The following is a 279,428-nucleotide window of genomic DNA, read 5'->3' as shown; positions in this document are numbered from 1 at the left end:
CTGGACGGAATCCCACTGGAATATGTTGTCTTCCTTGAGTAGATCTCTCAGTGGTGCTGTGACTTCGAATAGATTTGGCGCGAAACGTTGTAGGTAGTTGACCATACCGAGGAGTCGTTTCACATCTTGCTTGCAGGTCGACGGCGGCATTTCCTTGATACCTTGTAGTTTTGCTGGGTCAGGCTTTAGACCATCAGAGGGGATCACGTGACCCATAAAGTCTACCTCGCTGCAACGGAGCTTCAACTTTTCTTTGTTTAACTTGACACCCTTCTAGCGGCATCGTTGAAGTAGGGCTCTCAGTTTCGCGTCATGATCAGCTATTGCTTCCGCTTCAGTGTCGCCGGCGCCAAAGATCAGTATGTCATCAAAGATGGGCATTACTCCGTCTAGACCTTGAAGTGCGTTGTCTAGTCGACGTTGGAATTCTTCAGGGGCAGGGGAAATTCCAAATGGCATGCGCGTCCATCGGTATCGTGACCATGGGGTACCAAACGTGGTGAGGTAGCTACTCTCTTCGTCAAGTTGGACATGCCAAAAACCGTTTTTTGCATCAACGACAGTAAACACCTTTGCATTCGTGAGCTTTGCTAGCAAGTCGTCGATGACAGGTAGCGGGTATCGGTTTCTCTTGAGAGCCTTGTTCAGCGGTTTGGGATCAATGCACAAACGTATCTTACCGTTACGCTTCACAGCCACTACCATTGAAGAGACCCAGTCAGTGGGGACTTCGACTGGCACTAATATCCCCTTATCTACTAGTCTGTCCAGTTCACGTTTAAAGGGTTCTCTAACCGCAAATGGGACTTTACGGACAGGCAACGCCACGGGCGTTACTGTCTTGTTGACTTTAAGGTGAAGTTTTTCTTGTAAAACGCCATCACCTTCGAAAACATCGCCAAACTCACTAACTATATCTTGCTGAGTGGATTGGAACTCATTGACTGACAGGATATTGTCGCTGTTAATTGTCATGAGCTGAAACTGTTGGATGGCTTGCGCGCCTACTACTACAAGCTCGAGTAATATTGCGTCCTCATTCTTTGGGTTCACACTCTCGATCTTCACCGTTCCTATGGGTTTCAACTCAGTCTTATTAAACATTTGAAGGGTTTTGTTGGTTTTCTTTAATCTGGCGTGCGATGGGTCATTGAATATCTGGACGTATTTGTCTACAGGTAGAATATTAACTGTCGCGCCACAATCTAGTTGAAATTAAACTTGCTCATCTCTTAGTTGCATTGAAGCAAAAATCTTACGCTTACATTGCGCAGCATTGACTGCGCCTACGGATTCCACATAGAAAAAATAATCATCACTTTCATCCGAAAATTCTTCTACCCCATGCACTGGTCTACTTCTGGGCTTTTGCCCCGGCTTTTGTGCGAACTTCGGACTCGCCGTGCACATCGAGGAGCCCGAGAAGTGATTGGCGGTACCACAATCGTTGCATTGTTTCATCCAGGCTGGACATAGTTCCTTCTTTTTTTGGTGTTTTTTTTTTAAACAAAACTTGCAATTGATTGTGGGGTGTTGTGTGTCGCGCTGGCCTTTATTCTGCGGGACGCCTGTGGTGCGCTGGGGGCGGCGGTACGATTCGACTGCGCTAATATCTTCGCTCGTTATGTCCTTAAATTGCTTAGCGGTAGTTTCGTTAGCTCTGCAGATGTTAATGCACTTCTCTAGAGTAAGTTTACTTTCGGCTAATAGATTCTTTCTAGTGGAATTATCGTTGATCCCCAGGACGATTTTGTTCCGGATCAAGCCATCAAAATTACATGTTTTGGCTAGAGGGCGCAAACATGTCAAGTATGAATCAAAAGACTCACCTTGATCTTGCTCTCGTTTATTGAACACATACCGTTCGTAGGTTTCATTAGTTTCGCCGATGCAGTATGCCTCTAATAACTTTAGAACCTTATCGATATCCTTCTGATCGGCTTCGGATTCAAACGGCAACCCATCGTAGATATCTAAAACATCTGGCCCAATGCATGTCAACAACGTAGCGACGCGGAGAGCTTTACTCTGAGTATTAAGACGAGAGGCGATCTCGTAGTTATCCCACACACGCTTGAACCTTTTCCAGTTTGAGCCAAGGTTCCCCTTGAGTTCGAGTTTTCCCGGCAAAGGTGTACTGGATTGTATAAACTGGGGATGAGAAGCAGCTACATTTTCATCCTCGGTATCCGGCATATTCCATACTCGAAGCCCAGGCAAAAATACGGCGAGGAAATCCCGATATACTTAAAAACTAGTAGAGTACCAACGCACAATTGAACAGACTGAGTTGTACCACTTCTGACGCCATGTAACGTTGTCGTAGGAGACTTTACAAGGCAAGAAAGAGAACTAAAGGTTTAGGTTATTTCTGAGCTCCTTTTACTGTTTTAATCTGTGTGCTCCTACACCCCGAACTGCGGGTCCTATTACAATATGATTGTCTCAGCTTAATCACACAATTAATCACGCAATCAATGGGAGTAGTATTAAATTAACGTCACAGTGACAATAGGACACTAGCTCGTTGCACTTGTTTAAAGTTGACAACTTGGTTAGGTGAATAACTATTTGTTCTTCATTGAGACAGAGATTGCACCTTTTACTGGAGCTGTTGTAGGAGGAGTGAAATGATAAGATGCGCCATGAAATAAAGTGCTCGATGATGTTGTCCTTGAGGTTCTATATCTGCTTACTGAGTTCAGTAAAGTTTCTGTTTAGCGTGCTGGATTACTGATGATTGGAGGCAGTTTCCGTCAAGAGGGCACGTGTTCTTTTGTCTGCAGTTGCATGTCTTATTATTGGCGATGATGGAGGCGAGGCTGTCAATGGTTCGGTTGTCAATGATGAAGTGATAATGCGCTTGTTGTGGCGGTCGATTATCTGTTTGGTGCTGCTCATCGAGCTGTAACTTATCTTGATGGTGTTTCTGTTGAAGATTTTTCTGAGTTTTTGGTCTTTCGGGAAGTGCTTGTCGATGAGAAAGAGGAATCTGTGGCCGATGTTGGTGCTTGTGTTCTTGCTAAAAGGAGGATTGCACCAGATGATGTTGTTGCATATATTTCGAGGAAACGCCGAAAAGTATTCGGGGGATGCCACTTTTCTGTCCGTTTTCAAATTTCTGGATTTCCTGGCTGTCTGAAAGAGGCGGGTTGTTTTCTGCATTTTTACTGCTTCCAGGCTTTTCGCTTTCTACTTTTTCCTCCGGGTAACAAAAACTCACTTTTTGAGTGTTTCTCGGAACTCAAGTCGTTAAAAAAAGATGTAATAGTAATAGTGTTTAGATTTCATTTAATTTTAAGTTAAATGAACAAAACGCGCTGCGAAAAAATATCAACAGCCAATTAGCGCGCATGCCATCCTAGCCCTATAATAAATATATGTTATTTATCAGATAGGAGGTCCGTATCGTTAAATACGGTGACCGAGTATTTTCAAGGCAAAGGTCACGGTATTTCACGATTCGGGCGGACCCTTAGCTATAAAATAAAAATATATTTATTTGGTTCCTTAATAAAATTTACAACTTTTTACCACGGGGTTGGGCAGCCGAAGGAATAGTATGGCAAAAGCATAGAATTTGAAGATTCTTTAATAAGAAATTACCCATGTTTTGGCCGCCAAGGGGGAGTGCGCGCACCCTCCTGTGTACTCGCCTAGAGCTTCCGCTCGCAAGAGGCGAGGTTTCGATTCTGACTTTTGTTGATATTTATGAAGATTTTGTTTGCTCTGATCATTCAATATAGCTACAATTTGTATTTCCACACAACGCTTTTAATCCTATAGAAATACAGAATCTCCAATAAAGACATTCTCTTAGTTTTGATCAACAATTTTATAAAATAATTTACTCCTGATCTGCTGATTGATTTGTCGTTTTCAATTCGAATTGATCGTAGAAATGTCTCTGTTCGCGACAATAAAATATATGGTTATGCAAGTGAATTCCTAGAGTGTCGTTTTTCTTTGTATGAAGAGACGATTTGCTGCTTTTTCTATCCCAAATAAAATTTCAGCAAACTTGAAATTGTCGCGCGAGTTGCAAAGGTCGTTATGGCGGGAAATTGTCAAAACACAGGGAGTTTGAAGAAGAATTTCGGTGAATTCAATGATTCTAGATGAAATGACAAATAAAATGCCATTTTTATTTGGAGATCTATAAACTCTGTAGTAAAGAGCCAGTTCTCGATGGCCAGTTTATTGAGGTTTAGAGGCGAGCGGTAGAGAGTCAATGTTAACCGTCACGAATATAGCGGCCGCATCCTTGTGTCACGAATGTGGGTTGAAGCAGCACTACATACGATCACGAAGCAAGAAAGATTGCAACATCAAGCACGCAATGGCAGTCAATAACAAGTTATGGCAATCCATGGTAATCAATACCGAGTCATGGCAGTCCATGGTAGTAGACTGCCATTGACTGCCATGGCTTGCCATTGAGTACTGAGGCAGTCCATCGTAGTCAATGGCAGTCTACTAACATAAACTAGGGTAGTCTATTGTTGTTATCATTATTTTTTTGCATTTGAAAGGTTAATTTATGTTTGCCATGGGGTATTTGACAAGCAGGAGTAACGCCCCTAACAAAAACTTGAATAAACTTTTGTTTATTTATTATTTACTGTTTGATGACTACTGGATGACAGCTTCGTTTTCGTCATAGATGTATCCAATCCTCCTTGTCGGATTCTACCTCTTCTCCTTCCTACCACTAACACGAGCCTCACGAATCACGTGATAGCGAACATGACGGTAACAAGCGTGGTCAACTGCGGCACGAAATGCTTTCTGAGCCCGCGATGCATCTCAGTGAACTATCAGCAGTTATCCGATAACAAGGTCACGTGTGAACTAAGCTCATCAGATCATCTCCAGAACCCGCTTGATATGGTCCCTCGTCCAGGATTTTCATACCAAGGAACCAAGGTAATTATATGCAACATCATATTATGCACCCCGCATTTATTAAATAGCTGTTTTACTGTGGCTATTTTTCTTTCTATTTTATGGTAAAACAGAACGGCTGTTCTTCGAGCCCGTGTCCTGTAAACACCACGTGCGTTCCTGGCCCAACCCAAGACACCCATACCTGCGCCTGTCCAAGTGGATACACAGGAGTTGATTGTGAAAACGGTAACACGACCACAACATACGATAACATACCCGCCGAAATATTGTCCCCGTTTTTACTGCTGAAGGATCCCTATTTGCTTCACAACACAGGCATTCTGGTTGATAAACTTAATCAAAATGATACCGAATTATTTGTTCCCTAATATATCCGTTTAGTTAAGAGCAGGCGCGTACACAGGGGGGTGATTAGGGTGGGCGCGCATTCCCCCCCCTCCCCCAGCCCCTTCCCGTGGAGGCCAAAAGTAGATTATGTCTTATTAAGGAATTTACAAATACTATGCTTTTTCCATATGATACCTATGACTGCGCAACCGCTAAGCGCCTGAAGAGACAAAAAAAACCCTTACAAAAATATCCTATTATACACGCAGTTATAGTGGGATTTCTTCTTTAGATGTAGACGAGTGCTCAGATGGTCAGTCTCCTTGTCATGTCAGCGCTAACTGCAGTAACACCCTTGGCTCGTTCACGTGCACCTGCAAAGATGGATTTACCGGAGACGGACTCACTTGTAAAGGTTAGCTTAATTCCAGTTGAACATTGGGTAAAATAATCACAATTTCCAGCATAGAGATAGCGAAATTTGATCATTTGAGATATCAAGATAATAGCAGAATCACTTCTTCAATATTTTTTCACCAAAGTAAGGATTATTTATCTTAATTTATCATAAGAGCATTGTTTGCTTGCTTGTATACCCAATGTATGCCTGTTTGTACCCCTATTTTTCTTTTTTCCTTTTCAAATTTTGAGACCAATTTCTTTAATAGAAATCATTTAAGGCAAAAAAAAACAAAAAAGACCATAGCATCCACCTCTCTTGTTACACAGATGTCAACGAATGCCTTCGGCCAAATGCCTGCCACGTGAACGCCACGTGCACTAATACTATTGGCTCGTACAACTGTAGCTGTCAAACATTGCACCACGGAGACGGCCACAGCTGCCTGCTAAAAGGTACTGTAAAGCAAAGCATTGATATAAGAAACACGCATTTTTATACTTGAAGAGGGCCCTCCTGTTTTCGTAAAATCAAAAATCTTAATATTGCGAAATATGATTTACTGCCCAACTCGGCTATTATTATCGGTATTTTGGTACAAAAAAAAACGGCTATGATTTATCCTAGCTCTGCTCGGCAATTTTCCTGTGATTTATCTCGATATTTCAAATTTAGCTCTAAACCTCTCCTTGTTTTTTTTTCATTTTTGTCAAAAGGAACCAGCTGCCAGGAAATCCATAGTCGGTTTCCACACTCTCTTGACGGTATGTTCTACATCGTGGGTAACCATGGTTACCCATATCTGGCGCACTGTGATATGACGTCATTTGGAGGTGGATGGACGATGTGTTACACCAGTAGCGCCACCGCGCCTTCACCTATAACGGAAGTGACGTATGACCCAATATTTCCTTATGGAACCGACGGCTACAAAACTGACTGTAACAACATCTATGTGAGTGACACAAGCTAACACCTAAGAGAGAGCCTAAAACAGTCTAAAAACAGCTAAACAGTCTTAGGTGGATTTTTTGGGGGAGAGAGATTAGGGGTAATGAAATAAAGAAAAAGCATGGATGAAACGATTTTCAGTTCAAAAGTTTATGGTTATGACCCGAAAGTGGGTCGGTGTAAGAACACAAGAAGGGGCGATGAATATATCTAGATACTTGATTGAATATGATACTTGCTTTTATGATCTTATATGGGTTGAGATAACTGTAACTGATTGGTGACTCAAAATTGCAATCGTTTGTTATAAGAAGTGGCTTCAGCGTTTATCTTATGACAGTGCCTGGTGATATCTTCTTAAAAAACGAATCAATTCGTAGTTCATAGTTCTTCTATGAACTTCTAAAAATATTTTACGACGAGGGTAGGATTCGAACCCACGCGTGCAGAGGACATTGGATTAGCAGTCCAACGCCTTAACCACTCGGCCACCTCGTCATATCCATTTGATAGATTATCATAGATTATGCCTGTATTATACACAACATTTAAAAGATCTAAAAATTATTTTGACGACGAGGATAGGATTCGAACCCACGCGTGCAGAGCACATTGGATTAGCAGTCCAACGCCTCAACCACTCTAATATTACAAGAAATTCTTAAATGTCATCAAGGTGCCAGGCATCGAAACACTTTCCACAAATTCAAAAAAGCGAGCAGCTTTAGTAAGAAATACTTTAGGCAAACTGCACTAAGAGGTCACATGGCTTTCTGAGTTTAAAAATCCCGCCAAAACAGAAATGGCTGCAGCCGCCACGTGACTTTCTGGCCGATTCGTAAGCGCGGAATCAGTTGTTTTTTGTTTCTGTTACATTTTGCCGCCAAAAGCCGGAAGACACACAAGTTTGCCACCCAAAAGATCACGTGATTTCTTTAGCACAAGCTTATTGGATTCCTTCTGACCAGCCATACATCCTTTATAGTATTCCTTTCTATCTTCCCTAGTTCAACGAGGTGATGTTTGTACGCGAGGATGCTCCACGTGAAAAGGCGTACTTCAGGCGCCAAGACGGCGCGTCCATGATGATCTCGTCTAGCCTTGGCGATCGCAGTCTCGCGCAGAATGGCAAATGGGACAGCCGTGCATTTGCACCCACATCCTTTACCTACCAGCTACTTGTATGCGACACCTCGCTCTACAAAGGTACGGAAAGTTCTTTAAGTAACCTCCGCAGGCACCGCATTCGGAAAAAAAGAGCGGGCTACCTGAGGAGATTTGCGGGGAAGTAAGAGTGAGGAAGAATTAGAGGGAGAGAATTGCACTTCCAGATTCCATTCGACTAGGTATAATAAAAAATGCTCGCAAATAAATATGCCTGTGCTCTGGAACCTAGGTGCGTTAAATGGGAATGGGGGTGGGGGGTTGGATTGGGGTATACGTATACGTTATAACGTTTGGCTGGATTACCATGCACATCAATATGTCTTTAAAATGGCTATAAAAATATTTTTTTAATAATTATCATTAACGAACTTTGCATAATTGAGTGCACACAATTGCATTTTCTTCACATTCATTTAAACTATTCGACAACCAGGAATGAAAAATCTATTTCCATTTGTGCGTTGATACATAACAATAGCACAAATAAAATTCCAATAATACGAGAACTCGCAATCAATACAGTGAACGAAATATTCATTAACATTTTTATTACAGCATGTGCAAACAATGGTATTTTGTGAAAGTCATTTGCGTGCTTCTTATAAACGTTAGCGCCTCCGTACAAACAATAAGCCCTTTATGACAAACAATATCCTATAATAATTATTCAATTACTTCTCGTTTATTTGTGCCCTTATAATGCACTTACATTTAAAATAAATGATACTAGCACTAAAAATTAATATTTGATCATTTCGCCGTTTTAACCCGGGCCCAAATACAGAAACAAAAATGTTGCCGCCCTACAGTCCGTTTCTTAACCCTGTAGAGCAGGCAATAAGTTGTTTGAAAGCAGCGATAAAGGGAGATATTTCACGGCCTCAAATACAGGCAGAAATAAACAACAGAGATTAAGCAAGGAACAGAGGAGTACCATTAGGTATTTATCGCACAAATTTGTTGCTGGAAGCGCTTCAACGAAACATCAACACCATCACACAGCCAAAATGTGCCGAATGGTATAGGTTCACGCAAACCTATCTACCACGCTGCCTCAACGGCGAAATGATCGAAGGGTGATTTTTGAGTACTCCTTTTGCTGTTCATTACCAGGAAATCTACATTCATTTGCGGCAATTTACGATAAATAACGCGAATATACATTCATTTTCGTCATAAAGCGCTCATTTGCGTGAACACAAATTTTATTAGCGATATTTACATCGCCAGTAACATTCAATCGCAAAGATCGACAGTCATTCGCGCCTTTCGTCATTCAAAGGCGAAAAATGTACTTTAATCTGCGTGCTTATTCGATCATTAACAACAAATCTATAGACAAATGTGCGAATTGACAGTCATGTGAATTTAACTTATATTTATTAGTGTTTATTGACATCTTTAACAAAAAGAGTGAATTCAATTGAATTTATAGACAACCATTTATACGAACATGACATAAATTAGTGCGATTATACAAACATTTAGACGTTCTTTGCATTCATTAACCAACAATCTTTTTTCAATAAAACAATTCTGACAAAAGGTTATGCAACCCTTTCCAAACAAATAACTTTATAAATGTAGACAACATTGTACAGTTTTTTTCTGTTCGGCAATACTGTACAGTTCGTGCCATTGTTCAGTACTGTTGCAATGCCTCCAAGAAATAGAATCCCCTTTGAGCACCGCGAGCGAATTATACGGTCATTCGAAGATAAAGAGGAAGATTATCCCCTGGTGGCGGACACATTGGGGGTCAACCCTTCCACAGCCTGTGGTATCGTTGCTAGATACATACGAGAAGGGAGAATTGAAGAAAGACCAGGAGGTGGAAGAAATAACGTAAGAGTAGATGACAAGATGAGAGACTGTCTAAACGATAACATTATCGACAACTGCCTTCTTACTCTCAGCCGTATCAATCAAGAACTAAGAAGGACTAAGACTGCCCTTGAAACCAAGGATTCACGACCGCACGGTAGCGGGAACGCTAGATGGCATGTTGTTCCATGTAAAGCTGGCAAGGCCCCTCCCAGCGGAAAGGAACAGGCCTGACGTTCTACAGAAGAGAGTAGACTACGGCAACTGGTTCATGAACCGTGGTGTCGTGCATCATTCGGTCTTTGTAGATGAATGCGGCTACAATATCTGGACCGCAAGAAGTCACGGGAGGGCGAGACAAGGAGAGCGAGCCTATAGACAGGTCTGCTGGCAGCGTGGGAGGAACATTACCGTAACAATGGCAATATCACCAATCAATGGTCTTGTATTCCACTCGGCAATTATTGGTGGCGTGAACGCACAGCGGTTAAGCGACTTTCTTACGCAGGCTAGACTTAACCTCGACCCGGACGAGATGTCGCCCCATGACAGGTTCTCCAATAGGGTTCTGGATTCCGGATCCTAGTGTGTGGATTCCGGATTCCATGTGGGTTTTTTCTCGTGGATTCCGGATTCCAGCAGCATGGATTCCGGATTCCATATCTCATTTTTTCATGGATTCCGGATTCCATATCTCATTTTTTCATGGATTCCGGATTCCATATCTCATTTTTTCATGGATTCCGGATTCCGGATTACCTGTCATGGGGCGAGAGATGGTGATATTTATTTACGATGGAGCGCCACCACATCGCAACCCTGACATACCCGGGCCCAATACAGAGCTGAAAATGCTACCACCCTACAGCCCCTTTTTGAACATTGTGGAGCAGGCAATAAGCTCTCTTAAAGCGGCTATAAAAGCTGACATCTCAAGACCAGAAGTACAAGCCCGGATGGGAGATAGGGGTGCGGCTAGAGACCAAGGCCTTGCATTGGGAGTTTTCCGTACGCGTTTGCTTTTGCAAGCTTTGCAGCACAATATTGGTACTATTACCCCTGCTAAATGCGCTCAGTGGTACCGATTCATGCAAACATGTTTACCATGATGTCTGAATGGTGAGGTGATCGAGGGCTAATGCAAAGTGCAGCGAAATGCTCTATGTAGAACTTTAACATGACTCACCTTTATTGAAAATATATTTTTCGTTATTGAATGTAAAGAACGCGCAAATGCTTGTATAAACCCAGTAATGTATATCATATTCGCGTGAATGACTGTCTATAAATGCTATTGAATTTCACTCTTTGTTATAATAAATATGTGTTGCACGCAGTTGACTGTCAATTCGCCTAATTGTTTATCTTTTTTTTGTAAATGGTCGAATGAAAACGCACAGATGAAAGTATATTTTTCGCCTTTGAATGACGAAAGGCGCGAATGACTGTCGATTTTTGCGATTGAATGTTACAGGCGATGTAAATATCGCTAATGAAATTTGTGTTCACGCAAATGAGTGCTTTATGACGAAAATGAATGTATATTCGCGTTATTGATCGTATATTGCCGCAAATGAATGTACATTTCCTGGTAATGAACAGCAAAAGGTGTACTCAAAAATCATCCTTCGATCATTTCGCCGTTGAGGCAGCGTGGTAGATAAGTTTGCTTGCTTGTATCATTGATTTTGCATGTATGTGCATTATTAGGGCACAAATAAACGATAAGTAATTGAATAATTATTTTAGGATATTGTTTGTCATAAAGGGCTTATTGTTTGTACGGAGACGCTAACGTTTGTAAGAAGCACGCAAATGACTTTCACAAAATACTATTGTTTGCACTTGCTGTAATAAAAATGTTAAAGAATATTTCGTTTACTGTATTGATTGCGAGGTCTTGTATTATTGATATTTTGTTTGTGTTATTGTTATGTATCAACGCGCAAATGAAAATAGATTTTTTATTCCTGGTTTTTGAATAGTGTAAATGAATGTGAAGAAAATGCAATTGTGTGCACTCAATTATGTAAAGCTCGTTGATGTATTTCCTTTTAGTTCGAATGATTTTACTTTCGCTTAAATGACACTACATCGGCGTAAATGTTTGTAATTTTGGCTAAAATGAATGCGTATTTCTCGGTAATCAGGTAATGAAAAACAAAAGGTGTAATAGGGAGCTTTAAAATATATTTTAAATACAAGATTGAGTTTATTTGAAGTATTTATTGCCTAATGTAATCCGTGTTATTCTTGAAGACGCCATAATTGGACGTTCTTTATTTTTCTCGTCAGGTTTTCATCTCAGCGGACTGTATAACACGTGTGTGAAGCTATGTAATCAATGGTGCGGTGATTGGACGACACCCTTCTTCCGGTCAGCGGCATTTTCAGACACATATCGATACCCGGATTTTAATCAAAAACTTCGGGAAGGTCGTACCCAAGTAATCAGCGTGGGAATCCGAGTGCACTAGACAGTTCAGTGGTCACTTAAAGGGGCAGGCTCATCGTAGCTACCATGCAAACGTCTTCAGTGTCATTAGAGTAAAAAAACATTTGCGTATTCTTAAGCCCTGGCCATAGTTTTGATTCATTTTGAATGTTGACGACACGTTTACCAGCGAGCGCTGCTGTTGAACTCTATCGCGCATGACAAAACCCAAACTAGCCTAAAATTGATATGAAATCAGATTTATCGTCCCCGGGGAAACAACCTTTCATTGACACGGCAGAACAAAATTAGTAAAAAAAAAAAAAAATAAATAAATAAAATAAAAATGAATGAATACAGAAGAGGGCACTAAATTGTGGGGAACTTTGGCCGATAAATGATAAGCACACAACTGTTATAAAGGTACTGTGGTATAGGCCTTTTCAAGGCTGGCTATATGATCGTCGAGTCTATCAAAATATTGTTCGCGTTTGTGTAAATGAATTTCCTTAAAACAAGAAATTCCCCTTTTGTAAACGGTCGTTTTGCCATAAACACTATAAAGTAGAGCATCTACAGGACAGGATTTTTAGGTATGGTAGAAGCAATAAAGCACTGTAAAAACAAACACATTTCCCTCTTCTATTTCATGGAGAGTCCCCCAGTTTCTCGATATACGTTAGCGGTCCTGCTTTTTCATGATATGGAACCCTGTCTGGATGACCGCCGGCTTCTTATAAGGAACGGTCGGCTGTAGTGTGGCGTCGACTTAGTATCGCCAAGACACACGACAATCACGACTATGCGAAAGCGATTTCTTTTGTCAGCGTCCACAGTGGAAAGCTTGTAGACCGGCATGCCTTGCGGAGAAGTATAGACGGAGTCGAGATCAACGGAGAAATATTGCTGAAAAAAATGAATTGACTGTTATGGCCGGTGCCTTAGCAGGCCTCGAAATATTGGGAGGGGGGCACAATACAGAAACATTAAGCAGATACTGGCCAAACCGATACTGGTTTTCTTGTAATTTTTGAAAATATTGGGGTGAGGGGCACATGCCCCCAATGCCCCAACCCCTGCTACGGTTCTGATGGCTGAGATGTTGTGTTAGAAAATAAATGAAGTAGACAAAAAAGACGAAGGAGGAGGAGTAAAAAATAAAATTATGTTGATTATGAAGAGAAAAAAAGGGCAGATAAATATGATGATATACAAAAAGCAAGAGCAAAAAGAAGATGAAAGAGAAGATAAGAATGTCGACGAGGAAGCGAAAAAAAGGCTAAAAAGAAAAGGAAGAAAGGGGGTAAGAAAAAGCATGAAAAAAGCATAAATTTAAAAAGAAAAGAACTAAAAGAAGAATCGATAGCATGGTTTACGCCAAATAAAACAGCCGTGGTACCTTGTCTACTGTGGCTAGCTCGCCCATCTTAACGGTGAGCGGTACCCTTCCGGTATGATCTCCACATAACATGGCGGACTCTGGTGCTCGTTCCACGTATACATGAATCTGCAAGAGACAAACACAACATTATCTTCACATTAGCTGAAAGGAATAGGTGAAAAAGCTTGGGAACTCTTATGGTTATCCGTCATTGTCGGGAGGGGGGGTCGTGGTGGGAGGGGGGGTGTTAGTGTACATACTTCTTGTCTTTACAAGTACATGTTTCAGTTCAAAATTTCCTTTGACAAACATTGGCTAACAATAGCCCTTTGATTAATCACCGATGAGGGTCCAAACAAAAACAACTCTGTGACAGAGTAATATATTTCCGGTAGGTTTTCCGTACAAAGCTCTCCAGACTGCTAAAATTTTCACCAAGTCGGTGGAATTTTCTAGTACTAGACAGTCAGAATTTTGTTTAATGTCTATTATGGTTGAGAGAAAAAATCCCAACATGTGTACAGTCACTTTTCCCGCCAAAAAGAATCCAAAGACGGTTGCGCGATTCGCTGTATATCAGTTTTACCTGCTGTATCTGCGCATGAAATGTCGCAATCATGCGGACCCGCGAATCAATCAGTCGCTGCTTAGACTCCCTTCCCACACGGCTTTGCGCCTTCAGGTACACTTGCTTTAAATTCAGGAATTGGACTCGAGGACAAAAGGACTGCGGGTGGGCCAGGAATGATGGGGCAGTCGGGGAGGTGGGGCTTTGGGTGGATGGAGATTGGTCTGATCCTCCAGGTGACCAGGCACATTGGTCTGGCGATTTTCGCTCTTCTAGGAAAAAAATAGAGAAATTCAGACATGTCTAGATGAAGCTCTAAATACAGGTTAACAATACCACTTTAAATTCAAATTATTTCTTCGAACTCTCCTTCGCACGATATCTTTTAAATCAACCCTCTAAAAACGGCTATAGTTCATTGGTTTTTAAATCTTTTTTTTACAAGCGCCTGAGAAATGAAAAAAGTATAAAAATGAATTACGCGGCCACTCGATCACCTTCCTGCACCCTTCTGAAGGTCTAAGCTTCTAGATCTTTCTAGATCCTTCGGTCCTCTCTGTTGTGTAGTGGCGAAGCTGTCCCCCCCCCCAGCCCCCCCTCCAATCTATTCTTTCCTTGCCGAGTTGAATCATGGGTAACATGATACACATAATATAAAAAAAAAACATGTTTAAATGGGTACACACAATTATAATAAATTTTCTCCAACCAAAACATTAATCTTTATAACACCTTTTTATGGATTGCAACATTAATGACAGGTGAAACTTTAATAAACACAAACAAGTTAAGGAATAGCATATATATTCTATAAACGCATACGCTCGATTATTAGCCGAACATCACACGTCGACACAATAGAGCTTTGAAAACGTACTGTATACGCCGTGTCTTCTGGATCATTCTAGTCTTTACACTGCGCATAACTTTACCAAGGGCACTCGAGACTTGACGCAGACGCGTCGCGCTACGTGTGACCTTGAAGATCTCTCTCGCGTTCAGCATTTGAAGTTCAGCATTTGGGTGCGTTAATATGAATTTACGTGAATATATTCGCGGTGTTTACCGCATTAAAAAGAAACAAGCCTATACAGAGCTTTACATTCAAATTGTAAAGACGTTAAATGTGCTGTACTTCTGTTATATAGGACGGCACTTCGTTGATTTATCTGGAAAATGTTGAGGGCTGTTATAGTCTTCTTCGCAGCCCCCAGCGGTCGGAGTCACACAGGGGAGCGCTGTGTGACTCCGACCGCTGGGGGCTGCGAAGGAGACTAGGGCTGTTAGGGTATTGGCCGAAAGATCTCGAAGGAATTTGTTTCGTATTTATATGTAGATACTGTCTACGCAACCCGAATTCGTTTTTTTTAGTATTTACAAGGTTAGTCTGTTTCGCACCCCTTTAGGTAATATTATTCTAGACAATCCTTCACGTCGATTGCAAAACATATTTGTGTTAACCTTTGGCATTTTGTCCTTGTAATTTAGAGCGTATTATTCTACGCCGCGCACGAAGTTGTTACGTACTGTATGAGTTTGCGTTTTCATATCTTCTGTGTCTAACAGTTTTTTTGCTGATTGAATTGTCGTTATAAAAGTCATGTCGGAAATTTAACAATAGCTAGTTTGTGAAATATGTTGTTGTTTGATCCATTTTTTACGTCTCATACAGAACTATGTGACAGGCTTAAAATCGACAAAACCTACCTCCGTGTTGATTATGTCGAGTTAAGACGCACGCTAAACATGGACCAATTCCCATTTCCTCTTTCTTAAACATCAGTGTTTGGAAATATGAAAAGTGCGTCTTCTTCACAAAGCCACCAAAAGACGAAAACTCCATTAGTTGTTTCATGATTGCATCACTCGTACCTACTCTTTGACCAAACAAATTCTGAGAAGTGTAACTAGGCGTTTGGCTCTTCTTTACGTACTGATACGAAGTGGATAGGAAACTAGCAAAACCGTTCGGAAATCCCTTGCTATTTGTACACCAATCGCGGTAGCTTATTGGCTGATTCCTGCGTATTGAATGATAATGGTTACCGGAAACGTGGTGACACGCCGAGAGGTCAAAAGGCCTTGATAATAAACTGAGTGTGGGAGTGTCCGGAAGAGATTTCTAGCGGAAGTTTTAAGCATGACGGACAATAAAAACAATAATGACAAAGAGGATTGTCTGTAGGGACTGAAAAGTGAAATGTATGAATGAGCGTCTTGCCTCGACGGGTTGCACCAGACTCCCATGAAGAAGGGAACATTAGAAGAGAAGTATCAAAAACTACCAACTACGACCAATAAACGTGCTCCATGTTATACAAAAACCCTTTTTTTATCTTAACGAATTTTGAAATAAGCACCTCCCCGTATAACTTCAAAAGACTTCGCCGCTCGAGCATTTTCGATACCGTATCTTATAACAACTTTTCATATCCCGCATTAATTGTATTAGAGTAATAAAACAAAATACACCCAAACTTTTTACGAGAGCGCAAGAAGGGCAAGTAGTCTAAAAGGCTTTGTTTTTACGCACCATTTTAAATTTCTGTTCTCTTGGTTCTAAAAGCCGGGGTTCTTGTGAATCGATAAATAGGTGATTGAGGGATTTAAAGCCGCATATTCACCAGTTTACTTCCGGCCGACTTCGTAACGATCTCCGAAGAAAACGGGAAAAATATTTAAAAATTGTGAAAACAGTGTGTCTAGTGGAAGTTTCTTTGAGGATGTGACTGATAATTTAGAGCGGATGGCCTGTTAAATATCTCGGATTTTAATAGATTCTTTTGGCTCCTAACGGTTGAGGTTTCCGTAGGCCCTCCGGAAATAAACTGGCGGCTTTTAAGTAGCGTTAGCTTAAAATTAAAAATAGAAGAGAATGTGACTTTACGCTCGAAGAAAGGATTCACAAAAGACTGTTTTTCTAACGTGGGGTTCCTCTTCTGCTGATTTTTGTACTCTTTGCGATTATTGTTCTCCTGTCCTAAAATGTTTTGTAGGTGTTTAATATAAAATAAGCCTTGCAAAAGCTCTAACGCTAAGTTCAGACACATTTTTTTAATACGCATGGGTGGTTTTCTTTCTAATTCATTTTGCTAAGACTTCTAGATCAAACAGACGACAATAAAGAATTTGCTGTCTACACATGTTATTTTCACACATGTCGTCTGTGACTCGTTTTGCTCGCGCTCTTCAAAAGGTTGATTACTAACAGCTTGGTACCTCAAAGAACTTCCCTTGCCTTTGAGACCAAGCACCTCTATGGTGGCCCATCGTTATAATAGAAAAATCACGTAATATTACAGAAATAAATATAAAATAACGCAAAATAAATTTGATTTTTTTTATTTTAATCATAAAAACTAAAAAAAGAATAAAGTAAAATATGAATGCTTGCAAAATGAGAGAGAATATTAGATCAAAGATAAATAAATAAATATAATAATTTCAATTTTCAATAAAAATAAAAAACATTCCAAAACATCGAAAAATATCCATTGAAAAACATCATCGTAAAACAAGGTAAAAAAGCCCTAAAAAACTTCAATAAACAAAATCGAAAAACGATATAAAAAAAACATTGAAAAACAACATTGAAAAAACAACACGTGAAAGACAACATCGAAAATTGTTTTCTAATGTCTCTACGTTCAAGACTGCACAGCGGCGTAGCAAGGATTTTGAACTGGATGGGACCCAAAAGGGACTTTCAAGGCATTTTCTCCTTTATTTTAGATTTTAGATGTTTCATACATTTACTTGGCTGCTAAAGGGTGGGGCATTGACCAGCCCCCCCCCCCCTGACTCGCCCCTGCTGCAATAGAAAGAATGGAACTAAACCGTTAACTTTCTGCAACATTTAAAAATCAGCATTGAGCGTATTCAGCTTGTTGCTATGGAAGAAAAAAACAATCTACTGTAGCCTCCACCGCAGGCATCTAGTATTCTAATGAATTGGGGTTCCTGTGGCGAGTTGAACCGGAGCCGGAGAAGAGGGGAGATCGCTTTTTTTCACTAACCCAGGCCCCCACTCCTTCTTAAATATGCTACAGGAAGCCTGAAATCGAAAAAAAAAAGCTTTTGCCACTCGAAAGGCTTGCGGAGGAGGCTCAACCTACTGTATGCTGCATAAAAATAACAAAAAATACAGCAATACAAGAATAAGGCAAAATGTATTCACAACAGGAAGCAAGTAATCCCATCTCACGAAGACCAAAAGAGCCAATAGGAGCTAGACGAAAATGTACCGGAAATCTCACTATCAGAAACACCAGGCACGAGGATGGATTCGTAACGATTCCGGAAACGATGTGTGACCGAGAGCGACCCGAGATGAGTGATCGGCGTTTACTTCCTGCCTAACCAAAGGTAGCCCAGTCCACAAGACGCGACACGTGGCTTTTTTGTAATAAAATGAGGGTAATTTAGTGGTCTGGATGAAGAGCGGATTTGAGAGTACGGACTTTCTCGACAGCAGGATAGGAGGAGCTGAAGGAGGCACAATGCACGTTTACAATGTACTATCAGCTCTCCGCTATGGTACTACCTGGATTCACGCTTGAGTTGTCGATTTTAGTTAATTATAATCATATTTCGTTTCTTAGTTGCCTTATTCATTTTTTTTAATTATCTTTTTTTTTCGGTACCTAAGAAATAAAAATCCATCTCAGATGACAAAAGCACTTGCCCTTTCCTTCCATGGCTTGCAATCATGGCCTTTATTTCACCCAGCCCACACTCGTGAATAGAAAAAAGGCTGCGTTCTTTTTTAGCACTCAATGGAATAAAGATAAGGATGATTGGTAACGGTATTTACGGTGCTCCAAACTGCGAAATATCAGTCAGAAAAAAAGGTACCAAGGCTCAAATATAAAAAGAAATTAACTACTAGCGTGATATCCGGCGATGAAATGTCAGTCAATTATATCCCATATCCACCGTACCCACACTTAAATTGTAACGAGGTAAGGTAACATGTGTTCAATAGAAAAATAATGATAATACACACTTACCTTGCTCTTGACAGCTAGAACTACACAAATGCGAATTGTTTCCAGGATACGAGAAGTGGGACATCGTCCAAATCAACTAAACGATACTACACTAAGCCCGGGCCGACGTGGGATATTTTATGGAAAGACCCAAAATTTATAGTCTGTTCCAGTTATAGTCTGTTCCAGTTATAGTCTGTTCCAGTTATAGTCTGTTCCAGTAAGGTCCTGTGCTGTAGTCCCTTTAGCACCTTACATTGAGACGATGAAAGTCTACAATGCCTCCAGATGGCTGTAAGCTTATGGCTTAGTGAATTCGGAGTTGTAACATGGTCCATATAAACACAGGAAGAAACACCAGGACCTCAGGGTGTAGTCCAAGCAGCAGGGTGTACACTTACTTCCCCTTGAGTACATGACGAGCTGTCTCTAAAGAGATGTTTTGGAAATCGTCGGATTTCCGACATGTTATCGAGCGCTTCGCGTTACAAGCCGTTTCATGTTTCACTCCTGGATCAGCGAGGACGGAAGTGATAGCTCCCGAAATCTTTGAACGATATTGGATCCGGCAAACCTTAATCGCCCGGAAACGGAAAAATACCTCTTTTTATAAGTGGCATTATTAACATATGAATATAATCATATACATATATAATATAACAATCAGCTAAACAATTGTTTTTTTTTATATCATTTTTTAAACAATATAAATTTGGGACCAAAACTACAGTTGTTTATCTCCTAAACCGAGGTTATTAGATAAGCAATGTAAGAATAATATATGAATCTTTAAGATAGCCAATTTATGTTATTATACATAAATACTACGCTCTGGCCTCACGGCAGAAATGTCCTACAACATTCAGTGATTCAGAGCCTTAGAATACCTGCTCTTCTGCTGAGCAATTTTAAACTCTTGATTATTGCCAGTGTTAGCTCAGCTCAGTGCGGAAATCATCACCTACTCCTGGTGACCTTCTCGTCACGGAGAGATGAAGTCCTGCATTCTAAGTCCCGATAAAAATACCCTTCCCATGTCACACTTCATGCACAGGCTTTCAATTTCAGGCGTGTCACACGTCACGATACGCACTTAACACGTCACGAAACATAAACAAGCTTTCCATGTCACGCGCGTCGTCACACATCACGATATATACAATAGCTTTCCATGTCACGCGCGTCGTCACACATCACGATATACGCTTCCCTTGTCACTAAGGCTTCCCTTTGCGCTAAGGCCTCAACAACCGCCCCCCCCCCCCCAACTCTGCAAGCTCAGTGTTTCTTACCCCCCTAACTCTGCAAGCTCAGTGTTTCTTAGCCCCCCCTAACTCTGAAAGGTCAATGTTTCTTAGCCCCCTAACTCTGCAAGCTCAGTGTTTCTAACCCCCCTAACTCTGCAAGCTCAATGTTTCTTAGCCCCCCCCCCCTAACTCTGCAAGCTCAGTGTTTCTTAGCCCCCCTAACTCTGCAAGGTCAATGTTTCTTAGCCCCCCCCTAACTCTGCAAGCTCAGTGTTTCTTAGCCCCCCTAACTCTGCAAGCTCAGTGTTTCTTAGCCCCCCCTAATTCTGCAAGCTCAGTGTTTCTTAGCCCCCCCCCCCCAACTCTGCAAGCTCAGTGTTTCTTAGTCCCCCTAACTCTGCAAGCTTAATGTTTCTTAGCCCCCCTAACTCTACAAGCTCAGTGTTTCTTAGCCCCCCCCTAGCTCTGCAAGCTCAGTGTTTCTTAGCCCCCTAACTCTGCAAGCTCAGTGTTTCTTTGCCCCCCCCTAACTCTGCAAGGTCAGTATTTCTTAGCCCCCCTAACTCTGCAAGCTCAGTGTTTCTTAGCCCCCCAACTCTGCAAGCTCAGTGTTTCTTAGCCCCCCCCCCCCCTAACTCTGCAAGCTCAGTGTTTCTTAGCCCCATTAACTCTGCAAGCTCAGTGTTTCTTAGCCCCCCTAACTCTGCAAGGTCAATGTTTCTTATCCCTCTAACTTTACAAGCTCAGTGTTTCTTAGCCCCCCCCCCCCCAACTCTGCAAGCTCAGTGTTTCTTACCCCCCCCCCCCTAACTCTACAAGCTCAGTGTTTCTTAGCCCCCCTAACTCTGCAAGCTCAGTGTTTCTTACCTTCCCTAACTCTGCAAGCTCAATGTTTCTTAGCCCCCCCTAACTCTGCAAGCTCAGTGTTCCTTAGCCCCCTACCTCTGCAAGCTCAATGTTTCTTAGCCCCCCCCCCTAACTCTGCAAGCTCAGTAATTCTTAGCCCCCCTAACTCTGCAAGCTCAATGTTTCTTAGCCCCCCCCCCCTCCTAACTCTGCAAGCTCAGTGTTTCTTAGCCCACCCTAACTCTGCAAGCTCAGTGTTCTTATCCCCTCTAACTCTGCAAGCTCAGTGTTTCTTAGCCCCCCCCCCCCCCCCCAAATCTGCAAGCTCAGTGTTTCTTATCCCCCTAACTCTGCAAGCTCAATGTTTCTTAGCCCCCCCATAACTCTGCAAGCTCTGTGTTTCTTAGCCTCCCCTAACTTTACAAGCTCAGTGTTTCTTAGGCCCCTCCCCCCAAACTCTGCAAGCTCAATGTTTCTTAGCAGCCCACATTCACCGTAAACGCACTGATGCACTGATAAAGATTGATATTTATTTACAATTATATTTATCAATACCTACAGTAAATACCCGGGAGCAAAAGTACCTACGATCAGAGTTTATGTAACTTTACAGATATCATGTAGCACTTTTGATGACTGAGGTGTTTTGCGCAAATTATTAAAAACATCATTACCAGACGTTACATGAGCTCGCTGTGGTTTCAGAGAGATGGGTGATTCGCATATATCTCCTTGAATCATTACCAGACGTTACATGAGCTCGCTGTGGTTTCAGAGAGATGGGTGGTTCGCATATATCTCCTGGAATCACACATCGGCAGCAGGTGGTGAACGTAGAGATATTAATTCCCGCAAAGTCGAGTTAGTAGAGTTAGAGACAGACTTTGAGCCAACATTCAACAGTCTAGGTCGCTTCCCTCCACAACACCCTAATGACTTACGCGCCCTTTTAAAATCCTGCTTCAAAAATGAATACAGTATAGGATTTAAGAGCCCGGTGCTGAATTTGAGATAAACAAAAAGAAGTTCTACCCCGAGGGGGAGAGACGTGGGAGTTAGTCCAAAGTCTAATCGAAGTGTGTGGAAGAAGTAGTTGAACCATCCTACGACGTACACAATTATCATGAGGGTGTAAATCAAGATCGCTTTTCGCTCTTTACGATTGTGTCTGTCGTTGCACTTGCTTGAAATGTGACCCACATGCCGTTTTATTTTATCCAGTTGTCTTTTCAATGCGACGAATATTTTCACGTATGCGATAGTCATTATTAGTAGAGGCAGTAAGACCAGAGCACCAAGGCATACCACGTCATATGTTCTGTCGAATTTAGTTTTCGTAGACTCGTCCTCGTGCGTCCACACGAGTTGAATGAACGAAACAAGAAGTGAGAATCCCCATAGAAATACAAACACTCCAGCGGCAGAAGCTCGGGATGCCTTTGGCGCGTAGACTATTCTAGAAACCACAATGTAGTGATATCTTTCAAGCGTAACAACCAATAAATGGAGAATCGTTGATATTGCCAGGAATCGCTGGCCCAGATCCATTGCTAAACAGACTCCAAAGTTATACGTCGGCAACATGTTGCATGCGACTATGAGCGGGATGACAACCAGACCCGTCAACATATCGGAAGTTGCGAGGCTACCCAGGATCATATTGGTTGTCGTCTGCAGAAATCTCTTGTAAAAGATGAGAAATATCACGAATGCGTTTATACCGATGACTATCGTCCCCTCGGCAACTAAAAATCCCATTATTAATAGATTTAGTGTCATATCGATAGGAGGATGGTCGCCAAAACCACCGATTCCCGTAGAGTTACCACTGCTGTTCTTCATGATCTTTGTTATATTATCAAACGCTTCCATTCTCACACTTTTCTTGTGTTCTCTGTTAGTTTTTCACAAACTCTTGGGGGTTTTCACTTTTTCCTTTCAGGGAATTCTGCTCCTTGTACCAGGCCGTTGATTCGCATGAATAATTCTGACTAGATGCTTCAGTTTCGTGCTTTGTTTTTTCCTCTTGAATTTTTACCTTGTTAGTTTTTACCTGACTATTCACATCGGTTTAACAATCGAAAACAATAAGATTCTTTGTGATTTTTCAAGAACATGTCAGTTTTTAACTTGCAAAAAGGCAGCAGAATCCTTTTCCAGAATTCTCGATTTTCTTGATGGAGCGGTGGCTCCCGGCGCGGCAGAGATAAGAAAAAATAAATAAAGAGGCTAAATTACTTAGTACATACTTAGTACATAATGTACCAAGCCGTTGCTTATCTGTCCTTTTTTCCTGCGCGTTTCTCTTATCGTTTTGCTTACAGTTCAATCTAAAAGAGTACCGTTTCTTGCTTTTGGCTTGAGATACTGACCGATATTGCTGTATCACTTATCAAGGCGAAGCTAAAACGCCACGGCACTTAATGATGTTGACGAAATCATGGTTGACTTATCTAAAAGATCAACACTATTGGGATTTGGGTTTCTCGAAAAATCTTGACTATTGAGCTGTGAGATTTCCTGTTCAGTTTTCCTTGCAATCCCTCGATGGCTTTTGTCGTTTAACCGTCTTAGTTTTCATAATGCCATGGCATATATCCAATTTTTCCTTAAATCTTGATTCTTTTATACTCGATTTTCAATTCCCGTGGTTTCCAGGGCCTTGTCTTGCGTGTTGCGGTTACCACCTAGGCGGATTTAAAAATGAGAATTTAATTTTTACAGCTAAAAGACAAATCATCTAATAAATAATTTAGTTGGTGGGTTGTAGTTGAATGCTAGCGGAACTGAGCTTTAAAGAGATTACTATTTCCTTTTTATCAATTTGGACTGGCCCTTTAGCATGTTAGAATTACCGGTAAAACGCAATAAACAAATCAACAATTATTTTGCATTCAGCCAATCACTGGAGAATCGTCAGGTTACTCTCATGTTTTTATTGCATTTGTCGTGCTGTACGGCGCCGATATTATACAGTAACAAATGATAAAATAACATTAAACAAGATTTTTCGAAACATTGTGCAATAATGCATTAGAGAACGATACTGGTGTAGATTTTATAAAAAAAATCTAAGGTGCAATTCGACGCATAAGATTTATGAGTAATATCAATTTACAATATTGGCCTACATACGGAGCTTTTAATGCTTTCATATTAGACATAGCCACTTAGTAGCTTTTAAAGGATAATACATAGCAATATGTGTGCAAGGTCGAAACATCAGCAAAATTAAAAACAGAAATAGAAATACCTTTATTAAAGCTTTGGGGAAAAGTAAAATAGGAAATCTAAACGTTCTCGATTTTTATTGCGTGTTTGGCTCACACCGTGTTATCATGCCGGCGGCGATTCAATCGCTAATTTCGATAAAGATGCATTTACTCTAAAGTCGTCTATTCTCTGGTGTACGTCTACCTGAGGCAAAGCCAGAGGTGTCTTCGGAACACCCGGAGATGTGCAAATGGAGAAAAAGCCATGCTAATTTTTCCCGGGGAGGTGACAAATTCCACTCACCCAAATGATCGAAGACAGCCAGCGCCCCTTTTTCCCCGTACTCTCTAGGCCTGATCCATTTGCATTGAATATGTACGGCTTATTGATAATACGACGTTTGACCTTTTACTAAAAGAAGGCCAGCCTTTAAGGGAGTGTACCAGTGTACCCTGCCCTATGCACATGGCATTTCATACGACAGTTGGACAGGGTTTAAACTACCGTGATAAATAAAAAGAACCAACACGCTTCTTCTTGCACTAGAGTGTCTCTCTGGGCTTCCCCTCATTAAATTTGGAAGCCGATTTCGGTAGTGAGATTTGATGTAAGTAATATTATTAATACTATCCACAGTAGTAATACAAAGATCGGCCTAATATTTAACGCATTGCACGGGCTGAACAGGGGGGTTAGATTGGACGAATATCCACCCCCATTTTGAGTAAAAAAATTAAAGTCACTTTGTTTAAAGAAAATAAATGTCTGAGGGACTGGCGGCACTGTCCATTTCCCTTCGCTTGCTTGACTTTGTTGACGCAACATAAATCCAATTCAGCGAGCGTGAAGTATATATTGTAAGATCTATGTAGTGACCTACCAAGAATCACTCGATCGGTTATATGACGTCTATCCGGCCATTATCCACCCCCATTTTGTAAAATCCTATATCCGCCCCTGTATTGAAGAAGTTGTGTATTTTGTCTTCGCTTGTTCAGGTTAGAAATGGTCACTATAAGTTGACTGACATTGACATTTGGAACGCATCCAACCCATATAAGATCGCCAGGGGCAGACTTCTGGTCAGGCCAATGACTTCGGCAAATAGGCAGGCAGGTTTCTATTGACCACAGTATTAATTTGAAATTCAGTGATCATTGAAATTAGACAAACGAGGAAAAATAGAATAGGGCATTTAGGTGAATAATTTTCAGCGCTTGCCAGACGAAAATGATGAAAGTGCAAGCAGAAGGCGCACTGCATTCATGTAGGGGTCTCTCCAGAAAATCTTGAAATTCGAGACTTTCAGGAGGCTTCTGTAAATTGATCAGAATATCTGTTAAAAATTAAGGCACTCTTCTAAACCCTTTATTAAAATGTGAGACCTTCCTCAAATCGGAGCTCAAAATATCGCAGCCTCATTTTTTTTCTCACGGTCAGCATGTCCTACATGGTAAAATTGAAATAAATGTATAGTCTTATATTATTGTTTTTTCCCTTAATTTTCCAAGTAAATTGTCGCGTAATTTCCTGATAGTCTGGTCCATCTATGGATGCCATCAATTGTGATTAGTAAAAAAGGGGATATGGTTGGTCCACTTTTCGTTTATTAGCACCCTCTCACAAAGCCTTATAGAAACTATGAACTGATAAGACAAATTGATTGTTTTTTTCTTCGTAAGTCTATCAATACCTTAAAAGAATAACAAAAATGTAATCAGAATGGGCAAGTTTTATTGTACCCGACCTCGACCATACACTGGTGGTCCGGGATTAGTCCTTTAGCCCCGCCTCTTTAGCCCCCCCCCTCTCGGGGTAAAAAAAGGACGACAAGATCCAGTATCAAAATATGCTTTGCGCATATCTAAGAGAAATAATTGCAATCTTTTTTCTTGGCATTTTCAATGTAATGTCCCTACCAGTATCCACTCAATTTGAGTGGATTCAATGGAAGAATTGGATTTTAGCCAGAAACAAATTGGTGTGTTTCTCTAATTTAGGGACAAATCGTAGACGCAATTGGTGATGTCATTATTACCATCAAGTGGAAGTAAATACTAAGGGACAAATAAATGCGCGATAATCAATTTTGTATTCACATGGAAGGTGATAATGCGTGCATACTAGCATGTCCATTGGATCTTTACAATAATTAGCAGTTATATTTTATTTAACTGATGTGCGACTTTTTCCAACACAAAGGTATTAAATTCTTAGCTACGTACAAAATATGTAAACATTTCCAACTAAAGAAAATGATAAATTCTGTACATGAAAACGTCAAAGTGCAAATGTCTTGTTTGCGATCAGATAACCCGGTTGTTGGCTCTATCTGCCGATCTTTTATAAGAATGAAAGCTGAATAAGTTGTTCGATTGGATTTTTAAGGTTTTTGGCTGTTGAGTCATATTAAAAATTATACATTTGCTTAGTGTATAAATTTACTTGTTTCCAGACAGCCTCATTTGCTCTGTCCTAATTGGCAATATATAATCGTGGCGGAATTGAGGTTTCCATTGGAAAAAAAAAATTGAAAAACCCTGTATTTACTTGACACTGCACAGCCAAAGTGTTCTCACCTCGTGTTAGTGCGTATAAATCAGTGCCAAAGTGCGTTGTTTGTGGTGTAACACTTCTAGCCAGTGGACGGTAAGCTCGCTAGTTTCTATTAGTGCTCTCTAGAGTATATATTTTGAAAGTGCGGTAGGTCATCGGCCAGCAGAGGTTTATGGGACTTGAAACAAAGGATGTTACGCGAGATGCATTATGGGATGGACGATGCCCCAGGGTTTTTTAAGGGATAGTAGGTGGTGGGATTGAAAATGCCTGATGAGCGCAGTGTCTTGTGGGAATGACGGTGCCTATTTGGCGCGGTGGTGGCTTGTGGGACAGACGACGTCAATGAGTTCAATGGCCTGGGGATAAACAATTTATGAGTGACGCCATGGCTTGTGGGATCGACAATGTCTGATGGGCGCGTTGGCTAATGGATGATGAACGATGTCTGAGATGCGCATTGCCTTTTGGGATAGATAATGTCTTAGGGACGCAGTGTCTTGTGGGATGAACGATGTTTGATGGGCGCAGTGGCTTATGGGAATGACGATGTCTGAGGGCGCAGTGGCTTATGGAAATGACGATGTCCGAGGGGCGCAGTGGCTTATGGGAATGACGATGTCTGAGGGCGCAGTGGCTTATGGGAATGACGATGTCTGAGGGCGCAGTGGCTTATGGGATGAACGATGTCTGAGGGGCGCAGTGGCTTATGGGAATGACGATGTCCGAGGGCGCAGTGGCTTATGGGAATGACGATGTCTGAGGGGCGCAGTGGCTTATGGAAATGACGATGTCTGAGGGGCGCAGTGGCTTATGGAAATGACGATGTCTGAGGGGCGCAGTGGCTTATGGAAATGACGATGTCTGAGGGGCGCAGTGGCTTATGGAAATGACGATGTCTGAGGGGCGCAGTGGCTTATGGGAATGACGATGTCTGAGGGGCGCAGTGGCTTATGGAAATGACGATGTGTGAGGGGCGCAGTGGCTTATGGGAATGACGATGTCTGAGGGGCGCAGTGGCTTATGGGAATGACGACGTCTGAGGGGCGCAGTGGCTTATGGAAATGACGATGTCCGAGGGCGCATTGGCTTATGGGATGAACGATGTCCGAGGGCGCAGTGGCTTATGGGAATGACGATGTCTGATGGGCGCAGTGGCTTATGGAAATGACGATGTCTGAGGGGCGCAGTGGCTTATGGGACAAACGATGTCTGAGGGGCGCAGAGGCTTATGGGACGACCGATGTCTGAGGGGCGCAGTGGCTTATGGGACGACCGATGTCCGAGGGGCGCAGTGGCTTATGGGACGACCGATGTCTGAGGGGCGCAGTGGCTTATGGGGCGACCGATGTCTGAGGGGCGCAGTGGGTTATGGGAATGACGATGTCTGATGGGCGCAGTGGCTTATGGGAATGACGATGTATGAGGGCGCAGTGGCTTATGGGAATGAAGATGTCTGATGGGCGCAGTGGCTTATGGGAATGACGATGTCTGAGGGTGGCGGTGGCTTATGGGATGAACGATGTGACCAGAAAATGGAAGAATAATATTCAGCGTCTATGTTTAAATAAAAACGTTTCGCCTTAAGCTGTTGTAATGAATATTGCACCTTTCATCTTAATGATATCTGAGATAAGGCCACTTATAATCATGCTTTCCTCTTTTGCAAAGAGATTCGTCAAATAAGAGTGTTTCAATCGAAAGCCTTACCAATTAATTCCCTCAATGGATTAACACACTTGAAAATAATAATCAGTTCAAAGGGTAAACGCGTGTAGTCTAATATGTATAAACTTACAAGTATTGCTCCCACTCGTTCACATTTAGCTTTTAATATGGATTATAGTTTTTAACAACAAAAAATGATAATAATAATTCATAAAGTGAAAAGTAGTTGCTTTAGCATTATTACATTTCTTTCAATGTATCATTTCATCACTGTTATCTTGCTGAACCCCTGAGTTGTTCCCACACTTTATATTTTTCAGAGTGTAGACTCAATAATGAATAATGGGCGCGGTTGTAGCACAATCTTCATTACCGGTTTAGCTTCCTTCTCGCTGCTTCTCGTACAGATTCATGATGTATTTTAATTTAAATCGTTCAATTTTTAGGAACTTACCTTTCGTCAAGTTTCTGTTTATGAATTGGGGGTGAGTCTAAATGGCGATTTTTATCAAAATGAATTGGAAATAAAGACATAATAACGTACACTCGCCTCTCCTGATCATTTAATTAATAGCTCTTTGGCAATTCACTTTTTTAGGGTACAGGGGCAAAAAATAAAAAGATCTATGCATGTAAATATATTATGTTGTTTTCTAGAAGCTGCGCAAAAATTTTTGATAATCTAGATTAGCCAAGGAACAAACACTTTTTGTTCACTGATTTACCTCCGCTGTTAGAGGAAGCAATATATAATAACATTTAGTGACCATTTTTCATCACTACGCACTATTTGATATTTGTTCTAGGCAATTTTCTTATCCTTTCTGTTGGAACGATTTCGAATACTCGCCTGGCCAGGTGTATGCAAAGACAAATTGCGACATCAAAATTGAAGTCCAATTGTTGCAGTATTCTACGTTGAATTCATGTATGTGTTTTTGATTTTGGAATAGCTTTAAAACATATCTTACCTGTTACTGCTTTTCTTGGCCGTCAATGGGTCCAACGATGTTCTCACCAAATTTACCACCTTAGTATCGGCGCATGCGTATTGCACCAGCCAATCAGCATAGGTCTTAAGCTCTCCGAACCAATCATAATTTGGAGACAGAGTGCTCATCGTCGATTGTTTTTCTCATGAAAGACAAGAAAAACACAATTTAGAGGCTTAGATCGAGCATACGGTTACTTAAGAGAAGTCGCTAAAAAAGCATGTTTGTATCATTAGGCAAGAGACGATTGATGTAACACCTCGCTTATGACTTGGGTATTCTTATGATAAAACAAAACTGCACTTACCGTAACAAGGTCCACAGGAACTCGGCGAGATAATTTTTTATCGTATTCAACACACGTTATAACGAGACGACATATTTTGCTCTTTTTTACGCAAAAACGTCAAATCAACATTCATCCAAAATGTGTCGCCACCTTTGAACATAGCTTAATTACAACACACAGCTGACACCTTTTTTTAATTGTTCACTGATATATATCATTCTCTTTAAAAAAAGACGCTTTTAAAGAGGGAGGGAATTATTTCAGGCCGACGTCTCATTCTCTTTCATTCAATACCCAATTACAGCTGCTGCACCATTGATCAGTACGGAACATTACCATTTTAGTAATGTACGGCACCATTGATGGGCGCTCACTTTTCAATCCACTTTTGCCTTATTTTGCCACAATGACCGGAAACAATTGTGTGCTCAAGTCTTATGATTCGTCATTCTCTAGCGAAAGCTTTGGCCTTGCGAACGTGTATTCCACTACTTCTGCCAGAAAACCAGAAAAAAATATCAGCACTGCGACTTGAGGCCTGAGAGCTCAAAGCAGCAAACAGCTAGGGGGGTCTATAAAATTTCCGTTCACTAGTCTAAGCTCTAGAGGCAAATAGAAAATTGATTCCTAATGTTGAGAGCCAAGAACTATTAATTGGTTTTCTGCGTGTAGGTAATTAAACTATCCATGTCATATTCTTTCTTTCTTTTTTGGTGCTATTCCAAATTGTGGATGAAAAGAGGGTGGACTCGAATAAAAACATAACGTAGAAAGAGGGGTGTCAGGCATCATCATCACGGGGATAAGGGGTTACCGGGGTTCCGACGTATTTTTCGTGTTTTGTCGTCGTCTATTTTTTTTTTTGGGGGGGGGTCGGAGGGGTGGGGGGAGGGGTGGGGGTAGACTGCGTGATACTTTTTGGGTATAGAGGGCGTCGTAGGTATCATGAAAGGTTCAACGTGCCAGAATTTACCCAACAAAAGACCATTTCCCAATTAATTAAGAGAGAGGAGAAGTTGGGTTTGGGGTGATAAGGCGCGGTTTAACCTTTTCGCTGCACGTTGGAAAAGATTCTAATTTCCGGACAATTCGTCGACTTCCTTTTTGATTACTTCACGATAGGCGGACCAAACATGAGATAACCCTGGTGATAAAGTTACCATTATCTTTTTTTTTTTCCTCTTTGTTGGCTTTGTCTTTTCTTTTAGTGTCTCCATACAAACCGCCACCTTTTCTTTTTATCCTATATCCTTTGTCGCACATTTGTCATCGCTCTTTATATATAAAACCATACGAGTTTGACGAGGAGTCAGAGAGGCTAGATACGTGAGAAGACACTAGGGCGCTTGACTCTTATGACGTCATTTCCGTATCCGGGGATTATAAATAAATGCATCCTGTTTTATACCTGTAGAATAAAAAAGCCCAAACTGTCGCGATCTCGTACCAGAACAATGACTACAATACACCAAAAACTGGAAATCGACTCTTACTGTTTTATACCTGGGTACCTATCAGTCCTCAACTCCTCTCGTTGACGCTCAGCGCGGATTTTGACTCTAGTAATTCAAATGGTGCCTGAACAATACAATTTCCCCGTACTCTTTATAATATGGTTTATGTGTTATAATGTGGCATTTGAGGACAAACATTATTAAACCAAGACAACGTACTGAGCGAATCGATAAAGCATGACCCAACCTGGGCGCCGTTTTCTGAACTCTCAGGCCGCTGGCGGACTAGATTATTTTATAAGTGAAAAAAAAACTCCACCTCATGCAGGTTATTTGTTAGCCTAGATTATACAGAATTTGACAAAATAGAGACAATTTAATGCTTCTGGCATCATTGTGTGGCCACGTGGCCATGGTATTATTATTATTATTATTATTGTTATTTTTATTATTTATTGTTATTATTTTTTTACTGTGCATGCATGATAAGATATAAAAACAAAGTTTAAAAAAAAAATAAATGAAAATGCTATTGACTACCGCAGCCATCGTGAATGAACTTGAAGCAACTTTGTCAGCCAATATTTGCTGCCCATAGGGTGACGACCGAGCTTTTGGAGTGCCCCCAATGACCTCTGGGTCTAAAATTGGTTTCTTTTTTAGCATCACAAATTTAAGGAAGTTCCAGAATGAACGATGGTCTTTATAAAATTTTCTTTGGAAATTAAGCTGACTTCCGCAATAACACGACCCCTGAAGAAATAATGAAAAAGATCGAATAGGAAATCGCTTCGACGCTTTATATGCTGAGGGTTAGAGTTAGGACTTAATCGAATTTTCAATTTTTAATTTAGTTATCTCAAGAGATATGATGTACTCTCTTGGTTTTCTATTACACTATTTTTTTCTTATAAGAACCTTTTTAAAAAGAACGTCCAGGCTGAGATTCACCAAACTTTAAGAACATGCTAAGAACATGCCGAGGCTCAGAGCGCAGAATATTTTCTCTTTCTTAGCCCTGATGCGTTCTAAGTTGCAGAATCAAATTGTGCTCATATAAGAACCTTATTATTACTATTGATCATTAGTGTAATTCTCCGTTCCTAATAATTCATTTGGCATTATTATATTATTATATACACTAAAATTTAGGCATATCGTTGAGAACATATTCAGCCTTAAAATGTCCCAAAAATAACGACCCAGCCTTAATTGAAAATAAGACGTTCTTATAAAAAAAAAGAGTGTTACTTATCGTGCATGCGGGGGCGTAGACAGGGGGTGGTCTAGGCCCCCCCTTTAACCAGCCAAAAATACAGTAAATGTATGAGACCAGGCCCGTACCCAGGGGGGTGCATAGACGTGCTATTTGTAGACAGAACTATAAAGCATAAGCTAGATCAGTCTGATATGTAGCCAAATCCGACAATAAACATCCCGTGGAAATACTGCAAAGGCATAAAAAAAATCCTTTCTTTTGTTTTTTCGGGGTTGTTCAGATTTTCATCATAGAACCCTCCCCCCCCCACCCTTTCCGGAAAAATTAGATTTCGCACCCCTCCCCCCCCCCCCCCCCCCCCCCAAGAAAAATTGAAAGTCTTTTTTGGGCTTCATCCTTTTATAAATCCTGGCTACGCTGCTGTGCATGAAAAAAGGTGAAATAATAAAATATAATAAACGGAATATACCATGTCAGCAAAAGAATTGTAAGCACAGAGACAGGAACTATGGTAATCTGTTTTGCACAGATATGTTACTCTGCCATGATTTATTTCTTTTTTCGAGTTTAGTTGTCCTCTGAAATCTCCTTCTTGTTGTACATTGGACCGTACGTGCTGTGCGCGCGTGATGTATTCATGACTTATTTGCACAAAAAGCGCCAAACTGCTGACAGAGTCACTCATCAATGAATGCCCGATTGCAAAACGTCATACGAATACGACATCGTCAGCCCGAAGAGTATCCCCAGTCAAGTATCGACCGACTAGGTCACAGTAGTCGATGTCTGTTGTATCAGTTGCGCAATCAATTATAGCTCGGGTCAAGCTCGGATGACGTCACCTCCCAAATATGGGCAAGGAGTGCGATGCTCGTAGACGGATTACGATGTGTTGTGGTGAGTCTTTCCACACCTAAAATAACAAACGACTGGCTATTTTGCCAAGAAATTCGAAAACTACTAAGGCATATCACCTTTCCTTATTGTTACGTACTTCAGAGGTCATTCTGGGTTGTAAATAATGTAAATAGCAGAGCCAGTAAAGCAGTCTTTGGTCGACCAAGATTGGAGTTGTAAACAAGAGAGTAGGACAAGAATGGCCGTGGATGTGTTTTGGCGATGCGTTTTGCTGGCTTCCCTAGTGCTAATTTTACTTGATTCTAGCACTGTGCAAGGGCAGTTAAACTTTTATATAGCGAAAAACAATGTGAACTCGTGCCTCAGTAAGTATAATTACAGGAAGTCGCCTCTAGCTCGAGGTTTCGTTCCTTCCTACTGCTCGCGATCACAACAAAACACGTGCTGACTCGCTCGAAAATTGATCAAACGTTCTCTTTTTCCGCAGAATTAAACTACAATATGGACTTGTACATGATAAAAAACGACGAACCTGTATCCCTGCTCAAGGACTCTAGGGCTTTTAAGGACTTTCTGGCCCCGTTGTCTGCAAAAATCGATGTAGTAAAGCTCAATTGGTTTTCAAGTCCGAAGGTAGGGACGAACGTGACTCAATTTATCAGGACGCCATATTTGATTGATTCCCATTATCAGAAAGACAATAAATAGACCATACTTTGTTGATATTGTCAACAGCAGAACTTCACTCGCACTGTAAATTCGTAAGAAATGTTGCATCAAACCTGCTCTTAGCTGAAGTTCAAGTAAATTATTTTGCAGCGTTCTCGAGGCTTATTTAAAATTCATAATTAAACAAACAAATTGAGCTCAAAATTCAAAAGAACACATTGAAGCAAAGTCCTGTCTACGCGATCTTGCTCTTTTGCCAACATCTAAAGCATTTTATATTGAATATCGTCTATAACTGTTAACTGCTTCAGTAGTTACTGTAATAAATGCGTACTCCTTATAAAATGGTGCTTCTTTATTACAAAATTAAGCTTTAACAGACGATTTATAAATTCAAATTCTTTACCCATCTCTGCTTCGCCTAGCAAACTGGCGTGATTATGTAATTATTTTGAATCATTCTAAGAAGAAGATCTCTGGGTTACTTCTACACGAGCAACAAAATTCAACAACTACAAAACGTGAAATATAATTTACGATTTGATCTTTTTCTCTGTATTTATGATTTGTATGACATGGATAATTTTAAAATGTCACAATCAAGTTGACTGCTCATCTCCAATCGTCTGGGTTTTCCTGTTACTATCATGTATTTGAAATAAATGTTTTTTTTTTAACAATGATTCTTTTATGTCTAAATTATTAATTATAATATAGGTTTTCTATTGTTGGCTAAATTTGTTTTTTCCCCTGCTAAACAGTACTCAAAAAAATACTTAAATAGCTAAGTTCATGTCGTTTAGATGTTTTTATCTATTTATAATTATGAATCTATTTATATTTATTACATTTTTGCCTTGATTCTTAGTTTGGCCCCCATTTATTTGTTTAGCTCCCCCATTTTCTTGTTGAAATCTTGGCTGGTTTCCCATGCCCTGTCAGTGAAGGGCTACCCAGATACTGCTAAAACAATAGACTTGAAACTTGCATTTTTGCCAAAAATGCTTGCACATGAAAATCATCATTGACCAATCGAGAAACCCTGGGCCAAATGTTTTATCTAGTTATATCATGTATTGTACTTCGAATTGTCGCTGATACATCAGTGGAAAGCAGTTATTCTTTCTCACTGTTACTACATTTGCTTTTATCCTCTAAAATTTTCTTTGATTAAGCTCCATCCAAAAAAAAAAGCTGTCAGAAATATTGTGCAGTCATATTGCCAATTCAATTTTGCAGTTTTTTTCTTCAATCAACAATTTACTACCATTCACTTGAAAAAAATCTGGATATCTACAAACATGTAAAAAAAATATCTGGATAACTTACAAACATGTAAATCAAAGATTTGCCCTTTTTTTGTCTTTTATGAAATACAACCTTTACGACCTTTTTTCTTTCCTGACTCATACATACTCATAACAAGAGTTCTCATGTGTTTAGGGTACTTTAGCTTGTTCTCGTTATCTGTCTGTGTGCTAATTTGCTATTCTTTCCTGATAGACCTCAAGATACCACTTAACTGTCCAGTCGAGTGATACAGAGTCCATGCCCCACCCTGTGCCATCTCTGGCCGCAGAGGGGCTTATCTCGCATTCCAAAAAAGGTATATTTTCAAAGATGCAGGTTTAAAAAAATGTTACCAAGCAGTTTAGAAAGTAACTAGAATTTTTCCTTTCTTTTACCAGAACATTTGAGAATGCAAAATGATAACAGCCTGTATTGGTCCAAGCTTCATATATACAAGCAAATTGACCAACAGTCTGACCTCAAATTATTTGAAGCCTGAATCATATAAATTTGCAGCATGCATTTTTATGTGTGTGTTGAGTTGACCTATTTGCAATGCAAATACTTTACTGCCTCCCAGCCAACAGCTCTAGGCCTGTCTACTTATCACCTATGATATTGTTCTTTGCACCTTAGAATTCTCCATGTCGTTTGGCTGTACTGGACGAAAGGCAGGCTTGGTAGAGGTTTCTCTGAGGCTTAACTACACAAGTGTTATCAGTGGGAAAATAAGCATGGACAAGATGCAATCTTTTGATTTGGTAGTTCGCCGATGGTGTGATAAAACTGGTATGTACTAGCTTTCAGGTCTTTGTTGTTATTTGACCTTGACTAAGAGATAAACAATATTGCTGTCATTCACACATGACTTAGCAAGGAATGCTTATTAGTTGTGCTCGCTTCCTTTGTAACTTTTGCTTTTCTCTCTCTCTCTGTTGTTACAAAGCAAGCAGTTGTTGCCCTGTCTTTACTGTTTTTCTTTTTATCAACATTTTTTTTTTATTTAAAACAAAAATATTCTTGAGTACTCTAAAAAGAAAGTTCCAAACTTTTACTTTAGTTGAAATTGTCAAAGTGTAAATTATGCTCTTTTCATCCCGGCAGTCTCTGATCCAACACCCAAGTCTACTAGTGGAGGGATTCACTGGTCGCGTGCTGCAATTGTAGGGTTATGTGCTGGAGTAACACTTGTTCTTTGCATGGCGGTGGGGATTGGCCTGCTACTTAGATACCTTCTAAGGCAGCGCAAACTGAAAATGGAATTTGAAGATGACTTAGAGTTAACAGAAAAACGTGAATACAGCAAAAAGAAAATAATGAGCCTCCCAATGCCTAGCTTATCATCTCAAAAGAAAACTCCCAAAGTAATATACTCCCCAACAAGCTCTCGTAGCTCAAACAAGCGTCACAGCTCATTGCCTGGGCCCTCCAGGCAGAGGTCAATAACAAATGTGAGTGACACGTCAACGGCTGGGCTGATATGCCTGGACGATACAGATGATGAGGACCAAAACCAAGTGCAGAGTGTGTGCAAGTGTGAGTCTCGGGAGCAGCTAGTTGGGGGCAGAGCTTCGCAGGAGAGTAATCCTGTACCAGGTAATGATTCCATGATGCATCTCTGGATTTTGTTTACAGCTCAAGAAAATTTAATGCAACAGTTTTTTTAAGCTGAATATATTGTTGCATGACTGCAAAAAATTGAAATCAAATTCTAATGGGAATAGCATGTAGTCAATTATACCACCCCCAAGGACCAATCAATTCCCTTGCTGTGTGCAGTCAAATGGTTTATGACACTACTGTGAAAACATGGAAACCATCAAATGGTTCGATGGTTGATTGACTGCGTGCTATTCCCAAACAAGACAATGAATTTGGTTTATACTGCTTGTACGTGGAAATGGAAGTGAAAAACATTGAGTTTGGTAAGGGAATCCAAAGTTACAAATGGCCCAAATTTCTAGTCAATGTTTGACAAGAACCGAGTTTTTTATGTTCTCCCATTTTTTTCTTTAGAAACAACACCTCACAAGGCAGAAATCCTGAGTGAGATGATGAGCATGTGGTCCTCACAGCTGGTAGGATACCTAGTTAGCAAAGAACAACTGGAAATCAACGAGCTTATTTCACAAGGTATTTATGAAACATGTAGGCGGTGTAAGCAAGCAACAGGATTGTGTGCGCTTCTTAAAGACAAAGTGTTTTCAATTTTGAATACTGTCTCTCTATTGTGTATGGGTTTAGGAAGTCCACCTACTGTAAGGATTGTGCAAACTTCTCAAAGACAAAGTGTTTTCAATTTTGAATACTATCTCTCTATTGCATAAGGGTTAAGGAAACCCAGCTACGAACAGTATATTTCATTTAGCCTACGCCTGAACATGCCAGGTCTGGTTATTAGTAGTTTGCTGTGACATTGTATTGATTACTCACATTTTTTTTTCTTTTCAGAAAATGTTTTCAATATTTATCATGGCAGTCTTAAAATGGATTCTGAAGACTGCTGTAAACACGAGGTCGCTGTTAGGATTCTAAGAGGTATGTCCTATTGGTCACCCATACGTAATTATGACCTTAAAAAGGCATACAATTCACCAGCTTTTCTTACTAATCTTTTATTGATGGCCAAATAATAAAAAAAAACTCATGGTTCATACTTGTATTAGTGCTGCGTGCAGTACTTGCAGTGCATCTGCAATGTTGGATTTTAAATTCAGCCACTGCCATGATGTTGTTTTGAGAAAAGACATTTGTAATATTCTGTTTGATTTACTTTGAAACAGATGACCCAGCAAGTGATCTTGAAACAGTGGTGAGGTTTGTGCGAGGAGCCATAGCCATGAAGAGCATGTCCCACCCAAATGTGCTACCTCTAGTAGGGGTTGTGCTGCACCCCACATCACTACCATACATCATAACGCCGTACAATAGGGACCGGAGACTGTGTGATGTGTTGGTGAGGTCAAGAGGATCGCAAACAAAGCCTCAGGTAATCATTAGAAAAATAAATGAATGGGAGTAGATAGACTTATAGACTGGATTACTCTTAATTTCCATTTCCATCTGGTCTGAAACTGACTACACAGTATAAGTTGCAATATGTTTTTAACACAGTTTGTGTGAATGGTAGTTTAGACACTGAAGATAGACTCCCCCTTCTCAATAATGATTCATTTTAATTAATAATGATTAGCTGGGTTTGTGAACAGGGGCAAGTTCCAGGGAAGACATCAGTGTACAGTAATATCAAGAGAATGGGTGCTGAATTTATCCAGAAGTACTGTTGTACTTATATCTGGCTCTTTTCCTTTCTGCTAAGAATTGTCTTCTTTAGTTCTGGTCTCTGCAGTTGAATGTTAATAAGAATGTCCTTTTTTTTAATAAGAAGGAGCTGAATTAAAAGAGTTCATACAGGCATCCATGGATAATTGTTTAGAAAATATTGAATTATTTAAATATTTACTGTCTGAAAACAAAAAAACGCGATTTAATATATAAGCTAGTAATTTTGCCTTTCATTTCACTCGCTGCTGTAATAGTAAAATATATTTTCTTTTTGCTTGAAATTCTTCCAGGGTCTAACGTCTGAAAAGCTGTTAGACATTGCCATACAAATAACAAGGGGCATGGATTCCCTAACACTGCAGAAGGACATAAACTTGTCAACACGGAACTGCCTGTAAGTCATCACAATCTAAGCGACTATCAAAGAGTCATCGTTACTGTATGTTACTCAGACTATATCCCCTCTGGTCTCAAGTATTGAACCATATACATAATTTTCTTATTTTCAGAGTGAGTGATGATCTTCTAGTAAGAATTGATTCCCACATGGATGTGAATTCCTCAGATGTAGGGGGTGTTTCGGAATGTCTTGATAATGCTTCCAGTTATGAGAAAAAACATGTGGTAAGCTTATTGCATCAGAACTACAAACGTAACATTTCCTTTGAGGCATTACTGGGACTAGAAATGCAAGTCCTTAGAATTATTTAAGTATTCTAAGTAATATTAATTATTTGACTAATAATCCAAACATTTTAAGGCTTACAGCCGTGTTTGTATTTGCCTCTCACAGTTTCTGTTTGGTGCCATTCTTTGGGAAATCATTACGCATGGCGAAAAGATAGCAGAACCCTACCAGTGCAGACCTGCTAACTGTCCTGAGGAGCTGTAAGTGTTAAGAGTGTGTATTCTTAATAGAAATTATACAATTATTTCAAATAAGCTTTCATTCAAAGAATCAATGTCATAACCTGCAGTGCTTCATGGGTATCAAATAAATAAGCCAGATCTGGGAAGCTGCAGAAGTTTTGTTGGAGTGCCTTTCACATGGCTTTCAGAGGCCAGGATCCAGTCATATGCATAAGACACTGCAGGTTACGACACATGGCTTCTTGAGTTCAACCCTATTTGAAATAGGTGTATTGACAGACCCATACAGTACATGTATCTAAGGGGGGATGTCTGCTGAGTGCAATGTCTCACTCTTCCAGTATTTTGAAACAAAAGTGTTCCTGCAGAACTCTAGGCTTACACTTTGATGAATTATTAAGTGTTCAACTGTTAGTGATACGTTTGTCTACCAAACTACCATGAATCTCACTAGCTTTCTGCATTCCCAGATATGATACCTTGATCAAATGTAGACATCCTGATCCTGCAGAGAGACCAACATTTTCCTGGTTGAGTGACTGGTTAGCTGAGTACCAAAGTAGGTTGTTCCCAGGAACCCTGTGTTTTCAGACACTTCATGGTCAACACACCATCCAAATGAACTGCTGAGCAGTTCTATTATAAATAGTTAGGATAGAGCCTGGTACTAATTCTACAGTTGTAGACACTAGCAAAGAGTGCTCAGTGGATGTATACAAAGCATTTTTGTGTCCTGATTCATTTTCAAATGTGGATTGCAGTAATTCACTGAGGGCATACTGTATATTATAATTATTATTATAGCAATTTTGCAAAATAGTGTACATTGATGCAGTGGCTATTATTTGATGGCCAAAGAGGGAGATACATATAATTGTTGAACCCTTAGCTTCTCTCCTTAAATCACTTAATAAGTATAAGTTTTTTTGTGGATGATCCATGGAAAACTTTATTATTCTTGCAAAGTCTAGTTTTGAATTTAGACCCTCATTGTAATTAATGTGTCCTTAGTTTCTCTCTCCACAACAGGCATGAAAGAATTGGAAACTGGACTTTTGCCAGGAAACAGCGTTTTATCAACCTTTATTTTGCTTAACTCCTTATACAGTTAAGGTCCCTTAGAACACTTCATAAAATTCTGTTTTGATGTTAACCCACAATGGGTTGTGTGACATTGTAAAAAATGCCATTAATACACCTTACATGAAGAATGCTCTCTGCTGCCAAATTGAGGAAGGTGTTATAGTTTGAGAATAGACCACAAAAATAGCTTTGTGTGCACTTATTATTATTATAAATTATGGGCTGGGTCCCACCGCTGGAAGCCTTAGCAGCTGTTGCACCTTGCTTGGCTTACTGGCGAATATTGTGATGGTGAATATTGTAAATACATAGCTATTTTCTGTTTATGCATTAGCATTTTGACATTATATTTACTCTATAAATACAAAGGCCCTGATATTTATAGCTACAGTATTAATGTTTGGAAATATAAAGATTTTGAGACTAAAGTAGTAGCAAAGATGTTGGCTATAGTGATGAAGAGATTTCAATGTTGGTAGCTGCAGTAACTTTTTTCCTTGCTCTCATTGATTTTTTGATAAAGAATGGTAAATGGTATTTAAAAGATTCAATATGCATGTTAAGATTTTACATGATAGTAAACTGACTTGCAATTTTATTTAGACACTGTGCCTGCCAGCGCTAGGTATCCATTGATGGATTGATGGGCACTGTATAAGTTATTATACCCTCAAAATGGCTTTATACTTCTAATGATTGCCTTAAAGCCGCATTGTGGCCAGTTTACTTCCGGTCGATTACGTAAAAATCTACAATGATTTTTTACGGAAAACGCAAAAAAATATTTCAAAATATTGAAAGCAGTGTGTCTATTGGAAGTTTCTTCAAGGATGTGATCGATAATTTAGAGCGGATGGCCTGTTAAATATCTCGGATTCTAATAGATTGTTTTGTCTTTTAACGGTTGAGGTATCCGTCGGACCTCCGGAAGTAAACTGGTGACAATACAGCTTTAATGTCTTATCCTTAGTACTGTATATGGTATTTTGATTATTTTTTACTACTTCAGTACCTACGATATAATTCAGATTACCTTACCCAGCAACATTTTAAGTCTATCTTATGAAATAGAAATACATAGGAAGTAAAACGTTATACTGGCGAAAAAAATGTTTGAGGAGTTGTGTTCAGAAATCAAACTTAATACTGTCAGTTTCTTACTGTATTTTCACTTTGGAAGTTTGAAAATTTATACTTAACTGTATGTAGGGCTTATACTTAATTCAATTCAGTCTCAATCATTATCTAGTTAGCACTTTAAGCTGTCAATTCCTATTTCTTACTTCAAAAAGTCTTGAAGAAAAGCCTTAATTTCAATGGCATAGGGGTTTACATAACACCATTTTAAGGAATTATGTCTAAGAGATACATAACCAAAGAGAGAGAATGAAAGTAATTATCATTTAGTACTCTTGTCACAAATTTTGAAACCACTACCAGTGTTCTGTGTTTCTAATTATCTGTACATAGTTCCGTTGTTTGCACACATGTTAATGCAGTTGAGAGGATGTTTGCTGGTGTTGTTGGAGATTGTTTTACTATGCAATCCATTATGCAATTTTTGAATATTAATTGTCAACATTCAATTCTGTCTGCATACCAGGGTATAAAAATCTTAATACTCACATAACATACATGACCACAAAACGGCCAATAATTGTTTGCCTGTGACATTGTTATGTATACACTACATATGTAGTTTAGAAGGCATTACAAAGGTGAAATATATTTTTGGAACACTCTCTATATAGGAGAATGTATAACAAGAAAATTGTAAATACTACAAATATGTATGGTAAGATGAAATAAAATTACCATGGTTGTTTTTGTCAATATATACTGCCATGCACTACCTTTCTTTCAATCTTGAAATAGTTGAAAGTGAAAGTTCTCTAGTTTAGTTACCCCATAAACAACACAAAAATGTTTTATGTCACTACCCTTGTTCTTAGGCTTAGTTCAAACCTCGTATTATCCATAAGCTGTATTTTATGCAAATGCATGCAAATAAATCGAGCTGATTGTTTTATCTTCATTTGCATGCTTTTGAACTGAATACAGCTTATGGATAATATGACGTTTGAACTCATCCTTAGAGCACATAATATAACCCCATGATTACTCCTCCCTGTCCTGGAGCTAATGTATACTACCCCAACACGTGCCAACTTTTCATATATTCATAATGACTGACTAAGTCAATCTCCATTAGCTTTATGCTATTTATTATGCTTTATGCTATTTTGCAGGTTTAACATGTGTAAAACTTGATTATAATGAAGAGAATTTACAGTGAGGATTGCCTCAGTGCGGTGTCTATGACTTCTTCCTTTAACAAGTCTTTCACCTCATATTCTCTAAATCCATACTCCATCAAAACATCCACTGTGTGTTCACCAATCTTTGGCAGTTGCCTTGGTGACGCATTCCCAGGTGTCCTAGAGAGCTTGGGAGCAGGTGTGGGTTCAAATGTCCCTTCATTGTTGATAAATGTTCTCCGTTCTATGTTGTGGGGGTGCTGTGGGGCTTCCTCTGGAGTTAAGACTGGTGCAAAGCATGCATCTGTGTTCTTGAAAACCTCGCACCACTCTGCTTGGGTCTTAGTGGCAAAAATCTTAGCAAAGTCCTCTTTACGTGTTACCCATTTGGTGAAGTCCATTTGCTCTGATACTTGTTCTTTTAAACCAAGACCTAGAAAAAAAACCATACAGTCCTTTGAAAAGTAATGTCATTTGTTAGTCAGTATGGATAACCCTTCCCGGAATGCAGCATTTTTGGTTTGCAAGAATACATTGGTACCAGTGTCCTGTAAACTCCAAGCAGGGTGGTACTATCAATATGAAAGAAATGGTTTATAACAAGTGCTAACAGCCCCATTTAAATACTGAGTACACAAACCTTTTATTAGCTGTTGGTAGAACTTTGGCTCTATGGCACCAATGGCAACATATTTACCATCTGAGGTTTTATATGTATCATAAAATGGAGCCCCAGTATCCAATAAGTTCTCCCCACGCTTCCCTGGCCATATTCCAAGATCTTGTGACATGTATGCAAATGAACCAACATAGGCGGCCCCATCCACCTAGAAACATTAAAGGATTGTCATCAATGAGGGTGTCAACCCTAAGGAGGGTGGGGGGGGGGGGGGCTAAGAGAAGGATTGGTTTACAGGGGCGGATCCAGGATTTCAAAATGAGGGGTGGATGATGGCCGGATAGACGGCTTATAACTGATCCAGTGGTCCCTGGTAGGTCACTACAGATCATGCAATACTTCAATGATTTGTCACGTCAGCAAAGTCAAGAAGGCGAAGGCACATGGACAGTACCACCCGTCCCTCAGACATTTATTTTCTTCAAACAATCCACCAGCCCTATATCCGCCCCTGTTGTACGAGGCACTGGCCAGGCACATAGCTAGGGGTGGGTGTTAGAGGCATGCACTCCCAATCCAACCACCCCCACATCCCGCAAAACAATGCCACCAAAAAGAGGTATTTCCTTACTCCAAACTCAGGCTGTAGTGAAAAGTGTGTCTTTGCCTGGATCTTGCTAAGAACCTCAACTGAAGCCCCTCAGCAAATCCTGGCTACCATCATCAACATGGTTAAATACCTGGCAATGTCAATAACCTGTTATCATCACCATGGTGACTTACCATAGCAGTGTCAATAACCTGTCCTCTTCCAGATTTTCCCCTTTCCAGTAAGGCCAGCAAAATACCCATCACACACATCAGACCACCACCAGCAAAGTCACCCAGGAGGTTAAGCGGTGGTGTCAAATTACTGTCCCTCCTGCCGAGCATGGAAAGAAGCCCCGTCAAGGCAATGTAGTTGATGTCATGTCCTGCACGGTTTGCCAAGGGCCCTGTCTGCCCATAACCTACAGTTAAATATCAACAGTGGTTAAACAGCTTGGAGAAGGCATGCTCGAGGATCTAGCGTACTTTGCAGCCGCTCCCAAAGAGCTCTTCTGCGGTGGTGACCTTTGGGAGTGCCGGCAAAGTATGCTGGATCTTCGAGCATGTGGAGAAGGTGGACTTATTCACAAGAAGTGAGTAAATCAAGTGTATCAAACTAGCATTAATGGTTCTTGTTCTGATTTAGATGCCTGTAGTGTGAGGCTGGAAACATTTTTTTAAATAGAATTGTCAGCAGACAAAAACTTTTGAAATATCTCACCATTTGATTATTTTTTTTTTATTGTACCTTTGCTGAAGAAAAAAATAATAATTAAAAGCGAGTTGGCTGCTTTGAAAAATGCAGAAGGTGTCTTGGAGTAGGTCTAGATTGGATGACTTGCTCGCTGGCCACTAAACAGAGAGACGTTCGAGGATGGCCACTAAATAGAGAGACGTTCGAGGATGGCCACTAAACAGAGAGACGTTCGAGGATGGCCACTAAATAGAGAGACGTTCGAGGATGGCCACTAAATAGAGAGACGTCTTAGGCTGGCCACTAAATAGAGAGACGTTTGAGACTGGCCACTAAATAGAGAGACATTTGAGGCTGGCCACTAAATAGAGAGACGTTTGAGGCTGGCCACTAAATAGAGAGACATTTGAGGCTGGCCACTAAATAGAGAGACGTTTGAGGATGGCCACTAAATAGAGAGACGTTCGAGGATGGCCACTAAATAGAGAGACATTTGAGGATGGCCACTAAATAGAGAGACGTTTGAGGATGACCACTAAATAGAGAGACGTTCGAGGATGGCCACTAAATAGAGAGACGTTTGAGGCTGGCTACTAAATAGAGAGACGTTCGAGGATGGCCACTAAATAGAGAGACGTTTGAGGCTGGCTACTAAATAGAGAGACGTTTGGGACTGGCCACTAAATAGAGAGATGTTTGAGGCTGGCCACTAAATAGAGAGACGTTTGAGGCTGGCTACTAAATAGAGAGACGTTTGGGACTGGCCACTAAATAGAGAGACGTTTGAGGCTGGCCACTAAATAGAGAGACGTTCGAGGATGGCCACTAAATAGAGAGACGTTTGAGGCTGGCCACTAAATAGAGAGACGTTTGAGGGTGGCCACTAAATAGAGAGACATTTGAGGCTGGCCACTAAATAGAGAGACGTTTGAGGCTGGCTACTAAATAGAGAGACGTTTGGGACTGGCCACTAAATAAAGAGACGTTTGAGGCTGGCCACTAAATAGAGAGACGTTTGAGGCTGGCCACTAAATAGAGAGACGTTTGAGGCTCTGAAGAAGGCGAAACACGCTGACATTTTGACCTCCCATGCAAAATCAAGTTGCATCAACTTACATCAGCTAGTTCAAGCAAGTTAATGAGATACCTTCAATCAAATATTGTTAATAACGTATTAAACTTCAATCATGGATGGCTATTTTGAAGTTTTTTTGGCAAAAGAACTGATGTTATTTTCAGTAGTAAAAAATATAAAGGAGTGGATGATCAACACAATCTAACAGAGTTTGCAGTACCTGTCAGCCTAGCATAGATCAGTCTTGGGTTTTCATCCATCAATTCCTTGGGCCCTAATCCAAGTTTTTCCATAACTCCTGGTCTAAATGGTTCGATTAGCACATCTGACTTGGCACACAACCTACAGCGGCAAGGATGCAAAGACTTGTCAGGTTTGTGGACATGGTGCATAAGAATAATTGTTATTGCATGTACCCATGAGATCTATGAAGCAGAAAAACAGAAAACTTTATAACAATTAGCAAAATCCAAGTGCATTTACCTCTAAAAACCTCTTAACATTTCTCCTCTAAATAACATTTCTCCTCTAAATAACATTTCACCTCTTAGTATTATAGGGTGGGGGGGGGGGGGGGGGGAGGAAGGGAAGGGGAAGGAGTGAAAACACCCGACACACCCCATAGCTTATCTAACGATTACGATCTGCGAGCCACGGAAAACATCGCCTTTTGCAATCACAACACAACACGCAATAATGAAAATCACGATATTTCTGACATCACCTTTTTATCGTCTCGATTCCTCGAGGCTTATGCAAGTCCACAGCAACAGACCGCTTCCCCCTGGCGAGTCTATCCAGTGATATTAAAGTCTTTACTTTGTCTACTCTAATCACACTGGCACCAAAGTCCGCTAGAATCATCCCCGCGAATGGGGCCGGGGCTAGACCAGCGAGCTCTAGAACACGAACACCTGACAGCACGGCCGCCATCTTGGTATTTCTCAGGCTTGCGCGGCGGCTGAATACACAGGTAGCTCTAGCATCCAGAGCCCGATTAGAGATAGATTGCTCTAATTATGCTGTTACTTTTGACCTCATGAATAAAATTGACGTACCGTAAATAACCTAATAAACGCCCCCTATCTAAAAAAAGCCTCTGATCTAATGAACGCCCCCCTAAGCTCACAAGTTTGTAATGAACGCCCCTCTCTAATACAACGCCCCCCTCTATTAAAGGCCCCTCCCCTTCCCCGCTCTAGGAATATCGGAAATATAAATAGTAATTTAATTGCATCTTCCTCAATCAACACTGGTAAGCGAGTAGCGTCTTGTTCAATGTCAAGTCCAAAATGAGGGTACCGCTCTCTAACGTTCCTGATCTCATTGCTTAGGATGTCAGCAATTTTCTTTCGTTTTGTCCTCGCAGTGTAGCATCCAGGAATAACAAGGCATACTTCTTGTTTCCGTTCACCGCATACTTGCACCGTTAAATCATTGCATTCGTCGCACGGTAAACGCTTGCTACGCAGGCTATAATTTAAAGAGATCCTGGCTGAGACTAGAACCCAACTGCACTTGGCTGGATTTGTTATATTTTCATAGTTTGTAAAGAACGCCCCTTTCTAATAAACGCCTCCTATCTAATAAACGCCCCCCCTCGGTATATCGAAATTTAATGAACGCCCCGGGCGTTTAGGTCATTTACGGTATTTCCACTCATCAGAAAAGAACCAAAGATGTTTCAATTTAGTGCCGCACCAACTGCGATTGGTGTAATGGGGTCCAACACCCGATTGCGATCGTCACATTTGGCGCCGCGTGCAGTTGCCGCTGGAGGGATTCAAGAAACATGAGTGGGTTCCGAAAGCCTTCGATTTTAGGTCGGTTTTTTTTTACTAATAACATTACTAATGTCACTGAAACTGTTCTATAACCTAATCACGCACGCAATTATTTGTTAACGATACCGTAGACCCAAATGGCTTCATTTCGGGTGAAATTTTTTTATTATGCCATTAGATGACAATAGGCACACTCTAGATGTTAGCAAAAAAAAATACCAACAAAATCTTAAATACTCCACCAGATATTCAAACGCTGTGTTCAAAGTTATTTTAATATGGAATTCCCCGAACTGCAATATAAAAAAGCATAGTGCAATTATTTTAAACTATAAATTTGAATATATTTTTTATTCTTTATTTAAAAGATATCTATATCGATTTTCTTAAATATCCATATCGAGTGCTTTAGATACAACGATATTTTGTATAAACAATATAATTTTCGGCATCTCGCTATATAGTAATCCAGGTTCCAGTATAAACAAGTTTCTTAGCATTTGTCGAGTTAATGAAATATTATCTTTTATACAACCAGAACAACATCTCAAAAACAACGCGTTTTATTCTGCACTGGTGTTATAATAATAGACTCCATGCGCACGTGCATTACAATATCACTATACCATGGTGACTGAACGAGTCCCTAAGGGACCCAAAGCGCCAAGGTAGACCTCGATATTTTTCACCCCACGTCACAGCGAGCTGTGTGTGGCGTAACCGTATAAGACTCGGGTCTTAAGGGCTAGGAACCTGGTTATTGCCTCCCTATTAATGCGCGGGTGCCTCGGTACCTGTGTGTTACACAGTTCGCTAGATAGCGGTGCTGGGGCCGAAATCTCCAGCTTAGCCGTAAAGCTTTAGCTGCCATACGGTGATTCAGCGCACGTCTGGATGTATGGTCTTTTTTTTGCGTTTTAAGTTTGGATAATACCAGGTTGGATCCCAGGCAAGGAGCATATTTTTTCCTGTTTTTTTCAATGTTCTTTTTTGTTTTCTTTTTTTTCCTGCTTAGCTTCCTGCTTGTTGTTGGTATTTGTTTTTTTTAACGTCATTATACGTTTTTCTGCCCGACATCTAATTTAGTAAAAAGTATTTTAATACATATGGCTTTTGGACTTCCTTACTTACTTAATGTATGAATTGAATGAATGTTTAAATCCGAACGAATTAATTCTAGTACGTTTTCTTTCTCAGTGTTTATTATTTACCTGTTATACGCACGATATATCGTGAAAGAGATCCCACAATTTTTGTTCAAATAGAATTACCTCATGTTTCCTATTATTTAGTGACCTTGAGATTTGGGGTGGGCAGGTGATAAAAACACACACAAATAAAAGGGCATAAAATTTTATTTTAACTTTATTGTCAACAACATTACTCACTGCAAAAAGAAAGCAAATCAGAAACAATACAAAAGAAACACATGCAAAATAGATAAGTTACAAAAACAGGGAAGGTGTAACGAGAGTCGTGGGGACACAGCCCTTAGAATAAAGTATTTGAAAATAACAACTAAACTATACAGAGGGTATTACATATATTCAAGAGACCCTAACCCCCTACTTCTGGTGTGTCCTCACCCTTCACTGTTTTTAGCCATTGTTTCGGATTTCGCACCCCCCCCCCCCCCCCAAGAAAAATCCTGGGTACGTGCATGCCATTGAGTATGGTTCTATGGCTACTAGCGATCACGACTATTTGGGTACATTTTTTATTATGAGCTTATTTTCAGTTGAGACTGGGATGTTCTTTTTTATGACCAGTGGTTTTCTTTCTACGTTTTTATTTATGGAGTTTTTTAAGGCTGAAAATATGCTAAGGTATGTTATTAAATTTTATTGTATATAAAGATATAGTACTGCATTTAAAAAAACGCATCAATTTTCTGTTATCTAAGCCTAGGAATGTTCTTAGCATTTTCTTTAAATCTGGCGAAATCTCAGGCTGGACGTTCTTATAAAAATAAGGTTCTTATAAAACAAAGAGAGTGTATTTCGATAAGTGGTGTTTTGATGTATAGCCCAGCAAGGCGATGATTTTTTTTAGAAAAAAGGCAGACAGACTAGGCTGACAACAGCAACAACACAATGCTTGACAAAAAAGTTCAAATAAGAAAAAAAATTCAAACGAATACGCACGTTTTGTAGGCGTTTCTCTCTCCTTTCATGTTATGAAATTACACTGAAAAGCTTGATCTAAAGGTGAAAAATTTCACGGAGAGAATGTCTGATTACATTTAAAAAGTAAAATCCCATATGCTAATATAATTGCAATCAGAAATATAAATACAAAGAACTAGAAATTACAAAGCTGTTAAAAATTTCATGATATAAATTTGATATCATCAATGAGTTCTTGGTAACTTGTATTTTTAATTCCCTATATCTTACTGCGAACAACAGGATAGAATGGAAAGCCATTGGGGCTCATCTCTTTCAGATGAATATCATCCTGCCTTGGTTGTTGATACTATCACACAATGGTATGCCCTTCCTCGTCAAAGTCGTGGATCTGGTTGGAGTTTTCGTCATTCCCTAATATGGGCTTCTTGCCATCCAATACTTCATCGGCCGCGTGGGACTTGGACAAAGTGGCGTCTGGGTCGACATCCTTGCTCAGGTAGAACGAGAGGAAGTAGAACAATAGACAGAGACCTGGGGACAATAGAACTAGTTGTGACCAATAGACAGAGACCTGGGGACAATAGAACGAGTAATGACCAATAGTCAGAGACCTGGGGACAATAGAACAAGTTAAGACCAATATATACAGAGGCCTGGGTACAATATATCGAGTTAGGACCAATAAACGGATATCTGGGGACAAATAGAACGAGTCAAGAACAAGAGAGGGAGACCTAGGGACAATAGAACGAGTTACGACCAATAAAGACAGAGGCCTGGGGAAAATAGAACGAGTAAAACCATTTTGAGAGGACGGGACGAGGACCAAATATTATTTATGTTTGTAAAAGCACTACGGTAGCACTTCGGTGCTTCGGTGCCGTGATGTAAAAAAAAAATAGACTGGGCACTTTATAATGAAAACAAAAATGCTTTATATTTTGTTAACTGGGAGAATGCCTGAATTTCGCTGTTTCAGTATGTGTCCCGATTGCGTTGAGCACTATTTCGGGTTTGGAACACTATTTCACAAATGGTTGTGAAAAAAACTATAAAGGTGCAGTTGTATTACCTCTCAGCATGAAATATTAGACAGACAGATTTTATTAGAGTGCCGTGAAAAAAGATGTACAATAGGCCATCATTCTCTATCATTTATAAGTGAGATTTATTAAAAAGCTATTAAAGCCAGTGAGCTATAAAATCTGTAAAGTTTGGGAAATATGTATTTAGTTTTTGGCGTTTTGACAGCGCGGGCAAACCCTTGATTCTGGTGTTATATAGTTTTTATTGTAGCGACCTCTTTCAATTTGTAGAATGTGGTCGCTTATTCTTAGTTTTGTTAGTGCCCCACGATATTCTATATTTGATACTTTTAGTAAATAATCCTCTAGTTTATATTCTGATTTGAATTTTCTGAATGTTCTTATTTTGTTCCCTCCAATTGGTCTGGAATTATCGTCGAAAAGGCTGGATCTACAATCTTGTATTTAGATATCTTCTTTAGTAACCTCTGTTTGAATTCTTTGTAAAATTGTTTTATTGATTTAGTGTCTAAGTTAGCCTCGCTTTGGTACTCCCAACAGTAGCCATAACCGTTTTGAAACAAAAGAGCTTTAGTCTCCATAGTCTCCAAGAAAACATGTAGCTTATAAACAAGATTAAATGCAGTTCTCGTCAAATGAAGCTGAATGTTTATTTCTCTTCCTCGAAATCGATGTATTCGTCAAGTGTCAGAAAGGCCCGCCCAAAATAATATTGCTTTCCTTTTTATCTCGACTATAACGGGGAATTGTCCTAGCTTCTCTTTGCAAGCTTTGTTTGTTGCCCTTCTGCTAACGCCTAGGATAAATTCACAACCCACCGTTACCATAGTTACTCACACTGTGGTGGGAAGGCGTAGACGGTGATTATCCATCCAAGTCTGTTGTAGTCGTAGTTGAGGCAGTTCGCCGGCTTGCCGCACTTGGTCTTCCACAAGGTGCACGTGTGGTCGATAATCGTGCCGATAATGACCGGACCGGGCAGCGCCCCTAGAGTCCGCTTGAACACAAATTGTATCCCTAATCCGTATGCCCGCAAATTATCAGGAACGGACCTGAATAAATAAAACAATTAAGGAGTGAATTGATCCGATTGTACATTTATCTTAAGAATAATTTCCTTCCTTTTGCTGTATAATGTTTGTATTCGTTCTTTGAAAGGACTGTATTTATTGAAACCTGTACTCGCTAGAGTTTGCAGCCGCGGAGTGCAATGGCGCTTTTAAATAGCAAAGAATTCAAGAAGGCATGTGCACAGAAAATGCTTATCTCCGTATCTCTTGATAAAGGAAGATATCCCCCTTTAATTTTTTTTTTGAGTACAGTGTATGTTAATATATAGATAGACAAGGACCGATATAAGTGATTTGACTGTATGCTTCTACTGTCTTTATTTACGTCCTTCAGTTACCTGACTGATGAGAACATCATGATCTACCTGAGTGAGACGATCTTGATTTACCTGAGTGAGATGATCTTGATTTACCTGAGTGAGATGATCTTGATTTACCTGAGTGAGATGATCTTGATTTACCTGAGTGAGACGATCTTGATTTACCTGAGTGAGATGATCTTGATTTACCTGAGTGAGATGATCTTGATTTACCTGAGTGAGATGATCTTGATTTACCTGAGTGAGATGATCTTGATTTACATGAGTGAGATGATCTTGATTTACCTGAGTGAGATGATCTTGATTTACCTGAATGAGATGATCTTGATTTACCTGAGTAAGATGATCTTGATTTACCTGAGTGAGATGATCTTGATTTACCTGAGTGAGATGATCTTGATTTACCTGAGTGAGATGATTTTGATTTACCTGAGTGAGACGATCTTGATTTACCTGAGTGAGATGATCTAGATTTACCTGAGTGAGATGATCTTGATTTACCTGAGTGAGATGATCTTGATTTACCTGAGTGAGACGATCTTGATTTACCTGAGTGAGATGATCTTGATTTACCTGAATGAGATGATCTTGATTTACCTGAGTGAGACGATCTTGATTTACCTGAGTGAGACGATCTTGCTGGGGATGGCGTTTGAGAATCCAAGGATGACCACGAAAAAGCAGGAAACACAGAAAATGAGCAGAGCATACGTCGGACAGTCCTGGGGACATAGGCCCGGACTTGCGGACTGAGAGGTGAATGGAGAAGTTGGGCTGCTGATGTTGTTAATTACCGGTGTCACGCAAGTACAGTTTGTGAACATCTGAAATAAAAGATACACATCAATGATACACATAAATAGATACACATAAATGGATACTGTATCAAAGCTATTATAGGGAACGGCGAAAACGTACCATCGTGTGTTCGTAGTAAGTTGGAATTTAGCTTTCCTTTTTGCAATGAAATTATCACAAGCGACAATAAAACAAAACAGCATAAAGTGAAAAAGTATTCTCTTTTTAAGAAACACCCTGTTTGTTACAGATTTTATGTAAAAAAAAAAAAATAACCCCCGCTCGGCTTTATCATCGAACCCCCCCCCCCCCCCCCCCCGTCCCCCCCACACACACACACACCCACACACACACACACCCCACCCTTCAGCAAAAAGATCCGTCCCTGGTATTGCTGGCCCCGTCTCCAATGGCCAGTCACAAGTTTAAGGGGCACTCGCACGCTTATCCTAAGACAGTTAAAAATAATATATATGAAAATATGTGTAAAAAAATGCGTAAATCTTCCTGATATAGAAATGAACAAATTCGCCGCAAAAATATGTTTTATGCAAAGAATCTAGCTGGTTTATTTACGCAATTTCAAGGTTTGAGTAAAGGTAGCCTGTCCCGAAACCTGAAAGTACTATTTTCAATCCATTTCCATCTGCTCGATGTGAGGCGTTCAAACCAGAAAATTAAATTTATCTGAAAGATTGAAGGTCATTTAATAAAGCTGGATAGTTCTTTCAATTATTCCGCGTGATTTTGACTGTTTTTTTTTAGATTGCCTAAATGACACTAAAGGCACTATTCACCGTGATAGTGCTCCTTTAAGAGAGATAGTAGAGAAGTTCCATTAGAAAAATATTGTGCAGCACCACCCATTGGCTATTTTCGTCAGCATTTCTGTCTCTGTTTGCACGGGGCTTAAAGTACTAGCCATGACGACGGGGATAATCCACAGGGTACCCACCTGGCTTTGTCTCGGTTGATTGCGAGATCGCTGCAGGGGGCATCCGGCATGACAGGGCGAGAAGTAGTTAACGCCGGCTGGACCGCACACCGGTCTGAACTGGGTATTGGAGCAGGAGCAGTGACTGTTGCACGAACTGGGCACAGGTATACCGTCTGAATGACTCACCGACGAGCTGAAATTAAAAAGTCTCATTCACATTCAGTCGCTATCTTGTCATCATAGTCAATTCCAAATTGGAAAATGTTTACATTTACACCGGCTGATTTAGGGTAAATGTTTCGATAATTTCGAATTAATTTGGTAAATCAAGTATTTCTTAATTTTTTTTTTTTTTTTTTTCAAATATTGTAGCAAGTCAGTAAGTAACTTTTAAAAAGAGATTTTTTTCTCAAATGAACCTAAGACGAGCGAGTGAGCGCGTGTTTTTGATAAATCCCAAACGTTAGTATTACAACTTGCCAATGTCGTGGTTGTCTCACCTGTTATGATACGGGACATCGACTCCCGCAAACTTTGCGTATGTACATCCGGGAATGAGGAAATTGAGTGAGCCCCAGATCCCTACGAGCTGCAGTAGGAAGGTGACCTTAGCAGCGCGTCGACACGAGCGACGGACTCCGAGCTTGTTAACAATCAGAGTGCCTGTGGTAGACGATCACATTAAAGGACTGTGCACCCTCTCCTCCCCCAATACTTTTATCTGCGCCCATTGGGGAGGGGGACACAAGCGAGGAAAGAAAATTTTTCAAAATCGGAGTGCTTAGGGTACTGACAATCATGTACCTCCATGCACACCTCCTTTACCCGCCTTACCACTTACCAATAGTGAGACATAGCACTTAACAATAGTGAGACATAGCACTTAACGAGAGTGAGTCAAGCACTTACCAAGACCGAGCCCCGCTGCCGCTCCTGGAATAAGAAGTAAAGCGATACCAAGACCAGCGTAGAAAGGTGAGGCACCATAACGACCGCTCAGAAACTTGTAGAGGAACGGGCCGATACCAAACCCAACCATGGTACTGAGAAAAAATATTTTGTTATGAATTTAAAGTAACATTTAGTTTTTCAGCTTACGGAAATATAGGAGTAGCGAGAGAAAGTCCACACTTTGACTTAAACATTGAGGATCCCACCTTAGGATACAGGACAGTGCTTTTAACAGGGTCTGGATGGGGGGGGGGGGGGGGTCTGCATGTCGGTAGTCGGTAAAAATTATCGGTCTTTGTCGGTAGTCGGTGAATCTAAGCTAGTATCTGCTTTTGTACTAGATTTCACAAGATTAAACATTATTTAGAATTGATAAGTAATCATTATCTCATTGGTAATAAATTAATAATGGGTTAAAAATTGTCGCTAGTCTGTTAACCCCATCTGTTTTAAAGATAACAAGGGAGCTTAAGAACACAGCAAGAAATTACCAAAAAACTCAATAAAATTTCATTTACTAGGTGCATTCTTATGCTCCATCCCCCCGACTCGTCTTGTACAGTATACTATGAACTCCGCAACATCGATTTTACCACCGCGTGATGGGGTCAGGGATTTTACCACCGCGTGATGGGGTCAGGGGTTTTACCACCGCGTGATGGGGTCAGGGATTTTACCACCGCGTGATGGGGTCAGGGGTTTTACCACCGCGTGATGGGGTCAGGGATTTTACCACCGCGTGATGGGGTCAGGGATTTTACCACCGCGTGATGGGGTCAGGGATTTTACCACCGCGTGATGGGGTCAGGGATTTTACCACCGCGTGATGGGGTCAGGGATTTTACCACCGCTTGATGGGGTCAGGGGTTTTACCACCGCGTGATGGGTTCAGGGGTTTTACCACCGCGTGATGGGGTCAGGGATTTTACCACCGCGTGATGGGGTCAGGGGTTTTACCACCGCGTGATGGGGTCAGGGGTTTTACCACCGCGTGATGGGGTCAGGGGTTTTACCACCGCGTGATGGGGTCAGGGATTTTACCACCGCGTGATGGGGTCAGGGATTTTACCACCGCGTGATGGGGTCAGGGATTTTACCACCGCTTGATGGGGTCAGGGATTTTACCACCGCGTGATGGGGTCAGGGATTTTACCACCGCTTGATGGGGTCAGGGATTTTACCACCGCGTGATGGGGTCAGGGGTTTTACCACCGCGTGATGGGGTCAGGCATTTTACCACCGCGTGATGGGGTCAGGGATTTTACCACCGCGTGATGGGGTCAGGGATTTTACCACCGCGTGATGGGGTCAGGGATTTTACCACCGCGTGATGGGGTCAGGGATTTTACCACCGCGTGATGGGGTCAGGGATTTTACCACCGCGTGATGGGGTCAAGGATTTTACAACCGCGTGATGGGGTCAGGGATTTTACCACCGCTTGATGGGGTCAGGGGTTTCACCACCGCGTGATGGGGTCAGGGGTTTTACCACCGCGTGATGGGGTCAGGGATTTTACCACCGCGTGATGGGGTCAGGGATTTTACCACCGCGTGATGGGGTCAGCGGTTTTACCACCGCGTGATGGGGTCAGGGGTTTTACCACCGCGTGATGGGGTCAGGGGTTTTACCACCGCGTGATGGGGTCAGGGGTTTTACCACCGCGTGATGGGGTCAGGGATTTTACCACCGCGTGATGGGGTCAGGGGTTTTACCACCGCGTGATGGGGTCAGGGGTTTTACCACCGCGTGATGGGGTCAGGGGTTTTACCACCGCGTGATGGGGTCAGGGATTTTACCACCGCGTGATGGGGTCAGGGGTTTTACCACCGCGTGATGGGGTCAGGGATTTTACCACCGCGTGATGGGGTCAGGGATTTTACCACCGCGTGATGGGGTCAGCGGTTTTACCACCGCGTGATGGGGTCAGGGATTTTACCACCGCGTGATGGGGTCAGGGATTTTACCACCGCGTGATGAGGTCAGGGGTTTTACCACCGCGTGATGGGGTCAGGAGTTTTACCACCGCGTGATGGGGTCAGGGATTTTACAACCGCGTGATGGGGTCAGGGGTTTTACCACCGCGTGATGGGGTCAGGGATTTTACCACCGCGTGATGGGGTCAGGGGTTTTACCACCGCGTGATTGGGTCAGGGATTTTACCACCGCGTGATGGGGTCAGGGATTTTACCACCGCGTGATGGGGTCAGGGATTTTAGCACCGCGTGATGGGGTCAGGGATTTTACCACCGCGTGATGGGGTCAGGGATTTTACCACCGCGTGATGGGGTCAGGGGTTTTACCACCGCGTGATGGGGTCAGGGGTTTTACCACCGCGTGATGGGGTCAGGGATTTTACCACCGCGTGATGGGGTCAGGGGTTTTACCACCGCGTGATGGGGTCAGGGATTTTACCACCGCGTGATGGGGTCAGGGGTTTTACCACCGCGTGATGGGGTCAGGGGTTTTACCACTGCGTGATGGGGTCAGGGGTTTTACCACCGCGTGATGGGGTCAGGGGTTTTACCACCGCGTGATGGGGTCAGGGGTTTTATCACCGCGTGATGGGGTCAGGGGTTTTACCACCGCGTGAAGGGGTCAGGGATTTTACCACCGCGTGATGGGGTCAGGGGTTTTACCACCGCGTGATGGGGTCAGGGATTTTACACCGCGTGATGGGGTCAGGGGTTTTACTACCGCGTGATGGAGTCAGGGGTTTTACCACCGCGTGATGGGGTCAGGGATTTTACCACCGCGTGATGGGGTCAGGGATTTAACCACCGCGTGATGGGGTCAGGGATTTTACCACCGCTTGATGGGGTCAGGGATTTTACCACCGCGTGATGGTGTCAGGGATTTTACCACCGCTTGATGGGGTCAGGGATTTTACCACCGCGTGATGGGGTCAGGGGTTTTACCACCGCGTGATGGGGTCAGGGATTTTACCACCGCGTGATGGGGTCAGGGATTTTACCACCGCGTGATGGGGTCAGGGTTTTTACCACCGCGTGATGGGGTCAGGGATTTTACCACCGCGTGATGGGGTCAGGGATTTTACCACCGCGTGATGGGGTCAGGGATTTTACCACCGCGTGATGGGGTCAGGGATTTTACCACCGCATGATGGGGTCAGGGGTTTTACCACCGCGTGATGGGGTCAGGGATTTTACCACCGCGTAATGGGGTCAGGGATTTTACCACCGCGTGATGGGGTCAGCGGTTTTACCACCGCGTGATGGGGTCAGGGGTTTTACCACCGCGTGATGGGGTCAGGGATTTTACCACCGCGTGATGGGGTCAGGGGTTTTACCACCGCGTGATGGGGTCAGGGATTTTACCACCGCGTGATGGGGTCAGGGATTTTACCACCGCGTGATGGGGTCAGCGGTTTTACCACCGCGTGATGGGGTCAGGGATTTTACCACCGCGTGATGGGGTCAGGGATTTTACCACCGCGTGATGAGGTCAGGGGTTTTACCACCGCGTGATGGGGTCAGGGGTTTTACCACCGCGTGATGGGGTCAGGGATTTTACCACCGCGTGATGGGGTCAGGGGTTTTACCACCGCGTGATGGGGCCAGGGATTTTACCACCGCGTGATGGGGTCAGTGGTTTTACCACCGCGTGATTGGGTCAGGGATTTTACCACCGCGTGATGGGGTCAGGGATTTTACCACCGCGTGATGGGGTCAGGGATTTTACCACCGCGTGATGGGGTCAGGGGTTTTACCACCGCGTGATGGGGTCAGGGGTTTTACCACCGCGTGATGGGGTCAGGGATTTTACCACCGCGTGATGGGGTCAGGGGTTTTACCACCGCGTGATGGGGTCAGGGATTTTACCACCGCGTGATGGGGTCAGGGGTTTTACCACCGCGTGATGGGGTCAGGGGTTTTACCACTGCGTGATGGGGTCAGGGGTTTTACCACCGCGTGATGGGGTCAGGGGTTTTACCACCGCGTGATGGGGTCAGGGGTTTTACCACCGCGTGATGGGGTCAGGGGTTTTACCACCGCGTGAAGGGGTCAGGGATTTTACCACCGCGTGATGGGGTCAGGGGTTTTACCACCGCGTGATGGGGTCAGGGATTTTACACCGCGTGATGGGGTCAGGGGTTTTACTACCGCGTGATGGAGTCAGGGGTTTTACCACCGCGTGATGGGGTCAGGGATTTTACCACCGCGTGATGGGGTCAGGGATTTAACCACCGCGTGATGGGGTCAGGGATTTTACCACCGCTTGATGGTGTCAGGGATTTTACCACCGCGTGATGGTGTCAGGGATTTTACCACCGCTTGATGGGGTCAGGGATTTTACCACCGCGTGATGGGGTCAGGGGTTTTACCACCGCGTGATGGGGTCAGGGATTTTACCACCGCGTGATGGGGTCAGGGATTTTACCACCGCGTGATGGGGTCAGGGTTTTTACCACCGCGTGATGGGGTCAGGGATTTTACCACCGCGTGATGGGGTCAGGGATTTTACCAACGCGTGATGGGGTCAGGGATTTTACCACCGCGTGATGGGGTCAGGGATTTTACCACCGCGTGATGGGGTCAGGGGTTTTACCACCGCGTGATGGGGTCAGGGATTTTACCACCGCGTAATGGGGTCAGGGATTTTACCACCGCGTGATGGGGTCAGCGGTTTTACCACCGCGTGATGGGGTCAGGGGTTTTACCACCGCGTGATGGGGTCAGGGATTTTACCACCGCGTGATGGGGTCAGGGGTTTTACCACCGCGTGATGGGGTCAGGGATTTTACCACCGCGTGATGGGGTCAGGGATTTTACCACCGCGTGATGGGGTCAGCGGTTTTACCACCGCGTGATGGGGTCAGGGATTTTACCACCGCGTGATGGGGTCAGGGATTTTACCACCGCGTGATGAGGTCAGGGGTTTTACCACCGCGTGATGGGGTCAGGGGTTTTACCACCGCGTGATGGGGTCAGGGATTTTACCACCGCGTGATGGGGTCAGGGGTTTTACCACCGCGTGATGGGGCCAGGGATTTTACCACCGCGTGATGGGGTCAGGGATTTTACCACCGCGTGATGGGGTCAGGGATTTTACCACCGCGTGATGGGGTCAGCGGTTTTACCACCGCGTGATGGGGTCAGGGGTTTTACCACCGCGTGATGGGGTCAGGGGTTTTACCACCGCGTGATGGGGTCAGGGATTTTACCACCGCGTGATGGGGTCAGGGGTTTTACCACCGCGTGATTGGGTCAGGGATTTTACCACCGCGTGATGGGGTCAGGGATTTTACCACCGCGTGATGGGGTCAGGGATTTTAGCACCGCGTGATGGGGTCAGGGATTTTACCACCACGTGATGGGGTCAGGGATTTTACCACCGCGTGATGGGGTCAGGGGTTTTACCACCGCGTGATGGGGTCAGGGGTTTTACCACCGCGTGATGGGGTCAGGGGTTTTACCACCGCGTGATGGGGTCAGGGGTTTTACCACCGCGTGATGGGGTCAGGGGTTTTACCACCGCGTGATGGGGTCAGGGGTTTTACCACCGCGTGATGGGGTCAGGGGTTTTACCACCGCGTGATGGGGTCAGGGGTTTTAACACCGCGTGAAGGGGTCAGGGATTTTACCACCGCGTGATGGGGTCAGGGGTTTTACCACCGCGTGATGGGGTCAGGGATTTTACACCGCGTGATGGGGTCAGGGGTTTTACTACCGCGTGATGGAGTCAGGGGTTTTACCACCGCGTGATGGGGTCAGGGATTTTACCACCGCGTGATGGGGTCAGGGATTTAACCACCGCGTGATGGGGTCAGGGATTTTACCACCGCTTGATGGGGTCAGGGATTTTACCACCGCGTGATGGTGTCAGGCATTTTACCACCGCTTGATGGGGTCAGGGATTTTACCACCGCGTGATGGGGTCAGGGGTTTTACCACCGCGTGATGGGGTCAGGGATTTTACCACCGCGTGATGGGGTCAGGGATTTTACCACCGCGTGATGGGGTCAGCGGTTTTACCACCGCGTGATGGGGTCAGGGATTTTACCATCGCGTGATGGGGTCAGGGATTTTACCACCGCTTGATGGGGTCAGGGATTTTACCACCGCGTGATGGGGTCAGGGATTTTGGAAACAGAGCAATAGTTGCGATCATAATCATTGTGTCGAGGTTTGGTGGAAGCGTCAAGCATGCGAGCAGAACCTACCTTGCCGTGCTCCCAAGGTTCTGGAAAACGTATGTTCCATTTGTGAGCAGCGCTTTCGTGGCGGGAAGTATATCCTTGATGCCTCCTTTTAACTTGTTGTCCTGTTTGCGAAGCTGACCGCTTTTGATGGCATTTTCCCGATTAATTTCTAAAGAACAGAAAATGAGAGAAATGAGTGAATTGCTTCAAGGGGGACACTCTAATGGTGATGATTACAATGATAAAGATGCGGATGATGATGATTATGACGGTGATGATGATGAAGATTATGATGGTGATGACGTGATGAAGGTTATGATGGTGATAGTGATGATGATAATGATGGCGATGGTGAAGGTGATGATATTTGATGATAGTAGTAATGATGATTTCGAGATGAAAACGATGATGACCACAATGGTGATAAAAAGATCACGTCTTACCAGCACCAGGCAGATGACTGGGGAACCCAAGAAGGACGACGTATGTTGATAATGCTGTTGACGATTGTGATGATGATGATGATGATGATGATAATGATGGTGATTACAGCAATAAAGTTGGTAACAATTGCTTGCCAATGTTTTGTGTATCTTACCAGCACCAGGGAGATGACGGGGGAAACCAAGAAGGATGATGCCGCAGATGATGAGCAGGAAGCCGCAATGGAATGGACCTAACCACCAGGCGCCGATCCAGTAAGGGTGTGCAGGGGTTAAGTTCAATCCGGGAGGCTGAGGGGAGATGCACTGATCAGTTAATACATCGAATGTGGTTACGGTTTAATTAGGAGGTGTGTTACCGGGTTATCTAACAAAGGACTGCTAATTTTAACTTCGCTAGCCGTAATCCGGGAACGTGATTAATAACCTAACAAATGCAGATCTATCAGGACGGTTATGTCGTACCACGAATCAAATAGATTTCTTCTCTTGGGTGCAAACCTTATGCCCTAACTGGTGCTGAAAATAAAGGATTGGGAGCATGTGAGAAAATCGATGTAACGAAGTATCCACCAGCAAGCAAAATATACACTCAGCAAAAAGCTATATCCGCCCAGACGCGTATACAGGGGTGTGCGCGCGCACTACAGCCGATCCTGGGTACGCGCATGCCGCTACCTTACCATTTCGACATCCACATACACCGTGAGTAGCTTGCCACCAATAAGAGACCCAAGTCCAGGACCAAGGAAGACAGACATGTAGAAAATGGCCAGGTATGTCGCCGTACGAGTGGGGGGCACATTCTCGTCCAGCCAGGCGGGGCCGAGGGTGTGTAGGGGCGTGGTTGCAGCACCCGAGAGAAGTTGGGACAGGATGAAGATGAAGTAGTACAGGTTGAAGGAACTGGCATCTTTATGGCAACGGGGGTCATCTGGCAACGTGGCGTTCGGTATGCAGTACGGGCTTATCCCGCTACGAGCTGAAGAAAAAAAAAAACCTTTAATTTTCTATAGTCAATGCACGGCCTTCAGTGTTGGCCAGTCTTACCTCCTGTGGGGTCATGCTTCTCAGCGATAAACTTTGGCAGAGTAAAGAGTAGACATGACAAGCCAGTAATTATTGCACCGCCACCCAACCACTTGGTCTTGTGACCGTAACTACCGAAAAAGCTGACGAAAACCACCACGATGAGAGCCGTGATGTCATTGGATGACATGATGAAACCAGACATTTGGCTGGTCAGAGAAAACCGCCTCTCCAGGGTCGGGAGGGCGACGCTGACCAACGTATTTACGCCCATGCCTGGGAGAAAACCAAGATGTCAGCGAAAAAGAAGAGAGGTGCAAAAAAATGGAAAAAAGAACAGAAAAAATGAACAACATGAAGCAATACAAGATGTCAGCTTAGTAGAAGAGAGGTGCAGAAAAAAAATGGAAGAAAAAGAACAGAAAAAAACAACATAAAGAAACCGCAAAGAAGAACAAGGGAGAAAAACAAAAAAGAGAAACAATGGAGAAAAAAAAGATAACGATGAAGAATATGGAGTGTAACAAAAGGACGTGGTAGGTTAGGAAGAAAGATATGATGATGATGATGATGATGATATGACAGCGCACCCCCTCAGCCAATCCTCGGTACGCACCTGATGATGATAATGATGATGAGGTTAGATATTTTCATCCAGTTTACCTTGTAAAAAGCTGAACGTGCAAAGGAAAAAGAGGAACCATTTTGGCGAGTTGAGCCATTGGAGCCAGGACGGCTTGAACCTCATCCATCCCCACGCGGTCTTGCTAATACGGGCAAATAATAAGGTGGTTAATATCTTGCCCCTGATGAATAACCACGCTATCACGGAAAAGCAATGAGCCAACAGCATAAATTTAACCTATCGCTAAAACTTACAATAGTATAACGCCCTGACTATCATATACCAGATTCGTTTTTTTTTTTTTTTTGATAGAACGGTAAAGTCAAGTATTGATGCCGGGTAAAACAATTGAGTTAAGAATCACCAAATTCAATCAGACAAAAAAATATGCATGGTTACCCCGTCCTTGCAGCATGTGCATTGTGTAGTTCCAGAAAATATCCTAACCCCCAACCCCATTGAGGGGATTGGAAATTCCGGGGGGTGCGGGGGTCTAAAGCTAAGGAATTTCCAGGGGAGGAGGGTAATCGTCCGGAGCGAAAAAACTCGGAGTGTCTGGTTCATGAGAAACGCGAGTCTTCACAACCGAATACTCCCCCGTCCGTACATAATAAAGGCCGATTTATCCTTTGTTAGTCTTTTAGACAATAAAATCTGCAAAAAACGGTTAGATATTCGACGTCTTTTTGGATAAGGACGTTGAACCGTAGTTCCTGTCTCTCCGATACTACACTACACTAATTTGAACCGGAAGGGCGTAAAAAAACCGCTTAGGACGCAAGTATTATTATTGTTGTTGTTGTTGTTGTTGTTGTTGTTGTTGTTGTTATTATTATTATAATTTTTTTGTATTTATCAATTAAAAACTGAATGAAACTATCTTTCGGGGGGCTTTTCACTTAATAAAACGGGCTAATTATTTGTAACGCTTTTCTGATCAAATTTGTCATGGATTTGCTTCACATTTTTGTAAAATCTAAATTTCCAGAGGGGGGTGGGGGACACCTAGTACTATATCTGGAAAATCCGGAAGGGTGGGGTGCAGGGTCAAAATGGGCACCCAAAATGGAAATTCTAGAGTGGTGGGGGGTCAAAATGGGCACCCAAAATGGAAATTCTAGAGTAGTGGGGGGTCAAAATGGGCACCCAAAATGTAAATTCTAGAGTAGTGGGGGGTCAAAATGGGCACCCAAAATGTAAATTCTAGAGTAGTGGGGGGTCAAACCTCCGACCCCCTCAATTGGGGGGGGGGGGGATGGATAATATCTGGAACTACATATTGGGAAAGAATTCAAAACAAACCAATTTGGTTTTTTTTGGGGGGGAGGGGGGATTGTTTTAACAAATAACCTTAAACAAAGATGAAAAACTACCGTTAATGCAAACTATAATTTCACTAATTATTCGATGTATTTATATAATTATTCTATTATGGGTAAATGTAGCCTTCCTTCCTGCGAAGCCGTCTTTAGCGTCAGCCAAAAATCCCTAACCACTACAAGACTACGAAATACTAAATACTAAATTTAAAATTTATTTTTGTATAGTAAGAAGTTGTATTTCAAATGTTCACTTCGCATTTCATAAAAAGGCTCGAGTATTCTCCTGAAGGGAGGGTTAGGAGGTTAGAAGTTTATTAGGTCAAGATGCGTTTCTTGGCTCTCGGTCAGTAGTACTGCATATGCATTAGATTGATTCCAAAGACAATGACACGAAGAAAGGAAAATTCATTTTTGTATTTACATTGCATCAAACCGCGAGGGAATGTTATCTAAAGATGATGATCAAAGAGTCGTGCAACATCTTGTCAAAATCTTCTTAAATCTAAAATGCGGACATATTATCATCATGTTATATTCTCAGACGTCTAAACGTCCCTATATTATACGTACTTAGCATCGTTTTTCGTTGCCGTAGACTCATTCAGTAGACCAGATACTTGTTCTTTGTTTTTCCCCATTATTGACACAAAATAGTCGACCTGACCTCCGGATGAAACACAATCCTAATCTAAAACAGCTCGCTTTACCATTTCGCCTGCAAACATTTGCATCCGAGCCAACCCTTGGCCGGCCAAGCGTGGCTTAGCTAAGGATACTAATAGACCAATTTGAACGAAAATATAAAGACTTATTTTGTTGTTGTCTAACAGCTAACAACAACAACAACAACAACAACAACAAAAACAGTGATTAGAACAACCAAGTAGCGAGAACACCGGCAAGGACGGCAACAAAAATAACATAACAATGGAAAATCTTCAAAAGTAGAAATAGCAGAAACAGCTTGGTGTGTTTATTTCTGTGGATTCGCAGTATGGACGAGAAAGGCAGCTCCCACGGGGTTGGTTTTGAACACGAAACCGCGCTATAAAATCAATCAATCAATCGCGCTATAAAAGGGTAAGGACCGCCCATAATTGATACCTTTTAGAACAGTGGGATAGCTTAGAACAGGCGTCCATTATTTTAAAAGCTATAGACAAACCAACAGTTTATTAATTATGCAAGCTACTAAAATCTCAATAAGAGACCATTAATTGGGTGGGCTAGCCACGGAGACTTTGATGATATTAGGATTTATATTAAGGTGGTACTAAAAGGCAAATTAAGCATATAGCCGCTCAAATTACCCTAGATCGAACGATCTAGAACGAACGCGTGTCAATAGCCAAAAAAAGATTTAGAATATCATACCAAAGGACAAGATAAAACGTTTCATCAGAGTGCGCCCAAAAAAGTGAAATGCTAAAAATTAGTTGGGAAAAATCAAGGTTCAATTTTCTCTCAAGGGCATTTTGACGAAAAGTCACAATGATGGCGTACTCTGAAGAATAGTTTCTAAATTATTTCTATTGCATGCCAAGTTTCATTTAGATCGGATAAACCCTGAGCTTATTTTTTGGACCCCTGTGTCTTTGTCTCGAGTTGAATTCATGCGCTTGCCCGAATAAATTTGCTCAATAGCCAAGGGCTGTAGAAACAGTGTTTGTCAGGCTAAATTCTGATAATAAACTATCCTCTTCCCCAGACCCCTCATTGCTGTCAGCACCATGATGCTTTGCGTGCAGACTCAAACTTTTGTTATAAAAAAGTGTGTTATGTGTCCCCGAAGCGCTAACTAGTAAAGACGTGCCTTATGCGCTGCTTTTTGACTGTCGATTGCAATCGTTCGATTTGCATTCGATCTCAGAGATGTTGAGTCGATTAACACGTCCAAGGTCCCTGCGTATCATTTGGGAAGTGAAATCGTCGGAATAATCGCAGCGCCAAAGCACTGCGGGAGATCAAGACTTCTCAGCGAGCAACGACAGACACTGGGTTAAGGTGGCTATTTTATCATTATATAACTTTTTGTACTCAAGTATTAACGGTATTTAGGGTTAATACATGGTATGGAAAATTTACCTAATATAGATTGAATAGCTTATGTACATAAAGGGAGTAGAATTATGTAAAACAACCATGAAATGCTACGAATACGCACGTTTTGTATGCGTTTCTCTCTCCTTTCATGTTATGAAATTGCACTGAAAAGCTTGTTTTGAAGGTGAAAAAAATTCACGGAGAGAATGTCTGATTACATTGAAAAAGTAAAAAATCATGTGCTAATAAAATTGCAATTACAAATATATACACAGAATTAAAAATAACTAAGCTGTTAAAACTTTTCATGATAATAATTTGATATCATCAATGAGTTCTTGGTAACTTGTGTTTTTAATTCCCTATATCTTACTGCGAACAACAGGGTAAAATGAAAAGCCATTGGGGCAATCTTTTAGATGAATATTATCCTGCCATGGTTGTTGATGCTATCACACTATGGTATGCCCTTCCTCGTCAAGGTCGTGGATCTGGTTGGAGTTTTCGTCATTCCCTAATATGGGCTTCTTGCCATCCAATACCTCATCGGCCGCGTGGGACTTGGACAGAGTGGCATCTGGGTCGACATCCTTGCTCAGGTAGAACGAGAGAAAGTAGAACAATAGACAAAGACCTGGGGACAATAGAACGAGTTATGACCAATAGACAGAAACCTGGGGACAATAGAACGAGTTATAACCAATAGACAGAGACCTGGGGACAATAGAATGAGTTAAGACAAATATACAGAGACCTGGAGACAATAGAACGAGCTAAGACCAATAGACGGAGATCTGGGAACAATAGAAGGACATAAGACAAATAGACAGAGATCTAGGAACAATAGAACGAATTAAGACCAAAAGACAGATACCTGGGGACAATAGAAAGAGCAAAGACCAATAGACACAGACCTTGGGACAATAGAACGAGTTAAGACCAATAGACGGAGATCTGGGAACAATAGAAGGACTTAAGACAAATAGACAGAGATCTGGGAACAATAGAACGAATTAAGACCAAAAGTCAGATACCTGGGGACAATAGAACGAGCAAAGACCAATAGACACAGACCTTGGGACAATAGAACGAGTTAAGACCAATAGACAGAGTCCTGGGGACAATAGTACTAGTTAATACCAATAGACCGAGAACTGGGACAAGAGGACAGAGGCTTACAAACTTATTGCTATAAAACCATGCAGATGTTGTACATCTTTGCGCGAGTCACATAACGCAACTTCACCATGAGAACCCACCGTTACCATAGTTACTCACATTGTGGTGGGAAGGCGTAGACGGTGATTATCCATCCAAGTCTGTTGTAGTCGTAGTTGAGGCAGTTCGCCGGCTTGCCGCACTTGGTTTTCCACAGGGTGCACGTGTGGTCGATTATCGTGCCGATAATGACCGGACCGGGCAGTGCTCCTATTGTCCGCATGAACACGAATTGTATCCCTAATCCGTATGCGCGTAAATTATCAGGAACAGACCTGAATAGACAAAAAAATTCAGGAGTGCATTGGTCTGATTGTATATTTATCTTGAGAAGAATTTGATCTACCTAAGTGTGACGATCTTGATCTACCTGAATGAGACGATCTTGATATACCTGAGTGTGACGATATAGATCTACCTGAGGGAGACGATCTTGATTTACCTGAGTGAGACGATCTTGATCTACCTGAATGAGACGATCTTCATCTACCTGAGTGTGACGATATAGATCTACCAGAGTGAGACGATCTTGATGTACCTGAGTGAGACGATCATGATCTACCTGAGTGAGACGATCTTGATCTACCTAAGTGTGACGATCTTGATCTACCTGAGGGAGACGATCTTGATCTACCTGAGGGAGACGATCTTGATTTACCTGAGTGAGACGATCTTTATCTACCAGAGTGAGACGATCTTGATGTACCTGAGTGAGACGATCATGATTTACCTGAGTGAGACGATCTTGATCTACAGGAGTGAGACGATCTTGATTTACCTGAGTGAGACGATCTTGATTTACCTGAGTGGGACGATCTTGATTTACCTGAGTGGGACGATCTTGATCTACCGGAGTGAGACGATCTTGATCTCCCTGAGTGAGACGATCTTGATCTACCTGAGTGTGACGATATAGATCTACCAGAGTGAGACGATCTTGATCTACCTGAGTGAGACGATCATGATCTACCTGAGTGAGACGATCTTGATCTACCTGAGTAAGACGATCATGATTTACCTAAGTGTGACGATCTTGATCTATCTAAGTGTGACGATCTTGATCTATCTGAGTGAGACGATCTTGATCTATCTGAGTGAGACGATCATGATCTATCTGAGTGAGACGATCTTGATCTACCTGAGTAAGACGATCATGATTTACCTGAGTGAGATGATCTTGATTTACCTGAGTGAGATGATCTTGATTTACCTGAGTGAGATGATGTTGATTTACCTGAGTGAGACGATTTTGATTTACCTGAGTAAGACGATCTTGATTTGCCTGAGTGAGACGTTCTTGAGCTACCTGAGTGAGAAGATCTTGATTTACCTGAGTAAGACGATCTTGATGTACCTGAGTGTGACGATATTGATCTACCAGAGTGAGACGATCTTGATCTACCTGTGTAAGACGATCGTGATTTACCTGAGTGTGACGATCTTGATCTACCTGAGTGAGACGATTTTGATTTACCTGAGTGGTACGATCTTGATTTACCTGAGTGTGACGATATTGATCTACCTGAGTAAGACGATCATGATCTGCCAGAGTGAGACGATCTTGATCTACCTGAGAGAGACGATCTTGATTTACCTGAGGGAGATGAACTTGATTTACCTGAGTGAGACGATCTTGCTGGGGATGGCGTTTGAGAATCCAAGGATGACCACGAAAAAGCAGGAAACACAGAAAATGAGCAGAGCATAAGTCGGACAATCCTGAGGACATAGGCCCGGACTTGCGGACTGAGAGGAGTATGGAGGAGCTGGGCTGCTGTTGTTGTTGATTATCGGTGTCACGCAAGTACAGTTCGTGAACATCTGAAAAAGTAATAGATGCACATTATTATGCACAAAATTAGTACATTCGTCCACGGGCGCTAGGATAGTCCCATTCTCTAAACTATCTGTATTTGAAAATCTCAACCAGAATCGTTATATATGTGTACATCTAGTGAACTATTTATATCCGCTAAAACTGAGCAAATTTGCACTGTTCTCGCCTTTAAAATGATCCAAATTTACCCTCCGACTTTTGAAGAACCCCCACAATTCCTTTAAACGCCACAAACCCCGTTATTCGTGCCCATTTCAATGCGATGTATGCTTAGTGACCGCGCATGCTACCGACTTGGTTTGTTTGTAGAACGCGAAGCGCCATTTAATTATAATCAGTTAATTCAGCCGAAGTGCCGGATGACTAGGTAAATTAGAATCATTTTAAAGGTGGGAAATGTGAAAATCGGCTCATTTTTAGCGGATATTAATTGTTCACTAGATGCACATACATAACGATCCTAATTGAAATTCATGTTTCAAAATTTTCAAATACAGATAGTTTTGAGACTAGGACTATCCAAACGCCCGTGGTGCGACAATTAAACAGAAGTAGCTACTTTTTATCGGTTTCTTTTCTTCGGGTCGATTAAATAAAACATTGTTGCATAAAAAGAAGGTGTTTTTTTTAACAAGCTCTTTTTTGCTGCTTCTTTAGACCTATTCATGTTCAACTCTAAATTCTCAGCGCAATAATTAGCCTGTATTTCCAAGAGGTATTTTAGAGAAGGTCCGATAGAGTACTACTTTGCAGTACCTTCAAAAACGATATGCAAACAGCACCAACATTGTTGATAGGCTGGCTGTTTTTCAGCTGTTTGCGCGGGGCTAAAAGAACAAGTACTAGCCATGACGACGGGGGTATTACACAGGGTACCCACCTGGCTTTGTCTCGGTTGATTGAGAGATCGCTGCAGGGGGCATCCGGCATGACAGGGCGAGAAGTAGCTAACGCCGGCTGGACCGCACACCGGTCTGAACTGGGTATTGGAGCAGGAGCAGTGACTGTTGCACGAACTGGGCACAGGTATACCGTCTGAATGACTCACCGACGAGCTGAAATTAAAGAGTCTCATTCACATTCAGTCGCTATCTTGTCATCATAGTCAATTTCAAATTGGGAGATGTATACATTTACATCGGCGGATTTAGGAAAAGCGTTCCGATAATGGATGAATTTGGTAAAACATGAATTAAACATTTTTTTTATAGAATTGCGTTTCAAAATGTGTATTTCGATGTAAACAACAAGATAAGTTTGGCTTGCTAGGGCTAGCGCGCTTTTTGTTAGTTTTTACAACTTGACGATGTCGTGGTTGTCTCACCTGTTATGATACGGGACATCGACTCCCGCAAACTTTGCGTATGTACATCCGGGAATGAGGAAATTGAGTGAGCCCCAGATCCCTACGAGCTGCAGTAGGAAGGTGACCTTAGCAGCGCGTCGACACGAGCGACGGACTCCGAGCTTGTTCACAATCAGAGTGCCTGTGGTAGACAGTTATATAAGAGCACTGTGCACCCTCCCCTCCCCCCTTTTACCTTTACCGGAATCAATGGGGGAGGAGGTCACACGCGAAGAAATAAAATTTGTCCACAATAAGATACAATCGGACATCCGATCTCTTTTGCTTCGGGAACTGACAATCATATATCACTGCGCACAAACTCTCCCCATCCCCCCCCCCCTCCACGCACACACACACAAACACACACACACACTGCCTCCACCGGCTCCTTCATGTATGCTTGACTAAGCGTCTGAAACAAACGTTAACAAACCAACATTAACCTACATAACTCTTACCAAGAGTGAGTCAAAGCACTTACCAATAGTGAGACATAGCACTTACCAAGAGTGAGTCAAAGCACTTACCAATAGTGAGACATAGCACTTACCAATAGTGATACATAGCACTTACCAATAGTGATACATAGCACTTACCAATAGTGATACATAGCACTTACCAATAGTGAGACATAGCACTTACCAATAGTGAGTCAAAGCACTTACTAATAGTGAGACATAGCACTTACCAATAGTGATACATAGCACTTACCAATAGTGAGACATAGCACTTACCAATAGTGATACATAGCACTTACCAAGAGTGAGTCAAAGCACTTACCAATAGTGAGACATAGCACTTAACGAGAGTGATACATAGCACTTACCAATAGTGAGACGTAGCACTTAACAATAGTGAGTCAAAGCACTTACAAAGAGTGATACATAGCACTTACCAAGAGTGAGTCAAAGCACTTACCAATAGTGAGACATAGCACTTAACGAGAGTGATACATAGCACTTACCAAGACCGAGCCCCGCTGCCGCTCCTGGAATGAGAAGTAAAGCGATACCAAGACCAGCGTAGAAAGGTGAGGCGCCATAACGGCCGCTCAGAAACTTGTATATAAACGGGCCGATACCAAACCCTACCATGGTACTGAGAAAGAAAAAGGTCACAGTCATTTTGCACCTTTGTTATCCTATAATGTCGTGAATTTGTGTGAAAGTGATATTCATATTTTCTAAGCTTACAGAAAGACAGGGTTTTCAGACTCGTCTTATACAATATGCTAAAAAGGCAACATCTATCTTACCACGGCTAGATGGAATGCTAGGATTATAAAAACAAATAGTTGCGGTCAGGCGTCAAGCCGCGGTGGAATTATGGCAAGCAAGCGAGAACACCTACCCAGCCGTGCTCCCAAGGTTCTGGAAAAGGTATGTTCCGTTTGTGAGTAGAGCTTTCGTGGCGGGAAGTATATCCTTGATACCTCCTTTTAACTTGTTGTCCTGTTTGCGAAGGTGACCGCTTTTGATGGCATTCTCCCGATTGATATCTATAGAAGGGAAAATGAGAGAAATGAGTGAATTGCTTCAAGGGGGAACTAAAATGGTGATAATAATGATGATAAAGATGAAGATGGTGATGGTGAGGATAATGATGATATAGATGAAGATGGTAATGTTGAGGATAATGATGATAAAGATGGTGATGGTGATGGTGATGGTGATGGTGATGGTGGTGGTGGTGGTGATGGTAGTGGTGATGGTGATGGTGATGGTGATGGTGATGGTGATGGTGATGGTGATGGTGATGGTGATGGTGATGGTGATGGTGATGGTGATGGTGATGGTGATGGTGATGGTGATGGTGATGGTGATGGTGATGGTGATGGTGATGGTGATGGTGATGGTGATGGTGATGGTGATGGTGATGGTGACGGTGATAAAGTTGGTGATAATGATGATAAAGATGGTGATGGTGGCGATCTTACCAGCACCAGGGAGATGACGGGGGAAACCAAGAAGGAAGACGCCGCAGATGATGAGGAGGAAGCAACAGTGGAATGGACCTAGCCACCAGGCGCCGATCCAGTTAGGGTTTGCAGGGGTTAAGTTCAATCCGGGAGGCTGAGGGAAGATGCATTGATCAGTTAATCATTGAATGTGGTTAAACAGCCTCTGTTAGCCGTCATTTGATCATCCTAGCAAAGTACCAAGTGTGGTAAAACATCCATCGGCTGATTTGCGGAACCAATGCGATATATCTTCGATTTAATTTGGTAGATAAAGTTTGTTCGAGCTTTATACATGCCATGTGCCTTCAAATACTAAATGAAAACAATAACAAAGGTGTGGCTGACAAGGGCATTTTAAGGTTTATTAAGGAGGTGAGGAACCCGGTTAACTAGCAAAGGATTGCTAATTTGCACTTCGCTAGCCGATATCCGGGGACGTGAAATCGGGAACATGAAATAACAGCTTGGGATGCTTACCATATTCAATGACAACGGTTCATACAAACTTAGTCCTTGACTAAACGATACGTAAGTCATCAGCGAAGACATGGCTACTATTATGTCAATTTGAGTTGCTGTGTCCATTTGCGTCAAATCATAACTCGTTAAAATTTAAAGCCAATCAAGAAAATCAATGTCTTGTAAGACCATACGGCCCTCAATGCTATGGTACGGCCTCTGATTGGTCAAGCGGATGTTTTGGCGGGAATTCCAATCTCGTGCGTGACAGATTTCATTTCAATGTAAGTTTCTGTCTGGCTCAGTACAAACTTATTGCAGTTTGCAGGTCGGTGCTATCGAAAACGACTGAAATGTATCAGGCAGAACGCATTTCCACGTGCTGGTATTGAATTCTGAATCAAATTCCATTGTTTTTGTGCCGTCGGCGTCCGCGTTGCCGTTGTCGCTGCTTGAGGGCTCTATTATCAATCGTATCAAAACGGCGGCGTTATTTGCCTTAAAAAATCTATGCGCAGATTACTCTCTAGCGACAAGTCAATAGTCTCATCTAAAAAGAGGTTTGTACCATAGCATTAGCGAGGTGTTATTACTGTTTATGCGTCCTTTGAGACACTTACAAATGCAGATCTAGGGGCGGGTTGCCTTTTTGGTTGCCTAGGGAAAGTTTTTTGCGCCACAAATTCCATACATATTTCATCTCTTTCATGTTCGCCCCCATCTAAACCTTATGCTTTATTTAGTGCAGAAAATGAACGATTTGGAGCATGTGGGGAAGTCAATGTAGCAAAATATTCACCATTGCGATTAGTTCCTTACCATTTCAACATCCACATACACTGTGAGTAGCTTGCCACCAATCAGAGACCCAAGTCCAGGACCAAGGAAGACAGACATGTAGAAAATGGCCAGGTATGTCGCCGTACGAGTGGGGGGCACATTCTCGTCCAGCCAGGCGGGGCCGAGGGTGTGTAGGGGCGTGGTTGCAGCACCCGAGAGAAGTTGGGACAGGATGAAGATGAAGTAGTACAGGTTGAAGGAACTGGCATCTTTATGGCAACGGGGGTCGTCTGGCAACGTGGCGTTCGGTATGCAGTACGGGCTTATCCCGCTACGAGCTGAACAAAAACAACTTTAATTTTCTATAGTCAATGCACGGCCTTCAGTGTTGGTCAGTCTTACCTCCTGTGGGGTCATGCTTCTCAGCGATAAACTTTGGCAGAGTGAAGAGTAGACATGACAAGCCAGTAATTATTGCACCGCCACCCAACCACTTGGTCTTGTGACCGTAACTACCAAAGAAGCTAACGAAAACCACCAAGATGAGACCCGTGATGTCATTGGCTGACATGATGAAACCAGACATTTGGCTGGTCAGAGAAAACTGCTTCTCCAGGGTCGGGAGGGCGACGCTGACCAACGTATTCACGCCCATGCCTGGGAGAAACTCCAGATGTTAGCGAAGTAGATGAGAGGTGCAGAAAAAATAAAAATAAAAAAGAACAGAAAAAGAACAACATGAAGAAACGCAAAAATGAAGGAAGGAAGAATGAAGGAAGGAAGAATGAAGGAAGGAAGAATGAAGGAAGGGAGAATGAAGGAAGGGAGAATGAAGGAAGGGAGAATGAAGGAAGGGAGAATGAAGGAAGGGAGAATGAAGGAAGGGAGAATGAAGGAAGGAAGAATGAAGGGAGAAGAAAAGATGACGACAAAGAATAAGGAGTGTAATAGAAGGGCGTAGGAGGTTTAGGAAGAAAAATATGATGATGATAAATCAGGCCCGTACCCAGGGGGGGGGGAGTGCTAACGCACCCCCCACTACAGCCGAAGGTCTACTTTTGGTTCTCAATAGACGTGCTATTTGTAGACAAAACTGAAGCATAAGCTACTGGTACGTAGCCAATACTGCAAAGGCATTAAAAAAAATCTTTTTTGTTATTTTGGGGATGGTCAGATTTTTATAAGAGAACTTTTCCCTCCCCCCCCCCTCCCCCACAGGAAAAATTAGGTCTCATTTTGACGAATTTGGCTTCCCCCCCAAAAAAAAACCTACGGTACGGGCCTGATAATGGTGATGCTGACGACGACGACGATAATGATAATAATGATAATGTGAAGATCATGTTATAGATTATTATGATATAACGATAATGATGATTAGGCTCGATATTTATATCCAGTTTACCTTGTAAAAAGCTGAACGTGCAAAGGAAAAAGAGGAACCACTTTGGCGAGTTGAGCCATTGGAGCCAGGACGGCTTGAACCTCATCCATCCCCACGCGGTCTTGCTAATACGGGCAAAAAAGTAAGCGGGTTAATATCTTGGCCCTGATGAATAACCCCGCTATTACGGACAAGCAACGAGCAAATACCTTATCCATCCACACGCCATCTTGCTAATACGGGCAAATAATAAGAGGGTTGATTGATATTTTGGTCCTTATGATAACCCGGATAATACGGACAAGCAATGAGCCAGCACCTTATCCATTATCACGCCACGACCTTTGTATTACGGGCAAACATTTGAAAGTATTAATGCCTTCCCTAACCCCATTATTCAGTAACCGGTCGGGACGATTTTTTTCCCAAGCAACCGCCCCAGCGCCCCAAAAAATATTCCCAGCACATACTAGTTCGGCTCCACAAATTTGCCAGCAGAACCATTTTGGACGATATTTCCCCAGCAACCGAGGGATCTAACATCTTCCCAGTCAGCAAAAAGCGGGCTGCCAAACAGATGTTTTGCGGAACAGATCCGTGTTGTGCGCTCAATGCTGTACGCTAGATTCCCCTTCTTGTCATAATATTTACAATAAATTGTTCGTTGAATGTTGGTACAGTGCAAAAGGTTATCTTGAAGACACCGTGGGCATACAACGAGCCCCATTCCCAAAACACGTTAAAATGGCATATTACGTCGTTTGAATATGTTCTGATCAATATCAATTTTAAAAGCTGCTGGGGAAAAAATATATGTTCTTTTTTCCCAGGAGGGAGATATTTTGCGGAACAGTAAATCCGTTTTGTGCCCTAAGTAAACCTATCGCTAAAGCCTGACTATCGTACATAGGAATTCATATATTAGCTAAGTTAGCAAATTAACTTACTAGTACTAGTAAATGAAATTGGGGACGAGAAAGTTTAGTGGCACCATTTTGAAATTTTATAGAATTTTAAAATTTTATTGAAACACACTATTAAACAAAATTTCGGGGAGGAAAGCAATCGGACAACTCGCCCCGAGATTTGGTTTACTAGTATAATAATAACTATACTATTTTAATAGTATAGTTATTATTAATAATAGGTTTTTTGATAGAACGGAAAAGTGCTCTCGTATGCCGGTCAGCACATACATCGCTTGAAATCAGCAAATTCAATTTAGAGATAAGTGATGTTTGGCCCCTCAGCAGCATTTGCATTGTGAAGGAATTCAAAACAAACCAATTAATCGATATGCTTTTACCTCTGACATCTGTGATTACAAAATTGTTTTACAAACATTCTATTTTAAAAGTTACAAGAACAAAACGATTTTGTATTTATATAATTATTCTATTATGGATAAATGTAGTCTCCCGCGCCGCCGTCTCGAATCCCTTCCCACTAGCTAGGATGAGAGGTGAGAAGACTTTTAGGATAAATGCTACAAGACTAAGAAATTTCAAAACGTATTTCTGTATAGCATTATTATTTTCTGCGTCGGTGTTACAAACGCAATTACATATCGTACGAGATAGATATAAATGAGCTTGTTAGCAAGTCTGATATGAGAATTTTCAAGAAGGTCATGAGCCGAGGTAGTCACCCTTTGTACGAGCTGACGCTAACAGTGAAGACGACTTCACTTCCTAGAAGTCTTTTGCCCAAGATCAACACAGAACGTTTAAGGCCTCTAACGTAAATAGACTACATTTTAAACATAAGCTATGTGTATAACTTGATGATAAATTTTTAGATTTAGATTTTAATTATATTATACAGTATTATATAGTTTTAAACTTATTGGTATGTATTTTTACCGATATTTTAATAAAGACATAATTATATTATTATTGAAAAGAAATTGTATTTGAAATGTTCACTTTGCCTTTTAGAGGCTGGGGTTTTCTACTGTAGGGATGTTATGTGGTAGAATTTTTTTGCAGGAAGGGAACATAAAAATCACTTAGATGGTATTCAGGTTATCGAAGATTTAAATGAACAAATTCAATTAATAGGAGTTTATTAATAGGAGTTTATCAAGATACGTCTCCGGGCTCTCGGTCAGTAGTACTGCAAATGCATAGCTTGATTCCAAAGACAATCACACGAAGAAAGGAAAATTTATTTTTGTATTTACGTTGCATCAAACCGGCCATTGCAAGGGAACGTCAACTAATGATGATAATCAAAGAGTAGTTTTAACTTCTTAAAAGAAGTCTAAAATGCGGACATATTAACATCGTGTAATATTCTCAGACATCTAAACGTCCCTATATTATACTTACCTAGCATTGTTTTTTGTTGCCGTAGACTCATTCAGCAGACTCGAAACTTGTTCTTTGTTTTTCCCCATTATTGACACAAAAAGTCGACCTGACCTCCGGATGCAACACAATCCTAATCTAAAACAGCTCGCTTTAGCATTTCGCCTGCAAACATTTGCATCGAAGCCGACCCTTGGCCGGCCAAGCGTGGCTTAGCTAAGGATATATGCTCCAATAAACCAATTTGAAAGAAAATATAAAAGACTTATTCGAGCAGACAAAGAGGTTCCCGAGGCTTTCAATGTTGGACAATAAAAAAAAAGGCCTAACCGACAACAACACCGCAGAAGTTGAAAAATATACTAAGCATCTTGTAATTTGGTATTGGACTCACAATCTGCAATCACTAAAAGGTCCTTGCCCTTGCTGGCTCTTTTGATAAAGTGCTGTTTTGAAATTGTTACAGAGTTTGACTCCATTGAGCTAACTTACGTGAAAAAAGGATTGATTATTGGATAACAGAGGATAGGACCAAAAACATCCAAATTCCGTTTCCAATATTCCAAATATAAAAAAATATATTCTAAATTCTGGTACAGAGGTAGTTTCTTAAAAACACTGAAATTTTCTACACCTCGCACCTCAATAAAAAAACACTGAATTCACCCTTTCGGCGCTGATAAGTCACGTGCGTTTTAAGGTAATTCCCTTGAAATAGTTCTACAACCCAGAATTTGTTTAAAATTTGGCATAAATTTTTTTGAAGTTAAGAGCTTTCAAAAAAATGTAATTAAAAAATGGGGGTACCGACCTCGTTTTCACAACAGATGGTCGTAGAGTTGACGCGTTTTTACTGATCGCGCGAGGAAAAATCCCAACTCTTAGTTTTCAAAAGGAGTACCTATAGTCTTTAGAAAATTAAGTTCTGTTTGTCGAGCTGCCAAAATCCGATCTCCTAAACAGTAACCCGTAGTAGCTAACGTTCAAAACAAATCACATTTTAAGAGATCGCATTAAAAGACATTGTTTTCGCCGCTATTCATACGGTAAAAAGCGCCATTTTGAAGTATTTTTACGGCTTTTAAGAGAAATAACAAAACTTCTACAACCCAACTTTTTTTTCTTTCAGTATATCATTTTTTCGTATATATTTAACTAATTGAGCAAATAAAAAATGGGGGTAACTGACTTCGTTTTTCTGTCAAAGCGATTTAAAGTAAAAAACGCGCGCCTTTTGCTGTGTTTTCTTGTAAAACTGTGGCGCGCGCGCACTTAATACCGGAAAATTCGAACAAACAGCGCGCGCCACTATGCGCAGAAGGGGTGCACAGTGCAATTCAAGGGGATTACCTTAAGGGGTCAAAGTCCAACAAATCGTAAACAACCCGCGAAAGTCCGGACAAGAACAAAAGCGTATACTTCGTACGAACAAAATGGAGACAACAAAGTATTGTCTCATGGCACCTGTAGAAATGATTCCTGTAGAAAAACAGAAAGGTAGAAAGAATGAATAAAGCGGTGCAAACACGGAGATTCATTCAAGGGTGGCAAGTAAGTTATATTTGCAGCTTGTATTTTGTCGGCGAAAATGGCACCACAGAACCTGATCCTGATCCTATACATGCAGTCAAGGAAGGGAAAGTTATTATTTTTAGGGGGGTTAATTAGTTCACAGCAGCTAACACTAGTGTTATTTTCATAGGTTGAACGAACGAAATTTCAAGCGAAAGGCGTCTTTTAGCGTAGGACAGAAAGAATTTGCCTTCACAAAACAGCACCGAAAACCGCCATTCGGATAAATCTTAACAAGAACATGCAGCCTTAGCAGATTAGAGGTAATCGGTGGTTGAAGATCTCATTTAAGGCTCATTCAAGTGCGGTAAGGACAGTTTTCTCCACTCGGAAAACACATCATCCAGCAGTTTGGGCAACTCTTTTTCGGTGGGAAAAAGAAAACCGTCGCGATCTTCAACCACCGACGACCTGAAATCTATAATAAGTAATGCCCTAGCCGCTGCATGTTTTTTATTCGTCTGGCAATGAGGGTCATTAGGGTTTTCGCTGTTTTGTAAAGGCAAATTCTCTCTGTCCTTCGCTGAAACACGCCTTTCGCTTATAACACTAGTGTTAGCCGTCGGGAACTAATAAAACAAAAATACAGGCCCGTACCCAGGGGGTGGTTGTCAATAGACGTGCTATTTGTAGACAAAACTATAAAGCATAAGCCAGGTCACTCCGATATGACATCAATCCATAAGTCAGACTTTTTTTTAAGCCAAATCCGAAAATAAACGTCCCGGGGAGATACTGCAAAGACATAAAAAAAAAACTTTTTGTTTTTTCGTGGTTGGTAAGATTTTTATCAGAGATCCCCCTCCCCGGAAAAATTAGGTCCACTTTTTCGGATTTCGCACCCCTCCCTGCCCCCCCCCACACAAGAAAAATCCTGGGTATGGGTACGAAATGAATAACTTACCCTCCCTTTACCGACATCTGGATGTATAGGATCAGGATCATCTTCTGTGGTGACATTTTCGCCGACAAAATGCAAGCTGCAAATATACGTAATATTCACACTTGAATCTCCGTGTTTGCACAGCTTTATTCATTCTTTTTATCTTCTGTTTTTCCTTTCTCTCCTGGAAAAATGGAAGAATAGTACAGGGTCCCTATTGCCATTTGTCTTTCATAACTGCGGGAATCTAGATTTATTTCTAAAGGTGCCATGAGTCACCATTTTGTTCGTACGAAGCATACGCTTCTTCAATCGTCCGAACTTTTACGGGTTGTTTACGATTAGTTGGTCTTTGACCCCGTAAAAGGCACGTGACTTATCAGCGCCGAAAGGGTGAAGGCCACAGTCATCAAAATTCCCAGTCCCAAATGTTTTATCCACTGTGACTTAAAAACCCTATTATTTTTTACCTTTTCCCTCTCTTTCGAAACACATTTTTTGATAAAAAAAGAATGCATAAAATTGAACAGGGTACTGTTAACTGATATGCAAACTAGCCATGAACCAGGTTCCATTACTGAACTTCACGGAACTTCATTCAAGCGGTCGACGTATATCCTTGAATTCGTGCCTCGATGTGCTAACAAACAAAGCCGAACGGCGCATGTAGAGGGTTAGCAAAAGGTCTCAATTTCGACAGAAATTTGAAGTCCATAGGGATTGCTAGGTGGGGGGAGGGAAGATTTGACTGGAGACACCTTAAAATTTCAGAGCCCCCTAAAGTGTATTTCCCCCCCCACACACACACACACACACTATGTACTTTATATACAACGAACGGCATCTCTAAATAGTCAGAGCCTTAGTATAGAGGTTGGCTTATGTAACGATGTCAAAGTCAAAAAGTAAACTTTGTCGTTCTCTGATTTCTCTGTGCGCCAAGGACTACACTACTGTAAATGAAGGGGTCTTTTTATTTTCTTCGAAAAAAAGTTAATATAACAATCGAGTCAAAAAGTACCCCCAATTATGTCCGAGTTTATTCGATGCAAACACATGCAAACACGGCTACAAAAACGTACCGTGTGAGTAAGGAAGAAGTATGGAAACGTTAGCCTACATACTGCGAGCACTTCTAAACATGAAGGGATGTTTATTTGACGACGCATTAAGTGACTGCTGTGTTCAAGAGAGTTGTTGTGTTCGTTTATACGTTATTCATGCGAATATGGAACCTCATTATAGGTACACTTTTCGTGTTACAAGTGTTAGCTTCCATACATACTGCTAAAAAAGCGTTATCATACTCTTACATATTAAAATGCTCTATGTGATTTTTTATTTGCAATTTCCATTTTTCTTGCTTTGCAGATTTTAATTTTCGATTCTCCAAGCCTACTAACGCAGTCTCAGCACTTTCTCTTTCCCTTGCTATCTTTCTATATCAAATTATATAGGACAAGACAGGTATAACAAAATCATTAAAATCAGAATTGTGTAGTCCCAGAAAATATCCATACCCCCCATGGAGGGGATTGGAAATTCCAGGGGGGGTTCAAACGCCCAGTAATTTACAGACAACCACTGTCTTTATTTCCAACAATTACTGTATTTATTTTTTTCCAGGGGGTTGGAAATTCCAGAGGGGAGGTGGTCATACCCCCGCCCCCCTCCATGAGGGGGGGGGGGGGATGCACATTAAGAAAATTCAGCCGAAAATTGTCGTTTTTGTCAAACGTGGTCACTTCCATATAAGGAAACTAATATATCCCTTATTTGGAAAAACTGCATGATTCTTGTAATTTTTACGGTTACCGTACCGCAGGTGCTTTGTAAACTTTATGACTTGTAATCAGAAGAAAAAAACACTGACTGTGACCATCTTTGGTCAATGGAGAAAGTTTCTGAAAAGAAACTAAGAGTCCTCGGTACTAGTCCCTCAAAACGACAACGTTTTCTTCATATGGATATTTTCTGGAACTACACATTTATGTCTGCGTGTAAAAACGTGACTTTCCTATTATTATTTTGTTTGCTGCAAGCTGTGAAATAGCATTTATTATCAATAATTCAATGATTATCGCCAAGGAGGTAATCGAGAAATTTAATTTCTGTTTTTGTTTTCCCCTATAAACACCCAGTGTTCGTTTTATTTTCTTTCTTTTTAAATGACCTTGGAGCAACTTGTGCCTTACAGGCATTTAATTGGAAGATGGAGATAGCTTTATTGGAGATCTTCTTATAAGCTCTTTTTCTTACCAATCTTGTCCTACAGGGTTTCTGAATACTCAACATTTAATTAAAGCTGCTTCGAGGAAGTCCCTCAAAGCACTGAGGGCTTGATCACGGGCTATAATACAATTCTTCTCCAAAGTGATGTATAAAGCTTGTTATTGTTGAATAAACCATGTATTCCTACTTCAACTGGTTGTCATTGACTTTGGTTTCGCTGCTCCAGCGAGCTCTGTCCCTACGCGTTTACGACATTTCAAACATAGCCGTAAAAGGGAACTTTTATAGTTGTCGTAAAGTATCGTGCGTCAAAAAACCTACTATGCAGCATTCGAAAATACAAGAGGCGAGATATCTTAAAAGTTCATATACATCAATATAATACCGATAGTAGGCTAAAATGTTTGTCCTTACTTAAAGAAAATGTTAAATGAGGTTAATCGTTATACTGTTCAAAATCGCGATCACTTCTGGTAGAAAATCAAAATTTTATATTTGTGAGAGGGAAAACAATGGCGACCATTGGCCATTGTATTGGCGTTTTCTTGTTTTTATGGCCAGTTATGATTTCAATTCCGTATTCCCCGTATTTCCTTTTTTAATCCTGATGTTTTTTTGTTTGTTTTTTTTTTTTTAATTTGTAAACGATTGATTTCAATTTAATTGGATTTAGGGACTTAATTAATACCCCACAGAGCAGGCGCATAGCTAGCGGTTGGCGTAAATGAGTGCGTCTCCTCTCGGCCGCCTAAACGCGGTCTTCAGGTATTTTCCTAATAAGGAATTTTTATATTTGCGGCCCCGTCGAAGATCTTTGATATTTGTCTACAATGAAAAATGAAAAAAATAAGAAGAAAAAAAAAATCTAGCCCTATGGCCAAGGATCGAACCTCGTCAGATAGATAAAATGAGAAAAAATAGACCATACTTCCAGACATGTGCTGAATCACCGTATGGCAGCATAAAGCTTTACGGCTAAGCTGGAAATTTCGGCCCCAGCACCGCTATCTACCGAACTGTACAACACAAAGGAACCTGAGGTACCCGCGCATTAATGGGGAGGCAATAACCAGGATCCCAGGCCTGTCTTAGTCGGTTACGCCACGCACAGCTCGCTTAGAGGATAGAGTGAAAAATATCGGGGTCTATTCCACGCTAGCGCCTCTTGGGAATTAGCGTGTTGCTATAGCGGTGACGTGATATCGTCATCATACACAACACGCTGTGACGACCTGCGCTATGTGGCTGTTCGTCTTTGTTTAGTCATGCACGTGTATATGACGTCTTTTGTGTTCAAAGACAACAAATGTGTAAACTGCGTTATACTAAAAAGTACGCGATCTTGATATATATTTTATGTGCTCAGTTTTATAAATCACCCGGTTAAAAGCTCAAAAATTCAGGGTATACATTCTCCTCGCGGGAGTCCAAGTACCACGCCAGAGAACGACGAAAAAATAAAATAAGTTGCTTTCTGTTGTTATTTTGCTGCTTACACATAACCTAAGCCTGAGCGTGCGCGAGTCTGCCATCCAAAAGTCACGTGACCTGCCAGTGCAAATCACTCAATTTCTCAACCCATGTTATGCTGCTTCCCATGATCCTTGGCGTTCAAACCAGCGAAAGCCTCGTCCCAGGACTTTAATTAACTGGTGTCCTCAACCATAAACACGATGCCACGGTATTATAAAAATATTTGTGCTGCGTACACGGAAGGATATAAAAACGAAAATGAAAATAAAAACGATAAAAAGACAATAATATATTTGACAATCGACCTTGAAGATGACTTTGAGCTGAGCTTAGCAGCTCTGCCGACGGCTCTATGGGATTTTTGTAATTCTGTGCGATGCGCTTAGAAATATAAACATTAACATTGTCAAACAGTAAGTAATATGAATTCACTCAAAACTCGAATTTAGAGCACGTCACGCCGACACAGCGAATAAAAGAAAACGCTACTTTGTGAGGAACACGCTTTGTACAACACGCCTAGTGATTCGGTGGGGGCTGCGAATGACCCAGATGTTACGCATAAGTATTATTTGCTGAAATGTTTGGTCACGTTTGTTGATGATTTATATGTTTGGTTGAGGGAACTTAAATTCATTTCTGAGATTTTTGGACATTTTAAGAGAGACTTCCTCCTTCCTCTATGAGGATCATTTCTTAAGCCACGTGCAAACAAAGTAATAATGCTGAGCAATGTAAGGACTGTTTATTATTCTCCTTAACAAACGCAATAATAATTGAACCAACTTCAAGAATGAATATAGGAAGTCATGCAGCTAAAAACAACATACGCGCCTGGTAACTCGTTTCGTGGTAACAAATGGATCCCTTTGGTTCGATAGGTTTTTTGTCTCCACTTTAGAAAAGCATTCGACACCAACAGACGGCTTGGACTCAGCGAGGACGAAGGCCCGAGAAAACAGGTATTTAACCCCAGTATCCACCCCTTTCACCCCTAGTATTAAACCCTTTTTAATTATTACTATTGAGAAGCTCCAATTTGTTGTTTGCTACTAGCAATTTTGAGAATTCACTGGAAATACTTCTGCCTTAGGAACTTGTTTGCGTTTGATTTACGCAGGGGTGGGTGGATTGTGGGAGGAATCCCCGAATCTACCGACCCGCTTATCATTCACCTTTACCTCAAATCAGCACAAAGTTTTGCTTTAATCCTAAACACAAAGTGCACAATTGAATTTTTCCCCCTTGCTATACTATAAGCGAATATCTTTGAGCAAAATGATAAAATTGACAAAATAGTTTGTGTCTTAAAGGTTAAGATTGGGTTGTAGTGTTTCCCGTAAGAAAGCTTATCTTCCTAATAATTATCACATCGCAATCAGCAATTTTCTCCAAAAACCTCCACACCTCTCCCCTTGGCATCATAAGTGGCAGTTGCGGATCTACGGGGAGGGGCTGAGCTGCCTTTTTATTGTTTTCATTGTGTATGTTCATTCCAAAATCGTTACGAAGATAAATAATGACGAAAATGTTTGGGTCAGCCCCCCCCCCCCCCCCTTGAGTGTTGATCTGGCCGCGGCATGGTCTAGCACTCGGCAAAATAATGGATCTTTTAAGGGGCCACGCAATCTAATGAGAACAGACAACACGGATTTAGGAATACGCGTTTTGAGTATAATACATTTAAATTCGGCAATAAGTTGTATAAATTTTCGCTCCTCTGGTATTTGACAAAATGTTAGAGGAGCAGTAATTCCCCAGAAAAAAAAGGAAAAAGCTTATTATTCAAATGATACTGCATCGATCATTATAAAGGTTAAATAATCAAAATAATTTATTTTGTTTCAAATTGCACATCCTCTCTCTAAATTTTTCATCTTTATTAAACTTGTGTTGCTTATGGACTCTTCCTCGCGGCAAAAAACGCCCCCTAACGAATAAAACAAATCCTTATAACGCTTACCAGACAAATTAACTTTACGAAATATTAAACCCTGTTATGGGTTTTTCCTGTGGTGGGATTTTTGAACAATAACAAGACTCTAAAATGCAAGGCGGAAACGAATTCCTTTTATTTTGACGAAATCCTCGGATGATTGAGTTAGTTAATCGCTCGACTTCATGCCTAAAGCGATAAAGCAGCTCTCAATTGATGTAATCACTTGATTTGGTTATTCCTAGGGGAGCGTGTTTGCACCTGGCTCTTACTGATTGCTCGGTAACTAGTCGACGAATCACAAGGTCCAAAATATTGCCATTTGGCTGGCAAAAGGCGAAACTCTCTGAAACCAGCTGTCATAACGAAGTGCAGTTTCTTGGATTAACTCGTTTCTAACGTCAACCATCATGGGGAAAGAAAAAAAGAAAATCGTAACAAAAATCAAAGAGTTCCTGGGTTATACAACTGCGCACGGTTTTGCACGACTCGTTGAATCCAAGAACCCAGTTCAAAGAGCATTCTGGGTACTAGCTTGCCTAGGTGCTTTTGTCGCTTTTGGGCTCCAAGTTTACGAGCTTTTCAGCAAGTTTAACCGAAAACCGGTGGATACATACATCACCATTAAACACGAAATGGTAAGAAAAACCCATTGCGCAAACCACAAACTACTATCTTGATTATCTTATCTTGGCCAGGGCACTTTATGCTATAGTAACTCCATTTCTCTCTCATTGAACTGAGCTAAAAATGGTTATGCGGAGGGTTCGAGTGTTTCCGGGCTTGTTGTTCAGTTTTCATGTTGTGAGTAATTTTCCCTTGGGCGGTAATCCTCTATAATAAACAAAAGATGCCTCTCTGTTCCTATTTGCCTTACCTCTCATCGCAGCAAAGTTAATAACTCCATTGGCTCATCTACTTTCCTTTTTCTTGTGACGTAGTACTAAGAGACTCTTCTGTACTTTTTTAGACTTATTTTTAGAATAAGAAAAACCGTGCGTGCAAAACGGCTCCCGCAGAGTCAGTATACATCACAAACAACAAAATATACCTCAATTATTTTTTAATATAACATTGAATCAGGGATCACAATGGCTGCAATGACGCTTTTTTATTTGCCTTCACGTCTTGAAATATAGGCAACACCTTTCAGTTGCACGCGTGAAAAAGATCCTGGTCACATTTGAAGGCGATGATAGACTGTGTTGAGCGTTAATGTCTTTAATTCTCTTTTTGGCTTCCCTTTGTCTTAAATCATAAACAACATTTTTCCTCTGATCATTTAACGACTATTAATATTTGCAATTTGCAATTTCCTTATTTTCTACTTCAATAACATCATTTCCTTTCCTCCTTCTTATTTGTTTTGCTCAGCCTTTGCAATTTGCGTATCCCTCTATCTTTCGATATCAAATATACATTGTGTACACAGAAGAGGCGCGAAGCAAAGGAATTAGAGAACGAAAGAAAATAATATACAATGCCGCTTTTTATGAAAGCACATTAGGTGGTAACGCGCTTTCAAGATGGTCTCAGCAGATTGACCAAACATAATTAGATGTTTCTAGCTTTTCCTTTCCTAAAGTGTTTTTTTTTTTTTTTACTAGTGAACAATAAATCTAACAGAGAAAGCCCTTACACCGTTATGTAGCATAATATTGCACCTCCTCGATGTATTTTTATTCTGTAGACAATCAAACACCGGTAAAGAATGTCTCATTTGTTCACTACGTCTAGAAAAATGATCAATATCGCGCAAACAGGCCTCACAACTGTTACATATTGCCCTTCACCATTTGAAGGTTGCCCTCCACTGTGGCTCAACGAAACGTAATACTGAGACATAGGCCAATTTTGCTATCTACTCTTACCAATAATCGTGACTCATAACTCAGTCGTCTTTTTTGACGAGTAGCCTAGCAAAATGATCGACATCAAACGGAACCAAATGTCCCACTGTTACGTCACTATATTGAACCTTATATGGACTGTGTAAAAACAGAGCTGTTTTAAGAAGCAAGATATTGGTTTATGAAAAAATTCAAAAACACAAATCACGGTTTAACCCCAGGCAATGGCCTTAGGATAGTCTTCCAATTGATGTCTAATGTCTTGTTGGTGTTGAATAAACCACGTATCTGTATTGGTTATGTTTGATTTGTTTTCGCTCCTCCAAAAATAATACGAGACGAGTTCGAGTTCTTAGAGTTGAAAATTCGAGGCCGCTATGACACGCCATATCTTCAGTATAGAAGATTCCCTAATCAAAACAAATTTTCGATGCAGAATTTGGAGTTTCCTGCCGTCACCATCTGCAACCTGAATCCAATTCGGAAAAAACACCTCCCCGAGTCTCTTCGAGAGTACTTCAAGTATTCGCTTGGTACGTACATGATAACAACAACAGCAACATCGACAACAACAGCAATAACAACAGCAACATCGACAACAACAGCAATAACAACAACAGCAACATCGACAACAACAGCAATAACAACAACAGCAACATCGACAACAACAGCAATAACAACAACAGCAATAACAACAGCAGCAGCGTCGCTAGAAAAAAGATACCCAATAACGAGACAATATAAATTACAATACTTTGGTATAAGAAGGGTGCTTGTACTAATAGCTTGATTTTATTCCAAAGGAGATAGCAGCACTGAAGAACCGACTTCGAAGCCGACAACATCAAGTCTACTGGGGAGAGCTTTTCCTAGTGTGAATTCGCTTTTCACCAAACCTGCCTTGCTTTCTAATATAACGGTATTAACACACTCAAAGAAATTAATGCCGATCGGCGTATTTTCGCCATTCTTAAGTTGCGCGGGGATTGGGTCGAGTTGCTAAGCAAACAAGATTTTAGTGGACTAGTAATCGTTGATAACGTGCCGGGGATGGCCCCGGTACGTGTTAAGCCTATTCTTTATCGAAATACTTGTATGCGAGGAATTGCGTCATTAACAGAAAATGACCCGACTTATCCGAATCAAAACATTTGTCTTGGAGAAACTATAACTGCTATTTGGCTTCCGTAATTCAATCTGAATTACATTTTGGTGCGTTTGGAAGCGGTGTGATCGGAAATCATCTCAGTGCTGAATCCGCTTCAAAGATATTAAATGACGGAAGCCAAGATGCGATTTAGCTGTTGGAAATAGTCGACAAGAGTTCACATAACATTGAAAACTGCTGTAAATTGTTGATTTTGAAAAGCGACCGTAGGCGTACGAATGATCTTTTGACGCATTTTCTGTCATTAGTCTACATCTCTGTCGAACTCTTCTCTTGAAACCTTGGGAGGAGTGCTTAATGGATCAAGTGTGGACTCGCTTCTCACTAAGGCTCCCTTTCTTTCTAATACAACGGTAACACACTTCAAGAAATTAATGCACGGCACGGTGAGAGGTTGGGAGCACCGATAACGAAATAATCACTTGATTATTGATCACCGATATCCCCCCTTTTATGCTGTTTTTGTTTTCATAGACTAGTCCCTCTCCCCCTACTCAGCCTTTACCACTTTTGTTTTGGAACTAGATCAGATTGCGTGGGATATGTTATAAAACGAGTAAAATACCTTGTAGATGAATCAAACAACAAATGTGTTTTGTCTCGATGAACTGTTCCGCAAGATATCCATAAAAAAAAAACGGATAACGTCAGTAAAATATTCTGGCGTATAAGGAATCTTTTTGACGTATTCTTCTGTTATAAGCTTACATCTCTGGTGAATTCTTTCCTTGATAATCGTTTTTACGCATTCTTCTGTTATTAGCTTGAATCTCTGGTAATCTCTTTTCTTGATAATCTTTTTTACGCATTCTTCTGTTATTAGTTTACATCTCTGGTGAATTCTTCCCTTGATAATCGTTTTTACGCATTCTTCTGTTATTAGCTTACATCTCTGGTGATTATTTCTTGATAATTTATTTTTACGCATTCTTTTGTTATTAGCTTCCATCTCTGGTGAATTCCTTTGTCGATACCCTGGGAGGTGCGCTCAATGATTCACTTTCTTCAGTTGTGGATGGTGTTTTGCCAGAAAAGGAGAAAGACGGTGGCAAACGCAAAGGTACAATAAGCAATTTACCGGCAGTTGCCCTCAGAACTACTAAAAACATTCTATGCTTCCTCTCTTTGCGTCCCTCTCTTTAAACCATGCGTGCAGTAAGATGAGCTATGTTTGGTGTGCGCATGAGAAAACAAGAATTTTCTGGGTGATGTTTGCTAAGGGCCTGGACTCCTAGCTACTGAATGTAGGCGCTGGCCCATTTTGCCTAGATACCTCGAAATGTGCCCAAACTACAGAACCAGCTCCAGGCAAAAGACAAACAAAAGAGTAATGCGAAGTCCTTTTCACATCCATTACTACTGGCGAATAGTACTACTTCAGGCGCGTACACAGGGGGGGGGGGGGGGGGGTGCCCAGGGTGCGCGCGTACCCCCTTCTTGTTTTGGCGGCCAAAAAGTGGGTAATTTCTTATTAAGGAAAGGAATCCTATGCTTTTTCCATATGATACAAAGACTGCGCACCCCCTCCCCCTCAATCCTGGGCACGCGCATGTTACTTTGAAGAGACTTGTATCGACTCTGAAAGTTCGTTTTGTCCAAAACGCGAAAATTCAATGTTTCTGACATTTTGCCGCCAAAAGATGGTGAGCGTCCCGCGCCCGAAGAGCTGTGCGAGTCGGCGAGAAGACGCAAATATCTGTACTGGCGAATCGCGGAAACCCCGACAGAAGATCTGATTCAGTCAGGACATCAGTTCCTTGATATGGTGCAAGAGTGCTCGTTCGCAGGAGTTTCTTGCTTGTAAGTACAATTTATAAACCGATGGTTCAATGGCAAGATAACCATGAGGGGGAGGCTAGACGTGTCACTAGCTACGGAGGGCATCCCCGGGCGTAGCTAGGCTAGATCAAAGGATACAGAAGTTTAGCTCTAGATGTGTCGCTTTGTGTCGTCAAAGGAGGAGGGGGTGGGGGCAGCCATATACGCGTAGTAGGCGTGGTCAAAGGGACCATCCCCTGGCGTAACAAGACGTGGTCAAAGGGGGAGGACAGCCCGAGACACGGGGGGAGGGGTCCCCTGGACGCGTAGCCAGGCTTGAGCAAGTTTGAAGATATATTTATTTTAAATTCAATTAATGAAATGATACCTTTTGCGTTATTTCGTGGCATCCCTGTTATAGATAATTAAGGCAAAAACTGAAATTGATACATTTTATTTAACCTCTAACACAATGTCGATACAATCTGAAGAAAGGAATTGCAAGGGCAATTAGAAGGTGGCTTTCAAGTTAAGCTGTCCAGGGACTAATAGCTGCCCGCTCTGTTTATGTTCCAGGGACTAATAGCTGCCCGCTCTGTTTATGTTCCAGGGACTAATAGCTGCCCGCTCTGTTTATTATCTAGGGACTAATAGCTGCCCGCTCTGTTTATTATCTAGGGACTAATAGCTGCGCGCTCTGTTGATCTTCCAGGGACTAATAGCTGCCCGCTCTGTTTATGTTCCAGGGACTAATAGCTGCCTGCTCTGTTTATTACCCACGCACTAATAGCTGCCCGCTCTGTTTATTATCCAGTGTTTATGTTCCAGGGACTAATAGCTGCCCGCTCTGTTTATTATCTAGGGACTAATAGCTGCCCGCTCTGTTTATTACCTAGTGACTAATAGCTGCCCGCTCTGTTTATGTTCCAGGGACTAATAGCTGCCCGCTCTGTTTATTATCCACGCACTAATAGCCGCCCGCTCTGTTTATTATCTAGGGACTAATAGCTGCCCGCTCTGTTTATTATCCAGGGACTAATAGCTGCCCGCTCTGTTTATTATCTAGGGACTAATAGCTGCCCGCTCTGTTTATGTTCCAGGGACTAATAGCTGCCCGCTCTGTTTATTATTTAGGGACTAATAGCTTCCCGCTCTGTTTATGTTCCAGGGACTAATAGCTGCCCGCTCTGTTTATGTTCCAGGGACTAATAGCTGCCCGCTCTGTTTAGTATCTAAGGACTATTAGCTGCCCGCTCTGTTTATGTTCCAGGGGCTACAACTGGACTCAATTCTGGAACCACTTATACGGGAACTGCTTTGTGTTCAACACGGCAATGATCGGGTCTAACAGAGAACGCAACAACATCAGTTACACGTCCTCTATCCCTGGACCTTCAGACGGTATGTAGTGAAAAGAGTGGGGTATGGGAGGAGCTGTGGAACAATAGCTCAGTGGTACTTACCTTGCTTCAACATTCAATGAGTGAGGTCTCTGTATAGGATTTTGAGCGAGGGGTTAGTTTACCCATGTGTTATTATTGCACCGTTTTTTTTTTTTTTTTTTCTTATTAGGTCTTTTGCTTCGTCTTCGAATCGAAGGCGAGGAGTACCTGGGTAACTTCTCCACTGTTTCTGGAGTGAGGGTACACATTTCTGACCGGCACGAGATGCCTTTCCCTGGAGACAAGGGATTTAGCGTTTCGCCTGGTTTTGAAACCTCAGTAGGAATGCGAAAGGTATACCTCACCTCACCCTTCGACACCCCACACTACCCTACCCCACCCCACATCTCCTTACCTCACCTTCTCTCGTCTTACCTCATCTCAACTTTTCTCATTTTTATTATGTTACCTTGTCTCAATTCTCACCACAAAAGAACATTTAACGTTGTTCTGATCCCCAGGTTTTCATACATCGGGAGGACCCTTTTGGGAATAACTCGTGCATATCTGATGTCGGCAAGCCGGTTGTAAGGCCAGACTACTACATGGAAAACTTCGGTGTAAACTATTCCACGATTGTGAGTTTAAATAGTAAAACTTTCGTAGCATAATTACGTTTTAAATCGTCGAGCTTGAAAAGCAGACTCCAATTCTCTCTTTCGCACTTAGGCCTGCCGATCGAGCTGTGTCGCCAATCTCCAGAAAACCATGTGTGGCTGTGTGGAGTCTGCTTACGCCATCACAGATGAGCTCAGGAAGATCGTGTGCAATGCTCTAAACTCGACTGTTTGTAAGTAATCTATGTTAGTTTATATAGGTGCTAGGCTATCCAAATTACCGTTAACTATAAGCGGAGAGGTGGTACGAACTGTGCAGCCTAAAACCATAGGAAGATAAGAGTAATCCATGCGCAAAGATTTCTAAAAGGTCTCTCAAATGATATGGGTTCGCTGTACGCTATCACTTCTCGTTGAAAGTAACATATTTTTAAAGTCCTAGTTTAGGCATATAGACTTTTGTTAGGCAATGGGAAAATAATTATCAGAATGCATTTTAGAACAGCAAACGGCTACAGTTGCCGTACGTCTTGATATCTGAACCTGTTTGCATTTTTTGCATAATTGAAATTATTGAATTAGGCCTGTATCCATTTGGTTGGTCCAATAAACAAATCTCAGTAAAGAGCAGGATCCTAGACCCCTAGATCCCCCAAAAATATCTCGATCAGTCAACACAAAAGGTGTTCAATGCTGGCTCCGCTTTTAGGCAGTGGCTAAATCTACGTATATATTATTGTTTAGTTAGATGCATCGTGAAAGCAAACGAGACTGCTGAAGATTCTGACGGGAAAAGCTGTTTAACCAAGTGCGCCATCAGATGCGAGTAAGACTCTTGATTAACGTGCATCTGCTTGCATTATCGTTAAGACCTTTATTATTATGTCCCGATTTTTGTCTATATTTCCTTCGACCAGTGCGATAAATATCAAACAGAAGAAAATATTATTTCATCGCTATAAATATTCTCCTCTGCTTGACCAACAGCGAAAACATCTACAAGTTGACTATTTCGTCTGCGGTGTTTCCTTCCCCATCTTATCAGGTAATTAACATCATTACGACACCTTAATGCGCCTTTGATTATAACGTTCGTATCGTAATCTTGCTTTCGAAATTTAAAATACTATTGATTAAAAGTCACAATTATAAAAAAATGAATTATGCTTCACAAAATAATTTTTCTACATTTTTTTTCACCATTATACCCTAGTGGTAATTTCGTGTCTATAGTACTGACCAACCCAACCCTCATGCGCACGTTTTTTGCTACACTCCAAAACACGGCTAATTCAGTGCACCCCTCCCAATTACACACGCACACATAGCTTTCTCTATTTGCCTCACTAAAACGGTTATTCCTTGCACGTTGCCAATACTATTAACATTCGAAGTCACAATGATGGCTCCTCTACTTGTCATTCAAAGACGGGGCTCGCATGTTATACTACTGAACACCTCCACCGCTCCCTTGGCTCCCTTTACACATACGGGACTTTTCCATTCTACACAAGAAAAGGATATGATATCGTCTGTTCATTGTTTAGGTTAATGTTCAGAGCCGCACAATACAAAAACATTAAGAAAGTATTTTTTACGGGGGGAGGGGGGTGAATAGCTTCACCTCTAAGCCACACCCCTACTGGACATTTCCTATAAGTTTTGGAACTATTGGGGGGTAGGTGGGGGAAAGTGTTACGGCCCTGATGTATTGTTGTCATTTGTGTTTGTAGAATATTAGTTCACAAGACCTCAAGTCGTACTCGGGTAATGAGGAACAGATAAGGTACGTGCTTGTGATAGGGCCCAGATAAGGTACGTGCGTGTGATAGGGCCCAGATAAGGTAAAATTACCTTAAGGGGCCATAATAAGGCACGAGCGCGTAGAAGGACCCACATAAGGTACGTGCGCCTGAAGGGACCCAGAAAAGGTACTTGCACCTCAAGAGACCTAAATAGGTACGTGCGCCTGAAGGGACCCAAATGAGGTACGAGCACGTGGAAGGACCCAGATAAGGAACGTGCGCCTGAAGGGACGCAAATAAGGTACGAAGGACGTGGAAGGTCCAGACGAGGTGTGATCCTGTGTAGGTGCCTATATAGATAGATATCGATAAATAAAATAATGTGGGCCGTAATTTTCATTGTAGTGCAAACCTTTTGTCACTGAGGATTTTCTTCGAAGAACACAACTACGAGACCATCGAGCAGCGCAAGTCATACGAGGTATTGTCGCTGACCTATTCTTACTATTGCAAATTGATTTAGGACCCTCTGCCATCTTCCGAAGTAGGAAAACCGAATAATTAGTCGCTAAATCGTAATTGATTGGACTATGACTCAAAAGACCATGAGGTCTGTATCACCGCTTAATGTAACAACTGCCGCTTAATGTAACACTGACGCTTAATGTAACAAAAATCGCCGCTTAATGTAACACTAACGCTTAATGTAACAAAAATCGCCGCTTAATGTAACGCTAACGCTTAATAAAACAAAAATCGCCGCTTAATGTAATAAAACAGTTAACGCTTAATGTAACAAATTTTCAACGCTTAATGTAACAACACTCGACGCTCAATGTAATAACCATGAATTTGGATAAAGAATTTGGATAGATTTTGAAAGAACAATTCGCAAGACAACCCAACTTAGGGAAAAGTCGTCTTAGCGTTATGGGGGTGTAACGGGGGGTCATTTGGCGTTGCATCATCAATGATGTCATCACAAATACGAATATCAATATCTTGAGCTACGGGAGTTGTGGCACGACCAAACTTAGGACAAGTTGTCTTGAGGTCAAGGGGGGGGGGGGTCAACAAAAGGAACACGTGAAATTACGTCATCAATGACGTCATCATAACTAGGAAAAGTCATATCCTGAGCTACGAGAGTTGTGACACGACCAAACTTAGGACAAGTTTTCTTGAGGTCTAGGGGGGTCAACAAAATGGACACGTGACATGACGTCATTGATTACGTCATCATAACTAGGAAAAATCATATCTTGAGCTACGAGAGTTGTGACACGACCAAACTTAGGCCAAGTTTTCTTGAGTTCAAAATCAGCCGAAAATCTGTAGTCCCTTAGGGCCCTGTTTACCGGCAAACTTCCTGTTAAACCTTGTAAGATTTCCTCTTAAATTGAGAATGAATAACGTGATTGAGGTGTCTTAGAAGGCCTTTTCTTTTGATCATCTCTAAAAATAACGCTAAACAGACGGGGTATTACATGCTAAGAGTACTTTGGGGTTATGTCTTCTGCGAGCCGAGCATTTTGAAGAAACATTTGACGATCCGGAAAGAACCAAGCACTCGAAGTAAACTAGCCAAGTATGCCCGACCATTGCGAGTATTTGCGAGCAAGTCGATGAACGATTGCGATTCAAAAACTCCTCCCCCTAAAATTATCCGACGAAATTAGGTTAAATTTGTTACCGAAAAATGTCGCCTTTTTTGTTTTACGTTTAATTGCACAGCGCGGGTAGAACAAAAAAAACTTCCGAATTGCGGGTCCTTACTTGATTGTCATTTAAAACAAATTTACACCTGGTGACTACATCCGTACAGGCACACGGAGTTGATAGTTGATTGACAAATTTTCATCCACACCACATGTACACTGTCTTGCAAAAATCGTAGATTATTAGCTGTCTTCTCGCACTAGAATCACGCCATTTAGTAAAGCAGTGCCATATACAATGGCACAATTCTCGGGCGATACGGAGTGTCCGGAGGCTGGTAAAAATGCATGGCTCATCCAGTGGCCTCCAGTGGCCATTGAAGTGATGTTAATAACTACTTCTTCGGTGACTTCACATATCACTTGACTATACCCCCCCCCCCCCCCCCCCCTTGACACCTACATGATATTCTCCAAGTGTTGGTTGCCCGACGATGTTTCTATCCAGAGATGAGTATTTTCGTTTTAATGACGTCATCGATGACGTCACACCTCACATGACTATTTATGCATCCCCCTTGACACCTATATGACATTCTCTAAGTGTGGTTGTCCGACGATGTTTCTATCCGAGATTTTAGTATTTTCGTCCTTAGTTAAATTTATGGTTATTACATTAAGCGTCGAGTGTTGTTACATTAAGCGTTAAGTCCGTTATAACATTAAGCGTTAAAAATGTGTTACATTAAGCGTTAACTGTTTTATTACATTAAGCGTTGATTTGTTGTTACATTAAGCGTTAGTGTTACATTAAGCGGCGATTTTTGTTACATTAAGCGGCAGTTGTTACATTAAGCGGTGATACAAGGTCCAAATTGTTACCTATATTAAGGGGCCGGATCTATCATCTTTCTTGGACCAAGGCTGCGAAAGAGAAAGCTCAAAACAGAAAGCCGTGTAGCTTAGACTTTATCTTAGGGCTTTTGCTTTAAGATTATTATCACGTATTTTTACTTTTCTGGCGAACTTGTTTAGTGCTCAATGATAACCGTCCCTTTCCTCTCTCAGCTTATAGATTTCCTGTCAGATATCGGAGGACAAATGGGCATGTTTGTCGGACTCTCAATACTGACATGCGCAGAACTCATCGAGCTGCTAGCCTTAATTATCATGCACCTATTCAATAGAGATCACAAGAGAGGTGCCGTGGGCGCAGACACAGTGACCCCTGTCATTGAGCTGAAAAAGAAGCCCCTGGTCGAATTACCACGTGTTCAGTAAAAAAAAGAAAAGCGCTTGAAAAAGAAAAGATTTAGAAAGTGTTAAAAAACTGCCCTACCGTGTAAATACGACAGGGGAATTCTTTGATTATTTAAGGCTTGCTTTGGATGGAATAAAATAAGGTTTTTAGGCTGAAAAAAAGGGGAAAGTGTTCCTCTTCTAGCAGCCGAAAAAACTGAAAATGTATGAGAAATTATTTAAAATACAGCAGAAAATGACTTTGAAAGGGCCTTTTGGGCCCCCTCCTGTTAAAATTCCTGGCTACGCCGCTGTACCGCATTTAATAAACACTTCCTTACTGTAAAAAAATGTTAATTAATAGTTAAAAAGATAATCCTGACTTCATAGGCTATCTTATCGAGGCTTTTACCCAGTATTCAGGGTTCGCAACACTTTAGCAAACATTTTGAGAATTTAAACTGTTTTTCTACGTGCCAGAGGCGGATTTAGATTTTCGCTTAGGGGGGGGTTTCGCTGAGTGACAAGGGGGGATTTTTTTTTACATTTGCTTTTCTGGTAAACCCCCCCCCCCCCCCCCCCCCCCCATATCCGGCTACTGTGTGCCGTTCCAATTGCATACAAAGTCTATTGATTCATCTTCACGTTGGGGTGTTGCGAAGCCCAAAATACTGGAAACACCCCACTAAGCCTATGAAATATGGCGTCAACTTGTATAGTTATACAGGCTTTTGTACAGCGACCTGAATCCTGGTGAATAGTAGTGTAATTTTGCATGACTCAGAAGGACTCTCCTAGTCTCGCACTAGGAAGACATTGATATCCGAATAGCTTGCATTTGATCGTTGTAACTATAGGAGCAAGAGACACGTGACCAAATAGCGGGCCTCCTAGATTTTATTAATAATAATAATAGTCGTTTATTCATACTTTTGTAGCATAAGCTAAATTACAGTATGTCGGCCGATGCACACTACACTTAACAATGTATAAATAAATACTGGAATAACTACTGGAAACGAATTGTGATAAAGTTATTATACCTTTCAGTTACACCAACTGATTTATCCAAACGGCTGCAACCCCCCCTTAGCGAATAACCATGGGCGACCTCAGTCCCAGATTGTATTATATATTTTATAGGCTCAGTGCATCTTGCTTTAGCCATGAATCGACGGCACAGTTCTGCTCTGCGGACTGTAAGTGAGTCCATTTTTGCTACTTTTAGCCCTGATTCATAGCTAAGGCAAGGGTAGATTATTCGAATAGATAAGGACCATATCTGACTGCTGGACAGATATCTATTGCTCGTTAATTCGGTCAGTCCTTGAGTACGCTGCTCCTGTCTGGGCCTCCCTTCCTGAGTACCTTGCAGAGCTTATCGAAACAGTACAACTTCAGTTCAGTTCTTTAGATATTAATGAAAAACATGTATAGGGATCAAACAAAAAAAATATTTAATAAAGCCTATTTAGAGGCGGTAAAATTAATTTTAACTGTTCTGTGTCAAAATAAAAAAAAGGAGAAAACAAATAATTATTGCGTTGATTATAATATAATAACCAATAAGATATCCTTCTCAAACGACTGCCGAACTAACCACCTGGGGCCGGTTCCTGAAAGACCGATGAACTTAACCCTAGGTCAGCGCCTTATCACGGGTTAAAATTCGCTAATCGTAGGTTAGCTAACCTACTGATAACTCACCGTTCTCGGCAAGTAATCCCAAAAACTGGTTTGACGAGTAAAATTCGCACAGGATACCCACAGTAGATTAACAGAGAGCAACTCAAATATTTACCTTTGGTGATTTTATTTTCCCAGAGAAGCCCCAAAACACCTCTACATCGCCTGTAATTACATCCATTTCATTGTCAAAAATCTCATTTGCAGGATTCGAGTTTGGTGCGTGACACTAGCGAGACAGATTCATTTCAAGTATAAACTTCATGTAACTTTCTGTCTGGCCCAGCACAATTTTCGTGTCAGCATCGCAACGATGGTCGCATAACAATGCGAAATGTTAGGACACTTCATTCTATGAAACTTTAGTTCTACTACAAAGTTTAGGAAGCCTGTGTTACGTAGGTTCCTCGCGAGCAGAGGGTTAGATTTGACCTCCAAACTAACCCAGAGTTAATGCTTATCAGCGTTTCGGGAACAGAACTAATCCGGGGATAATTTAATCGTGGGTTAGGGCAAATTTAACCCTGGGTTAGCGATAATCGGCTTTTCAGGAACCGGCCCCTATCCAGTGATATTTAAAAACAAAGGGGTTGGTTATAATATGGATATGGTGCCCTTTGAGACGCTGCTTAACTTATTGACGTCATATCTCTTGTGCGCACCGGTGTTTAGCTCTCATTATGGAACTTTTAGAAAGTTTTCTTGCTCGGAGCGCGCGTATGTCGCCTAAATAGCGGAGCCAGCGAAGCTCCATAGGTATAGAGATGCGACTCAGTTTTTTTGGTCATTGCGCAGGTACCCTGTGGTGTCGTCCGCCTGCCCGTGGAGCCAGCACAATTTGCAATAACTTAGCAAAACGCCACCTCAGTGAAATAATTATACAAGAATATATTTTAGCACTATCCGAGAATGCTACATACTTAATAAAACCCCGAAAGTTGTATCAAACATTACAATTATTTAGTTTTTAGTATTTTTGTATTTACACTCACGGGAACCCTGCGTCTAATTTTTCCCGCGTTTTGCTCGCATTTCTTGTTACGCTCAGGGTTCCGCTAAACGGGCCGCGTTGACGTAGTGCTGTGTGTTTATCATCCAGGGGGTAGTATATGGTCATAGCGGCGTCGTTGTATGATGCGTTGACAGAAATAAAAAAGGTGCTTTTTCACTGGTTAACGGTGTTGTCATATCTCTGTAATACGGTTGGATGGTTTAGCTAATAAAATAGCCATGCCAAGGGTTGTTAAAGACTACAATAAAGTGGGCGTTTAACGAAATGGTGCGCGCTTCTTTTTGCGGTGGAAACGAATTTTGCAGGATCAGGATAGCAGTGATGTCATGGTGGTGGGATGTTTTCGTGAAGATGTCGCTCATGCGATTTAGGTCGCCCATGAGGTCGTCAATGATGAGGACTCCAGGGCGTTCTTGCGGTCCAAAGAGTTTTTCTATGGACTCGGGGAGCCCCCTGTGGAGCACGAAACCAAGTTTTTGTTTCAGGGCTTCCAGCAGAGGCTGGTGAGCGCCATAGCAATTGACTATTTTCTGGGTGTTCGGTCAAATGCTGTTTTTTTCTGTTCTAGTAGGCTGTAAACAAAGGTGGTTTTTCCAGATTGTCTTGGGCCGGCGACGAGAATGCTACAGGGTGTGCGAAACCGTGTGTCATCCATGATAGACCGCAAGGAATGGTTTAGACACGCAGTGTTTAAGGTTGCTTTACTCTCTTTCTGCTAATGGTTACAATTTCTTTTCTTGCACCTCATTATCCTAGGCATAAACATTTGATTACGTCTTTTTGTTTTTTGGCACACTGTTGCCAAGTGTAGCGGATGTAGTTTGTCCCCCCCTCTATGGTCGTAGGGCTTGTGCGCATCTGTGAATTGGGTGACTAACCGGTCGTTCATTCGTGGGTCGTTGGAGTAGAGTTCTACAATTCGGTGCATAGGGATCCCCCTTGAACGGTGATAGAGGTAAAAAAGACAATGGCGGCCGCAAGTCTCTGATGAGGTCTTGAACGCGACGATTGTTCTTCTTGATAATATTGTGCTGGAGACAAAATTGTTGGATACCACCCCCATAAGTGCGGGGGGTTAAAAGCAAAGCTGTCGAAAAACTCAAGATGGTCAGGAGTCTCGTAGACATCCAGCCAATGCATACCAGGTTTATTGCTAGGGTCGGTGTTAACGATGTAGGCCGTGTCCCCAACGCTTTTTCTTTTTTGCTTGCCCAGCTTGTCACTGGGCAGTACCCCTCTAAACACAGCCGCCAATGGCTCATCGTTGCACGCGATGTCCTCCAGCTCATCGGTGTACATGGCTTAGAGGTTTGGGGTGAAGACGACTTGTCGATCCTTGTTAATTTTCAAGCAATTGTCCCACTCAGCTAGGACCAGCAAATACAAGTTTGAAGTGGTGGGCTGTTTGAACCGCAGCTGGAGGTCAACGCGACCCTTATACTCTGGGTGGTAGCTACCTTTTGCAGCGTTATGGCCCTCAGTGAGGTCGATGACGTAGATCGCATACCCGTTCTTAAATTCTTCCAGGGTAATGTCCACACCATCACCCACCAGGTCGCAAAGCACCGACTTGTGTAGGGAGCGGTACATGAGGGCGTCCCCTGGTGGGGTCGCCCTTGACTCTCATCATGGTTTCGGCTACCCGGTCGGGTGCGCCAAAATCAAAGGGGTTGTGCTGATAAATGCCGAGAAGCGCGTTACCTGTGACTAGCCCCATGGTGAACCTTTTTGGGACTTTGTTTAAAAAAAGTCGAACTTTTGGAAGGTGTTCGACTCTATAGGGATAACCAGTGGCTGGATCGTGGTGCTCACGATCGGGTACTCGGCTGTGTACCCCGCGTTGAGTGCTCTCTCGATTTCCAGGCCGGTAGACACGGCTGGGTTGACGTGGTAGAAATTGAGGGCCAGGTCATGTATCTTTATTTTCTCGTCTTGGGCAGTTGACATCAGTGCGAATTTAGGCCCGCTTAGGAAGAATTCCAATTTGAGCTCTACATCAGGTATCAAATACCGGTCGCTGGAGAACAGGTCAGAGTGCACATTTCCAACAATGCCCACGCCTTTGGTTGCCCGTGCGGCGTTAGTTAGCGCTCCCCGTTTTTTCAGTCCCTGGTTATTCATGTGCTCTGCGGTGTCCTTGTGCCACATGCTACCAGCCAGGTAGGTCTCGTGGGCGCTTTTCGAGAGGTTCAGTAGGGCTTGGAAATAGGCTTTGTAGGGATAAAGGTCCCCCTGAGCCTTCACAAGCACACCATTTACCCATACGTTCACCTGTTTGAAAAGGCTCCCAACGGGGTAGTTGACCAGACCGACTGATTGGTTGTTATCTATGTTGCTGTCGTCGGCCTTGGTGATTTTGACCATCATGGAAAGGAACGTCTTTTTCAGGTCGATGTAATTGGATGATGCCGGAATAATGAACGTGTATTTGTCACCCTCCTGGGTTTTTGGGGGGTACTTCAGGTATTTCCCATTGGCGGCTGTGACGTCGGTATTGGGTAAAGAAAATAAGTCTAATTCTCTGCCATAACCTATTTTGGAGGTTTTGTAAAAAGTGACTTCGGAGACGGCCATGCTGCGGAGCTCCTGACAGTGTATGGTATTGATGTTGAATGGTGCCTGCCGGTTATAGCGATGGCTTTTTATCTCCTTCTACTTTTCTTGGTAGTAGACGGCCCAGTGGTTCCTGGTCTTTTGCGTGAGGGAGAGGGAGGTTGAATGCGGATAAGTGAGGGCTGGTAGGCAGTGCTCAAAGTATTGCCAATCCCCCTTGGGGCACTCCCGCCACCTCCACCACCGCGCTGCGCTGGCATGGGTATCCCTAGGAATGGGGGTGAACCATTAAGCGCCAATGACCATTGAACCCCACGGCCACCCTGGCACACAGGAGCACCTCGAAAGACCCCGCGGCCACTTTGGGTGAGTTGAGAGCCACGGAATCTTCCCCTTCCTCCTTGTGTTACGGGCGCTCCCCGAAATCTTCCCTTTCCTTTCTGAGCTGATGCCTTCCTGAGCCATGTCTTCACGTAACTCCTTGGCTATATTCTCTTGCAACTCCATAGCGACTTGCTTTAGCCAGTTGGGTGCCTTCACCATCTCAGGTGTTGGAGGAGATGCCCGGGTATGTACGTAGTAATGAGGTCCGAGGGCTCAGGGGACCAACTTTTAAATAATACAGTTACCTCTTTTGGGGCCTGATATGCAAGGCCACTTTTACAGCGCCCGATTGGAACTTGATGATGTTTCCACTATCGTCGGCAATTTGAATTCTAAAGGTGTCGAGAAAAGAGAACCGTATTTTGAAATAGAAGGGGTTGAGGAAGTTTTCTTCGTGCATGTCACCATCGTCGCATTTTGGTGTGAAGACCCGCATCAAGTTGCCAGAGTTGTCACCCCCGGGTACAACGAACCCTGTTGTGTGCCCCGAGTACAAATAGTAGTCTTGGAACGGTTTTCCTTTTGGGCCAGGCGCATTCTCAATCGAGACAAACGAGGAAGAACGGTGCATTGGGACCCATTTCATATATTCGTAGACAGCATACTCCTGGTTTGCTTCTTCTGGTGACCCGTACCATGGTGGCATGCCAAACGTTGGAATACCCGGCACCAAGGACTCCTCATCAGGGTTCAACCGCCGCAAAAATCGTGGCGATACGGTGTTCGAGAGACCAAGGGCTTTGGCCATGCGTGGCGCCTTTAAGAGTTGTATGGGCCCGCTTAAAGTCAGCGTTGCTTGTTTCTTTTGCTGGTTGAACGTCAGATTGATCGGTGGGCCTGGGGTCCCCACCATATCATAAACGTATGGCAGGTTGGAGAAACTTTCAAGGGCACTTTGGACGTTTTTCGCAGTCTCCACCCACATGTCGGACGTTCTTTTTATAGTAGAGATTTCGACTTTTACCCATTTAGCGTAAGGGATGGTTTTACGCCTATCAGGTGTGACTTTAACGTAGATCCAAAGAGTGTGCTCGAAATCCGAGAAGGGTAGCCATGTGTTTGGGACCACCACACTAGTGACCGCGCACTCATACGGTCCATCGGACAAATCAAGACGGTGGTCGTGCACGATCCCAAAGTTTGATGCAGTGTTCCCCGGTAGAGCACCCTTAATCGCGATACTTGACAAAAACACGTGGTAATCGTTAGCCATTGGCTAAAGTGTACATGGACCTTTACACCGTGGCGTCCTGGGCGGTGTGGAGCTGCAAGATGGCCACCCAGCTATTATATTTATGGGGCCATCCCTCCCACTTGACCAGATATTCTTTTTCCTACCACGCCCGCGTGAGTAAAGGATTTTCTCCACATAAAAGAAACCGTTCTCCTCATCCACATCAACGCGCTGCAACTCGGGCTCGTAGAACCTCCCCTCCAGAGGGGTCCCATCCCTCTCCACAAGCTCGTAGGCATAAGGATTGCCTTTGTTGAATTGCTTGCTAATCTTGAATGCCTCTTTAGTCCAATTGGGAAAATACCCTATAGAGAACACCCCTTGACTCTACTTATCCTGACCAGGTCACCCACATCAAACTTGGGCTTCACCAGTTTGGTTAAAGTGTACATGGACCTTTACACCGTGGCGTTCTGGGCGGTGTGAAGCTGCGAGATGGCCACCCAGCTATTATATTTATGGGGCCATCCCTCCCACTTGACCAGATATTCTTTTTTCCTACCACGCCCGCGTGAGTCAAGGATTTTCTCCACGTAAAAGAAATCGTTCTCCTCATCCACACCTTTTCAATACCCCCGACCACCAAGATTACGTTGGAACCATCCCCCCTTTGGAATATTACGACCTCCCTGGAATGAAGGATGAGGCAGCACAGGCGCTGAGGACTTGGCACGCTGTCGAGGTGTCCAGGGGCGATAAAGTGGTAAGGTGATAGCTGACTTGAACGCGGGTATCCCCCCAGCTTCACGAAATTCCCGGTCGTAGGCTAGCACTGCCCTTGTCAACACCTCGACATCCTTGTGGCAGTAACTTGCTAGTTGCTGTTGGAAGTAGAACACGGCGCCCCGGGACACCTCGACAGCGTGCCAAGTCCTCACCGCCTGTGCTGCCTCATCCTTTATTCCAGGGAGGTAGTAATATTCCAAAGGGGGGATTGTTCCAACGTAATCTTGGTGGTCGGGGGTATTGAAAAGGTGTGGAAAAGTGCCTTTGCATGCAATGTGCTCGAAACCAAACGTTTTTGGCATCTTGTTCAATGCAAAAGGCATAAAATTTAGTGTGTCTTTAAAGTCCACTTTGTATGCGGGAAAGTTCATGTACAATGTCTTTCCCCCGTTAAAGATAACAGTGGGCTTGTACCCGTTGGCAAACACCCACTCCAGCACAAGGTATGAGCCGTACCCTTTGAAATTATGGGCAAGACATGTGTAGCCTTGGTTTGCACCTGAAAAAAGCCAGGAGCAGAATTCGGCCACAGTCCGGAACCCATGCTTTCGCTGGCCACACTTCATACACTCCATCACATCCATTGGGGCGTCTTCACAAAGCCTACCGAGTTTCTGAACCGCTACATAGTTCACCGTATGCTTGTCTGTTAAAGGCATAGCCTCGAAATCAAAAATAAGGAGAGAATCCATGTCTTCGTCGTTGTGCGCTAGTACAACCGCCTCCCCCACCGTCACAAAACATTGGTGGTCTTGGGGTACCAACTGCTTACAGATATTGCAGCAGTACTCCCCACAAACATGCTCATCACCATCTTCCCGCTGCGCTGACTTGTCGACAGACTTTCCGCAGTCATTGCATTTATAGTACCGCTGACAAAACGTCCATTTTTGATCCCGCCTCCCCCGGATCTCCTTATGATTTTGGTAACAAGTCAATGTCCGGAAATACTTATTGCATTCCCCACAATACATCCAATCCCAACGGGGGGCATCTCCTCTAGAAGTAGGGGTAGGTGAGCATCCCTCCCGTACACAACTACGACACAGCTCCACGCAGCTATGCGCCTCACGGTTTGAAAAGGGCTTCTTACACTTTAAACAGTAATATGCGCCCCAGTAGCCCCGTTACCTTGGTCACATAGTGGTAGTGGTCACCGGTATGATATAGCCATAGGTGATGCTTGGGGTCACCCGAGTATACAACTGAGTTAAGGTACTTCCGGGAGATCACGTTAATCTCAATACCTTGACCCTCCAAAAGCTTTTGGAATTCCGCCAGTTTTTCGAGACCGCATTTACGAATAGGGACCCCCGCGGCCTCGTGGAGCGCCCTGGCACGCCGGCCCTGCTCGAGCAGATAACGCCCACCACCCCCGGTATGGTACAACCGTCGATATGTCTGTATATCCTCTGTCTTGTGCGCCAACCCCACCACGATAGCTCTAGCGGCACACATTTCATCTGTATTTATTATTCTTTCAATCGTCCTCTTTTCCCGCAACCACGTCTCCAAATCTGCGATCCCCAGGGACCCGCTGTGGACCTTCCAGCTACCACCACGTGGCATGTGGGTGCGGTACACGCGCACAGAAAAGCGACCGTCCAGTACAAAATTTGCATTTGACTGAGCCACAGTTTCCACCATATCAATGAGGCGCTAAGGCGTGAGATATTGTCGTGGCATATAGGGTAGGGAGATCGGGTTTGTTAGGCCTGGCGCGTCCAACGTGATGCGGGCGAAATCTTGCGGGGGTAAATCTCCTAAAACATCATCGAGGAGTCGCTGAAGCACGCGCTCAAAGCGCATTTCCAAGGTCGTCTCTCTCCGGCAGTTTGATGGTTAGAGAGTAGTCGGTTAAGTCGCTGTTGAATTTGCGGCTATGCCGCGTAGAGACTTGTTGTAGAGAATATACCTGTAAAGAGTCACTATCCACATCACCACTCACAAAGCGTTGACTTCCACCCGCTTGCGCTGTTTCGTTGCCATAACAATCGGTAAATAACTCCCCAAGGGATGAGTAAGTCACCGGGGTCTCCTCTTGATTTTGGGCTACAAATTAATCCTTAGCGCCTAACGCATCCTCGAAAAAGTCCGGTTCTAACTCTGATGGTGAATCACCCGCCCCACCATCATCGCTACATGGTGAAGGGAGTTAGGCTAATAGCTCTTGGAGAAACTGCTCTCCATGTACTTCGATGGGGTCCTGACTGTCACCATCAGGACTCGGTAATAGCGTAAGTACCTGCCAATAATAGCAGCCGGTAAAAGAATCTAAAAAAAATTAACAACAATAACAAAAAATATGTGAAATCTGTCAGGGCGCATCAATTCTCATCCAAACGTAATATAATTCACTTAATGATTAGGAAAATAGCACGCGATTAGAACCACCACTTTGTTTATTTTCAATAGTTTGGGCACTTAATCCTGATATCAGGCAAGAAATCTAATTAGGGCTGTCAACGTTGTTTATTTGTAATAGCTGGGACACCAAGCATCAACCATCTAAAATACGCATTATACCATTTCTTTTTTTTTATCTCGACATAAATGCCAATAAAATGACTGCTGTACATGAACGAACTTTGTTTATTGTAATAGTAGGGGGTACTTTATTCTGATATTATGCAAGCACTCGCTAATTACATTTAATTGATTGTATTGTATTGACACAAGCACGATATGGAATCTTGTTACGGTCGTACCATGTTTTCAACGTTAACTTGCCCACCATGAATCTTGTTTTTTCCTTTAAATACAAAACAAAAACAAAACAAAACAAAACAAAAAACAAAAACAAAATTGAAGGCCCTGCTTATAAAACCTTAATGTTGATATCAGTTAAACACTCACTAGCGAATATTTGTTTGTTTTTGCTTTGACACGAGAGCCTAGCGCGATAATACGCTATGTAAACAGCGTCTGCGTCAAACAGGGTTCTTGTAGTGCTTCAAACAGGCTTATAGCGTATCACGAAACCATGCCCGATTGCTGTTGCATATGCTTTTCAGAGGAAAAATATTTGTTCGTTTTTGCTTTGACACGAGATCCTAGCGCGATAATACGCTATGCAAACAGCGTTTGCGTCAAACAGGGTTCTTATAGTGCTTCAAACAGGCTTATAGCGTATCACGAAACCATGGCCGATTGCTGTTGCATATGCTTTTCAGAGGAAAACCTAAATACCTCTACATTCTGCTGCAAACAGAAAATCCACAGCGAGTGCTTAACACAGTGGAATAATACTCAAGCTGCCGACAACCAACAACAAACGTGTCCGTTTTGCCGTTCGGACGAACCGCACAATCCTATCCAAAGTCTTTACGCCGCTCGCCTTTTTCAAACAATGGATTAAATTTGGACTCGTCTAAATATGAACGAGCGAAGATCCTACAATTGGCCGCATAGACTCCTACACAACTCTGTCCAACAACCTCTGGACGCGTACGACCATGCTGTGGCTATCTCAGGGTTTGTTGATAGTAACACGTCTCGGCATTGTGTGTACATCCAATAAAAGATGGAAAGCGGGGATAGGTGGTTGGAACAATTGAACATATATCGGGATATAGAGGAAGTGCACAAAGATGTTCACTTTTACTTTGATGTGATGCGGGGGAGGCAGACAACATTGCCGAACTTGGGGGAGATGTCTGGTACTCTCATTTTTGATATTCTTATCGGAAAAAATAAAACAAGCGAGACTGTAGTGTCTTATGACGCTAAGTGCAAAACAACCTCAGTGGTAGGAAATTGGTCAAAGTGGCTTCAAAACCCTGAGGTTTGTTTCATAACAAATAAATTAGACAGCGATATTGAAAAAAACTATTTTATTCCTACTGTATACCTTGTAAATGAATAAACCTGACATTTCTTGTAAAATCTCTCTTTGCTTGGGGTGCTCAGCAGATAACTCCCACCCCCTAGAACCTAATCTAATAACATATGCACCAACCGTATTACAGAGATATGACAACACCGTTAACCAGTGAAAAAGCACCTTTTTTTATTCCTGTCAACGCATCATACAACGATGCCGCTATGACCTTATACTACCTCCTGGATGATAAACACACAGCACTACGTCAACGCGGCCCGTTTAGCGGGACCCTAAGCGTAACAAGAAATGCGCCACCAATGCATTCCTTTCCTCCCCTAGACACCAGGGCACCCCATATACCGATACTTGATACGCACGCATTCCTTTTCCCCCCTAGGTCCCAACCCACACATACCGATACTTGACACCGGAAATCCTTTAAGCTAGGTGTGGCACATTCACCACATTCTTCGCATTCTTGCCGTCCCCTGTACTCACACCCCTTACTACTCTTGTTTGCGTTTGATTTACGAAGGTGTGGGATGGCTTGGGGGGAGGAATCCCCGAATTTACCGACCCGCTTATCATTCACCTTTTGCACAAAGTTTTGCTTTAATCCTAAACACAAAGTGCACAATTGAATTTTTTCCCCCTTGCTATACTATAAGCGAATATCTTTGAGTAAAATGATAAAATTGACAAAATAGTTTGTATCTTAAAGGTTAAGATTGGGTTGTAGTGTTTCCCGTAAGAAAGCTTATCTTCCTAATAATTATCACATCGCAATCAGCAATTTTCTCCAAAAACCTCCACACCTCTCCCTTTGGCATCATAAGTGGCAGTTGCGGATCTACGGGGAGGGGCTGAGCTGCCTTTTTATTGTTTTCATTGTGTATGTTCATTCCGAAATCGTTACGAAGATAAATAATGACGAAAATTTTTAGGTCAGACCCCCCCCCCCCCCCCTCTCCTTGAGTGTTGATCTGGCCGCGGCATGGTTTAGCACTCGGCAAAATATTGGATCTTTTAAGGGGCCACGCAATCTAATGAGAACAGACAACACGGATTTAGGAATACGCGTTTTAAGTATAATACATAAATTCGGCAATAAGTTGTATAAATTTCCGCTCCTCTGGTATTTGACAAAATGTTAGAGGAGCAGTAATTCCCCAGAAAAAAAAGGAAAAAGCTTATTATTCAAATAATACTGCATCGATCATTATAAAGGTTAAATAATCAAAATAATTTATTTTGTTTCAAATTGCACATCCTCTCTCTAAATTTTTCATCTTTAATAAACTTGTGTTGCTTATGGACTCTTCCTCGCGGCAAAAAACGCCCCCTAACGAATAAAACAAATCCTTATAACGCTTACCAGACAAACTTTACGAAATATTAAACCCTGTTATGGGTTTTTCCTGTGGTGGGATTTTTTAACAATAACAAGACTCTAAAATGCAAGGCGGAAACGAATTCCTTTTATTTTGACGAAATCCTCAGATGATTGAGTTAGTTAATCGCTCGACTGTATGCCTAAAGCGATAAAGCAGCTCTCAATTGATGTAATCACTTGATTTGGTTATTCCTAGGGGAGATGTTTACACCTGGCTCTTACTGATTGCTCGGTAACTAGTCGACGAATCACAAGGTCCAAAATATTGCCATTTGGCTGGCAAAAGGCGAAACTCTCTGAAACCAGCTGTCATAACTAAGTGCAGTTACTTGGATTAACTCGTTTCTAACGTCAACCATCATGGGGAAAGAAAAAAAGAAAATCGTAACGAAAATCAAAGATTTCCTGGGTTATACAACTGCGCACGGTTTTGCACGACTCGTTGAATCCAAGAACCCAGTTCAAAGAGCATTCTGGGTACTAGCTTGCCTAGGTGCTTTTGTCGCTTTTGGGCTCCAAGTCCACAAGCTTTTCAGCAAGTTCAACCGAAAACCGGTGGATACATACATCACCGTTAAACACGAAATGGTAAGAAAAACCCAATACGCAAACCACAAACTACTATCTTGATTATCTTATCTTGGCCAGGGCACTTTATGCTATAGTAACTCCATTTCTCTCTCATTGAACTGAGCTAAAAATGGTTATGCGGAGGGTTCAAGTGTTTCCGGGCTTGTTGTTCAGTTTTCACGTTGTGAGTAATTTTCCCTTGGGCGGCAATCCTCTTTAATAAACAAAAGATGCCTCTCTGTTCCTATTTGCCTTACCTCTCATCGCAGCAAAGTTAATAACTCCATTGGCTTATCTACTTTCCTTTTTCTTGTAACGCAGTACTAAGAGACTCTTCTGTACTTTTTTAGACTTATTTTTAGAATAAGAAAAACCGTGCGTGCAAAACGGCTCCCGCAGAGTCAGTATACATCACAAACAACAAGTTATACCTCAATTATTTTTTAATATAACATTGAATCAGGGATCACAATCAATGACGCTTTTTTATTTGCCTTCACGTCTTGAAAAATAGGCAACACCTTTTTAGTTGCGCGCGTGAAAAAGATCCTGGTCACATTTGAAGGCGATGATTGACTGTGTTGAGCGTTAATGTCTTTTATTCTCTTTTTGGCTTCCCTTTGTCTTAAATCATAAACAACATTTTTCCTCTGATCATTTAACGACTATTAATATTTGCAATTTGCAATTTCCTTATTTTCTACTTCAATAACATCATTTCCGTTCCTCCTTCTTATTTATTTTGCTCAGCCTTTGCAATTTGCGTATCCCTCTATCTTTCGCTTTTTTATGAAAGCACATTAGGTGGTAACGCGCTTTCAAGATGGTCTCAGCAGATTGACCAAACTCAATGAGATGTTTCTAGCTTTTCCTTTCCTAAAGTGCTTTTTTACTAGTGAACAATAAATCTAACAGAGAAAGCCCTTACATCGTTATGTAGCATAATATTGCACCTCCTCGATGTATTTTTTTCTATAGACAATCAAACACCGGTAAAGAATCTCTCATTTGTTCACTACGTCTAGAAAAATGATCAATATCGCGCAAACAGGCCTCCCAACTGTTACATATTGCCCTTCACCATTTGAAGGTTGCCCTCCACTGTGGCTCAACGAAACGTGATTAGAATACTGGGACGTAGGCCAATTTTGCTATCTACTCTTACCAATAATCGTGACTCATAACTCAGTCGTCTTTTTTGACGAGTAGCCTAGCAAAATGATCGACATCAAACGGAACCAAATGTCCCACTGTTACGTCGCTATATTGAACCTTATATAGACTGTGTAAAAACAGAGCTGTTTTAAGAAGCAAGATATTGGTTTATGAAAAAAATTAAAAACACAAATCACGGTTTAACCCCAGGATAGTCTTCCAATTGATGTCTAATGTCTTGTTGGTGTTGAATAAACCACGTATCTGTATTGGTTATGTTTGATTTGTTTTCGCTCCTCCAAAAATAATACGAGACGAGTTCGAGTTCTTAGAGTTGAAAATTCGAGGCCGCTATGACACGCCATATCTTCAGTATGGAAGATTCCCTAATCAAAACAAATTTTCGATGCAGAATTTGGAGTTTCCTGCCGTCACCATCTGCAACCTGAATCCAATTCGGAAAAAGCACCTCCCCGAGTCTCTTCGAGAGTACTTCAAGTATTCGCTTGGTACGTACATGATAACAACAACAGCAACATCGACAACAACAGCAATAACAACAACAGCAACAACATCGACAACAACAGCAACATCGACAACAACAGCAATAACAACAACAGCAACATCGACAACAACATCGACAACAACAGCAATAACAACAGCAGCAGCATCGACAACAACAGCAATAACAACAACAGCAACATCGACAACAACAGCAATAACAACAACAGCAACATCGACAACAACATCGACAACAACAGCAATAACAACAGCAGCAGCATCGACAACAACAGCAATATCGACAACAACAGCAACATCGACAACAACAGCAATAACAACAACAACATCGACAACAACAGCAATAACAACAACAGCAACATCGACAACAACAGCAATAACAATAACAGCAACATCGACAACAACAGCAATAACAACAGCAACATCGACAACAACAGCAATAACAACAACAGCAGCGTCGCTAGAAAAAAGATACCCAATAACGAGACAATATAGATTACAATACTTTGGTATAAGAAGGGTGTTTGTACTAATAGTTTGATTTTATTCCAAAGGAGATAGCAGCACTAAAGAACCGACTTCGAAGCCGACAACATCAAGTCTACTGGGGAAAGCTTTTTCTAGTGTGGATTCGCTTCTCACCAAACCTGCCTTGCTTTCTAATAAAACGGTATTAACACACTCAAAGAAATTAATGCCGATCGGCGTATTTTCGCCATTCTTAAGTTGCGCGGGGATTGGGTCGAGTTGCTAAGCAAACAAGATTTTAGTCGACTAGTAATCGTTGATAACGTACCGGGGAGGGCGCCGGTACTTGTTAAGCCTATTCTTTATCGAAATACTCGTATGCGAGGAATTACGTCATTAACAGAAAATGACCCGACTTATCCGAATCAAAACATTTGTCTTGGAGAAACTATAACTGCTATTTGGCTTCCGTAATTCAATCTGAATTACATTTTGGTGCGTTTGGAAGCGGTGTGATCGGAAATCATCTCAGTGCTGAATCCGCTTCAAAGATATGAAATGGCGGAAGCCAAGATGCGATTTAGCTGTTGTAAATAGTCGACAAGAGTTCACATAACATTGAAAACTGCTGTAAATTATTGATTTTGAAAAGCGACCGTAGGCGTACGAATGATCTTTTGACGCATTTTCTGTCATTAGTCTACATCTCTGTCGAACTCTTCTCTTGAAACCTTGGGAGGAGTGCTTAATGGATCAAGTGTGGAATCGCTTCTCACTAAGGCTCCCTTGCTTTCTAATACAATGGTAACACACTTCAAGAAATTAATGCACGGCACGGTGAGAGGTTGGGAGCACCGATAACGAAATAATCACTTGATTATTGATCACCGATATCCCCCCTTTTATGCTGTTTTTGTTTTCATAGACTAGTCCCTCTCCAGCCGTTACCCCTTTTGTTTTGGAACTAGATCAGATTGCGTGGGATATGTTATGAAACGAGTAAAATACCTTGTAGATGAATCAAACAACAAATTTGTTTGGTCTCGATAAACTGTTCTGCAAGATATCCATAAAAAAAGCACCTGATAACGTCAGTAAAATATTCTGGCGTATAAGGAATCTTTTTGACGTATTCTTCTGTTAAAGCTTACATCTCTGGTGAATTCTTTCCTTGATAATCGTTTTTACGCATTCTTCTGTTATTAGCTTGAATCTCTGGTAATCTCTTTTCTTGATAATCTTTTTTTACGCATTCTTCTGTTATTAGTTTACATCTCTGGTGAATTCTTCCCTTGATAATCGTTTTTACGCATTCTTCTGTTATTAGCTTACATCTCTGGTGATTATTTCTTGATAATTTATTTTTACGCATTCTTTTGTTATTAGCTTCCATCTCTGGTGAATTCCTCTCTCGATACCCTGGGAGGTGCGCTCAATGATTCACTTTCTTCAGTGAACAAGCTCAAAGACTCCGGCGAATCTCTCGTTAACTCCACACTGGGTCTTGTCAGGGGCCTACTATCGCGAAGGCGACGAGGGTTACTCGGAGATGTTCTGGATGTGGATGGTGTTTTGCCAGAAAAGGAGAAAGACGGTGGCAAACCAGGGTTACTCGGAAATCTTCTGGATGGTGTTTTGCCAGAAAAGGAGAAAGACGGTGGCAAACGCAAAGGTACAATAAGCAATTTACCGGCAGTTGCCCTAGCAACTACTAAAAACATTCAATGCTTCCTCTCTTTGCGTCCCTCTCTTTAAACCATGCGTGCAGTAAGATGAGCTATGTTTGGTGTGCGCATGAGAATACAAGAATATTCTGGGTGATGTTTGCTAAGGGCCTGGACTCCTAGCTACTTAATGTAGGCGCTGGCCCATTTTGCCTAGATACCTCGAAATGTGCCCAAACTACAGAACCAGCTCCAGGCAAAAGACAAACAAGAGAGTAATGCGAAGTCCTTTTCACATCCATTACTACTGGCGAATAGTACTACTTTAGGCGCGTACACATGGGGGGGGGGGGGGGTGCCCAGGGTGCGCGCGTACCCCCTTCTTGTTTTGGCGGCCAAAAAGTGGGTAATTTCTTATTAAGGAATGGAATCCTATGCTTTTTCCATATGATACAAAGACTGCGCACCCCCTCCCCCTCAATCCTGGGCACGCGCATGTTACTTTGAAAAGACTTGTATCGACTCTGAAAGTTCGTTTTGTCCAAAACGCGAAAATTCAATGTTTCTGACATTTTGCCGCCAAAGATGGTGAGCGTCCGGCGCCCGAAGAGCTGTGCGAGTCGGCGAGAAGACGCAAATATCTGTACTGGCGAATCGCGGAAACCCCGACAGAGACTCTGATTCAGTCAGGACATCAGTTTCTTGATATGGTGCAAGAGTGCTCGTTCGCAGGAGTTTCTTGCTTGTAAGTACAATTTATAAGCCGATGGTTCAATGTCAAGATAACCATGAGGGGGAGGCTAGACGTGTCACTAGCTACGGAGGGCATCCCCGGGCGTAGCTAGGCTAGATCAAAGGAGACAGAAGTTTAGCTCTAGATGTGCCGCTTTGTGTCGTCAAAGGGGGAGGGGGTGGGGGCAGCCATATACGCGTAGTAGGCGTGGTCAAAGGGGGAGGACAGCCCTGGACGCGTAGCCAGGCTTGAGCAAGTTTGAAGATATATTTATTTTAAATTCAATTAATGAAGTGATACCTTTTGCGTTATTTCGTGGCATCCCTGTTATAGATAATAAAGGCAAAAACTGAAATTGATACATTTTATTTAACCTCTAACACAATGTCGATACAATCTGAAGAAAGGAATTGCAAGAGCAATTAAAAGATGGCTTTCAAGTTAGGCTGTCCAGGGACTAATAGCTGCCCGCTCTGTTTAGTATCTAAGGACTATTAGCTGCCCGCTCTGTTTATGTTCCAGGGGCTACAACTGGACTCAATTCTGGAACCACTTATACGGGAACTGCTTTGTGTTCAACACGGCAATGATCGGGTCTAACAGAGAACGCAACAACATCAGTTACACGTCCTCTATCCCTGGACCTTCAGACGGTATGTAGTGAAAAGAGTGGGGTATGGGAGGAGCTGTGGAACAATAGCTCAGTGGTACTTACCTTGCTTCAACATTCAATGAGTGAGCTCTCTGTCTAGGATTTTGAGTGAGGGGTTAGTTTACCCATGTGTTATTATTGCACCGTTTTTTTTTCTTATTAGGTCTTTTGCTTCGTCTTCGAATCGAAGGCGAGGAGTACCTGGGTAACTTCTCCACTGTTTCTGGAGTGAGGGTACACATTTCTGACCGGCACGAGATGCCTTTCCCTGGAGACAAGGGATTTAGCGTTTCGCCTGGTTTTGAAACCTCAGTAGGAATGCGAAAGGTATACCTCACCTCACCCTTCGACACCCCACACTACCCTACCCCACCCCACATCTCCTTACCTCACCTTCTCTCGTCTTACCTCATCTCAACTTTTCTCATTTTTATTATGTTACCTTGTCTCAATTCTCACCACAAAAGAACATTTAACGTTGTTCTGATCCCCAGGTTTTCATACATCGGGAGGACCCTTTTGGGAATAACTCGTGCATATCTGATGTCGGCAAGCCGGTTGTAAGGCCAGACTACTACATGGAAAACTTCGGTGTAAACTATTCCACGATTGTGAGTTTAAATAGTAAAACCTTCATAGCATAATTACGTTTTAAATTGACGAGCTTGAAAAGCAGACTCCTATTCTCTCTTTCGCCCTTAGGCCTGCCGATCGAGCTGTGTCGCCAATCTCCAGAAAACCATGTGTGGCTGCGTGGAGTCTGCTTACGCCATCACAGATGAGCTCAGGAAGATCGTGTGCAATGCTCTAAACACGACTGTTTGTAAGTAATCTATGTTAGTTTATATAGGTGCTAGGCTATCCAAATTACCGTTAACTATAAGCGGAGAGGTGGTACGAACTGTGCAGCCTAAAACCATAGAAAGATAAGAGTAATCCATGCGCAAAGATTGCTTAAAGGTCTCTTAAATGATATGGGTTCGCTGTACGCTATCACTTCTCGTTGAAAGTAACATATTTTGAAAGTCCTAGTTTAGGCATATAGACTTTTGTTAGGCAATGGGGAAATAATTATCAGAATGCATTTCAGTACAGCAAACGGCTACAGTTGCCGTACGTCTTGATATCTGAACCTGTTTGCATTTTTTGCATAATTTAAATTATTGAATTAGGCCTGGATCCATTTGGTTGGTCCAATAAACAAATCTCAGTAAAGAGCAGGATCCTAGACCCCTAGATCCCCCAAAAATATCTTGATCAGTCAACACAAAAGGTGTTCAATGCTGGCTCCGCTTTTAGGCAGTGGCTAAATCTACGTATATATTATTGTTTAGTTAGATGCATCGTGAAAGCAAACGAGACTGCCGAAGATTCTGACGGGAAAAGCTGTTTAACCAAGTGCGCCATCAGATGCGAGTAAGACTCTTGATTAACGTGCATCTGCTTGCATTATCGTTAAGACCTTTATTATTATGTCCCGATTTTTGTCTATATTTCCTTCGACCAGTGCGATAAATATCAAAAAGAAGAAAATATTATTTCATCGCTATAAATATTCTCCTCTGCTTGACCAACAGCGAAAACATCTACAAGTTGACTATTTCGTCTGCGGTGTTTCCTTCCCCATCTTATCAGGTAATTAACATCATTACGACACCTTAATGCGCCTTTGATTATAACGTTCGTATCGTAATCTTGCTTTCGAAATTTAAAATACTATTGATTAAAAGTCACAATTATAAAAAAATGAATTATGCTTCACAAAATAATTTTTCTACATTTTTTTTCACCATTATACCCTAGTGGTAATTTCGTGTCTATAGTACTGACCAACCCAACCCTCATGCGCACGCTGTTTGCTACACTCCAAAACACGGCTAATTCAGTGCACCCCTCCCCCCATTACACACGCACACATAGCTTTCTCTATTTGCCTTACTAAAACGGTTATTCCTTGCACGTTGCCCATACTATTAACATTTGACGTCACAATGATGGCTCCTCTACTTGTCATTCAAAGACGGGGCTCGCATGTTATACTACTGAACACCTCCACCGCACCCTTGGCTCCCTTTACACATACGGGACTTTTCCAATCTACACAAGAAAAGGATATGATATCGTCTGTTCATTGTTTGGGTTGATGTTCAGAGCCGCACAATACAAAAACATTAAGAAAGCATTTTTTGGGGGGGGTGGGGGTGCACAGCTTCACCTCTAAGCCACACCCCTACTGGACATTTCCTATAAGTTTTGGAACTATTGGGGGGTAGGTGGGGGAAAGTGTTACGGCCCTGATGTATTGTTGTCATTTGTGTTTGTAGAATATTAGTTCACAAGACCTCAAGTCGGACTCGGGTAATGAGGAACAAATAAGGTACGTGCGTGTGATAGGGCCAAGATAAGGTACGTGCGTGTGATAGGGCCCAGATAAGGTACGTGCGTGTGATAGGGCCCAGATAAGGTACGTGCGTGTGATAGGGCCCAGATAAGGTACGTGCGTGTGATAGGGCCCAGATAAGGTACGTGCTTGTGATAGGGCCCAGATAAGGTACGTGCGTGTGATAGGGCCCAGATAAGGTACGTGCGTGTGATAGGGCCCAGATAAGGTAAAAGTGCCTTGAGGGGCCATAATAAGGCACGAGCGCGTAGAAGGACCCACATAAGGTACGTGCGCCTGAAAGGACCCAGAAAAGGTACTTGCACCTCAAGAGACCTAAAGAGGTACGTGCGCCTGAAGGGACCCAAATGAGGTACGAGCACGTGGAAGGACCCAGATAAGGAACGTGCGCCTGAAGGGACGCAAATAAGGTACGAAGGACGTGGAAGGTCCAGACGAGGTGTGATCCTGTGTAGGTGCCTATATAGATAGATATCGATAAATAAAATAATGTGGGCCGTAATTTTCATTGCTATATTTCAGTGCTATATAGTCGTGCCTATATAGATAGATATCGATAAATAAAATAATGTGGGCCGTAATTTTCATTGTAGAGCAAACCTTTTGTCACTGAGGATTTTCTTCGAAGAACACAACTACGAGACCATCGAGCAGCGCAAGTCATACGAGGTATTGTCGCTGACCTATTCTTACTATTGCAAATTGATTTAGGACCCTCTGCCATCTTCCGAAGTAGGAAAACCGAATAATTGGTCGCTAAATCATAATTGATTGGACTATGATTCAAAAGACCATGAGGTCTGTATCACCGCTTAATGTAACAACTGCCGCTTAATGTAACACTGACGCTTTATGTAACAAAAATCGCCGCTTAATGTAACACTAACGCTTAATGTAACAACAAATCAACGCTTAATTTAATAAAACAGTTAACGCTTAATGTAACAAATTTTCAACGCTTAATGTAATAACGGACCTAACGCTTAATGTAACAAGACTCGACGCTTAATGTAATAACCATGAATTTGGATATAGAATTTGGATAGATTTTGAAAGAACAATTCGCAAGACAACCCAACTTAGGGAAAAGTCGTCTTAGCGTTATGGGGGTGTACGGGGGGTCATTTAGCGTTGCATCATCAATGATGTCATCACAAATACGAATATCAATATCTTGAGCTAAGGGAATTGTGGCTCGACCAATCTTAGGACAAGTTGTCTTGAGGTCAAGGGGGGGTCAACAAAAGGAACACGTGAAATTACGTCATTAATGACGTCATCATAACTAGGAAAAGTCATATCCTGAGCTACGAGAGTTGTGACACGACCAAACTTAGGACAAGTTGTCTTGAGGTCAAGGGGGGGTCAACAAAATGGACACGTGACATGACGTCATCAATTACGTCATCATAACTAGCAAAAATCATATCTAGAGCTACGAGAGTAGTGACACGACCAAACTTAGGCCAAGTTGACAAGTTTTCTTGAGTTCAAAATCAGCCGAAAATCTGTAGTCCCTTAGGGCCCTGTTCACCGGCAAACTTCATGTTAAACCTTGTAGGATTTCCTCTTAAATTGAGAATGAATAACGTGATTGAGGTGTCTTAGAAGGCCTTTCCTTTTGATCATCTCTAAAAATAACGCTAAACAGACGGGGTATTACATGCTAAGAGTACTTTGGGGTTATGTCTTTTGCGAGCCGAGCATTTTGAAGGAACATTTGACGATCCGGAAAGAACCAAGCACTCGAGAATTAAACTAGCCAAGGATGCCCGACCATTGCTAGTATTTGCGAGCAAGTCGATGAACGATTGCGGTTCAAAAACTCCTCCCCTGAGTTGATAGTTGATTGACAAGTTTTCATCCACACCACCTATACACTGTCTTGCAAAAATCGTAGATAATTAGCTGTCTTCTCGCACTAGAATCACGCCATTCAGTAAAGCAGTGCCAGATACAGTGGCACAATTCTCGGGCGATGCGTGAGTGTCCGGAGGCTGGTAAAAATGAATGGCTCATCCAGTGGCCATTGAATTGATGTTCATAACTACTTCGTCGGTGACATCACATATCACATGACTATACCCCTCCCCTTGACACCTACATGATATTCTCCAAGTGTGGTTGCCCGACGATGTTTCTATCCAGAGATGAGTATTTTCGTTTTAATGACGTCATCGATGACGTCACACCTCACATGACTATTTATGCACCCCCCTTGACACCTATATGACATTCTCTAAGTGTGGTTGTCCGACGATGTTTCTATCCGAGATTTGAGTATTTTCGTCCTTAGTTACATTTATGGTTATAACATTAAGCGTCGAGTGTTGTTACATTAAGCATTAAGTCCGTTATTACATTAAGCGTTGAAAATTTGTTTCATTAAGCGTTAACTGTTTTATTACATTAAGCGTTGATTTGTTGTTACATTAAGCGTTAGTGTTACATTAAGCGGCGATTTTTGTTACATTAAGCGTTACTGTTACATTAAGCGGCAGTTGTTACATTAAGCGGTAATACAAGGTCCAAATTGTTACCTATATTAAGCGGCCGGATCTATCATCTTTCTTGGTCCAAGGCTGCGAAAGAGAAAGCTTAAAACAGAAAGCCGTGTAGCTTAGACTTTATCTTAGGGCTTTTGCTTTAAGATTATTATCATGTATTTTTACTTTTCTGGCGAACTTGTTTAGTGCTCAATGATAACCGTCCCTTTCCTCTCTCAGCTTATAGATTTCCTGTCAGATATCGGAGGACAAATGGGCATGTTTGTCGGACTCTCAGTACTGACATGCGCAGAACTCATCGAGCTGCTAGCCTTAATTATCATGCACCTATTCAATAGAGATCACAAGAGAGGTGCCGTGGGCGCAGACACAGTGACCCCTGTCATTGAGCTGAAGAAGAAGCCCCTGGTCAGATTACCACGTGTTGAGTGAAAAAAAGCGCTTGAAAAAGGAAAGATTTAGAAAGTGTTAAAAAACTGCCCTTCCGTGTAAATACGACAGGGGAATTCTTTGATTATTTAAGGCTTGCTTTGGATGGAATAAAATAAGGTTTTAGGCTGAAAAAAAGGAGAAAGTGTTCCTCTTCTAGCAGCCGAAAAAAACAAAAAATGTATCAGAAATTATTTAAAATACAGCAGAAAATGACTTTGAAAGGGCCTTTTGGGCCCCCTCCTGTTAAAATTCCTGGCTACGCCGCTGTACTGCATTTAATAAACACTTCCTTACTGTAAAAAAATGTTAATTAATAGTTAAAAAGATAATCCTGACTTCATAGGCTATCTTATCGAGGCTTTTATCCAGTATTCAGGGTTCGCAACACTTTAGCAAACATTTTGAGAATTTAAACTGTTTTTCTACGTGCCAGAGGCGGATTTAGATTTTCGCTTAGGGGGGGGTTTCGCTGAGTGACAAGGGGGGATTTTTTGTTACATTTTGTTTTCTGGTAGCCCCCCCCCCCCCCCCCCCCCCCATCCCATATCCGGCTACTGTGTGCCGTTCCAATTGCATATATAGTCGGTTGATTCATCTTCACGTTGGGGTGTTGCGAAGCCCAAAATACTGGAAACACCCCACTAAGCCTATGAAATATGGCGTCAACTTGTATAGTTATACAGGCTTTTGTACAGCGACCTGAATCCTGGTGAATAGTAGTGTAATTTTGCATGACTCAGAAGGACTCCCCTGATCTCGCACTAGGAAGACATTGATATCCGAATAGCTTGCAGTTGATCGTTGTAACTATAGGAGCAAGAGACGCGTGACCAAATAGCGGGCATCTCTAGATTTTAATAAGGCTGAAAAACATGTATAGGGAGGGATCAAACAAAAAAAAATATTTAATAAAGCCTATTCAGAGGCAGTACAATTAATTTTAACTGTTCTGTATCAAAATAAAATAAACGAGAAAACAAATAATTATTGCGTTGATTATAATAACCAATAAGATATCCTTCTCAAACGACTGCCGAACTAACCACCTGTTCAGTGATATTTAAAAACAAAGGGGTTTGTTATAATATGGATATGGTGCCCTTTGAGACGCTGCTTAACTTATTGACGTCATATCTCTCGTGCGCACTGGTGTTCAGCTCTCATTATGGAACTTTTAGAAAGATTTCTTGCTCGGAGAGGTCGCCTAAATAGCGAAGCCAGGTATAGAGATGCGACTCAGTTTTTTTGGTCATTGCGCGGGTACCCTGTGGTGTCGCCCGTCTGCCCGCCTGCCCGTGGAGCCAGCACAATTTGCAATAACTTAGCAAAACGCCACCTCAGTGAAATAATTATACAAGAATATATTTTAGCACTATCCGAGAATGCTACATACTTAATAAAACCCCGAAAACCCCGAAAGTTGTATCAAAACATACAATTATTTTGTTTTAGTGTTTTTGTATTTACACTCACGGGAACCCTGCGTCTAATTTTTCCCGCGTTTTGCTCTTCTAACTCGCGGCCGACACCGTGAATTGATCAAGTATTTGCATTATTTTCGTTTTGGCTAACACTTTTATAATAAGAGGCAATATATAATATGTAATAATAAGACGTTCAAATGATGGATGGAAGGACAGAGGATTGGTTTGGAAAAAGAAGGTAAGTAAGACGTCAATTTTATAAACTTCGTCGGAGCTATGAAAAACTCTTGTGTGTTAATATATTTCTAGCACTCAAACAGTTAAAGCCATGATTGGATGTTGATGTTTTTTTATACCTAGTTCCTAAGTAATTCAGCTAGTTTGTTCATACATTATCCCATAAAAATGATAGAAATTGTGCGATTGATTGTTCGTAAACAAACGTCGCGTTTGTTTTAGAAAATGTTATTTCTTTGCTTTTAATTCATTCAAGAAGTGAACAAATCAAGCTTTTTATCGGATAACTTTTTAACTGTAAATAAAGAACGATTTCTTATCTGGAGATTCTTCATCACATTTAAGTTCTGCCAGCTCTTTTATGACGTTTTCATACAACATCTCCCATCTCTTCGATTTTCATAGAAAACTAAAGACAGCTTTTTGTTGGGAGCATTTAGTTCGATACCAATAGTTTTTCTCTTACAGCTTTTCCTAAGAAAAAAGTCAAAAGGCAATTCAACCTCTGGTTCATTAGCCCCTAAAAAAACAGACGTCATATATAAATTTTCTGTTCAAGGTTCTATTTTAAAGAATTTTCTAGTTTTAGGTTTATCAATTAGGTTTTGTGCGGCATAACATTTATATCATTATTATTCTTCCGTAGCGTTTTGTCACTGTTCTCCAATTTTTTTTCAGGCGAATCCCAACTCAAGCAAGCTGCCAGCTTTAAAGGCATGATGCTAGGGTGTGCACTCATGGTGTGCACTCATGCTGGACGGCCACGCTTTAAGCTAGCTCCGTAGAAAAATTGTCCTAGTACCTCTCTCAAGCTGCCTAGCTATCAAAATGTCCGTTTTTAAAGCAGGAAAAAGGGCCTTAAGCAGTTTTCAAGTCCTGAGACTGCTGCAGATAAAAAGAGAGCTCCTTTACCACCAAATGTGTCTTCGAGAATTGACCTCGCGGCCATATTCGAACAAATCAATTCACTCGGAGTTAGGATGGAGAACGGCTTTTCTAGCGTTCACGCAGACATAGACAAAGTTAGACATGAGTTTCAAGAGACTCTGCAAATAATGAAGTCCAAGGTTTCCGACTTGGAAACCTCATTAACGTCGGCTTGGGAGAAAATAGAAATCCTAAACAAGCACAGGAGGAACAAGATAAGAAATGCATGGCGATGGAAGAGCAACTGGATGAAGAACGCGAGAAAAGAATACGCCTTGATGCTTATTCGCTAAGGGAACACTTGAGTTTCAAAGGTATACCAGAAAAAGAAGGAGAAAGCTGTGAGAACATTATAAGAGACTTGCTGCATGAGCTCGGCTTCTCGAATCCTCAAAATATAGGTTTTCATGCTGTCCATCGCCTAGGCAAACCAAGAGATGGCGGAAAACCTAGCCCTATCATTGCTCGTGTTATTTCAAGACAAGACAGGGATCTTGATTTTAGGAAGAAACGCAAGTTGGTCGGGTCTACTTGTTACCCTGGCGTTTACATTACTGATGATTTTCAGCGGGAAATTCAAAGAGAAAGGATTATTCTAATTAAAGCAATGGAGAAAGCAAAAACAATGGGCAAGCAAGTGCTCGGGCGCTCACTACATGTTGACGGCAACACATACCAGGTTGCGTCGGTACCTGAGATATACAGGGAAGTGTAAGAATCGTAGAAAAAATATTGCTCATTCTTGTGTCATTGCCGCAAGCCTCCCCCTTATTAGGACTACGAACTTGATTGACTCTTGTTTGCGCCCAGTTATGAATACATGATAAAGGATATATGTCTAATAACAACAAGTAATTTTATAGTTATTGTTAATAATCTAGGCAGCTCCCTATCATACAATGATTTCAGTAATTGTGAATGTTTCTAAGTATATAAATCATAGGAAGTCTTGCTGAGAGGTAATATAATGGATAATATTTCTTTGAACTAGTCTGCAATCTGAATAACTATTACCATAACAGATAATTTACGGACTTCTCGCATATAACTTTACTCTATAAACCAATGTTTTGTTTGGTTTCTAGAAGTATTTGTTTTTGGATTGCTAGTTTTCTTATTTCTGTAATAATTGTTTTAGTTGTTTGTGCACCGTTTGTGAGAATCACAATAGGGATTGAGATGCCTTATTTCCACTATTTTACTTTGTTTTCACCATCAACTCATTGTCATAAATTGCTTTCCCTCAATGTACGCGGTCTTCGTTCTAAAGAAAAAAGGCAAAGAGTTTTCGATTGGCTAAATCGTCAAGATGCTGACATTATATTTTTACAAGATTCCACAGCACCAAGGATGTTGAATTGGAATGGATGAAAATGTTATGGAAAGGCGAATCTATTTACGCGCACGGAACTTCACAGAGCAGAGGTACGGCGATCTCGATTCGAGAAAATTTAGATTTTAAAATTTATTTTCTAGATATTATTTTTCAGGAGTCCCCTTTTCTTCTCATTAATGTATACGCACCTAATAATGTAAAAGAACAGGTTTCGTTCTTCAAAACAATAGCGCAAATGATTAGTTACTATCAAGCTGCCTCCATATCGAATCTAATTTTATGCGGCGATTGGAACGTTACTCTAGGCCCGTCTCTCGACGGATCAGGAGGCAACTTATCAAAGAATTCTCCAAAGTGTTAAAGCGAATAATGCAAGAAAATGACTTGATTGACATCTGGAGAGTCAGAAACCCAGATTCAAAACGCTATACTTGGCGTCAGAAAAAACAGCTAGTTCAGAGACGCTTGGACTTTTGGCTTATAAGCAATTTTCTTCAAGATGTAATCGAAAGCGCAAAAATAAAAACGGCAATACAAACTGACCATTCAGCAATCCTTTTGAGCATAGATAATCTAGAATTTCAAACTCCTGGACCTTTCTGGAAATACAATACGAGCCTCTCCGACGATGGATATTACGTTTCCATGATAAAAGCTAAAATTGAAGAACTTAAGAAAGATACACAAGTTATACGGACCCGCGCATTCGCTGGGATTGGATTAAATATTATATAAGATCAGAAACAATCAAATATAGTAAACAAAAAGCCAAGAAGCGCAGAGATGATCTGAGACGCATTGAAAAAGAGCTCACGCGTCTTGATGAGCTCTGCTCTAGTGTACCTTCTATTGATAATATGAACAACTTGGAAGCAAAATAAAATGGAATACGAGGTAGCAAATGATTATATCATGCAAGGCTCTATAGTTAGGGCACGGGTACAATGGTACGAGAAGGGAGAGAAAAACTCAAAATATTTTCTAAACTTAGAAAAAATTGCAAAGAAAAGGACTGCGATCAGAAAACTAAAGGTATTGGATGGTACGGAAATCACCAACCCAAAGCGAGTAATGGACGAGATCAAACAATTTTATTACAATCTTTACCGAAAACAACCAGTTGATCGGGTCGACAACATGCTTTGCCCCTTCCTCGATACCCCACAGTTACGTAAACTTGATGACGATATGTAAAAATCATGTGAGGGGGATTTAACAATTGCGGAATTTTTTAACATATTGTCAACCTTTAAGAACAATAAGACGCCAGGAAATGAAAGGTTACCTATCGATTTTTACAAGACGTTCTGGTTGGCGCTCGGTGAAATTTTAGTAGAATGTTTAAATTACTGCAGAAACGGAGAACTCTCGACTACTCAAAAACAAGCCATAATAAAATTGATAGAGAAGAAAGAAAAAGATCGACGCTCTCTTATAAACTGGCGTCCTATCTCTTTGATCAATACAGATGTTAAAATAGGCTCTAAATGTATCGCCAAAAGATTGGAAAAAGTGCTACCTTTTCTTATCCATGAAAGCCAGTCAGCCTTTGTTAAAGGGAGATCGATTTTTGATGCTATACGTACCATTGATGATATGTTTTTTACTGCGAATCCGAAAGTATAGAAAGCTTGCTTATCACGATTGATTTTGAAAAAGCGTTTTGATTCCATTGACACTGAATTTATGTTTAAAACACTAGAAGCAATGAACTTTGGACCATCTTTCCTTGATTGGGTAAAGACCTTTTATAAAAACATAACTAGCTGCGTCATGAACAATGGACTTGCTACACCATACTTTGCGATTAACAGGGGGGGTGCGCCAAGGGGACACCCTCTCTGCGTTCATTTTTATACTCGTGTTTGAGGCGTTGGCAACCTCAGTGAGAAAATATATAAACATCGAAGTAGATTGCAAAGAGATTAAGACAGTGATTTTTGCTGACGATCTAACAATCTTTATTCGCGACCAATATCATATCAGTTCTTGTTACATAAATTGGCAATGTTTAGAGCTTTTTCAGGGCTTAGAGTCAATGATGACAAAACAGAGGTCCTTGGTCTGGGACCAATAAAGATAACTAAAGAAGAGTTGGGCGTAAAGAAAATAAGCAAGTCGGTGAAAATTTTAGGCGTTTATTTTAGTTACGATATAACCCTGTTAAAACAACTGAATTTTGACAAAGTACTTAAATCAATTGCCAAAATTATGAATATGTGGAGCTGGAGAGGTCTGACACTATCAGGGCGAATTCAAGTTATTAAATCTTTTATTTTGCCTAAGATCCTTTATAATCTAATACCCCTTTCAAAATCTCCAGACTATATCAAAAAGATTAACACATCTATTTTCAACTTTTTATGGAGCAACACGCCAGAAAAAATCAAACGATCAGCCATAATAAACGATTTTGACGCGGGACGTCTTAAGATGCCAAGTATTGAAGACCTGCTAAAAACGCAAAGAGTAATCACTATTAAAAAGTTTCTTGACAACACACCAGTCTTATGGAAAACGTTTTTGCAATTTTATTTAAAGGAAGTAGGTGGAATTTTTTTATTTTTGTGCAATTTCGATCCGTATCTTTTATCAGTTAAAGCCTCACCCTACTATTTCGAATGTCTTATAGCTTGGCCGAGATTGCTTCCGAGTCATTTACCATTTGACCTTCATGCAATTATTTCAAAGATAATTTAGCACTGTACATGGAAGTTAGGTGAAATGAAAATTTAGCTACCTTTTTTAACAAACTGCATCTTTTGGTAATGACGCACCAAGCCCTATTTTATGTTTTAACACAAAAATACCAGGTGAACCTACGCTTGAAACCATGGTTCTTCAATATGGGGGTCTAGTGGGTCCATGGACCTCCTCATCGAGGGTCAGTGTTTTGTACGATCCACCCAAGACAAAGTGTCAATTCAAAGAGTATTAGCCAAAAAACAACAGTAAAGAAGGTTGATAAAACTGTTTATCCAATATTTGTAATTTCTACCAAACAACTTTTATTACCCTTTAACTGAGAGAAAATTATAAAAATCAAGAAAATCTAGTTGTAGTGCAATGTGAAAGGAAGAAAGGGAATTTGGACAGTGTAGGCAAGTATGGAGCACATTTACTGGCAAAAACAATATGCTAATGTATAGAAACGCCTTGTGTGCTGATATGGTTTTAAATGTTAAAGAGAATAAAAAAAGCACCCATATTACTGTAAAAAAAAAACTTAAATTCATTTTCAATTCTTCAATGTTCCCTATTGGATGATACCTCCATATACACCCAACAAGTTTCTCCGGGTTAAACAAGATTAAAAATATACATACACACATATTCCACTCTACACCTGTGCATCAAGCACTATTCTATGAACGGCTTCACTCACACATTACATATATACATAATATATAGGTATTATAATATGGCTTAAATTGATTGCATGGCGGCTCCGCCTTTAGGCAGTGCCTAAATCTATATATTATTTTAGTTTGGGTGGCTCACCACTAGTTCATTTTTGGGCTGCATACATGTTTCGCTAGGTTTGGCTTGCGGCCCACGAGCGCACGCCAAGTTGCTTTGACATTTTTTTCACCCTGCATATGATTCTAGCAGTGGCACTAAATATAATGTGTATACAATATATCGGTTAGCCAACGGAGCAGATCGTATATTTGAACAGATCGTTCAAATAGAACTACTAGAGATGAAAATGAAAAATAGTTGGGCACGAGAAATTTCAAAGACGAGAAGTTTCAAAGACGAGATATACCGAGATATACAAGTGTGCATGGTAGTTTCATAGGCGAGCAATACGGGGCTCATTTGTTACATGGCTACATAGATGTTTTCAAGATCCTTTTATTTATCAAAACATACAATAATTTATATTTTTCTTTCAATGAATGATAATCACAATCATTTACATCTTGCATGATATCCTTTATAATTCATAATTTAGTTGATAATAATAATAATAAATCGTATAGTATAATCGTGACAAAGTATGAGATAGCATAGAAGTAGAATCGAAATGAGAAAATGTAAAATTTAAAATATAGAGACAAATTCAGAATACGCAATTACTTGTAAAATATTGTTACACTAGGCATCTTTTTCCTACGAGTTGCAATGCAATAATGACAAATAAAAATTGCAGGTAGCAGAAACTTATTCCAAATGTTACGAAAAATACTTAACTTGTAACGCAATAAAAATGCAGTGCAAGTTAGAAAAAGAGGACGTTGCCATCGCAACTCGCAATGCAACAAAAATTGCCTCGATCGAGTAACCTGGCCTTAAAGCCGAAAGCGCATGCAATGGTGCACGGATGAAAAAAAAGGAGAATATATTGATCTTCTTCTGGCCTTTTCGTAGCAATTTCATATAATAAGAAAAGAATAGAATCATACGCCCGGAGGAAGATTTCGCAAAGAGATGTCGCGTGTTCGCAACCTTGAGCATCTTGCAAATGGCTTAAATACTGTAGTTGCTCGAATAAGACTTGGAAACTATTAAAGTGAATGATATCTAATAACTGGCTGAGTTTATCTAATACACTGAGCTTAGAGTGTTTCATAAACACAAATCATCCATTTGTAAAACAATTACTTTTCCCACGATGTTTTCTTTTGTTTTGTTTTGTTTTGTTGTTTTTTTTCAAAAAAAATAAAAAGCCCTATTGGATGCTATTTTTGGAAGAATCCTTGTTGCTTGACACAAGAGTAGACCCTTTAATAGAGGACCAGGAGCTTGGCGCAGGGGATGATGGGGTCGATGGTTTGACAGAACGTCAAGATATTCTGATTTCAAAGTTCTTTGCGGCTGCCCCTTCATTTCTTCGCAGAGTTTTCCAGGAAACGAGCGACATAGAAAGCTCTGTGCAGGAGGGTACGGGTGGCCCTGTATGACTACTTTCTGTGAGTGAGAGAGAAGTATTTCCAGCATCCATACTTACATTACCATCGCCCTGTATCCTAACATACTATTAAGGCGAACACTTTAAAAAATCTACTCTGTTCATTGTGGGATTTGGGTTTGGTCCTGTCTAGGGTAAAATATATAAAACAAGTATCTTCATGTGCGAGGAATTTAAACCGTCTAGTGTCGAACTATGCCCATATCTGAAACAAAGAAAATACATACATGGGTATGTTAGCATTAAACTTCTAGGCTTGAGGTGACTCTAAAGAAAGAACGCAGCGCCTAAAGGCCAAACAAACTTGCATCTCGCGCAATACGCACTTCAGATCAATCGTACTAGAAGCACACAAACACCAATTGTGTTATCCCAGCTTCCTGTACAAATACCCGTTCCATCTGGGAGACTTAAGTGTATCTTACCCTGAGTGTGTTATCTCAGCTTCCTGTACAAATACCAGTTCCATCTGGGGAGACTTAAGTCTATCTTACCCTGAGCGTGTTATCGAAGCACTCTACAAATACCCGTTCCATCTCGGGAGACTTAAGTGTATCTTACCCTGAGTGTGTTATCTCAGCTTTCTGTACAAATACCAGTTCCATCTGGGGAGACTTAAGTCTATCTTACCCTGAGCGTGTTATCGAAGCACTCTACAAATACCCGTTCCATCTGGGGAGAGATAGGTCTATCTTACCCTGAGTGTGTTATCCCAACTTCCTGTACAAATACCCGTTCCATCTGGAGAGACCTTAAGGCAGCTTATGCGGTTGTCATGTCCATAGTAGACGGCTAGACGCTCGACCTGGAAAGTAGGCAGATTTATTCGAAATGAACCGATTCCATCCAAATCACTATTAACAACACAAAAAGCATTTCATTAATGTTCACTTTTACTGCCTTGGATTCAGACAGCAGAGAACAGCAGACAGAGTACAACCACAAACAAGAGGGATATTTTGTGAATTGACGATTACCTTCAGTGTGTCCCATACGTTAATTGTGTAGTCATGATATCCAGCAAATAACAAACGTCCTGTGGGAAAAATGTGTGGGATCAATAGCATATTAAAAATCATTTTTTCACGAGTATCGGTTGTTCCTAGAGCCTCCAACACAGGTATCTCAGCACAAAAGAGTTGCAGAATCCTAACAGGATTGGCTGTGGATGACCTCATTGTCCTATTGTATTCGCGTTCTATTGTTTTGTTGCCCATTGTTTTGTCTGTGGTGCAATCAAATTAATCAATCCAATGAGGGGAAATCTTCTGATAGCTTCTACTGTACATGACCCCAGCACTGGGCTTAGCTTGTCAACAACTAGGGGCTAGGCGAGACTCTGGGACCAGTACAGCTTCAGAAGTGATAACTGAATAAGGCCCGATTCACACGTCGCGCTCTTGTCATGCCGAATCTAATTGTCTATTTGTATCGACACAAATACATTGGGTTCAACGCTGATTCTTCCCTGCTAGCAGAGGCCTCTTTTTTCTGTATTTCGCGAACTCCAGCCCGACGAAATACAGAGAAAAGAGGCCTCTGCTAGCAGGGAACGCTGATTCAGACGTCGTACATAATAAGGTTGTGAGTAGTAAAATTTGACCTGATGCGGAGTTTCTTTTGAACAAAATAAAACGTTGTTGTGTATTTTGCAGTGGAACACAACTGGTGCAGCCTCGCTTGATTCAGACGTTGTACTGTTTATGTGCCAATCCAAACAATTGGATTCGGCACCGCAGGAGTGTGACATATGAATTGGACTAACTTTACAAACTAAAGTGTGTACCAACCGCTGACGGAGAAATCTAACGAAGCGACGCCAAAGATCAGATGATCCTTGTGATATTCTGCAAGTTGATGGTCCGCGCGGAGATCAAATAGTCGGCACTACACAGGCAATGAAATAGGAAAGAGTTATTTTTTTTACATTAACTTGTTTTTTTTTTAAATTTATTTATAGATATAAAAAAATGATATCTCTAGGCGACCAGCCCACAAAACCTCACAAATGGGAAAAGTGCATACCTACAAAATAAAACGCTAACCTTTGAATATTATAACCTCGAATTTAAGAAATGAATTTTAGTCACATCTTGCTTGAGAAGGTGTTTTTTTTTTTTGTAAAAATCATTTTTTTGTCATTGTATACTAAAAGAAATAGACGTGAGCCGTTTTTTTTTTCGTCGGATTGGTTTTCGCAGTGGTTGAGGGAAGACTAAGTTCGCTACAGATTTTTGCATCGCATTTGCCTAAAACATTCGGATCTATGTATTCTTAGCAGTATAACACTTTACAGGAACCTCATACGAGAGCGTGCTCTGGTTGGTTCGCTATTTCGAGATAGTATCCACTCCCGAAACATGAGGAAAAGGGGTAAGTTTATGAGCGAAATGGCAGCAGGAAACTCAAGTTTCGCAATCACTTCATCTCAGTTCGTATGTGAGACAAGCGAGACAGATTCATTACAATGTGAGTTTCTGTCTATCTCATCACAAACTCGATGGTGATTCAAATTGCTCGAAATAATATAACACTCTAATAGCGCGCGTGACCTCACGTAGTGGAAATCTAAAAAAAAGTTTCAAACCATGCTTATTTTCTTTTTCCTTTGGCCTGGCTAAACTAGGCAACATGTCTCTTAAATGTTTCTTTAAGCCACTACCAAAAACATGTAGTAGCGCGAGATAAATTTTGTAGGGCGCGACACGAAAATGTTTCTCAACTATCCGAGAAACATTTCTTGGCGCACGCTACCATGTCTCTCTGGGTGGCTGAACTAGCAGACATGAAGGCGACATGTATCGCCATTTAAGTCGCCTTGAACTGTTATTTTTTCCACTCCCACTTTCTCGCTTTGTCAAGCGACAAGAAATGGCATGGCTAACAGAAGTAAATGCCTGTGTGCAGGTAATGGTTTGATAGAAAGGAGAATCTTATGCAGTGTATAGCATATTAGATTAGTTTAATCTTGATTCCTGGGCCTCAGGCAACCGTGTTTGAAAAAAAAAAGAATAAAAAAAAAAAGCACCTACTTTGCCATCGTCACAAGCCGTGCCAAACGAATCGCCACTAGGAAAAAACCTGAAATATGTAATGTTGATGGAAAAATTAATAAGTAGAAATAAAAAAGGTAAGAATAAGAAAATAAAGAATAAAAAGATGCTGAACTTTTACTTGACGTTATTTTGTTTTTCAACATTGTCTCTACCACTTTACCACAAAACTGACCAACGATTCAACTTACTTGACTCCATTAATATCTGCTGAATGGGAAGCGAAGGAGTTGACGATACGCCCTGTTCTGATGTCCCAGATAAGCGCTGCTCTATCACAGCCCTATAGGCAAAAAAATGTGTTATCACTCTTTAAAGCTTACAGAAGCCACTACAGTATAAAGAACTACATGTTCAAGTTACAGAACGAGGGAATAATAGAACTGCTTTAAAACTGCACACAAGTGTATCAAAGTGGTATTTAATTTTCATTGCTTCATCATAAAATCTGTTAACTGCCATTTACCCCTGAGATGAAAATGTGACCTCCTTCAATGGGTGATAAATCGACACTGAAAAGCAAAGAGGAACAACCATTATCACAACAGCCACACAAATGTTATCAACATCTTAGTCATCATAATTAAAGTCAACGTCTAAAACAATGCGCAAGAAAAAGTGGAAAATTTATGTTGTAGGTTTAAAGAATGACAACAGTGTTTTTTAAGGAATCTTCAAGATGTGCTCATCACTTCTCATAGCCCTAACTATTGAGACACACTATGTATGTCACTTTGAGTTGCCTTGAAATCATCCCACCTCATGACGTCTGCTGTGTGACCATGGAAACTCTGTATCATCTGGCTGGACTCGACATCCCACAGACTACAAGTGGAATCACCACTGCCGGTAAGGATCTGAAACAATCACATGGCATTAACATAAAGTTGTTATTTTCATTTGACCTTCAGCTTGTACCCACCCTACCTACAGCCATTCCCTCTGAGTGGTAAGTGGAATAGTTGGCTAATTATACTTTCTTTATAGAATTATCCTGACCCAGTTCCAATAAATATTCTTTGAAGAAATCATACCATCGTATGATTTCTTCAAAGAATATTAAGTTGGAATGTAGTAAACTGCTGGTTGAAAAAAAAAAAATCACAGAACTCTTTGGTATTGGTACCAAATTTAAAAACCTTTTAGTTGTTTTTGCCACCTGACAAAGTTCCTATAAGGCAGGGGCAGCGGAAGGGGAGGGGCAGGGGGGAGCCATCCACCACTCTTGAAATTGGGGGGGGGGGGGACAGCGCCCCCAACTTTTCTCAGTGGATGTTTCTTTATATATGAACGTTTTTTAAACAACGGGTTTCAAGCGGTACATATGCAACCAAAGACAAATTTGTTGAACAGCTTAAAATCCCATGCATAAAAACCTAGGTTATCCCCTGGGTTCATACCCCCCCCCCCCCCCCCAACTTTCGCCCCCTCAATTATAGGACCGCTCCGCTGCCCCTGCAAGGTGATTTTTTTCTGGTACACACATCATGAAAGCCTGTTTTCCTTTCTTCAAGGACATTGGAAACTCTCCTTTGATCTGACTATCATTACTAAACACTACCAGAACAAGTAGCTGGTGACATGCATTAAAGCCTCATTGTCACCACTTTACTTCCAGTGGAAACCTCAACCGTTAAAAGACAAAAGAATCTATTAGAATCCAATATATTTAACAGGCCCTCTACTCTAAATTATCAATATCATCCTCAAAGAAACTTCCAATAGACACACTGCTTTCAATATTTTGCAATATTTTTCTCGTTTTCCGTTAAAATTCATCAAAGATTGTTACATAATCAACTGGAAGTAAACTGGTGACAATGCGGCTTTAATGCATGAACTCCAAAAAAATCAACCTCCATTATGATGGTTCTATGTACAAGGGCTTTAGGAAGAGACCATTTTTCTATAATACCTGATGGTCAGAGTTAGCAAAGACGCAGCAAGACATGTAGCTGGTGTGCATGGCAACAGTGTGTTTCCTGGCATTGTGGTCATCTTCATAACTCAACTTGAATACTGAACATTTGTTATCTAGACCCCTAAAACATAAACAGACATTTCAATGCAGAGTAAGTAAGTCTTATCATTGTAAAGCAGGGGTGGGCTTACTGTAAGGGGGATACAGAGAGGGGTTGACCCCTCCCCCTATCCATGAAATTTTGCAATACATTTACTGTATCGTTTGATAATTCTAGTAAAATCCACTACCCCTGGATCCACCCAATTGGGGTGGGAAGGGGTGGGAGCGAGGCAGATTGGAGGCAATATGATTAAATCTATGATCCAGGACTTCAAGTGGAGCAATAAAACACATATATAGAGTATTGTACCATGTTCTAGGTATATCTCTAAAAACCAGGGAGATCAAGATGCTTTTTGTTCTTAATGATTTGTGTATAAATGCCCTATCTGTGGAAAATCAAAATTTGTTCAATATATTTTAAAAATTTTAATTTACTAATGAAAGGACAGAAATTCTTACCCACAAGCTACAAGGTTCCCAGTTGGGGAATATGCACAAGACATCACCCAGGTTGTTGGCATAGAGATTGCATGTTCCTGCAAAGAGATAACAAAGTCATTAAAAAATAATCATTACAAAAGGCTTCAAGACCTTTGTGCTCAATATTCCACAGGAACCACACCATCTGGAAAACATTTGCTTGGGGGGGCACAATCATAGGTATCTAAGGAAAAAGGATAGTATTTGACAACACTTAAGTGAAAAATGACTTAATTTTTCCCAGCCAAGGGGATGAGTGCTCACCCGTGTGTTCGCACCTGGCTTATGTGTTATCAACATAGCTACAGTTTTTCTTATATATTCACACCATGAACACTACTAGGTATACCAGATAATCAATTCTCTAACCTTGTTAGTAGTGAAGGCATCCCAGACTATGACTTTACCATCCTGGCATAAAACACAATGATTATTACGGCAGAATTAAAACAGCTTCTAACAGTAGTAGACTCCCACACAGTCAACAATACAAAATACATCATATAACCCAACCCTGAGAACACCTAGTACTCATAAAGAACAGTTTTCACGCTTTGTATTTGGTGTTAATGAGGGCAATCATTAAATATGGACAAAGCACATTTTACTAGAACCAAAATAAAAATTTCTCATGCAACACTGTACCTGTGAACTACTGACAAGGTGGCGGCAATCACCAGACCAGTCCATACTCAACACTTTGCCTTGATGGCCTTTAAGGATACGCCGCACCTTCATGTGGCATCCTTGTAAACTCTCTAACTTCCTGGAGACATCTTTCACTGTTTGATTAAGGAAATAGAAATGCTGTAATCCATCTATATTAATTCTATAGAGAATCTTGTGGCTACTAGCTTAAGAGGGCAGATTAAAAAATGGTCACAGCCAAAACAGTTACCTATCTGAAAATGAAAGTTGTCTGATATTACAAAAAATCTGGTGCAAACATCTATTTCAGCACGACACAAAGTTGTGAAGGTTGACTGCAACCTTAACCATACAACGCAACACTTCTCATTTGACCATGATATAGCTTAATTTTATTAGACAAGCATGTCGTCAATGAGTGTAGCCATGTTTACTACTTGCGCTTCTAGTTTGAGCTAAATTTGACTTTCAATTTTTTAAAAGCTTAAAAGCTCTTTTGCTCACATAAATGCCTTTATAACGTCTGCTATTTCTTTGTCCGATATACATAGATAATTAATTATGCAAAAAGAGGCACGACAATTTCTTTCTTTGTAAAATTATAAATGAAATTCTCTTTCCAGTCAAAAGTGCAGTGCGGTAGTATTTCCGCATGGCACAGGGAACCCATCCGAGACATTCCGTCAAACCAGAGCTAATCTGATTTTTACAATGGCATGAATTTGTACTTGCTTTACTGCGAAATGAGTCTAGCGCTTATTAAATTTATTATCCAAGCTACGAAAGTAGGCTAGGATGCAAATTGCCACTTCAACAAATCATTCTCCCGTTGTCATTTGCGAACCCTTCTTTCAAACTCTCCACCCAAATTTCGAAATAATCACAAAGTTTCAATGCTCTTACATTCTTGGTCGTGATATTTGTTTTTCTCTTCTGCAATTCGTAGTTTGAGTTGTTCAGCTTCCTTAGCAAGGGAGGAGATGTCTTCTACGGGAGGTGATTCGCTTTCAGTAGCAGCCATCTTGAAAATTACAATATTTATCTTGAACATCCGGGTATTGCTAAATCACATACGGGCATCCAAAATAACCTAGATCCGGGGACTTTATGTACTATTTACCGCGTCTGGTTGGCATAGCAATAGGGACTAGGTTCCAATACAACTTTTCAGAACCATTCATCAGAATCAGTTCGCTGTATTTTTTTCGGAATTTGTTGTTTGCTCCGGCGGGTTATTTAAGAAATTATAAAAGAAAATGTCGGACACAGTTAGTATTATAAGGCATAGCAATAACGGAGGAAAAACATTACTGGATAATTGGGTAGAAGAGGTAGGTATTTTGATATGATCAACATGGATTGTGAGTTTTAGAGAGTTTGTTGTCTACTTATAGCTTAAGTACTTACTGGCATTTCTCTTTACTTATGTTCTATATCATCATAATTCTGTCTACCTTTTCAGAGGCAATCTGCACCGTTTGAGGACCCATCCGTCAGTATTCCACAACTCCACAAATTTGGTCATCGGGTGAGATGTCATTTATCTATTTTAACTTACTTATCAGAATACTGTAATTGTCAAAGAGATGCACCAAAGGATAAATGTGTTTTTTTAAATAAATACAATCCCCTTAAACAAAATACCCCACTACCTCAGCCATTGGACAATATCCAAATGCGAAATGCCCCCCCCCCCCCCCCTGACTATTAATGTTTTTTTTTTAATTGGTGCCACTTCAGCACTTCTAGGACGAGATTCCTAGTAAAAGATGATTGGCTAAATAAGTAGGCAACCAAAAGTATTGTATTAAATAGTTTATACATTGACACTTGTCAATCACATGCCGTGATTGGTCAAGGGTCCATGTATTATCAGAGGACATGTGCGTGGGCTCCTCAAAACTATATTGTAATGTAAGAAAGCAACCGTGCATCTATAAGAGGACATACACATGTAAAAAAGAGATGTATTTGCTAAATATATACTACATGATACTCAAACATGGTATTTTCTATTACTTTTTAGGGTGTCTTGACAACAGATTTTGAGGCTGAGCCAGAAAAGCTGACCACAGTTCGACACTCTTACAGATCCCCAGAGCCCCTTGGCATTCGGACAATCGGAGTCCGAGAACAGATGATGAGAGAAGAGCTCATGAAACAAGTGAGCGAGGAAGTTCAGCAAGAATTCAACCCACCCCCTCCTGAAGTGGAATATAAATCTGTAACTCACAAGGACTTCAATAAAGGTTAGTGTTTTGTGAAGCAATGAAAGCTTGAGGTAGTCCTAGCCACACTCTACCCACCACCTCAAAGAGGTTCTCATACAGTACTTTCCCACTTACGAGAACCTTGGTTTTCCCAGGTTAGCCTAAAGCGTTTCAAATTTAACAGTGGTTAAATTAGTATTTTTAGTCTAACAGGTTGGACTAAATTCTAGGTTCTTATAAGCAGGTAAGTACTGTAGTGCAGATTCTTTGACATGTATTTTTTTATACTGACAAGTCAGTATAGCAAATCATTGGCAGTAAAGTCAGCAATATTTTCTACCTGTTCTTACAATTTTCATGAAACTCTTTACACTGACAAACTAGTAAAGCAAATTTTAGGCTTAAGCAAATGTGTCACACTATCATCATATATATACAACCTTCATTTTATTCATGTTATGCAACACTTGTCTCAATAGAATTTACTCCGATTGTGAAGGAACCCACCATGCCACACGACTTGTGCAAAGAACAACCTGCGACATTTTGGTCGGAGCGGTCAACTGAAGTTCATGTAAGCTTTATTTTATTCTTAACATTTATATTGTGGAAGACCACCTAGACAACAAGAAGCTGCCACTGTGCCGAGCGTTTCACTATTTGGGGGTCTACATCTACATTTGGGGGGCCTTGCAAAGGAGGTACCCATCAGGCCAGACTTTAAACTCCAATAACAGAGAATGAAATCGTTTTCTGCGAGTGGAAGTTATCAAACACCATTACTGTAGGCATGGCTAAGATATGTACTTCCTTTTTGTAACTTCTATCTTTGAGCTTGCAACTGAGAGTTTTCTTCTCTAAGAAAAATTTGGAAATAAGAAAAAAAAATTAAACAAATTTATAGCTTTTTGAAGAATTAAAAAGTTTTTATTTCTGTTTTAATTCTTCTCTGATAAAATGCTGTGTTTCAGGGTATTTCACAAGTGAAAACAAAAGACACCCCATTTCGCAAGAATGCAGCATTCAGCACACCTATAGACGAGTACAGGGACGCCCCAAAGCCAGGAGAGGAATGGAAATTCTGAGTCAAAAAAGGAGTTACTTTAAATTTATTTTAAATTACCATGTACAAAGGATAACATAGCATTTTGTTCGAAGGATCTACATTTATATTAAACAAATTTCATGTGACTGCTGTTTCCTGTCTAATGTATGTAGCTTTGTATGTTTTTCTTTTTGACATTGCTATCATCTTTTGTGATCTTTCATTTATAAAAATACATAGTAAATGGCCACTTGTTTTCACTCCCCACATACTATAAAGCTGTAAAAAGCAACCCTCAGTGAGGAGTTTAAAGTAAGAGTGGCAGGGTTGTCCCTATGTGAGCTCTGCCAGTTGAGTGGGAGAATAAGAAGTTTTCTTAATTATTTGCATGTCTACTAGCCATCTTGTGAATTACAGTAAATCAGTCTAAATGGCAGCTGAATAGCTGATGACCATTGTACAGCTGTTTGTAATTAGACAGATATAAATGTGCAAATGAGGTCCTTACAGCTTACAAGAAGTTGCATTGAACAAATAAAATACAGATAATATAGACATTTTGTATTAAATTCAGCTTTGCTAGTGTGTGAATCATAACCTCAGATGAGAAGTACTGGCCACCTTCTTCTTACTTGCTTTAGTCTCTTTTTTTGCTTTAACTTGTTGTTTGACTTCATCTTGTAGTTTGGAAAAGAAAGCAGTAGATGACTTTAAACTTTTCTTATCACCATCCTCCCGCATCAGTGATACACTCTTTGAGCTTTTGCTTTCTTTCTCTAGCCTATCCAGTGCATCTTTCTTCGCATACTTATTCCTAAGTCCAGGCTTCATCTTGTCCACAAGTTTTCTCTTCCTGTCTTTGTCTTTCGCTTTTGTTCGCTGTTTGAGTTTCTTGGCTCTTCTTGCACGCTTTTTGTCAGTATCTGTCTTCTCATTATCTCCTTTCAGTTCTGGCTTTTTCTCGTGAGTCTCCTCTGGTGCTAGAAGCATAGCATCACTGGTAGATACAGGGGCAATCTCTTCCATGTTAATAACAGGGGTGTTGGTCACAATCTTGATCTCTGGCTTAAGCTAAAAGAACAATAAAGTGAAAATCAGAAATGCAATAGTGCACAATTTGTGTGACAAAGTGTTATCAAGTAAGGAAACTGTCAGTGTTTATCACCCTTTTGGGCAGTTGTTGTTACAGGTCATCAGTAAGATAATGATATAAAAGACCTAGATTGGAACTTACAGGTTTGGGTGTGAAATGGAAATTTGAGAGAGCATCCAGTTTGGTAAATAACTTTGTCATCATGGTCTTGATCTCAGCATGAGCAGGGTTCTCTTCATCCTCGGCCGCCTTCTTACTTTCCTGAGTTAATAAAATTATGACCATGAATGGAAAGAACTGTATGCCATTGGGTATGCCCATATGAAGTCATAATTCTGTATCCAGGTACTTTACTTACAGGTTCGGACGTCTGCTTTAAGTACTCCTGCTCATAAATTTGACTCAGGCTCAGTTTGCTTTTCTCTTGATCAAGAGGCATTTTCTTCTTGTACTCGTACGGCTGCAAGACTGGCTTGGCTTTGCGTTCAACATCATCCCATGCCTTGAGAAAAACATTTTGCATTTAACGGAGAAGTTAATGACACTGCACACATCATATAAATTAAGAGTTTTCAATGGGAGTTCAACTAGAAGATAGATCATTTAGAAAAGTGTATCAGGTGGGCCATGCAGAGTGGCATAGGAGTTAAGACAATACTGAATATGCCTTACCTCATCTTTTATTCTTTGTTTTATGATGTCCTCCAAATTTTGTGTTGTTTCCTCTGTGATTGGTGGGGCTATGGGCAGGAAAAGGTTTTATTAACAACAAAATCTGAGTGCTGATGAGAGTTGATAAGGTTTGATTTTTGGAGGTGGTTGTTGGACTCCCCAGCATGTGTTTTGGGTTATTTCCCCCTCCCCCCAAGAGAAGCATCAAGATCCGTGTAGAATTCCTTAATCTAGATCAGCCCCAGATCTTACTTAAGATAGTCTGGTTCAAGGATAACACCTAACTATACATACCTGCAACCGCAGTGTGGTCGAAATTCAGGTCCTCTTCTAGCAGACTGTTGATAGGACGTGCTTTACTTCCGGTCTCTCCACTCATCTGCCATGGCTTCTTGGAAAGGTTTTCTTTTTCTAGCTCTTGAATCTTTTGTTTTAGCTGCAAAGAAAACCCCGAGAAAAGTCTTAATCTAGGAAGGTGGAAAAGGTGACAGTGCTTGAGAGGAACCCACCTTTTTTTGTCTTTTCTCATGGGTAGAAAGGTGACCTTCACTTTCATTGTTGTTATTTGTATCTGAATCCTCACTGCCCTCCATTTCATTCTCTTGATCTTTATAATCATCTGCATCATCCTCTGACATCAAGTTGTCATCACCACTTCCATTATCATTACTTTCATCACCATTTCTATCATCATCATTCACATTGGATTGCTTCTTGGTATTTTCACCACTTGGTGGATCAAAAAAGTCGGCATACTTCAACTCAGAGACCTTTCTTGATTTTCTCTCTTTCAGGTTGGATGAGGCCCTTTATACATAAAAAAAAAATAGAAGAACCAGTTATTACATTGCTTAAGGATCACACTTTATGACATAGAAGTCAAGTTTCTTTAGGAACAGGCTGCACAAGGGGGTTAGTTGGGAAACACACAGGGGGGAGGGGGGGGGGGGGGTTGATTACATTCCAAGACCCCATCCCTTCCTCATCACTGCTGCCAAGGCATCACTGTTTTCGTTTGTCTCTAAGCTGATCCTCTACAAAAATTATATATTTTATATATTCAACCCATTGAGCTATTTTTGAGCTGAATTTACAAAAAAACAGACTGAAAACAGATACCTCCCCCCCTATATAGAGTTTTATACAGCCCGTCAAAGTCAAACACAGTTGCACCTAGTCAGCGGTATCCAAGCTTTCCAACAGTGCTTTGCGGTCCTGACTTTTAATCCCTCATCGTTTCAGCACAAGTTGATGGTTGCTTGTATTTTTCATCAAAAATACAGCTATGAGCATATTAGGAGAGTGTCTCATCACACATGAAGTCTACTGGGGCATAATTGAGTGCTTTGCTTATGGATATTTGCAAGCAAAGGTGGATTCATGATGATTTTTTCTTGTTTGGCTTTGCCTGGATGAGAAAATAATTTTCTAATGAATCACCACAGCTCTCCTAAATGCTGTCTTTTCTGAAACCAAATTGATTCCAAAATTGTTTACACTGCTATTCTGGGTCTGTATGACCTGGAATTGATTTGTTTGGCTTCGGGGTGAAAAGACTTATAAAAAACCATCTGACTTTGGGGAGAGGAGTGTTGACTGGCCCTGCCCTCCTGAATTTTTCCCTGGATCTCCCAGAATGCTTTGCAATCCGTAAAGGCATCTTCATGGTTTTACAAGCCTTCAAGGAGTGGACATTGTGTTTTGAGGCCATGGAAATGAACCTGGAGGATCAGAATAAAGGTATCTATTTGTGTCTTGAGCTGTGTTTGCTGATCTCTCTCCCTTGTGTGGTATTTTGAGCGTTTTATTGAGAGGGGTGATTCTGCTTTTCTTTCCTTGTTTGATTTGAAATTTATCAAAAAACCTGTGCTATTATTTGGCTTAAGAGTAGTTGACAACACCTTGTTTGGATGCATATCTTCAAGACCATTTATCCTATTTAGACTGATGCCTGAGTATCTTCATCTTGTTGTGTTTATTTTGCATTTATGAATTTTTTGGGTTGTGGGTACTTCCCAAAGCCAGTACAGGCCGGTTGAGGGGTCAATGTGTTAATAGTCTTTAAATACTTTTTTATATCCTTATATGTAAGGACTGCTACTCGTGATACTTGACAAGTATTATAATGTTAATCAAAAAATACAGTACTGTACCTTCCAACCGCTGCAGAAGCTGCCCCCATTGCATCACCCCAGTCATCATCGTCATCATCATCGTCGTCATCATCATCATCACCCCCACTACTGTCAATATAATCTTCATCCACATCCATAAACAAATCTATGTCGTTTTCGTCATCTGGCTTCTCTTTGCCACCCCGGGCATTCTCGTATTCCTGGTCCATTTTATCAAGAAAATCATTCATTTCTGATAACTTGAAGAATCTGTCGTCAACAATGGAGTCTCCTTTTGAAGGCCTCCCTTTTGACTTTTTTTTAGATTCATTGTTATTTATGTTGGATTCTTCCTCTTCATCATAATCATAATTATCATCATCGCCATTGTCATCGTCATAATCACTTTTCTCTATGTCATAAGAGACCTCTGCTGGTCTGTTTCTCTGCTGGTCTTTCTTATCACTTTCATCATTATCATCCTCATCTGAAGATGACGCAGGGGCCATAGTCCTAAGTGCATTAACATCATTTCGCAATTTATCATCCTCGTCTTCACTTTCAAATAGTATTTCTTGATAATTACTGCTGCTGGTGATTTTTTTGTCACTCACACCTCCAGTGAGATCTATACTTTTTACACTCTGTATTTTCTTCAACGCGGATTTGAGAGCACTAAAACTTGGCTCGTTTAGTAGTTCAATTTGTTGCCAAATCTGCTCGTCGTCGAAATTATCGACAAGAAGTTCGTTCAGGGTGCACCTTCTACTGGATATAAATCCCGCGAAATTCGCATAATGTTCGTCGCTTTGTCTAGAAAAGTCATAGAGGCTCTTTGTACTTTGTAAGGTTTCTTTTGATAAATCTTCACTGGGCTTGAAAAACGTCTCAGGAGTTTTGGCGAGGGAATCAAATTTGGAAGCGCACGCCACGAGGTTCGATACCGACGCCATCTTGGATTTGTGTATTTTTGGTAAGATTTATGACTGTGGGGGGGAGGGATGTGTGATTCGCAATTTTTAAAATTCCTTTTTATGAGTTTTGAAATGCTCCTACATATTAAAAAAACTTACATGATTTTAAATAGTCTAAGAAGTTGAAGTTTGACAATTATTATTGCTACATATGCAACTCTGGAAGATTTTGGGAATTTCACCCCTCCCCATGTTGCGGAAAAACACTTTCAGTCTTAGTCTTTTTTTCAGATGCGCGCTCGTCAGAAACTGCGGGGCAATGGGTAGAGGTGCCAAAAGCGACGATGGCGGCTTGAGCTTCCGACTCTCTTGCGCTTCAGGAAAAAACGCAAACTTTAACCTCTTCAAAGTTTCTTCTTCAACCCAGTTCACAAACAAGCAGCCGGTGAGGTAAATGTAGGCTCTATATGTCGCCTTGTGGTCGGCTTTTAGCGGTCGAGACGAAATTGAGGAGTGAGAATCGATGGAGAAACTTGACGCGCCCGTAGGAAATTATCAAAGAACATTTTATCTCAATCTTACTTGTAGATTATTTTGTGTTTTACTGTTACGATGGGTCTGGTTTTCGGTTGTTCCTTTAAAGGTTTTTTTTATGACAATTCGAGGTTTCTTTGAATTGGATAGTCTCTAAATGTCAATCATTAATTTTTGTTTGTGCTTGTGCATGCTGATTCAACTCATATTGAAAGCTAAAGTAATGCTTCGTAATTTCTCATTTATTTTTTTACTCAGATCTAGATAGTTGGTTTGGTAACCAAATTGATTGTCCTTGATGCCGACAATATAATCTTGTCTCGTTTAAAGACTGCGTTTATGGAGATATTTGTGTTCACGGTACAGTTGAATCTGCTTTAATATTTACTTCGTTTCAATACACGATTCTGCGTGTTTGTACACAAAACTTGTGTTTTTGTTTGAGAAACCGTTCCTCAGATCGCCGGTTCTTCGCATGAATTATAGATGTATAGTTTTAGTATTAGGCATGACATTTCCTCTTCGCTGGTGTCCTCACGAATGCTCTTGTTCCTACACTTTACCAAACGTAGACTTTGTGAATTTATCGACAAGTGTGTTCCATTGAAACCATCACAATGCCAGGGTCCTCTCATTTACATCAAATGTCTGTCTAAACATGATTTTTTTTAATATGCACACTTTTATTTTGATTCATAAACTGGTGCCAAATTAATCATTTCTTCAGGGCGTACAAGCTGCTATGCTTTAACTTGCATATTCTTATTTTATGTACATATTCATGTAATTTCTAGATTGGTGGAATTCAATTTTAAGGAGACCAATTATGTATTGTTATTTTTCTCCAATTCTACAGTATCTCACTGAAAAAAATAGAATTTTTCATTTTATTTACCAGATGTTTAATAATAATTGAAATATTTCTGGCAACATCAATTTGGACAATCTTTACATTTGATCATTTTACAGTTTTTCTATCAACCCTATTTTAACTATTTTTTCTCTGTAAAACTGCCCTTAAATATTTACCTATTTTAATCCAATGTCTGTCTATTTATTTTTGCAGACTTGAACTACATATTTCTCATTTGACAGCAGGACCCCCGTTTTTTTTTTATATTTTCCATCAAGCAAAGCACAATGTTGATTTAACCACTATTTTGTACTAATTAATCATGGTTTCACCATTCCACAATGTCAGAATCAATGTTCTGTGCAAATTGATAACTGTGGTCCTTTTTTTATTACTGCTGTGAGGGCTTGTAGTTTTACATTTAATTGTGACATTTTGCAACTAGAAAGATGAGCTAAATTGATGCAAATACTACCTTTGCTACTGACTACTTTTCCCCCTAGGTACACAGTGACATCAAAAATTAATCTTTACAACATGGTGTACACCATGTTGTTTGTTGAGTATTCTTTTTTATATGGAAGTTAAGCTTTCTTGTAGACACTCTTGAGAAGGCACATTTTTAAATGTTGTCTTTATAAAAAGGGAAATTTTACATGTAATTCGTTTGATTTGCATTTTGAGAAGAAATCTTGTTTTATCTTGTAGAATGGAGCGTGACAGAGTTAAGAAGAAAAAGCCTGCGGCATCTAAACCTGGCGGGGCTGTTATGATCTCTGGCGCCAGTCCTCGCCCACCTGTCAATGACCTGCCAATCACCATGGCAGAGGACAAAGATTTAATCATGGAGTATACTGGTACAGTGTATGATTTTGTAAACCTTAGCATTTGATAATTTTACAGTAAAGATGCAGAAGGTGTACGGATTACAGACTTTAGCCTATCCAAATAGAGTACGCATCTGTTGTATTTGCTGATCTACCACAATTCCTCGCAAACTCTGTTGAGGCTATTCAAAAATATGCTTTCAGAATTATTTATCTGCACATTTCCTATGAAGCTGCCTTGGAAGCAGCTAATCTAGATACACTAGCCGGTAGAAGGGAAGAAAAAAATGTGTCAGGTTCATTCAGAACATTAAGCCAGACAATCCCCTTTATTTCCTGATAACATAAATGGCACAAGAATAAAGAGGGTCACCCATTACAATCTATGGAGATCAGCAGGTGACATTCAGCCGCAAACTAACAATTACAGACTGTTTCGGAAATTTTGTTTCCTGTAAATATGCATGTAAATTATAATTTATATTGTTGCATGGCTTCGTGCCTATAAATAAGGTCCCTGCAGGTGTCACAATTAAAACATAATTATTAGTATTTATTTATTAGCATTTTATAATTTTACAGGGAAGAGACTGGTACGGTGTATAATTTACAGACCTTAGCATTTGATTGAGCATTAGCATAGTTTTACAATTTTGATCAATTGAAGTTCAAATTTAAAACATTGACTTTTCTAAACCAATTAGTTTGGAAATTTAACTCCTATTAAAAGTGTCCAAAATATCAGTTTGAAGTGTATGTATCTGATTGGCTGAGTGTGAGAGCACTGTTACCTGATTGGCTGAGCATGAGAGCACTGTTACCTGATTGGCTGAGGGTGAGAGCACTGTTACCTGATTGGTTGAGTGTAAGAGTTCTGTTTCCTGATTGGCAGAGTGTAAAAGCACTGTTACCTGATTGGCTGGGTCAGTATGGAATGTCTTCATGTGGAGCTTAGTTGGTCAATGTTGTGGAACTTGCTAGTATGGCATGGTAAAGCAAGGAAATGATAACAAATTATAAATTATAGTTAAGAAAAAAATTGTCTACAGTACTTATATTTAACTGCGGTTTATTGCAGACATCTTTGAAGCGTCCGGTGCTGCTCCAGTAATAGATGTCCAAGATGGTGATGCCATTGAAGAAAGTAGTGACACCGAGATTGTTGGTTACAGCAATGAAAACACCAGCTACACCAAGTACGATAGCGATAGTGACTCAGACGTCAAGGAGGGGCCACCTCCCCTAGACAGTGAGGATGACTATGAGTATGACGACAGTGATTTATGCTTTACCCCGCCCCAAGTACTCAGCGATCACAGCCAGGATCCTGTATTGCTGTCGCCAACTAAGAGTATGTCGAGCGGGCCAGAGAGTGACAGGGAACTCTTTATTAGACCTAAGGACAAGTTGGCGAGGCAAAGCAGTGAGGAGAATGATGCGGGGTTCAGGGAAGGGCCTCCTCCTCTTGACAGTGATGATGACAAGGAGCAGGAGAATGGAATAACAGAGAATGGGATTAGGGAAGATGAGGAGGAAGAAGAGGAGGAGGAGAAGGAGGAGGAAGGAAAAGGTGAGGAGAGACATGAGGCATCACAACATCTCCCAAATGATGATGACCCAGATGAACCTGAAGAGACTCTGATCCATTTGGATGATGACACGCCTGAAAGGGTGTTATCCTCGGAGGAGGATCTGGGTAACTCTGAGAATTACCAGAGTGAGCCCTTAAGAACTAGCTCACCCGAGCTGCTAACCATAGTTAGGGAGATAAGGCCAGAGCCGCCCCAAGAGCCGCCACCCTTGATTATCGCTTCACCAGTGGAGGAGGCCTCAGAAGAGGAGGAGAAGAAGGATGAGGAAGAAGACATGTTCTCAGGAGCGGAATCTTCTGAGCGGGTAGTAACGCCAGAGTTTGGTAGACCTGAGTCAGAATCTGATGACATGTTCTCGAACACAGAGGAGCCTTTACTGGACGATGGGAACAGCCCAAGAGGGAGAACACCAGAAGGTTCGAGCCAAGATGTGTCAGAGGATGAGCATCTAGAGGGAAGACCACTTCTTGACGCTATCAAGAAGGTGCCTGATGTTTCAGAAGAAGAAGAAGACGATCTCCACGGATCGCATGAAAACTTGCTTATTAGAGAGCACCCACAACCTGAACCGAGTTCTAAACAAGAGGATAGTAAAGAAGGGAGAAAGGATAGATATGATGACGACGATGATGAGGACAGTTGCGGTGAGAATGCTGGGCTTTTGACGAAAGAAACAAAGCCTAATAAGGATATCTTTAGGAAACAAAAAACAGTACAGAATACATTTAGGACATCTAAAACTAAAAGTAATATTGCGGAGCTTTCTATGGCCGTGAAAAGTGCGGCACGCGCGAAGACTACTCAAAGTCAGAATATAACGAAGAACAAAGAAGAAAAGGCAAGTGAAGGAAAAGGCGAGCGAAAAAAGAACACATCCCGACCCAGTAGCGTGACCAGTAGCCTTACTAGTAGTTCAGAGAATTTAACCACGAAGAATACAAAGCAAAAGTCCTTATTATTGAAAGAATCGTCAACCCAACAGGATAGAAAAAACAGTCCGCGCGGAGTGAGGGACAATAAAAAAACTGTGAAGGCTGCCAAAGCTAGCGCCCCGGACGCTCGAAAGTCAGCACCGGGAATAGCCATCAAGGCTGACCCGGCAAAGAAAAAAAGCAATGCCGCCCTTCCTGGAAAACCTCAAAAGAAGCCGGAGAACCCTGGTAAAACCCGAACTAAACCTGTGAACGGTAGGGATTCTCGACAGAAGACCACTACAGAGGAACTTGGTAAGGCGTATAAACGGAGCGCGGAAAATCTTGCCGCTAAGCGGTCCAATGAGCGAGCGCAAAGGCGGGAAGAGAGACAAGAGGGGAGTACCAATGGTGAGATAAGGAGAGAAAAGGGCAAGAAAGGAGTTACGAAGTCTGTTGCGATCGGTAAGTGCAGCATCCTGGGGAATCCAGGGTGCGGGTACGAGAGAGGAGGGGAGGGTTCTAACCCAAGCTCGCCTCTTTTTCACCCGCCTTAGGCGCCTTAGAGCTCTGAAAATTCAAATGGCAGGTTTAGGTCTACAAATCCGGCTAGGGAACGCCACTGGACACATTAATTTTGGTAATTCGGCAACCCATTTTGGCGAAGCGGGATCTTTAAGGCAAAGTTCAAACGTCGTTTTATCCATGAGCCTTATTCAATGCAAATGCATGCAAATGAATCGAGTCGATTGTTTCATCTTCATTTGCAGGCATTTGCATTGAATACGGCTCATGGATAATACGACGTTTGAATTCTAAATATTTTTATGTATTCATTTGCGCGTCTTGGCAATCAGTAGGGGCGATGAATCCTAGAGAATTGCACAGTGTAAATCGACAATCGTAACAAACAATAGTGATATTATCCGACGCTTGCTTGTTCTCCTCAATTTTGCAGTTCAGAACTTATTACCGTTTTGATATAGATCGAAATTGTTGTCAACCTTTGGTAGAATATCACAATTGAATGGATTTCGTGGCCGTGGCAACGGGAGCTGGTTTTGGTCTTGTTCTTGTCTGGTAGACCCACCCAAGTCCCCCTCTCGGCGTCACACTTTCTTACGGACAGCAAAGCTTCATTCCAATCAAAACAAACAATGGATATTGCCCAAACTCTCTAAGCGTCATTACAATAAATGCTACATTCCTCTGCATATTTTATCTTACACTTTTTTCTTTCTTTGTTTAACGGCATTTTACCATTGTTTCAATGCACTTTTGAACTTGGCCATTTAGGGATTCCTAATCTTATTTTATTATTATGTTTGAGCACGTTTCTCGTTAATCTAATAGGAACAGACGAAGAAAATGTCGATGAGACTAAAAGCCAAGAGGAAAAAAGTCCACGGACACAGCCCACGGCGGTTCACACAAAAAGCGTGCGAAATGACAACAAGGCGAAGCGGCGATCCTACGAGGACAAAGCTTCAGCGGTCTCTCCCCAGAGTATAGGCGTGCACAACCATCACTCCAAGACGCACCCCGCGCATGCGCATGGGAAGCACGAGCGGGGTAAGCATATCTGGCTGTGTCGGGATGACGAGATTCATAAACTGATTGCGCAGAAGGCCTCTCTACTCAAGGAATACGAGACCGGAAGCCTGGCGGGACGCAAAGTCTGTAAGTAAAGTTTTTTGGCCACGTGACATGCCATCGTGACGTGATTGACTCGTTACTGTTACCCAATGTCTGGCTCGGGAATGGATGGCTGCATGTGCTTCTCACGTGACATGTCGTCACGTGATTGGCTCGTTACTGTTATCCAATGTCTTGCTTAGGAATAGACGGCTGCATGTGCTTCTCATGTGACGTGGCGTGACACGTGACATGTCGTGGCCTGACACATGACACACCTGTAACTATTGTTATTAGGTCAATATCATTTATAGTTTTCTCGCAGGTTACGTTCTCTAACTATTCCATGTAGTCGTTATCAGGTTTTGTAATTTTTATTTATTTTAGTGGTCTCGAATGATTTATTGTCTTGTAAAAATACCCCCAAAACGCCAAAACCGGTAGGAAACCTAAAACAACCTGAAGTGTATCTTGATAACAACAAAATCGCTAAAATTAATTTTTCAACAAGCAAGAATAGCTATGGAGTCTGATTATTATTTTAGTTTCAGCCCAGAAAAAAAGGACGCGCAGTCAAGAGAACGTGTCGCAAGTCCCGGATGTGGACTTTGCGGGTAACAAGCAAAGGTCCCGCGGGTCACGCCCGTTGAGCGAGGTGATCCCGGAGCGCGCGCCTTACGCGTCACGCAAACGCGAGAACCGGCGCTCACTACAGCCAAGGTAAAGCATCTATCCACCATTCGACGTCATTAAGGACCCTGATGCAGTCAGACGATGATGATTTTAGAATTCTCGAACTGAGTTTTATATTTTGTTTACTAAATCCGATCGAAAATATCGCAATAGATATTCCGCAATTTAGCCGATAGTCGCAATGCGTCGTTGGTGATGATGAGCTGGCTCCTCAAAGTTTAAAATTATGAATCCGATGGATTGACCCAGGAGCCCCTTGTCCCCTTTCTCCCTGTATATAAGACGCAAAATTCAGAAGCCGTTTTACTGCTGTTATCAGATATCCATGATCTTCCTCCCCCTCACCCCTTTCTCCCTGTATATAAGACGCAAAATTCAGAAGCCGTTTTACTACTGTTATCAGATATCCATGATCTTCCTCCCCCTCACCCCTTTCTCCCTGTATATAAGACAGCAAAATTCAGAAGCCGTTTTACTACTGTTATCAGATATCCAGGATCTTTCTCCTCCTCACCCCTTTTTCCCCGTATATAAGCCAACGATATCTTTATATCTTAATAAGACAGCAAATTACTGAAGTCGTTTTGCTATCGTTCAGATGTTCTGGCTCTTCCTCGGAGGACGAAGATGAGAAAACAAATAGAGCCGCTGGCGCCCGCCGTGCTCATGGGTCAGCGGGTACATTTTCTGTCGGCATGGCGTCACGTGACCTATCGTCGAAACAAAGCCAAGATTCGGACCACGACGAAACGTGCGAATACTGTCAAGCTGAAAAGGTGAGGTCAGCGCTCATAGGCTCTAATCTTTGGTTCATCGAGTAAGTCGACCTTGAAGTGCCACAGGTATAGATACTTTGGCATCGAGAAGGATGTGAGTTGGGGTGCAAAAATCCCCCAACCCTCCCACCGCCGATCATGCTTAAAACACAAGAACAAAATCAAGCAGCTGAAATACCCACAAAAACAACTCGATCATGAAGGGTTGATCTTTCTTAGATATGGGATAGTTACCCAGTGCTCAATCGCTTATAGATTATCTAGCCTTCACGGTTCCGAATTGAGAATAGATCACTCATGATGAATACCCTGCTCTGCACCTGATCGGTGGTGAAGATCGCATGGCTTATCTCTAGAGCTAACACCATCTCAGCGTGAAATTGGGAATAGACGTGTGATGTTTAGTCTAGTTAAGAGATAGCATCTGAACTCGTGCTCTTCTAAGGGGATTGAGTGAATGATTAGGCTGGGTTATTTTCTAAAAAAATGTGCATATCTTTTAGCAATGTTCGTCAAGCACTTTGTCGATTTTAGCTTTATTCGTGGAACACTCGGCCTTATAAAGGAATTGTCGTGAAGCATTCGAGATCAAGTGAACCTGAACCCTCCGTAAAGCGCTCGGTCAAGTTGAACTTTTGTAGTAAAGCGCTCGGTCAAGTTTAACTTTTGTCGTAAAACGCTCGGTTAAGTTGAACCCTTGTCGTAAAGCGCTCGATCAAGTTGAACCCTTGTCGTAAAGCGCTCGGGCAAGTTGAACTCTTGATGTATGGCATACTTGGTCGAATATTTTACGTGATCGTTGATCTCTCAAATTTAACCAAAATATTCCGGTCGAGACCATCGGCCAAGTAGATTACCGATCGTGAAATTTCCGTCTTGACGTCGTGTCATATTTGCGGCTTCTCGAGATTCCGTGAGTTGTTTTTTTCTCTGCTCATTTATGCAGAATGTACGGCAACTGTGATGAATAATTCACGGGAACCCTTTTATTCTGTATTGATTTCAGTCTGCTCCGCGTATTAACCTCTTCGTGACACTGGGTACTATTTTCGAGATCTCGTAAGCAAAAGACCTTTCTGTTCAATAACATTCTCTGCGCTATGGCGCCTTTACTTCACCCGGTTGTGGTTCAGTACCGTCGCACACAGCTCAAGCTCCTGGAAGCGCCTGTGCGCAGTAGTCTGTGAGCTGTTTATGATCTACACGTTTAGATGTATGGCAACTATGTCACCTCCCTCGCGACAGAGCTGGAGTTTTTGGTACGAGTTATGCTCTTCGCAGTGATGTTTAACTCTTAGACTACATGCTTATTGCTGGATGCATTTGTTTTTGTTTCCGTAGGCGGCGAAAAAGGCTCAAGAACGTGATCTAGGTGAGTAGAGGCATTGTGCGTCTCATTCGCGCGGTGAGGGTGAATGCCCGCCACTAAGCGCTTATCAGTGGGAAATAAAAGGGGATTACAAGTGAGAACTTTGCACTGATCGTGTAGCATTTTTCAACGATTACTGAATTCAGGTTTCATTTAAAACAACTAAGTGATTGAATCAGTCGTGAAATTCCCCACCCCCATCGTTTTAACGATGTCGGGAATTTTTCAATCGCGGCGTCGTTTAGAACACAGTATAAATATCCGACGATTAATTTTTAATCTCATCTTCGGATGGCGGCTGTTTTCCCTTCTCTGGGATTTTTTATTTAGTCTGGATTTTACGCTAAGTCTTATTTCGGCACAAAAGATTCTCTTAAAATTTGTGGTATTCGAGCGCTTGGCTATTCCCTCTGTGCTGTGTTGTGGTGTTCATATATTGTGCGTAGAGCGCGTCGCCAGAACTCTTGTCACCTGTCCTCATTGATCTCGCGTCTTTGCCACACACGTGGCAGAGCTACTAGAGAGATATTATAAACATGTTATTGACTTCCGGTACATCACGACACGTGCGTGAGGCTGGCAACTCTCGGAAACTGAAACGATGACGTTACCCATGGTTAACTATGCGAAAACGTGGACAAAAACGTTAACGCTGAAGCAGGCGCAAATATAAATGCCCTCTAAAGCTGGTATGATTTGCGTTTTGGATTTGGGAATCGCAACCATTGAATTAGACAGAAATTAACTATCGAAACACAATCATTAACTCAGCAAGCGAAAACGTAAAGGAGAAAGAAAACGACACGCCGAAAATATTAACCCCCCGTTAATGCACAATGTTGTAAGTAACTGCAAAACTTAACTTCTATGATCCGACCGTTAACGCTGGCATGACTGCTTTGACTACTAACATAAGTAACTTAAAGCCGCATTGTCACCAGTCTACTTCCGGTCGATTACGTAACAATATCCGATGATTTTTAATGGAAAACGCGAAAAATATTTCAAAATATGGAAAGCAGTAAGTCTATTGGAAGTTTTTTTGAGGATGTGATTGATAATTTAGAGCGGATGGCCTGTTTAATACCTCGGATTTTTAATAGATTCTTTCGGTTGAGGTTTCCGTCGGACATCCGGAAGTAAACTGGTGACAATGCGGCTTTAAATTTAGCAAGTAGTAGCAACGCCAATAGGGACTTTCTCAGGCACCTCCGCCGGCCTTGTTCCGCCTCGTTGTCGTGCCTGCCACGCCCTTGGATGTAATCGAAACATACACTAGAGAAACGGCTATACTTTTTACTGTTACTTCCAATAATTAACGCTGCGGCAAAATTCGATTTCTGACCCATTGCTAACACAGGTCACAGTCCACATTAGCTAACATATCTGCTAAGCAAGTTTTTTAACGACGTGCTAAGGCTTGTGTTTTTACCTACGTGTTATCTGCTAATAATCAACTGATAACGCAAGCTTTATTACCTACGTGCAAATGCTACTTAAACAACCGTTAACGTAAGCCGCACAGCAGCATGCATGCCTGGTGCACACTACTGACGTAACGGCATAAAAGCGCGCGCATTTTTATGTTCAAGTGTAAGTGGTTCGACATAAATACATAATCGCGCGCCTATGTCGTTATGCTACTAGTGGTACCTGGCATAACAAGCCAAAATAAAATAAAAAATAAAAAAAATACATACTGCAATACTAATATCTATATTTCACGTATATCAAATCTTGCGTGTACGAAATCTTGAGTTTGATTATCCCCAAATTATGTGAGAGTGATGCCTGGTGCACACTTGTGACATAAAGACATAACGGCATGGGCACGCGCACTCTTTTAAGCCCAACATAACGACATGGACATAACGACATAAAAGAAAAAAATGTTTTTTTTTGTCTTATGTCGTTATGTCTAGTAGCACAAGGCCTATTTTAGCCATAGCGTCGGGTAATAGTTTAGAAGAGGCGCGGCTTGGGCTCAAATGTTGAAAAGGAAAAAAATATTTAGTTTCCAAATTATCTTAATAAAAATACTCTCGAATTGACCATCTGGAATTTATTCTTGTGCAACACTGGTCCTCTTGCCCCTCTCACACAAGTTGCCTTAGGGTGTGAACTTAGCAGGGGGCGTAAATTCGGGGATGGATCTTTGTAGGCAAGATTGCGAGGACAATTTTGGCGTAAAATATAGATGCATCAATCGCGAAGTTTGACAGGTCAGTTTTAAGCCAAAAATTCGTGTGCTTCAAGCTGGAGTATTGTTAGGTGTTACTGTGAATTTAGAAAAAAAATCATCGCGCAGATTTCGATATTTTTATTTTAATATGAAAATATTGCTTCCATTTACCTTGCATGAAAAAATATAATTTTATTTCAAACAAGTGTGAATCTTGCGGGATCTGACAAAGCATTGATGTATTAATAAAATCTGAAAAATTCACGAAAATCGAGCCGAAAATGAGTCTAATACAGGGAACTTAGTATAAGCTGTTTAAGCCAAAACAACCTCGCCGTGCCACCTTAAATAGCTAAATTATTAGCAAAAGGTTTATGTACAACACACACATTATCGTTTTACTTTATTTTTTTGCGGAATTTTAATAATTTTCACAGAGAAAGAGGATATTCCTTATATTTATATTGAATATAAACGAAAAAAAAAAAAATGGTGTATGCTTTTGTTTATTTTTCTCCTGTCCCAGGAGGAAGGAAAGGATATCGGAAATGAATTAGAAATGACAAACATAAGAGTGTTCTATAGAGAGATATGTGCCTGTCCGTGTTGAATGGAAATTCGGAACGTTATTCACTTTAAAAGATTGTACATGTACTTTTTTAGTTAGGTCTGATGGGTTCTAACCTACAGATATTGATCATTTGGTAATTCTCTTCCTAATAATTCATTGTGTTTTATATCTTTATATACACTAAAATTTAGGAGCTTCCAAAAGAACATTTCCAGCCTTAAAATGATTAAAAACTAAGAACGGCCCAGCCTCAACTGAAAATTAGACGTTTTTAAAAGAGTGTATTCCTTCTTATGAATTACAACGATATGAAGTCGAAATTAAATTAAACTCTCGTTAGGACTTCAATTGCTTTACAAATCGGCCTCTAAAGCTGTCGTTCTTTGAAACCCATCCTCGTCAAATATTAACATTTACGTCTGAAGAATAGAATTTTAATCGAAGACTTTTTCCCCCTCGATTCTTTTACTTTTTGTGATAATGTCCCTTGGCGGATGTTCAATTAAGGCTTAGAAGGATCAAACACGATCCACACTGTTTTTATTGTCATTATTATCATTTGAAGAAGAAATATTTGAATTGTTCAGAAGAAAATATGGAAGAATATTTCGAGAAAATAGTGAATGTTGATCAGGTTGATTTAAAGATAAATGTTGCCATGAAAGAAGAAAAGTTAAATCAAGATATGTTGCCCTTTGTTTCAGAGAATGTTTACTTTTACTATTATCATTTTTGTGTGTGTATTTAAAAGTAGAAACGAGTGGGCGAGGCAGAAAGAAAATACTGACTTTTCAAACTCGCCACCTTTTTTACCTGTTATCAAATATTCTAGCACTTCTCTGGACACTTATGTAATAGATTGACACTTTCTCCTAAGCGCAAAAGATGTAATTCATCACTTTTTACCAAGGTATCGACGGGCCGTTTCATTCAAGAAAGTCTCCTCGCGACGACGCCACATTTGACGATAGGTTCCTCTATAGCCAGACTCACGACAGCGCATTCGATTGGCTTCCCAGTCAATCAAATCACCGGCAGCACAATAGCTCAGTTTCGCGTATTGTGAAGCATCGGCGTAAACCAGCTGCACGTCTTTGAAATCATTCCCGAAAAGATCCCGGTTTGAGTCGGTTGGATATAAAAACTCACTCAAGATGTCAATGCATTTCGGCTGCTCGCGGGGTTTTCTTGGTCGAATCGTTTTCTAGCCCCCAGGCTTTCTAACAGCATACTTATTAATTATACATCAAGATAAGTATTTGACTGGCATTCCCACTTCAAGCGAACACGGATTTCGGAAGTGCATAGACTAATAACGGTGAAATGGTGTTCTCTCTCTGATCCACGCATTTGAAATACCAAGTCGAGTCGTCATGATTTGAAATGAGTGACGGTGAAACGGACTATGAAAGCTCTGAATACGACGACTTCGAAATCCCCGAGGTTAAATTATTCTACAAATTCTGTCGTCCAATAGACGAAAGCCCGCTACCAGCGGGTAAGGGTGTACGAACACAATCCAAAACAATCCTTAAACAATTCCGTAGAGCGCATTTTATGGCTCTGTTACAGACCTACTTCTTTGCAGACTGTAATTGGAAGCGCTAACAGCTTTAGCAATTACACGCATAGTCATAAATTCTCTTGGCGTGTAGAATATGCTCCTGTAGTATTATGTCCGTTTGTTTTTATTTTATTTTACTCGTTCCGCGCCAATGTGTTATGTTGTGTTTTTCTTGTAGCATGGGAAGGTCCTCATCACCCGAGAAATCTTCTCCTTGGAGTCGTGTACACGGCAAAGGTTTGTTGCGTTTGGAATAACCGCTATTCACTTCTGCTAATGTGGAATATCACGCGGTCAGAAGTTCAGATCAGGAACGTGATTATAGCACGCTTGACACACAAGAAACGTTATTTATATTTTTACCTGTTCCTTATTAAAAACATTTACATGATCGAATCCTCCCTTTCATTCCTAAAAATTGTGCACATTGTCGTCTGAGACTTGAAAAAAATATCCATCGTGCTGTTAGCAGTCTGGTTTTGACGGTTTGATGGGTTAAGGTTTTGTATCAATACAATTGTACTATTCGAGAAAATTGTCTTTTTCGACAGGCTATAAATTACGTCTATATGTTTAGTCCTAAAAAAAACTGTACTATCTTTCTTTTTCGCATTTACTTGATATTCATAAAAAATGGGAAGTCACGAAGATAGGTTTTTTCTAAATATGAACTCGTTTGCATTAAACAGGGCTTATTGATGTGGGATCTGTCACAGTTTAAGACTTCATTTCCATTTTTATGAACTCGATTTTTTATTAGTGTTTTCACTTGCTAGTGATCTTTGTCCCGCTCTAATCTCGACGATTTTGACGGTGACTTTACTGCGTTACCATACGTTTTGGTACTGTTCTAAAAAAGGAAGCTTAATTTTAGATTGTAGTCTTAAGAATGTATCCGATTTTTTCTCGCTTTGGTTTTGGATGATATATATCACATTGTTGCCAATTCGGTGTCTTAGTGTTAAATTTAGAGGCAGGTGATCTTATAAAGTCTCCAAATTAACCGCAGTTTTAAATTGTTTCTTTTATTGTCATATTTGTTTTCTTTCCGACCCTAAAAGGCTCTGTTTGTTTAGTCGAAGGACTAAACAAAGGAGTTTCCTCGTCTGTACTTACTAGCAAGGATAGGCATATTGTTGTGACGGTACCATAGACGAATGATAGATCAACCTCTGCCTCATCCTACTGCCTTCAACCAATCAAAAATAATTAACAATTATTCCATATTCGAAGTCCATTATTTCATGTTTTAACACTTGCAGCATTTGACTATTGCGTCCAACTTTTTATCGCTAAATTATTTCCTCCTTAACACGGTCAGATTATTTCCTTTTCTTTTATTTTCAACTCAGTAGTTGCTGATTGACCAATATTTACCTCATATCGCTTAAGTTTCGTTTCTACTGCTTTATAGGAACATAACTAATAACCGCAGAGCTTCCTACAAGCCGCAAGCCATCATTCGACTTCCAGACCGTTTTACAAATTCGGGTTTTTAGAAATACCCAGTCGCGGGAGAGAGTAATCTCGTGGTCTTAAATGGATAATTCATTTTCTTTTTGTTGATTGGAGTATTGTGGGCATATCGGGATCCTTTTAAGCGGACAAAAAGTCACTCTTAATTCGATGGCTGGTGATGTTCCGCTCGCGTCAGATGAGGTAAAGCGCATTGATCTGCAGACGAGATGAATCATTCAATGTTTAGCGCTAAAGATAATTCACCATGACTCATACTGTCTGAAGAATAATATTTCATTCGACTTTTTGTATTTAAATTTATTATTATTTTTACTGCGTTAAGAAACACGATTTTATTTTGATTCTTTTGAAATATGTTTTAATCGCTTCCTTAGTGTTCTCTACGTTTTTTAATTTATCATTTTTGTCTCTATTTTCCATACTTGCACTGTTTGAGCACGACTAAGATTTTTCATTCTTAAAAAAATCCTTCTTGTGGTTCCTTTTGCGGTTAGGAAGAATGTACGTTTCTTGTTCTTTACGTTTGGTTTTCAAGTTGTTATTTTTCAAGAGGAGGCTCGTATAAGTGCTCACTCACTTTTATTTTTTCTGAGTATGTTTACTTAGTAATTTTAGCCTCAAGTGTTTATAAAATCATCAACACTTTTTGCCCGATATTTTATTTCCAATATTTAGTCTTTGGTAATTAAATATTTTCCCTCATGATTTCTTATTCATGGACAAAACGTTAGCGACACATTTCCTGATCGATTTTAATTGATTTTGTCACCAAACACAAGCGCCTTATTCGCCGCAGATTCTGAAAAGTAGTTTAACTGTATTTTTTTAAAAGTGTTTCTACGTTTTTTTGTTGATTATGAAAGAAATATTCCCTGAAAAATTTCTATCGAAATTGAGCATTTAAATATTCATTTGCTTCTGAAGTGTGTTTTATCGAGACGGATGGGTTTTGAGTAGTTGGAATGCTATGTTTGTTCTAGTATCTGATATCCTAACTTGCTATCTTCTGTTGTTTTTGTAGTTTTATTAGAGGTTTCCGTGAAGGCTTCTTTCTTGGTTTGATTAACGTTAAATACACCCTCCGTGAGAATATTCTCATGTATACTTCCTTCCCGTGGTATATATTAACGGCTTAAATTATGTGTTCATGTTGTCTAGAGTTTCCTACGCAAAAGAAAATGACAAATTTTAGATGACGGATTTCACGATGAAAATCAATAAAACAAGTTATTGTATTACAAGCGATTTGAAATAACGCTCATTTGAAATTCATTTTCAGTTCCATTTCCATTTATTCATTTGATCTTCAAAACCCATTAACCATGTTTTTGGATTACAAGAGATTTGAAATAACGATTTTTCCGTTTTCATTTTACTTTCAATTTTCGTTTATTCACCTTAAAGTCTGATATGCATAACGTTTAAGCTGCTATTCCATTAAGTGCGCGCCGCTTTAAGCCCCCTTTTACGAGCGATATTACCGTGACTTAGCGCTTTTCTCTGTGGTTCCTGTCTATTATAGGAACTATAATCTTCTCAGGACTCTAGAAGCTCGTCCAATTTGTTCAAAATTAGCTCCTTAAGGGCACTCACAGCGGCTCGTCTCACGCCGACGCTCCCCCGAACTGTGCATGGGCTACCCCATGGTCTTGCCCCGCGTTGGTAGTCGAAAGAAACACAACAAGTTTCTAAGAGCCTCCTGGCTAGATACAATCTTTTTGCTTTGCGCACTTTGGCATCTTTTAAATGAGATATTTTAAGATCTTGTATATTAGGAAAAATTCTATATAAAATATATGTTACAATAAGACGAGGATAAACGAGGATACCGTATTAAAATATACGCGAGTTCATGTTTCCGAAGTGCACAGGAAACAGTGCTGTAAATTACGCGCATGAAAGAAACATTTGTTCAACGTTCTGTCCACGGCTTTCCCTGCTAGCAGAGGCCTCTTATTTTTGTATTTCGCTGGGCTAGCACAGCGAAATACAAAAAGAGGCCTCTGCTAGCAGTGAATCCTTGGCTGGACTTAGTGACAATTTTCATCCGTAGGGCATCAGGCCCCAATGTGCTTCAACTGTTTTTTTTTTCGGGCACTTTTCGGCGTTCATAAGCAAATAGGCGATGCTGATGTGTTAATTGTAACTTCTATTCCATTTCTACAGTATCTCGGTTCGTCGCAAATCATGTCTCCCCAGTCTCCCAACCGAGCAGTGCGCATGCAGCAGGCACAGGAGGCTGTAGGAAGAATCAAGGTAACGGGATACCTGTGGTAAAAAAGACAAGCATCTATCAGGATGCCTGTGGTACCATAGACAAGTATTTATCGGGATACTTGTGGTACCGTAGACAAGTATTTATCGGAATACCTGTGGTACCATAGACAAGTATTTATCGGAATGCTTTTTCAAAGCATTGTGGAATATGTGGCTTGCACAAAAAATGCCACAAAAAGCGTCACGTGATTTCTTGGTACAAGTCGCCTATTGTCGAGCTCGGGCCCGTATTAGAAATCTGTTATAGTACTCACATAATAGGTTGTCCTGTGGTGCTCATCACATGTGACTGATCGTCCCCAGGTCCCCGAGGGAGAGGATCAACCGACCACTGATGTAGATATTTTCATATCGACTGAGAGAATCAAAGTCGTCAATTCCCAAAGCAAGGCAAGTAGCTGATAAGTTTCTGGGGTGCTCAAGAGTGGAAGCCAGTGGCCAACCCTTGCAATGTTCGGTACTGCTAAGTATGGCGCAAAAGGCGACATATTAATATTACCGAAGATATCGACGTAACAACACAACGACATAAGAATTTTTTTTTCTCATATGTCGTTATGTCAATGTCTTATTATGTCGTTACGTCGCGGATATACACACTTGAACATAAGAACATAAAGCAGCACGCTTATGTCGTTATGTCAAGGTCTTATTGTGTCGTTACGTCGCGGATATACACACTTGAACATAAGAACATAAAGCAGCACGCTTATGCCGTTATGTCGCTAGTGTCCACCTCGCTTCAACGTGTATATTTTCGCACTCATATACTCATAATTCTCACCATTATGATTTAACTGCAAGTATCGTGTTTGTTGACCCCTACAGGAAGTCATGATGGACCACGCCCTACGCACCGTCTCCTTCATAGCGGATATCGGGGACGTAATGGTCCTGATGGCGCGGAGACCCCCCGGCGAGCAAGAGAACCCATTGGAGACCAAGCCCTCGGCTCAACAGATCCTTGCGAGCGTCGGCAAGGCCGAGACAGATCCCAAGATGATTAAGATCACGTGCCACGTATTCCAAGCAGATGAGGTAAGCTATTGTCACGTGCTCTTTAGTTGACCTGTATTTGTCCTGTGTAACCTGTTTCATTCGCTGCATGAACGGGCGTCAGAATAGATCAAGTCGGACTTTTTTTGCAACTGCTACTAAACCGTCTTGAAGTACCCCGAATATGTATTTTACTGACGGACAAATCACGCTGTCATCACGTGTACTCTTTGCCATGGGCTATCAGCATGTCACGTTGATATCACACGTGTTCCATACAATGGATGCCATGTCACGAGGGTATCACGTGTTCTTTATGCCTTTAGATGACACGTAACATTGGTATCATTCATTATTATCATTTTGTTAATGACATCACAGTGGTTATTTGGGTACCACTTGCGCTTCATGGATATGACTTATTTTAATGCTCATGTCGCTTTTATTATTTGCAGGCACAAGTAATCGCGAAGAGCATCGGCCAGTCGTTTAACGTGGCCTACCAAGAGTTTCTCAAGTCTAACGGGATCTCCGAGGACAGCGTGGAGGACGCCGAGTACAACTGCGTGTTAGAAGCGCAGAAAATCTTGGGCGAAGACCTCTCTCTACTCTCGGACGAAACTAAAGCCAGAGAGGTAGGATATGTTGACATTGTAACGATCAGGGCGATTGTTGTGTCGCATTACAAGATAGAGAAACGTTCTCTCACCCGGGACTTCTTTTCTCCAGCCCCCTTCCCTCCCCCCCCCCCCCCCCCCCCCCCCGCCCTCTCCCCCACCTTGTTCCGCTTTGGTGTTTCCCCTTGTTACCCTGATCGCGTCGTCCTAGATTCCCGAGAATGCTGTCGGCCACGCCTGTTATTGTGTGACCAGGGTTCTTTAATGTTGTGTGCAGGTGGTGGTGAACAAGAAGCCAGGGGAGGCTTTAGGAGTGATGATCGTCGAGTCAGGCTGGGGCTCCATGATCCCCACCGCCATCATTGCGCACCTCGCTAAGGACGGGCCCGCCGCTAAGTCAGGCCGAGTCAACGTGGGCGACCAAATCCTCTCGGTGAATAACACAAGTCTGGTCGGGTTGCCTCTACCGGAGTGCCAGAACGTCATCAAGGTACGCTGTGATTGGTTGTCAAGGTCACGTGAGTGTGCTGTGATTGGGTAGTATATACAGTGGAACCTGGATTTTACGATACTTGGTTTCTCGATTTTACAATGACGTACCTCTCTCCCGGCGGAAATGCAGTGAAATGTATGAGAAATTACTTCAATTTTACGATATTGGATAGTATTATACAACGATATTCTCGATTTTACGATATAAATATGTCCTCTCGAGCGTAATTTTAATCTCGATACAACAATATAACAGATTCTGTCTATTAACATAGAGAGAAAAAACGAATCGATTTTTTGACTTGACAGATCTTGTTAAATACAGATTACAGTCTTACAAAGAGTAACTCAACAGTCTTTCACAGAGGGCAGTTACAATATTATTAGTTCGTAAAAGTTGATTATTAACCCGACCTCGCTACAATGATATTTTCAATGTATTTTCCTTTATATTGTAAAATCGAGGACCTTTGCAACGATACCTCGATTTTACGATACATTTTTTTTCTCCCGAGGCATATCGTAAAATCCAGGTTTACACTGTATGGCACGTCGGCGGGTGTTGTGTTTGAGTGGTGCATAATGTATATGGGAAGAGTTGGACTTATACCCCATTCACACCAACTAAAACCAGTTTTACTAAACATGCTTCAACTTAAACTAAGTATAAACTAACCTTGTTTTACTTCGATGGCGTTCACACCAAAACTAGACTAGTTTTGCCTAGAAATTCAAAACAGCGCACGCTCGTGGCATCATTCCAGTGCAACGTCAGCACGCACGCAGAAGACAGTTTGAAAATTAAATACTTTGGCTTCAAATTCTAAGCATTATTTACTTCATTATCCGTTGGTTCTTCTTTTTCAACTTAGTTTTAGACACTTATCTCCGAAATAATAATATTGTGAGTGTTAAAATGTAAAAGTTTGTGGTTTGTTGACTGTTAATGCACAAATTCCCCTCTCTCTCTTGTTTTTTCTCGTACAACCTTTCAGCCACTGCTAAACGTTTTCCTTGCCCCCACTTGCTTGATAAATCGTGTCTTTCCTCTTGTTCCCACGTTCGCCTCCTCTTCCCGCACTCCCTTATCCGCCATCTTTGTTAGACACGGTTAAAACTACCTCGCAAGGTAGTTTAGTTTAAACACGTTTAAAACATGTTTAGTTGGGGGAGTGCGCGGTGTGATCGGTCCAAATTCTAAACACGTTTAGTTAAACAACCTTTTAACATGTTTAACTTTTTTATGTGAATGGGGTATTAGACAAACCACTATCTCACACCCCTTTAGCCCGTTAATGAGTGAAGCGACAATTGCAGCGTTTCTCTTGCACAGTTCCGGAGCCTTTCAATTGTTCCAATTGGTTCTAAAGTGGTTCCAGAGTTGTATTCTTTTCAATGATAAGAGTTTCGAATATTCAAACAAAAAACAAAACGGCTCTATCGCGCGAGTCGGATCTACGGACTTGAAACTGTATAGCAACTATAAGCACTCGCAACGATTGGCACGTACTCTCTGTTCATGCCTTCCCAGAATTCTCGGCCCGGTACCAAGGTGACGCTCAAGACGGTCTCCTGCCCGCCCACTGTCCAGGTGGTGGTCAACCGTCCAGACACCAAGTACCAGTTAGGATTCAGCGTCCAGAACGGAATGGTAAGAGAACACCAGCCCGCACTAGCATGATGTTACAGCGGGCACTCCTACCACCCCACCCCACCCCACACAAACACAACACTTCCCAGCTTTACACCATATACACACAACACAACACAACCCACCCTTTATACGCATACACACCACAAAACCCCGCCCTCCCCTCCCCCATCCAATTCTTACGCTATTCTCGTCTTCTCAGATTTGCAGTCTGATGCGCGGGAGTATAGCTGAGCGAGGCGGCGTTCGCGTCGGCCACAGAATAATCGAGATCAACGGTGAAAGTGTCGTTGCTACGTCACACCAGCACATCGTGGACCTTTTGGCGACCACTATAGGGGAGGTAGGTCATAAGCAGGAACACATCGCGACCACTATGGGGGAGGTAGGTCAAACGCGGGAACACCACTAGGCGATATGAGACTTTCGGGGGTACACATTGCAATCACTAGAGGCGAGGTAGGTCTAGTGCGGAAACACATCGCGACCACTATGGGGGAGGTAGGTCATAAGCGGGAACAAATCGCGACCACTATGGGGGGGGGGGGGGGGGGGTAGGTCAAACGCGGGAACACCACTAGGCGATATGAGACTATCGCGGGAACACATCGCAATCATTAGAGGCGAGGTAGGTCTAGTGCGGGAACACATCGCGATAACTAGAGACAGCATGAGACTATCAGGAGGACACATCGCGATCACTAGAGACGAGGTAGGCCAAGTGCAGGAACACATCGCGACCACTATATTTGATGTAGATCTAGTGATTTAGGTTATAGTGATTTAGGCTATAATATATCGATAGTAGAAGATTTCTGACCGTGTTTGGTTATTGGTTCGTAGATCCGAATGAAGACCATGCCAGCCTCCATGTACCGGCTACTCGTAGGACTCGACGCGCCGCAGCATATCTGACGAGTGATCAGACTCCACTTGCTCACACAGCGAGTCAAATTACCACGAATAGCAAGCGGCAAATACCCGAAATAACTCAAATTTCTACCAGACGAGTTCCTGGTGAATCCATAAATGCCACTTGCAACAATGACGGCGAAACAAGCGTGAGCTTTTTCTTGGAAATAATTTCTTGGAAACTTATGGGCAAATAAGTCAATCAAGTTGGGTGTGGCCGATTTACCATCAATCACTGATCATGTGGTCATGATCAGGGCTGGTCGCGTGTTTACCAGTATTGTCACGTGTTCATCCGACCTTTGGCAAGTGCAAAATTGTCCCACGTGCTAACCGGAAATGCACACGTGCTCAAAAGTTCCTCGAATTCTTCCCAAAGTCGAATATTCGGACAATAATCGGACGACGGTCGTGAAGCTAGGAAGAAATAAGGAATCTAGAGGGGATGGAAGATATATAGTAGAGTATCATTTTAATGTATTTATTAGCGCGAATGGCGACGTTTCTACGGTTTGTATTAAGATATATGTCAAATTCTTAAGTTCGTTGGAAGACGCTACTGTAAAATAGAATATTAGCGATGACACAAGATGAAAGTTGTAAAAAAATAGTTTTGTAAGTTAACTGTATAAGGATTTCGCTAAGCGCTTCTCACTGGGGGCTTGGGATAATATGGATTATGTAGTGACTAATTCCTATCCTTGAAGGGCTCTGAATTATTACAAAATAGGGTAATTTTCTAAATGTCGCTGCCATGTCCGCTCGATTGGCTCTCGGGGCCCAGTACGAATGCACACAATCTTTCCAGACTCCTGTAATAGTGCAAACATCGTCCGACATTAAGACAGATTAAAACTTCTCAGCACCAGGAAACACGATCTCCACAACTCATTACTATTCTCTCAGAATATTACGGTTTTCCCAGCGATACATTGCTAACCAATAGCTGATATTAAACTATCCTTTGAAAAATCCTGGTTCCACCACTGCTTTTCTAATAAACGCGTAAAGGAAAGTAACGACAATTCCGGAAGTATTTTATAGGTTGTGGCTAAACTATTTAACAATTTTACCATTTCCATTGAGGTGGATAGTGGCGAAATAGCTACCGAGAGCCAAAGGCTCGAGGTAGATATTTTTAAAAGCCACAATCCCCGAAATGGAAATGGTATAATTGTTTTAGTATATAAAACGAATTTTAAAGTAATTTTCTTTTCGGAAACACTTGCAAATCGGCTGTTACACCCGCCATTTTGCTTGATTTCGGGGCGCAGGAAAATATCCACCTCCTAGGAGGTGTATATTGCATTTTATCCCGAGTTTTTCAACCAATCAAATCGCTTGTTCTTGCGAGGTTACCGAGTTTTATATACTAAATTTAGATATACATTTATTTCTGTGTTTATTGTCATTGTTTGCATAAGATACCAGTAATCTTTAGCAGGTGGCAGAACAGGCTCTTCACATAAACAAACTCTGCCATGCATACCAGAGATCAATACCCAAGAAATAGTTCGACAGAAGTCTAAAAAAACTCTAATCGTACTTCTCCAATTATTCCCCAAATAGTGGTTGGTGTGAGGCGCATTTCGCACAGGTAAGCTAATCAGGCAAGGGCTAATTTCGCAGGAAAAACGCTTGCAAGATTGCTGAAACTTGGTCGGGGGGTGAGTAAATGTCAAAAAAGAAGACAGCCAAAACGAAATTTAGTCGGCTTGCGAAACGAGGCCCTAAAAAAAAACTTAAAGTGTGGTGAGTTGCGGGACTGAGTTATGTGACCACAAATTCATAAAGGTCATGAAGCCTAGCCCCTTTTTTAGTACTGCACTGTCCTACGCAGCTCGGTCTCCCTGTGTACACAGGCCGCCTCTCAACGCTACTCTCGATTGAAAAAAAAATGCGTCTGCATTTTTTATTCATTTTGGTTTTGGATTTCTTAACCCTTTGGGAGGAGGCTGCATATAAGAAGCCAGCAGGCACTGCAGCTGTCTCATTTGCAAACTTTGAATATCCGGATAGAAATCGTTGCATTCTTCTGTAAATTTGCAGAGATCGCCTGAGGGTCCCACATTTGTAGAAGGACAGGTGTGCTTTTTGATGGAATTTGGATAGCTGTTTTGTCTGAGCCTCTTGGCAAAAGTTTTTTGGTCGATTTTCTTTTTTTTTTTCTAGAATGATTTCATGAATTTAGATAAAAATGGGTAGGTTATTAATCACTAGGCAAAATATAAGAATTAAAATATGAAAAACGGCCGCCAGTGCGATTACGTTTCTGCCAGTCCGCGTTCTCTTTATCCCATTGGGGGCCCCGCCCACCCTCTCAGCAGGACCGCCCTCACATCCCCCAGTGATAGTCTTCTCATAACTTTTCTTGACTAACTTGTCAGATTGAGTGGAATTTACCTTGCACTCATAGTACCATTCACTACATGTGATGCGAACTTGATCTCAGGTTATCTTCAGGTTGGGATATGTCGGTTTGATTGAAAAGGGTCAGCGGGTAGCGAGCCAGGCCTTATGACAGCTCAGTAATAGCTTACAACGCCGTGAGTTCAAAACACAGCTAGCCGGCGAATATCCCGACGGCCCAGAGGCAGCACTTAAAGCGGCTTTTGCGATAACGGCGACCTAGCGCCATCAGTATGGGGACGGTGGAGCTCTTGTTGACTTCAGGTACGTTTATAATGAACGCATTTCTGATCACAGATCAGATGAGACTACTAAAAGTACGTAGAGTTGGGCGATAGTAGAAAAAAAACAATGTGTCGGCTAACCCGGCGAGTTTGGCTGTTTGTAGTCTAAAATCTTGTGACCTTATCGGCAAAGACCTTCATTTTAATCTAACAATAGTATACAGACGGATAGATGTATTTTCATTCTAGCAGTTTGCTGTTTGACAATATCTAGCGTTTCCCGATGGTAGGTTTGTTGTTACTTTCGTAGTTTTACAGAACCCGATTGCCTGGGTCGGTAGCGATTTGTGGTGGTGTTTTAACATAAAACAACAACAAACTAAATACATCGGTTTAGAAGCGTTTTGTCAAGTTTTGTGGTGTGTTTTTTTATTAAACAACAACAAACAAAAACACTTCGGTTTAATTTACTTACTTTATTTACCATCTGGAAAGGATATTATGGTTTCGTATTATCTCCATTTCAACATCTCACTCAAGCTTGTAAACTTGTAACTTTGTAGCTAGTTATCACTCACGAGTGCTCTTTAGATGGACATTCTTATCCTTATACTGGTATGAATGAGGCAGCTTTAGATTATTTGCATATTTGCAGTTAGTTCTAGAACATAAGCTAACACAATGTGCGCACAGGGGTATCCAGGGATTTATCTCACGGGGATATCCTGGTGCATTGTGCTCGGCTGTCCCCAGCGAAGAGTTGACTATTGACAGAACTGTCAGCAGTGCTGAAACAAACCACACTTACTTCCTTTGATCCGTATTATAAGGTCAAGAAATGCATTTTGCAGTTGTTAACGTTGTCATTGCCTCTTATAGCTGGTATGTTTTATTTGCTCCTTCCAGTCTTGCTGTTGGGCGTACAACTCTGTCAGGGATATGGATTAAAGGTCAGCAAAATTATCTTTTAGATACTTTAATCTCAGTTACTTTAATAGCCCGTAACTTTATAGTTTTTTTTTGTGATTCCTCGCCTTTTATTTGTTTTGAATATATTCTTTTTTGTATTGTCTAGAAAAAAAGGTGAAATAAACATCGACAGTAACATGGCACAACGTAAAAGGAACATTTTCGCGATTTTTGCGCTGGATTTTCAAACCGCGCGCAAATCCACGAGCAAGCGCGCGAAAATCTACAGACGAAAAAAGCGCGAAAGAGTTTTCAATACTAATCTTTAGCCTGCCGGCATCCGGTTTCAAAATTCAGATTGTATAACAAATACAAATAAAGAATTTTGAAACCGGATGCTCGCATTTTTTCTTTTGCGTTGTCTCTAATGCGCTACCCCTGGCGCGTTGAGAACGTGATGAGCCGTTACGGGGCTTAAAATTGCTGCACACTTTTACAACTTGCCACTTGACGGTCTTCTTCTTTTATTTTAGTATCCGCGCTCATTTTGAAATTTCTCCGTTGAAAACAGAATAACAAAATGCATCATATGGAAGTTGAGGCTCAACTTTAATTTGTGCTATTGGCGAGAAAGCAAGGCATTTATCCCTAATTCACACCACAATAAACACATTACGGCGTCGAGAGATCAATTAATTAACGTCTACATCCTGTGTCAAACCCTTCTCGGACAAGTTATCGACGACAAAAGTTTCTCTTTTTTCATGTTTGATCTGTGGTGCCACGAAATAATAAATCAATTATTGATAAAGTCAAACGCTATTTTTAGTAGTTTTTTTTTACCTATCTCATACTGCATGTTTGTCTTCTTTTTTTTCCATATATTTTTCATTATCGAATAGCGAACTCTAAGCTGACTTAGAGGACCGATGAAAGGATACGTTTTTATAAGGCTTCCGAGATGCCCGCGACAGCTTACGATAATTATGTTAATAGCATGGCACGGGGGGAATTTAGTGATTAAATGTCCCCGCAACCGAGGGATGATTAGTTGAAGTCCCGTCGCCGCAGGCAGCCCGAGCAAAACAAAACAATCCGAGGTGATCATGGCATAACAGGAGTTTGACTGGATGGCAAAACGTGGATTTGGAATGGGATTCGGATAATAGTTAGTTAATAGTCTGTTAGCGCTGGTTTATGGTAACGGGGGAAAGGGACGTGCATGCCTGAAATGATTTGATCTTAGTTGGTGCTATGGTATGGCACTTTTGATGGGGTGGGAGGGAGTCTTATTCAAAAATCACAGCTGGGGAGGGGGTGGGGTTTATAAGAGTTTTCCCGCTTTAGTTTGCTAATTTATGAATTTACCCTCAATTTTTTTCTGTTACTGAAACAGATTAAAAGCGCGCTGTCTATTAACAATAAGATGAACTATGTTATTCGGCTTTTACAGTCATGCCCAAATATGGTTTGCTGCCCCTTCAATATAATAGGAGCCGCCCCAAGCACTCTGTGTAACTATTGCATCCAAGTTATTACGAACTACCGCCCATCACCACCGCGGGGTGCTTAAAGAATGTCCACCAGCCACTCCTCTGTTGGTTATTTTAAATATGAAAATGCAACGGTCTCTTCTCAAGAAAACTTTGAAATTGCCAACCACAGTTGAACATGGCTGTAGGGGGGGCACTAGGGTCACTTGCCCCCCCCCCCCCCCCCCCCGACATTTTCAAAATTATTAGGAAATGACCTGTGGAGGCGTGGCTGTGCCCCCCAATTATTTTCTTCAACAGCGTCTGCCAGCCGCCATTTTGCCATCCTAGCAAAATACCAAGTGCCAAAAAACATCCATTTCCATCGGCTGATTTTAGGAAACCAATGTTATATTTTCGACTGAATTTGGTAAATGAAGTATAAAACTTTGCTTTTATATGGTATTTTCGAGATTCAACACATCATGCGTCGTCCAATATTGAATAAAAACAGTAACAAAGGTGAAGCTGGCAAGGGCACATGTGTCCCCCAACCCAATATTCGAGACATGCTACAGCACTCTTCAAGTCCGATTCTTTATTAAGGATATTTGATTGAAATTAGATCAGTAGCTCTGAGATAGAAGTGTATGCTGTAACAAAATGGCGTCGTTATTACCATTTGTTAAATACTGCCAAAATAAATCGGTTCGCTCCAAAGACCTCTTTTAGTGTGCTTTCTTGTCCCTTACCGTAAGCCGTGGCTGCTAACTGTCTAATTAACATTTAACCTCATTTTCTCATTTTAATCCTATCAGCCTGTAGCAGGCTTTTCTTATCTGCCTGATTTTCAATAAATACAAGAGAGGATTTATAAACGAGTTGAAGAGAACCGCGGTAACACTAGCTATGAAAGCGGCTGTAACTACGTGGCTGACATCATACCCGAAAACCATGACAACCGCTGACATTACGATATAAGGCGTACAGCAAATAAACAGCAAAGATACAATCCAGACCATTAGATTTAATGTCTTTCTGTATCTCCGTATTTCCCTTCGGTAAGCCTTATTAGACGCAGTTTCCGATTCATGTGATTGAATCTGATTGTTGGTATGATGTTGAAGCATTCTGTATGTGCGGAAATACGAGACAGAGATAAGAAAAAGGCATATTGATCCAAAACTTCCCGTAGCTATAGAAAAAGACTTCACATTGCCGAAAAGAGTGAAATAAACACCGAAGATGATAGAAAAAATCCAAATAAAGGTGATGGAAATCAAGACGCGTTTTACTGTAACTGTTGTACGGTATTTGATGTTTGATTTGAGCGCGAAATACCTATCCAAACTAATAGCCGTAATAGTGATAAGACTGGTCACGGAAAGGCAAGCTATTAGAGCAATAGAAAGATTACTGAGTTTGCAGCTGAGCTCCCTGTTTTCGTTTACCTCGGCTACCCGGAATGCTACTAGTGCCGGCTGAGCAATAAGTCCCACCAGGCAGTCCGACACGGCGAGGTTTGTGAGCAAGTAAAAAGATGGCGTCCGCAGTCGTGGCGTTGTGAGGATCGCGGCTATAACTAGAGCGTTTATAAAGGCGGTCGGTACGGAGAGTATGCTGTTGAGAGTGGCAAGGACTATGTTCGGGTCATGAAGACTTTGAAGTACTTCAGTTACGTTTCCTTGCAAATAAGGCGGACACATTTGTAATCTCTGCATTGTGCCACCTTTCCGTGTCCTCGATTATATGTTACTTTAGCATTTAAGGACAAGTAAAAACGAGTTCTTTATGAAACAGCTGCGATCCTTTTCTTGGTCTTGTTACTCAATCTCCTGTTTAGTCTGCTTCGCTTTAGAATCGCGTGCTTTTATTAGCAGGGGGTTAACCTCGTTGAGGTGACGTTCCTTTCTTGCCGCCCTGTCAGCAAAATAAGGCGTTTTTCCTCTATCCTTTTTTCTGATCCTGGTCGCAAAACATTCTGATGAGTGTTTATGATGAGTTTTTCTTGTTTCAATATTGCATTTGGATATATTACAATTCCCCCTTTACTTTTGTGCTCTCAAAGCTTCTGTTCTTTTTACTGTAGTAGTCGCACGTTTTATGTTACGACTTCGCTTCCTGAACACGTTTCGAAACTAAACATGTTAATCCAGGATTCTCAAGTAAACAGCCAATCAAATAATTACTTCTAGCCCTCCTCCCATGCAAATCCGACCATACGCCATTTGACAAGCCTTCTGTGTTAATTTACCATCCTTCAATCACAAGTTGTTTAACTTAATGCGTATATTTGCACAGGCAGGGGGACACGATGTCTACAATTGCTCCAGTGAAATAAAATTATGAACTCTTAATTAAATTTTAGAATATCACACGAAACTTTCTAGGTCGACAGGACTCCCGTTGATCCTTTTCTATAGGATTAGGTGTATCAGATTTTTTAATATTTTTAAAAGCATTTAGTTTTCGGGTTTATTTATATAATCAATATAACAACGACAATCACCTTTACTGTTTTTTTTTCTAGCTCTAACCTTTGTTACTAAATTAATGCAATATGTTATCTATTATGACCAATCGCGACACAAATAGAATAATGATTGTCAAAGTACTCGCCATTTGAAAAGTGTAATAAAATAAGATTTTTAAATCCTTTGTTAAAACAAAGGAGGGCTGTCAGGGTCGTTCTTGGTCCTAATTTTGCAGCTGTAAGCTGAATCTTATTCCAGGGTACCTTAAGCTGAATCTTACTCATTTGAGGGTACCTCAAGCTGAATTTTACTAATTTAAGGGTACCTTAAGCTGAATCTTACTCATTCGAGGGTACCTTAAGCTGAATCTTACTCATTTGAGGGTACCTTAAGCTGAATCTTACTCATTTAAGGGTACCTCAAGCTGAATCTTACTAATTTAAGGTTTAAGCTGAATCTTACTCATTTAAGGGTACTTTAAGCTGAATCTTACTCATTTGAGGGTACCTTAAGCTGAATCCTAGTCATTTGAGGGTACCTTTAGCTGAATCTTACTCATTCAAGGGTACCTCAAGCTGAATCTTACTAATTTAAGGTTACCTTAAGCTGAATCTTACTCATTTAAGGGTACCTATTTAATGTAGGCTGAATCGTACTCATTTGAGGGTACCTATTTAATGTAGGCTGAATCTTATTTATTTAAGGGTACCTATTTAATGTAGGCTGACTCTTATTCATTTAAGGGTACCTATTTAATGTAGGCTGAATCTAACTCATTTGAGGGTACCCATTTAATGTAGGCTGAATCTTATTTATTGAGGGGTACCTATTTAATGTAGGCTGACTCTTACTCATTTAAGGGTACCTATTTAATGTAGGCTGAATCTTATTCATTTAAGGGTACCTATACAATGTAGGCTGAATCTTATTCATTTGAGGGTACCTATTTAATGTAGGCTGAATCTTATTCATTTGAGGGTACCTATTTAATGTAGGCTGACTCTTATTCATTTGAGGGTACCTATTTAATGTAGGCTGACTCTTACTCATTTAAGGGTACCTATTTATTGTACGCTGAATCTTACTCATTTGAGTGTACCTGTTTAAAATGTAGACTGAATCTTACTTATTTGAGGGCACCTATTTAAACTAAAGTGGAAAAAGTGGCGTTTAGGGGTGAAAAAAAATTAGTCGAGATACACCATTGTCGCTTAGCTGAATTGCCCCTTTAACAAAAGCTTACAAAACTAGTATAACGATTAACTTCTATTACTGTATTGTTATTGAAGTCAAGTTCACGAAAATCTGGTATTCGATTACTAGTGAACCTTATTTGATACTCTTGTGAACGAACACGACTATTTTGATATTTTTAGTAATTCATTATTGAAATCAAGATGTACTAATGTATGTTGTTTAAGAACAACGAAACAGAAGTTAAAAAATGAATAGGATGAACAAAAGAAAATCCACGAATGTTCCTAATTTTTTGGTTGCTTCACATTAAACGTAGTTCTCACATTAAATATCGACGTGCTTGTATTTGCGCATTTGTGTTACTCGAACAGAAAGCAAACTCACGGCTCGCACGTTAGTTTCCCCTGCTAGCAGCGTACAAAGAAAATATTAATCTGCTAGCAGAAAAGAGGTTAAACCGGAGATTAATTCAAATTAGAATTGTGTTAAAATAAATCTGGTAAATCTGACTTTAACTAACATATAAATCGTGTATTTTTTTGTAAGCTTATGCTATCATTATCAGGACAAAGTTATCAAGAGAGTCAACACTACAGAGAGGCTAATAAACCTGCGCGCGCAGATGAAATCACGTGGTCTTGACGCGTACATCGTGCCGCCTACAGATGCACATCAGGTACGCATGCGTGTGGGGTGAACCTGTTTTACGGGTTATTGATGCTACAAAGCACGTCACCTGTGTCGAAAACAGTAGTGACGCCTCTATTTCCGGTGTAGAGGAAAAAATCTTTTATGCATGTTTCTATTCCCGTTTCTGCTGTGGAGTAAACGCATCTCTATGTATGTTTTTATTTCCGTTTCCGCTGTAGAGTGAACACATCTCCATGTATCTTTTTATTTCCGTTTCCGCTGTAGAGTGAACACATCCATATGCATGTTTCCATTTCCGTTTCCGCTGTAGAGTCAATAAATCTCTCTGCATTTTTCTATTTCCGTTTCCGGTGTAGAGTGAATACATCTCCACGCATGACATGAGGAGAGCGTTCGTGTCTGGCTTCACAGGTTCTGCTGGTCAGTATGCTCAAGGGCGCATGTAAATCACTTACCGCTAGACGGTGCTCCTAAGATCAAAACGCGAACCGCAGACTGCAAACTTGACCGCAAGCCCTTCTCACGTGACACCCTGAGGTTTGACGTTTGCCGTTTCCGAGGAAAAACGCGATACTAAATGTCTGCAATTGCTCGTCAAAGGTCATCGGTAGTCTTTCGAAGCAAATCCACGTCAGAGCATTGCAGACATGACGTCAGAGGATTGAATAAATGACGTCAGAAGCATTATGACATAACTTCCGAACATTTTGTACATGGTATGAGAATATTGTAGACAAAACATCAGAGTATTGTCAGAGCGGTGTGGAAATGACGTCAGAGCATTGCAGACCATGACGTCAGAGCATTGTAGACTTAGGTAGACCATATGACGTGAGAATATTGTAGACATGACGTCATAGTATTGTGTATATGACGTCAGACTAGTGTGGGCATGGTATAGTATCAGAATATTGTGGATGCTACCAATCCTAAGTTTACCAGACATCAAACCTCGGCCCCTGAAGCTGAAACAAATAAGCTATTGTTGGAGTTTATCTACCTATTAAGCACTTCAGGTGTCTTTTTCAGGTACGGCTGTGGTTACTAGGACCCAGGCCGCGCTATGGACCGACGGTCGGTATTACGTACAGGCGGCCATGGAGCTCGATGACAATTGGAAGCTGATGCGAGATTGTAAGTATTAGTAGTAGAGAAGCCGATAACTATACAACCATGGTGTAAATATTTGAACTAATAAGAAAAATATTTTACAGATGAGTCTGGTACTCCAACGATTACTGAATGGCTTGCAAAGGTAGGCGTATAACCCCTTAACATGGTCTTCTACTGCTTACTTTGCAGTCATCATTATGGCACCAAGGTATTTTTCAAAACAGCAATACCACAATTTCTATTCCATACTCTGCTTGTTGTGCGATAATTTGAAACTCCCTGGAGGAACAAAATCAGCTCAAGTTATTGGGAGATCACAAATGCAGCTTTGATGATAGCATAAACGGGATAATGTGACGGGGCAGTAGAAGAAAACATAAAGCTGCAGAGTAAAGCTAACCGCAGCAGTAATTGGTATCTTTTTTATTTCGACGTTCCTCGAGTTAAATCGGGACTCATAAGCAGGGGGGAATCATCTGTATCATGTATCATGCGTTTTTATATGCGCGCACGGACGGGTCTATCAGCTATGTGGCGTTCGTCAAGAGTGGAGAACGTAACCGAAAATTTTCTGCAAAAGCGGTTGTTAGACCCAGTCTCTTACCCATACGCCGCGCGATGCATGACGGTGCGGTTTCAAGGGTCCGGTTTCTGTGGATGTCCGGGCAACGGCAAATAAGAACTGGGTACGAGACTGTGCTAGAGAGTGAAAATTTCCCAAATTCAATTGAATTCCATTGTTTCTGTCGTCGCTATCATCGTTGCGACGTTATAGGTATTTAAACATAGAAATTACAGGAAAAAGGGAATTTATAGATTTCTGATTTAGAGATCAACTAAAAAGGAGTTATGGTAATTTAATATAAATTGATAAAAAGCAAACCTAAATCCACTCTATTTTGGTTCAGTTTACCTTGAGATTCGAGTAACCAAATTATCGGTAGTCGAATTAAAATTTTGATGAATATAATGAATATTGATTCGGGTCGCTCATCTCTTATATTGCAGGTTTTACAAAAAGGCGACAAAGTAGGCGTTGACCCTTATCTGTTTAGTACACGTAAGTGACTTTGGAAATAGCAAGATCAATAGTGAAATGTTCATTGGGTGTGCCCTACGCAAGAGTATCAACACTCATTATAAATTCTTCTCTTTTCCGTGCCTTTTTCAGAAGATTTTGAGGGAGATGAAAAGGTGAGTGTTCAATTTTAAACACCTCCTGACCGTAGGGCTTTTTACTGGGTCCATCATTCGTTTTGTTTCAACTTATTTATCATTTCCCCCTTTAGGAACTTAACGAGAGCAAAATACAGTTGGAAGCAGTAACTCCAAACCTGGTGGATGTAATATGGGCAGACCAGCCGGATAAACCCAATGCTACACTCATATCACTGTCAGTCAAGTACACAGGTTAGTACACAGGCGACTCACCAGCTACACCACAGGCATCCCACCAATAACAACACAGGTAAACCATCAATGACACCACAGGTAACCGGTTAACAGCACTGGCAAATCATCAATAGCAACAAAGGTAACACACCAATCACAACGCAGGCAACCTATCAATGACACCACCGGTGAGCTTTCAATAGAAACCTTACGATTCAAGAAGGTGGAAAGTCTACGGTCCACGACGGCGTACACGCAACATTTCAGCGCGCGGAGAAATACAACATGTGCGCCGTCGCAGACTTTTCTTCGTCGTGAATCTTAAGGTAATTCCCTTGAATTGCACTGTACACCCCTTCTGCGCATAGTGGCACGCGCTAATTGTTCGAATTTTCCGGTATTAAGTGCGCGCTCGCCACAGTTGTACAAGAAAACACAGCAAAAGGCGCGCGTTTTTTTTACTTAAAATCGCTTTGACAGAAAAACGAAATCGGTTACCCCCATTTTTTATTTGCTCAAACAGTTAAATATATACGGAAAAATGATATACTGAAAGAAGAAAAAAAGTTGGGTTGTAGAAGTTTTGTTATTTCTCTTAAAAGCCGTAAAAATACTTCAAAAACGCGCTTTTTACCGTATGAATAGTGGCGAAAACGTCTTTTAGTGCGATCTGTTAAAATGTGATTTGTTTTGAACATTAGCTACTACGGGTTATTGTTTAGGAGATCTGATTTTGGCAGCTCGACAAACAGAACTTAATTTTTTAAAGACTTTAGGCACTCTTTTTGAAAACTAAGATTGGGATTGTTCCTTGCGCGATCAGTAAAAACGCGTCAACTCTACGCCCCTCTGTTGTGAAAACGAGATCGGTACCCCCATTTTTTTTATTACATTTTTTGATAGCCCTTAACTTCAATATTGTTTATGCCACGTTTAAAAAAATACTGGGTTGTAGAACTATTTATTAAAGGGAATTACCTTAAGTTCGCAGACACAGACAACCCAAATAACGACGCGGGCAGCATTTTATGTCAAGCCTTCATAGATTGACCATAAAATATGGTGACGCAAGATGTAACACGTGTTTATCTTATCAGTGCTGGTCTTTTTTGCACAGGCCTTGACGGCGCCCTAATCAGGGACGGAGCACTAGCAAATTCATTGGGGAGGTCTTAGTTTTTTCTGGTCTGCATGATGTGTATGTGGATTTTTTCCCTCGTCGTTTGTTGTTGTTGTTGTTGTTGTTGTCATTTCTCGCTGGCTACATGTATTTTCCACAGTTTGTTGTTATCGTGTATGGATTTCTTACTGTTCTTTCCCCACCCCTATAACTTTTCTAATGATCCGTCACTTTGTTTGGTTCCAGGAAAGACATGGCAGAGCAAAGTGACCGATATGAGGGTCAAGATGAGGGAAGCAAACGCCTCAGCCTTGATTCTGTACAAACTGGACGAGATTGCATGTAAGAGCCCTTGGGTCTAAAGGCAATCAATGCTGCATGTTTTACTGCAGTTTGCAATTGTCTGCGAACTCTCGTCAAAGATGTGAACCAGCTTAATAGCTTTTGGGCTTCCGTCATTCAAAATGCTTGAAGCGTTTTTATTTGCCAGCACTACAATGGTTTAAAATCACGCCACCTATGTGGAAGGCATTGACCAATCGAAAAGCACAAAATTGGTTTAGTAGGACAGAGCTGAATAACGTATGCGCGTGCTCTAGCGAAAACAAGCACAATCGTAGTGTTGAATCGTTCGAGTAAAGGTACGAAAGGCTGACTTAAGTCGCTGTTTTGACTAACTGTACAGCCTTTAAACCATACTGTACAAAAGATGACATATTTGCCTGATAATGAGGGAGTCATACAAACAATTATAGCCTTATCTTTTCGCTAGTTCTCATAGCATTTGCTATAATGTGACAGCCGGTAAAAAGCCGCCATTTAAAAAAAAAGGCTGGTTTAATCGCGCGGTACTGGAACTAGTCTTGCGTTTTTCAGCACTGGAGTTTAGTAGTTGCAAAATAGTGGCGGGGGTTTGTAGAATATTAAAAACTTTATTAACAGATTGCAGCAGAATTTCTATCAGAGCAGAACGAATGCTTTGTGAATTGTCCCCGCGCCAGGTTGTGAATCTGAAGACCCTTGTATCCATGGTAACTGATAATCACTTCCGCTTGTTTCAAAGATGGGATGCTCCATACTTTTTGTATATTGTTCAGGACTTTCTGTTGCAATTTGGTTTGGACTATTATGAGGACTGGACTATATTAAGACTGGACTATATAACTAAATGAGAACTGGACTATATGACTATATGAGGATAGACTATATAAGAACTGGATAATATGACTTTATGAGGACTCAACTATGTAGCTACATGAGGACTGGACAATATGACTATATGAGGATTAGACTATATAAGGATTGGTTATATAAATTTGTGTGGACTCAACTATATAGCTACATGAGGACTGGACTATATGACTACTTGAGGATTGGACAATATGACTATATGAGGATTAGACTATATAAGGACTTGGTTATATGACTTTTTGAGGACTCAACTATATAGCTACATGAGGACTGGTCTATATGAGGATGGACTATATGACTTTTTGAGGATTAGACTATATAAGTGAAGAAAACTCCTCGATTGTAGATTGTTTATGGTCTTTAATCACAAACGATTATACGATTCTACAATACAAATCGATATGCAAACGTATGAATACCTAATACAAACAATTGGCTAATCATCTAAGGTAACAAACTTACGAATAAGAGTCAGTGTGTCTCTGTATCTCGGAGCATAACGAATGACCGTGATCCAAGATGGCCGACCGGGGAGACCTGTCAGCGGTCTTCTTGAGCCATCGGATCCGTCAGAGGTAGTCCCTTCAATAAGGTCTGGATTATATGACTATATGAGGACTGGATTATATGGCTATATGAGGACTGGACTATATGACTATATGAGGACTGGACTATATGACTATATGAGTATTAGAATATAAAAGGACTGGATTATATGACTATATGGGGACTGGACTATATGACTATATAAGGACTGGACTATATGACTATATGAGGACTGGACTATATGACGATATGAGGATTAGAATATATAAAGACTGAATTATATGACTATATGAGGACTGGATTATATGAGGTTTAGATTGTATGGCTATAGAAAGACTGGACTATATACACTGACCAGGCAAAACTAAACTGTTTTTCTTTCAGGGTTACTAAATCTGCGCGGTAGTGACGTGCCCTTTAACCCTGTGTTTATCTCCTACGTCATCGCAACTGCTAGTGATGTCACGTGAGTAGTATGATCCAAGTTGAAAGACAGTTTCAAGTTTTAAGAAAGCTAGAGATAACACTATCATCACTTTAGTCTGACGCTAGTATAATTATAACTGAAAAATGGCCCTCATGTTTGAGACCGTGGATCTATGCCATCTCCACGCTATTTAATCGAGCAATTTCAGCAGTAACTGCGTTCATAAACTCAGAGACGGTCTAAAACCAGGTCACAAGGGTAGCCAAAGTAGTCATATTTCATTTGTGCCTACAATGCACAAGTTTTAATCAATTAAAAAATCATATTTAACAGACTTTTCATCGATAAGCAGAAAGTTACTGCCGATGTCCAGGCCCACCTGAGCGTGGGTTCATGTACGTCTATGTGTGTTCGCCTTATGCCCTATGAGCGGGTCGTACCGGAAATAAAACGGATAGCATCGCAAGAGAGCTCAGGGAAAATATGGGTGAGTCTCTCATTCGCTGTAAGGAAGGGTATGACGGTCATAATCTGGCAAATTGCCTCAGCGGCGGTAAAACTGTACTTCATTATCTCATGTAGTGTCGTACACAGTCATTGTGTTCTCTGTCGCGCAGTCATTCTGACCTATGTCACGCAGTTGTTCCGACCTATGTCACGCAGTCATTCTGTCCTATGTCACGCAGTCGTCGTTTCCTATGTCACGCAGTTGTTCTGTGCTATGTCACGCAGTCGTTCTGTGCTATGTCACGCAGTAGTTCTGTGCTATGTCACGCAGTCGTTCTGTACTATGGTACGTAGTTAGTTTGACCTCTGTCACGCTGTGCTATTGAACTCTATAACTAGCTCCGTTACTTGGCTCTAGCACATTGCGTGACACAGGTCAGAACAACTGCGTAGAAGACGCATCGGGATGTCCATTTGTTTATGAGCACCACAAGGATCCTACTGCAATAACACGAATAGCAATGACGTCATATCCGGTCCCTTTCCATATCGTATATCGGGATTCCACTGTCAACATAGACTTGACGACTTATCATAACCTCGTGACGTCATATCCGGTATAAAAGGCTTGTCCCCATGGTAACTAAACCGTGTAGTTATTAGCTAGTTGATGAATTCCTAATGGTCTTTTTACTGTTCAGATCAGTCCTCACTGCAACGAGGCACTGGTCATGCATGTCAACAAGGTAAGCACGTGATATTTGTACAGTAAGCATGTGATTGTTGTACAGTTAGCACGTGTCTTTGTACAGTAAGCAAGTGATATTTGTACAGTAAGCATGTGATTTTTGTACGGTATGAACGTGGTATTTTAAAGGTATGCACGTGATTTTTGTACGGCAAGTAACGTGATCATTGAAAGGTATGCACGTGATCTTATTGTACGGTATGATCCTATTGTACTAGTATGATCTCGAGCTAAGAATAAATGAAAATACTTCAAAGCTGATGCACCAGTGTAAGCCTTCTCACATCCGACTCGTTGATCACCAGAGTCTGGTTATGAAAACGGAATCGATCTTATTGTAGGACAAGCTACTGCTAAAGTTTTCCCCGGTGAAGTTACCAAAAGCAATCAAAAACAGCGTAGAGATAAAAGGAATGCGGAATGCGCATGTAAGTATGGCTTTTGTGTTAATGTGTAGTTCCAGAAAATATCCATACCCCCCCATGGAGGGGATTGGAAATTCCGGGGGGTGGGGGGGGGGGGGGGTTCAAACGCCCAGGAATTTCCAGAGGGGGGGATGCCTTTTTTCCGTAACAGTTACTGTATTTATTTTTTTTCCAGTGGGTTAGAAATTCCAGAGGGGTCATACCTCTGGAACTACACAATACATGTTTGAGGGTTCGGCTGTCACTTTTTCAAGATGTGAAAATATAGCCTTCAGCGTAAGCTTGCAGGGTCTACGAACATTTAGTGCAGGGTGATAAACACTTAGTCTAGGGTTGTGGCCATGATTTAGAAAGCCGTGATATATTTAGTGACAAGGGCTTCGTTTCTTAACCAGAGAACAGGCAGCAAAACACTCCTAAGGATATTTTTTCTTCTGACTTTCGTTCACGTCTCTGTAAAGACTTGATAACTTTGTCAGAAAATGGCTTTTTTTCTTTTTAAGCTAAAAGATTCTGTGGCGATAAGTGAGTTCTTCCATTGGATGGAACATGAGGTAGGTATCAGGCTATCTATCTCAAGAAAACACGTGTGCCAGTTTACACAAACTTTTACCCATGCTCAGGCCCTGGCTCGAATCTACTCCACGTATAATGGTATTTTAAGTCCAATCTTATCTGTTGCTCCGGTTCCTTAAGAAAAATGCCCTCCAAAAAATGAACCGCAGCCGATGACGTACGAGCGCCTGAAGTGTGGCATACTGACACTAGGAAAGTGGCCTGGGTATAAGGTTACAAAAACAGCGATTTACACTTCTCCTGTAATAGATACTTTCAAGAAAAGGGATGAGGGGGGGGGGGGGGGGGGGCTAGTGTACGTAACGTAATGTAATGTGATGCCTTTGAGAAGTAATGTAATGTAATGTAATGCCTTTGAGAAGTAATGTAATGTAATTCCTTTGAGAAGTAATGTAATGTAATGCCTTTGAGAGGTAATGTTATGTAATGTAATAATGCCTTTGAGAAGCTAAAAGCAAGAATTTTTATCCTGAGGTTCCAAAAGGACGGAATGATTTGACCGAACTCTTGGCTTCGGCAAAGCTGGAGGAATTCAAAAGGTGAGGTCTGTAAGAACTCAAAGAAATAGCTTCTTCAGACATTAGTTGGAGTGTGGCTTAACGGTTTCAATCTTTTAAAAAGGTGTTTTGTGTTTTCGTTTCAGCAAGCAAGCGGAGTACATGGGACCCAGTTTCTTCAGTATCGTTGGTTATGGGCCAAATGCGGCCATCATACATTACTCGTACGTATTACTCCCAAAACAGCCTCCGCGTTTACTGCTTTCCATTCACTTAGTATGGATATGACATTTCGAAATTGTAACGGCTTTCCATAAAGGATGTTTTTTTAGCAGTAAACTGATCTTCCATTGAACTCTCAGAAATTCTAAGGAATATGTAATATAGCTAATAATGCCGCCAAATACGCCCCTATATACTACTGAGTCACACCATTTTTTCACCAGCATTTTATATTCCATTCCATGTGTTGCAGACCAACTAAAGACTCCGATCGTCAGATCACCACCGACAGTACACTACTCATTGACACTGGCTCGCAGTACAAGTACGTCACGCGTTTCCATAGAAACGATGATTTATTACTTTATAATCATAATAACAACTGAAGTATTAAATATCTAAGTGTGCCAAACGTTAATTTCTCATAATGCAATGCCCGACGCCATCTTGTTTGTAATCGTTGCTGACGGCTGTTCTTTGTAGAGACGGTACATGTGACACTTCTCGCACTGCTCATTTTGGAACTCCAACGGCAGAACAAAAGGTAACGTCCCAAGCAGCAGTAGTATTGGGTAGTGCTGATATTGCTCCCTTTTTAGGGGAGGGGGGGGGGTGAGCTATGCCCACTGCTTTAAAAAGGTATTGAAACTAGAACTGCGATTTACTTTTTCGGTCTCTATCTTTCGATAGCCTTGGTACCTTGAAGTGAAGTATTGATGGTAATGGTTTAAAGTTGAAATAAGGTATTATATATATACTGCTAATTAATGCCGTGTGAGGGTCCATATTATAGGAGGCGTACACTCGTGTGTTGAAAGGACACATTCAGCTCAGTATGATGGTCTGGCCCAACACCACACAAGGTAAAAACCTGCGATCATGAGCCAAACATTGATTATACCTGGCTAGCCCATTACGACACAGGGGGAGGGGAAGTAAAAAGTGTACATCCTCTTTCATTCTAGAGACCTAAGTGAGAAGAAAAGTGATTAATTTCCTTATTTTATTTGTTCTAGGGCGATTCCTGGACATCATAGCCCGCAAAGAACTATGGGCCGGCGGGCTAGATTATAAGCACGGGACAGGACACGGGATTGGAATGTTCCTTAATGTTCACGAAGGTAATTGCGTAACGGGACATTGCGGGATCGGGGCGGGACAAGGGATTGGAATGTTTCTCCAATGTCCGGTTGATAACGGAACGATTTGTTCATGCTGTTGTCCGTGTCAGGCCCGCAGGCGATTGGTCCAAGGTGCCCATCACGCGAGGAGCACCCCATTGTCCCAGGAATGTTCACTTCTGATGGTCAGTAGAAAAATTTGGTCCCGGATAATCGCACGCCCTCCTTTTGCAACGATTTTTTTTTTATTGACATAAAGGTTCTCTTCATAATCGTTGTCATAACCATCCCACGCGCGTGTTCTCGTAACCATCCCACGCGCGTGTTCTCGTAACCATCCCACGCGCGTGTTGTCATAACCATCCCACGCGCGTGTGACTTCATCGTCCTGGTCATCATTATTATAGTAGCTTTAGCGTAGCACGCCGAGTGAACATTAAATTTAAGTAAATTGGAAACAGCTTCTAAGTGAACTTCAATTCAACTGAAGATGTCTTTATCTCAAGATGGTGAACCATAGCAGGTCCCGGATGTGCACAGGGTCCCCACACATAACACAGGGTTAGCAAACAACCTACATATCATACTACAATGATCACTATTACAATATTCTCTGTGACCATGATTATGAGGCTGTTTTTTCCGTGTGAACCGTAAAATTACAATGCGACAAGCCAACTTGGACAACATGGTAACAGAACTTTATGATAAAAAAATAATGTGATCTTTTTCGTAACTTCGTCGTAATTGTTCGAACTTGCAGTATGTATAACGACGCCGTGTGAACTGAGCGTTTGCTATTATACATCAAGTACTTATGAAACAATTCTATTTCTAGAGCCTGGATATTATAAGACTGGCAGCTTTGGCATTCGAATAGAGACTGTGCTACAAGCCGTCCAAAAAGTAAAGGTAAGTGGGGCTAAAATATATGGTGGAAGGTAAATTATAGCTCATATGTTTCCTTTGAAAAAGTTTTTTCTAGCCAACCAGCGTTTTACTTTTTATAACGCCCTCTCATCCCTATTCATCCTCAGAGCCACACGGACGGAGTGTATTTCATCGGTTTTGAGCCGATCGGTCTGGTGAGTAGCCTATCGTTTATCTCGTCCTCTGACCTTACTCACTCGATCTCGTCCTCTTACCTTACTCACTCGATCTTGTCCTCTGACCTTACTCACTCGATCTCGTCCTCTGACCTTACTTACTCGATCTTGTCCTCTGACCTTACTCACTCGATCTCGTCCTCTGACCTTACTCACTCGATCTCGTCCTCTGACCTTACTCACTCTATCTCGTCCTCTGACCTTACTCACTCGATCTCGTCCTCTGACCTTACTCACTCGATCTCGTCCTCTGACCTTACTCACTCGATCTCGTCCTCTGACCTTACTCACTCGATCTCGTCCTCTGACCTTACTCACTCGATCTTGTCCTCTGACCTTACTCACTCTATCTCGTCCTCTGACCTTACTCACTCTATCTCGTCCTCTGACCTTACTCACTCGATCTTGTCCTCTGACCTTACTCACTCGATCTCGTCCTCTGACCTTACTCACTCGATCTCGTCCTCTGACCTTACTCACTCGATCTCGTCCTCTTACCTTACTCACTCGATCTCGTCCTCTGACCTTACTCACTCGATCTCGTCCTCTGACCTTACTCACTCTATCTCGTCCTCTGACCTTACTCACTCGATCTCGTTCTCTGACCTTACTCACTCGATCTCGTCCTCTGACCTTACTCACTCGATCTCGTCCTCTGACCTTACTCACTCGATCTCGTCCTCTGACCTTACTCACTCGATCTCGTCCTCTGACCTTACTCACTCGGTCTCGTCCTCTGACCTTACTCACTCGATCTCGTCCTCTGACCTTACTCACTCGATCTCGTCCTTTGACTTTACACACTCGATCTCGTCCTCTGACCTTACTCACTCGATCTCGTCCTCTGACCTTACTCACTCGATCTCGTCCTCTGACCTTACTCACTCGATCTCGTCCTCTGACCTTACTCACTCGGTCTCGTCCTCTTACCTTACTCACTCGATCTTCTCCTCTGACCTTACTCACTCGATCTCGTCCTCTGACCTTACTCACTCGATCTTGTCCTCTGACCTTACTCACTCGATCTTGTCCTCTGACCTTACTCACTCGATCTTGTCCTCTGACCTTACTCACTCGATCTCGTCCTCTGACCTTACTCACTCGATCTCGTCCTCTGACCTTACTCACTCGATCTTGTCCTCTGACCTTACTCACTCGATCTCGTCCTCTGACCTTACTCACTCGATCTTGTCCTCTGACCTTACTCACTCGATCTCGTCCTCTGACCTTACTCACTCGATCTTGTCCTCTGACCTTAATCACTCGGTCTCGTCCTCTGACCTTACTCACTCGATCTCGTCCTCTGACCTTACTCACTCGATCTCGTCCTCTGACCTTACTCACTCGATCTCGTCCTCTGACCTTACTCACTCGATCTTGTCCTCTGACCTTACTCACTCTATCTCGTCCTCTGACCTTACTCACTCGATCTCGTCCTCCGACCTTACTCACTCGATCTCGTCCTCTGACCTTACTCACTCTATCTCGTCCTCCGACCTTACTCACTCTATCTCGTCCTCCGACCTTACTCACTCTATCTCGTCCTCTGACCTTACTCACTCGATCTCGTCCTCTGACCTTACTCACTCGATCTCGTCCTCTGACCTTATCTGGGCTTTAAAAGTGACTTACTTGCCCCAGGTTCCATTTGAAAAGAAGCTTATCGACGTCGACCTGCTGACGGAAGCCGAGGTACGTACAGTGTATGATAGAAGACATACGGTTACAAATGTTTTAAAGGTTTTTAAAGAGCCCTTTTAGGTTACACATTCATTTGATTTCCATAAACGGACCTTTTCCCAGTGACATGAAAATACGATTTTGCTACAAATTAGGCTGTAAACTTAAACACTAACCCGCCGGACATTAATCCCCATTTTTTCGCTTATCAGATAAACTGGATCGACAATCTCCATGAAGAGTCTCGTAAGAAAGTTGGCGCGATGTTGATGAGCCAAGGAAAACCTGAAGTATACCGATGGCTTATTGGTAAAACGGCGCCATTACGAAAACAGGCAGCAGCCGTCGCGGGTGCTCATGGGATATTTTCTACTGCATCAACTCTGCTCTCCGGTCTTTTTCTCCTTTTCTTGACATAACTTAAAATCTATTCGCATTGATGATTGTAAAGTCGAAATCATTCATTGCTTTAAAAAACACAGGCTTTTGGGAGTTACTTAGTGCGATGCTTGTGACACAACAACATAACAATGGATAACAGTTGTACGAGTTGCTTAATTTTGAGTAAGAAAGTAGGAAAATACCTTTTATGTAGTAGTTGTTATTCCTACGGCGCAACATCAAACAACATAACAGTTCATCATCAATAAAATAATTCTTTACGCAAAAAAGATACTTTTTAAACATCATCCTAAAAGCCAAAATAAAGCAACAAACTTATTTTATTTGTGTTCGTCATCTTGTCATTCTGTTGTTATGAGCATGCGCGCACTCGGCACGAACCTCTCATTCGTAGATGGCTTAGACTTGTTCTTAAGAGGCACTTACAAACTTTGACCTAGTGAAACCCAACCTCGTGGATTTTTTTTTTTCACTCTCCCTGGCAGAGTTTTCCCTTCCCTGGTACAATTTCACTCAATTTCACAATTTGCCTAATGGACATTTTCCCCGAACGAAAATACACATATAAGCAATAAGTTAAGTTCATTGTCCGTCCAAGTCTCTATGTGGCGCAATCGGTTAGCGCATTCGGCTGTTAATCGAAAGGTTAGTGGTTCAAGCCCACCCAAGGACAAAATATGTAATTTTGCATAGGTAAATACTACTTTAAAAGTAGTAACAGAAACTATTAATTAAGTGCCACAAGTTAAGGTCATTGTCCAAGTTTCTGTGGCGGAATCGGTTAGCGCGTTTGGCTGTTAACCGAAAGGTTGGTGGTCCAAGCCTACCCAGGAACATAAATTCATCTTTTCATAATTTTTCGGCAGAGAACACTAAGGAGCTCATTAACGAGACCATATTAGATAAGTGCTTATGGTTCGATAACTGAGCTTGTCATCTGATTGGCTTATAGCTTGCCTTCGTCGTTGGACGAGTGACATGCATCATTAGATTTGTGTTTGAGTGTGTGTGTCGGGGGGGGGGGGGGGGGGGGGTATTTTCTTAGTGTAGAAAGGTATGGAATTATTTTTCGTTAATTAGGCTTTTTGGATCGTTTTAGAGTGGTTTTCAAAATCGCGTGTAACAAAATGTAATTGTTAAAGTGTAATGGTCAAGCCAGAACAAAATAGATATTACAGTGTATTAGTACTAAATAAACTAAAAAAGTATTTCACGGGTTTTATGAAAGCCACTCTACGCGGTTATTCAACAGCCCCAGACTAGGTTGAACTTAACCTCATATTATCAGAAAACAATGGGAAATTATTCATAGCTCTATGACCTGAGTACTTTTAATCTGATTTTCCGTTTACTTGGGTGAGTTCATTAAAACGTCAGGCCCAATATATCTTAAAGGTTTCGTGAAGTTTTCTCTAGAATCAAGTGAGCTACGGCGACATGAATAATTTTTCTATTGTTTTTCGATAATGAGGTGTTTTGGGCCGTTTTCTACACTGATGCAACCGTTGCAATATAGGTCAGTTTTACCTCATTAACAACAAACAATGGAAAAATTATTCATGATGTTATAAGTCGAGAATCTTGCATCTGATTGGCTCATTGCTTGAATCACGTGGTTGACAGGATAAGCCTTATTCAATTTTAAATGTTGGAGAATTTTCCTTGAAAATCAAGAGAGAAATGGCAGCTTGAATAATTTTCTATTGTCTTTTCATAATCAGGCTGCTTTGCTTGTATCATACAGTGATTCAATACCTCTTGGACCAAATGACGTCAATAGCAAGAAACAATTGATGCATTTTTCATTGAGTTTTATCTCGAGCATCTTTGATCTGATTGGCTGATGAATTGGGTCACATGATGAGGAGAGTGATGCTAACCCGCCAATAGCGTGCAAGGGGTGTTTTCTGGGGAGTAAAAAGAGATATAGTATCGCGAGTATTTTTTCTTCAACCACCGTTACGCAAGGAGACAAGATAACAAGTGTAAGTTCAAGTATCTGTGGCGCAATGGTTAGCGCGGTCGGCTGTTAAGTTAAAGTTTGGTGGTTCAAGCCCATCCATTGACAAAATGTGTTTCTTTGCATAGTTTTATACTGGTTCAAAAGTGTTCAGTGTCCACCAAAGTCTCTGTGTCGCAATCGGTTAGCGCTTTCGACTGTTAATCGAAATGCTTGTAATCTAATCCCAGGGAGGAAATATGAATGTTTTCATAGTTAAATACTGCTTTAAAAGTAGTTCCATGAGATAATGTTCAGTGTTCGGGTGAACCCCGTCCTGGTGGGGGTTTATAAACTACTGGTGGATTATTTCCATTTCCGATACCTGATGAGTTTTAAAAAACACACCATGTTCCTATGAGCCCTTTATACAGTATGTCATCAAATCAATTCTTCCTGCTCGAAGCTCCAGTCTCGCATTGCCTACCGCTAATGCTGCAATAAGACCCCCGGCATATATTGGGGGGGAAGGGGGGGGGGCGAAGAGGAGAAGGGGTATTCTGACTAGAGTGATCAACTTCTTGTTGCGACATCAATATATCTTTTTTATAACTTTATCTAGGCCACGTACAAAAGGTTCTATTCTGGTATACAAGGCGAATGGCCGCCTTGATGATTGTTTAATATATTTCCTATAGGTGAGTATCTTCTTTCTGCAAGTAGCTTGCAAGCTTGTGAAATGCCCGTGTTCGGGACAGGCCGAGAAGGACAAGTCCGATAATGTAGATGATGAGGAGACGCGCAAACCACGTACCAGGAGGCGTCCTGTAAAAAAACCAGTCAGTAAGCACCGTCTCGGTAGCCCCATCCACCATTCCCAGCAACACTATGGGGAGAATAGGGGACTTGCGCAAAGATATCACGTGACCTTTTTGGGTGGAAAATTCAAAACAAAATGATAAAAAAATAGAAATGACTGCGCCCGTCACACCAGAGGACGACAAAGAAATAAAATCTTTTAATAAAACTAAACCCTTTCAGAAAAAAAATGAATTCCGGTTTCTTTCGTAAGCGCCGAATAAGTTGCTTTTTTGCTGTTATTTTGCCGCTAAAAGGCAGAGCGCGCGCTAGTTTGCCACCCAAACAATCACGTGATTTCTTAGCGCAAGTCCCCTATCTTTCCCTTTGTGTGATTCCCACCTTTGCGTGTTTCTCTGGGGGCGCTTTTCGGCATACACCAGTAGGTACTTCACGCGCAGGAGCTGGTTATTCTGCACAACATAGTACCTATCGGGCACGTCTCCGCCTTCGCTGCCCTTGGCCCTTGCCCTCACACTGGATGCTCCGCTGCCACTCCTTCTCCGCTCGGGGCTATTAAAAATAACAGGATAGATCGCAGGTTTAACAATATTGTAAAAGTATATATACAGATACAGATAATTTATTTGGAATCGTATACAACATCATTGTATATTTGTTTGACATCCAAATATTATTAAAGATAAAAAAAACTGATTGTATGGTATTATAAAGTGAGTTAGCGATATTGATCCCGGAGAGAGAAGCATTCATTTATGAATTTAGCGATTTTTCGTTGCACTGTGCGCGAAAAACACTTTCATCGGACATTTAAGTGGATTTTACGTTTTCTATTTCTTCTATGTTTATAGTAAATTCTTCCCGCTTCTCTTTATACAAAGGGCAGCGGAGAAGGAAATGTTCTTCATTTTCTACTTGTCCATTTTTACAAATTTTGAAAACTCATTCTTCGGGTACCTTATAGGGTCTCGAATACCGGCCATTTTCAATTGCTAAACGATGATATATATAACCGATGACTCCCATAACTTGAAACGCGTGTTAAAAGGGCTTCATAATGCATTTAGGCGCGAACCCAAGAGGGTGCGCTGGATGCGAATACACCCAACAAGCCTCCCCCCCTCGGCCATCAAAAAGTTAATCATTTCATATTGAAGGGTCGTCAAATACTATTCTTTTTTTCCATATGATACCTATGACTGCACACCCCCACCCCACCACCGCTGCCAAAAAAGGGTCATTCCCCCCCCCCCCCTTCACTTGGCTGCCAAAAAGGGTTATTCCTATTGAGGAATTGTCAAATTCCTAAATAGGTATCCTATGATACCTGTGACCTACCATCCACACACACCCCCTGGGCGGCCAAAAAGTGGGTCATTTAAAAAGTTGGCAATTTAAAAAGTGGGTCATTTAAAAAGTGGGTCATTTAAATCTTCAAGCACTAAAATTCTTTTTTCATATGATGCCAATGACTGCTCAACCCCAAACCAGGTAGGTGTCTGACATTACCTGCTTGTTGCCGCTCGGGGGTCCTCTAGGGAACATTTGACATCAGGGTGGTTGAGCACCTCACATACTGCCACACAGCTCAGCTTCTCTCCGAGACCACTATTACTCCATGCCTGGCTGTAGGTGCTGTACATAATTGACACGTTGAGGTCACTGGACAAATATGTACCTTCCCCAAACAGTGAGTTCTGAACCAAAGAAAACAAGGGCAGAATTAGCGGGTTCTGAACCAAAGAAAACAAAGGCAGAATTAGCGAGTTCTGAACCAAAGAAAATAAGGGCAGAATAAGCAAGCTCTGAACCAAAGAAAACAAAGGCAGAATTATCAAGTTCTGAACCAAAGAAAACAAAGGCAGAATTACCAAGTTCTGAACCAAAGAAAACAAAGGCAGAATTAGCAAGTTCTGAACCAAAGAAAATAAGGGCAGAATAAGCAAGTTCTGAACCAAAGAAAATAAGGGCAGAATAAGCAAGCTCTGAACCAAAGAAAACAAAGGCAGAATTACCAAGTTCTGAACCAAAGAAAACAAAGGCATAATTAGCAAGTTCTGAACCAAAGATAACAAAGGCAGAATTAGTGAGTTCTGAATCAAAGAAAACAAAGGCAGAATTAGCAAGTTCTGGACCAACATCCTTATGTTGAGGCTTGAGACTTCCCTGCTATGAATAAAGTACAAGAGCCTGAGTACAAAGAAATAAAGAGGAAGGGGTGGAAGGAGTCCCAGTTGGGGATGTTGGTGGTTGGATTTGTTTTGATAAGGTCAGATCCATTATCATTGTCCCTAGTAACTTGTCGAGTAAGGGGTAAGAAAACAAGCAGATGAGAGAACAATGGAAAGCGGAAGAGAAAAAAATGTGTCGCTGGGGGTCTAGTTACTTATTTACCAGGTGGTGGTGGTGGTTGCACAGCACGTCGTTTGAAAGGTCGCAAGCTCCTTCACATATTTTACTGAGTCTCACAGATTTAGTTTGAATTCTCTGTGTTTTTTTAAATGATCAAAGTAATACTTGGATGTACCACTGAAACACTTTTACCTTGTTCAGATGTGAGTGAAGCCCATTGTGTAATATTGAGTGGAAATTCTCCAGACGGCTGCCATGATATGCATACAGTACTTCACACTCTTCCGATAAAGCCAAGAACCTGGCATTTAAAGCATTGTTCTCATGGTATTGAATCTCAAATATGTAATCAGGCTCCGTAGAGTTGTAACTTGAATGACCAGTTTTCTTTTCGATCTCCTGAAACTGAAAAAAAAATAAAATGCTACATATTAAAACCTTTTGAAGCCTCTTTTCATCTATGACATACATTTGTATCTAAGTTCTGAATGATCCATATTGTGTCATCTTGGAAAAGCATGTTATTTTGTGTTGTTTTGTGAGCCCAGCCTTACCATTGACTTGTCCAGTGTCTTGACATCAAATTTTTTTAATAGCACCCAGTCCAGGAGTGACCACACCCCAGGCTCTAGACAGGAGTCGTTATTCAATGCCGATAGGCTGGGTATGGAACTACTAAGGTTGGTCTATAGAGAGAAAAACAACTGTGTGTTAGAGTATTTTATTTGTCTGTTTGTTTGTTTGTTTATTGCTTGGGTGAATTTTTGCAAGTTCATTGTCAGCATTTTGTACAATATTTTAATATCCTTTTTCAATTTTCAGGACCCCAGAGCTTATCTAAAGGGTTTATCCTGATAAAATATTGTTTTTCAATAACAAATAAAAAATAAATATGGAGATTAAAGCTTGCTCACAATCATGGCTACTCTTTGCATTGAAATTGGAGCCATAACTCATCATATATCTAGCAGATCTTACCAATTTCTGTATATTTTTAGAGCCATCTTCCCTAAGCCCAACTGGGGGATAAGGTCTAAGAATGCTGTCGTGTCGGTAGCTTTCTAGAGCAGCGACAAACAGACACATTCGCAAATCACAAGCGAATCCATCTGAGCGAAGCTTGCCAATAACTCGCTCGAGTTGTGTTTCTTTTTCTACACTGTCGTCCATAAAGCACACAGTAAAATCACAATGTTTTAGATATAATTGGCCCTGACTTGGTGTTATTTCCGTGGATCGCAACGTTGACAAATAAAAATCTTCCACATAGAAATCACAGAGGCAGCCATTTTGAAAACGTAAACATTTCACCAGTCTCTGTCCGTCATACTTCTGCACAGGAAACCCAAAGTAATAAAAAAAGACGATTGCCCGCTAGTTTGAATTGATGGAAGCCAGAAAGCGTTTTAGCAGTTGGTGACGAGAGTTTATGGAACATCGAAAAAGGCAGTTATACAAGTATTGTAAAAAATGATATTAGAGTTTGATACAAGTATTGTGCCTGTACCCAAACTCTGTTATGAGAAGAGATACGAGAGTTATGTTCAAGCTTGCATTCTAATACAGGTATTGTGAGAAATGATTCCGGAGAAGTCGTCCCAGAACGAAAACAAGAAAAGAATATGAAATGTATTGTCTATCAGAGTTTTATCATATAACCAGTAACATGTCGCACCCACCAACAGCAAGAGAAACATGAAATGACCGCGTGAGGCTTTTTTTCATATGGTGACTATTTGCACAGATGAGACTAGATGTCTTATCCCGTCTCAAACTAACTCGTGAGTGACGTTATTTGCTAAAGTCGCAGGTATAAATACAGCCTTCCACGAACTCTAAAAGTTCATACTTCGGAGTCACTTCCACGGAAAACAGTGTGCGCAGCAAGTTGACTTTACAAACGGGTATGGATTCCATATGATCAGTTATAAGCCGTCTATCCGGCCATTATCCACCCCCTTTATGAGACCCGACCCTGTATTTATTGTGTTTGCAATGACCTTTCGAGTTTATGGCTCGCTCTGGACTTTCTCTTTCTATCAAATGTTTTATTTTCAGTTGTAGCTTGGCTTGTACTTACCCTCCTCTGCGCAGAGCTTTCTGTGTCGCTCTTTTGCTTTAGCGACACAGAAATCGACAAAAAGCTCTGCGCATAGGGAGGTAGGCTGTACTTGGAGCATTTGAGTGTTGAAAATGTTCTTAAGGGTGTTCTTTACTCAATGAATTTACCCAAAAGAATTATACAAATGATAAATAACAATAATATTTAAACTCAAATATAGTTATTAACAACGTAAAAATTGAATAAGGAATTGAGTTGAAGATCACCCTGACAAGCTAGATGTAAAACATTTCCTTCAGGCTCTCAAGAATGGCTAAAGCGCTCCTACTGGTGCTGGCGGCAGCCAGTGCCTTACTGATGTCATGCCAGGCGTGGATAGATGTGAAAGACAGGATCAAAGGTAGAGTGATCCACCTGGAGACCTTGCTCCAGCGAGGGCGATGGCTCTGGCAGAACGACAACCTAGATGCTGACGGTTCAAGATACTTTTTTATTGACGAGCTCCCCGAACGGGACACTTACTATCACCCACGGGTGCAATTCATGGTAAGGCTATTTAAAACGGGCCTTGAGCCTCGAATTCGACAGTTGACTCACAATACTCTGACCCCCCCCCCCCCCCCACCCCCTTGGTAACTTAAACAAAAATCAATTACCGTGGATCGGCTCCTGTACGGATTCCCGCTAATTCAAAGTCATTTTAACCTTGTTTTTACCCCAAAAAACTCAAAATGTTCTCTACAATTTAGCGGACCGTTTTTTTAGAAGGTAACTTTTCCTAGCTCGCAGTGTTACTCAGTTACTCTTTCATTTGAAAGAAAACGGAGTAACGAAATTCCCGGTCAAGTGGAGTGGTTCCGAGCCCCTTATCCCTTCGTTGGCCCCCCCTACGGGGCTTGAGAGGTGGCGTGAATGGAATCCATTTGACTGCTTGCCAATGAGAAAACTTTAAGGATTTTGAATGACGGAACCAGAAGCCCGCAGTAAGACATAAGTGACTACCTCAGTCTGTTACTTCTGTTTAAGTAGATTCGCTACATTGAAATACAGTCGTCATGTCGTTTTTAACTATTTCGCTCTGATGAACTTAATTGAAACGACATCAGTAATCCATTTGCGTTTAGCCATCGTGAACAATTGGTATTTCAGCCTGCTTTTATTTAAAGGTAACAGAGTGTAACAGCTATCTCTGTCTGGAGCCTCTGTCACTTCGGGACTACTACCTGGCGGCAGGATTCCCCGCTGGTGTGCCGAACAAGTACACAGTGAAACTGCAGCATTCCGTGTACCCTGCTGGAGATGTAAGTCCCCCTACCCCCCCCCCCAACTTAAAAATCTCCCACCCCATATGTTGCAAACATAAAGACTACATAGTTCCCTACTTAGTCGTTTCCCCCCTCCGATATTCTCTTATCTAATATCGCATAGCAAACAGATCATCCCGGAGCCCAGGTTTGTGAATATTTCACTTCTTTGTTCCATCCTCAAAAATACCCCTTTCCCTGGCCTTTTCCAACTGCTATCATTCTCATGAAATGCACCATTCTTCGATCTGCACTGAAGAAGTCTTATTAAAAACGAAAATCTGGCAAAGCTGAGTACCATTTTTGGTAGACTCTTTTCATTCTCGCTAACGAACGTGGCTGTTTGTATATTTTTATTGGTTTTATTTGGCATATCAGTATATCTGATTGATTTCATACAAAGGTGCATTTTAACATTTGTGCATTCTCTCTCTATCCTGCACACATAAAGTGACATAACGACATTGGTGCGCACACTCTTATGTTCGTATGTTAAGCCCGACAACGACATGGACATATAAAAGAAAAAAAAAACAAATATGATAATTTTCTTATGTCGTCATTTCAATGTCGTTATTTAGGGCTTATGTCTTTATGTAGAACCATTCACACAACATACGAACATGAGAGTGCGCGCACATGCACATATGTCGTTATGCAACTAGTATGCACCAGGCATTATGAGTTAAAGCTTTATCTGTTACTTTTACAGATTCGCTTTTTCTGGAAGTTCTTGTGCGAGGACGAGACGTTGGAAAAATGCAAGGTTGTCCCGATACGATTTGAAAGCGAGGGATGGCTGATGGTGGCTGATAATTGGGGGAATCCTAATGGTTATAATGGAGGCCATTACGATGCTACATTGGGGAAGGACCTTAGTGACGCCTACTTCCGTATCCACGCACCCAACCCCACAGATGGATACAAGTAAGCAAAACCCATATAATGCTAAAGTCCCGAGCAATGCGCCAACATTGCTGGCGAAAAATCGTTGTTTGTACCATGTTGGAAGGTTGGCTGGACGATGATGTTGTAAAAAGTTAGCCTCCCTCGCAGACGTTTTTAGGCAGGCGTCGCTCGCTTCCCCGCTCCCCCTAAAAACGCCGGCTAGGGAGGCTGGTAAAAAGTATTGCCCAACACTATTCCCTTTATCTCCACCACGTCATCAGCAATGTGTGGTTAGGTCTGTTTGCACCCGGCAATGGTGGGCTTTGATAAGCAGGGCCAGTGTTTCCAAAAACCATCTTCAAGGATATGACCAGTGGGATATATCTGGATGTTCGTGTGTCCTGCCCCCCCCCCCCTCCCAACCCAAATATATCGTGGCCTACTTCAGCCCTATTAGCATTTATTTGACTCGCGTTGAAACATCGTTAATCTTAGCCAAGCAGGTTGCCAAACATTGCCGGCAGATGCTCGAGCTGTTTGTACATTATTATCACCATCATCACTAACATGCATAATATCCCATAATATTCGTTTCATAACTAACCACCAGCATAATTTATCGCCCGGAGGGGGGGGGGGGGGGTCTCTCCATAAAAGTAGACGGGAGTGATCGTCACATCTTTTAGGGGGTATACAATTTCCATCAACTGCCATCCCTTAGGGGAAGGATTTTTCCGACTTTGCTATCTCTTAGGGTATAAAATTCGACCAACTCTTATTCCTAAGGGGATGTTTAACATTTTTCCGATCCAATTCGACCAATCGCTATTCCCAAGGGGTGTTTAATATTTTTTTTTTTCGATTCTGCCATCTCTTAGGGGTTAAAAATTCCTTCGACTACACCCAATTTGCTCTCTCTTAGGGGTAAAAATTACTGTCGACCACGCCCAAAGTGCCCTCCTTTAGGGTTAAAATCGATTTTGCCGACGATCACCCCCGTCTGTTTTTATGCAGTCCTCCCCCCTCCCGGGATTCATCGTCATTGTCGATGAATCGTTCGGAAATGTCGTTGTTTTGGATCGTTATTACAAACACAGGCACGTAGGGTGTGGGGGAGTGGGTGCAGCAAGGTATCTCTCATAGTGAGATAATACCCAGGGGTAAACGCGACTTGACTAGAATATAACCTTTTTCTTGAAGTGTAGTCTACAGTAACTCAAACACTGGGACAAGCGAGCAAAGCGCCAGTTACAGCGTGACAATGGGTGTGTCCAAGACCCACACGACAAGCCATACTGTTACCGTAACTGTGTCCATCGAGGTGGGAGGCGCCTTTAAGGCTTTCTCTGCCAGTGCGTCGACCACAATCTCAAATTCTTGGGCGGTAAGAGAGTATTTATTTTTCACGTTGCCATACCTTCTGTGTTGTCAGTATTTCCCGTACAGCACGAGAAGTAACAATGAAAAACAATAGAACAAAATCTTCATGTAAACAAGAATATTACTATAATGGCACTTATCTTGTCAAGTCAACCTAAAAAAATGTATTAACACATGCACCATGGTTTTACTCTATATCTTTAGAAGGTAATATAAGTTGTTTGTTAAAAGGGGAGAAGGTAATATAAGTTGTTGGTTAAAAGGGGAGAAAGTAATATAAGTTGTTGGTTAAAAGGGGAGAAGGTAATATAAGTTGTTGGTTAAAAGGGGAGAAAGTAATATAAGTTATTGGTTAAAAGGTGAGAAGGTAATATAAGTTGTTGGTTAAAAGGGGAGAAAGTAATATAAGTTGTTGGTTAAAAGGGGAGAAAGTAATATAAGTTGTTGGTTAAAAGGGGAGAAGGTAATATAAGTTGTTGGTTAAAAGGGGAGAAAGTAATATAAGTTGTTGGTTAAAAGGTGAGAAGGTAATATAAGTTGTTGGTTAAAAGGGGAGAAGGTAATATAAGTTGTTGGTTAAAAGGGGAGAAGGTAATATAAGTTATTTGTTAAAAGGGGAGAAAGTAATATAAGTTGTTGGTATTAGTGCCATGGGACCACAGACCGTGAACAGTGTAGGACGTTCACTCTGGTACTCTAGCTAGTTTTTCTATATAGTCTTTCCACAGGTAGCCCAAGCGCTCTCTATTTGTCTCTTACTCTCGTTACGACAAAAAAAAAATTGTCAAAGAAAAAAAATTCTGGTCGTTTTAAAGCGTATTTTATGTTTTGACAATTTTTGGGTGTTTTGTTTTTTGTATGTTTACCACGATAATACCATTGTCAATAGAGACAAATTGAGATCATGGTCTGCCTGTGGAATTTGTAGATGGTCAGAATACTATCCTTTTTCCATATAATGCCTAACTGCGCACCCCCCTCAGCCATTCTTGGGTACCCGACTGTTACTTCTCATTCAAAAGATCAACTGTCCCCATAGCCTTGTGCTCTTGGATAAGAAAGCAAGGAAGGGGCTGAAGCGAGCTCTTCTGTGACGTCACATTAATTTCTTACCCGCCACAGGGAACCCGATCGAAACGCCAGAGACAAGGCTGATTAAAGCCGCATTGTCATAAGTTTACTTCCGGAGGTCCGACGGAAATCTCAACCGTTAAAAGACAAAAGAATCTATTAAAATCCAGATATTAAACAGGCCATCCGCTCTAAATTATCAATCACATCCTTAAAGAAACTTCCAATAAACACACTGCTTTCAATATTTTGAAATATTTTTCGCGTTTTCCGTTAAAAATCATCGGAAATTGTTACGTAAACGACCGGGAGTAAACTGGTGACAATGTGCATTTAAATGTTTTGCTTTGCTATGATCTTCAGACAACCGACTCGACAACATTCTCGACGTCTAAGACAGTTCAGCACAGCCTGACCCTGCCTCCCCGTACGACAATTATCCTCAAGCAGCTGATTGGTCACTACGCGGGCGAGTTTGACGTCGGCGATGACCAGTTCATGATCGAAGAAATACCGCTGGATGGCGGTCCTGCTCGCAGGCGAATCGTTAGGATCTCTCCCAGTGGCCAACAGTTTGAGGAACCAAACAAATTGGCGATGTGTTAGTAGAGGAACTACCGGATGACCCGGAACTTCCTTGGCAGCATTTTCATAGAGCAAAACCATTATATTAATGTGTCATTAGTAAAATGAGAATGATACTAATAAAGATATGTGATATTGTATGAAATTTCCTAGGATTTTAATGAATAAAGGGATCTTGGAATGCAAAATGACATAATATTAGTGAACGAAATACTCTCTACTGATAATCTGTTGGATAAAAGAGTTTATATACGGGTACCACAGGTGACCTTCCTGTGGGATTCCCTAAGTCCGATTCCCTTAAAAATATACGCGGTACACAGATTCCGCGTATAAGGGATACTCGCTGTAGCGGGACTTGCATTTTCATAGATACTCGATAGACATTCTAAAGCGAGTGAGACCAGCTTATGATCTAAGCGATGTTTCATAATATATTTTCTTCTACACTAACATACTTCTAAATACCCGTATCCCAATACAAGTATTTCAAAATCTGGTGAAATTGGGTGATAAATTAGTACTAGAAGTGCAGCTAGATGACAAAAAAAAGATACAACATCTATACATCTAAAAGAACATGTTCATATACTGTAAAAATACACACACACACACACTATATAAGCATAGGTAAAGGGGGGGGGGGAGAATGCCATAAAAACAAGCAGAGAACAAGATGGTTGTGCGCCCCCCCCCCCTCCCCCCTTTAGCTAGGTGCCTGACATATAGCAGGCTGTTCTTGAATCAAAATACAATCATTCATAAAAAGGTCTCTGGATACCCTGGCCACTTCCAGTCCATAATTCCCGTAGCTCCACATCACACTGTAGATCACGCAGGGCCGCCTTGGCCAGGTCATGAGATTCAGGATAGGTGTTGTAGGCGTATCTAATCTGTGCTTCTCCACCCGCTCCTAGGATTGGCTCACAATTCTCTGGGTTACGAGCCACCAGGTTCCTGATGGCAAGACATCCTTGTTTCTGTCGGGAAGAAAACTTCTTTTAGGCTGTGAAAATGTTACTTATTGAAAACAAAGCAACAAATCCATTCAATGCTGCTGCAAAATATCTAAATTTATAATAGCTTTCTGCTCATGGAGATGCAAAGAAAAAGCTTAGCTACAGATTGTCTGCTTCAAGAAGAGATAGTTGACTATACAGTAATATTGAAAATCTTAAATAAAAGAGAGATATTCAATCTAGATGTTTTTTTTTTTCTTTGTCACCCTCAGCTTTCAAAAATCATAAAGTGTTTCATGACCTAGGGGAAAGCTTCTCTCAAGATTTTGGAGTGGGGATGAGGTACCTAAATGGGTAGTCTCGTCCACAGGCATCTCTAAATGTCTAGAAAACAGTGAGTGAAATGGAAAAAGCTATGTTGGAGTCCTAACAGATACAATAAAGATCCCTGTCAGATCATGAGTTCCATACCTGCACTCCTACAACTCCTGGGTGCATCTGCATTGCCTTTAGAATGACTTCATGCCCACCAGCATTGATAATAGCAGCGCAGTTATCCGGCATTCTTAGAGCGATAGATGCAAGAGCGGCACACCCCTGTTCTGCTACAAAGGCCTGCTTGGCATGCTTGGTCATGGATGCAACAATCAGCGCCATCCCTTGGGTTGCTACAATAGCTTTCTTGACATCGTCATTACCCGCTAGAACACGCAAGACAAAGCAGACTTGTTTTACTACAGCCTGTAGAACAAGCAAATCCAAATTATTCTATATATTTACCGGTACTTAAATCATACTGTTACCTCAAGTCAGGACAAAAATGGAGTAAAAGCTTATTTTCATACTACTAGGGAACACCAATAAAATGACCATGGATGCCTTGAACTCCCAGATGGGCTAGGCATTTGCTTGTTTCTACTCCCTGAACTCCCTGATTACTCAAACTGATTCTTTTTTTGTGTGTATGTGTCACTTAAGTGTTTGAGTTGACACGTTCCACTGTACTTAATAAAAAAGCAATTTACAAACTACAACAAGTAGCTGATAATATTAAGTGAAAAATTTCTAAGCTTGCATTTAAATGGTATGTGCATAAATAGAAAAGGGAAATATATACTAACACATCCCTACCTGGTGGTCGATTTTCTCCTCTAGAATCTTTAACATGACTTTTAGACCTCCAATATCAATAAATTCCTTACAAAACTCATCCCTTACGAAAAGTCTGCCAAGGGTCGCACACAGCTCACTGACCACTTCCACATTTTCCCCACAAACTTCCATTACATCCATTAGGGCACTGATACCATTATCAGCAACAATCTGCTTAGCATGCTCGTGAGCTTTACCGAACGGTACACTCATATCATCATCAAATGTCAAAACTCGCAGCACAAAGCATGTCTCTTTTATAACAGAAGAATTTTGTTTATGGATCCCTAAAACATCTATCAGGATTGGAATAGTTCCTAGTTCGACAAACGTTTGACGATTTGATTCACTCTTGATGCAGCTATGATTTACACATATAAGAACCACCTCCAATAACCCCTCTTGCTTGGTAGAGTCTTTGAGACATTCACACAGAAACTCAATGGTTTCTCTATCAATGATATTAGCTTGACCATTCACAAATGTGCCAAAAGCCTCAAGACCTCTACAGAGTGTCTCTTTGTCACCCTTGATTGCTTTGAATGATGATAACAATATCGGGATGGCGTTATGGCTGGCAGCAAATTTTCTATTATTTTCACTGTTGCATTCAGCCTGGAAGCTTGCAAATGCTTTGATAAGATGATCCTTGTTGTCGTTGCTTGAGCTGGCTTGGATTTCACTTAATGCATCTGTAACACCACCATAAACGCCAAAAGGTCAATAAAATATTACAGAAACCCATGGGTTTCCTTTTTCCTTTGCATAGAACATGATTTACATGATTTACGTATAAACGGACAACTTTTAGTCAACTATAGTTACAACTTTTAAAGTGCCCATAGCATCAAACTCTTAATTTCCGAGTTTATACCAATATATCAGTAGTTTAGGACTTGAAAACAAACCATACTAAGTTTTATATGACAGGCTTTCATGGGTTTTGCCAGCATTTAAATGTAATAATTACATGATTGACACGGTTTCCATTGTTTTCTGTAGGGCTTTATTTCACGTACAAACCTCATTAATAGGCAAGTAGCTAAGAGCCCTGGGGAGGATTTTGATATTCAGTGGGGAGGAGAGGGGCTGATGAATTGAGAATTGAATTGCATATTATAAAATGCAGAGGGTGTATATACATACATCCCGGGGAAACTTGTATACATCCCTTGCATTTATAATGAGCAATTAAATCAATTCACTAACTGCACTCTTTCATGCTGAATATCAAAACCCTACCACATGGCACTTTAAATTTACAATTTTCCAAAATCTATTGGACCATAAAAATGAAAAACTTCAACCCTATTAATTTCTTACATATGCAGGTTTTTTAGGGGTTTATTGCCACTTTCGCCCTTAGTCTTCATGACTTTATCAACCTTACAAACATCCTCTCATAACTTCATCAACACTACAATATAATCGAACGCCTTTTATACTATCGAAACTTACAAAACTATCCGATCCTGCCACAGCTCTGGTTCTAATTCCTTACTTCCGCCCACTCTTGATAGGTATGAACAGCCAAAACCGTGTTGGTTTTCGTGTTCTCCGGAATCCTATCGCCATTTCCCATCTCAAATTCTTCTTATTTTAGAATTGTAATATTACGGCTTGTTGTTCCAAGGATCATTCCAACAAAATCGAAATCCGAATTGCAAAAATTCTGTGTCAGATTTTTTTCTGATATCATATAAAACCTCTTTACCTATTCTTCATCTCAGGATAAGTAAATATTAAAAACAAGTTACTGGAATTTGATGCAAGGGGCCTTTTAATTGCTCGTATAGACGGTCAACAACTTTTAGTTGTCAACTTTCGTTCTTTTAGTTGACAACTAAAAGTTGTTCACTAAAAGCTGACACGCTAGCTTTCGGAAAATGAGAGTTCACAATTAAAAGTTGTCAACCCTTTCCCGTCTACACGAGCAACTTTAAGTTGTCACTTAAAAGTTGACAACTAAAAGTTGTCCGTGTAGACGAGCCTTGAAACCAGACAAACGTCCAGTAAACGAAAACAACAAAACAAAACATACAGTGGTTTCTAAGCGGTCTTTCCCTGATACCCCATTCCCCCCTCTGTCTCTATCCTACCTTTCACAGGGTTACTGTGCCTAAGTCCGCCCTCACACGACTCATCTCTCACGTAACTCGTAATCAAGTTACTCAAATCAACGCCTTGACTAACAAATTGCTCCATAGCATCAGAAACGGCTTCGTCTAAATCCATCTCGAATTCCTCTATATTTTCACGAACTACGGCATCGAAGGTCTCCTGGGAAATCTTCTTTGGATGATTCATGGCGTTGAGTTATGAATTAATCCCTGCACTTGGACTATAGCCTATTATTATTTAGGAAAAGCGTTTGACAAGTGTATCGAAATTGAGAGAGAAATGGCGCCCTTTTGTTTACAGCGCCCGCACTCCTCTGATTCTGCGGTACGTGTGCACCGCATGCGCAGAAGGTCACATGCGCTTGCGCAATGAGAAAGTTCACAAAATACTCGTAAACGAAAGTACTGTAGTCTTCAAAGCACTTTTCTTCTGTCAGTCGCGATTTTTTTAGCGTCCTTTCACCATGAAAACCTTGACAAAAGCAGTTTGTTGGAGTGCGATAACTCTCTGCGTATGTTTTATCGCGATCGGTGCCGAAACGACCACAGCAAAGCCCAAAACAACTTCAAGTCCGACACCAACTCGACCGAACACCACGACGACTTCCCCGACACCCACTCCAAAGCTTAGCTGCGAGGAACGAAATTCTTCTTGTGGATCGTGCACAGATGATTACGAATGCTACTGGTGTGAGCCGGACTCGACTTGTAAGCCGTACAAAGTCAGTATCTCTCAACTGACCCCGAAAGGGTGCAAAGGAAACAAGTGGTATTGGAAACAATGTGCCGTTCCAGGTAGGTTCGCACGGTATCCTAACAGTTCTAATTTGGGTATAGCTAATTTGATTTGTTATAAAAAGGATAACAACCAGTTTGTCCATGTCTCTATTTAATGAACTTATGGGGAGCTCACAAATTTCATTTACTAAATTAAACAAGTTTCCATTCATGCGTAACTCAATTTCAACAATGGTGACAACACATATATATAATATATATATGTATATATATATATAAAATGATGGTTGAAGGCTTTCATAGAAAGTGCTCAATACTCGAAAGTAGAGCGGTGTATAGTGTTGGTTTGAGAAAAATACAAACTACATAGGTTTCCCTACAGGTCTGTTTCGTGGTTGCCCACTCATCAGGGGATATATACACCGCTCTACTTTCGAGTATTGAGCACTTTCTATGAAAGCCTTCAACCATCATTTTATCCAGACTCCAAGTTTTTCTTGTTGAGCACTCTAAGGCTACTCATTATGGAAAAATTCCACATCAACTACTCAACGAAGAATATTCCCCTACCATCTCGCAGTGATTACCTCCAACGCCTTATTGAAAAAACCGAACACTTTTTACGCCGAATGCGCTGGAAAGCACACTTCTTCCTAAACACAGACACCGCCTCGACCTCCAAAGAAACCTATGGATTCCGCTCAACCAAAAATCCGCCTCCTGTAGAAGAACTGAAAGAGTTCGAAGAAGACATGTTAAAAATGATCCAGTCAGTAAAATTCAAGAACCTGAACACTCCTTTCCTGGGCAAGCTAAAAGAAGACACCGACAACATTAAAAAAGAACCTAAACTACTGATCCCCGCAGATAAAACCACAAACTTCTACAAACTAGAGCCAGCTACCTACAAGAATCTCCTAGAAAAAGAAATAAACAAGTCCTACAAAAAAGCACCCTCCGAAACAACGCAATCTGTCCACAAGAAAAACAAAGAGATCGCTACAAAACTGGATTTAGACGATAGAATAGACACCACGGCCAACAAGCAAGCCTTCATAACTCTCAAAGACCATAAGCCGAACTTCGCTAACAAACCTACCTGCAGACTCATCAACCCCACAAAACCCGAAATCGGAAAAATCAGCAAAAAGATCCTCGACCGTATCAATAGCGTAATTGCAAAGAAACGAAACTTCAACCAATGGAAAAGCACTAAAGCCGTCATTGACTGGTTCAAGGCTGCCGAAAACAAACACCAACTCAACTTCATCTGTTTTGACATTGTAGAATTCTACCCATCTATCAGCCAAGACCTACTATCAAGAGCACTCGACTTCGCCTCCAACTATGACGAAATCACCCCTGATGAAAAAGAGATTATAACCCACTCCAAGAGCTCCTTCCTGGTCCACAACCAAACACCCTGGCAGAAGAAAGGCAACACAATATTTGATGTTACGATGGGGTGCTTCGATGGCGCAGAAACCTGTGAACTTGTAGGCAACTTCCTTCTCTCCCAACTTCAGGACCTCAATATGAACGTAGGACTCTACCGCGACGACGGACTAGCCATCACCAACGCCACACCCAGAGCCACCGAAAACCTAAAAAAGGAACTATGCCGCATCTTCAACAACAACAGACTCCGAATCACCATTGAGGCAAACAAACAAGTTGTCAATTTCCTAGACGTCACCCTCGACCTAAAACGTAATACACACCAGCCTTATACAAAGCCGAACTCCTCGCTACAATATGTCCACCGTGAGAGCAACCACCCGCCCTCCATCACCAAGAACATCCCTGCTGGTATCAACAGACGCCTATCTGCCCTATCTTCAGACCAAGCCTCCTTTGACCAGACCGCGCCACCTTACCAGAAAGCACTCGACGATAGCGGATACAACTACACGCTACGCTACGAACCCAACACCGTAACCAACCGTAAAACCCGCAAACGCAACAACATCCTATGGTACAACCCGCCCTTCAGCAAGAACACCAGCACCAACATCGGCCACAGATTCCTCACCCTGATAGACAAGCACTTCCCGAAAGACAACCACCTCCGTAAAATCTTCAACAGAAACACCATCAAAATCAGTTACAGCTGCATGAACAACACCAAACAGATCATAGACAACCACAACAAGCGCATCATCACCGCATCGTCGGCTACCGAGACCGCCAGCTCCACCCCTACCACTACCAACAACAAGACATGCAACTGCCGACAGAAAGACACCTGCCCTCTAGACGGAAACTGCCTACAGACATCTGTTATCTACCAAGCTACCGTAACTCGAAAAGACAACAACACCTCGGAAACATACGTCGGGCTCACTGAAAACAGCTTCAAGACCAGGTACAGAAACCACACCGCATCATTCCGACACGCCAAACACAGAAACTCCACCGAACTCAGCAAACACGTCTGGACTCTCAAGGACAGCATGATTGAGTACTTTATTTCATGGCGCATTCTTTCTTCCCACTCCGCCTACAACAGTACCACTAAGCGTTGCAACCTCTGCCTCAAGGAAAAGCTGACGATCATCTGCCAACCCAAACTATCAACTCTAAATAAACGCAATGAACTCGTGTCCTCGTGCCGCCACAGAAACAAAGCCCTGCTACGAAACAATTAGAACTGTTAATCCCGTCACCGTTAAATTCGCGCTATCAATTTTTCACACGTTCCGCACTGTTAGTTTTCGCCCCGCATATTTAATGTAACTCGCTATTGTTCCTCTTACCGCCTTAGCTAAAACTATCAGTCTATTATTATGTAAATTTCAATGTTAATAGTATATATACGATGGTAGGAATATTCTCATTAAATCCCCTGATGAGTGGGCAACCACGAAACAGACCTGTAGGGAAACCTATGTAGTTTGTATTTTTCTCAAACCAACACTATATATGTATATATATATATATATATATATATATATATATATATATATATATATATATATATATATATATATGTATGTATATATAACATATATATAACATATTCATATCTCTTATCTTCTGCTTAGTTCCAAACTTAAAAGTATTGTATTTCGGATTTATTATTATCATGTTTTTCCACTAAAAACTTTTCTAAGGAATGCATCACGTGATGTGAAGTAATAAAAGTAAAATATTTGATTCAGGTTTGAAAAAATTGGCCGTATATAGATAGTTCTTATCATGTTAATGCATTCCAAAATGCATTCTATAATCAAGATGTCATGACAAGGAAATAGCAGTAAGTCATTGACCCTCCATATTTTGATATAAGTTTTTTTAAATCAAAAGGGGGGGAGAATATGAATTTGTGATTTTTTTACAATAAGGTTTCTTAGAGATGATATCTAAGATACTCTTTAAAAAGAAAGAGAGATCAATATTTAAAGGAAGATATACAGTTAGCCTGTGAATTTCTCACTTTACAGCCCATTTAACTTCTTCTGCTGTGCTCTGAGAGAGAGGTTCAGCAGAGGCCTCTTTTCTCTGTGCAGAGGCCTCTTTTCTCTGTGCAGAGGCCTCTTTTCACTGGGCTGGCGTCCGCGAGAAAAAGAGACTGCTGCCATAGGTCGAAACTTTTTCTGTTGCACATGCGTTTATAAGCGACTGTATGACGTGCCAAAACCCGTACCATCGCGAGAAAGCTGTCAATGTGCAAATTTTTGTCACAAATTATGAATCAAACTCCGGTTAGTTCTCCTCTTCAAAAAAAGAAAACATCTGTTCAATTTCAATCACCTAAAATGTCACTAAAAAGATTGAACAGCAAACGCAGCAAAGACAAGTTTTGTCTTGTTTGTGGAATATGTTTCAAGACATCTGGGCACAGGCAAGTTTCTTCAATGTAAATATCGCACAGTTGGACTCTAAGAAAATGTTACACAACTTTTTGGTAAACTTAGATTAGCTAATTTCAGAAGAATATGCAAAAGCTGTAAACGGTCGATTGACTCGTTAGTCAAAAAAGAAGAAATTCTGAATGAAGGCAAGGCATTGAATGGCTTCTTTTATAATTCGTCGCGTGATATTTCTATGGAGGATGCCGTTTCGAATGCAGTATTATTATCCCACAGTGGATATACGCTTCTCACATGAACTAGTCATTGTGGGCTCGAATAGTGGCCAGTAATTAATTAATGGGGCATGCGCTCTGGATCCCCCATCCACGATGGTGGACGGCAGTTTGATCGAAGAACTTGCAACCCATGGCAGAGGTCTCTTTTCCTCGCAAACGCCAGCCCAGCGAAATACAGAGAAAAGAAGCCTCTGCTAGCAGGGAAAGAGAGAGGTAAACCACTCTCTTCTTTCCTCTGAGATGATGTAATGTATAAATTTGATTGTTTCAGGCTATGTGTTGATCATTGTTGTGCCGTCACTTGTGGGTGTCATCCTCATCAGCCTTGGATGTTGCATATACTGCTGTTGCTGCCGCAGCCGGGGAAGGAAAGGATATGAACGGGAGGAAGACAGAATCAGACAAAGGAGGGAGGAAAACCGTCAGCGCAGCCAGGAGAGGCGAGCAGAACGCAAGCAGCGTACCGATGCCATCAGGCAGAAGTATGGTCTTCTCACTAATACGGATGATGAAAATGAAATTGTCTAAAGCTTGAATCACAGGTTCACAGGAAATGTTCTCTAATATTCTTCCTTGCTTTGGGAATCATCAATACCATACATCATTTATAGTAGCATTTGTACCTTGAACTTGACAAATTTTTTCTTGAAAATTTAATCCGACTATCATAGATTTAGAGAACAGTAGGTTTGGTTTAGTATTCTACCATTGTAAGGAAAGGATAATGAACAGATGGCGACGAGTACACAGGATCTTAGATGCCAAAAGGTAGATCGTTTCTTATGATCCCCCCCCCCCCCCCTAGCAAATCTCTATCCATATGACACCCATGACTGTGTACCATCCCCCTCCCCCTAGCAAATCTGGGTACATGCCAAGGGAGATAATGAGTGGTTCTCATAAAGCTGTGAAACACACTTTAGCTTATTTGGCACTAATACACTCTCATGTATTTGATCTCTCTTGTGCTGGCTTTATTACACTTTCAATATTTCCATTTGTTTCACAGGTTTATGAAAACCAGTTTAAATTCACTCATTGATTGAGTGTTATTTCCATTTTTCAATTTATTTAAGGTGTAGCAAATACAACAAGGTGTATCAAGTGTAGCAAATAGGTATCTAACCTAGGATTTTTTCACATTTTTTCATAAATTTTCTAATTTTTCACATGAAAAGTACATTCTAGTAATAGCTTTTTTGTAAATATTATTTCTATAGCATTGAGATCCCATCACCACAAAAATCTTGTAAATACTAAATCGTTTGATAAAAATAAGGGAATATATATTACCAATATAGTATGTATGCCAGCACGAAGCAAACAGCTAAGCTGCAATACGCATATATGAGCAGCAATAATTCAAATGCACTCGTAGGCAAACCTGTCTTGTTTACACTGTAATGGAGGACCATGAGGGAGGTGTCCTTCCTGTTTTAAAGGAAATGTGTAGGAGTCCAAATTCACAAATTTCCCCCAGACCTATGTTTCATATTTTGATGCTCATTTTTAAAGGTGGCACCCGCCACCCTCATCTTGATAAATTCTTGAGTTGAGTTAAAGAAATTTGAGTTGAAGAAATGTAGGTGCATTGAGTTGAAGAAATTTTGGTGCAATGTATGTCAGTCTGTGAGTGGTGTATGTACCACCAAAAAGATGCAGTAAAACAATTAGATTGTAAGAATAATCTATTTGAAAGGGATTGTTTTTTTTTATATTTTTGACTTGATTAAATGACAGTAAAAACTCTTTGATGTCTGTTTTGTCCCATCTTAAAAGGCCGCTCTAGATGTGATTGCTTGATATCGCGTATTAGGTGGAGATGTCTCTCTAGACGTAATTGCTTGTTAGCATTTATTAGGTGGAAAGGCCGCTCTAGATGTGATTGCTTGATATCGCTTATTAGGTGGAGATGTCTCTCTAGACGCAATTGCTTGTTAGCATTTATTAGGTGGAAAGGCCACTCCACACGTGATTGCCTGTTAGCCCTTATAAGGCGAGGAGAGGCCGCTCTAGATGTGATTCTTTGGTAGCTTTTATTAGGTGGGAGTGGCCTCAACCCGAATTTTCTTGTAAATATTACATATTCTCATAACACCAATTGGAAAAGTGCTGTCCTACCCCCTCTTTTGCCACCTTTGGAACCAGGTGGCTCGTTGAAACCCCCTCTGGCCACAGGCCTGGCTGGAGAGCACATAACAAGCATGCTATGCTATTAGTTTTTTTTTATTTAGTTCACAAAAGTATATCTATGATAAAAAGTATGTTAATCTCCATTGTACTATACAAACCCTATTTACACTACTCTCCAGTACCCAAATTACAAAATACAAAAAAGCTAATTTTGATCTTCATATTACAATGGTATGAAAATTCCATAAACCTATTATTATTTTTTATTTGCTGGGCGGGAGTGGTAGGGAACACTTCTGCACATGCCTCTGTAGCTCATCAAACGAGCGTGTGTCTACGTCTCCGATAGGGGACTGGATCTAGCAGGTTGTGATCGTCACGTCGCTACAGCTGGTAGAGGGTAGCCAGGGGATCCAGTTGCGAGTACTAAAAGAGAAGTGCAATATCAGGCATAGCAAGTATAGAAAACTACCCTCCTCCAGGCATCTTTTTTGCCCAGAAAGCTCCAGAAAAGAAGGCGCTTGGGGGCCCTGTCCTTCCCTTTTTAAAAGCAATTTGTTCAACACAGGAAGCCCGAAAAGCAATTCGGATTTCATCCCGTTTTTGTGACGTTTAAAGACACCTGCAGAGAGGGTTACGGGTAGTTTGAATATTCCCATTTTGTTTTTAATGAAAAGAGTATTTTGTCTTTACAGTAAAGAGTATTGCCTGACCAAACGTTTGGGGGAAAGGAAAAGGAAAACCATCAAGGATTTACATTGTGGAAGGGCTGTTCAAGGTTGCCAGGCAAAGTTGCCTGGGTTACCATTGAGAGTAACATGTGGTCGGATCAGGGTCCCCACAATATTTCTAGGGGTCGTGGCTGTTATTTTTCTTAATATTTTCTTAATGTTTCTATATCGTGCCCGAACAATATTTCGAGGTTCATGGGATTGACTGATAACTAACACCCCCTTTTGCTTCATGCATGCAACAGTGATGACAACTTCAAGATGTCATTAAAAAAAAAAGAATATTCCTGTGTAACCTCCTTACCGTGCTTTATACCGACGAAAGTCTTCATGGTAAACTTAGGCTCTTGAGTTAGTTGAGAATATGGGGCTAACTTATTGATGAGCCCGCAAGACTTTCCCAGCGGTATGGTTGCTATAGTGATAGGAAGCTCCACCTCAAGATTGACACCGGAACCGTGACCATGGGCAACGGCGACGATAACCTTAAAGTAAACAACAACAACGTAAATATATTAGATGAAGCGCAGAGGAATTGAGTATATCATCAGCACACCCCTAGAGGGATGTGCCCTTTCCTGTGGCCACCACCTTATCAAGGAACTGTTATTTTCTCCGAGTGAACGCCTCATTAGGCGTTTTTACCTGATGCCAGAGGAGTAATATTCCACTGCAGTACATCAGGACAGGGGATTTCCCTCAAGTGGGGTGCTGATGATTAAATAAGGCTACCGTGATTTGTTAGACTTTTTTTAGATTTTTAAAGTAAAATTTGGGCGCAAAAGGCATGTAAATCAGCCGAAGAATCCCTAGTTTCCTCGCAGCCGCTGTTAGTTTCGGTGACGCAGCGTTTCCCCGTTGCGTGACCGAAACGTAAAGCGGCTGCGAGGAGACTAGAGAATTCCTAAACAACATCACGCAAAATTGTACACTACTGCGCGCAAACACTTCGAAAATATGCTTATAAGTAATGAAACACTTTGTTCAATAATTCCGTCAGTCATTGTTGTTTTCCCGTCAGTATATGCACTGTTTACAGTCTTGTCGTCCAAGTCCAGGTCGACAAGTTTACAGTCTTGTCGTCCAGGTGGTCTTCGAGTCCTGTCGCGTTGTGTCCGGCATGCTATGCGCTCTTGGTACCTTGAGGTGGTAGCATATAGATACTATCCCACAATTCCTCATGGTCGGAACGACATCCGAGACTTCAAACTCGTCCAACTCAAGCGACATCGAAGAGCGCTGAAGAACTTTGACCTATGAATAAATAAAGAGAGGAAGGTTAAAAATCTGGGAATCAGATACACCCACAGGCGCGTACTGTTATCTTTAACAAAAATCCGGCGAAATCAGTGATCAGTGAATCAGAAAATTTGCAAACTTGTATATATTTGCGGGGGTGGCAGCCGCAAAAGTCCAAACAAGATACAAACAGACCCTTAAAGTTTCGTCCCGAGGCGTCTCTATACTTCATGGCCAATTCTTTTTGTGACATCACAAATCTGTTGTAGGTATCGAAATATTGGGAGAGAGGGGCACGATACAGAATAACAGCATATTGGAGGCACAGCCACGCCCCTAATGGTTATTTCCTTCAATTTTTTTTTTTTTTTTAATATTGGGGGTCACGTGCCCCCAGTGTCCCAACTCCCTGCTACGGCCCTGCGTCACCTCGGTTTGTCTAAGAATCATCCGCCCTTTTTAATTTAAATGTAAGCTGACAGTAGGTAGACTGGGCATGACGTACAATCTAATTATGCTTTATCAGTTAGCCATAGTAAAAATTACCCAGAAGACCCTAGGGACGAGGTTGGGATTCGTAGTACTTAGCACTTTTGTTCTATTCTTGGTTTGCAAAGACGTGACCTAATCGTATGAAAATTAGCTAATTTGAACGGGTTTCCTGTAAATGGTACCCTGGTTCCAGAGCCTCGAACGTCTCTCTATTTAGTGGCCAAATAGAAAGACGTTCGAGGCTCTTGAACCAGGGTATGTAGATGGAGGTATTTTCAAAAATCAATATGGCTGTTACTCACACATCGCTGACCTGTTTATTGACGCTTCTCGTCCTTCCACAGCTAGACTTGTAAGTGATGCTCTGCACCAAGTACACGCACGTCTCGTAAGGCTCTCTCAGAGGAAGATTACGTATCTCGGTGGTTAGGGTCAGTCGCTCGCCAGGACAGTAAGCGGTCCGATCCGTGTACACGAGCGCGTGGAGAGGCGCCGCTGTACCGTTACACAGGCAGTTCAAGGCTTTCTGAGCCTCGCCAAATACAGGCATCTACATACCGGACATCATTACATTTATTATCTCAGCAAGTTGAAGGTATCTCATTATTTGCTACCCTGCTAGAAGAGCTTTTTTTGTGTATCAGTGCACCCCGGGGGAGGGGGTAATAAGGATGCTCGTCGTATTTTTAAGGGGTCAAAATCGGGCCTCAGGTTTTTATTAGGGGGTATCAGAAAGAAAAAAGGCTTTTCTTTAAGGCTTTTTTAAGGATCTAGAGGTATTGTTTAGGGTAGCAATTTTTGGTCATGCAGGTATTTTTTTAAGTTTTTTTGTCGAATTTTCCGACGAACATCCCTACCACTTTTACATTGAAGACCCCCCCCCCCCCCTCCCGGGCAGTGCACTTATCCCTGTCGCGTCTCTGTTCTTTCGCGTTCTCGTTTGTTTGTGTCCGCAGGGAGACCTGACACGGATAAGTGAACTGAGAAACAAACAGAAAGAAAGCTCTGTTAGCCGGGTAACTATTTACGAGTCATACGCGCATTATTTTTCTTTTTGCTCTTGTAACATTTTAAGATCGGTTTCTTATACTTGAATATACTGGATATTCGCCTTGCACAGCCACTTGGGCTGTTTTTTTTTTTTTTTATTTATTTCGCTGTGCCTTTTGAACAGGATTTGCCATAGCCAATACTTTTTTGGGAGATAATTACTTTCGTTACGATAATGGTCGGTTCCTTATTAAAAGCTTAGAAATCGTATACTTACGAGAAGTCTGGAAGAGTTGACATCTATCAAGTTGATTACGTGGACTTGTAGCTTGGTAACCTCGTCAAATCGCCAAGGACGCCTGATTCGCGCACGCAAATAGTACCTCACGTGACCATGTGTGCTCTCAAAGGACGATGGGAGACTGAATGGTGGTATTTTGAAGGAAAATTCTAGCGCATGCCTACCTGCCGATAGAACGCTGACTGCCCCTTTCTTATCTCCTGCAAAATTATAAACGTAACCTGATAAGTAGATAAGTACAGCCCGATACAGATGGACTATACAACAAACGTCCGTTAAGGGGATACCTCAGAACATCGCTCTACATAAAGGAAAATGGCCCGAAACCCGGCGATCTTCAAACGAACGGAGTTTAAATTCTTTAGAGAGTATTTTTATTCTATTTATTTTATTAGCTTTGCCATTTTATTAAACATGAATTAAAAAATACGAATATACACAACAAATGGCAGGGACACCGGGACATCTAGCCGTCTTATGTAGAGCTCTATTAAACAATCTCACAACCACGTGAGACAGGGCCAAAAACCAAATAAAGACTTCACCCTTTGAAGTTCGCCGGGTTTCGTAACCATTCCCGTATTAACTAGCTTTCATTTTCAAAAGTCGCGAAACCAGAAACCTCCATTAAGCGGATATCTCCATTAAGAACTCTCGGGCTCAAGGAAGTCCGTTATACATAAAAGAGGCACATTATCGGAAAAGGGGCTAAATAACGAGGAAATATGGAGACTCACTTGACTGAATTTATGATCGAGGAAAGTTCCAGAGACTGTGGTGGTCGCACTGTGAATTCACCTTTTATATCAGTGTCTTTTGGTGATAAAATGAAATAAACAATAATCCCTTTATTATCATGATGGGCTTTGTGTAACCGGCATCCTCAACATCCTCAATTGACAAATCTAGAGCAAGCTCTTAAAAAAAAACCTGTTGCGCAGGCTTATTGCGAGTTGACCGCGTCTTTTGGGTTACCTGTGCTTGCATGACAATAGCGTTCCACTGAAGAAACACTAGCAGTCGAGTATAAAATCCTTTGATAATGAATTTTAAAAGATAAAATAGCTCAATAAACCCCACTTAGCATTAACTCACCATTTGCCAATAAGGATGTCTTCTTGTTGAAATAAACCTCCTCATTTTTGTGCGTGGTTGTGTAGTTCTCCATTTCATCCCAATTTGTACGCGCTTCTCCGTGGAACTCGACATGGACACTGCGAAACTTTAAACTCTCTTTCGAATACACGACGCACTCCCCAGACACGACCTCCCCGGGATGATAAATCCTGTTCTTTCTGTTCAAAACAATCTCAAATGTAACCCCTTTGCCCATTTTCCGGCGATGGCGGTGGATGGATTGTACAATTCAGAACACCAAAACACTGTTGACTGGACGTTGTCGACTTCTTGATTCCTCGGTGCGTATAGAGTCTGGAATTTCTGCGTTTATGGGGTCAACTTGTGAAAAGAAAGTGCTGTTTTTAAAACGCTTGTATCTTTGCCCGTGGTCAAATTTTGAGATTTTTTCTGATATCATATAAAAACTCTTTACCTATTCTTCATCTCAGGATAAGTAAATATTAAAAACAAGTTACTGGAATTTGATGCAAGGGGCCTTTTAATTGCTCGTATAGACGGTCAACAACTTTTAGTTGTCAACTTTCGTTCTTTTAGTTGACAACTAAAAGTTGTTCACTAAAAGCTGACACGCTAGCTTTCGGAAAATGAGAGTTCACAATTAAAATATGTCAACTCTTTCCCGTCTACACGAGCAACTTCAAGTTGTCAATTAAAAGTTGACAACTAAAAGTTGTCCGTGTAGACGAGCCTTAAAACCAGACAAACATACAGTAAACAAAACAATAAAACAAAACATACAGTGGTTTCTAAGCGGTCTTTCCCTGATACCCCATTCCCCCCTCTGTCTCTATCCTACCTTTCACAGGGTTAGTGCCTTAGGCCGCCCACACACGACTCATCTCTCACGTAACTCGTAATCAAGTTACTCAAATCAACGCCTTGACTAACAAATTGCTCCATAGCATCAGAAACGGCTTCGTCTAAATCCATCTCGAATTCCTCTATATTTTCACGAACTACGGCATCGAAGGTCTCCTGGGAAATCTTCTTTGGATGATTCATGGCGTTGAGTTATGAATTAATCCCTGCACTTGGACTATAGCCTATTATTATTTAGAAAAAGCGTTTGACAAGTGTATCGAAATTGAGAGAGAAATGGCGTGTACAGGACCCGAAATGATCCCAGGACCCGAAACGAAACCAGGACCCGAAACGATCCCCAAAAGTTCCCCAACTGATCCCGGGACCCGAAACGATCCCCAAGAGTCCCCGAAATGAACCCCAAGGAATTACAGTAATAGACAACTAAGAAATGTGTAAGGATTGGCTTTCAGTTTTAAAAACATATGAAACATTTAGCTTTGTTTGTGTTATTAAAAGGGGATTTACATTAACTAAAACTATAGTATTAAGGTTTTAATATACGACTGCGGGGGAATACAGTGGTTGAGTCAGAAATTGGGGTCAACTAGCAATTCTTTGTGATAGAAATTTGAAGAGCCCGGCGTGGATAAATCATTTTTACATAACAAGCCATAAAAGAAAGTCTTTACAGATAGGACATGCTGCTTTTTATAGGAAGCGAAATGTTTTAAAGTTTTTTTTTTTTTTTTTGCATGTTTGTTTTCGGTGAATGAAAGACTATCATATCATGAGATCATGCCGGGGTGTACGCACGACTACATGAGGAATTTCAAAACTCACATAATATTGCTTTCAACAAAAGCCACATCCTTTTAATATTTTGCATCGGTAGTAGAAAGGTTGTTCGAGTGCATAACTCAGTATGCTTTTGTCATTCCATCTTCTCGGCCAAACCGGCTGCCTAAAATGTGTCGGTAAATATTCGCTCGTGTGAACAAAGATTTCGTGGTGAAATACATGTTTAGGAATATTAATTTTTAGGGGTGATGTTTACCGGAAATGAGATTTATAGTGTCAGAGTCATGTGTCGGAACCGCAAAATGTTTAGAGTGTGATGGAAGGTCAAAAGTTTGAATGATCTGAGCAAAGCTGTGCTATGTTTATACATGCTGTATTTCTTTCAGTAGCAATTAAAAGTTGTGTATTTGTTTTAGACTGTTTATGGGTTTAACGCCGGGCAATGTAATAAATAGAAGTATTGTGTTGAAATTTATAAGTCACGTTGTTTAGAAATCGAGTCGCTGTTAACCTCTAATTATGCTTCAAGAATTGCAAGTATTTCTTCTGCTTTCCCTTTGTCCATTACCGTATATCCTTGGGGTTGATTTCGGGGACTCCTCGGTATCGTTTCGGGTCCGAGGATCAGTTGGGGTACTTTTGGGGATCATTTCGGGTCCTGGGGTCATTTCGGGTCCTGGGATCATTTCGGGTCCTGTACAGGTGCCCTTTTGTTTACAGCGCCCGCACTTCTCTGATTCTGCGGTACGTGTGCACCGCATGCGCAGGAGGTCACCTGCGCTTGCGCAATGAGAAAGTTCACAAAATTCTCGGAAACGAAAGTACTGCAGTCTTCAAAGCACGTTCCTTCTGTCAGTCGCGGTTTTTTTAGCGTCCTTTCGCCATGAAAACCTTGACAAAAGCAGTTTGTTGGAGTGCGATAACTCTCTGCGTATGTTTTATCGCGATCGGTGCCGAAACGACCACAGCAAAGCCCAAAACAACTTCAAGTCCGACACCAACTCGACCGAACACCACTGCGACGACTTCCCCGACACCCACTCCAAAGCTTAGCTGCGAGAAACGAAATTCTTGTTGTGGACCGTGCACCGATGATTACGAATGCTACTGGTGTGAGCCGGACTCGACTTGTAAGCCGTACAAAGTCAGTATCTCTCAACTGACCCCGAAAGGGTGCAAAGGAAACAAGTGGTATTTGAAACAATGTGCCGTTCCAGGTAGGTTCGCACGGTATCCTAACAGTTCTAATTTGGGTATAGCTTATTTGATTTGTTGTTAAAAGGATAATAACCAGTTTGTCCATGTCTCTATTTTATGAACTTATGGGGAGCTCACAAATTTCAGAAGTACTAAATTAAACAAGTTTCCATTCATGCGTAACTCAATTTCAACAATGGTGACAACATTATCTAAAAAATAGATCCTGTTTTTTTGTAGCAAACACCGTAGCTTCAAAACATATTCATATCTCTTATCTTCTGCTTAGTTCCACACTTAAAAGTATTGTATTTCTGATTTATTACCATCATGTTTTTCCACTAAAAACTTTTCTAATGAATGCATCACGTGATGTGAAGTAATAAAAGTAAAATATTTGATTCAGGTTTGAAAAAAATGGCTGTATATAGATAGTTCTTATCATGTTAATGCATTCCAAAATGCATTCTATAATCAAGATGTCATGACACGGAAATAGCAGTAAGTCATTGACCCTTCATATTTTGGTATAAGTTTTTTTAAATCAAATGGGGGAGAGAATATGAATTTGTGAATTTTTCGCAATAAGGTTTCTCAGAGATGATATCTAAGATGCTCTTTAAAAAGGAAGAGAGATCAATATTTAAAGGAAGATATACAGTTAGCCCGTGAATTTCTCACTTTACGGCCCATTTAACTTCGTCTGCTGTGCTCTGAGAGAGAGGTTCAGCAGAGGCCTCTTTTCTCTGTATTTCGCTGGGCTGGCGTCCGCGAGGACAAGAGACTTCTGCCATAGGTCGAAACTTTTTCGTTGCGCATGCGTTTATAAGCGACTGTATGACGTGCCAGGGGGGGACTGGGGGGTTTCATAGAAACGAGTGGGAGGCGCGAATCGCCCCTCTGGGCCTCCCAGCCCCGTCTCAGGCTAGGGAGGCGCGAATCCCCCCTCCGACCCCCCCAGCCCCATCCCAGGCTGGGGGCTTTCAGTGGCACCGAAACGCGTTTCGCGTAGATTAATAATTGCTGGTTATTAATCTACGTCGGGACCACTTCGCGTAGATGGGTAAATCTACGCAGAACACACTAGCGATGGTTAGCAATCATTAATCTATGTCCGGGGACGCCAGCGCCTTGTGCTAGGACCTGAGGGCCGTGAAAACGAGGAACGTGGATTGGGCCGCCAACCTACGGAGCGCGGAATAACCGTTTTTCGGCCGTAAATTCAAAGCCGCTGGCGTGGCGTTTAAGCCTGAGTTTTACTCGAACACCTCGCTCCCGAACTCCTCGCGAATTTCTCGCAGCCTCTTTTTCATCTTTTCGCGTGTCTCCAGGGAGGGCCCTTCCCTGCTTTTTTTATCACGCGGTGCGAGGCCGTGTCGAGCTCTGATAGCGGCGCGTAGTATCTCTCTTGTTCCTGAAGTATTAGCCGAAACTATTCGTCTGAGATATGCCCGTCCTGCAGAGCCTTAGAGACCAGCTCGCTGATCGAGTTTTTCTTACTCTCCGCTAAAACCACCGTGTCTTCGTGTTTAGCCACCCTGCTCGTAAGACCCCTAGAGACTATCCCTGCGCCTGCGCCCACGACACCGACCAGCCCAGCGACCCCTGCCAGCGGACCGCCGATCAGAACCCCTATCCCACTCAAAGAGACCCCCACCCCGGCGCTGGAAAGCGCCCTTGCAGCGATGCCGGATGCCACAGGCACAGCATGGGTAACGGCAAAGGCGCGCTTATACTTCTTCCGCACCTGTCGATGATGCGTTATCTCGTTGTCTAGAACCGCCTGAGTGTCACATATTTTCTGGAGTCGGAAGCTTTGCATGTCGCCGCCGATGCTTACCGGAGCGGTAGGCGTCATGTGCGTACCCTTCGGGGGGCAGACGCTGGGAAGCGAGGGGTATGTGGCACCGCTGCTAACGTCGCTGTTTGCCATGCTTGTTACGTCGGACCTAGGTTAGCTCTAATACGAGGCGAACAGGCTTGCCCTTAAAGTCCACCCGTCTACCGCGGTCATCCCTGATCCATATTTGGATACTCGAAACAAACTCAGAGGAAGATGTTGCGGCACAAACGGGGATGTCGGGTCCATAGACGACTTTCTCGTGCGGCCTCCCGCGGGTTTCTAGGCAAGCGAGAACGTTTGAAGGCTCGCCTAAGGCGAGGCATTGCGTGCGGTCTACGATATCGCAGAAGACGTAGAGGGCCTCTATTTTCGGCAAAGCCACCTTAAGTGGGGGGACCCCCAAGGGCATTGCGAGGCCCCGCCCACCCAACTGATCGTCTTTAGCCTCTAGGCCAAATAGTGCGCAAAGCTCGGCATTCAGGAACGCAACGCCATTGGACGTGAGCGTGATCTTCCCGGTGAGGGGATCCAGCTTCGCGGTCAGAATCTGGCTTTTAGCGCGGTTGATCGTTTCCACGATGGACTCGGCCGTGTGGTGCCCGGCTGGCAGAGTAGCGATGGGCGGGAGGGAGGCTATAGTCGTTATCTGCTGCTCCCTCTCGAGATTATACCAGCTGTTAAACAGCGAGCACTGCCGGAGCGCCACAAAGCGTGGGCGTCTTATCGGCTGCCCGAAGAAGAGCGTCAGTTCACCGGAGGTGAACTCAGCGTGTAGGACCACCATTGTGTTAAACATAGCCCGCCTTCGTGTTTAATAGGGTTGAGCATGGATTGGGAAGGCTGGCAGATGCTGAACGAGGTCCCCCGAAGGAAGGAGGAGGAGACGAAGAAGGCGGCAGTTGCGGCGGGAGCCTCTATAGCCGAACATATCAAACACGCTATAGCCGAACAAGCCAAAAAACCGGTTTCCCTAGGTTTCCCTAGGTCTCTGACCCTCGCGCAAAAGCTGCTCTACGTCGTGCCCGCGACCCCCGTGGAGAGCACGGCCTCAGACATCACCCCACTACTCACGCAGCTGGAGATACACGTGGCTGAGGACAAATCATTCACGACTAGGGTCCGAGACATATTCAAAGAGACAGTAGTCACGCACAAGTCCGCCAAGGAGTCTCGCCGGTGGCTATCGGAGCCTTCCTATGGGTACTGGCCACAGCAACTCAACTTCGCGGTCTGGTGCGCAACCGCCGGTTGTGGGGTGTCCCTAACTGACCCCACTTTCGCCACGCTCCCCTCTGTCATCAGGGGATTTCTAAGGTTTCACGTCTACTTCACCACAAGGAGGATACTCTACGAGCTCGGCGTCCCCCTGCCTGGCGACAACACGTTCGCGCAAAAAGGTAACCCCTACAAGAAGGCCGCTTTCGAGCGTCTGTGCATAGAGTTCGGTTTGCCGCGTAAGCCGGACTTCCGATGGAAAGGCGGGCGGAACCACGGGCTAGGCGATGTGTTTGTGTTCTACCCGGGGGAGGGGTATCGCAACGTGCACGTGATCCGCGGCTACGACACGGCGGAGGATGAGTACCCGAGCCACCTCAATCTGTTTAGCGACGAAGGTGGGACGTACAATAGTGGGAAGCAGGTGGGTTACATACGCAACGACGACCACGGGGGCGTGCAATATAGCTGGTTTGCGCCTCCCAAAGGCGAGGGGCTGACAAAAGCAGGGCTAGGGAGACTCGACCGCTCGGTCGAGGCGTTCGTCTACACGGTGCTTGGTGCACAGGTAAACGTCCGTTCCTCCATCGCAGGGGCCGGTGGGCCGGCCATGGAGGCGCAGGCGGAGTTCACGGAGCTGCTCGAAGACGCGATCATAGAAAACGACATCGCTCAAAGCGTGCAAAGGTACCAGTTAGCCGTGCAGGAGGCCAAGGTAAGACTGAGTCTTGCGGTTGCACCAGGTGTGTGGCTGATGCCAAGCGATCTGGTGATAAACACGCAAAGCGTCGTGGGCTACAACAATAAGCTGCAGAAAGCCACGGACTCCATGAAGCTCGGCGCAAACGCGATCAACACCGAGACAAAGCCAGTCGGTGCTCATAACATGGCCGGTGGGCATCCTAGGGTGCAACACGCGACTGACCACGTGCCGCCCCGGCGGCAAAGCGCCCCTGCGAAAGTGCACGCGGAGGGCGCGGCTGCCCCGGACCTGGGCGGCGCCGGTGCCGTTCCGGCGTCGGCACGACAGGCTGCGCATAGCACGTCGGGCGAAAAGAGTGACCACACCGTCCTCGAGGTGGGGTTGTCGGTGCTCGTGGCGGCCGCGGCGTATTACTTGTTCCGATGATTGCTTAGCATTCGACGAACCAAGAACGCGGCTACGGCTATAATGAGCAGCCACGCATTTTCGCCAACGAATTTCACCGCTTCCCCTGCAGCCTTAAACACGAAGTTCGCGATGCTGCCTACTAGCCCAAGGAGAAGCTCGCCTAGCTTTTTCCCGATAGCCTTAAGCCCGTTACCGACCCCTCTGGCCACGGAGGAGAGCGACCTGCCGAGCGACTTCACAATGGCCGCGATCGTCGTCGCTACGGCCACCCTATAGCGGTGACGGTAAAGCCGTGCTTTTTGAAGATGGCTTTGATGCGCTCGCTTAGCGGCTTTTGGTTCTCGAACTCTCGGTTTTCGCGTTCTAGTTCGCCAATCTCGGACAGCCTCTCCTCGTTGCGCTCACGGGCCTCTTGGCGGCGACTCTCTGGCGTGTTAGGGTCGTCGATGGTCTCCCTGTCTGTGGCTACCACCCCTTGCAGCTCTTGGACTCGTTCTGTGTTCTCCTAGATGACCGCGTCTATCTCTGCCACGGACCCCATCGCCAGCTTGAAGCCTTTCAGCTTTGCAACGTCCTGTCAAACGCCCCTGTCCTCATTGAACAGCTGTCTTTGTTTAGTCCAACCTCCTTTGTCGAGGTTGCGAAGCTGTATTAGCGTCTTTCCCCTACGGTCTGACTGGAACCGTATCAGATTCTCGTTAAGGTCTGGGTATTCCTCCCTGAGGGACTGGAGACCGAGTCTTCTCGCTGCACCCTCTGTGATGAACGAGGTTTCAGCGGTCGTTTGCGTTGCGCTTTGCGTTGCGCTTTGCGTAGCCATGCTATGCGCAGCATGCATACGAGATGACGTGCTCGTCATTGGGATCGACTCCCCATCGTCGGGGCCAAACGGGATAAGGGGTGTCGTCTCGTTGTCCCCCGCTCCGCGATCGGCGGACGCACCCGGCAAGGTATCGTCAATGTCAACGTCAACATCACCCATGATGCGTGCGCATAACTCGTGCTATGCTATATTAGACATGTCTAACAGTCCGCACCATAGCCACGCGGCTTCGTACTTTATGTACACATACGTATATGACATATAATATACGTAATAGGGATGTCAGTCAGAGATAAACTTGACCCCCAACGAACACGCAGAACTCTGGGGTTGAAAGCCGAGAGAACTGTTCACCGGGTCACTCTCAACCCGTCGACGGCCTCCCCAGGCGAGACGCTATATGTGGCGGTCCCAAAGCTATCGGAAGGCGTCACGCTCGTGCCTGGCTCCTTGAGGGTCGGTCTCGATCTCTCCGTCTCAGGCCGAGAGAATAATACCGTCGTGAACAACGTCGGCCGAAATCTTGTGAGCCGCCTGAAAATCACGTTTGCAGGAGAAACGCTCCAGGACACCAACCGCTACGACGTCTTCAAGACGTATGAGGAGCTTTACCTGTCCATGATCGAGAGAGAGGACCGCCTGGAGCAGGGCATACAGTCAGAAAACATGCGCAATCTTCGCTCCAAGGCTGGCGATAAAGCGGCTAGTAACGCCAAGGAGAACGCTCTAAACGCCGCCCACGGGGCGAAGTACACCGTCCCGCTAGACCATTCCCTGCTGACGGACCACGGCGTACTGTACCCAAGGGCGCTCTCCGAGGCGCTGCTCTTCGAGATCACGCTCGCAACGGTTGACCAGGTAGTAGTCGGAAGCGATGCTACCAAATTATCCTATGGCATCAAAAATCTAGAGCTGGAATACGAAAGCCTGAGGGACAACAACCTCGCGAGGTCTGCAGCCGCCGCCTACCAAAACGGCACAACGTTCTTCTACAATCAAGTGAACCTTCACAAGACCTCCATGATTAGCAAAGGGACGGACAGCATAATCAACGAGAGTGTCAACCTGCCGCGAAGTTCTATGAGTGGTCTATTGCTCCTCTTTGTGGAGCCATACACAGCAGGGGCTCGCGACTCTGAGAAGTTCGTGTACCCCGACATCAAGAGCGTTCGCGTTACAATCGACGGCATGCCAAACAAGGTCTTCAGCCAGGGGCTGCGCCCCACGGATTTCTGGAGGGAGGCGAAAAGGCGGTTCGTCCGCCCCTCCCCGGGGGGCACAACGGAGCACCTGCCGCCTCGGCAATCGGCCCCGAGTCGTTCTATGGCGATAACAAGTTTGCTCTGTGGATCGACCTTTGAACGACGGACGACAGTGCTATCCATGGGGGTGGTCTCCAATTGCTCAATACCCGCGACGGTGTGCACCTCGAGATAAAACGCACGGCAAGCGGCACGGGTACCGTAAACTGTCACGTGTTTGTGGTGGCCGACGCCCAAATGAACCTTATGAACGGACAGCTAGAGTCCATACAATACTGAGCACAGACAGTTTCTGCGCGGTATGGACCCGAAAAACATCCCATTTAACGCTCTCATCGTGGGCCCGACATCATGCGGGAAGACCCGATTCATAGTGGACCGGCTGCGCGGCCCTTTCCGGGGCAAGTTTGACTACCCTCGGCGAGGGCGACAATCGTCTGTTTGTCATCGCACCTGAGGCGGGTCAGATCGACATACTGCTGAGGTTTGTCTCCGCTCTCTTCGAAGGCACTAATACGCTAATCATACTCGACGACTGTGCGGCCTCGAAAGACGTAAAGAGGCGCTCTGACCAGCTCGTCAACTTGGCGTTCAGCGCGCGCCACGTGGGTATTAGCGTGTGGGTGATCACGCAGCAGCTCACCAGCATCACTAAGCCGTTCCGTGAGAACATCGCGGCCTTGGTGGTCTTCTATACCCCGAGCAAGGCGGACATGAAAGCTATCCTGCATGACTACGGCGCGGAGCTCTCAGAAGAGAAGATGAAAGAGTACATGAAGGCTGAAGTTAAATAAGTGGTCGGTGCCCACAAGGAGGTTTGTCAGATACGCGGCTTCTTCACGGGCGCGGACTACGATCGAGGACTCGTCGCCATGGCGAGCGCACTTGCCTACGAAACGGACAGCGAGATATCGACCCTCAGGGTACTGCGAGTCTTCGCCGCCGGGGCGGCACGCGATGGAGTGGGGGAACTTGATGGAGTCCGTTTTTCCGACGCTATACAACACCTCCCTCGCCGTGGCCATGACGAGGTCACCCGAGTCTTACAGGTCCTTGAGCTCTGGCGTGGTGATCCAGCCCTCGTTACGCTTCAAGTGCTGCCCCACCCTCCCGGAAGTGTAGGGGTGGCAGGCCTCAGAGAACTCCCACTCGGTCAGCTGAATGGCCCCGGTTAGTTGAAGAACCTCGCTCAATGGCTGTCCCACAACATCCGCGATACGATAAACGTTCGTAGGGAAGCCGTATTTCCGTACCAGATCAATGGCGTCCGAGGCGCCGCCGAAGACACTGTCCTCGCATCCTAGGTACGCCGCACTCATGTCGATGTGCGCATGAGGCTGCGCCCCTATGTTTTCCTTGCTATTCCACACTTTGGACTCAACCTGCGCCGCTCGCCAGACGTCCCTGTATTTAAGAGGCGTTGGCCTGATGTTCTCTCTTTGGGTCAACTTCTTGAAGCGATACCCTATTGCACCGCCCATCGAGTGCGTGGCTTCGGTGTACTCTTGGTAGGCTTGGTGGTCATCAGGGAGCCATTGAGGATCATATCCAGTCTCGTCTGTAAACGCCCTGTCGATAGCCCATCCGTCTTGTCCCGATCGGTACAGTTTGCCTTCGTGCGTGACTATAACGCGCCCACACAGCCAGACCCTCGTGCTTCTGGGGATCGCCCTGTTTATAAAGCGATTGAGCACCTCTCGCACTTCTGCCTCGCGCGTTTTTGTGGCGGCACTGGTAGCGCGAGGCGCTGCCTTCCCCTGACATAACGAACAAAGATCCCCCTCAGCCTCGAAGTCTAGGCCGTGTACTTCCCCGAGTCCCACAGGACGTTACCCAGGGCGTCCACGGCTACTAGCTTTACCTCGAGCTTCTTTTCCATCTCAAAGAGGTCTTCTTTGGTGCATCCCGTAGTGGCCAGCTTCTTGTCGAATCGCTCGAGGATCTTGCCTCGTGTCTTGGTTAGACCAAGGGAGCGCGAGGTGCCGCGATTCCTCAAGAAGTCGGCAACATAGATCACAACACAGTTAGCGAAGGCGTCACTCCCCTCTCGCTCAAACATTGGCCCAGGCTCACCACTTTGGTCAGGTAGAGGGCGAAGCTCGTATCTCACGTAGACGAGGTACTCTCGTCCTTTCTCCCAAATACCCGCATCGATGCCTTCCAGGGCACCGACTGCGATTTGGCCCCCTCTTTTGACTAACGACCCACCGATCTTGTACTCCAAGCGCCCTTCCTCCTCTGTGATTGGCGCCAATGGCTCTGCGGGGGCCTTACCAACGACCGTTAAGAGTCTGTAGCGCCGGTCGGGGTCCACCATCTCGAGCACCGGTGGCAACACTGCGTTTGCCCGCAGAGACTCCCGCTCGTGCGAGACCCACCACGCCGAGCCATCGTCATTAATGTCAGGACCCCGCATAACCGGCTTTAGAGCAATGACACCTGCTCCACCAAGATCTCGTATCTCCTGGTAAACACCGGCGCTTATGTCTCGGCCCCGAAGAGTGGCATCCACGCTTGGGAACCGAAGATGGGCGCCGCCGGCGAACAGAGAATAGTACTTCTCGGGGTCTAAGCTCTCTGGGCCCTTTTGTCGCCGTCCCGGCAGCAAAGGGTCGAACTCGCGCCAGACTTCCTCTGTCCACACTTTCGCCGGTACGAGCGGCTTAAGCAGCTTGTGTTTGACATCGTCGGGGATGTCCTCGTCCAGGATGTTCTGGACCAGCCCTGCCAGCAAGGCGGGCGCCTCTTTGTCACGCATGCTATTGAGAACCTCCTCTATGTAAGCGTCCATGTTTGGGCACACCTTGTGCCACCCAGTCTCTAACTGCCCGTATCACAACCGGCGGGACGAGTGTTTGGGTACACCTTGTGCCACCCAGTCTCTAATTGCCCGTATCACAGCCGGCGGGACGAGTGTTTGGGTACACCTTGTGCCACCCAGTCTCTAATTGCCCGTATCACAGCCGGCGGGACGAGTGTTTGGGTATGCCTGTGCCACCCAGTCTCTAATCGCTCGTATCGCGGGCCGCGATGTCAGACAGGACGAGCGTTTGGGTATGCCTTGTGCCACCCAGTTTCTAATTGCCCGTACCGCGGGCTGCGATGTCAGACAGAACGAGTGCGAACCATTCCCGAGCGCGCCTCTCGACGCCACGCATCCTTTGCCCTTCACGATTCGCTCCGCAGGGGCGGCACAACCGCGTCTCCGACTGAGTCCCTATGCCGCAGATCCTGCACGGCACGGGGAGGGGGCTGCCCTTACGGAGCCTTTGGAGGTGCACCTTGCAGTAGGTGTCCATGCACCTCTGGCCGCACGTGTTTGCGTGGCCGACCTCTAGCGACCCGCAATAATCTTTTCCGCACTTCATGCTTCGAACGCTCGGTATACCACAGGACAGACGGAGGTCTAATTGCAAGTCCTTGGGGGTTCGAACTGCATTATTGGAAAAATATAGCCATGATACTTCATAACAGCTTTATTCATTAGAGTGCGAGTCAGAAAGTTCTTAAAAACGTATGTCATGACGTACCAAGCTCAATTATCCAAGATGGCGGCTCGACTCAAACATGAAATTAGATCTGAAATGATTGGCTGGAAACTTTCAGTAACAACCGATGGGAAAGAGGAGGATGCCTTTGTAGATGGTGTTTTTAAAGAGTTCGATCGCCTCTTTGAAACTGTATTTCGGAAACAGGAGGCTTCTGTGGCAAACAAGGACTGCCGTAAAATCGTAGACCTATGGCCGATGATCGAGCGTTCGATAAAATGAGATACATGATGCCATTTATCGCCGTATTCCCTCAATGGCATCGCCCTATCGTTGCTGCTTTAGCAGAGAAATCCCGAGAGAATTTCAAAGTCATGAAAACAAGCATAATTGAACGACCAAACGGGGGGATTGGGAGCAATTCAAGCAAAAATTCGCGCCTCCCAAGCCTGAGACGGGGCTGGGAGGCCCGGAGGGGCGATTCGCGCCTCCCACTCGTTTCTATGAAACCCCCCAGTCCCCCCCGTGCCAAAACCCGTACCATCGCGAGAAAGCTGTCAATATGCAAATTTTTGTTGCAAATTATGAATCAAACTCCGGTTAGTTCTCCTCTTCGAAAAAAGAAAACATCTGTTCAATTTCAATCACCTAAAACGTGACTAAAAAGATTGAACAGCAAACGCAGCAAAGACAAGTTTTGTCTTGTTTGTGGAATACGTTTCAAGACATCTGGGCACAGGCAAGTTTCTTCAATGTAGATATCGCACAGTTGGACTCTAAGAAAATGTTACAAATCTTTTTGGTAAACTTAGATCAGCTAATTTCAGAAGAATATGCAAAAGCTGTAAACGGTCGATTGACCCGTTAGTCAAAAAAGAAGAAATTCTGAATGAAGATAAGGCATTGAATGGCTTCTTTTATAATTTGTCTCGTGATATTTCTATGGAGGACGCCGTTTTGAATGCAGTATTATTATCCCACAGTGGATATACGCTTCTCACATGAGCTAGTCATTGTGGGCTCGAATATTGGCCAGTAATTAATAAATGGAGCATGCGCTCTGGATCTCCCATCCACGATGGTGGACGGCAGTTTGATCAAACGAACTTGCAACCCATGGCAGAGGTCTCTTTTCCTTGCGAACTCCAGCCCAGGGAAATACAGAGAAAAGAGGCCTCTGCTAGCGGGGAAAGAGAGAGGTAAACCACTTTTTTCTTTCCTCTGAGATGATGTAATGTATAAATTTGATTGTTTCAGGCTATGTGTTGATCATTGTTGTGCCGTCACTTGTGGGTGTCATCCTCATCAGCCTTGGATGTTGCATATACTGCTGTTACCGCCGCATCCGGAGGAGGAAAGGATATAAACGGGAGAAAGACAGAATCAGACGGAGGGAGAAAAAACGTCAGCGCAGCCAGGAGAAGCATCTTCTCACTAATACGGATGATGAAAATGAAAATCTCTAAAGCTTGAATCACAGGTTGATTAGTTGGGGACCACTGTATCATACTAGTGCCATGGGAAATGTGCTCTGATATTCTTCCTTGCTTTGGGAATCATCAATACCATACATCATTTATAGTAGCATTTGTACCTTGAACTTGACAAATTTTTTCTTGAAATTTTCGTCCGACTATCATAGATTTAGAGAACAGTAGGTTTGGTTTAGTATTACCATTGTACCTACCATTGTAAGGAAAGGATAATGAACAGATGGCGATGAGTACACAGGATCTTAGGTGCCAAAAGGTAGATCGTTTCTTATGATCCCCCCCCTAGCAAATCTCTATCCATATGACACCCATGATTGTGTACCATCCTCCTCCCCCTAGCAAATCTGGGTACACGCCAAGGGAGATAATGAGTGGTTCTCATAAAGCTGTGAAACACACTTTAGCTTATTTAGCACTAATACACTCTCATGTATTTGATCTCCCTTGTGCTGGCTTTATTACACTTTCACTATTGCCATTTGTTTCACCGGTTTATGAAAACCAGTTTAAATTCACTCATTGATTGAGTGTTATTTCCATTTTTCAATTTATTTAAGGTGTAGCAAATACAACAAGGTGTATCAAGTGTAGCAAATAGGTATCTAACCTAGGATTTTTTCATAAATTTTCTAATTTTCACATGAAAAGTACATTCTAGTAATAGCTTTTTTGTAAATATTATTTCTATAGCATGGAGATCCCCATCACCACAAAAATCTTGTAAATACTAAATCGTTTGATAAAGGGATAAAGGGAATATATATTACCAATATAGTATGTATGCCGGCACGAAGCAAACAGCTAAACTGCAATACGCATATATGAGCAGCAATAATTCAAATGCACTCGTAGGTAAACCTGTCTTGTTTACACTGTAATGGAGGACCATGAGGGAGGTGTCCTTCCTGTTTTAAAGAAAATGTGTAGGAGTCCAAATTCACAAATTTCCCCCAGACCTATGTTTCATATTTTGATGCTCATTTTTTAAGGTGGCACCCGCCACCCTCATCTTGAGAAATTCTTGAGTTGAGTTAAAGAAATTTGAGTTGAAGAAATGTTGATGCATTGAGTTGAAGAAATTTTGGTGCAATGTATGTCAGTCTGTGAGTGGTATATGTACCACCAAAAAGATGCAGTAAAACAATTAGATAGTAAGAATAATCTATTTGAAAGGGATTGTTTTTTTGATATTTTTGAATTGATTAAATGACAGTAAAAACGCTTTGATGTCTGTTTTGTTTCATCTCAAAAGGCCGCTCTAGATGCGATTGCTTGATATCGCTTATTAGGTGGAGATGTCTCTCTAGACGTAATTGCTTGTTAGCATTCATTAGGTGGAAAGGCCACTCTAGACGTGATTGCCTGTTAGCCCTTATAAGGTGAGGAGAGGCCACTCTAGACGTGATTGCCTGTTAGCCCTTATAAGGTGAGGAGAGGCCACTCTAGACGTGATTGCCTGTTAGCCCTTATAAGGTGAGGAGAGGCCGCTCTAGACGTGATTGCCTGTTAGCCCTTATAGGGTGAGGAGAGGCCACTCTAGACGTGATTGCCTGTTAGCCCTTATAAGGTGAGGAGAGGCCACTCTAGACGTGATTGCCTGTTAGCCCTTATAAGGTGAGGAGAGGCCGCTCTAGACGTGATTGCCTGTTAGCCCTTATAAGGTGAGGAGAGGCCACTCTAGACGTGATTGCCTGTTAGCCCTTATAAGGTGAGGAGAGGCCACTTTAGACGTGATTGCCTGTTAGCCCTTATAAGGTGAGGAGAGGCCGCTCTAGACGTGATTGCCTGTTAGCCCTTATAAGGTGAGGAGAGGCCGCTCTAGACGTGATTGCCTGTTAGCCCTTATAAGGTGAGGAGAGGCCGCTCTAGACGTGATTGCCTGTTAGCCCTTATAAGGTGAGGAGAGGCCGCTCTAGATGTGATTCTTTGGTAGCTTTTATTAGGTGGGAGTGGCCTCCACCCAAAATCTCTGGTAAATATTACATATCCTCATAACACCAATTGGAAAAGTGCTGTCCCAACCCCTCTTTTGCCACCTTTGGAACCAGGTGGCTCGTTGAAACCCCCTCCGGCCACAGGCCTGGCTGGAGAGCACATAACAAGCATGATATGCTATTAGTTTTTTTTATTTAGTTCACAAAAGTATATCTATGATAAAAAGTATGTTAATCTCCGTTGTACTATACAAACCCTATTTACACTACTCTCCAGTAACCAAATTACAAAATAAAAAAAGCTAATTTTGATCTTTATATTACAATGGTATGAAAATTCCATAAACCTATTATTATTTTTCATTTGCTGGGCGGGAGTGGTAGGGAACACCTCTGCACATGCCTCTGTAGCTCATCAAACGAGCGTGTGTCTACGTCTCCGATAGGGGACTGGATCTAGCAGGTTGTGATCGTCACGTCGCTACAGCTGGTAGAGGGTAGCCAGGGGATCCAGTTGCGAGTACTAAAAGAGAAGTGCAATATCAGGCATAGCAAGTATAGAAAACTACCCTCCTCCAGGCATCTTTTTTGCCCAGAAAGCTCCAGAAAAGAAGGCGCTTGGGGGCCCTGTCCTTCCCTTTTTAAAAGGAATTTGTTCAACACAGGAAGCCCAAAAAGCAATTCGGATTTCATCCCGTTTTTGTGACGTTTAAAGACACCTGCAGAGAGGGTTACGGGTAGTTTGAATATTCCCATTTTGTTTTTAATGAAAAGAGTATTTTGTCTTTACAGTAAAGAGTATTGCCTGACCAAACGTTTGGGGGAAAGGAAAAGGAAAACCATCAAGGATTTACATTGTGGAAGGGCTGTTCAAGGTTGCCAGGCAAAGTTGCCTGGGTTACCATTGAGAGTAACATGTGGTCGGATCAGGGTCCCCACAATATTTCTAGGGGTCGTGGCTGTCCCCCCCCCCCCCCCTCCCCTCACCCAAACATTTTCTTAATGTTTCTATATCGTGCCCGAACAATATTTCGAGGTTCATGGGATTGACTGATAACTAATACCCCCTTTTGCTTCATGCATGCAACAGTGATGACAACTTCACGATGTCATTAAAAAAAAAGAATATTCCTGTGTAACCTCCTTACCGTGCTTTATACCGACGAAAGTCTTCATGGAAAACTTAGACTTTTGAGTCAGTCGAGAATATGGGACTAACTTATTGATGAGCCCGCAGGACTTTCTAAGCGGTATGGTTGCTATAGTGATAGGAAGCTCCACCTCAAGATTGACACCGGAACCGTGACCATGGGCAACGGCGACGATAACCTTAAAGTAAACAACAACAACGTAAATATATTAGATGTAGCGCAGAGGAATTGAATATATCATTAGCACACCCCTAGTGGGAGATGCCCTTTCCTGTGGCCACCACCTTATCAAGGAACTGTTATTTTCTCCGAGTGAACGCCTCATTGGGCGTTTTTATCTGATGCCAGAGGGGTAATATTCAACTGCAGTACATCAGGACAGGGGATTTCCCTCAAGTGGGGTGCTGATGATTAAATAAGGCTACCGTGATTTGTTAGACTTTTTTTAGATTTTTAAAGTAAAGTTTCGGCGCAAAAGGCATGTAAATCAGCCGAAGAATTCCTAGTTTCCTCGCAGCCGCTGTTAGTTTCGGTGACGCAGCGTTTCCCCGTTGCGTGACCGAAACGTAAAGCGGCTGCGAGGAGACTAGAGAATTCCTAAACAACATCACGCAAAATTGTACACTACTGCGCGCAAACACTTCGAAAATATGCTTATAAGTAATGAAACACTTTGTTCAATAATTCCGTCAGTCATTGTTGTTTTCCCGTCAGTATATGCACTGTTTACAGTCTTGTCGTCCAAGTCCAGGTCGACACGTTTACAGTCGTGTCGTCCAGGTGGTCTTCGAGTCCTGTCGCGTTGTGTCCGGCATGCTCTGCGCTCTTGGTACCTTGAGGTGGTAGCATATAGATACTATCCCACAATTCCTCATGGTCGGAACGACATCCGGGACTTCAAACTCGTCCAACTCAAGCGACATCGAAGAGCGCTGAAGAACTTTGACCTATGAATAAATAAAGAGAGGAAGGTTAAAAATCTGGGAATCAGATACACCCACAGGCGCGTACTGTTATCTTTAACAAAAATCCGGCGAAATCAGTGATCAGTGAATCAGAAAATTTGCAAACTTGTATATATTTGCGGGGGTGGCAGCCGCAAAAGTCCAAACAAGATACAAACAGACCCTTAAAGTTTCGTCCCGAGGCGTCTCTATACTTCATGGCCAACTCTTTTTGTGACATCACAAATCTGTTGTAGGTATCGAAATATTGGGAGAGAGGGGCACGATACAGAATAACAGCATATTGGAGGCACAGCCACGCCCCTAATGGTTATTTCCTTCTATTTTTTTTAATATTGGGGGTCACGTGCCCCCAGTGTCCCAACTCCCTGCTACGGCCCTGCGTCACCTCGGTTTGTCTAAGAATCATCCGCCCTTTTTAATTTAAATGTAAGCTGACCGTGGGTAGACTGGGCATGACGTACAATCTAATTATGCTTTATCAGCTAGCCATAGTAAAAATTACCCAGAAGACCCTAGGGACGATGTTGGGATTCGTAGTACTTAGCACTTTTGTTCTATTCTTGGTTTGCAAAGACGTGACCTAATCGTATGAAAATTAGCTAATTTGAACGGGTTTCCTGTAGATGGTACCCTGGTTCCAGAGCCTCGAACGTCTCTCTATTTAGTGGCCAAATAGGAAGACGTTCGAGGCTCTTGAACCAGGGTATGTAGATGGAGGTATTTTCAAAAATCAATATGGCTGTTACTCACACATCGCTGACCTGTTTATTGACGCTTCTCGTCCTTCCACAGCTAGACTTGTAAGTGATGCCCTGCACCAAGTACACGCTCGTCTCGTAAGGCTCTCTCAGAGGAAGATTACGTATCTCGGTGGTTAGGGTCAGTCGCTCGCCAGGACAGTAAGCGGACCGATCCGTGTACACGAGCGCGTGGAGAGGCGCCGCTGTACCGTTACACAGGCAGTTCAAGGCTTTCTGAGCCTCGCCAAATACAGGCATCTACATACCGGACATCATTACATTTATTATCTCAGCAAGGTGACGGTATCTCATTATTTGCTACCCTGCTAGAAGAGCTTTTTTTGTGTATCAGTGCACCCCGGGGGAGGGGGTAATAGGGATGCTCGTCGTATTTTTTAGGGGTCAAAATCGGGCCTCAGGTTTTTATTAGGGGGTATCAGAAAGAAAAAAGGCTTTTCTTTTTAAGTCTTTTTTAAGGATCTAGAGGTATTGTTTAGGGTAGCAATTTTTGGTCATGTAGGTATTTTTTAGGTTTTTTTGTCGAATTTTCCGACGAACATCCCTACCTCTTTTACATTGAAGACCCCCCCCCCCCCCGGGCAGTGCACTTATCCCTGTCGCGTCTCTGTTCTTTCGCGTTCTCGTTTGTTTGTGTCCGCAGGGAGACCTGACACGGATAAGTGAACTGAGAAACAAACAGAAAAAAAGCTCTGTTAGCCGGGTAACTATTTTCGAGTCATACGCGCATTATTTTTCTTTTTGCTCTTGTAACATTTTAAGATCGGTTTCTTATACTTGAATATACTGGATATTCGCCTTGCACAGCCACTTGGGCTGTTTTTTTATTTTTTTTTATTTCGCTGTGCCTTTTGAGCAGGATTTGCCATAGCCAATACTTTTTTGGGAGATAATTACTTTGCGTTACGATAATGGTCGGTTCCTTATTAAAAGCTTAAAAATCGTATACTTACGAGAAGTCTGGGAGAGTTGACATCTATCAAGTCGATCACGTGGACTTGTAGCTTGATAACCTCGTCAAAGCGCCAAGGACGACTGATTCGCGCACGCAAATAGTACCTCACGTGACCATGTGTGCTCTCAAAGGACGATGGGAGACTGAATGGTGGTATTTTGAAGGAAAATTCTAGCGCATGCCTACCTGCCGATAGAACGCTGACTGCCCCTTTCTTATCTCCTGCAAAATTATAAACGTAACCTGATAAGTAGATAAGTACAGCCTGATACAGATGGACTATACAACAAACGTCCGTTAAGGGGATACCTCAGAACATCGCTCTACATAGAGGAAAATGGCCCGAAACCCGGCGATCTTCAAACGAACGGAGTTTAAATTCTTCAGAGAGTATTTTTATTCTATTTATTTTATTAGCTTTGCAATTAAACATTAATTAAAAAATACGAATATACACGACAAATGGCAGGGACACCGGGACATCTAGCGGTCTTATGTAGAGCTCTATTAAACAATCTCACAACCACGTGAGACAGGGCCAAAAACCAAATAAAGATTTCACCCTTTGAAGTTCGCCGGGTTTCGTAACCATTCCCCTATTAACTAGCTTTCATTTTCAAAAGTCGCGAAACCAGAAACCTCCATTAAGCGGATATCTCCATTAAGAACTCTCGGGCTCAAGAAAGTCCGTTATACATAAAAGAGGCACATTATCGGAAAAGGGGCTAAATAACGAGGAAATATGGAGACTCATTTGACTGAATTTATGATCGAGGAAAGTTCCAGAGACTGTGGTGGTCGCACTGTGAATTCACCTTTTATATCAGTGTCTTTTGGTGATAAAATGAAATAAACAATAATCCCTTTATTATCATGATGGGCTTTGTGCAAGCGGCATCCTCAACATCCTCAATTGCCAAATCTAGAGCAAGCTCTTAAAAAAAACCTGTTGCGCAGGCTTATTGCGAGTTGACCGCGTCTTTTGGGTTACCTGTGCTTGCATGACAATAGCGTTCCACTGAAGAAACACTAGCAGTCGAGTATAAAACCCTTTGATAATGAATTTTAAAAGAGAAAATAGCTCAATAAACCCCACTTAGCATTAACTCACCATTTGCCAATAAGGATGTCTTTTTGTTGAAATAAACCTCCTCATTTTTGTGCGTGGTTGTGTAGTTCTCAATTTCATCCCAATTTGTACGCGCTTCTCCGTGGAACTCGACATGGACACTGCGAAACTTTAAACTCTCTTTCGAATACACGACGCACTCCCCAGAAACGACCTCCCCGGGATGATAAATCCTGTTCTTTCTGTTCAAAACAATCTCAAATGTAACCCCTTTGCCCATTTTCCGGCGATGGCGGTGGATGGATTGTACAATGCAGAACACCAAAACACTGTTGACTGGACGTTGTCGACTCCTTGATTCCTCGGTGCGTATAGAGTCTGGAATTTCTGCGTTTATGGGGTCAACTTGTGAAAAGAAAGTGCTGTTTTTAAAACGCTTGTATCTTTGCCCGTGGTCAAATTTTGAGATTTTTTCTGATATCATATAAAAACTCTTTACCTATTCTTCATCTCAGGATAAGTAAATATTAAAAACAAGTTACTGGAATTTGATGCAAGGGGCCTTTTAATTGCTCGTATAGACGGTCAACAACTTTTAGTTGTCAACTTTCGTTCTTTTAGTTGACAACTAAAAGTTGTTCACTAAAAGCTGACACGCTAGCTTTCGGAAAATGAGAGTTCACAATTAAAAGTTGTCAACTCTTTCCCGTCTACACGAGCAACTTCAAGTTGTCAATTAAAAGTTGACAACTAAAAGTTGTCCGTGTAGACGAGCCTTAAAACCAGACAAACATACAGTAAACAAAACAACAAAACAAAACATACAGTGGTTTCTAAGCGGTCTTTCCCTGATACCCCATTCCCCCCTCTGTCTCTATCCTACCTTTCACAGGGTTACTGTGCCTTAGTCCGCCCACACACGACTCATCTCTTACGTAACTCGTAATCAAGTTACTCAAATCAACGCCTTGACTCACAAATTGCTCCATAGCATCAGAAACGGCTTCGTCTAAATCCATCTCGAATTCCTCTATATTTTCACCAACTACGGCATCGAAGGTCTCCTGGGAAATCTTCTTTGGATGATTCATGGCGTTGAGTTATGAATTAATCCCTGCACTTGGACTATAGCCTATTATTATTTAGAAAAAGCGTTTGACAAGTGTATCGAAATTGAGAGAGAAATGGCGTGTACAGGACCCGAAATGATCCCAGGACCCGAAACGAAACCAGGACCCGAAACGATCCCCAAAAGTTCCCCAACTGATCCCGGGACCCGAAACGATCCCCAAGAGTCCCCGAAATGAACCCCAAGGAATTACAGTAATAGACAACTAAGGAATGTGTAAGGATTGGCTTTCAGTTTTAAAAACATATGAAACATTTAGCTTTGTTTGTGTTATTAAAAGGGGATTTACATTAACTAAAACTATAGTATTAAGGTTTTAATATACGACTGCGGGGGAATACAGTGGTTGAGTCAGAAATTGGGGTCAACTAACAATTCTTTGTGATAGAAATTTGAAGAGCCCGGCGTGGATAAATCATTTTTACATAACAAGCCATAAAAGAAAGTCTTTACAGATAGGACATGCTGCTTTTTATAGGAAGCGAAATGTTTTAAAGTTTTTTTTTTTTTTTGCATGTTTGTTTTCGGTGAATGAAAGACTATCATATCATGAGATCATGCCGGGGTGTACGCACGACTACATGAGGAATTTCAAAACTCACATAATATTGCTTTCAACAAAAGCCACATCCTTTTAATATTTTGCATCGGTAGTAGAAAGGTTGTTCGAGTGCATAACTCAGTATGCTTTTGTCATTCCATCTTCTCGGCCAAACCGGCTGCCTAAAATGTGTCGGTAAATATTCGCTCGTGTGAACAAAGATTTCGTGGTGAAATACATGTTTAGGAATATTAATTTTTAGGGGTGATGTTTACCGGAAATGAGATTTATAGTGTCAGAGTCATGTGTCGTAACCGCAAAATGTTTAGAGTGTGATGGAAGGTCAAAAGTTTGAATGATCTGAGCAAAGCTGTGCTATGTTTATACATGCTGTATTTCTTTCAGTAGCAATTAAAAGTTGTGTATTTGTTTTAGACTGTTTATGGGTTTAACGCCGGGCAATGTAATAAATAGAAGTATTGTGTTGAAATTTATAAGTCAAGTTGTTTAGAAATCGAGTCGCTGTTAACCTCTAATTATGCTTCAAGAATTGCAAGTATTTCTTCTGCTTTCCCTTTGTCCATTACCGTATATCCTTGGGGTTGATTTCGGGGACTCCTCGGTATCGTTTCGGGTCCGAGGATCAGTTGGGGTACTTTTGGGGATCATTTCGGGTCCTGGGGTCATTTCGGGTCCTGGGATCATTTCGGGTCCTGTACAGGTGCCCTTTTGTTTACAGCGCCCGCACTTCTCTGATTCTGCGGTACGTGTGCACCGCATGCGCAGGAGGTCACCTGCGCTTGCGCAATGAGAAAGTTCACAAAATTCTCGGAAACGAAAGTACTGCAGTCTGAAGCACGTTCCTTCTGTCAGTCGCGGTTTTTTTAGCGTCCTTTCGCCATGAAAACCTTGACAAAAGCAGTTTGTTGGAGTGCGATAACTCTCTGCGTATGTTTTATCGCGATCGGTGCCGAAACGACCACAGCAAAGCCCAAAACAACTTCAAGTCCGACACCAACTCGACCGAACACCACTGCGACGACTTCCCCGACACCCACTCCAAAGCTTAGCTGCGAGAAACGAAATTCTTGTTGTGGACCGTGCACCGATGATTACGAATGCTACTGGTGTGAGCCGGACTCGACTTGTAAGCCGTACAAAGTCAGTATCTCTCAACTGACCCCGAAAGGGTGCAAAGGAAACAAGTGGTATTTGAAACAATGTGCCGTTCCAGGTAGGTTCGCACGGTATCCTAACAGTTCTAATTTGGGTATAGCTTATTTGATTTGTTGTTAAAAGGATAATAACCAGTTTGTCCATGTCTCTATTTTATGAACTTATGGGGAGCTCACAAATTTCAGAAGTACTAAATTAAACAAGTTTCCATTCATGCGTAACTCAATTTCAACAATAGTGACAACATTATCTAAAAAATAGATCCTGTTTTTTTTGTAGCAAACACCGTAGCTTTAAAACATATTCATATCTCTTATCTTCTGCTTAGTTCCACACTTAAAAGTATTGTATTTCTGATTTATTACCATCATGTTTTTCCACTAAAAACTTTTCTAAGGAATGCATCACGTGATGTGAAGTAATAAAAGTAAAATATTTGATTCAGGTTTGAAAAAAATGGCTGTATATAGATAGTTCTTATCATGTTAATGCATTCCAAAATGCATTCTATAATCAAGATGTCATGACACGGAAATAGCAGTAAGTCATTGACCCTCCATATTTTGGTATAAGTTTTTTTAAATCAAATGGGGGAGAGAATATGAATTTGTGAATTTTTCGCAATAAGGTTTCTCAGAGATGATATCTAAGATGCTCTTTAAAAAGGAAGAGAGATCAATATTTAAAGGAAGATATACAGTTAGCCCGTGAATTTCTCACTTTACGGCCCATTTAACTTCTTCTGCTGTGCTCTGAGAGAGAGGTTCAGCAGAGGCCTCTTTTCTCTGTATTTCGCTGGGCTGGCGTCCGCGAGGACAAGAGACTTCTGCCATAGGTCGAAACTTTTTCGTTGCGCATGCGTTTATAAGCGACTGTATGACGTGCCAGGGGGGGACTGGGGGGTTTCATAGAAACGAGTGGGAGGCGCGAATCGCCCCTCTGGGCCTCCCAGCCCCGTCTCAGGCTAGGGAGGCGCGAATCCCCCCTCCGACCCCCCCAGCTCCATCCCAGGCTGGGGGCTTTCAGTGGCACCGAAACGCGTTTCGCGTAGATTAATAATTGCTGGTTATTAATCTACGTCGGGACCACTTCGCGTAGATGGGTAAATCTACGCAGAACACACTAGCGATGGTTAGCAATCATTAATCTATGTCCGGGGACGCCAGCGCCTTGTGCTAGGACCTGAGGGCCGTGAAAACGAGGAACGTGGATTGGGCCGCCAACCTACGGAGCGCGGAATAACCGTTTTTCGGCCGTAAATTCAAAGCCGCTGGCGTGGCGTTTAAGCCTGAGTTTTACTCGAACACCTCGCTCCCGAACTCCTCGCGAATTTCTCGCAGCCTCTTTTTCATCTTTTCGCGTGTCTCCAGGGAGGGCCCTTCCCTGCTTTTTTTATCACGCGGTGCGAGGCCGTGTCGAGCTCTGATAGCGGCGCGTAGTATCTCTCTTGTTCCTAAAGTATTAGCCGAAACTCTTCGTCTGAGATATGCCCGTCCTGCAGAGCCTTAGAGACCAGCTCGCTGATCGAGTTTTTCTTACTCTCCGCTAAAACCACCGTGTCTTCGTGTTTAGCCACCCTGCTCGTAAGACCCCTAGAGACTATCCCTGCGCCTGCGCCCACGACACCGACCAGCCCAGCGACCCCTGCCAGCGGACCGCCGATCAGAACCCCTATCCCACTCAAAGAGACCCCCACCCCGGCGCTGGAAAGCGCCCTTGCAGCGATGCCGGATGCCACAGGCACAGCATGGGTAACGGCAAAGGCGCGCTTATACTTCTTCCGCACCTGTCGATGATGCGTTATCTCGTTGTCTAGAACCGCCTGAGTGTCACATATTTTCTGGAGTCGGAAGCTTTGCATGTCGCCGCCGATGCTTACCGGAGCGGTAGGCGTCATGTGCGTACCCTTCGGGGGGCAGACGCTGGGAAGCGAGGGGTATGTGGCACCGCTGCTAACGTCGCTGTTTGCCATGCTTGTTACGTCGGACCTAGGTTAGCTCTAATACGAGGCGAACAGGCTTGCCCTTAAAGTCCACCCGTCTACCGCGGTCATCCCTGATCCATATTTGGATACTCGAAACAAACTCAGAGGAAGATGTTGCGGCACAAACGGGGATGTCGGGTCCATAGACGACTTTCTCGTGCGGCCTCCCGCGGGTTTCTAGGCAAGCGAGAACGTTTGAAGGCTCGCCTAAGGCGAGGCATTGCGTGCGGTCTACGATATCGCAGAAGACGTAGAGGGCCTCTATTTTCGGCAAAGCCACCTTAAGTGGGGGGACCCCCAAGGGCATTGCGAGGCCCCGCCCACCCAACTGATCGTCTTTAGCCTCTAGGCCAAATAGTGCGCAAAGCTCGGCATTCAGGAACGCAACGCCATTGGACGTGAGCGTGATCTTCCCGGTGAGGGGATCCAGCTTCGCGGTCAGAATCTGGCTTTTAGCGCGGTTGATCGTTTCCACGATGGACTCGGCCGTGTGGTGCCCGGCTGGCAGAGTAGCGATGGGCGGGAGGGAGGCTATAGTCGTTATCTGCTGCTCCCTCTCGAGATTATACCAGCTGTTAAACAGCGAGCACTGCCGGAGCGCCACAAAGCGTGGGCGTCTTATCGGCTGCCCGAAGAAGAGCGTCAGTTCACCGGAGGTGAACTCAGCGTGTAGGACCACCATTGTGTTGAACATAGCCCGCCTTCGTGTTTAATAGGGTTGAGCATGGATTGGGAAGGCTGGCAGATGCTGAACGAGGTCCCCCGAAGGAAGGAGGAGGAGACGAAGAAGGCGGCAGTTGCGGCGGGAGCCTCTATAGCCGAACATATCAAACACGCTATAGCCGAACAAGCCAAAAAACCGGTTTCCCTAGGTTTCCCTAGGTCTCTGACCCTCGCGCAAAAGCTGCTCTACGTCGTGCCCGCGACCCCCGTGGAGAGCACGGCCTCAGACATCACCCCACTACTCACGCAGCTGGAGATACACGTGGCTGAGGACAAATCATTCACGACTAGGGTCCGAGACATATTCAAAGAGACAGTAGTCACGCACAAGTCCGCCAAGGAGTCTCGCCGGTGGCTATCGGAGCCTTCCTATGGGTACTGGCCACAGCAACTCAACTTTGCGGTCTGGTGCGCAACCGCCGGTTGTGGGGTGTCCCTAACTGACCCCACTTTCGCCACGCTCCCCTCTGTCATCAGGGGATTTCTAAGGTTTCACGTCTACTTCACCACAAGGAGGATACTCTACGAGCTCGGCGTCCCCCTGCCTGGCGACAACACGTTCGCGCAAAAAGGTAACCCCTACAAGAAGGCCGCTTTCGAGCGTCTGTGCATAGAGTTCGGTTTGCCGCGTAAGCCGGACTTCCGATGGAAAGGCGGGCGGAACCACGGGCTAGGCGATGTGTTTGTGTTCTACCCGGGGGAGGGGTATCGCAACGTGCACGTGATCCGCGGCTACGACACGGCGGCGGATGAGTACCCGAGCCACCTCAATCTGTTTAGCGACGAAGGTGGGACGTACAATAGTGGGAAGCAGGTGGGTTACATACGCAACGACGACCACGGGGGCGTGCAATATAGCTGGTTTGCGCCTCCCAAAGGCGAGGGGCTGACAAAAGCAGGGCTAGGGAGACTCGACCGCTCGGTCGAGGCGTTCGTCTACACGGTGCTTGGTGCACAGGTAAACGTCCGTTCCTCCATCGCAGGGGCCGGTGGGCCGGCCATGGAGGCGCAGGCGGAGTTCACGGAGCTGCTCGAAGACGCGATCATAGAAAGCGATCATAGAAAACTCAAAGCGTGCAAAGGTACCAGTTAGCCGTGCAGGAGGCCAAGGTGAGACTGAGTCTTGCGGTTGCACCAGGTGTGTGGCTGATGCCGAGCGATCTGGTGATAAACACGCAAAGCGTCGTGGGCTACAACAATAAGCTGCAGAAAGCCACGGACTCCATGAAGCTCGGCGCAAACGCGATCAACACCGCTCATAACATGGCCGGTGGGCATCCTAGGGTGCAACACGCGACTGACCACGTGCCGCCCCGGCGGCAAAGCGCCCCTGCGAAAGTGCACGCGGAGGGCGCGGCTGCCCCGGACCTGGGCGGCGCCGGTGCCGTTCCGGCGTCGGCACGACAGGCTGCGCATAGCACGTCGGGCGAAAAGAGTGACCACACCGCCCTCGAGGTGGGGTTGTCGGTGCTCGTGGCGGCCGCGGCGTATTACTTGTTCCGATGATTGCTTAGCATTCGACGAACCAAGAACGCGGCTACGGCTATAATGAGCAGCCACGCATTTTCGCCAAGGAATTTCACCGCTTCCCCTGCAGCCTTAAACACGAAGTTCGCGATGCTGCCTACTAGCCCAAGGAGAAGCTCGCCTAGCTTTTTCCCGATAGCCTTAAGCCCGTTACCGACCCCTCGGCCACGGAGGAGAGCGACCTGCCGAGCGACTTCACAATGGCCGCGATCGTCGTCGCTACGGCCAACCCTATAGCGGTGACGGTAAAGCCGTGCTTTTTGAAGATGGCTTTGATGCGCTCGCTTAGCGGCTTTTGGTTCTCGAACTCTCGGTTTTCGCGTTCTAGTTCGCCAATCTCGGACAGCCTCTCCTCGTTGCGCTCACGGGCCTCTTGGCGGCGACTCTCTGGCGTGTTAGGGTCGTCGATGGTCTCCCTGTCTGTGGCTACCACCCCTTGCAGCTCTTGGACTCGTTCTGTGTTCTCCTAGATGACCGCGTCTATCTCTGCCACGGACCCCATCGCCAGCTTGAAGCCTTTCAGCTTTGCAACGTCCTGTCAAACGCCCCGGTCCTCATTGAACAGCTGTCTTTGTTTAGTCCAACCTCCTTTGTCGAGGTTGCGAAGCTGTATTAGCGTCTTTCCCCTCCGGTCTGACAGGAACCGTATCAGATTCTCGTTAAGGTCTGGGTATTCCTCCCTGAGGGACTGGAGACCGAGTCTTCTCGCTGCACCCTCTGTGATGAACGAGGTTTCAGCGGTCGTTTGCGTTGCGCTTTGCGTAGCCATGCTATGCGCAGCATGCATACGAGATGACGTGCTCGTCATTGGGATCGACTCCCCATCGTCGGGGCCAAACGGGATAAGGGGTGTCGTCTCGTTGTCCCCCGCTCCGCGATCGGCGGACGCACCCGGCAAGGTATCGTCAATGTCAACGTCAACATCACCCATGATGCGTGCGCATAACTCGTGCTATGCTATATTAGACATGTCTAACAGTCCGCACCATAGCCACGCGGCTTCGTACTTTATGTACACATACGTATATGACATATAATATACGTAATAGGGATGTCAGTCAGAGATAAACTTGACCCCCAACGAACACGCAGAACTCTGGGGTTGAAAGCCGAGAGAACTGTTCACCGGGTCACTCTCAACCCGTCGACGGCCTCCCCAGGCGAGACGCTATATGTGGCGGTCCCAAAGCTATCGGAAGGCGTCACGCTCGTGCCTGGCTCCTTGAGGGTCGGTCTCGATCTCTCCGTCTCAGGCCAAGAGAATAATACCGTCGTGAACAACGTCGGCCGAAATCTTGTGAGCCGCCTGAAAATCACGTTTGCAGGAAAAACGCTCCAGGACACCAACCGCTACGACGTCTTCAAGACGTATGAGGAGCTTTACCTGTCCATGATCGAGAGAGAGGACCGCCTGGAGCAGGGCATACAGTCAGAAAACATGCGCAATCTTCGCTCCAAGGCTGGCGATAAAGCGGCTAGTAACGCCAAGGAGAACGCTCTAAACGCCGCCCACGGGGCGAAGTACACCGTCCCGCTAGACCATTCTCTGCTGACGGACCACGGCGTACTGTACCCAAGGGCGCTCTCCGAGGCGCTGCTCTTCGAGATCACGCTCGCAACGGTTGACCAGGTAGTAGTCGGAAGCGATGCTACCAAATTATCCTATGGCATCAAAAATCTAGAGCTGGAATACGAAAGCCTGAGGGACAACAACCTCGCGAGGTCTGCAGCCGCCGCCTACCAAAACGGCACAACGTTCTTCTACAATCAAGTGAACCTTCACAAGACCTCCATGATTAGCAAAGGGACGGACAGCATAATCAACGAGAGTGTCAGCCTGCCGCGAAGTTCTATGAGTGGTCTGTTGCTCCTCTTTGTGGAGCCATACACAGCAGGGGCTCGCGACTCTGAGAAGTTCGTGTACCCCGACATCAAGAGCGTTCGCGTTACAATCGACGGCATGCCAAACAAGGTCTTCAGCCAGGGGCTGCGCCCCACGGATTTCTGGAGGGAGGCGAAAAGGCGGTTCGTCCGCCCCTCCCCGGGGGGGCACAACGGAGCACCTGCCGCCTCGGCAATCGGCCCCGAGTCGTTCTATGGCGATAACAAGTTTGCTCTGTGGATCGACCTTTGAACGACGGACGACAGTGCTATCCATGGGGGTGGTCTCCAATTGCTCAATACCCGCGACGGTGTGCACCTCGAGATAAAACGCACGGCAAGCGGCACGGGTACCGTAAACTGTCACGTGTTTGTGGTGGCCGACGCCCAAATGAACCTTTTGAACGGACAGCTAGAGTCCATACAATACTGAGCACAGACAGTTTCTGCGCGGGATGGACCCGAAAAACATCCCATTTAACGCTCTCATCGTGGGCCCGACGTCATGCGGGAAGACCCGATTCATAGTGGACCGGCTGCGCGGCCCTTTCCGGGGCAAGTTTGACTACATCGTACTCATGTGCCCTACCTTTGTCTACAACAAAACATACGACGGCTTCGGCGAGGGCGACAATCGTCTGTTTGTCATCGCACCTGAGGCGGGTCAGATCGACATACTGCTGAGGTTTGTCTCCGCTCTCTTCGAAGGCACTAATACGCTAATCATACTCGACGACTGTGCGGCCTCGAAAGACGTAAAGAGGCGCTCTGACCAGCTCGTCAACTTGGCGTTCAGCGCGCGCCACGTGGGTATTAGCGTGTGGGTGACCACGCAGCAGCTCACCAGCATCACTAAGCCGTTCCGTGAGAACATCGCGGCCTTGGTGGTCTTCTATACCCCGAGCAAGGCGGACATGAAAGCTATCCTGCATGACTACGGCGCGGAGCTCTCAGAAGAGAAGATGAAAGAGTACATGAAGGCTGAAGTTAAATAAGTGGTCGGTGCCCACAAGGAGGTTTGTCAGATACGCGGCTTCTTCACGGGCGCGGTCTACGATCGAGGACTCGTCGCCATAGCGAGCGCACTTGCCTACGAAACGGACAGCGAGATATCGACCCTCAGGGTACTGCGAGTCTTCGCCGCCGGGGCGGCACGCGATGGAGTGGGGGAACTTGATGGAGTCCGTTTTTCCGACGCTATACAACACCTCCCTCGCCGTGGCCATGACGAGGTCACCCGAGTCTTACAGGTCCTTGAGCTCTGGCGTGGTGATCCAGCCCTCGTTACGCTCCAAGTGCTGCCCCACCCTCCCGGAAGTGTAGGGGTGGCAGGCCTCAGAGAACTCCCACTCGGTCAGCTGAATGGCCCCGGTTAGTTGAAGAACCTCGCTCAATGGCTGTCCCACAACATCCGCGATACGATACACGTTCGTAGGGAAGCCGTATTTCCGTACCAGATCAATGGCGTCCGAGGCGCCGCCGAAGACACTGTCCTCGCATCCTAGGTACGCCGCACTCATGTCGATGTGCGCATGAGGCTGCGCCCCTATGTTTTCCTTGCTATTCCACACTTTGGACTCAACCTGCGCCGCTCGCCAGACGTCCCTGTATTTTAGAGGCGTTGGCCTGATGTTCTCTCTTTGGGTCAACTTCTTGAAGCGATACCCTATTGCACCGCCTATCGAGTGCGTGGCTTCGGTGTACTCTTGGTAGGCTTGGTGGTCATCAGGGAGCCATTGAGGATCATATCCAGTCTCGTATGTAAACGCCCTGTCGATAGCCCATCCGTCTTGTCCCGATCGGTACAGTTTGCCTTCGTGCGTGACTATAACGCGCCCACACAGCCAGACCCTCGTGCTTCTGGGGATCGCCCTGTTTATAAAGCGATTGAGCACCTCTCGCACTTCTGCCTCGCGCGTTTTTGTGGCGGCACTGGTAGCGCGAGGCGCTGCCTTCCCCTGACATAACGAACAAAGATCCCCCTCAGCCTCGAAGTCTAGGCCGTGTACTTCCCCGAGTCCCACAGGACGTTACCCAGGGCGTCCACGGCTACTAGCTTTACCTCGAGCTTCTTTTCCATCTCAAAGAGGTCTTCTTTGGTGCATCCCGTAGTGGCCAGCTTCTTGTCGAATCGCTCGAGGATCTTGCCTCGTGTCTTGGTTAGACCAAGGGAGCGCGAGGTGCCGCGATTCCTCAAGAAGTCGGCAACATAGATCACAACACAGTTAGCGAAGGCGTCACTCCCCTCTCGCTCAAACATTGGCCCAGGCTCACCACTTTGCTCAGGTAGAGGGCGAAGCTCGTATCTCACGTAGACGAGGTACTCTCGTCCTTTCTCCCAAATACCCGCATCGATGCCTTCCAGGGCACCGACTGCGATTTGGCCCCCTCTTTTGACTAACGACCCACCGATCTTGTACTCCAAGCGCCCTTCCTCCTCTGTGATTGGCGCCAATGGCTCTGCGGGGGCCTTACCAACGACCGTTAAGAGTCTGTAGCGCCGGTCGGGGTCCACCATCTCGAGCACCGGTGGCAACACTGCGTTTGCCCGCAGAGACTCCCGCTCGTGCGAGACCCACCACGCCGAGCCATCGTCATTAATGTCAGGACCCCGCATAACCGGCTTTAGAGCAATGACACCTGCTCCACCAAGATCTCGTATCTCCTGGTAAACACCGGCGCTTATGTCTCGGCCCCGAAGAGTGGCATCCACGCTTGGGAACCGAAGATGGGCGCCCCCGGCGAAGAGAGAATAGTACTTCTCGGGGTCTAAGCTCTCTGGGCCCTTTTGCCGCCGTCCCGGCAGCAAAGGGTCGAACTCGCGCCAGACTTCCTCTGTCCACACTTTCGCCGGTACGAGCGGCTTAAGCAGCTTGTGTTTGACATCGTCGGGGATGTCCTCGTCCAGGATGTTCTGGACCAGCCCTGCCAGCAAGGCGGGCGCCTCTTTGTCACGCATGCTATTGAGAACCTCCTCTATGTAAGCGTCCATGTTTGGGCACACCTTGTGCCACCCAGTCTCTAACTGCCCGTATCACAACCGGCGGGACGAGTGTTTGGGTACACCTTGTGCCACCCAGTCTCTAATTGCCCGTATCACAGCCGGCGGGACGAGTGTTTGGGTACACCTTGTGCCACCCAGTCTCTAATTGCCCGTATCACAGCCGGCGGGACGAGTGTTTGGGTATGCCTTGTGCCACCCAGTTTCTAATTGCCCGTACCGCGGGCTGCGATGTCAGACAGAACGAGTGCGAACCATTCCCGAGCGCGCCTCTCGACGCCACGCATCCTCTGCCCTTCACGATTCGCTCCGCAGGGGCGGCACAACCGCGTCTCCGACTGAGTCCCTATGCCGCAGATCCTGCACGGCACGGGGAGGGGGCTGCCCTTACGGAGCCTTTGGAGGTGCACCTTGCAGTAGGTGTCCATGCACCTCTGGCCGCACGTGTTTGCGTGGCCGACCTCTAGCCACCCGCAATAATCTTTTCCGCACTTCATGCTTCGAACGCTCGGTATACCACAGGACAGACGGAGGTCTAATTGCAAGTCCTTGGGGGTTCGAACTGCATTATTGGAAAAATATAGCCATGATACTTCATAACAGCTTTATTCATTAGAATGCGAGTCAGAAAGTTCTTAAAAACGTATGTCATGACGTACCAAGCTCAATTATCCAAGATGGCGGCTCGACTCAAACATGAAATTAGATCTGAAATGATTGGCTGGAAACTTTCAGTAACAACCGATGGGAAAGAGGAGGATGCCTTTGTAGATGGTGTTTTTAAAGAGTTCGATCGCCTCTCTGAAACTGTATTTCGGAAACAGGAGGCTTCTGTGGCAAACAAGGACTGCCGTAAAATCGTAGACCTATGGCCGATGATCGAGCGTTCGATAGAATGAGATACATGATGCCATTTATCGCCGTATTCCCTCAATGGCATCGCCCTATCGTTGCTGCTTTAGCAGAGAAATCCCGAGAGAATTTCAAAGTCATGAAAACAAGCATAATTGAACGACCAAACGGGGGGATTGGGAGCAATTCAAGCAAAAATTCGCGCCTCCCAAGCCTGAGACGGGGCTGGGAGGCCCGGAGGGGCGATTCGCGCCTCCCACTCGTTTCTATGAAACCCCCCAGTCCCCCCCGTGCCAAAACCCGTACCATCGCGAGAAAGCTGTCAATATGCAAATTTTTGTTGCAAATTATGAATCAAACTCCGGTTAGTTCTCCTCTTCGAAAAAAGAAAACATCTGTTCAATTTCAATCACCTAAAACGTCACTAAAAAGATTGAACAGCAAACGCAGCAAAGACAAGTTTTGTCTTGTTTGTGGAATACGTTTCAAGACATCTGGGCACAGGCAAGTTTCTTCAATGTAAATATCGCACAGTTGGACTCTAAGAAAATGTTACACAACTTTTTGGTAAACTTAGATTAGCTAATTTCAGAAGAATATGCAAAAGCTGTAAACGGTCGATTGACTCGTTAGTCAAAAAAGAAGAAATTCTGAATGAAGATAAGGCATTGAATGGCTTCTTTTATAATTCGTCACGTGATATTTCTACGGAGGATGCCGTTTTGAATGCAGTATTATTATCCCACAGTGGATATACGCTTCTCACATGAGCTATTCATTGTGGGCTCAAATAGTGGCCAGTAATTAATAAATGGAGCATGCGCTCTGGATCTCCCATCCACGATGGTGGACGGCAGTTTGATCAAACGAACTTGCAACCCATGGCAGAGGTCTCTTTTCCTTGCAAACTCCAGCCCAGGGAAATACAGAGAAAAGAGGCCTCTGCTAGCGGGGAAAGAGAGAGGTAAACCACTCTTTTCTTTCCTCTGAGATGATGTAATGTATAAATTTGATTGTTTCAGGCTATGTGTTGATCATTGTTGTGCCGTCACTTGTGGGTGTCATCCTCATCAGCCTTGGATGTTGCATATACTGCTGTTACCGCCGCATCCGGAGGAGGAAAGGATATAAACGGGAGAAAGACAGAATCAGACGGAGGGAGAAAAAACGTCAGCGCAGCCAGGAGAAGCATCTTCTCACTAATACGGATGATGAAAATGAAAATCTCTAAAGCTTGAATCACAGGTTGATTAGTTGGGCACCACTGTATCATACTAGTGCCATGGGAAATGTTCTCTGATATTCTTCCTTGCTTTGGGAATCATCAATACCATACATCATTTATAGTAGCATTTGTACCTTGAACTTGACAAATTTTTTCTTGAAATTTTCGTCCGACTATCATAGATTTAGAGCACAGTAGGTTTGGTTTAGTATTCTACCATTGTAAGGAAAGGATAATGAACAGATGGCGATGAGTACACAGGATCTCAGATGCCAAAAGGTAGATCATTTCTTATGATCCCCCCCCCCTTGCAAATCTGTATCCATATAACACCCATGACTGTGTACCATCCCCCTACCCCTAGCAAATCTGGGTACATGCCAAGGGAGATAATGAGTGGTTCTCATAAAGCTGTGAAACACACTTTAGCTTATTTAGCACTAATACACTCTCATGTATTTGATCTCCCTTGTGCTGGCTTTATTACACTTTCAATATTTCCATTTGTTTCACAGGTTTATGAAAACCAGTTTAAATTCACTCATTGATTGAGTGTTATTTCCATTTTTCAATTTATTTAAGGTGTAGCAAATACAACAAGGTGTATCAAGTGTAGCAAATAGGTATCTAACCTAGGATTTTTTCATATTTTTTTCATAAATTTTCTAATTTTCACATGAAAAGTACATTCTAGTAATAGCTTTTTTGTAAATATTATTTCTATAGCATTGAGATCCCCATCACCACAAAAATCTTGTAAATACTAAATCGTTTGATAAAAATAAAGGAATATATATTACCAATATAGTATGTATGCCAGCACGAAGCAAACAGCTAAGCTGCAATACGCATATATGAGCAGCAATAATTCAAATGCACTCGTAGGCAAACCTGTCTTGTTTACACTGTAATGGGGGACCATGAGGGAGGTGTCCTTCCTGTTTTAAAGGAAATGTGTAGGAGTCCAAATTTCCCCCAGACCTATTTTTCATATTTTGATGCTCATTTTTTAAGGTGGCACCCACCACCCTCATCTTGAGAAATTCTTGAGTTGAGTTAAAGAAATTTGAGTTGAAGAAATGTTGATGCATTGAGTTGAAGAAATTTTGGTGCAATGTATGTCAGTCTGTGAGTGGTGTATGTACCACCAAAAAGATGCAGTAAAACAATTAGATTGTAAGAATAGTCTATTTGAAAGGGATTGTTTTTTTTTTATATTTTTGAATTGATTAAATGACAGTAAAAACGCTTTGATGTCTGTTTTGTTCCATCTTAAAAGGCCGCTCTAAATGTGATTGCTTGATATCACTTATTAGGTGGAGATGTCTCTCTAGACGTAATTGCTTGTTAGCATTTATTAGGTGGAAAGGCCACTTTAGACGTGATTGCCTGTTAGCCCTTATAAGGTGAGGAGAGGCCGCTCTAGACGTGATTGCCTGTTAGCCCTTATAAGGTGAGGAGAGGCCACTTTAGGCGTGATTGCCTGTTAGCCCTTATAAGGTGAGGAGAGGCCGCTCTAGACGTGATTGCCTGTTAGCCCTTATAAGGTGAGGAGAGGCCACTCTAGACGTGATTGCCTGTTAGCCCTTATAAGGTGAGGAGAGGCCACTTTAGACGTGATTGCCTGTTAGCCCTTATAAGGTGAGGAGAGGCCACTTTAGACGTAATTGCCTGTTAGCCCTTATAAGGTGAGGAGAGGCCGCTCTAGACGTGATTGCCTGTTAGCCCTTATAAGGTGAGGAGAGGCCTCTTTAGACGTGATTGCCTGTTAGCCCTTATAAGGTGAGGAAAGGCCACTCTAGACGTGATTGCCTGTTAGCCCTTATAAGGTGAGGAGAGGCCACTCTAGACGTGATTGCCTGTTAGCCCTTATAAGGTGAGGAGAGGCCACTCTAGACGTGATTGCCTGTTAGCCCTTATAAGGTGAGGAAAAGCCACTCTACACGTGATTGCCTGTTAGCCCTTATAAGGTGAGGAGAGGCCACTTTAGACGTGATTGCCTGTTAGCCCTTATAAGGCGAGGAGAGGCCGCTCTAGACGTGATTGCCTGTTAGCCCTTATAAGGCGAGGAGAGGCCGCTCTAGACGTGATTGCCTGTTAGCCCTTATAAGGCGAGGAGAGGCCGCTCTAGACGTGATTGCCTGTTAGCCCTTATAAGGTGAGGAGAGGCCACTCTACACGTGATTGCCTGTTAGCCCTTATAAGGTGAGGAGAGGCCACTCTAGACGTGATTGCCTGTTAGCCCTTATAAGGTGAGGAGAGGCCACTCTAGACGTGATTGCCTGTTAGCCCTTATAAGGTGAGGAGAGGCCACTCTAGACGTGATTGCCTGTTAGCCCTTATAAGGTGAGGAGAGGCCACTCTAGACGTGATTGACTGTTAGCCCTTATAAGGTGAGGAGAGGCCACTTTAGACGTGATTGCCTGTTAGCCCTTATAAGGTGAGGAGAGGCCACTTTAGACGTAATTGCCTGTTAGCCCTTATAAGGTGAGGAGAGGCCGCTCTAGACGTGATTCTTTGGTAGCTTTTATTAGGTGAGAGTGGCCTCCACCCGAATTTTCTGGTAAATATTACATATTCTCATAACACCAATTGGAAAAGTGCTGTCCCAACCCCTCTTTTGCCACCTTTGGAACCAGGTGGCTCGTTGAAAACCCCTCTGACCACAGGCCTGGCTGGAGAGCACATAACAAGCATGCTATGCTATTAGTTTTTTTTTTATTTAGTTCACAAAAGTATATCTATGATAAAAAGTATGTTAATCTCCATTGTACTATACAACCCTATTTACACTACTCTCCAGTAACCAAATTACAAAATACAAAAAAGCTAATTTTGATATTCATATTACAATGGTATGAAAATTCCATAAACCTATTATTATTTTTTTATTTGCTGGGCGGGAGTGGTAGGGAACACCTCTGCACATGCCTCTGTAGCTCATCAAACGAGCGTGTGTCTACGTCTCCGATAGGGGACTGGATCTAGCAGGTTGTGATCGTCACGTTGCTACAGCTGGTAGAGGGTAGCCAGGGGATCCAGTTGCGAGTACTAAAAGAGAAGTGCAATATCAGGCATAGCAAGTATAGAAAACTAGCCTCCTCCAGGCGTCTTTTTTAAAGACACCTGCAGAGAGGGTTACGGGTAGTTTGAATATTCCAATTTTGTTTTAAAAGAAAAGAGTATTTTGTCTTTACAGTAAAGAGTATTGCCTGACCAACAGTTTGGGGGAAAGGAAAAGGAAAACTATCAAGGATTTACATTGTGGAAGGGCTGTTCAAGGCTGCCAGGCAAAGTTGCCTGGGTTACCATTGAGAGTAACATGTGGTCGGATCAGGGTCCCCACAATATTTCTAGGGGTCGTGGCTGTCCCCCCCCCCCTCACCCAAATATTTTCTTAATGTTTCTATATCGTGCCCGAACAATATTTCGAGGTTCAGGGGATTGACTGATAACTAATACCCCCTTTTGCTTCATGCATGCAACAGTGATGACAACTTCACGATGTCATTTAAAAAAAAACGAATATTCCTGTGTAACTTCCTTACCGTGCTTTATACCGACGAAAGTCTTCATGGAAAACTTAGGTTCTTGAGTCAGTCGAGAATATGGGACTAACTTATTGATGAGCCCGCAGGACTTTCTAAGCGGTATGGTTGCTATAGTGATAGGAAGCTCCACCTCAAGATTGACACCGGAACCGTGACCATGGGCAACGGCGACGATAACCTTAAAGTAAACAACAACAACGTAAATATATTAGATGTAGCGCAGAGGAATTGAATATATCATCAGCACACCCATAGAGGGATGTGCCCTTTCCTGTGGCCACCACCTTATCAAGGAACTGTTATTTTCTCCGAGTGAACGCCTCATTGGGCGTTTTTACCTGATGCCAGAGGAGTAATATTCCACTGCAGTACATCAGGACAGGGGATTTCCCTCAAGTGGGGTGCTGATGATTAAATAAGGCTACCGTGATTTGTTAGACTTTTTTTAGATTTTTAAAGTAAAGTTTCGGCGCAAAAGGCATGTAAATCAGCCGAAGAATTCCTAGTTTCCTCGCAGCCGCTGTTAGTTTCGGTCACGCAGCGTTTCCCCATTGCGTGACCGAAACGTAAAGCGGCTGCGAGGAGACTAGAGAATTCCTAAACAACATCACGCAAAATTGTACACTACTGCGCGCAAACACTTCGAAAATATGCTTATAAGTAATGAAACACTTTGTTCAATAATTCCGTCAGTCATTGTTGTTTTCCCGTCAGTATATGCACTGTTTACAGTCTTGTCGTCCAAGTCCAGGTCGACAAGTTTACAGTCGTGTCGTCCAGGTGGTCTTCGAGTCCTGTCGCGTCGTGTCCGGCATGCTCTGCGCTCTTGGTACCTTGAGGTGGTAGCATATAGATACTATCCCACAATTCCTCATGGTCGGGACGACATCCGGGACTTCAAACTCGTCCAACTCAAGCGACATCGAAGAGCGCTGAAGAACTTTGACCTATGAATAAATAAAGAGAGGAAGGTTAAAAATCTGGGAATCAGATACACCCACAGGCGCGTACTGTTATCTTTAACAAAAATCCGGCGAAATCAGTGATCAGTGAATCAGAAAATTTGCAAACTTGTATATATTTGCGGGGGTGGCAGCCGCAAAAGTCCAAACAAGATACAAACAGACCCTTAAAGTTTCGTCCCGAGGCGTCTCTATACTTCATGGCCAATTCTTTTTGTGACATCACAAATCTGTTGTAGGTATCGAAATATTGGGAGAGAGGGGCACGATACAGAATAACAGCATATTGGAGGCACAGCCACGCCCCTAATGGTTATTTCCTTCTATTTTTTTTTAATATTGGGGGTCACGTGCCCCCAGTGTCCCAACTCCCTGCTACGGCCCTGCGTCACCTCGGTTTGTCTAAGAATCATCCGCCCTTTTTAATTTAAATGTAAGCTGACAGTAGGTAGACTGGGCATGACGTACAATCTAATTATGCTTTATCAGTTAGCCATAGTAAAAATTACCCAGAAGACCCTAGGGACGAGGTTGGGATTCGTAGTACTTAGCACTTTTGTTCTATTCTTGGTTTGCAAAGACGTGACCTAATCGTATGAAAATTAGCTAATTTGAACGGGTTTCCTGTAAATGGTACCCTGGTTCCAGAGCCTCGAATGTCTCTCTATTTAGTGGCCAAATAGAAAGACGTTCGAGGCTCTTGAACCAGGGTATGTAGATGGAGGTATTTTCAAAAATCAATATGGCTGTTACTCACACATCGCTGACCTGTTTATTGACGCTTCTCGTCCTTCCACAGCTAGACTTGTAAGTGATGCTCTGCACCAAGTACACGCACGTCTCGTAAGGCTCTCTCAGAGGAAGATTACGTATCTCGGTGGTTAGGGTCAGTCGCTCGCCAGGACAGTAAGCGGACCGATCCGTGTACACGAGCGCGTGGAGAGGCGCCGCTGTACCGTTACACAGGCAGTTCAAGGCTTTCTGAGCCTCGCCAAATACAGGCATCTACATACCGGACATCATTACATTTATTATCTCAGCAAGGTGACGTTATCTCATTATTTGCTACCCTGCTAGAAGAGCTTTTTTTGTGTATCAGTGCACCCCGGGGGAGGGGGTAATAAGGATGCTCGTCGTATTTTTAAGGGGTCAAAATCGGGCCTCAGGTTTTTATTAAGGGGTACCAGAAAGAAAAAAGGCTTTTCTTTAAGGCTTTTTTAAGGATCTAGAGGTATTGTTTAGGGTAGCAATTTTTGGTCATGCAGGTATTTTTTAGGTTTTTTTGTCGAATTTTCCGACGAACATCCCTACCACTTTTACATTGAAGACCCCCCCCCCCCCCCCCCGGGCAGTGCACTTATCCCTGTCGCGTCTCTGTTCTTTCGCGTTCTCGTTTGTTTGTGTCCGCAGGGAGACCTGACACGGATAAGTGAACTGAGAAACAAACAGAAAGAAAGTTCTGTTAGCCGGGTAACTATTTACGAGTCATACGCGCATTATTTTTCTTTTTGCTCTTGTAACATTTTAAGATCGGTTTCTTATACTTGAATATACTGGATATTCGCCGTGCACAGCCACTTGGGCTGTTTTTTGTTTTTTTTTTTGCTGTGCCTTTTGAGCAGGATTTGCCATAGCCAATACTTTTTTGGGAGATAATTACTTTGCGTTACGATAATGGTCGGTTCCTTATTAAAAGCTTAAAAATCGTATACTTACGAGAAGTCTGGGAGAGTTGACATCTATCAAGTCGATCACGTGGACTTGTAGCTTGGTAACCTCGTCAAAGCGCCAAGGACGACTGATTCGCGCACGCAAATAGTACCTCACGTGACCATGTGTGCTCTCAAAGGACGATGGGAGACTGAATGGTGGTATTTTGAAGGAAAATTCTAGCGCATGCCTACCTGCCGATAGAACGCTGACTGCCCCTTTCTTATCTCCTGCAAAATTATAAACGTAACCTGATAAGTAGATAAGTACAGCCTGATACAGATGGACTATACAACAAACGTCCGTTAAGGGGATACCTCAGAACATCGCTCTACATAGAGGAAAATGGCCCGAAACCCGGCGATCTTCAAACGAACGGAGTTTAAATTCTTTAGAGAGTATTTTTATTCTATTTATTTTATTAGCTTTGCAATTAAACATTAATTAAAAAATACGAATATACACGACAAATGGCAGGGACACCGGGACATCTAGCCGTCTTATGTAGAGCTCTATTAAACAATCTCACAACCAGGTGAGACATTGCCAAAAACCAAACAAAGATTCACCCTTTGAAGTTCGCCGGGTTTCGTAACCATTCCCCTATTAACTAGCTTTCATTTTCAAAAGTCGCGAAACCAGAAACCTCCATTAAGCGGATATCTCCATTAAGAACTCTCGGGCTCAAGGAAGTCCGTTATACATAAAAGAGGCACATTATCGGAAAAGGGGCTAAATAACGAGGAAATATGGAGACTCATTTGACTGAATTTATGATCGAGGAAAGTTCCAGAGACTGTGATGGTCGCACTGTGAATTCACCTTTTATATCAGTGTCTTTTGGTGATAAAATGAAATAAACAATAATCCCTTTATTATCATGATGGGCTTTGTGCAAGCGGCATCCTCAACATCCTCAATTGCCAAATCTAGAGCAAGCTCTTAAAAAAAACCTGTTGCGCAGGCTTATTGCGAGTTGACCGCGTCTTTTGGGTTACCTGTGCTTGCATGACAATAGCGTTCCACTGAAGAAACACTAGCAGTCGAGTATAAAATCCTTTGATAATGAATTTTAAAAGAGAAAATAGCTCAATAAACCCCACTTAGCATTAACTCACCATTTGCCAATAAGGATGTCTTTTTGTTGAAATAAACCTCCTCATTTTTGTGCGTGGTTGTGTAGTTCTCAATTTCATCCCAATTTGTACGCGCTTCTCCGTGGAACTCGACATGGACACTGCGAAACTTTAAACTCTCTTTCGAATACACGACGCACTCCCCAGAAACGACCTCCCCGGGATGATAAATCCTGTTCTTTCTGTTCAAAACAATCTCAAATGTAACCCCTTTGCCCATTTTCCGGCGATGGCGGTGGATGGATTGTACAATGCAGAACACCAAAACACTGTTGACTGGACGTTGTCGACTCCTTGATTCCTCGGTGCGTATAGTCTGGAATTTCTGCGTTTAAATTGAAATCCACAGTATGAACGTAAGTGCAATTTTTAGGAGAACACTATTCGATGCGTGGGTACCGGTATTATGGTTAAATATAAGGCTCACTGTAAACGACGCGCTATTTTCATCCATGATTCATAAGAGTTATAAACCAATGGCAAGCGTTGAGCTACAAGCGACAAACACACATCAATGCCCGTTGAGCATTTGTTTTGCACCTGGTTGGTGACAGTCAAAGAGTGTTAGTATATAAGCTAGAATGCGACAGATAAATCCCCTTGCGTGTTAAACAGGGTTAGATTAATGAAAACGAAAAACAAAATAAAATGTGAAGACTACAAAACTGCCCCGTGCGCGAAAGTCTTGTTTCGATATTTTTGGCGAATCGCTTATATCCCTTCAAATGGGCAAGTTTAATACATCAATGTCTTCTTAGTGAGTTAGTTTTCATGATATCCGAGATTGTTAGACATTACGTCACTTTAAGAGCAGGTGGTTCGGGGTCGGTACCGCTGAGAAAGTCCCGACTATTGTCATAGCAACAAGGATCGCGAGGAGCGGCAAATTCAATCAAGCTTACCGATACAAGATTTAAATAAAGACATTTACTAGTACTAGTCGAAAGTAGAGGGGTGAACAAGTGACGTCACCTCTGTTCCCCGAACGACGGGCTCTCGAAAATTAAAATAAAACATCCCAAGGAATTTCTTAGCCTCGACAACGATAAGAGGAGCGCGAAATCATTGTATTGGGATTCCTGTGGTAGGTTAGGGTTTCAGCCAGTACGCCATGTACGACCCCAAGGTCAGTACTTCATGTAAGGTTAGGGAAATAGTGCGAGTTCATAGGTAAACAGTAATGTTGATCCTCTTCTTAAAAATCCTGAAATTTCTCATAAACCAATCCTGCCAAGTCTTACTCCTTTATTTATGTACAAATTAGATTTGCTACAGTGTTACATGAGTGCTCTTCGCCCAGCCTTGCCGCTATGTTTAGCAAATCTGTCACATGTAACAGCCAATGTCTGCATCCCTCTAAGGATAATCTTATTACTCTTCCATGTCCATGGGATCTGCCTCCCGCATGACTTGGGAAATCTTCTGGGATGCCTTTCTTTTGGGAACTGCAAAAAAAATTCTTTTAGAACCTGCGCAAAGTTTTTACAATCTTTTCTTTTGATACATGCTTGTCTAATGGAGAATGTGTAAAGAAACATCTGCATCTTCCTAATACACAAAACAAGGGAATTGGTATATGAGTATGAGTGTGCAAATGTTTAATTGGTATGCTGCTATATGCTGGTTGTGATATATAAGACTAACCTGGTTGTGATATAAGACTGATATTTTGCTGGACCTCCTTCTTGTCCACCTCTTTGACAAGTTCTTTGTTTGGTTTAAGTCTGAATTCATTAGGAAATAAAGCATTAAAAGCGACATACAACACACAGTAATAGATAGTTTTTTTTTCTAAATCTATGTAATTAGATTTACCTGGAGCAACATAAACGCACATTAAAATTTATTGTCATAGTTATATAAAATGAAGGTTCTTATTTCTACTGTAAGCTCAGGGATAATTTTTCTTGATGATTTTAAGAGGAGACAAATATGCATCTAGAGATAGTAGGGACACCTGTTCTTGATATGTTGCGCCTGTCTCTTCTGTTTGATTTCTTCAATTCTTTTCATGGCCCGAACTAAACAAAAGGGAATACAAATAGGTACACAATTATTCAAACTAAGATTAACATTTTAGAACATTGTTATAACTTCTATTTATTGACAGGGACAGCAAAGTGGTCCAAAAGTGGGGAGGGGGGGGGGGGTGCTAAAAAAATGAAACACTTGATACATACTGAAGTACATGTAAACCCTGTGTTCATGTAAAAAGAAAAAAAAGAAAAAAAAAACTACCCCCGCACCTCCCCATCCTCTGCCATTGATTGGTCAATATTTACCTGTGTTAGACCACAATTCTCTGTTGTATTTCATAGGGACATTTCGCTTTTTCTCAAATTCGAATGTGGAGTCCTGAGGAGGGAGACTAGGGATTAGTGCACAGGCATCCCACTGAGTGTGTGATGAGTACTGCCAGAGGTGGGATTATCAATGACAGAATAATTGTTTGATGTCGAGTAACTTAGGATAGACCATTATCATGCTAAAAGTGCTTGAATATATATACAGTATATATGAATCAGCCCTGATTCGTATTTATTATGTCGTAATTATTAAAACAGCAAAATTTTTATTTTTACAAAAATATATATATATATAGCAAAAACGCCAAGCCAAACCTGGACACGCCAGATTTCCTTGTAAAAATGTTCAGTTTAAAATATTCATTTTCTTATTTTTTAAACTTCTCAATTTTACTAATACTACTGAATTGAATTGAATTTTAGTATTTTTTTTATGATAAACTACATTTTAATGGAATTTTAGCATAGCATGGTAGAGGTGTGGTTATTTGTAATAGTGGAATATTCATATATTACTTACAATGGCATAGAACAGTGCTAGGGGTGGGGTTATTTATAATGGAATATCCTATGATTACTTACAATGGCCAAATCTTTACCAGCAGCTTTTCTGAATGCTTTGGTCCATTTCATTTTTCGTGGATTCCTTTTCATTTTAAAGTTTTTGTGGCATTTTGAGCGACAAAACCTAAAAACCTGAATTCAAATGGAAAAAAAAACAGTTTAATCAGATATCTGTAGTTTACCTTAAGTTTACTTTAAGAAGGTACAGTACGGGCACAGAGTATAATAATTTCTACTTGCAAGTGTTAAGCCCCTAATTAAGGTAACAGAACTACACAAACAATCAATAACTCCCAGACATGCTAAAGCTTATGATATACTGTAAGTGGATACTCGCAACTTAGCCTTGAGTATAATATGCACGAGTCTCGAATACTCACAAGTGGAGGTTATGATGATTGGTCCGGTACTGTAAAGGACTTAAAAGCCTAGGATTGAATTTAACTAGCTTTATAAAGACAGTGATTTGTATCAATCGACAGATAACTGGAAACCTTTTCTAACCCTATCAAAATTTGTGCTGCAAATTGTCACCATAGCTATATCAGTCATGAGCTAGGTATAATTAAAACATAGATTCTGAAACATTGTAGATAATAAAGGCGAAAACAATGTCTCAAAAGATAAGATGCACAGCTCTTATTTCCATGAGTCTTATCTTTTAAGACAATATGTACTATCTAGAATGCTTTATTCATGACTATCACTCATTGTCCTAATATGGAAACATGGTTATTTGACAGATATTTCTGTTTCGTTCAATGTATTTTCTGTGTATTCTATTCGCCAATATGCCCATCCTGTTAGGTTGATAGAACAGATAATCAATTCCAATCGATAAAATCAGTCAATAACAGAAAAATTGCGAGGCCCCTATATAATTATCTAACAAAATACAGAGACCAATATTACCAAACACAACACACATAATTGATACGACCAATTTGGAAGGATCGTGTGAGTAGCGATTATCATCAATCTTCCGATCCAACCGATATCGATAAAGTAAGATCATAGATAAATTCCGGTTTATCGATTTGTTTTTAGTTATCGATTTTTATCGATTAAACAGGCCGGGCAATACGGCAGTGTAAACCGTGGATCAATCAAACTTCCTTTAAAACATAAAACTGTCGTTGTTAAGGTTGCTAAATGAATGCCTGAAAACCTGCCTAAGAATAAACATTGATCAGGAAAGTGCAAACTCTAATGACTTCGACCACGTGAAAAAAATAAACATATAAGTTAAAACTAAGTTTGTTATGGACTCCAGGCGTCACAAAATGCCTTTCTGAGGTCAATTCCAGAAATCTATTTAAGAGCAAATTGCCCTTACCTTACAGTCGTTCCTTATAAAAGAAATTCCGTGACCCGGATAGACTGTAGAGGAACAGAAATAGCATTTTTCGAGACGCATTTTGATCGTATAGTACGTCGATTTACAAGACGTGAAAAGGAACGAAGCGTGGTGCAATGCTGTGGTCAGCGGCCTTCCTGGTTTCAGGCTTTATCTTCTGTTTAGAACACAGGAAACCCAGCAAAGGCTAAAAAACGGGAATTCAATTTTGCTTGAGGTAGAATATTTTTTAACGAGAACACTTTAGGGTTCTAAACATTGGTCAAAAAGCAGTGCGCACAATTGTGGTTTGAGCATTCAACCACAACTGCCACGATTCAGGCCCGTACCCAGGATTTTTCTTGGAGGGGTGCGAAATCCGAAAAATGGGACCTAATTTTTCCTGGGTGCGTTCGCACTGCACCCCCTCCCCCCCTGGGTACGGGCCTGCGATTGCATCCTGGGCATAAGATGCTCTTGGCCAAAAAAAAGCATAGATAAACTTTCTGAGAAGGGTATTGAATTTGATTGAAATTTGAATTTTCTACAGATCTTTGAAAATTGTCCTGGCCGCGCGAAAGTGAATAATTCCAAGTTTTGGCGGGAAAATCTAAAACAACGTATTTTCCTTAAAACCGTTAAAATTCAGAGACGGCAATGCAATAAAATATTGGCGAAGTGTTTTCCATTGCCATGCTACCCACAATGAAGCGAGATTTTAAAAACAGCGCACGCTCGTGAGAATGTCGCCATCTTTCAAATCCGTTCTCCAAGTCGACACCGAAAAATTCAAATTCAAATTACTTACTTTTATTTATCGCGATTAGGTTGCCCCATTCATGATATGTCTTAGATTTGTTCTTGTTTCTATTATTGCCGCAGAAAATTTTTCGCGGCTAAACTTTGTAACATCTTTTCGGGATCGGGACTACTTGGAGGCTATCGGAAGTGATTCGGTACGTTTTTTATTGACCAATCAGCGCGCTCCGAAATATCCATACCCGCCCCTCATTGAGGGGATTGGGATTTCCAGGGGGGGGGGGGGGAGGTTCAAACGCCCAGGAATTTACAGAGGGGAGGCGCAAAATTCCCTTTTCCTTAACAGTTACTGTATTCATTTTTTTCCAGGGGGGTGGAACTTCCAGAGGGGTGGGGGATCATACCTCCGACCCCCTCAATAGGGGGGGGGGGGGGGGGTATGGATATTTTCTGGAACTACACAATGTGGAGTTTCCTTTGGCGACGCTTGCGCAGAAATAAGAAGGGCTTTTGGGATGACATTGTCTGGTTGACATCTCGATCTACGTCACGAATTACTCGTCCCGGGCTATTCAGTTCAAGGCCTTTTTCCTTTTTTGGTTTACCAAAATACCTCAATATTACAGATTTGAGTTATTCACGCGAACGCGCGTTTTATAGGGTCCATACGAACCACATACCATTTGGAAGATGAAAATAAAAAGCATTTACAAAGTCTATCAACTCCGGCATACTTTCTTCGGCTGTGCTTTGGGGTGGGAGGACCCGTAAAGACTACTGGGTCTCTGATCATAACCGCACCTGAGCCTTTAAAACCCACCTTTCTAAATTCATAAACTTTCAAACCCTTCTTATTAAGATATTGGAAATTTCTCTCCCTCCCTCATTATCCTCAAAACATTTAATTTTATATCTGACTGGATTCAAGAATACAAGCCCTAATGTTTTAAAAATGGTGAGCTTTGGGTGTACCCAAGTAATGCTGTTTGCACCAAATTATGCTTGCTCATTTACATGTGCCTGGAATGCCAGATAACATTGTGCGTTTTCGAGGAAGCTTTAATGGTGAGTTTTGTATACTGTGTATTCACAGTTACACTCCTGGAAGAGTTAAACAAGGTGTGATACAAGGATGTATCACAGATAATTTGACAGTATATTTTTGTTAACTTTATTTTTGTTCTTGTAAACAAACACACTTCCAATTATTGTTCAAAATATTGAATTAAAAACAAAAGGCTCATCATGTGTTTTGACTTTTTATCACACATTGCTCACATCAATGCAGTTTCAGTCCTGAATGCAAGACTCAAAATAATGTGTTTTTAAGTGTCCAGATTGAGCAAAGCGCTTTCCACATTCCTCACATTGGTGTATTTTCTGGAAAGAGATCTACTGGCAGCCAATAAAAGCACTTCAAGGATAACCTGAAGGCAAATTTGAAGAGCTTCAACATTGATGTCAACAGCTGGGAGACAGCAGCACAAGAGCGATCCACATGGCGCAGCTTACTCCACAAAGGTGTCAGCCGCTACGGAAGCACAAGAGCGATCCACATGGTGCAGCTTACTCCACAAAGGTGCCAGCCACTACAAGAGCACAAGAGCGATCCACATGGTGCAGCTTACTCCACAAAGGTGCCAGCCACTTCGAAAGCACAAGAGCGATCCACATGGTGCAGCTTACTCCACAAAGGTGCCAGCCACTACGAAAGCACAAGAGCGATCCACATGGTGCAGCTTACTCCACAAAGGTGTCAGCCACTACGGAAGCACAAGAGCGATCCACATGGTGCAGCTTACTCCACAAAGGTGCCAGCCACTACAAGAGCACAAGAGTGGAACTGGCATAGAAGAAAAGAGCGATCAGAAAACAGAGGCAAACCAAAGTCACGCCACCCTCAGATCCCATGGCGGAAGACGTTTCCGTGCCCAAATAGGACTGATCAGTCATCTCCGTGCCCACCACCAAATGCAACTGAAGTGATGTCATGGTCATCATCCTCTGGATGGACGAACTAGACTCCTGAGGGGGGCAGAAGGTGTCGTTTAAAGTGTCCAGATTGGCATCCACATTCATCACATTTTTGTGGTTTCTTTTTCAGAGTGACTCTTTAGTGTCTTTTCAAGAGTCTGGATAAGGCAAAGCATTTACAACATTGACCACATTTATGTGGTTTTGGCCCCGAGTGAGTTTTAAGGTTGGTTGCCAGGTTAAAGGACTGAGCAAAAGCACTTTCCAAATTCATTTCGGTGGTTTTTGTTTTGAGTGAGTTATAAGGTGAGTTTTCAGGGACGAGGATCGAGCAAAACACTTTCCACATTCATCACATTTGTGTGGTTTCTGTTCTGAGTGAGTTATCAGGTGGGTTTTCAGGGACGAGGATTGAGCAAAGCACTTTCCGCATTCATCACATTTGTGTGGTTTCTGTCCTGAGTGAATCTTTAGGTGTGCTTTCAGGTTTGAGGGCAATGCAAAGCATTTTCCACATTCGCTACATTTGTGTGGTTTCAGACCTGAGTGAATCATCAGATGTGTTTTCAGGTATCCAGATTGAGAAAAGCATTTGCCACATTTATTACATTGGTGGGGTTTGTGTCCTGAGTGAGTCAACAGGTGTATTTTTAGGCTTGTAGATCGATCAAAGCATTTACCACATTGACCACATTTGTGTTTTTTTAGTGTTAAGTGAGTAATAAGGTGTTTTTTCAGTTTCAAGGATTGAGCAAAGCACTTCCCACATTCATCACATTTGTATGGTTTCTGTCCTGAGTGAATCATGAAGTGTCTTTGAAGAACTCCAGATTGGCCTAAGCTTTTACCACTTTCTTCACACCTTTGTTGCTTAGTTTGTAGTTCATGTAACACACTATCAACAATACTACTTAAATCAAAGAGTTCTTGTTCAGCCTTTAGCTTTGGTTTGCTGATTGGTGTTTGGTGTGTGCCATGAGTTTGAGGTTCCTCCTTAACTGAACCAGAGCCTTGCCATTCTTTTGTATCACTCATAGTACAATGTCTTCAGGTCTGTAAAAACAAAAAATAAAGATAATGCAGGCCACAGCTTCTACCTTTGGAAAAGAAATCTGTGACTGCATATCTTTACTGTAAGCCATGACATACAAAACGTAACATGAACCACTATAATTTATCCATACAAACAGTGAGCTTGGGGTACCTGTGAATAAATTAAGATACTTTACATTCCAGGGGTTTAAGGTTGCTTTAGTGCATCATTTTGCCTCTATGATGTTAAGAATTAATTGGGAATCTGAAGGGTATTTTTAGAAAAGAAAAGCAAAGTAAAATAAATGAAAGGCATGTTCATTTCCATATGACTGTGAAACAGGCAGTTAAGATCCTACTGTATGGTACAAAAACATGTCAGTCAGTCCACCCCACACACTAGCCCTGCAACAATAATAGATCTAGCCCACATATCAATTATATCAATCCTCCCTCATTGGTTTTTCATCTAATAACCATATAAGTCGCTAAAGTGTGTTTGTTGGTATATGCTAGTAATGTGAAATACTGTGTATAATTCAGGTTAAGATGGTGCTACTCCTTAGTTCCTTAGTATCTCAAATTGAAATCATATGTATATAATAAATAATGAGATATTTCTGACTTAATTATTTATAACTGTACTTCCTCAGCACAAACATGATCAGTGATAGTTAGAAAATACTAACTTCGAAAGAATAGCTTTATTTACGCGCCACTACACAACACCATAAATCATAACAACTTAAGTATTTTGTATTTCCACAGGTACCCCAAGCTCACTGTGTGTATGAATATATTATAGTGGTTCCCAATATGTTGTGTGTCATGGTTTACAGTAAACATATGGGATTGAAATAAGCCGTTCACTAAACTACGAAATAAAATCGTTAAACTCTCAAAAATATTCTGACCTGACAGTGGAGTCTTAAATATGGTCTGGGTGAAGTATCAAGCCATTTGTGCTGGCATTCCGAGAGTTACGTTGCTCTGTTAATACCAGCACAAATGGCTTGATACTTCACTTTTGAAGCGATATAATGACTCCCTTTGTTTATCTTACCTTGTCTATCTGATTTTATTTGAAGAAACACAGTCAAACAATTGATCATGCCGGTTGAGGGGATAACATTACGAAAGAATGGACATAAATTGATACTTATCAATATAATCAATAATAATTGATAATTTCAATATTTTTCGATAAAAATCGATAATAAGTTACATCGATACTAACACAGTTTCATGTTATCGATTTCTATTGATTTCCGATATAAATCTTTTGATTGATATTGATTTTTACCTATTACTATTGGTTTTTGTTGATTTTCGGAATTATCGATTGGTAGGGCCGGGTTTTAAGTACTTATAAGCGCGGCCATGGTTAGCGTTATCACTGATATCTGATATTGAGATTAGGATATTATCATTGTTTTCCATAAATTATATGCTATTAGATAGTGGTTAGACCCGTTTCCTCTCCTCATCCCTCAATATTGTGATATTATCGGAGATTATCTTATTTAATCTATTAGTCGTCTATTTAGATACCCTCCTTCCCTCTGCTGGACCCTCGATATTGTGTTGCTATAGGAGATTATCTTATTAGAATCTACTAGATATCTATTTAGATACCTTTCTTCCATCTACTGGACCCCTTGATATTGTGATACTATCGGAGATTATCTTATTAGAATCTACTAGATGTCTATTTAGATCCTCTTCTTTCTTCTGCTGGACCCCTTGATATTGTGATATTATCGGAGATTATCTTATTAGAATCTACTAGATGTCTATTTAGATCCTCCCCTTCCATCTGCTCTTCCCCTCGATATTGTGATATTATTGGAGATTACTGTATCTTATTAGAATCTACTAGATGTCTATTTAGATCCTCCCCTTCCATCTGCTCTACCCCTCAATATTGTGATTTTATCGGAGATTATCTTATTAGAATCTACTAGATGTCTATTTAGATCCTCTCCTTCCATCTGCTCTACCCCTCGATATTGTGATATTATCGGAGATTATCTTATTAGAATCTACTAGATGTCTATTTAGATCCTCTCCTTCCATCTGCTCTACCCCTCAATATTGTGATTTTATCGGAGATTATCTTATTAGAATCTTTAAGATGTCTATTTACATCCTCTCCTTCCACCTGCTCTACCCCTCGATATTGTGATATTATCGGAGATTATCTTATAAGAATCTACTAGATATCTATAGAGATTCCTTCGTCCTCTCTGCTGGACCCCTTGATATTATCGGATATTTGATTACAAAATCTACTGTGACTTTCACGTTTGTAGAACGAGTCTATATGTGATATTATATGATATTATCCAGTCATGAGATGCAATAATCAAGGTTCAACACAGCAGTTTTTAAGTTATAGTATCTGGTATATATCAGTAATTAGATGGACTATCTATGTGTAAATCTTGTAATATTATCTAATATTATATTATCAAGTCATTAGATGCAATAATCTAGGTTCAACATGGCAGTTCTAAGGGTATAAGATATGACAAATATCAGAAATTAGATTTGTGAGCTTTGTTATAATATCGACTAAATATCTGATACTAGAACCATGTGAAAAAATCTGATTTATATCCGATTTTAGATGAGTGATAAATATCGTATAAATATCAAAGTGCCAGAAAAGTTCGATATCATGCCTTTATGGTTAGCGTGGCCGATTTTGTAAACTCTCAAAATCCTCGTTTTATATTATTGTAGTGAGTTGAATAATGTCCATTAATGCAATGTGAATCTTTATTAAAGCCTAACATCTAATGTGCTACCAATATTACCTTTGATTTAAACCATCCGACGAAAATATAAGACCAGCCGTTCATACAGGCAGCCCTCGTGTCCGCCATTTTGTGCTTTATATTCTCGCCACAGGAAACCCAAGCAACCTCATACACGGTATTTTCTTTATTGGATTGGTCTACCTGTGGTACTCCTGTACTGTGTGTTTATTCAGGCAAGTTGACTCAGGGACGAGCCAGCATCTCAGCGCTCTGGGCTGCACTAGGGATTCGGTTTAGAGGCACCTGTAAAGATTGTTGGGAAAACCCTAATACCCCCCCCCCCTAAAAAAAAAACAATAAAAGTCTAACAATACATACTTGATGATGTTAAAGCATTAAGCTTAAAAATATCAGGCACGTACAGCACAGTGCACATCAGGGGCAGGGTGCACACCCATCACCCCCCCCCCCCCCCCGGGAGGGCAACTATCTCTCAGGGTTAAAAATCCCTTCGACCACACCCTATGTACTACCTCTTAGGGGTAAGGTTTGTTGTTGCCCACGCCCTTAGTTTTTTTAGGGTTAAAATTGATTTTGCTGTCAAGCACCCCCATCTATTTTTCTCGAAGTCCCCCCCCCCCCCCCCACTTCACCTTTGGCATCCCTTCACCCTTCATCATTGAAGCTAACAAGGATGGTTTAGCTTCCTACGCGCCGCTCTTAGGGACCGTGCTTCCCTAGGCCCCAAGAGCTCGTTGGCTAGGATGGATCTACAAACAAAAAGGAAAGGACACCTACTTGGCTTATGATCTGTGTCTACTATTCTGGGTGAATGGTTGCGAAAATTGCATATCCGTGGGCGAAGCTTCCTGCTTTATGATACGGCTGACCCGGAAAAAAAGGGGGGAGGGGGTAATGCAACTCTTTTTTAGAAACTGTTTTCCGGGACAACGCAAAACCCAAATAAGCAAATCTTAGCAAATACGTTCTAATTCCATGAAAAAAAGAATGATCTCTTTGCAAGACAAATATGTATCAAACTAGCTTAGCATCCATTGTTTATATTACCCTATCCTAATATTTTATGATACCTATGACTGTACCCCCCCACCCCCCTCAGCATACATACAACTTACATTTGCAAACAATCTTTTATTATCAAATTAGTAATATGTATTCTATGTGCATTATTTCTTTGTTACTTTTTGAGGACTCATTTGAGATTTCTGCACACAATGTGTAACAAAAATATATATATGACCTAATACTCGGCTTACTAAAAAGTCCTTCAAAATGGTTTTGAAGTTGGGCAAATAAAGTTTCAATGTTATCTTTGTTTTCATATGTACCATTTGTGATTTTAGATGAAAGTTACAGTACTACTGTGGCCCCAAAACCTCACACATCTCTTTGCACTTTTACTAGTTTGCATTTACAAGTAGCCCTAAGAGACTTTCGAAAGTCTGCGGCGAGGCAATAAAAACCTGTGTAAGGCCAGAAGTTGCCAATTATAGATTGTACATATTAAGGTATTTTAATGCAGATCTTATTGGAAACCCTTTCTTTTTTTGTGTGTTTTTTTTTTCTTTAAAAAAAAAGAATAAATGTATTTTTAGTCTGCAAGGGCCACTTTTACCAGGAACTGCAATCATACTAGGCCTAGAATACAGGAGCAACTTTAGGATACCTGTCCACAAAGAATCCACAATGTTCACAATGGTACTTGAATAAATGGACGGGTATTCTGAAGTTTAGCTGGAATCCATTATGGTATTAGTGCCAGGCTGCGCCCTCCCCCCAGCTTGAATACTATCCTTTTCTGATATACCTATGACTGCGCCCCCCATCCCCCCCAGCAAATCCTGGGTATGCGCCTAAGTGATGTACATACTGCTACTTTCAATGTTTTGTACAATTTCACTAATTATTTTATGAATGCTTTAATGAACTCAATTAATTCTTCCATATGAGGAAGCTGTTTTTCTATCTTTATATTTTTTTACACACACATAAATGCTACCACCTAGAATAATCAATGCTGGTATCCCTAATCCAGCAATGATGGTGATGTACAATGTCTTGGAAATGGAGTCAAAGAGAGGTTGTCCACAACCAGCTTGTCCGGACCTGAAAAAAAAAACAGCACCGTAATGCATATTGTATATAAAACAAATACTCACTTATTCTTCTGATATTGCTAACATCTGAAAAACACAATTATCTAATTGTAAGAAAACCCATTGCCAGTATACAGTATTAAAGTACAAGAAGACATTTTATAACAAAAATCACCATTCTTCTGGTTAAAGCCCAATGATCATCACTCTTATACTAAGTATTCAGTTATTAGAGTTTTAACAAAAAGCTTTATGTTGTTAGCCCAATGCTTTTTTTTTTTTATGGTTTCTGTAGTTTTCATTTGCTTTTTGGTCAACTTCTGTAAGATAAAACAACTCAGTATATACATATTCTATTGCGTCTCCCCAGCTGCCAACATTTGCTGGCAGGCGCAACAAACAGTTGCTTAGAGACAACCCTTCTAATTAATATCTGGTTATTTCCCACCATGACTTTTTAGCTAAAATCTTACCAGCTTAGTAGCTGTGTTGCTTTATACCAGCCATCTTTCTTCTGCCCCGATGAGAGCCTTATAGGATATGTTATAATATCTTTTGACATGGCTCCTAGTATGATCTTTGGCAGCAAAGTCTTTCTCTCCGTGAGATCAAAACAATGCTTACTGCTAATCTTTGTTTGCTCGAATTTCCCGTTTTTATATAAGTAGTTAAATGCAGGGAGTTGCGTTTTTAAGCCACGGTCTAGCTTTGTGTACATAACTGGTTTCCAGGATATAAATGAACTATAAGTTGCATAAGTATTGTTGATAACAACTGTTCTGAAGATTCCTGGAGAATGCTCATCATCAATAGATTGAAATTCCCTACTACAAGAGGGCATGGATTCTTCACTCTTCACAACAGAAACAAATTCCAGAGCAAGGCGGTCAGTGCTATTTGTTTTCAGATGACTCAAGTTTACTGTAAAGCGTGTAGAGTTACTGCTATAGCGGGGGCGTGGGGGTTCTTCATCCCTGTCATCATGATCAGCAGCAGCACACTGCAATGACAAGAAGGATAACAATTAATAAAAAAGCAATGTCTGCTTGAAGAAACTGGTTCATATCAGTGCATGGGTAGATAAAAAAGTAATGGAATAAGAGAGATCACAAATACTACCAAAAAGAACTCATAAGATAGTATAATATTGTTTTAGGATTTAGGATCTTGTATCTACTCAATAATAGCTGAGGATATTTGGCTTTCAAACATGCACGAAATATGCTACTATCTTGAACTCCAGTATCATGATCATTTGAAACGTTCTCAATGATTTGCCACACAAGAGGAATTCCCTAGTCATGGCCATTGTGGCCTTTTGAACATTCAAGGGCCAATTTACAGACTTTACTGGAAGAATAAAAGAGCAATTTCACTCTCTCCCACTGCCACCAGACATTGTTATCCCCCAAAAAAGTCTGTCCATGCTAGATATCTAGCTTATAACATACCACTACCTACTGTCCATAGTATCTAGCTTATAACATGCCACCACCCACTGCACACCTGACCGTTCAACCTTTATGGCTTAAATTGGCTGTAAATAAGGGCCTAAATGGGATGGCCGCAGGGCAAGGGTGATACCACAAGAGATCCAGTAAATCTACAGTGCTAAGATTGCCACACACACTTATGCCCTTAGATCTTGGAGCTGTGGATACTCTGTCTATTAATTGGGCATGAAAGGTACGACTGTACTTACAGAAAAAGAAATTGTTCCACCAAGAAATTCTCCAACAAATGTGGCATTGTCATTATCCTTGTCAAGTATCACTTTTCTCCACTGGACAGACCTCAAGTTGTGTTCGATTACACCTCCTGTCTTGGTAAAATATATCTCATCTTTTGGGTCTGCAAACTGCAGTACAGATGATAATGAAAAGGCTGTGATGTAGTCTACTTTTGGAGTAAACTCCAATGCTCCTTCAGTGTCATTTTTGAAAAGATTTTCCCATTTCACATTTAGCCCTGGTTTGGCATGCTTTTCGGGAAGCTTCTCCGAGTAAGCATTGATTATGCTTGGTCCTTGGAATCCACTCCACACAAAATGTACCACATTGTCATGATCGGCACTCTCTGCTGACACGTACACAAGGCTGATGTTCTTATCCTTGCATTCTTGTATTTTCGGAGGACATAGGTATTCCTGGAGATTCAACTGAAATAAAAAATTAATTAACGTATACATTCAAAGCACAGGAATCCTTAACTTGCAACTATAGTCAATGCAGATGGCCAAGCTGAGGACATACATTTACTGGAGACTGGAGACCTTGAGGGGTCTTGTGCCCCCCTGACATACCTGTCAACCTCTGAAAATTTCAAGGCTTGAGAATATTTTGGGGGGAGGGGTGGGGTATATTAATTTTTGAGGGGAAGGGGTGGGTTCAGCCTTATGGAATTATTGTTTCAAATATTTCCATTAATAAAAAATAGGCAAAATAACAATTTTCTATAGAATAATTTTTTGGAACCGATAAAAATCTCTAAAAAGCGGGAGATTTGGTGCTTAACGCGGGAGAGCGGGAGAAGGGGTCCAAAATCTTGAGACTCCCGCCTAATGCGGGAGAGTTGACATGTATGCCCTGCCCCCCCCCCCCCACCAATCATAAATTAACTATGGCCCCCACAGTCTAAAGTGTTCTTACTCTGAAGAAAGTTTTTTTTTTTTGCTTTTTCTAAAGACAGTTTTTATTTTTGCACAAAGCACTTCCCATAGCCAGTCCAAGAGGGTTTTTTTTAACTCTGTAGACCCTCCCTTAGTGCTCCTCCTTATAGAATAAGCACCACTGGTAGTACAATACTTGAACATTGACAGCCTCATTAAATCCACTAAGGGAACAGTGCTATTAGTATAAATATGTGTAATTTTGCAGACTTCAATATAGAGACGGGACGGATATTTAGGTTGAGAAACGTCAAGAAATCTTTTTCGGATTGTACTTTTGCATGAACTTTTGCACTAGATGGCTAAAAAATAAGTGCGACGGAAAAAAACACATACATACCTTTCTTTTAATGGAAAAGACCGGAGTAAATAGCTGTAATATGAACAGAAACAGCACTAAGCATCGGAAACCTTTGCCTAAGAAGCACATTTCCACAGCCATCTTGAAATAGACAATCGTCATGTGACGGTCACTCAAAACAAGGCGCACGCAATTTTATCAAACCACAGGCAGCCCGAAAACTGAAATCGACACAAACGGAAATGAAGCAATGGCGGATAGCAGCGATGGCTGTAGTTACTGTCTTATTTCTCTTATTGATTGTGCATCTAGGGTACGTAGTACTGGAGTGATAACTTTATAAACCGCCTAAATAATCTAGCTAACAATTTATGGTCTTATTTCGAAATAGTTATTCAGTTTCGAAGGATCCCGAACCGTCTTCTGTCGCCAAACAACCGAAGCCACGATCAACAACGTCACCTTTCACGAAAAATATTAGCAGAAAAATACATTCAACTTGGAAACAAACAAGGGAAAATGTGTTATCGCGATGGAAAGGTGAGACTTTGAGAGAAGTATTGCGGGTTTTTTTACGTCTTTGTGCTATGGTTTCAATCTGCTTAACCTACTAATCTTACCAAATTCCAATTGTTTTTTTTTTGTATGTATCAACAGTCAATGATACGTCAAGTGTAAGGCATTCCCATTTTTGTTGGGAAAACGAATCTGTAGAAATAATTGGAGAGTGTATCCACTGTAGCAGGTATGAAAAGGTGAGCTAAGAATATAAAGAGTACATACTTAATATAAAAGATTAGAGAGTATATAAGTACAGTAAGTAAACTTTTTGCATTATGTCCGTAAAACATGTTAGAATACCATTGATATGAAGTTACACTTATTAAGAACACATGCCTTGATTTTAGAGGGTGAGTCCTGTGTGCCTTATCACTGGAAACAAGCAACTAGTTTTGTGCAAGAAAAGTAAAAAGAAAGTTTACAAAAGGTATTTGATGGGAACTCATATGCTGTGCACATATCACAACTGTATCACAAGTTTCAACTTTCCCAAATTATCACAGCTGTGATAATTTGGGAAAGTTCTTTGCAGGTGGGGGGGGGACTCCCTGTTGGAGGTGATAATTGGCCAATTTTGACTCTAAGAGATAAGCAATTTGGGTGAATCCAACAGCAATTCTTATCTCTAAGAGATGGCACATTGGGTGTGGTCAGAGCAATTTTTTAGAGCACTAAAACTCACCAATCAGCTGACTTTTCATAAAATTTCAGGTATGACTCTAACAGATAGCAGTTGGTAGAACTTTATATCCTAAAAGACTCTTCTACCTTTTTGGGATTAATGGGATGGTGTCATTATAGATATAAATAAATTAAAGTTTTAGCTGATTCTCAATGCATGTAGCCTTCCTATATACTTGTCTTTCACTATGAATTTGATATTTGAAGACTTTATGGTATTTTCTTTTCAGTTGTGCACATGTAAAATGGTTAGAGAAAAGGAACTTTTGGACATTTGAGGTAAAAGACACAGTGAATGATAGCTACATTCTTTTTGATATAACAATTTGTATAAATTCTGTATTATCCAATTATCTATTTCAGCCTTGTGTTGATTTTTTTCCTATGATCTGCACTAACTGACTATCATGCATGCATTCAAACAGAAACTATTCATCAGCTATCATTCCCAGTTTGAACATGTCCAAATTCTGAAAGTGGGCTTTCAAACGGGCATGAAAGCTGCAACTATATCCTCAACTCCTGATTGTTTGAAATGTGCTTATATGATTTGCCACACAGCAGGATTCTCTGTCTGTCTGCTCTTTAACACTAGTCTAAAAAAGGCTTTGTTTTTCAGGCCACTGCAGTGATTCTATTGATATGTTCTAGTCTGTCTGCGTATCAGCGGAACAAGAAACTAGATGCAATTTTCAATGAAAAACTTAGGAAACGAGTAGCCAATGAGCCTGTATAGTGTTAAGTTATTAGATATGATTATTGTACAAAACACAAAGCCCAAAATATCTTATATCTTTTATGTGTGGCGTGTCGGGGTGCACACACACCCACTTGTTTGTTTCTTTGTCCATGATACCTATGACTATGTGCACTTTCTCAGCAGCATAGATGCATGCTTATTTTCAATGTCAACGATAACCTATTTTTTAACTTCACATCTTTGTCCTATATAATGAGAGAAAAGAAACTGCAGGTTGTTTATTCATGGATTAAAAATTTGGCGCATGCAACCATGCCCAGTTTTATGAAGTTAGCCAACTAGTACCTGCCAATCAAGCAAGCAATCAAGCTGCGATCATGCAATCATGAATGGCTAACTTAGATAAGACTTAAGTGTCGGTGGAGACTGTAACGAATGTTGCACTTTGCATAAGAAACTAAGTACTGTTTGCTATGACCAAACAGATATTTCTAAAAGGTATATGTAAGCGCCAATATGGGCCGGAGGGGAGGGGGATTTTTCTTCTAAAGTTATAAGCAAATGGACAGAAGGGTTGTGGCTGTGCCTCTTAGTTTTCTTGTAATGTGAAGAAGCATTGGTGATTATATTCGCCAGAGACCAGAACGATCGCACGCTTTGAAACGCTACTGTAAACGGGTTTAATTTGAACGAATTTGTAAAACAGTTACCCGCGAGAGGCCTTAACAAAGGAGTTTTTCACCTCGAGAATTTAAGAATATTGGAAAGTCCTTTAAATAAAGGATTCTGTGATTTTCAATTATTTTTATATTTATTTATAAAGTTAATTTATTACATTATAAATCCAGATCAAAGACGGTGATGTTTATATATGTATTAGAACCATTGAATGAAAACGGATCTTCCAAATGAGACATAATTGAATATATAAAATGTTAAATGTAATAAATAAAATGTCTTGAAATAAATGTCAAGTTATTGCATTACGTGGTATTTCCTTCTGTGCATGTAAACTTATTAAACTTTTAGAACATTTGTTATAATTTGGAAAGATACTGGAGGATGACAATATTAAAAATTTTCTTAAGCTAAATATCTTCGTTAAAAAGACATTTAGACACGAAACTACCCTCCTCTTCCCTGCTAGCAGAGGCCTCTTTTCTCTGTATTTCGCTGCGAAATACTCTCTGTATTTCGCTGCGAAATACAGAGAAAAGAGGCCTCTGCTAGCAGGGAAACCCTCCTCATCCTCAACTTTATAAACATTGATAATATGCCTACCATAATACAATAAGTTCCTCAGTGTTCGAATATTTGCTCTCGCTAGGGAAAAGAAGAGAATAAATGTAACATAAAAGTCAGTCGTTTTGAATCAAGATTTGCCACCCTTATAGCAATATTACGAATGCCTCGTCGCAGATGTCACGTCATTCTTCTATGTTTGTGTTATAGTCCGGCGGATATGTGCCGATTTTACCTTGAATTGCACACTTTTTGCTAAAGTTACCAATTTTAGCATAGTGATAGTTTTTAATACCCCTTACAATATAGGTTATAGAGCCAAGCTCAATTCGGCTTTAATTTCTTATTAATAATGAATATTGATTTGGCCGCCATTTTGAACCGGAAGTAAACTATTTTTTTCCAAAAAATAAATAAACTCGCACATTTTGAGAAAGTGTACTCATAGACGAATAAAATATACATCAAAGAATGTATATTAACCAAAGAATTCTGAAAGTAACCGCAAATTTTTCATTTTGTAACTTTTACGGTGACGGATTTTGAACCGGAAGTAGTCAAGAATAAATAACGGCACGCTTGTTTCACTTTGCGCCTTTTAACAAAAATAAGAAAAACTTATTTCAGCAGTAGTTTCGGGGAATCTTTACAAGATAGGCTATGGAGCCAAAAAAATCTGATTAAATCACGGATTATCTTGCGCTATTAAAATGGCCGATAATTTTCGGGAAGTGAAAATCACGCGTCGATACTCACTAAAAGTCGTCAAATGATAGAAAAGCTACATGTAGCCAGCACAAGTATACCAAATATACACACTCAATAGCTGGATCAAGAGAAAAGAAAGAAGACGAAAGAAACTGCTTATGTGACAAGCCTGTTGGGGATACCAAGAACCACGGTGAGCGGGCCGCTCCACCTATTTACTTCAACGTCTGTAAACGACCGCATCATGAATATGTGCAAGTGCTACAAGATGAACAGTTTCTAACTGTAGGAACCGTTTAACTGGTGGCCTCGGGTGCGCGCTTATCACTCTCCTTGCTTTTCTTCCTTATTCTACAGAAAAGTGAAAGGAGTATCTCGCCAAATAAATACTGGTAGAATTTCACACATTTACTGGCGTGATACTGTATACTGTTGTGCGGATAGGGGGAAAAGACAGTACTTCCTGTATTTCCCGAAGCCACAGATGCTTTT

At 42.1% G+C, this 279,428-nt stretch overlaps 28 protein-coding genes, 2 long non-coding RNA genes and 1 other non-coding gene across 43 annotated transcripts in view; 14 read left to right on the top strand and 17 right to left on the bottom strand.

Moving 5' to 3' along the window:
* LOC116616143 overlaps positions 1-2,510 on the bottom strand; it is a 4,970-nt gene extending 2,460 nt beyond the window's left edge. The window contains exon 1 of the mRNA XM_032378055.2: positions 1-2,510. This exon is cut by the window's left edge and continues 2,460 nt beyond it. Within this exon, the coding sequence (XP_032233946.1) occupies positions 1,216-2,196 (981 nt within the window). The 5' untranslated portion in view covers positions 2,197-2,510 and the 3' untranslated portion in view covers positions 1-1,215.
* Positions 1-12,639, top strand: part of LOC5509170 (fibrillin-2) — an 18,234-nt gene extending 5,595 nt beyond the window's left edge. Inside the window, exons 2-8 of the mRNA XM_001629671.3 lie at positions 4,664-4,926; positions 5,019-5,133; positions 5,528-5,650; positions 5,965-6,090; positions 6,352-6,590; positions 7,594-7,792; positions 11,873-12,639. Of these exons, the coding sequence (XP_001629721.2) occupies positions 4,664-4,926; positions 5,019-5,133; positions 5,528-5,650; positions 5,965-6,090; positions 6,352-6,590; positions 7,594-7,792; positions 11,873-12,054 (1,247 nt within the window). The 3' untranslated portion in view covers positions 12,055-12,639. The remainder of the gene's footprint in view (positions 1-4,663; positions 4,927-5,018; positions 5,134-5,527; positions 5,651-5,964; positions 6,091-6,351; positions 6,591-7,593; positions 7,793-11,872) is intronic.
* Trnas-gcu lies at positions 7,003-7,084 on the bottom strand. The gene has a single exon. It is a non-coding gene; the product is annotated as a tRNA-Ser (tRNA).
* On the bottom strand, positions 11,784-19,496 carry LOC116616144. Of its 5 annotated transcripts, none has more exons than XM_048727884.1 (4): positions 19,350-19,496; positions 13,979-14,232; positions 13,411-13,518; positions 11,784-12,917 (listed from the first exon to the last, which is right to left on the bottom strand). In XM_048727884.1, the coding sequence occupies exons 1-4, from the start codon at positions 19,363-19,365 to the stop codon at positions 12,708-12,710; spliced, it is 588 nt and encodes a 195-aa protein (XP_048583841.1). In that variant the 5' UTR covers positions 19,366-19,496; the 3' UTR covers positions 11,784-12,707. The 5 variants fall into 5 exon arrangements, with proteins under 5 accessions (XP_048583841.1, XP_032233950.1, XP_032233949.1 ...); XM_032378059.2 differs by having other exon boundaries at positions 13,979-14,229; positions 18,970-19,493; XM_032378058.2 differs by having other exon boundaries at positions 18,970-19,490.
* Positions 19,497-21,549: 2,053 nt separating this feature from the next.
* LOC5509184 (histamine H2 receptor) lies at positions 21,550-29,916 on the bottom strand. Of its 4 annotated transcripts, none has more exons than XM_032378081.2 (2): positions 29,450-29,916; positions 21,550-23,728 (listed from the first exon to the last, which is right to left on the bottom strand). In XM_032378081.2, exon 2 carries the CDS (start codon positions 22,911-22,913, stop codon positions 21,849-21,851), a length of 1,065 nt encoding a protein of 354 aa, XP_032233972.1. In that variant the 5' UTR covers positions 22,914-23,728; positions 29,450-29,916; the 3' UTR covers positions 21,550-21,848. The 4 variants fall into 4 exon arrangements, with proteins under 4 accessions (XP_032233972.1, XP_001629700.1, XP_032233971.1 ...); XM_001629650.3 differs by lacking the exon at positions 29,450-29,916 and adding an exon at positions 26,834-26,963; XM_032378080.2 differs by lacking the exon at positions 29,450-29,916 and adding an exon at positions 25,135-25,416.
* A 3,382-nt stretch (positions 29,917-33,298) lies between these two features.
* Positions 33,299-42,322, top strand: LOC5509169 (tyrosine-protein kinase RYK). Its single transcript, XM_032378043.2, has 12 exons — positions 33,299-33,655; positions 33,778-33,923; positions 35,463-35,565; positions 35,886-36,038; positions 36,354-36,845; positions 37,266-37,382; positions 37,701-37,787; positions 38,033-38,238; positions 38,825-38,928; positions 39,044-39,158; positions 39,328-39,422; positions 39,875-42,322. Exons 1-12 carry the CDS (start codon positions 33,529-33,531, stop codon positions 40,032-40,034), a joined length of 1,905 nt encoding a protein of 634 aa, XP_032233934.1. The 5' UTR covers positions 33,299-33,528; the 3' UTR covers positions 40,035-42,322.
* Positions 40,473-46,666, bottom strand: LOC5509168 (alpha-methylacyl-CoA racemase). The gene is made up of 5 exons (XM_001629649.3): positions 46,446-46,666; positions 45,942-46,063; positions 44,148-44,374; positions 43,386-43,572; positions 40,473-43,178 (listed from the first exon to the last, which is right to left on the bottom strand). Exons 1-5 carry the CDS (start codon positions 46,652-46,654, stop codon positions 42,775-42,777), a joined length of 1,149 nt encoding a protein of 382 aa, XP_001629699.1. The 5' UTR covers positions 46,655-46,666; the 3' UTR covers positions 40,473-42,774.
* Positions 46,667-48,842: 2,176 nt separating this feature from the next.
* Positions 48,843-65,078, bottom strand: LOC5509183 (solute carrier organic anion transporter family member 4A1-like). The gene is made up of 12 exons (XM_048727778.1): positions 64,907-65,078; positions 63,053-63,156; positions 62,411-62,665; positions 62,044-62,342; positions 61,516-61,651; positions 60,939-61,086; positions 54,715-54,848; positions 54,306-54,468; positions 53,824-53,998; positions 52,692-52,894; positions 51,518-51,732; positions 48,843-50,165 (listed from the first exon to the last, which is right to left on the bottom strand). The coding sequence occupies exons 1-12, from the start codon at positions 64,972-64,974 to the stop codon at positions 49,984-49,986; spliced, it is 2,082 nt and encodes a 693-aa protein (XP_048583735.1). The 5' UTR covers positions 64,975-65,078; the 3' UTR covers positions 48,843-49,983.
* Positions 65,079-66,335: 1,257 nt separating this feature from the next.
* On the bottom strand, positions 66,336-86,670 carry LOC5509182 (solute carrier organic anion transporter family member 4C1). Of its 2 annotated transcripts, none has more exons than XM_048727777.1 (12): positions 86,648-86,670; positions 75,387-75,490; positions 74,384-74,638; positions 74,021-74,319; positions 72,719-72,854; positions 72,133-72,280; positions 71,747-71,880; positions 70,759-70,921; positions 70,315-70,489; positions 69,216-69,418; positions 67,658-67,872; positions 66,336-67,013 (listed from the first exon to the last, which is right to left on the bottom strand). In XM_048727777.1, the coding sequence occupies exons 2-12, from the start codon at positions 75,469-75,471 to the stop codon at positions 66,832-66,834; spliced, it is 1,995 nt and encodes a 664-aa protein (XP_048583734.1). In that variant the 5' UTR covers positions 75,472-75,490; positions 86,648-86,670; the 3' UTR covers positions 66,336-66,831. The 2 variants fall into 2 exon arrangements, with proteins under 2 accessions (XP_048583734.1, XP_048583733.1); XM_048727776.1 differs by lacking the exon at positions 86,648-86,670 and adding an exon at positions 77,696-77,934.
* Positions 84,690-89,415, top strand: LOC125563065 (amiloride-sensitive sodium channel subunit alpha-like). The gene is made up of 4 exons (XM_048727780.1): positions 84,690-84,796; positions 86,016-86,408; positions 88,057-88,153; positions 88,424-89,415. The coding sequence occupies exons 2-4, from the start codon at positions 86,181-86,183 to the stop codon at positions 88,621-88,623; spliced, it is 525 nt and encodes a 174-aa protein (XP_048583737.1). The 5' UTR covers positions 84,690-84,796; positions 86,016-86,180; the 3' UTR covers positions 88,624-89,415.
* A 192-nt stretch (positions 89,416-89,607) lies between these two features.
* LOC5509162 (acid-sensing ion channel 4-B) lies at positions 89,608-97,538 on the top strand. The gene is made up of 11 exons (XM_032378068.2): positions 89,608-89,848; positions 90,429-90,588; positions 91,817-91,947; positions 92,119-92,282; positions 92,450-92,566; positions 92,658-92,778; positions 93,290-93,371; positions 93,533-93,590; positions 94,279-94,331; positions 94,696-94,771; positions 97,017-97,538. Exons 2-11 carry the CDS (start codon positions 90,551-90,553, stop codon positions 97,227-97,229), a joined length of 1,053 nt encoding a protein of 350 aa, XP_032233959.1. The 5' UTR covers positions 89,608-89,848; positions 90,429-90,550; the 3' UTR covers positions 97,230-97,538.
* Positions 97,539-110,203: 12,665 nt separating this feature from the next.
* Positions 110,204-122,083, top strand: LOC5509155 (degenerin deg-1). The gene is made up of 14 exons (XM_032378066.2): positions 110,204-110,586; positions 112,136-112,232; positions 112,797-112,912; positions 114,097-114,382; positions 114,960-115,119; positions 115,630-115,760; positions 115,923-116,086; positions 116,254-116,370; positions 116,462-116,582; positions 117,094-117,175; positions 117,337-117,394; positions 118,084-118,136; positions 118,754-118,829; positions 120,887-122,083. The coding sequence occupies exons 1-14, from the start codon at positions 110,359-110,361 to the stop codon at positions 121,097-121,099; spliced, it is 1,902 nt and encodes a 633-aa protein (XP_032233957.2). The 5' UTR covers positions 110,204-110,358; the 3' UTR covers positions 121,100-122,083.
* A 542-nt stretch (positions 122,084-122,625) lies between these two features.
* LOC125563217 lies at positions 122,626-128,007 on the top strand. Its single transcript, XR_007308232.1, has 2 exons — positions 122,626-122,761; positions 123,439-128,007. It is a non-coding gene; the product is annotated as an uncharacterized LOC125563217 (long non-coding RNA).
* Positions 128,008-128,865: 858 nt separating this feature from the next.
* On the bottom strand, positions 128,866-137,202 carry LOC5509146 (guanine nucleotide-binding protein subunit beta-5a). Its single transcript, XM_001629644.3, has 13 exons — positions 137,049-137,202; positions 136,143-136,279; positions 135,867-135,908; positions 135,477-135,553; positions 134,907-135,033; positions 133,751-133,848; positions 133,458-133,503; positions 133,183-133,274; positions 132,971-133,019; positions 131,729-131,825; positions 130,916-130,974; positions 130,636-130,743; positions 128,866-130,143 (listed from the first exon to the last, which is right to left on the bottom strand). The coding sequence occupies exons 1-13, from the start codon at positions 137,194-137,196 to the stop codon at positions 130,132-130,134; spliced, it is 1,092 nt and encodes a 363-aa protein (XP_001629694.2). The 5' UTR covers positions 137,197-137,202; the 3' UTR covers positions 128,866-130,131.
* An 87-nt stretch (positions 137,203-137,289) lies between these two features.
* On the top strand, positions 137,290-139,955 carry LOC5509160 (sperm-associated antigen 8). Its single transcript, XM_001629664.3, has 5 exons — positions 137,290-137,476; positions 137,608-137,673; positions 138,172-138,394; positions 138,835-138,929; positions 139,327-139,955. The coding sequence occupies exons 1-5, from the start codon at positions 137,402-137,404 to the stop codon at positions 139,438-139,440; spliced, it is 573 nt and encodes a 190-aa protein (XP_001629714.1). The 5' UTR covers positions 137,290-137,401; the 3' UTR covers positions 139,441-139,955.
* LOC5509164 (U3 small nucleolar ribonucleoprotein protein MPP10) lies at positions 139,449-144,260 on the bottom strand. Its single transcript, XM_001629643.3, has 7 exons — positions 143,319-144,260; positions 141,675-141,972; positions 141,460-141,601; positions 141,166-141,233; positions 140,852-140,995; positions 140,635-140,754; positions 139,449-140,471 (listed from the first exon to the last, which is right to left on the bottom strand). The coding sequence occupies exons 1-7, from the start codon at positions 144,230-144,232 to the stop codon at positions 139,992-139,994; spliced, it is 2,166 nt and encodes a 721-aa protein (XP_001629693.2). The 5' UTR covers positions 144,233-144,260; the 3' UTR covers positions 139,449-139,991.
* Positions 144,261-144,485: 225 nt separating this feature from the next.
* On the top strand, positions 144,486-167,149 carry LOC5509154. 2 transcript variants are annotated; one of them, XM_032378078.2, is made up of 16 exons: positions 144,486-144,643; positions 146,289-146,437; positions 147,486-149,375; positions 150,264-150,590; positions 151,091-151,265; positions 151,837-152,014; positions 153,356-153,386; positions 157,879-157,937; positions 161,346-161,435; positions 161,760-161,846; positions 162,285-162,494; positions 162,908-163,087; positions 163,347-163,559; positions 165,093-165,212; positions 165,415-165,555; positions 166,056-167,149. In XM_032378078.2, the coding sequence occupies exons 1-16, from the start codon at positions 144,513-144,515 to the stop codon at positions 166,125-166,127; spliced, it is 4,053 nt and encodes a 1,350-aa protein (XP_032233969.1). In that variant the 5' UTR covers positions 144,486-144,512; the 3' UTR covers positions 166,128-167,149. The 2 variants fall into 2 exon arrangements, with proteins under 2 accessions (XP_032233969.1, XP_032233970.1); XM_032378079.2 differs by having other exon boundaries at positions 144,510-144,638.
* A 303-nt stretch (positions 167,150-167,452) lies between these two features.
* LOC5509153 (xaa-Pro aminopeptidase 1) lies at positions 167,453-188,791 on the top strand. 2 transcript variants are annotated; one of them, XM_048728241.1, is made up of 27 exons: positions 167,453-167,721; positions 168,588-168,797; positions 169,664-169,707; positions 175,375-175,485; positions 175,817-175,880; positions 176,490-176,594; positions 176,675-176,715; positions 177,582-177,633; positions 177,745-177,767; positions 177,863-177,983; positions 179,332-179,427; positions 181,207-181,288; positions 181,583-181,736; positions 182,398-182,442; positions 182,786-182,872; positions 183,373-183,423; positions 183,920-183,984; positions 184,089-184,166; positions 184,418-184,489; positions 184,648-184,708; positions 184,958-185,027; positions 185,181-185,285; positions 185,396-185,470; positions 186,124-186,197; positions 186,323-186,370; positions 188,033-188,083; positions 188,284-188,791. In XM_048728241.1, the coding sequence occupies exons 2-27, from the start codon at positions 168,767-168,769 to the stop codon at positions 188,488-188,490; spliced, it is 2,013 nt and encodes a 670-aa protein (XP_048584198.1). In that variant the 5' UTR covers positions 167,453-167,721; positions 168,588-168,766; the 3' UTR covers positions 188,491-188,791. The 2 variants fall into 2 exon arrangements, with proteins under 2 accessions (XP_048584198.1, XP_048584200.1); XM_048728243.1 differs by having other exon boundaries at positions 168,577-168,797.
* On the bottom strand, positions 171,722-173,288 carry LOC5509152 (5-hydroxytryptamine receptor 1F). The gene has a single exon (XM_001629642.3). The coding sequence runs from the start codon at positions 172,857-172,859 to the stop codon at positions 171,939-171,941; it is 921 nt and encodes a 306-aa protein (XP_001629692.1). The 5' UTR covers positions 172,860-173,288; the 3' UTR covers positions 171,722-171,938.
* Positions 188,792-190,996: 2,205 nt separating the features above from the next.
* Positions 190,997-194,897, bottom strand: LOC5509156 (protein mono-ADP-ribosyltransferase PARP16). The gene is made up of 6 exons (XM_032378024.2): positions 194,562-194,897; positions 194,138-194,269; positions 193,776-193,988; positions 192,741-192,928; positions 191,613-191,783; positions 190,997-191,237 (listed from the first exon to the last, which is right to left on the bottom strand). The coding sequence occupies exons 1-6, from the start codon at positions 194,751-194,753 to the stop codon at positions 191,105-191,107; spliced, it is 1,029 nt and encodes a 342-aa protein (XP_032233915.1). The 5' UTR covers positions 194,754-194,897; the 3' UTR covers positions 190,997-191,104.
* A 107-nt stretch (positions 194,898-195,004) lies between these two features.
* On the top strand, positions 195,005-201,061 carry LOC116616129. The gene is made up of 6 exons (XM_032378025.2): positions 195,005-195,487; positions 195,945-196,191; positions 196,812-196,946; positions 197,662-197,876; positions 199,038-199,221; positions 200,652-201,061. The coding sequence occupies exons 2-6, from the start codon at positions 195,955-195,957 to the stop codon at positions 200,892-200,894; spliced, it is 1,014 nt and encodes a 337-aa protein (XP_032233916.1). The 5' UTR covers positions 195,005-195,487; positions 195,945-195,954; the 3' UTR covers positions 200,895-201,061.
* Positions 201,014-205,422, bottom strand: LOC5509166 (armadillo repeat-containing protein 6). Its single transcript, XM_001629640.3, has 4 exons — positions 205,084-205,422; positions 202,964-203,676; positions 202,304-202,573; positions 201,014-201,853 (listed from the first exon to the last, which is right to left on the bottom strand). The coding sequence occupies exons 1-4, from the start codon at positions 205,289-205,291 to the stop codon at positions 201,629-201,631; spliced, it is 1,416 nt and encodes a 471-aa protein (XP_001629690.2). The 5' UTR covers positions 205,292-205,422; the 3' UTR covers positions 201,014-201,628.
* Positions 205,423-205,466: 44 nt separating this feature from the next.
* LOC116616131 (pituitary tumor-transforming gene 1 protein-interacting protein) lies at positions 205,467-211,681 on the top strand. Its single transcript, XM_032378031.2, has 2 exons — positions 205,467-205,899; positions 210,204-211,681. The coding sequence occupies exons 1-2, from the start codon at positions 205,569-205,571 to the stop codon at positions 210,458-210,460; spliced, it is 588 nt and encodes a 195-aa protein (XP_032233922.2). The 5' UTR covers positions 205,467-205,568; the 3' UTR covers positions 210,461-211,681.
* A 461-nt stretch (positions 211,682-212,142) lies between these two features.
* Positions 212,143-217,188, bottom strand: LOC116616130 (arrestin domain-containing protein 3). The gene is made up of 6 exons (XM_032378026.2): positions 216,914-217,188; positions 215,795-216,018; positions 214,841-215,077; positions 213,937-214,050; positions 213,101-213,281; positions 212,143-212,491 (listed from the first exon to the last, which is right to left on the bottom strand). Exons 1-6 carry the CDS (start codon positions 217,149-217,151, stop codon positions 212,442-212,444), a joined length of 1,044 nt encoding a protein of 347 aa, XP_032233917.2. The 5' UTR covers positions 217,152-217,188; the 3' UTR covers positions 212,143-212,441.
* Positions 217,189-219,351: 2,163 nt separating this feature from the next.
* On the top strand, positions 219,352-253,115 carry LOC125563222. Of its 2 annotated transcripts, none has more exons than XR_007308235.1 (3): positions 219,352-219,704; positions 230,757-231,157; positions 252,065-253,115. It is a non-coding gene; the product is annotated as an uncharacterized LOC125563222 (long non-coding RNA). The 2 variants fall into 2 exon arrangements; XR_007308236.1 differs by having other exon boundaries at positions 219,352-219,777.
* On the bottom strand, positions 234,013-259,635 carry LOC125563220 (arrestin domain-containing protein 3-like). The gene is made up of 6 exons (XM_048728249.1): positions 259,549-259,635; positions 237,870-238,212; positions 236,757-236,980; positions 235,807-236,043; positions 234,911-235,024; positions 234,013-234,255 (listed from the first exon to the last, which is right to left on the bottom strand). The coding sequence occupies exons 2-6, from the start codon at positions 238,105-238,107 to the stop codon at positions 234,028-234,030; spliced, it is 1,041 nt and encodes a 346-aa protein (XP_048584206.1). The 5' UTR covers positions 238,108-238,212; positions 259,549-259,635; the 3' UTR covers positions 234,013-234,027.
* On the top strand, positions 240,373-252,669 carry LOC125563221. The gene is made up of 2 exons (XM_048728250.1): positions 240,373-240,731; positions 251,664-252,669. The coding sequence occupies exons 1-2, from the start codon at positions 240,398-240,400 to the stop codon at positions 251,870-251,872; spliced, it is 543 nt and encodes a 180-aa protein (XP_048584207.1). The 5' UTR covers positions 240,373-240,397; the 3' UTR covers positions 251,873-252,669.
* Positions 254,568-259,550, bottom strand: LOC5509165 (arrestin domain-containing protein 3). 2 transcript variants are annotated; one of them, XM_048728247.1, is made up of 7 exons: positions 259,208-259,550; positions 258,096-258,319; positions 257,148-257,384; positions 256,251-256,364; positions 255,415-255,595; positions 255,152-255,166; positions 254,568-254,926 (listed from the first exon to the last, which is right to left on the bottom strand). In XM_048728247.1, the coding sequence occupies exons 1-7, from the start codon at positions 259,443-259,445 to the stop codon at positions 254,868-254,870; spliced, it is 1,068 nt and encodes a 355-aa protein (XP_048584204.1). In that variant the 5' UTR covers positions 259,446-259,550; the 3' UTR covers positions 254,568-254,867. The 2 variants fall into 2 exon arrangements, with proteins under 2 accessions (XP_048584204.1, XP_048584205.1); XM_048728248.1 differs by lacking the exon at positions 255,152-255,166 and having other exon boundaries at positions 254,568-254,917.
* An 818-nt stretch (positions 259,636-260,453) lies between the features above and the next one.
* LOC5509163 (probable ribosome biogenesis protein RLP24) lies at positions 260,454-263,585 on the bottom strand. The gene is made up of 6 exons (XM_001629638.3): positions 263,432-263,585; positions 262,114-262,227; positions 261,508-261,580; positions 261,183-261,246; positions 260,870-260,949; positions 260,454-260,670 (listed from the first exon to the last, which is right to left on the bottom strand). The coding sequence occupies exons 1-6, from the start codon at positions 263,510-263,512 to the stop codon at positions 260,597-260,599; spliced, it is 486 nt and encodes a 161-aa protein (XP_001629688.3). The 5' UTR covers positions 263,513-263,585; the 3' UTR covers positions 260,454-260,596.
* A 7,510-nt stretch (positions 263,586-271,095) lies between these two features.
* LOC5509151 (glycosylated lysosomal membrane protein B) lies at positions 271,096-275,235 on the bottom strand. The gene is made up of 4 exons (XM_032378053.2): positions 275,084-275,235; positions 273,778-274,233; positions 272,549-273,075; positions 271,096-272,085 (listed from the first exon to the last, which is right to left on the bottom strand). Exons 1-4 carry the CDS (start codon positions 275,204-275,206, stop codon positions 271,908-271,910), a joined length of 1,284 nt encoding a protein of 427 aa, XP_032233944.2. The 5' UTR covers positions 275,207-275,235; the 3' UTR covers positions 271,096-271,907.
* Positions 275,236-275,246: 11 nt separating this feature from the next.
* On the top strand, positions 275,247-277,969 carry LOC116616142 (protein JTB). Its single transcript, XM_032378054.2, has 6 exons — positions 275,247-275,357; positions 275,436-275,584; positions 275,702-275,799; positions 275,953-276,032; positions 276,517-276,565; positions 276,906-277,969. The coding sequence occupies exons 1-6, from the start codon at positions 275,287-275,289 to the stop codon at positions 277,020-277,022; spliced, it is 564 nt and encodes a 187-aa protein (XP_032233945.2). The 5' UTR covers positions 275,247-275,286; the 3' UTR covers positions 277,023-277,969.
* Positions 277,970-279,428: the final 1,459 nt, after the last annotated feature.

This window comes from Nematostella vectensis, chromosome 5 (genome assembly GCF_932526225.1).
Source record: "Nematostella vectensis chromosome 5, jaNemVect1.1, whole genome shotgun sequence".
Taxonomy (NCBI): Eukaryota; Metazoa; Cnidaria; class Anthozoa; order Actiniaria; family Edwardsiidae; genus Nematostella; species Nematostella vectensis.
The sequence above is the reverse complement of the archived record's forward strand: the minus strand, read 5'-3'. Positions and strand labels throughout refer to the sequence as shown.

What these genes read in the sequence shown, in the direction of transcription:
- LOC116616144 (XM_032378056.2), bottom strand. Translation starts at nt 15,815, where the DNA reads ATGAAACAACTAATGGAGTTTTCGTCTTTTGGTGGCTTTGTGAAGAAG. An exon ending in TCGACATAATCAACACGGAG is followed by an intron (nt 14,233 to 15,667) that starts GTAGGTTTTGTC and finishes TTTTTTTCCTAG; the next exon opens with AAGAGCGAAAATCGCCAGAC. An exon ending in AGCTAGCCACAGTAGACAAG is followed by an intron (nt 12,918 to 13,410) that starts GTACCACGGCTG and finishes CATTTTTTTCAG; the next exon opens with CAATATTTCTCCGTTGATCT.
- LOC5509184 (XM_032378081.2), bottom strand. Translation starts at nt 22,913, where the DNA reads ATGGAAGCGTTTGATAATATAACAAAGATCATGAAGAACAGCAGTGGT.
- LOC5509169 (XM_032378043.2), top strand. Translation starts at nt 33,529, where the DNA reads ATGGCCGTGGATGTGTTTTGGCGATGCGTTTTGCTGGCTTCCCTAGTG. An exon ending in ATTGGTTTTCAAGTCCGAAG is followed by an intron (nt 33,924 to 35,462) that starts GTAGGGACGAAC and finishes CTTTCCTGATAG; the next exon opens with ACCTCAAGATACCACTTAAC. An exon ending in GGAGAGTAATCCTGTACCAG is followed by an intron (nt 36,846 to 37,265) that starts GTAATGATTCCA and finishes TTTTTTCTTTAG; the next exon opens with AAACAACACCTCACAAGGCA.
- LOC5509168 (XM_001629649.3), bottom strand. Translation starts at nt 46,654, where the DNA reads ATGGCGGCCGTGCTGTCAGGTGTTCGTGTTCTAGAGCTCGCTGGTCTA. An exon ending in GATCTATGCTAGGCTGACAG is followed by an intron (nt 44,375 to 45,941) that starts GTACTGCAAACT and finishes ATTTAACTGTAG; the next exon opens with GTTATGGGCAGACAGGGCCC. An exon ending in AGGTTATTGACACTGCTATG is followed by an intron (nt 43,573 to 44,147) that starts GTAAGTCACCAT and finishes TAATGTTTCTAG; the next exon opens with GTGGATGGGGCCGCCTATGT.
- LOC5509183 (XM_048727778.1), bottom strand. Translation starts at nt 64,974, where the DNA reads ATGGGGAAAAACAAAGAACAAGTATCTGGTCTACTGAATGAGTCTACG. An exon ending in GGCAGCGGGGCTCGGTCTTG is followed by an intron (nt 54,469 to 54,714) that starts GTAAGTGCTTGA and finishes CGTCTACCACAG; the next exon opens with GCACTCTGATTGTTAACAAG. An exon ending in GATGTCCCGTATCATAACAG is followed by an intron (nt 53,999 to 54,305) that starts GTGAGACAACCA and finishes TTTTAATTTCAG; the next exon opens with CTCGTCGGTGAGTCATTCAG.
- LOC5509182 (XM_048727776.1), bottom strand. Translation starts at nt 77,763, where the DNA reads ATGGGGAAAAACAAAGAACAAGTTTCGAGTCTGCTGAATGAGTCTACG. An exon ending in GCAACAAAAAACAATGCTAG is followed by an intron (nt 75,491 to 77,695) that starts GTAAGTATAATA and finishes TGCCCGTATTAG; the next exon opens with CAAGACCGCGTGGGGATGGA. An exon ending in AACCTTGGGAGCACGGCTGG is followed by an intron (nt 71,881 to 72,132) that starts GTAGGTGTTCTC and finishes TTTCTTTCTCAG; the next exon opens with TACCATGGTAGGGTTTGGTA.
- LOC125563065 (XM_048727780.1), top strand. Translation starts at nt 86,181, where the DNA reads ATGGGGAAAGAAAAAAAGAAAATCGTAACAAAAATCAAAGAGTTCCTG. An exon ending in TCACCATTAAACACGAAATG is followed by an intron (nt 86,409 to 88,056) that starts GTAAGAAAAACC and finishes TTTTCGATGCAG; the next exon opens with AATTTGGAGTTTCCTGCCGT. An exon ending in GTACTTCAAGTATTCGCTTG is followed by an intron (nt 88,154 to 88,423) that starts GTACGTACATGA and finishes TTTATTCCAAAG; the next exon opens with GAGATAGCAGCACTGAAGAA.
- LOC5509162 (XM_032378068.2), top strand. Translation starts at nt 90,551, where the DNA reads ATGGTGCAAGAGTGCTCGTTCGCAGGAGTTTCTTGCTT. An exon ending in TTCGCAGGAGTTTCTTGCTT is followed by an intron (nt 90,589 to 91,816) that starts GTAAGTACAATT and finishes TTTATGTTCCAG; the next exon opens with GGGCTACAACTGGACTCAAT. An exon ending in GGTAATGAGGAACAGATAAG is followed by an intron (nt 94,332 to 94,695) that starts GTACGTGCTTGT and finishes TTTTCATTGTAG; the next exon opens with TGCAAACCTTTTGTCACTGA.
- LOC5509155 (XM_032378066.2), top strand. Translation starts at nt 110,359, where the DNA reads ATGGGGAAAGAAAAAAAGAAAATCGTAACGAAAATCAAAGATTTCCTG. An exon ending in TTCGCAGGAGTTTCTTGCTT is followed by an intron (nt 115,120 to 115,629) that starts GTAAGTACAATT and finishes TTTATGTTCCAG; the next exon opens with GGGCTACAACTGGACTCAAT. An exon ending in AAGTGCGCCATCAGATGCGA is followed by an intron (nt 117,176 to 117,336) that starts GTAAGACTCTTG and finishes CTTGACCAACAG; the next exon opens with CGAAAACATCTACAAGTTGA.
- LOC5509146 (XM_001629644.3), bottom strand. Translation starts at nt 137,196, where the DNA reads ATGTTCAAGATAAATATTGTAATTTTCAAGATGGCTGCTACTGAAAGC. An exon ending in CACACAGCAGACGTCATGAG is followed by an intron (nt 133,504 to 133,750) that starts GTGGGATGATTT and finishes TTTGCTTTTCAG; the next exon opens with TGTCGATTTATCACCCATTG. An exon ending in GCAGATATTAATGGAGTCAA is followed by an intron (nt 133,020 to 133,182) that starts GTAAGTTGAATC and finishes TACATATTTCAG; the next exon opens with GTTTTTTCCTAGTGGCGATT.
- LOC5509160 (XM_001629664.3), top strand. Translation starts at nt 137,402, where the DNA reads ATGTCGGACACAGTTAGTATTATAAGGCATAGCAATAACGGAGGAAAA. An exon ending in TGGATAATTGGGTAGAAGAG is followed by an intron (nt 137,477 to 137,607) that starts GTAGGTATTTTG and finishes CTACCTTTTCAG; the next exon opens with AGGCAATCTGCACCGTTTGA. An exon ending in TCCACAAATTTGGTCATCGG is followed by an intron (nt 137,674 to 138,171) that starts GTGAGATGTCAT and finishes ATTACTTTTTAG; the next exon opens with GGTGTCTTGACAACAGATTT.
- LOC5509164 (XM_001629643.3), bottom strand. Translation starts at nt 144,232, where the DNA reads ATGGCGTCGGTATCGAACCTCGTGGCGTGCGCTTCCAAATTTGATTCC. An exon ending in CGACCACACTGCGGTTGCAG is followed by an intron (nt 141,234 to 141,459) that starts GTATGTATAGTT and finishes TCCTGCCCATAG; the next exon opens with CCCCACCAATCACAGAGGAA. An exon ending in AACAAAGAATAAAAGATGAG is followed by an intron (nt 140,996 to 141,165) that starts GTAAGGCATATT and finishes GTTTTTCTCAAG; the next exon opens with GCATGGGATGATGTTGAACG.
- LOC5509154 (XM_032378078.2), top strand. Translation starts at nt 144,513, where the DNA reads ATGGGTAGAGGTGCCAAAAGCGACGATGGCGGCTTGAGCTTCCGACTC. An exon ending in TACGAAGTCTGTTGCGATCG is followed by an intron (nt 149,376 to 150,263) that starts GTAAGTGCAGCA and finishes TTAATCTAATAG; the next exon opens with GAACAGACGAAGAAAATGTC. An exon ending in TCGTCAATTCCCAAAGCAAG is followed by an intron (nt 161,847 to 162,284) that starts GCAAGTAGCTGA and finishes TGACCCCTACAG; the next exon opens with GAAGTCATGATGGACCACGC.
- LOC5509153 (XM_048728241.1), top strand. Translation starts at nt 168,767, where the DNA reads ATGGGGACGGTGGAGCTCTTGTTGACTTCAG. An exon ending in GTCAGGGATATGGATTAAAG is followed by an intron (nt 169,708 to 175,374) that starts GTCAGCAAAATT and finishes TATCATTATCAG; the next exon opens with GACAAAGTTATCAAGAGAGT. An exon ending in CTGGCCCAACACCACACAAG is followed by an intron (nt 185,028 to 185,180) that starts GTAAAAACCTGC and finishes TATTTGTTCTAG; the next exon opens with GGCGATTCCTGGACATCATA.
- LOC5509152 (XM_001629642.3), bottom strand. Translation starts at nt 172,859, where the DNA reads ATGCAGAGATTACAAATGTGTCCGCCTTATTTGCAAGGAAACGTAACT.
- LOC5509156 (XM_032378024.2), bottom strand. Translation starts at nt 194,753, where the DNA reads ATGGACGACAGTGTAGAAAAAGAAACACAACTCGAGCGAGTTATTGGC. An exon ending in CTAAAAATATACAGAAATTG is followed by an intron (nt 194,270 to 194,561) that starts GTAAGATCTGCT and finishes TTCTCTCTATAG; the next exon opens with ACCAACCTTAGTAGTTCCAT. An exon ending in CCCCGAGCGGCAACAAGCAG is followed by an intron (nt 191,784 to 192,740) that starts GTAATGTCAGAC and finishes TATTTTTAATAG; the next exon opens with CCCCGAGCGGAGAAGGAGTG.
- LOC116616129 (XM_032378025.2), top strand. Translation starts at nt 195,955, where the DNA reads ATGGCTAAAGCGCTCCTACTGGTGCTGGCGGCAGCCAGTGCCTTACTG. An exon ending in AACCCCACAGATGGATACAA is followed by an intron (nt 197,877 to 199,037) that starts GTAAGCAAAACC and finishes TTTTTCTTGAAG; the next exon opens with TGTAGTCTACAGTAACTCAA. An exon ending in CAATCTCAAATTCTTGGGCG is followed by an intron (nt 199,222 to 200,651) that starts GTAAGAGAGTAT and finishes TATGATCTTCAG; the next exon opens with ACAACCGACTCGACAACATT.
- LOC5509166 (XM_001629640.3), bottom strand. Translation starts at nt 205,291, where the DNA reads ATGAATCATCCAAAGAAGATTTCCCAGGAGACCTTCGATGCCGTAGTT. An exon ending in AGGAGAAAATCGACCACCAG is followed by an intron (nt 202,574 to 202,963) that starts GTAGGGATGTGT and finishes CTTGTTCTACAG; the next exon opens with GCTGTAGTAAAACAAGTCTG. An exon ending in CAGGAGTTGTAGGAGTGCAG is followed by an intron (nt 201,854 to 202,303) that starts GTATGGAACTCA and finishes TCTTCCCGACAG; the next exon opens with AAACAAGGATGTCTTGCCAT.
- LOC116616131 (XM_032378031.2), top strand. Translation starts at nt 205,569, where the DNA reads ATGAAAACCTTGACAAAAGCAGTTTGTTGGAGTGCGATAACTCTCTGC. An exon ending in GAAACAATGTGCCGTTCCAG is followed by an intron (nt 205,900 to 210,203) that starts GTAGGTTCGCAC and finishes TGATTGTTTCAG; the next exon opens with GCTATGTGTTGATCATTGTT.
- LOC116616130 (XM_032378026.2), bottom strand. Translation starts at nt 217,151, where the DNA reads ATGGGCAAAGGGGTTACATTTGAGATTGTTTTGAACAGAAAGAACAGG. An exon ending in TCAACTCTTCCAGACTTCTC is followed by an intron (nt 215,078 to 215,794) that starts GTAAGTATACGA and finishes TCCGGTATGTAG; the next exon opens with ATGCCTGTATTTGGCGAGGC. An exon ending in CTATATGCTACCACCTCAAG is followed by an intron (nt 213,282 to 213,936) that starts GTACCAAGAGCG and finishes GTTTACTTTAAG; the next exon opens with GTTATCGTCGCCGTTGCCCA.
- LOC125563220 (XM_048728249.1), bottom strand. Translation starts at nt 238,107, where the DNA reads ATGGGCAAAGGGGTTACATTTGAGATTGTTTTGAACAGAAAGAACAGG. An exon ending in TCAACTCTCCCAGACTTCTC is followed by an intron (nt 236,044 to 236,756) that starts GTAAGTATACGA and finishes TCCGGTATGTAG; the next exon opens with ATGCCTGTATTTGGCGAGGC. An exon ending in CTATATGCTACCACCTCAAG is followed by an intron (nt 234,256 to 234,910) that starts GTACCAAGAGCG and finishes GTTTACTTTAAG; the next exon opens with GTTATCGTCGCCGTTGCCCA.
- LOC125563221 (XM_048728250.1), top strand. Translation starts at nt 240,398, where the DNA reads ATGAAAACCTTGACAAAAGCAGTTTGTTGGAGTGCGATAACTCTCTGC. An exon ending in GAAACAATGTGCCGTTCCAG is followed by an intron (nt 240,732 to 251,663) that starts GTAGGTTCGCAC and finishes TGATTGTTTCAG; the next exon opens with GCTATGTGTTGATCATTGTT.
- LOC5509165 (XM_048728247.1), bottom strand. Translation starts at nt 259,445, where the DNA reads ATGGGCAAAGGGGTTACATTTGAGATTGTTTTGAACAGAAAGAACAGG. An exon ending in GACATCCTTATTGGCAAATG is followed by an intron (nt 258,320 to 259,207) that starts GTGAGTTAATGC and finishes ATAATTTTGCAG; the next exon opens with GAGATAAGAAAGGGGCAGTC. An exon ending in CTATATGCTACCACCTCAAG is followed by an intron (nt 255,596 to 256,250) that starts GTACCAAGAGCG and finishes GTTTACTTTAAG; the next exon opens with GTTATCGTCGCCGTTGCCCA.
- LOC5509163 (XM_001629638.3), bottom strand. Translation starts at nt 263,512, where the DNA reads ATGCGTCTCGAAAAATGCTATTTCTGTTCCTCTACAGTCTATCCGGGT. An exon ending in AGAATTGTGGTCTAACACAG is followed by an intron (nt 261,247 to 261,507) that starts GTAAATATTGAC and finishes CCTTTTGTTTAG; the next exon opens with TTCGGGCCATGAAAAGAATT. An exon ending in GCGCAACATATCAAGAACAG is followed by an intron (nt 260,950 to 261,182) that starts GTGTCCCTACTA and finishes TAATGAATTCAG; the next exon opens with ACTTAAACCAAACAAAGAAC.
- LOC5509151 (XM_032378053.2), bottom strand. Translation starts at nt 275,206, where the DNA reads ATGACGATTGTCTATTTCAAGATGGCTGTGGAAATGTGCTTCTTAGGC. An exon ending in TCTTTTCCATTAAAAGAAAG is followed by an intron (nt 274,234 to 275,083) that starts GTATGTATGTGT and finishes TTTTTATTTCAG; the next exon opens with TTGAATCTCCAGGAATACCT. An exon ending in GCAACACAGCTACTAAGCTG is followed by an intron (nt 272,086 to 272,548) that starts GTAAGATTTTAG and finishes TTTTTTTTTCAG; the next exon opens with GTCCGGACAAGCTGGTTGTG.
- LOC116616142 (XM_032378054.2), top strand. Translation starts at nt 275,287, where the DNA reads ATGAAGCAATGGCGGATAGCAGCGATGGCTGTAGTTACTGTCTTATTT. An exon ending in TTATTGATTGTGCATCTAGG is followed by an intron (nt 275,358 to 275,435) that starts GTACGTAGTACT and finishes ATTTCGAAATAG; the next exon opens with TTATTCAGTTTCGAAGGATC. An exon ending in GGAACTTTTGGACATTTGAG is followed by an intron (nt 276,566 to 276,905) that starts GTAAAAGACACA and finishes TTTGTTTTTCAG; the next exon opens with GCCACTGCAGTGATTCTATT.